Raw genomic sequence first — 255,692 nt, 5'->3', positions numbered from 1 at the left:
TCCCAGACGTGGCTGCAGCCGCAGCCTCGGCTTCTCCGTGGGGCGCGGGTGCAGCGGCTCCTACCAGCTGCAGGACCCTGCGTAGGGCCCGGCCGTGCCCCCGCCAAGGCACTGGCATCTCGGGGAGCCACTGTCTGGTGAGGGCAGAGCCCACGGCAGCTTTCCACTGGGAGGAGAGACAGGAGAGCAGTGCTGGGAATAATAAGTGGAGCTCAGGAAATAATCCATCGTGCTCCCAGCGCTGAGGGCACCGTGGCAAACGCACCGAGACAGCAACCTGGCAGCCTGGCCCTGCCTCCCCTCTACTTGCCAGCAGCCTCCATATATTCATGGTGAGCAATAAAGTAATATTTAACCTCAAACCCGATGGCTCTGACCCATTTCTCTTTGCACAGCAGCACCAGGCTGTCGGTCCCAGGAGGGTCGTTTGGAAAGGCCTCAGAGAAATTTAGCAGCGTTTTCTCTTGGATGCTGATCTACAGAACAGCTCTGCAGCCGTTCCCCTGCTGGTGGGCTCCAATATATGTCTTTTAAACGGTCAGATGCTGTGTGATTTTAATATAAAACACAAGTATTCTATTTAATTAAACCCGCAGTTAAAGAATATATACAACTTGCAGAGGGATGCTCTGTGGCTCCTCTGCACCCCAACAGGTCACCAGGTGTTGCTCGCTCCTCCTCGCGGAGCAGTAAGCGGTCCGTGCCCCGGCGCTGCCGGGGCTGTGGGACCTGCTGGCAGCAGGGCAGGCAGCGCCCCTGGGGACCGTGCTGGTGCCCGGAGGTGAGTCGCTCGCCCTGGCACAGCGCCCGTGGGCAGCCCAGGCACAGGCGCCGGCACCCACACGCGGTCCTGCCCGGCGGCAGATGGCCCGATGGCTTCAGGTGACCTGGGCACTGGGACGTGGTGCAGCTCCCCGGGGCTGGCACCAGCCGGAACCAGGGAGGGGGTGATTTATGAGAGAAATAAAGGGGATCTGTCTCCAAAACCTTGTCACCTGCTGTGCAGCACTTCAGTAACTCTGCTTTATTACCCAGGCAGTATCCACGTTCCCATTATACTTATTGACATAAATATTAATGGCCTATGGAAGTCTGCAACGAGGCACAGGCTCCTCATGCCCCTCCTGTGCCCAGAGGGGCTGTACTGGGGCAGAAACACCAGCCAGTCCCTGCCCTGACTGCGCTGGGGGCTGCTATCCTGCCCGTGGCATTTCCAGCCAGCCTGGCTGTCCTGGCACCACTGCGACCATCGTTTGCAAGAAACAGATGACTAGATGGAAAAAAGACGTGTGGTTTCAGCATCTCGTTTTCTGCAGAGTCACCTTAAACCGTGAAGGGGCTGGTGGGGCTGCGGGCCCGGCAGGGAGAGGATGCTGAGCTCCCTGAGGCAGCGGGTGGTGACTGCTGGGCCTGTGTACCACATGCCCCACGGTGCACCTCACCGCGAACCTTGCCAAGAACCTCACCGTGCACCTCACCACATGCCTCACCACACGCATCACCATGTGCATCACCATGTGCCGTTGCAGATGCACCAGCTCCCACTGCTTTTGTTTCCCACGTTGTTTGAGCACTTGCAATATCCACAGCTGGGGCTGTGTAGTGGCAATACAATTTCCCAAGGTGTGCTGTCACATCGCCGCACTGTGCCGGTGCAAGGCGAGGCGTGACGGATCTCAGCACCCACATACACCGCTTGTTTTCAGGAACAGATTTGACACTGGGCAGCCAAAGAGCTGGTACAGAGAAGGACCCAAGACTTATTAAGTCATTTGGCCTTTTTGGAAAGATTTATTCCTGTGACAGAGTGCAGATGACGTACCTCCCTCTGTGTCACTGATGAGCCCCATACCCCAGCATGGCATTTCTGTGGGCTGGATGTGCTATTATTTCTGATGCTGTATCAGACAGTCAGTCTGGGCCATTAAATATCTCCTGACTCTTCTCCCCCTGCAACTTTGCCTCATTTTTCTTGGCCAGGTAATTCCTCCTGCGGTTTCAATTGGACACTGCATGGTTTTTCACTTGCTATCTTTCCTTTCTCATTTCCTCACAGAGCAGCAATGGCCACACATCAGCATCTGCTACAAACGCCAGCAGGCAGGGTAGGTGGCTTTGTGATGAAAGACACTGTGGAAATTCAGCATACTGTTGCTAGTGCTTTCACATAGGGCCTGTGAAACTTCACCAATGAATGGGGCTGGCTAACAGGGATGGCTTTTTTCCTGATCTGCTGCAGAACTGTTTAACTCATTGCTATCCTGTAACCTTGCAGATTTGCTGCTCTTGCGTCCCCTCTGCAATATCTACCCAGTACGCCCTTGGCTATTGCAAAACCATTTGTTAACCAGTAAAGCAGAAATAGTGCTTTTATGCTAACTACTTTAGCTTGAGTGACTTCTGTAAAGAAAATATTTGCCGTAGAATGAATCCAGAGTGCAAAATGTACTGGTTTTCACTTCTTGCCTGTGCTAGTGTTTATCCATGCCTCAAACAAAAATAGAAGGCTTTGTAGAGCTTTATTATTTACCTCTTCATCAGCTCATAACGCTAATGTTCATGGATGTCTAGCAGAGCCTGATCTGCAGAACAGCTTCTGCTACCCTTGGCAGCTGTGCTTAGTTTTCATTTTTCACGGTGAAGACCATGTGTTGCTCACAGGCAAAGCCAGGTTTCTGCTTGTTAGCAGGTCCTGAGGAGGGATCGCCCCACCTGTGAGCTCAGTTGGCCCCTGATGAGCAAGGCTGTACCACCAGCCCTGAGCACGCCCATAGAGCTGGGGCTGCTGGCATGGCTGTTTGTGGAGCAGGGAGCCTGGTAGTGCTGCTGTGGGTAATGCAGGGCTTCCTGGGGACAGTGGGTGACATAATTGTGGCCCCAGCTGCCCCAGAGCATCAGCAGCTTTGACCTGGGCTCCTGTGCTGGGAGGATGCACCCAGTTCTGGGGCTGCAGGGGGCAACTGGTGCCTCCCCAGGAGTGGGTGGGCTGTGCACCGCTGGGGAGGGTGGGTGAGACCCTGCAGAGAGCCAGAGCCTGTGGTGGGTGGAGGGCTGAAAGGCTGTGCTTAGAGCTGTGGCTTTAGAGGCTCCTTCCCCCCTGCAGCTCCAGGGTGTAGAGCTCTGGGAAGAGCTGGTGACCAAGTTCTGCCTCCAGCTCTTGCGGAGCCTGAGCAGAGTATTCCAGCTGGGAGGAAGCAGTGGCTGGAGACCCCGTCACGCAGGGATGGGGACCCCCACCTGCAGGCACACCTCTAGCTCACAGTTTACCAGGAGCTCATCTCTGGAAGGTGGCAGAGGGACCTTCTCCTCCAGCCCTGTGACAGTCCCTGGCTGCTTGCCCTCATGGGCACCCGCGATGCTGCTGGGGGTCCTGGCTCACCCCAAGTGAGACCCCAGGGCTCTGGGTGAGGACGATGGGCAAGAGGGCCCAGGTAGCGTTTGATCTGCTGGGGCTGGGGGGAGGCTGCTGAGTAGGAGAGGGCCAAGACAGACTATTTTCGTAAAAGCAAGTTTGCTGTCGCTGCTGCCAGCACAGGCAGGTGGTGCTGCGGGACCCCCGCGGGGCAGTGGCCCCGGTCCAGTTCTGGTGCTGCATCTCTGGGCCGGGTGCACTGGCTCTGGCTCGTGGGCCGTCGCGCTGCCAGCGGTGGCCTCGGCGCTGAGCTGAGCGAGCTGGTGTTGCCGTCTGGGGGATTTATTAATAAGCCAGCGGTACATAATTTTGTTATGAGACCTGCAATCATTCTGCGCTCTGTGCAAGTTGAGCTGTAAATAGCATTTTGAGTGGTGACTCCCAGGTCTGTGTATTAAATTCCAGGTGCTGCAGGCAAATGCCCAACCTGGACCTCAGCAACTGGGGCTGTGGCTCAGCACATCCCTGATGGAATGTGCTGATGGAGTGGGGGTGGGTGGGTCGGCGGGGTGGGCAGCACGAGGCACCACGGACCTGCTGGGGAGAGCAGGGGGGACAGAAGCCTGGGGGTCCTGGGCACGTATGGATGATGCCTGGTGAGTAATTGAAACTTTTTTTTTTTTTTGCTGTTGTTGTTTTTCTTACTATTCTAATCTCCACAAACAACTTGTGCTTGAGCTGGCTTACAATTCAGGATTTCTCAGCAATGTTCACTACTCAGTTTATTCAGGGACATGCTGCACAAAAATTCCAATCATTGGTGTTCGGATTGTTAACAGAGAGACAGAGTATTTTGTATCCTTCAGAAAAAGATAATTACTCAATGGGTGGGTGCTGGGCAGGGTGTAAGGCAGCTCTGCTGTGTTGGGCCCTGGTACTGCACAGGGCAGTGGGTGGGAGCCCCTGCGAGTGCCTGTGAGCCCAGGGCGGCGGTGAGCATTGGCCGTGAAGATGAAGGTGTCCTCCTTGTCTGGCAGCTTCAGCATACGGGTGCTGAAATAAAATCACGCGTGAACGGGGGAAGGAGGCAAGCTGGTCCTGGTTGCAGGGAGGTGAGAGTGGTGGCCTTGACTCTGTAGTGTGGATGGGACACTGGGTGATGCGAAGAAAAACACAAAAATTCCTGAAGCATCTAGTCTGTGCTTTGGTTGGGGTCTGTGGAGGTGCTGATGGTGTTGCCCAGGTGCCTGGGCAGCCTTTGGTTTGTTGGTTAGTGCTTGGGATAGATGTAAAGACAGAACAAAGGTCCTCTCTGTTCCTTGAGAGGCTTTTCTTGGTCTGTGCACTAGCTGGCTGTGCCTTGTGAGGGTGTACCCCTTTATATGACCACTGTAGAGCGTCCAAGATTTGGGCAGTGTCATTGCAAAGAATAAACCACACAGGCACATGCCTTCCAAGCTGTGAGCCACCTCAGAAGCTTTTGCTTCAAAACTGTGAAAATTATTTTACATGTTTAACATTACTGTAATAGCGGCAATGGTGTTTACGATCACAATCAGACAAAATTTCTGCCAGAAATGTAAGTGGCAGTTTTATAAAGTCAGCTTCTGCTTTCGCTACAGGAGAGAGAAACGCGGGGTTCACAAGGGATTGCTGCAATGGTCATAGCTGGGAGGAGAAATGCTCATTAACTTGCTTATCTCCCCTGAGCGTGCAGAACAGATTGTCTGCCAGGCACTTGAAGGCATTGGTTGGCACAGGCAATTCTGCTGGGCTTGTGCTGGGAAGACACAGCATAAGCCCTTTGGAAACTCCTGTATGGAGCATTTATTAATTTGTCTGTCTTCACCATCAGTAAATGTGCTGCAGAACCCCAGACAGGCGCTGCGGCTCAGCCAGGAGAGTGCAGTTGATAGCACCATGAGTTAATTAAGCAAGCATTACAGAATGGCTAGGGAAATCCTGTTGCAAGAAGAGGCAGAATACCTGGTTATTTCTGGTCTCTCCCAGCTCCCACTGGTGAGTCTGTGCCCTGGGTGGCTCCTGCTGTAACCTGGGGAGTGAGCTGGGATGCTGGGCTCCGGCCCTTCCCCCCGAGCAAGGCTTGCCCGCTGCTGCACTGCTGTAACTCACTGGATCCTCCAGATGCCCACGATCCTCTCCGGGTGGGGGGGTGTGAGGGAGGACTGAGTGCGGACTGAAGTTTGGGAAAGCTGGACTCTTTTCTCTGCATCTGACCAGCTTAGTGAGTAGGTGATGTGCGAAATAGCAGGGAGTTTCATGTGTGCAGTTGGTGTGAGGAGAGATGGTGCAGATGGCTGAGCTGAAATTGCAAAGTCCGTGGAGTGGAAATGGTGTTGGCGCAGAATGAGCAGCAGGAGAAGCAGAAATCCCATCTCAGCAAGCACAGGTAACGAAACACTTGGGAGCAGGAGGAGAAGCACACCAGAAGCTTTGCCTTGTTATCCTGCCCTGGGGTGCAGCTTCTCCCTCTCTGACAATTGGGAATCATGTCCATGGGGTAGAAGCGGGGTTTTAGAAATACTCCAGGATTCTGTCACGCAGTCTGAAGCAGCAACTTTGCAACAGCTTTAGCTTTGGCCAAATAAAATCAAATATTTCTTTTGATTGTAAGATACAAGACTGGTTAGCTGGAGCTATCCAGCTGTGCTGGCCCTCCAGCCAGGGTCCCCAGTGTTGATTACCTTGTGTGATAAATTAAACCACTGGTATTTGTGTAACAAGTCAGGTGGGAGCAATGCAGCAAATTTATGAAGGTTGCAGAGCAGCCATGGCAGGAAACTGTGTCTGGAGGTTCATGTGGCCACCCCGGCAGGCACAGGGGTGCTCTGGCTGCCCTGTGCGTGGGCTGGGGGGCAGAGCTGGGGAGCAGCCCTCGGGTCCCCACTGCGTGGGCACGGTGCGAAAGGCTGGGGCTCGCAGGGCACGCAGGGCTGCAGGCTCATCAAATCCATGTCCCTTAATGCATGTTGTCTGAAATGCCCTTGAATTTGCAATGACAGAAACTACATGACCTCTTCAGAGAGTCTGTTACAGGGCTGCTTTTTTCTTTCCCTTAAAATGCTGTTTTCCCCATGTCTAACCTGTGCTGCCTGTGCTGCAAATGGAATCTATAATCCCTGAGATACACATGGAGGGTGGATGTATTTTTTGCTTCACCCTTTTATGTATTTGAAGATTTAGCATGCCTCCTCTGTCTTCCCTTCTGCAGGCTGAAGTTCCTGCTTCAGTACAAGACAATCGGTGCAATCCGATGGGTGCCAATCGAAGGTGTGTAACTGTCAGTTTGAATGTATTACTGTGTGCCCTGGGGCGACAGGCAGGTGACATGATGAGTTGAAAAGGTCCAGTGCTGCATCCCTCTAATGTGTCTGCACGTGCATTTTGCAGGAAAAGTGTCTTAAATAGCAAACCTGCATGTTTCAGATATTCCTCCTTGCTGCCAGTTTTCTCTGCTGGTGTCACATCCTGGCCTCTCCTCTGCAATTAGAAGTGCTTTGCTGAGATGTCTTTAACGTTTGCTAAATTACCTTGTTTGTTTTCCTTCTGAAACAGATCAGTTTGCCAACACACACTGCTTGTGGCTCCGCAGTAGCAGGGGCTCTTGCTTTTGGCATGCTTTTTCAATTATGCTTGCTTTTTTACACCATTAGATTTCTAGCAGTATTTCCTGCATATGGGTAGTGCCTCCAATGCTGTATGAACTCAGAATATGTATTCCATTAGGCGTATGAACTGAAAGTTGCTGGTTGCTTTTTCATTTGGGCTGAGCTGCGTTGTATGAGCAAGCTACATTAATGCTTACTGGTTTCTCGGCACCAGAGTTTGCAAATCTACTGTCTAAAACTTGTCCACACAGCTAAATGAGTTTCTGCAGCCTGGTTTGGTCTGTGCCCCTGCAATCCATTAAAACTAATGCTCCCTGTCCCCCCCTTAACTTCCAAATGTGTTTATCCTGCTGTGCAGAAAGCTGCTGCCTTTTTTACTCTTACCAAGACTGGTGTCTCCTTTACAGACAAGTGGTCTGAAACTGAGCCCATATGGGTGCTGGCACTGCCCCTGCCCCCGCTGGGCAGGGTGTGGGAGAGAAGGAAGAGTGTGTGTTTAACAAATGCTCCGTGTCACAAGCAGAAACTGAGTCAGTTTGTCTTAAGCTCCCTGTGGCTTAAGCAGATATTAACGGCAGCCCCAAAACCAACCAACCCTGAGATCCGCTACCAGAGTGCAAATCCTGGTGACGCTTCTCAGCGGTGCCTGGGCTGCTCAGCCCCCTCATTCCCAGCACCCAGGGAGCTCCCGTGCTGCTGATCCCCACCCCCCCATCTGGCCCACCACGAGACCCCCAGCCCTCGGACCCACCAGCTCCAGGGCTGTGCCAGCACCGTGCACCATCCCCAGCTGGGAAATAGCTGCTAACCTCCATGTTCAGCATGTCTGGAGAAGGAGCAAAGGGCAAATTTGCACTGAGTTTGAGCAAAAGAGAGGGCGGTTATTGTGTTGGGGAGACCCAATAAAATGGGGAAGCAGTGAGAGATGGGGAGAAGCAGTGTGGAAAGCTAATGGCAATAAACCACTTCTGGTGAGATGTAATAATAACACTTTGCAGTTATCTGGTGTCTTTCACCTCAGGCTCCCGGAGCTCCCTAGAAATATTAGCTGATTAAACCTCCTGTGTTAATTAACCATACTTTTCTAGATGAGAACCCAGTTTGGAGAGCAGCTGTCTGTTCTCCTGATGTTCTCACCATTGCGCTTTCTTGCAGCGAGGAAGACCTGGCCGGGAGGGTGCGGCTGGGACTGGATTGCCTGGTCAGCATTTTTCTATCAGGATGGAGCAGACCCCAAACTGCCTCCCTGCATTTCCTGGATTCTTCCCGTTTGGCCCCTTACCAGCTTTGTTAATGCAGGAAAAATAGGCAAAGGACGTGTTCATCATGAGCTTATTGACAGCAGCGTGAACCGAAAGTGGAGCGGATCCCTGACGGCTGGGAAGGAGCTGGGGCAGCGTCAGGTCCCGGGCCGTGGCGCTGAGCTGCTGGTGCTGCCCTGGCCGTGGGCAGGCTGCGGGAATCCTCCAGGACGACACAAGGAAGCCCCTGTTTGAGGAATGCCAGCTCTGCCTCCAGCGGTCTCCCTGCCCCGCAGTGCTTATTCTGGGAAGCTTGGCACCTCCGAGCCTTCTCTTTGCTGTCGAGACCTTCTCGCAGAGAAGCTGGGGGGGTCCCGTGAGGCTCAGCCCAGCTGGAGCGTGGGAAGAACCCTGCGGTGGGATGGGGGCATTCCTCCAGGTGATCACTTTATCAGTGCGGAGAAGTCCCAGGTTAATGCTCTGAAGATATTTAATGAGGGCAAAATTGGATACAGAGCAAGGGACTGGAGAGGGTGATTAGAAGGAGATTACTCTGAATCTCTCTGTGGTGACTTATTTCCCTCTGCAAGGCCTAGCTTTGGGATTACGTATATTATTCATATAGCAAGAATGGGTGTCTTCCCTCCTGGTTTTCTTATGAAAATATCTTCTATTCATAGCTCTGCAGAAAGTGTGATATAATTTATCTGAAGGTACAATCAGAATATTTTAAATATTCCAGAGCTGTGGCAAGCAGGAACGGTGGTGGTTAATATTCAGGGCCACAAGCCTCCAAGATTTTGGTTCACAATCACTTAGAGTATGAGGCAAGAGTTCTGAGTAAAGAGTGCCTAGACACACTGGCACAGCTCAGGGCTGTCCCCTGAGGCACCCTAACCGGGCTGGAAAGTGTCTTCCTGCCCTGGGCTTCCCGATGGAGAGGTGATGGGATTTCACCAAATCCCAGTTTATACTCTGCTGGGAACTGCTCGCTTGCAAAAGTGTCCAGGACAGGGGCAAAGCAAACAAAGGTGACATGTTTACAGGCTTGGTGAGCTGGTTCTCCTTTCCAGTTTGCTTCAGAGGTCAGTGGCTGAGGCAGAGGGTACAAGAGCAGGGTGAGATGAGTGTTTAATGGAAGAAGGTAAATTATGGTGCTGTTGTCAGTCTGAGCCACCTTGGAGCCTCTCTTGGAGGATATCAGCGGCTGGTGAGGGTGGAAAAAGGGCCATTTCTGTGGGAGGTGCACACAGCAGTGGCGGTAATACCTGGGAAAAACAAACACTCACCAGGAATCCATCTCTCGCCAAGCAAGGCAGTAGAAAGTAACTAGAGACCACCTGGAGTAAGACGTATCTGGCAGGCATGAGTTTGCTCAGCAGTGCTGCTCCTTGTCGGTGCCCTCGGCAGAGCCTTCCTCACGCCTCCTCTTTCTGGAGACCGGGGAGGACGCTGGGGTAAATGTCTCCTTGTCCCCCCCAGCCCCCCATGGTGTGGAGCTCAGCTTATTCCCCGAGCCACAGCCAGGCAGAGCGGGTCCCGAGGGCTTCCCTTGTCCAGTGTCAGCCAAGTCATGGAGCAGAATTCCTGGGAAAGTACCCTAAAATCGTTAATTTGAACTCTTCCCGGCTCAGGGTTTTCACTGTTGCATCTCAGAAGCTCAGGTGAAACAGCGTGATGCATGGGCTCTTCAATAATCTGCAGTTTTCATTTTGCCTCCGGTGATGATGTGACCTCATTTTCAAAGGTCTGAATAACTCATTTGGCCCCTGGATATGACACAAAATGATACTTCTTCCCTCTTTATTATATCTTCGGCAATAATTATTCTTCCTCTCCAAACATAGCATTTTCTTCTTTATGAGAATTTGTTCTAATTCTCATTTCCATTCTGAAAGTGCTGGTTTCTGTTTTATTTTTAATTGAAAGGCTGGAGGGCAAATGCAATTAAACCACGGCGCATGAACTGTAACTTGTAATATGCTTAAAAAAAAAAAAAAAACAAAAAAAATCACCTTGCCATTCACAAATGACTAGCTTTCTAATCCAGACTCCATCGTAAATCCGAGTTTTGGCTCTCGTGCTCAGACCAAACCGAGGTTTGCCTGCTCGTCGGTGCTGGCGGGGGCAGCAAGGCGCTGGGGTGCGGCTCGGCGCTGCGGTTGGGTGCCCCTGCCACAGCCGCCGGCAGAGCCGGGGGGGCCGGGCTGGGGCCCCAGCATCGGCGCCTGCCCAGCCGGGGCTCTGCAGGCCAAACGTGCCGGGGTCAGGCCCTGCGTGCCCCTGCCCGCGGCCCCGGGGCGGAGGGAGGAGCGCCGGGCGCCCTTAGCGGGGGCCTGAACTGGGGCGGTGAGGCAGCGTTCATCTTCGCTCGCGGGGTGTTGGACGGGGGACCCTGCTCTGCGTGAGCATGGAGCTGCTCCCCCCGGCACCCCGGGTTATAAAGATAAATGTGCAGTCGCAGCCTCGAAGGGCTCATTCTCTCTGCTCTTGCCTAAATGTGTTGACTAAGAAGTGTTTTAGAAGTCACTCTTTAGAGTAACTTGCATTGTTTTCAAAATAGTAAAAGGATTTCAGCTGAAGACCTTGGAGATTCCCCTTCCCTAGGCCAGCTCTGGCAGCTTCCACATTAGTTGTCACATCATTATGATTATAGATTTAGAGGGTGTTTAATTGCTCTCTTACTGGTAAGCCCCAGCTGCAGGGGCCAAGACCCTCCCACTGCCCCTGTCTCCTATCCTGGTGACCCTGGGGAGAAATTGCTCCTGACTGGCAATGAGAAACATTTTGGGGTCACGATCTACATGCAAAAAGTGATGGCAAGAGTCTGCTTCCAGTCAGTCTGTTCAGTCACTGTTTGCACCTTCTTGCAATAGGGGGAAGCCTGTTGCTCCTTGGGGGGGGGGGGGGGCACTTGCCACCTGAAATGTTTGTTGGCCACAGGCAAGTGCTTCTTGGAAGAAGCCTCTTCCATGCAGACCATGCATGCTTGTGCAGTGGAGAGGGATGAAGCTGGGGAGGATGGAGTGACCTACTGTTATTGCTAATAGATAGGATCGATAATATGAAACGTATCATCCTTCTTCATTTTCTCATCATGTTGAAATCAATACCTTGCCTTGTGTAGAGGCCACTGCTGAAGGCCAAGCTCATTCATTATTGCACACCTCTTCCTGGATTTACACCAAATGTTACATTTCTCTCATGTAAAAAATGGGCCACGTGTCAGTGTTGCTGATAGCATCTTGGGCTCAGTAACCTTGGAGCAACTGCACTGAAATTATTCTGGAAGAGTGTCTGCATGCATTAGTGATTTATCCAACAAATTGTGCACTCTCCTGTGATAGTTGACTCAGTCTGGTTGTTTGTCACTGTGAAAAGTGAGAAAAGTCTTCACTGAAATTGTGCATTTCCATGAAGAAAGTGTGAAAGGGGTAGACACGTTTAAATAATAGTTATTGAGGAATAAAAGCTCAGTACGTGCTGAAGAAAGCGTATCCGTTTAAGTTATTGCACCAAACTCTTGATCAGCAGAACATACGAGATCCAGTGGGGAAGTTCCTTGGGGGAGTCAGGGCTATGTGGGCCTGTGTCTGTCAGGGACTAAAAGGAGAGATCCAGCTTGTTTAGAATTTTATTTGGCATACAGAGGCTCAGCAGTAGGGTGTAAGCCCTAAAAACTGGCAATATGTGGGCATATATAGAATGGAAAATATAAATCAGCTGTGCCCTCTCCGTAGTGCCCCGTAGCCTTGTGTGAATCTCTCCTCGTGTCCTTGCTGCTGCCTGGGCCCTCATCACCTTCTCTTTAACGGAATGGAGCACCTTTATTGGTTATTAATGGGAAAAGTGTGTTTGTTAAAGTCTATATACTTCAAAGCAGGAAAGCAAATTTGTCCATGGTCCTCTTCATTTAAGAGGATGAAAAATGCTTGTCACGTGGCTGGATCATTACAGGATTTTGACAGTGGAAGCTTCAGTTCTTTTATTAGCAGCAACTTTTTAACTGCTTTAATTACACTTCAGATGCAATGCCTCTGCAGGAACAGACTCCTGCATTCCTGTCTGTCCCCTCATCACTCTCATCTGCTTGCAAATGAGTTTATTCCCTGGAGAGATGTCTCTGGGCTATGGATGAGGCCCAGAACAAGGAGACAAAGAAATGTCTTGTCCATCACTTGTCTTTCCTGCTTGTGCTTTGTCTGAGAGGAGGCCAGGACCTGCATTTCCAATGAGCACATCCCAGGCTTGATCTCAGGGGGTTTTGCTCCTGATGGGTTCTGGAGCCCCCTGCGTGGAGAGGTGCAGTGCTGGCTGGTCAAATTCTGACACGTTTAGACAAAGTTAATTACAGATTCTATAAAATTGTCCACACCAAAGGTTTAAGAATTGTACTTATTTGATAAGGAGTGACTTGTAATAGCTTGTTACTTTCCCAGTTCTAATTATGCCTGTCGGCCCGTGCTGATAATTAGCACTGCGGGCGAGGCGAGTCCTGGTGTGGTGCCCAGGGAGCAGATGGAAGTCTGGAGAGAGGTGGCCGGGACAGGGCGGTGACACTCCCACGCGGGGGGTGCTCTGCAGGCTGCCCTGGAGGAGGCTCCCGGGGGGGCCCCGCTGGCTCCCGCAGCCCCCGGGCAGCGCAGGGAGCACCCCCAGGCTGCAGCGGCCCCGTGCCCGGGCTGCGGGGCGAGCTGCCCCAGGAACTGTGCAGAAGGAGCAGCCGTCCAGGGGCTCGGCACTGCTCGAAGCTGAAGGTCAGTCCCTTGCATTAACACAGCCTTTTTCTAATTCCGTTAGGTTATGAGAAGGTTTAAGGGCAACTTCCAAGAGCTTTTACAGCCGTAAGATCTTGAGACCACTCAAGCCATCACCCAGTGTAGCGGATTCCAAGGGTGTCGAGGGAGGCCCCTCGTCTGCCCCGCTTTCTCCTGGCGAAACGCTCAGGATATCCGTACGTACAGGTGTAGGAGGGCTGTGCTACAGCACATGCGCTGCTTTGCTGCAGTCTGCAGAAGGGCGGTGCGGGTAAAAGGCAAAATTGCAGGAAGCTGAAAAACTGCATCATTTATCAATGTATTAAACACATTTTAAAAGCATGACGTGGCTACCCAACCTGCAGAAAACAAGGTACAAGGAAACACAGCCTGAAAGAATTGCCCCATTGCCATTCTGGGTGCATCTGTTAAAAAGTTGAGGTGCTATTAATCACCAGTGTATGGTTTTTCTCTTCCTGGAATAAGCTTATTTCTGTAAGTTTTTCTCATGTTATTAATGTCCTTTCTTGCTAAAAGTCCACAGCATTTTAAAAATATGCTTGAGTAGATTAAAAATAACACAAAATGCCACCTGTCTGCAGGCGTGGGAAAGACTGCAGTTGACAGGGAAATTTCCCTGTCCATCCTGATGTTGCCAGACTCTCCCCCTGATGTAGTTCATGCCATTTCATTTTTTTAAATAATGGCTTGTTGAAATTAAAATACTGTGTTTGCATATGTTGTCAGTATCAGTTAAGTGGCTCACCTTTCACAATTTTTCTAGTTCTCCATGGGGTAAACACAGAAATAAATTCCAAATAATAGGTGTATGAAAAAGATAACCTTGCAACCATATACTGAAATCCTTTCCAAGAAAACTGCTCTAGAGATAAAAACTTAAAAAAAATCATCCAGGAAAATGATAGTAGCTTCCCAAGACAGTTTACATTTTTGTGTAGCAAACAAAATTATCATCTCTAGCGATGCGTTCAAAGTTAGAAGTACACTTTCTTCTGTGATAGTTTATTTAAGATCTGAAAGAAATCCTTAAAGGTCTGCATGGAGACCTACACTTAGCGGGCAAAGTAAAATACAAGATCTACATATTCATTTAACAGGCGGCATGGTTTCTCCTGTCACTCCTAATAAATGACTTCTCATTGTGGCCTACCAGTCTGTTCACCATCAGGAAAATATGTATATGTTCATAGCATTTATTGTGCTGTCCTAAACACACAAAAGGGGCTGTTAAAAATAAATGCTTCCAGCATTGTGCTCTACAACATCGGTACATTACTTACAGAGCATGTGGTTTACCAGCAGGGTTTGTATCTGTTTTAAGTAGGAAAGTATTACAAAAAAATCTTAAACAAAAGCCAGTCAGAGGCAAAGAAACCTTTGGAGTGTTATCCTATTCTGTCTAATACCAGAAAGATCAAAATTTCCCGGCTAGGAGGAGTACAAGGACCTGTTGTAACTCATGTTTTCTCTTGCAAGTGCAATTTTAGTTGCTCAGGGGAGCAGTCGGCTCCCTGCCGGCATCAGCTCCCCTCTTGCTTTCCGTGTGCGAGCGGAGGGTGGGTGCTGGCAGAGGCTGGGGCTTCGTAGGGCTTGGCCGAAAGAGCCGGTTCTGCAGGAGTGAACACCGACTGCTGAAGTCCCGCAGGTATTGCAGGAGTGCTGGGCAGGCTGGAGGAACCCTCCTGCGCTGCTGGGGCACGGCTGGGCTCCTGGCAGGGGAGGGCACCTCCTCCCGGGGCGCGAATGTTCCCCTGCACCAGGGGTGCGAATGTTCCCCTGCACCAGGGGTGCCAATGTTCCCCTGCACCAGGGGTGCCAATGTTCCCCTGCACCAGGGGTGCCAATGTTCCCCTGCACCAGGGGTGTTAATGTTCCCCTGCACCAGGGGTGCCAATGTTGCACCAGGGGTGCGAATGTTCCCCTGCACCAGGGGTGCGAATGTTCCCCTGCACCAGGGGTGTAAATGTTCCCCTGCACCAGGGGTGCGAATGTTCCCCTGCACCAGGGGTGTAAATGTTCCCCTGCACCAGGGGTGCCAATGTTCCCCTGCACCAGGGGTGCCAATGTTCCCCTGCACCAGGGGTGCAAATGTTCCCCTGCACCAGCAGTAGCACCCTCAGAGCTGCTTCTGTGCGCAGCCCCAGAGCAGCCCAAGAGCACCCCGCTTCCCAGCTCTGCCCATGGGCTGCTGAGGTGAGCTCCTCTGTGCCCGGGGGTGGCGCTGGGCTTGGCACAGCCCACGCCTCGTGGTGGCAGCACCAGTTTTAGCAGAAACCAAATCGAACGTGTTGAGTTGGGATGGTCTGCATGTGGCAGATTTGTCCCAGTGTACGACCTGGGGATTAGTCATTTCCAATTGTGAATTGGTGTCCCTAGTACTTAATTTTTTCTATGCAATTGATGGGTTTTAATGCTGCAAAATTACTCCAAGTATACCAGCACCTGTGCTTTGTTCACTGTGAAATACTACTTTACATTTCTGGATGGCACCTACTTACTCAAGTTTGTATTCAGTAAATGCCTGACATATATGTGAAGGGAAACAAAATGTTCGTAGCACTCTCTGTTTTGTCTTTACAGAAATTAATTACGTGACTACTTATTGCTAACAAACTACAGGAAAATGATAGGTATGTGAGCCAGAGAGAAGCAAATTACACAGGCAGAAATGTTCACTTGCGTTCATTAAATGTCTCCAGCATCATAGTCACAGGGCTCGACCAGAATGTAAATTGATGAATGAGCCACTGCTCTAGCTTCGGTTTTAACCCATAGCACGTACCGTACCTCTGTGGCTGGTTTGGGGGGGGGGGGGGGCTCTTGCCCTGGCCGGGGCAGGAGCCTCAGCCCCCGTCAGGCAGAGGGAGTGCGGCTGCCTCGGAGCGGCCCTGGGGCTGCACCCCCCCAGCACTCCTGCCCTTGCACACGTACTCCGTTGTTCGTAGCACAAACCCCAAAATAAATATCTGCCAGTGGCGAAAAAGGTGAAGAACTCTTGGGTCTCCAGAGTTTGGCTGGAGAAATCCCCATCCCGTCCTGGGTTGCTCGGCAGCCGCCGCACTGAGCAGCCTCCTGGGCACTCGGGTTGTGCTCTCTGAACACCCCGAGTACCGCAGGCTTTATGCTAATCACAACAAAGAGGAGTAGTGCTTGAGATGGACCATCCATCCCGCTGGCGATCGCCTCTGAGAATATGCTAATTTGTCACTTAATATCTCTGAATGCTAATGCACCCTAATCAGCCGGGCTCCTGCTTCTGTCATAGCAGTTGAGTTCAATGCAGCGGCAAAGATAAAGTGTTGGTCTACGAGCTGCGTCTCAAGAGAACTGTTGTAGTAAATTCAGTTATATTTTCTTGTCCAGATTAAATGCAAATAACCTTCATAGCGCTGCAGGTCTTGATTATAAACTTCTCTTGCAACCCTTTTTGGCTGAAAAGTGTTTTACTGTCCTAGAATCTACCACTTGCTTTTTCAACCTCTTGCTGCTGTGTTTACCTAAGTAATATCCCCCTTACAGGGCTAAGTACTAGGTGCCAAAGATAACACATTTTGATTATCATTACCAAAGATTTTTAACAGCATCAGCTGTTACATGTGCAGCTCTGCATCTAGAGATAAACTTGGAAGAATCATAGGATACCAGGTGGGAAGAGACCTCAAGGATCACCTGGTCCAACCTTTCTTGGCAAAGCTCAGCCTATACAAGATGGCCCAGCACCCTGTCCAGCTGAATCTTAAAAGTTCCCAGTGTTGGGGAATCCGCCCCCTCCCTGGGAAGATTATTCCAGGGGCTGATAGTTCTCATTGTGAAAAGTCTTCCTCTTGTGTCCAATCTCAATCTCCCCAGGAGTAACTTGCACTGGTTGCCCCTTGCCTTTTCCAGGGGACAAGGAATGCAGCCACCCTTTACGTACTGGAACGTGGTGGTAAGGTCTCCCGTAAGCCTTCTCTTCTCAAGGCCGAACAACCCCAGTTGTCTCAGACTTTGCTCACATGGCCGCCCAGTCCTTTGAAGAAGAACCTGTTGAGACCCAAATGATTTTCAGATGCACTATTGGGTTAAGTCCCTGTTTGCTCCTGCCAGGACATGACATCTTGCTGCAGAAGGGAATAATGAGAGATGGCAAAGGTCAGGTCTCTGGCTTCCTGGATAAGGGAGAGCTACACACACCGTGGTGCAGTCACCGTGTCCCTCGTTGTGGAGACCCCTGCTAGCGATGTGCCCGGGGAGAAGGGTAATTAGCAAAGTGATGGGCACAGAATGACAAGTGGGGAGGGAAAGAGGAGGTCCTTTTCCAGGCCCAGTCTGTCAGCAGAGCCTTGCTGGACAAGGCAGGTGTGCCTCTGGTTGATCCCTGCCGTCTCACCTGGTTTTGGTCTGGGTTTGATCCCGCCCCGGTTTTGGTCTGGGTTTGCTGCAGATGTGTGTTTTGCTGGTGCATGGTGAGGTTGCTGGTGTTGCAGCTGGGGGTGCAGGGGCTGCTTTCCCGGGTGCCCCCTCGCTGCCCTCCCCCAGCACACCCGTGCTGCGCGATGCCCCCGTGAGCGGCCCCGCTGCCCAACCGCTGCTGCGGGGACTGCGCTGGTGACTGCTCGTCCTTGTCCCTGCCCTGCGTTTACCCCAGCCTCCCTCCCGTGGGGGCTGGTTTGGAAACCGCTCGTTGATGAGTACGCAGCAAAGCCCACGAGAAAGTATTGCATCCCAGATTATTACACGGATTTTGAGTGTGTGGCTTTGTGAAGGCATTGAAGCCTTTTTACTCTGCTGCTGGCATTAGGACTTTATACCCCTTGCAATTATCTGCTAGCATTGTCTTTCAAAAAACAAGCCCCCCAAACCCTCAGCCAATAAATTCTCATTGAAAAAGGTGGCAACTAAGTACACAAGTTGAAACAGAGACAATAAAATTCAGACTGTAAAGACTGGGTGATGTCTTATCACAGGCTTGCAGGACTGGAGTAGGAAATGGGCTGAAATAAATGCGTGGAAGATGTATTATCAACAAAGAGCAAAGCCTCTATAGGGCCTGTGGGCTGAAATCAGTGTTTTCCCGCTGGCGATGCAGCTTTGCTGGAGCGGGGTCTGCAGTGGGGTCTCCCCAGGATCAGGAGCTGCCTGAGCTCAGCTGCAGCCGCCAGGGAAAAGGGCTTGAGGGGAGGGATGTGCTGGAAAGCAGCTCACACTGTCAGATTTGTAGTCAAACAGAATAAGACTGATAGCTTTTAAAAATTCACGTTTGTTTTAATGCAGTCAAGTGTAATTAAATGGAGAGAGACTCAACAATTTCACATAAATACTTTGTAGGAGCCTGTCAATCTTCCAGGGAAATGAACGCCCCTTAAACAAATGAACAAACCTTTAAAATCTTCAGCATTGCATCTTTCAAGAGCAGAGGCGAAGGCTGTGGAGATGTGTCTGAGGGTCCCTTCTCACCTGGCATAGAAGTGTTTCCAGAGGAGATGCATTAGCTGTTAGTACAGTTCATTGAGGGAAAACTCTTCTGCAGCACAGGCTGGCAAATGTGGGGCTGCGAAAGCAGAATTCGGGATCAGAGTGTGTCCTGGGCTCTAGGTGCCAGCAGATGCTCTGCCTGGTGCTCAGCGTCACCCACCAGGATTTTCTCCTGCGCCTGCCTTGTCCTTCAGAGGAACAGGACCAGGAGAGCTGCCGGCCTGCGCTTTGCTGTGCCCGGTCCTCTCTGCTCGTGGGCCCCCTGCCTATCAAAACAGGGACTGCCCAACTGAAAATAGTTGTCCCGGTTTTAATATCTGCAAAAAACCCCAGAAAGCGTGAGAAAACACTTCATGCACAACTGAGCAATGGATGGCTGTGTCTTGATAATGAGCGTTCCTCCATAGGAGAGGTTTTATCCTACAAATTGCACTTAATTACTAGAAGTAGTGGAAGCCAGACGAGTGCAAAGGGTCCTGAAATCCATAGGAAGCCCACCTGAGCCCGGCCAGCTGCAGGGGGTCAGTCAGAGGTTGATTCTGGCAGGTTGTGGGGCCAGGAGGCTGCCCTGTGCCCCTGTGCCGGCTGCCCCCCCTTCTCTGTACTGTGCGTGCCAAGGGCTGCGGCGCATCCTTGTGTGCCTGCAGGTTGACTCAGCTCGCTGGAGGTGTTTACACAACAGGCGTGTTTCTCTGGAAAATCAGTCCCGGGCCAGCAGGATGCCACCCCGAGTCCCTTCGTGTCGCTCTGCTGCATCAGGGCAGGCGCTCCTGGAGTTATTTCTCCCAAGTTTCTTCCTAGGAACTTGTTTGTGGTCAGCAGCACAATTGGGAAAATCTTCTAAATCAGAGCAAGAGAGGATCAGATAGTACTGAAATTTGATAGAGCACAATTTTTCCTCACTTATGGTCTTTCCTTTCCTTTGCTCAATTGAATTCTAACCTTCTCACAGAAGTTGTTGAAAGTTACTGTAAACTTAATTTATTCCTTTGTGAAGTTAAAGTAAATATGACTGAGAAAAATACATGCTGTATTCGATGTAAGACTAATGACATGTCCCCCAATTATTTTCAGTAGTGATGTAGCTATAATCAAATTTGGAGAGAAGGTGTGTTGCTCAGGGCACTTGACAAGGATGCAGTCAATTAGAGTTCATGCTTGCCTTTTACGTTAGTTCAGCAACAGCCCGCTGGCCCGGGGGCGATGTGCGTGCCCGGCCTCGGCATCGCAGCAGGAGCAGCGTCAGGCACTGCCGGAGCCCACTCTGCCCCTCGCCCTGGAAGTGCCCGGCTGCTGCTCCTTCGTCCCCAGTGCTGCTCCTCCTGGTTTGGTCCTGCAAATCCCTAGAAGTGCGTGGGAAGGGGGACGGAGCTCCCAGGCACCTTCCCTCGCCTCGCTGCAGGGCCCCACTGGGCATCAGCAGCTCCAGGGAAGCAGAGAAGTTCTCATGTTGGGCTTCAAAGCCAGTAAAGCTCCTGAGGATTTTTTATTTCTTAACACAGATGCTTGTCTCTGCAGGTGACTCATTTCAGGTGTCAGTTTTCTCAAAAAAAATCTCACCACCTTCCTGTTGTCCTGACTTCGGCGGGACCCACCGCACCAGGGAGTTGCTCAGGAACCGTGAAGGAACGTGGTATTTCAGTGTTGCCAGTAACTCATGTGATGCTGTTGGGTTTTCACAGTCAATCTAATAGCAGTGTTCGAAATAATTGTTATAGAGGAAAAACGTGCTTTATCACAGACAGCAACGCTGTGACAATGAAAAGATTTCAGAACATATTTTTAGGGCAGAAAAAAAATGAGTCTATATCTTATGCTATTTTCCTCATATGCCTGGAGCAGTGAAAAGAGCGGAAAAAGGATCAGCAGTTTTGCAGTGCTCCTCCATCACCAGCCAGTCTTTAGCAGGGACGCAAACTCAGCAGCCAGCCAGGTTCAATGGATCCCAGTAGCACAGGCACTTGCACTAGGGAGACAGTAAAACCTTTCATCCAGACAGTGAAACAAAGAACAAAAAGCCCAGCAAACTCCTTATGTTATCAACTGGTTTACAGTTTGCCGTTATTGCAGTGCCAGGTGACCGAAAAGCGTTAATAAAGTGAAGCAGTTCCTGCAGTGCAAGTAGCTGCAGGCCTCTGCAGCCCGTGCCTGCTGGCCGTGGGGCGCGGGGGAGCTTTGCGGGGCAGTGCCTGTGCCTGGGCAAAGCCGGGGCATGGACGGGCAGCAGTGGCCTCGTGTTTCGGGCACAGTTACAGTCACCGCTAGCAGAAAGGCGGTGACTCTTTACTTAATGCCCTGCCTACCTCTTCTGCCGCTCCCCCGCCCAGGAGAGGCATTACTGGTACTTCCAAAAGTTGAGCTGCCGTGCCCTGGTGCTGTGCTCGGAGGCCGGTGAGCTCCCCGCGGGCTGCGGGGACGGCGGGAGGGCAGGCGGCAGCAGATGCAGCACGGCAGAGTTTTGCCTCTCCTTGGTGCCCGTTTGGGAAAGTCAAATGTTTATGTATAACCTAAAAGAAAAGACATTCTGTGAGTGTGAGCTATCTGGTAATAAAACAGGGAAAGGCACTGGAGCCAATAAAAGTAAATTAATAACTAGAGACAACAAAACTCTGCTTCAGTGACTGGCATAAAGCAATCCTCTACTGAAGGAAGGAAAATGCGACGGTTTATGAGGGAAAAGGTCGAGTCCGAGAGGAATGGGCCACAGCATTTTGTGGGATGTTTGTGGCCAAGATCTTTTTTTCCTAAATCTATGCGGTTTATTCCCTCTGTGCCGCAGGCAGAGCTGTGGAGCAGCATCCTGCTGAGCCAGGGCACACCAGGACTAGGGAAAGGGGTTTTGGAGGGGGTCAGTCCAGGCTTTGGGAGTCAACCCCTCGGCCTTGCACCCCAGGGTGCCCCTGCTTCTCCCTCCGAGCGCCGATATCTTGCGAAGTCTGAGAAACCTCCCCGAGGTGCTGGCCTGGGACTGCTCAGGCCATGCGGACGGTGCAGGCGCTCCTGCAGCTCGGTGCTGGGTCCTGCCCGGAGCTGCCCTTGTCCCCAGCGAAGCCCCGGGGACACGTGGAGCAGAGCGGGAGCCCAGAGGGAGCAGCCGGGGGGGCCGGTGCCCCCCGCCCGCTGCCGGCTCACACCTGCCCCTCCGGTTGCACCGCTCGTGCAGCACAAATTAGGAGGTTAAATTATTTCAATGGAGATTAATTACATTAGTCACTACAGCAAATCTCTCGTTCATGCCATGCTTTCCACTTCATTGAACGCATTACCCCCTGTGAAATTCAGTAGATTTCTGCACAGAATTGCTCCTTTATGTCACATATATCCCTTCCGACAGCAGTCCTCCACATCTACCCCTTCTCTTTCCTTTGCTTTTGTTCCTCTAAGTGTTCACGGCTGGCAGTGGCAAAGCGGTTTGATGGGAGCAGGTCGGAGCATCCTGGGACATGCTCAGATCCAAATTAAGACAGAGCCCTACCGAGGTTGCCAACAGACTCTCACCCTGGGGGGGGCTGGCTGTGGCCCCCAGACACTGTATGTACCCTGTGCTGTAGCTGAGCAGACAGTGATTCTGGATTTTGCAAATCCTCCTCCTCCCTTGTTGCATCCTTGCCCAAAACCTGGGTTTACAGATATGTGTCCTCTCCCCCCGCCTGCGAAGTGGGGTGGCTGTGCCACGCAGGGCTTTGTCCACAAGCCTGCTCTCCCCTGGCCCCCTCGTGTGCAGCGAGGTAGTCCATCATGGAAGAAATTAGCTGGTTGTGCAACCCTTGCAATGATTCTTAAAGAGCAGTTCCTCACAGCTTAATGTATTTCTGTAATAGTAATAAATGGTGGTGCTAAAGCTCTTGGATGTTATTTAATTAGTCCTACTGTGCCTTCCATACTCGGCAGAGATATATCTTAATAGCTGAAGGATTAATACGAAGACATGCTTTAAACAGAAACTCAAACTCAAAATAATACAGAACAACAAAGAACTGAAAATAAACACAGATTTTAAAAATTGCCCTGCTGAAATTGCAGTGCAGCAGGCACACAGTGCTCCTGTTAAAAGTAAGCCAATGAATTGCTCTTGCTGGCCAGAAGCCTCAACTCTGACCTGGCTAATGCTGGATTGTGTGTTTAATCCTCTGGAGACACACTGACATTGGAAAGGGCATTCGCCAAGCTGCACCAAAGGCTCAAAATGACTATGCAGTGCTTATCCCTGAATTATTGTTAAATTGGTGCATGCTATCATTTGTTCAAGCACATTTATCATACCCTGTGCTGTACACAGGGTTTAATATTTGACAACTCTCAAAGTGTTCATAGCAAACCTATTTTGCATGGATGAAAAGGGAAAAGTAAAAAGGGCACGGGAAAAGGCATGTTTGCCCTTAGAAGTGTTGCCAAAGCCCAGGGAACAGAAGCTCTATGTGTTACAGCCTGGCTTCATTTCTCCTCTTTCTTTTATGTTTTTAACCTTAGTTCATTCCTTTATCATTGCACACATGGGGGTTCATTGTTCCTGTGTCTCCTAATTCTCCAGCAGCCCTGCGCACAGCGTGTCAGTGGCATTCCTGTGGAACACAGCCACGCACTGATTTCCTTGCAAAAGCGTTTGCATGACGTTTGTCAGGCAGGGCTCCCAGTAATGCTGCCAACACCAGGCCGCTTCATTCCTCAGTGCAGCAATCGGTCCTGCCACGGGGTGCGGGATAATTTGGCTGGAGCAGACACTCTCTGCTGGGGCACCTGTGTGTGTCCGTGCGGTCAGCGCTCCAGCGGGATCTGTAGCTCATGAATAAATGCTCTTTCTGATTCTCCATTTTGTATAGGAAAGGGAAATAAGCCCAGAGCTGGGATGTGGCTGCCATCAGCATCCTCCTTCACGTCCAGAAAATGGACATGGTGACTCCCACTCCCCCGAAGGGAGGTTGGGAGTCTGGGGTGCAGGTCCCTGCCCCGGGGACACCCAGCACAGGAAGGGCAGCAGCATCTCCCGCAGTACGGGAACTGAAGCTGCGTGTTACCTCCCTTCTCTTAACAGGACTGTTAACAGACAGTAACACTGAAAGTCAGCCCAGTTCATTAGTGCTACATTCCATCCTTCAGCATTGATCTACCTTATTTGTTTATCTCTTCAACTGTTAGCATGGACAATTGTTTGCATAATTATGCAGAACGATCTCTGTTCTTTCAAGAAGCTGTAGCAGTAAAATGCAATTGCCTGCACTACCAGCATCGTCAGACCCATGTAAACCAGGGATGCCTCTGCTTCCCTGCCAGGGGAGCCCTCAGCCTGGACAGTGGAGCAGGGGGTTGGTGACATTCCTCGGAAATTCCTGCTCTGAAGGACCACAGGGTCCATCCCGCAGAGCTTTGCATTTCACCTGCCTGTGCAAAGCCCTGCTTCAGCAGAGCAGTTACGGCCAAAGCCTGGCCTGCGCTGGGATAGCGTCCCCCGTTGGCAGGGAGCTGCCCACGGAGGGCTTTATACTCACTTTTTCTCAGGTACATGTGTGAGTTACAATTAGGTGTGGGAACGAACCACCAGCCCCCTGAGGAGGTTTTGGAGACAGTAATTATTCCCTTTGAGCCCCAGTGGCCTCTCTGGTTCAGTCTGATGCCACTGAATGGTTGGAAAAGATGGTAAATTAGTGTTGTCATTGCTGATTATTGATGGGTGGAGGCTTGTGCAGTCATGTAGCCCAAGTGTCCAAATCATGTCTGCTGACATGTGCAAGGGGGAAGTGAGACATTTTCCACCTGTTCAGCTATTTCGCAGCTTGGTGGGGTATTTCCTATTTTTAACTGCAGCTGCAGTTAAAGGAATAAACTTGTAAAGTCAAACATAAGGTAACAACCAAAAGAAGTAATTTTTTAGATACAGATCTGTCTGACTTTGATTTAGTACATGGTGAAGATTTTCTTTAGCATAATGATACTTCTTAGGGTGCATGATAAAAACCTGCAGTAATGGACAGACACAGTTCTCAATTCTCAGTTTCATCATTAACATTTTGCAATCATTAACCTTCACAGGATAAATTGCCTGCTTATAAAAAAAGATACTTCTTGTTGGGCGTTAACAGGTCTAGTTCTGGATAGGGATGTGGAAATCGGTCTACAGAGTTTTGCCAATATGAACTATGTGTGGTTCAGAGACTGGAGATCAGGCTAGTGTAAATCAGGGAAATTATCCCAGATTTTTGTAATTGAGGCTTAGGTATTTAAAGATATCCATGGATGTTCACTTTGGTTGGGAAGCAATCTACCTCACTGGCTGCAGGTGGGGGGACTGACCTACCCCCGGAGCCTGCCCCACTGCCGTGGCAATCGGGGGCTCTCCGGGGGGTGGGAAGTGGCTTTTGCTGTTTGCAGGTAAGGGTCTGACCTCTCTCCTCTCCTCTCTTACATTATAGACTCTTCCTCTGGCCAGGGTTTTATTGATGCTGCTTGTGCGTTTTCTGTCTGTGTGTGCATCCCCTGCTCGCCGTGCTGCGGGAGCAGGAGCTCAGCCGGGGTGCTCGATGGGGTGCCAGGCTTGGCTGGGCGTGCTGGAGGGGCACACGAAATGCTGCAGCTGCCAGAAAATTAGATAAGCATTTATTTGGGAACCTGTAGTACAGAAAGCACTTTAATAACCGTATTCATCTAAAGGCTACAGCAGAAGAAATAGTACTGCCTGTTCCCTGTTGAATGCCAGTTAGTGAGGAATGCTGTTATTAACATTTAGCAGGAGCTCCAGGTCACCTTGATATAATCGAGCTAACACACATTTTAATGGCTGTTTAATTAGATTTACCATAGGGAAGATGCCACGTAAGAAGGTTGCATTTCTGCTTTCAGTGCTTGAGATGGTGTGTGGATTAAATAAAAATGCAAGATAAAAGACTGCAAGTAATAGACAAAGGTGAACTTTTTTTTCCCCCTGTTCAATATAGTTTTTCAGCCTGGTTTGAGTGGATGTGTCCGCTGTTGCCCTGCGCAAGCACGGCCCCTCCTCGCAGGGCGGGCTAGCTGCTCACACACCCACGGGACGATGCTGTTTCCTGACTGTAACAAAATCTAGGGTTCTCCTCAATGGGCAATTTGCTTTTAGGTGACCTGATCTTTCGGCACCTTGCTGTGAGGCTCTTATTTAATCACTTGTCGGTAGCCTGCCCCTGTGATGTAAATGGGATTGAAGCAGAAGGGAAGGGATCCGTCTGGTTTCCCGTGGCTGTTTCCAAACATTATGGCAAACTGGTCCCTGCATTAGAGAACAAATAGCTCATCTCCATCTCCCATCAGTTTTGGTACTTTCATGAGGCTATGGGAGACTCTGAGGCGCGTTTTGTAAAACTGCCAGTTGCTCCTTCATAGAAAATAAAATATTGAAACATATTGCTATAAAAGATATAACACTTCTCTCAATGGATTTATTAAGAAGACCCCTAGAGTAAAGATCTATAAAATCTGATCAAGTCAGCAGTTCCAGCTGTGTAATTGATATCCATTATTTCCTATTGACTGCTGTGCAGGACTTCCATTTTCTGTAGCATCAACAAATTCTTTTTCTGTGTACTACAGAGATACCAGGGGGTTCTGCAAAAAACAAAGCTGATCAGCAGAGAGCACAAATCCCAGGAGAGTGCCAAGGCATTTTTCCTCAATTGCTTCCCATAAATACACACCTTTATCCTAACTTACACTATTTCTTACATTACCCCATTTGCACAGGGCAGTTTCACAAGCTCGCTGTGGCTTTGCTGAAGAACAGAGACTGGGCAACAGATTAGTTTCCCAGATGATACAATTTCTTCTCATCTGCTTCATTTTGTAGCAATTTTATGTGCTTTATCAAAGTAGGATTATTACAGTAACCATTTTACTGAAATAAAATAGACAGAAGCAAGCTGTCCCCAGGAAATGCAGGCGGTGGGTTTGTTCCCGTGGGTTCTCCAGCCTGACCCGGCCCCGGGGGCAGGACGGCTGCCGTGCCCCGGGTCTGGCACCGGCCCTGCACGGCCCCGGGTGTATCTTCTGTCAGAGCAACCCCAGCTTCTTACGGGGCCGTGGTGCAGTTCGGTGTCCGTCTGTCCTGAGTGTTTGTGTGTCACCTGGCAGCACTAGAACAGCAGATCGCTTCTCAGCACTCTCACGGGTGATTTATTTTTGATGGATGTTAGAGCGATGGAGAATAACTGAGAGACTGATAGTAACTGTCTTAACATTGTCAAATATTTGTAATAAGTAGCTGCATATTCCGGGTCTGAAAGCGTATTTGTCTTCCCTCCTCTGCCAAGCAGGTAGTTGTTGCTGGTAATTGCTCATCTCCTGGGAGAGAGTGAGGTAAAATAGTCCTGGAAAGAAGGAAACACAGCCTTGTCTGTGGTCTGGAGTCATTAAGATGCGGAGACCAAGGTATAGCTACCGGTGCAGGGCACGCTGATGGGAATCAAAGCTTTCCGGGGGGTCCTGGGGGGGTCCCAGGGGTGCTGGCTGTGCCGGGGGGCTGACACCCGTGCCCTGGTTGTTCCCTGCTGGCAGCACCCCTTCTCCCTGGGGAGGCTAAATGCAAGGAGGGCTTTGCAACCTGTAGTCGAAGTCCCATATTAAAATCCAGACTGTTTTGGTGTGGGGGTCTTCGGGCCGTTTGCTGCTCAATCAGCTCATGTCAAGTGGCAGCAGCATGAAGCGCAGGTCCCTTTGGATCCCAGAGTGCCCGCTCGTCATGCTTTTCCGAGTCCTGTCGTGCAGCAGGAAGGTGGGCAGCACCAGGCAGGAACCCCGTGGGCGGCAGCAGGGAGGATTTGCAGCGCCGTGCGGCTCAGCCCCGGCCGTGGTTCCCCTCTGCTTTCGGCCAGGCTGGCAGCGCACCCGCGCCAGCCTCCTCCTGCCTTCTCCCCTTCACAGGGCAGCATTAGGCAAACCAGTCATTTGTCCTTCTTATTATTTAAAGCTTTTCTATGCTATTGACCTCCTGCCCCTTCCTCCTGCAAATCATTTTCTTTCTCTTTTTTTTTTTTTTTTTTTTTTTTTTCCCCCCTCCTTATCTCACCTCGAGAAGGAGAGGGATTACCTCATTCCTACTGCCTCAGAAATAAATCCTCATTATGGATTTGTACCTGGGGAGGAAGAAACTGATTTCCACTCCGAGCCAGTTCTGAACAGATATTTGAAGGCAATTGTTCAGTCCAGGGACATTTCACTTGTCTAATAACCATAACGAGTGCTTTTATTAGCACTGTGTTTGAGGTGGGGACTATTTAGAAGATATTTATGGCGAAGACATTATTGTGGAAAACTAGAACACGGACATCAGATTTATGTTTTTATTTCGAGGTGGAGCAAAGGGGAAGGATCTAACAGCCATTAAATGTTTGAGTGCTGGTGTGGGGCTTGTCCCCGGTTCGGGTGAGGGTCTGCGGGTGATGCTCCCGTGCCCGTGGTAAGCGGGGCTGGGGCTCAGCGGTGCAGCTGCTGCAACAGGAGCTGGAGAGACCCCAGGGTGGAGTTTGCTCTTCAGGAGCAGGAGACAGCGTGGGACAGGTCCCTGTTCACCTTCACGCAGACAGTTGAAAAGGCAATAAAAAGCCTGGAGGTGGGAAATTCCAGATTTCTGTTACCTGTGTTTTGGGATTCAGGCTTGAATTGGGATCAGAAGCAGCTGCTTGTTCTGCAGTGCCCTTAGTGCAACACAGGGTGCTCGTACTATCAGGACGGTTTGATCTCTTGTACAAAACCCTTTGGATATCCTCCCTTTCCTGGCACACACACATTTTCAGGATTGCCTCCGATGTGTCAAAAGTCATCTCCTGAGACGTCTAAAACCCAGCAGGGATGGGTAGCTGTTATCTCATGCCATAGTTGTGAAAACTCTGATGTGAGCCAGCAGACACTAATAGCGTTTTGATTCAGGATCTGGAAGGTACCTACCTCTAGGTTCTGTCTCCCTAGCCACGCTGGAATACGTAAGGCTGAAATGACAGTGTGATGAGGCCCTTTTTTTCTTGGCTAATTTCTGCAGGATGAAATAAGGGCCAGAAAAAAATGTGATCATCTGTTAAATGGCTGCTGTGCCTGACTGTCAGGCTGTTTACTGCAGCTGACAAAGTATTGACTGACGCAGCTTTTGAATGCTCCAGCTCAGGTGAAAATCATGCAGTGAGTTCTCTGGGCTTTAATAGGCATGGTTCAAAGCTTCTCTCGTGTAGCCAGCAGTGATTGACTACCTGAAAATAAATAGAGAGCAACCAGTGAGAACTTTCTAGAAGAGCAATTACTTGCTCTGTTTTTGCAAATTTATGCTGAGATACATCCAGGTGTTTTCACTTCTGCAGATGAGCAGAGATGCTGACCAGAAATCAACAGTACTGAGGCTCTGGGACACTGGGGCTCCTGATCCTGTTGCCTTTTTCTTTGTGTTTATGCCATGTGCTGCTCTGCGGCAACTTTGGAGGTAGCAAGGACCCCTCACCCACCCGTTTAGTATCCAGCTGCTGGTAAAATTTTTATGAAAGGTCCATAATTATTCATGAAGAGTGACATCCCAGTTATACAACTCATCTCACAGACGGAGTACAATCGTTTAGCACCTGATGCTCTGGGTTAATGGGTTCTTCTCGTGCTGGGAACCTTCTTCCCAACCTCTGATCTCACCCATAGAAGATGACGGGAGGATTTGTTTGTACAAGTGGTGACATGGGCAAGTCCAAAGCCCCACAGCTGAGCGAGTGCTCCTGGTTCAAACCCAAGTAACCCAGAAATACCCCAGGCTCCCTCCAGAGACAGCACTCGGGGTGGACACGGGGCTGCTGACACCCCAGCTCACTTCCCAAAGGGCTGCTGACCCCCAGCCGTGCCCAGGGCTGGGCTCTCCTGGCCTGTCCTCCCCAGCCAGGATTGATGCTCCTCCCTGCCCACCCCTCTGTGCTCAGAGCCATCCCGCTCGCAGCAGGATGCAGCAGCTCTCTAACCCAGCCTGGCTGCGTTTGGGATCCTCGTGCAAGTCTAAGGGTGGAGGTGTTGCAGCCTGCTTACCTTACACGGATCTCCTGTAATCCTGTTGAAACTGGGAAAATCCAAATCAGACTGAAGTGCCAAAAAACAAATGCAGCAGAGGAGCCTGGGCAGTGCTGGAGCCCTACAGCTGCCGGTTGAGCCACCAAAAATCCCTTTCTGTGTCTGTAACCCCTGGGGACTTGGGAGCCGGGATTGAGAAGTGTACCATGTGCTTGTGCGGTAATTAACTGCTCTGTCTCACATGGATTGATTTCAGGAGCTCGTGTCTTGTGCAGCCAGTCTTGTTGAACATTTTCTGTTGCTGCCTGATACTGCTACTTGTATGGGCCCTGAGCAGGGAGGGTAATTAAATAAATATTGCAGCTGTCAGTGCGATATGTGTTTCTGCTGCTCTCCAGATGCTGCGCGTGTCCTGAGACTGATCTTTAAAGGTGAACATCGTCCACTGTGGAACTGGGGTGAAGGAGCTGGAGCTATGGGAATAGCTGGAAAGAGCTTTCCCCGCTCAGTGTCCTCACTCTAAAGCTCCTTGACTCTGTCCACACGTGTCTGGGGCGCGGGGCTGCCGCAGGGCTCGGCTGTTGTTTGTCGGCGTTGGCTCCGAGGGAGCCCAGGACCCCGTCGGGGTGCTCGAGCCGGTCCGGTAAGCGGCAGGTCCCGGGGTGCGACCGGGCAGCGCAGCAGGTCCTCTGAGGGCACCAGTGCAGGGACGTGGCCCTCGCACACCCCGGTGCCCCAGCTCCCAAACTACTGTACAGGGACGCTCCCCTCGCCCTGTGCTCCTGGCAGGCTTTGTGACGGGCCGGCGCAGCAAACGCTTCCTCCCATCAGGTCTCCTCGCTGGCGGGCAGATGGAGGCCGTCGCTGCTCAGACGGAATTTCCAGTGCAGCACATGCGCTCCACAGGGGTGCATCTGCAGGGAAGAAGCCGCCCCGACATCAGCTGCGCTTCAGGCCCGATCCACAGCCTCTGGCCAGTCCGTGGGCTGTCTGACAGCGGGCGTGAATGCTAACAAAGCCAAGCAGTTATCTTCAGTATGTTTGATTCCCTGGACTTTTTTTAGAGGTCCAGAAATGGAAAAAGAGTAGAAAGGCACTTCCCTGTAGCAACACAGCTCTGACGCAGTCCACGTACTGTGGCGATGACCCTGTGAATATACCCCGGGGCTCTTCAAAGCCTCTGGACCTGAATGGTTGTGACTTTGTGTTGTCCAAAGTCTATATAACTTCATCATTTTCTAATAGCCCATGCATAAGAAAAGCAAGCACTAGAAAGCTGTAAAGCTGGATGTTTTAAAGGTAAACTAAATCCCAGTCATGGTTTCCTTCCCATGGAGCAGTTTTAAAGAAGATACTAGATTAAATTATGTTTGACTGACAGATTTAAATTGGGACTTCTTTCTGCAGCCTCCACATCCATGCTCTAAATAGGAGGTTTGGGATTAGGGCCATTAAATTACTTAGTTTTTTGGAAAAATAAAATATAAGGAGCAGATGAAGATGAAAAGAGAGAGAAATGCAAACTGAAAGAGTGTTAAAAAATGATTAAGGTAAGGTAGCAAATTAAATAGAATAGCACTAAAACTAGATGACATGAAAGAAATTCAAAGTGGCAGTGCTGAGGCGTCACTTAGGCTGTTAAAATACAGAGCTGCAAAGTTAAAGACAGATGGGCTTGGTATTGCCAAGAGCCTGAAATGATTTTTCAGCCACCAGCGGTGCTGGAGGTCATGCCCTGGGCCAAGGTGCAATTGGAAAAGAAGAGAAACAAACTGCTTTGGGGTATTAAAAGTATCACAAGCTGCCCAGCTTTTACAGTTACACAGCGAAGAGAAACACCTTGCAAGACAGCTCTGGGAAAAGCAGCCCCTTGGCTGGTGGTGCTCCTTCAGGAGAGCGTGCTGCAGAAACACCCCCATGGCTCGTCTTGCTTTGGTCACGGTGGGCAGGCTTGTTCCACTGCCGACAAGCAAGCCTTCAAGGAGGAACTAAAGAAGTGTTTATAAAATTATCTTAATGCCAGGGTAATTACGCTAGAAGGATGTTGCAGGACTAGGTCCGCTCCACTTCATGTCCTGAGCAATCCCTTTGTGGTCTTCTCCGTGGGAAGCTCGGGGCATCGTTGCTCTTCTGAAGAGTCTCTGTCCCGGCGCGGCAGGGCAGTGCGGGTTGCTGAGTGTTGCACGCTGCTTCATGCACCCACGCTCCCCAGCACCCAGCCTGGACCAGCCCGCGGCCAGTGGGGATGGGAAAGGGACAGTGGAGGTTAAACGCAGGCTGTGGATGGAGCTGAACCTCTGGCTGTCCTCGTTGCAGTGTGAAGGCAGCAACTGCTTCTCCTTTCCAGGTCTGCGCCCCAATCCCAGGGATCGTGCCCCCACAACTGGAGTTTGCAAGGTGGCTGTTACTGGCCCTGGTCCTGCCTCCCTGCTTAGCGGTTTCCGCACACCTCCCCCAAATCCAAGCAGAGGTAGGGTTCTGTCTGCTGGCTTTGAATAACTTCTTTTAACCTCTTGGAGTCTTTGCATCTGTATTGCCTCCCTCACTCTTTCCATTAATTACATACAAGGCCATGGAAAGTGATCAAATTCTGCCGTCTCCTTTGAATCCTGGAAACTGCCTCTTATGGTACCCTTGAGTCTCTTTAAAGAAAACAAATTAAAATGCTGCAGCCCAGATGATTGCAGGTAAAGCTGTACCCCGGAGGACCTTGCATTTTCCAGATAGCCCTCTATATGGCTGGCGAAACATTTCCAGGAGATTGATTTCATATCGGGTCTGGGGAAATTCCGCAGCTCCACAGATAATCTATCACCACCTGCCCAGAAAGGAGGGATAAATTCTTTATCTTCTTCTTGAGCATCCGGCATGATTGCAGGAGGAACAGCAGTGCAAACTGTTTTCCCTGCATGTGAAAAAAAGCTAGACTTAGGTCAAGGGAGCAGCTTTCAGACTCTCCTTCCCCTCCTGTCATGATTCATTTGTGTCAGGCTGCTCCCCCAGCAGCTCCTTTCCCATTGTGCAATTGCAGCTGCGATGTTTGGCAGAAATTATCGCCTGCTTTCTCTTCAGCCTTTGATTCAGATTCATTATTATGATGGGTTGTTAATTCTCTAGAAGAGCAGCGTGTGTCCACTCGAGTGATATTTGTATGTCCCTGCTGACACGTGCAGCTTGACTTGATGGATGTCGCTGTCCTCATCAGCAAAGCACCTTCGGGTAGCCGCGAGGCTCGTGCCCCATCGCAGGGGCGATGCCCCCTCCCCTCGGCCGGGCAGGCTGGTGGCATCGCTCACAGCCAGCCCTGGGCGGGCAGGGACTCTGACACGTGCCGGGGGCATTGGTGGGGAACGAACGGGTAGGTGCCGCTTGGTGACAGCAGCAGTCTGCAGGCGTGTGGCAGAAGGACAACTCCAACCACCCCAGGAGGCGCAGGATGCAGATCCAGCCTTGGGACCTGGTTTAAAGTGGTTTAATGACATTTCAGTGCAAAGGGGAGAGTTTGGGTAAATGGTGTACGAAGAACATATTCTCTTACATTAAATCACCACTCTGGGTCCTGTTGCCATTGGCAGCCTGAGGGATATTTTGTATAAATGCTAAAACACATTCTAAATTAGGAAAACAAAACAGAAACCGAAGTAAAACACCATATTGTGCTAAGATAATTTCTCTTGATACCAGGAAAGCTTCTCCGAATGAACCACCTCATTCATGTTTACCCTTGTTGGTTTTGGTTTTGTTTTCCGTTTATTTGAAGAAATTGTCTCATTTCTGCTTTTCTATAAAAATAGCTATTGTCATTAATACTATCTCTGCAGTCTTGCCTTGCTGCCTGCAGAGGTCAGCAGCCCCAGGCAGAGCCCAGGCGGGATGCGGGCAGCCCTGCTCCGGGAGAAGATGCTGGTCCCAGGCCGGGGAGAGCAGAAAGCACCTTGCTGGTCCCCACCGAAGCTGCGGGGAGCGGGAAATGCACCGGCCCACGCAGGTTTACCCAGCTTTGACTTGCTCAGGCCGCCCTGCCAGTGAAACCCCGGGGAGGGGAGGTGAATCTTCTCTGCCCAGACGTCCTCAGAGACGTGCCAGGGCCTCTTGCCGGGATGCTGGGCTGCCCCTGGGCTCTGCCCCCCCGGGCTCTCCCCGCCGAGGCCACTCGGGCCGCAGCAGTTGAGCGCGGCTTGGCCGAGCCCTTCTGAGCCTCCGCAGGCGGTTCCCAGGTGCCTGTCCCCTTCAGCCCCTGCGCCGGCGTGAGAGCTGAGCAGGGTGTTCGGCGCCGGGGCAGAGACTCCCCGTGCGGGGAGAGCGCGGGTGGGTCTGGCGGGAGGTGTAGGAGAGCCCGGCACTGAGCAGCCGTGGCAGCATCCCACCAAGAAGGGCTGTTTCATCTTGAAGGTTTCTGATCCTTTTGCCAGGTTTCAAAGTAGCTTTTTGCCGTCTCAGTTAGTGCAGGTGTTCCAGTAGTTGTGGCAAACTGGCAAAGAAAAGAAACAACACTTCCTGATCCTTAAACTTGTTAAATTTGTAACTTGAAAAGACTCACACAGCAACCCCAGGTTAGTTTTCTTCAGCCAGCTTTGTAATTTCTCTACAGAGAAAGTGAGTTTAAGGAGGGATGAATCCAGTCCATAGTTACATAAGTAAACTGCAAAAGTTAGCTGGAGAGAGCATTCTGGACTGCATTGAAAGGAGAAAATTGAAGCCATTTGCCCTTTTTGACCTGTTACATGAGCATGTATGAAGAAGATATGAAAAAGAGGGGGTGGGGGTTCGCTGCATCGTCACCCCGGGAGGTGCGGAGGCTGCCGGGCCCGGAGGATGCAGCAGCATGAGGTCTAGTGACACGGCACTGTCACCAAGAGGAGCACGGGACAGACTCATTCAGCAGCTCGTGGTAAGACAGCTCAAACTTCAAAGACTAATGCTGCAGGGAAAGGAAGCCCTGGCTAACTATTCAGCACCTTCACACTTTCAATTATTTTCACTGCTTCTAAAGCAACCAGTCTAAGATTTCCCACAAGACTTGTCGGAAAACCAGGGAAGATCAGACGTGACATTCTGGTCTTCTTGTATGAAAAGCAATTGGGGAAAAGAAAAATAGGATAAAGTAAAGCATGAGAGAGACTTCTGGTTGTACTTCATATGTTTAAAGGAGAATAAAGCAACACAAATTCATGTTCAGGTCAATTTTCTATAAAACATCAGAAAGGGGTGGGAGCGACTGGTCACGGAGATTGCCAGCGCAGGGGAGCAGCAGCCCAGGAGTGATTTCAAAGCGCAGCCACCCAGGGAGCCCAACAGAAATACCGGGGATGTTCGTGTGAGGAGTGTCTGTGTGATCACACGAGTGAGAAACCTGTGCGGCGTCGGGGGAGCCGCTCTGCTCTCCGGGAACAGTCGTTCCTGTGGTGGGAACCGAGCACAGAGCCCCCGGGCCACAGCAGGGGTGGCACAAGCCCCCGTAAGCCCTGAGCTTAGTACCTACGGAGCTCCTGTAGCTAGCAACCGCAAGTATTTGCAATACTCTGGTCTTGAGCCTGATGGACATGTGCTGCAAGAGGCAACTGCTTTGTAAAATAATGTGAAAAAAAGTAAAATAATAGACCTTTCATACTGGTAAATCTCTGAAATTTTCTTAAATTCAGGCTGGGCTTTGGGGTGAACCACAGAAAAAGCCAATCAGACCAAGGACACGTGGTGGGCGAATTATTTTGTACCAAGGCACTGTGATGCTGAAGTGTGGTTTGTGACCACACTCATTTTTTGAATGAAGAACGCTAAAGGGTCTAATTTTCCCTGCCAGAACAAAACAAACTCCTGAAGTGCTCAAACTTTTCTAATTTTCCTGCTAGCCCTACTCAATGAGTCTGTATTGGATAAAGATTTTACTTTCAATTTTCTTACAGTATTTTTTGTGTGGATTTTTTTCTGATTTTTTTGAGGGGAAAGATGGTTAAAATTTAATTGGGGGGAGGGATGTTAGTACAATGAATGTTTTGTTCGTGGTTTCTTCCTTTTTTTTTTTAGCAGTTTGGGCTAGGGTGCCATCCCAGTTCAGCCCTAAGGTCTCTGTAAACCCTCGTGGTCCAGCTCCACCCAGGGGCAGGTGGTCAGAAAGCTCCACGTCCTCCAGCTCCACGCGAGGTGCAGAGGAAGGCCGAGCGCCATGGCTGTTGGTGGCGAGGGGCTCGGGGTTTTGCTCTCTGAAAACCCGGGCTGACTGCAGAGGAGGCTTATCGCACACGGAGATCCCCGCAGAGGTTCAGCAGAAGGGCTTGCAGGCGCGTTTCTGCCTGGGCCACCCCAGCACGCTCTCACTTGGTTGTGCCGGGAGGCGTCCCGCGCTGCTCTGGTGACACGGGCCTCCTGCCGCCGTGGGTGGTGGGACCCCCAGCGCGGGACCCGCCGCGGTGATGGGTGCTGAAGGTGCTCAGGAAGGGAAAGGCCACCCAAAACACCCAGGGACACCGTGACCCAACTGCAGGTCCCTGGCCACCACTCCCCGTGGCAGTGTGAGCAGCTCTGTAATTAAAGGCCACCTCCTGCTGACAGCTTCTTAACGGGGAATAGTTGAGGCAAATTATAAAATTAAAAGAAATAGAATGAGAATAAAATTAAAAGCTGTGTCTCTGAACTGGAACTGCTTTGCCATGAATTGAACATGCCTAAACCTAGTCATGGTTGAGCAGAGCTATTCCGCTCAGCATTGGATTAACTCATCAGCAGAGAGGCCAGAATCTGATTTAATTTGAAAGACTACAAAATTATATTTCTCTGCTGATTTTCCAGGTGGTAGGATTAGATGTGGAGCTTTTAGTTTTCCACTACTTCCTTTTAACTTAATTTGACAGAAATGGCTTTCGGTACAAGACAATATTTGATGGGTACTGTATCGAGGATAATGAAAACGTCAGACGAGTGGCAAAGCATAATTGGGGGAGCTTGTTTTCCTCTATCTGGAAAGGCGCTAGGTTTGATAAACCATGAAGAACAAGTTTCCTGGAAGAGCATAAACCAGGGAAATTCACAGCTCTCACAGGATGTTCAGTGCTTCACCAGAGCAGCACCTCTTCTTGGGGAAAAAAAGGAAGAGCAAGAGTTGCAGCAGCATCTGGCAGATTCAGGGTGTGCCGGCCATGGCGAGGACTTGGGGAGGGGTTTCTGCAGGGTTGGCACGGGTACGGCCACGGGCATCGCGGCTGCAGGGGAAGGAAGGGAGGTGGCCAGGGAGAGCGAGGGCTGCAGGGACACCCTGCCGCAGCGGGCGGGGACGGGAGCTGCCCTTCCTCCTGGATTTGCTGATTAAGGGGCTCCTTTTTTTGGCAGTTTGTGCTGGAATGAAAATATTGCTGGGAGGGAGACCCCGGGGGCAGGCGAACGGCTTGTTCCCAGCTGGCTCAGCACTTTCCTGTTTGTGATTCCACTTACCAGAGCTGGAAGAAGGCTCTGGCAAAGGCAGCTTGGTGCTGGGCAGCCAAAGGCAGCCCCCTGGCACCCGGCAGCCCCCCGGCCGCAGCGCGGTGTGGGCGGCTCGGCTCATCCCGCTGGCAAAGCCACGGGGCTGCTGATGCGTGGTATTCAGAGTAAAAAAATTCAGGGGATGGAAACACCCCACCGGGCCTGTTTTCTCACCTCCAGACATCTCTTAGCTTGCTCATGCCACAGGATCCTTGGGCACATCAGACCTTGTCCAGAAATGTATTTATCAGGTAACAGTAAATACAAATGTATGAAAGTCCCCAGCTGCCAGAATGCAACCCGCAGACAGAATAAAAGGCAGTATTCATGGCATCTACTCTCTTTTAGGGTGCCATCCCTCCTCTCCTTCCCAGGCCTCTCCCAAGGGCACAGCTCTCCCAAGGATGCTCAGCCTCAGGGGGGGCATCTGCCAACACCCGTGTGCTGCGGCATCGCTGCTGCTGGCGCGGACTCCAGCGGTGCGTGTCAGGGGACTGATGCCAACACTGGCAGGAGGAGGCAGGGATGGATCCATCCAGGACTCCAGGACCCAGCAAGGACACTCATGTCTTGGCTCTACAAGCTCCTTCGGAGCTCCAGGATTTGGATGAGGTGCTACGGGGACTCTTAGGCAGCCTGTTTGTACAGGACTCTGCCTCGCTCGCTGTAAAGCTGATTTCCCGAAGCCCTGAGAAGGGGGGTTCTCCCCCACAGGGACAGGACCCCCATGGGTGCTGCTGGCTGCCCAGCACACACCGTGCAGTGGGTTTGGGGTATAGCTTGTGGTCAGCGGGGACCCCCGGGGACCCAGAGCCCCACCGGCACAGCCTGAACCCACGCAGCCATTTCCAGAGCTGCCAATCCCCCCTGGAGAGGTACGGAGGGGGCAGGGGGGTGGACTGAAGGGTTAAGGGTGTCACTGCAGGGCTCTCTACCTGCTGGGGTGGAAGAAGGGCTGGGAGAGGCTTGCTGACCATCTCCTCGAGAGACACTGGACCCCTGTGAGGAGCAGGAGGCTCTCACCCTTTGTGAGGGGGAAGCTGGTGCAGTAGAAGGATTGGCAGGGTCTTGGAACAGTCAAAGAGTGAGAGGAGCTCTGGAGGGGGGTCCTGCTCTTTTCTATCCCTAAAACATCTGGAGTAGCTTTGGTCCCTTGGTCATTCTGGCTGGTGACTTGACTGGGTGTTTGTGGGGGTCCTGGAGCCTTCCAGGGCTTCTTCCCATCTCTAGGGAAGAAAGGGTGATTTTCAACCTGACCTCCAAACTGCAGGAGCTTGGAGGAAGTATCTGCCCTGGGGGGGGAGACACTGGTGTAGTGCCAAATGGTTTAAAGGCCAAGTTCCTGGAGTGCTCGTTAGCCTTCTCCCCAGGTCATGCCCCCCTCTGACTGCTGGGATGCTGAAGCTGTGGGAGAAGGGACAGACCCAGGTTAATTGACCCCTGAGCACAGTTCCCATCGCTCTCTTCTTGGTCTTTGCTGCCAGGCCTGAGCAGAATGGTTTGTCTGGGAAATGGTCTGTAAATTTGCAAGCAATGTACTTATGAGAGGCAGGTTTCTAATGACTCCCAAAACTGAGATTTTCTCCCTGTAAATGCAACTAGGTCTCAGTGTCCCTGATTAGCTTCTCATGATGAATTCCATCTGCCTGCCTGGGATCAACAAAGATCTAAAAAAACTGAGCACCAGACATGCAGCCTACTGTTTTCATGCTGAGCTTTGTTCATTATAGGAAATCGCTTAAAAAACAGGAAGCTCTTCCTTGTTCCACTCAATTTCTTGGGCTTATTTGCCATGAAATGTCACCTTCTCAGATGAAAGAATAGGATTTATCAGAATTAAGGGAGGTTTTGACATGTCCCTTTAAGTGAATCAAAGGTGCTTTTAATTCTGAATCTGCAGGATTCTTTGCACAGGTCCCTTGAAATTTATAGCGCTCATAAAGCATGCACATTCTTGGGGAGTGGTTGCACAATGTTTGTTGTTTCCAGCAGCGCTCGCTGCAGAGCGCTGGCCAGCCGTTAGCCTGTGGAAGCTGATGAATCATGTTTATGATGAGTGACCGTACACGTTTAGCCCCGCGCAGGGCTGGCTGCTGGGCATGGGGGTGCCAGAGTGCCATAACTGCTGGGAAGGCATGCGATAAACCGGGGCCATTGCAAGCAAACAGTTGCTTTGTGTGACGGGGCGAGCGTTGCACGAGTTGACCTCTGCTGTAGAGAATGGCGTGTCCTGCGATGTGTCCAGCTGCGGGCTTCTCCCCGTTCCTCCGCCGTGCTCCCAGAGAAACCCCGGTGCCCGTGAACCCGGTGCTCCTGGCACAGCGCCCACCTCTAACCCCCCGCCCTGAGACAGCGGGTCCTGGTCCTGCCGAGCACGACCCCCCCTCGGGCCGCGGGGCAGGGAACGGGCTTTGGCTGCGCTGTGCCCTGGAGAGGGTGGGGGGTGAAACTGCCGAAGGGGCATCGGGACACGGCCCCAGGCTGCCACTGCCTTTAGATGCATGCTGCTGATTTATAGTTGCGTTGATACCATATATATGTCAGAAAAAATCCAAAGGGTTATTAGGAAAGAAAGGCTCTGTGTCTCCTTCCTTAGGAATGCACAGAAAGAACTTCTGTGCTGCATTATTGATGGATTGAGCATTTCCGTGTATATTTTGGTTTTTTACATTCACAATACACAAAACGTCCCATATGGCTTCGTCAGTCACCCCCTCTGCTAGAGAGCTTTTTGGGGCTGTTTTGTGAGCGGCAGAGGAGAGGAGCCTGTGAACCACAGGTTTTGCTCCCGAGAGGCTGGTGGCAGCAATAGCAGAGTGCAGGCACGGTGCCGGGGGCAGGCGGTGGGCTCCCAGCCCTTGGCCGCTCTCCCCCTCCACGTCCGCCCCGCCGCTCTGCCCACCCCGTGGCCCATGTCTGCTTGGTCTCAGCTCTGCCCTTCACCTCTCGCCGTTCCCGTCCTGCAGCCGAAAGCTGCCTCACCGGTGCCGTTGCCTGGGGTCAATGTCCAAGGTGTGGCGACAGCATTTGTACCTGCTTCTTGCCAGCTTCTTTACAAACTGTTAGATGTGGCTGTACGTTATTCCAAAGCCCATGTCTGTAGCTGTGCCTCGCTGGGGCACTGGCTGTGATGCTTCTTCTGTGGCATGCCCAGTCTCTTCAGCAATTTGAGTTGCTTCAGCAAAGGATTATAGCATGAAACACCCTGTAAAAATGTGTTGTCTTTGCTGTTGCCATAGCACAAGTAGGAAACCCAGAACGTGTTGCGGAAATTGGTGTGTCACTGGTGTGAAGCATTTATCCCAAATTCCCCTGTCCTGGAAACCTTTTGGCATGTGTGAAATTACAGAGCCAGTAACCCTTGGTGGTACTGAGTGGGACCAGTAAGCATGTCCAGAGTAATCATGTCCACCTTACTCTGGTAGCCCAAAGGAAATTGGAAATCAGCAGTGCTACTGGCCCGTGATTAACAGAGGACGAGTTGCTCGCTTGCTGCTGAGCCTGGCAGGGTCTGCCACTTCGCAAGGTGAAGGGCTCTGCAGCAGCAGGTTTTAATGGACTGAGAATAACTGCTTCCACTCATCTCTGAAGGCAAACTGTTATTTCAGCACTGAGTACAGATATCTCGGAGCCTTCCTCCTGAGGATGTGGCTTGTTCTTCAAATATCAGCTGCAACTGCAGCTGGTGCCTTTGGCAGGCAGATGTGCTGGAGCAGGGAGCCGAGGGATTTCACTGACCCTCCCACCCTGCCTGCGCCTCTGGTGCAAGCCCCACTGCAGGAGCAGGGTTTGCCTGCCCGGAGGTGCCTCCTCCAGGCTATGCATTTACCCACGAAGCTGAGGGTGCGGGGAGGGTGCTCAGCCCTGCCTGGTACAGCGTCGTGCATCTGCTGCATCCCGGCACATCCAGCCCTGCAAACCCCCTGGGGTGTCCCCAGAAGGGACCCAGATGCAGTCGCGGGGGCGCGGAGCATCTCAGGAAGGCAGAGTGAGGGCAGCGCTGGGAGGACAGCTCTTCTCCAGGTTTTCCTTTATATAAGTTATACGATTTATATGTCCTTCCATCCTGCCCAGAAAATGAGCTGTGTATGTGCTTGGATTGCTAGCGCTGGCCGCGAGCCCTCAGGCACTCCTCGGTGGGCGAGTGGCCCCGCTCAGCCCCGCGGTGCTGGGCTCGGCCCTCAGCTTTGGTGGTGTCACTGGGATCCTTCCCATTTGGTGGGGACAAACTGGGCAGTGCCCGTGTGCGAGGCTGAAACCTCACGGCTCGTCAGTGTGATGGCTGCTGTCGGCACCAACTGTAGCCTGGAGAAACGCTATTCACAGGAATTTCTAAATTCAGGTTTTTTGCTACCCAAGCATAAATTCCACTGTGGCTGTGCAAATCCACAGCGGTGAGTAAAACCCCTGGGATGGTGAGGTGTGCTGGTAGCAGAGCAGCACGTGTCCCACCATACCCTTTCTCCCAATGCTGTCTCCACCCTCTGCAGCAGCATCATGTTGCTGAGCTAAAAGATCGTAGCAATAACCGAGGGTAAACCCCTCTTTGGCTTATAAGCTGCTTTCTCACATTACTGCTGAGCTGCTGTGGCTTCAGATGCCAGGCTGAAGTATTTAGCCTTGCCAGACCAACAGGCAATGTAGGTAACAGTAGTTTTTAGTTACTTGGTTATGTTACATCAGATTTTTAAGCTGTTTTTACTCCACCTCGGGCAGTTCTCCAGCCACAGGAGGGCGGCACCACCGTAAGCTGTGGAAAGGCTGTTTCCAGCTTGCCCAAATGGCTGGTTTGGTTACAAAATAATACTGCTTAACAGGAGGAAAGGGGAGAATCCTCAAATACCCATCCATAGTACTCAGGAGGCGTACGCTGGCTGTTTCACACCAGCCACGCTTCTGAAAAGCATCACCCAACCCAGTTGCTCCCTTTTGGCCCCACTCCCCAGTGGAGTCTTGGGCATGCCTTGCCCTGGCAAACCCGGGAGTGCGCGCCGGGCAGCCCCAAAAGCAGAGCCCGCGGGGCAGCGACGGCGTTCACGGGCTGATGCCAGCGTCAGAGCAGCATTGCCTGTGTCAGCACCACGGCCTCCAGCAGCAGGGCACCCGCAGCTCGGGCGGTTGGTCCCGGGTGCAACACTGAAACGTCCCTGCAGAGGCCCTGGAAGCGGTGCCGAGCCCACGCAGAGGGTCACCGCGTGATCCCACGGTGATTTCAGTTCACTGGCAGAGCAGTCCCCCCCCCAGCAGCAAGGCAGGAGAGGCTTGCAGGCTTTCCCCCCCCCCTCCGCATTCTGCGTGGGCTGCGTTAGGCGTATGAATCCAGGGGAAAATGTTAATTAGTTTTCAAACCAAGATTTATCCCACTAAATCAGTTTTTGAGTAACAAAGGAAGGTCAAAACCCCGTGAAGTAATCTAGCAGAAGAGAGAGCTGTTTCCTCTGAAGGCTGAAAGGGCTGAAGAGCCAAGGGGCTTTAGGGTCAGCTATTTCTGGGACCTTTTCATGATCAAAGTTTACTGCAGGGGACTTGGGATACTGACTTTAATGCTCTATTCATATGCAAAAAGTATTTTCAGTTTTAAATATCTCTTGTGGAGGGGGAAAATTTTAAATTGCTGGCTGTTTTGTTTGTGTGTTTACAGCAGCTTGAAAAACAATTGAAGGAGGAAACTAGTGCAGTGTGGGTGTGGAGATCCTGGGAGCCTGAGAGGCTGGATCTTGCCCTCTGGCCGTGGGTTGCCCTGTGGTGCAGCTGCCGTGGGGGTGGCAGGGGCTCGAGGGTGCCCCGGCAGCGGCAGAGGAGCCCACAGGGATGGGCTCAAAGGCACTCACGCACAGCGCTCCTGCGTGGCAGAAGTGGTGTGAATGATAAATTATATAAATGATATAAAAATGCAGAATTGCTGGCCAGGTGCTGTTGTGCTCTGCAGCTCTCAGTACCCAGCTGATGTTTAACCTGAATTCCCGCTCAGGCTAGTGGAACTTTGCCTGTGTAAGGGGTGTGTGAGGGTAAGTCCAGGGCAGCGCACATTCAGTGGTGTTTTCCTCAGCTAAAGATAATTTCAGTTTGCTTACTCAAAGCTCAGTCAGCAACAGAGCAAAGGCATTATCTTCCAAGAAGGCTTGTTTGGTTAGTTGAAATTAGACGTTTCAGAGAAAGATCCCTGCAGCAGCTCAGTCAGGAGGGCTGCAGCGGCGTGGTGAACGCCCGTGCCCGTGCAAGTGTGGCTGTTGCACGAGGATGGCAGCCTGGCCTCGCACGGGCACGGGGGCTCCAGCCCATCCCTCGCTGTCCTCCAGAGCAACAGCCCAAGGTTAAACTAAGAATTGGCATAAAGCGACAAGGGGCAGCATTTGGGACTTGATAAACGGAACTAGCCAAACCCTGAAAAAACAAGTACAAAACTGGAATTATTTTATTAGCTTTCCTCTGGCATTGATACCTTTGGACTTTTATCTGAAGCTGCGTGGGAAGAGATCATGCTGCAAATATAATTCCCATAGGATGGGACTCTGAGTAATCTGTTTAAAGGCCTGGGTTTGAACCGTTTCTGAAGAAGGACTCAAACATGCCGATTACACAATGGATTGCAGAGAGTATTACTGCAACAGAGATTAACATGATTGGAGAACCGAGAGGAGCACTTGACCTAAAATAGTACAGAAATGGATGACATTTTAAATTCAGTAGTAAGCAAGACCTCCTATGCCTAGCTGAAAGCAGAAGGGAGGTTAAACCCAGCCCGTAAGCCAGGCTTCGCAGGTATGCAACATGATTTAGCACTGGGAAGCTACTAAAAGATACTAGCGCACTGTTTCACATTCAAATACTTGACTTAGCTTTACTGTCTTATAAAAAATAGCTTACATTATTCAAAATGAAAGGGTCTCAAAAGTAACAGCAAAGCTAAAATTGTGCCTGTCTGCCGATAGCAGCCGTCCTCAGATTGCCCCTGGGTTTTGTGCCAGAATAACCTGAGTTTCTGTGAGGTGAATCTGGACTCTGCTCTGCCCTGTGCTGGGGCAGGTGCACGTGGCTCTGCGCATTAATTACAGGCAAAGAGCAATAATTCCCCCCTTAAAGCCAGGAGTGGCTTCCTCACCCCCTCGCCGGGGGACTGGGATCAGGCCGGAGGTGGTGGAAGGTTTCTGGAGCTGGTGCTGCCGCACGCCGCCCACCGCAGCCGGCACCCGGAGCCACGCCGCGCTGCTGGGAGTTAATGGGGCTCTTCATTTAGCTCAATTACTGGGCACCCACCTGCGAAGCTGTGAAGAATAGAACAGTAAATCTTACAATGAAATATTAAATTATACCTAATTTATTTACTTACGGCCAACTGTAAGCCCTGCAATCAAGCGTGTAAAGGTTTAGTAACACAAGCCCTCCTGGGGGCGAGGGGACGTGCCTGGCAGCGCGCTGGGAGGGGTTGGGTTCACTGAGGCTCGGCCCGGGGGGAGCATCTCAAAGCCGGGGTGCCCCAGCTCCAGGGACCGCAGCAGCGCAGCCCCCCCCGGGCAGCCCCTCCACGCAGCCTCAGCCGGGCCGATGAGCCGTGGGCAGCTTGCCCTCGGCCACCGCAGCCTTTCCCGCTCCCACCCGTGCCGTGGGAGGCAGGAGCTTGTCCAGCCGCCGCTCAGCCCTCCAGAGCCCTCCCCGCGCTCGTGCCTGGCTGCCGGGGGCCTCCCTAAAATCCAGAGGCCCCGTTAGCCCCTGAGCACGGAGCGGTGGCCAGCGAGGTGGGCGGTAGCCCCGGGTGAGCTGCGGTGTGTGCCCAGGCGGAGTCCCGGCTGCAGAACGAACCGTCCGCGTCCCGTCGAGCCCGGTCCGGAGCATCTTCTTTAGCACGGGCGTGGGTTTGCAGGGCACATCATCCAGCGGAGTGTATGGCTGACACGAACTGCTGTAAGAAAAATACGGGGGAAAAAGGTGTGAAAGGTTTAGCTTTAATGAACAGGAAATAAATGCATATCGGTTCAGGCAGGCAGTTGGGAACTGGCTGATAAAATGTCCCAGTCTGAGCATTAGTTGCTCAGGTGCCAGGTGCAGGACACCCCTTCTAGCAGGGATCAAGGCGCAGTGACACCCGAGGGTGGGCGGCTGCTGATGGGTGCTACCAGCAACAAATAGGGAATGGGGGGGGGCAGGAGAAATGCACCTGTATGTGTTTGTCTGCAAGGATTGAGGGGGTTAGATCAAGGTAACACAGGTCTTTTTTTTTTCTACCTATCTTCCCTGCAGATAATTAATTTCAGAAGGCAGATAATGTTTTATTCACTTTCCTAAAAAAAAAAAAAAAGCTATTCTATTTTTTGGCCAGTTAGCCAGGGAAAACCTGGTCCTTCACTTTGATATATTTCTCTCCACCACCATAATGCATTTTTGCATACTTTTTATTGCAGCTAAAACACTCAGTATTTAGGAAGAGGCTTATTGTTTGAATCAGGATAAAACCAGTGTATGTTTGGCAGTACTTTCTGCAGAATATATTCAAGGTTTTTACTTCTGTACAAAATCCTTCAAGTCTCCTGGATTTTTTCCATGGACCTCACTCGGGTCAAGATTTCAATATGCCTTTGAATTGTAGGTTTGTCCTTGAACTCTCTGGCAGCCCTGTGTAGTCATTCTGCAAATGGGCTCAGAAAATGGCTCTGGGGCGAGGGTGGTTGGATGTAAATCAGAGCCTCCCAAAAAGTTTGGCAGAGGCAAAGGGTCTCATGGCTCAATAGGACATTTGTGAAATGATAAATTGCGTCTTGTACTTTACAGTCCAGAGAGAGGGAGAGAAAAAAAACGTGTCTGGATTAGAACTGTTTTACCGTTCAGGATGGCAGGTGAATTTTAAATAGAAACCCAGTTGGAGAATATGTCCAATCTGGGAAACATAATTTGCCAATTTTCTGTTTTCTTTCAATTATGCAATGTCTAAGCAGAAACAGTAGCAGGTGGGCAAAGTACCTTGAGTTGTGTCAAGGTATTGTGAGATGTTTGTATGCCAGTATTTGCTTACTCCCTTGAGGCATAAAAGCACCTTTACATTTCAAAGACAGTGGCGAGCCACTTTTTCTTCTGCATGGACGTTTGAAAAAATGGCATTGTTCTCCGATGTGGGAGAGCAGGAGGAATGGAGCAGGAGAAGTTGGGGCAGCCGCCCTGGAGGGTGCTGTGCGGTGGGAGGCTGGGGTGCCACGGAAGCTGGTCCGTGAGCCGCGGTGCCGGGCCCCGCTCGGGCTCGCAGGCGCTGGAGCACCGAGCCGTAGCGTGGCCAGTGCCTGCGAAAGGGACGTCCCCTCCCCGGGCAAGAGCCGGGTGCGCCTCTGCTCCCCCCGGCACGTGGGCCATCACTCTGGCATCGGGACAGACCGCTCGGTGTGGGGCTGGGGCAGCCGAGGGACCCCAAGCACCACTGAACCCCCCGTCGGGGCAGCTCCTGGAAGGGGCTCTGCCTTGGGGTGGGCAGGCTAGGAGACCCTCCATGGCCCCCCCGGAAAGCTTCACTGCGGCACCTTCTCAGCCTCTTCTGAGCGCTGACACGGTTTCTTGCTACTGGGGGGAATATCTTCCCCCGGAGTGAGGGGGTCCTGGCCGGGGGGCACAGGTCCGGCGCCCCGTGGGAGGGAGGCAGGAAGCAGGCAGGGCTCGGCAGGGCCAGCACAGCTGCCTGTCGTGCAGGCAGCGCCGAGGAGGAGCTGCTCCGCGTTGTTTGCACCCGAGTGTTTTGGGAACCGGTTGCTTTAGCGTGAGTCAGTGACCCCCACCCCCCCCCGGCCCTGGGCCCGTGCTTGGTCATTCGGAGGAAGCGGGTTTTCCACGGAGGAGGATGCAGTGCTGAGTCCCAGCTGTTGCTCGGTTACCGGAGCCTCTGCTCACGCCGATGATGCTCCCTGTGCGTGGGCGCCTGGAGGAGCCGGAGTCTGGGAGGTGACGGCTCGCTGGCTCAGCTCTGATTCACTGCCCGGCCCCCCCCCCCCCAAAACCTCCTGGCATGCATGGGAGCTCACTGTGCCAGCCCTCCGTGCTCCAAGCCCCTCTGTGCCCTCCTGCAGAGCCCTCACGAGCCCCCTGTGCAGAGCAGGGGTGCAGCTCAACATCATGGAGTAACTCATCCTGTAAGAGGTGGCATTTAGGTTTTGATGCTTTAGAAATGTCTCGGTACCTTGACGTCACTCGCAAGTGGTGCCTTCTGAAGCGCTTGCTGTTGGATAGGGGTGACTTCACTGCAGTAAGCATCGTCACGCCGTGCCATGTGCCCCAATTTGGTGTACAGCTCAGTGGAAATAAGGGTTTTTTTCAGGGCTGTGAATTAAGATTCTGGACAGAGCCTAACTTTTATTTTTTAGCAAAGATATATGGCAACTGTGCCATCTCCTGTTGGCTACAGTATTTCAGATGCTTTTCTTCTCATAAATCCCTTTGCCTTTCCAGGCTCTCATGGGAGGGAGGGGAGTCCCCCGAGCCCCTCGGGGCGGGCAGTGTGCCGTGGTACTGCACCGAAGCTGCTCAGGTCTGGCACTGGCGCGGCATCATTCCTGCTGAAGTTTATCCATGCAAGCAGAAAAGTCTTTTTTCTTCCTGCTCACCGCCTGCCACTCCCAAGCAGAGCTGCTGCCAGTCCCCGATTCCCCCCCGTGCGCTGCCCGGGGGCGGCTGGGCACATCGGGGAGGGGGTGGCTTTTGCATGTCCTGGGCCAGCAGCGCCTCGTGCTGAGGCGCTGGCCCGTGAGTTGGGGCTCCCCGGGTGCACCCGGGGTGCTGAACCACCGGTTTGTAAAGGAGAGTCTGTACCTCTGGGCAAAACAGATACGCAGTTCAGCTGAACAGTCAATTTTTAACTTGTCCCATTGCTCAACGGCATGGAAGGGAAACTTGCCCGGGGGGTGTTGCCGTTGACCCGAGCACCCTGTCCCTCCGCACACAAACCCTGCCGTGTGAGGGCTGGCCCAGCCCCGCTCTGGACTCTGCGCTTGGCATCCCTCTCTGATTTCACAGAAATTAGAAGGTCACGGTACTGGCTGTTCAGGGACTGGGGAACGTCCCCATCGCCTGAACACAGCGGACAGGCCGAGTTGGACTGTTGACTTGTTCCAGCCCCATCCTCCCATCGTCAGGACGGTTGCAAGGGTAGATTTGGGGGGAGACAGGGATGGGTGTTTGATGGGGGGACAGATTGTGGGACCTCTGTGCTGTCTGCTATAACTGCCCCCCCCCCCCCCCTTTGCTCTGGGCTGTTTCTTTCCGGCACCCTCTGAGCTGCTCCCCACCTTTGCTGGTCTGTCAAACCAGAGCTTGTGCAAAAAGAGCTTCTGCTCGTTTTCTGTCCTGGCTTTCCATGGCTCTTCCCCAGCTGCCTGCAGCAGGGAGCCCACCAGCACGCTCCGGGGTGCAGCCGCTCGAGCTGGGGGTGCACGGCTGCCCCCTCCCCCGTTCTCCTGCTTATGGCAGAGCATTAGCAAAGCCAGATAAAATTAGCTGAATTATTCAGACGCATGTTCCTCAGGATGCCGGGACGGAGGGACACCCAGTACAGCCAGTTTGACTCATGGAGAAGAATTAATGGAAACGCCCGGCTCCTGGAGGGAGGAAATTCCTTGAACAGCCTTTTCCTCTGTTTGTTGCGTGGGGAGGCTGACAATGGCCCCTGCGTCTGGCAGGAGCGCTGCCGGGCCGGCGCTTGAACGCACCGAGTCGGCGGCACCGCCGACCCCCCCGCAGCCCTCCTGCGCGGATCGCGCCGGCGCTGCGCAGCGCAGCTCAGCGCCGGCCCCGGGGCCAGCGGCGCGGGGCTCGGCCGTGCCCCGGCCAGCACACGGGCGGCCGCCAGCGCCGGGTGGCCGGGGCCGGGCACCCCGAGCTGCCCCGGAGAAGGCAGCACCGTGAGTGTGAGGGGCCTGCCGTGGTCGGACCTCTCTACCTCGAGCTCTTGTTGGCAAACGTTTCATAACCGTTTATGGCAATTTTTCCGGAGCCCGCTGCGAGACGCGCTGCTGTCCACGAAGCACAAACCTGACAAAACGGCATAGAGGCTGCGACCAAGGAAAATTGCCTTTTTCCACTGTCAAAACCCAATAATCACTTAACTGTTGTGTAAGCGGCCTTCATTTATCAGGGATGCCGCTTGGGCTGATAATTTAGGTGTGATGAGACAAGAGGGACTGTGGACTCCCCAAGTCACAGGACCTTCTCAGTCACCGTGCCGGGCGCCTGGCAGAGCCTCTGCCCGTGTCTCGCAGCGCAGGCGCCCCGCGCGTGTCCTGCTGTCAGCCCCCCTCCCCAACCTGCACAGGCTGCCAAAGCACCAGTCCCTCCCTCGGCCCCTGCGGGGGGGGGTGCATGGTTTGGTGATGGGGGCCAAGAGAGGGGTGAGGCTGTGCCAAACCCACAGCTGGCCCTGGCACAGGAGGTGTGTTGTGGAAAGCTCGATGGTCCGGCGCGGGGGAGAGGCGGGGCGAGCAAAGCCCCAGCAGCAGCGGCAGGACAGCACAGAGCTGATTTGGGACCCACGGAGGGGCAGGGGGTGTTCTGAGAGCATCCCCTTGCAGCAGGGCTGTCAGGGTCCCGTCGTACCCCGCACCCCAGGGGCAGGTGGATTTGGTGGCCGCATCGTCCCCCTGGTTTCTAATTTGAGCGACTGTCACACAAGAAATGACTCTGCTGGGAAAACCGACTGGGGCGGGGGGAAAGGTGCTGCACCCCAGCTGCTGGGAGCACTGGGTGGAGGCAGGGGGTGGGGCGGAGTGGGGCAGCACTTTCTTCAGCTGTGGGCAGCCCCATTTGGCCGTTTTTGGAAACAGCCCATTTGAGGCAGTTTGTGTCACTATGGGTGGTTTTGTGGGGATGTGTCATGAGTGGGTGAAGCGGCTGCAGCTGAGCGTGGGACCCTGCACTGGAACAGACGGAATGCTGGAAAACCAGCAACTGCCTCCGGAGCAAATCCCACTCAGAAGCAGATTTTTCAGAGACAGGGCAGTTCTGAAAAGCCTTTGGAAAAGAGGTCCATCCCAAACCAGGCGTGACCCCAGCGCTCTCTAGTCTTCTCGGCAGGAGGGACCACGTCCACCCCCTCACCCCAGCGAGGTCTCGGAGCCGACGCTGAGCGTGGCGGTGGAGGGAGCACGGGGCAGGGTGCCCCGAGGTGCTTCTCCTGCCGCCGCTCGGCCCCTCGCCCCCCGGGCTGGGTGAAGGCTGTGGGCACCTTCTGCCCCGGCTCTCGCTTTCGGGAGGTCAGTGCTGCTCTGCGGGGCCCCGGGGTGCTCGGGGGAGCCGGGGCTGCTCCGCACACCGGGCACTGCAGTCCCCAACCTGGTGCTCTCGCAGGATGCTTGGATGAGCTTCACCACACTATAAATAATTGCAATTATCCATTGCATTAAGTAATTTAAAGGATTATTTCTAGTCTCCCTGACTTATAGACAATGTGGATTTTTTACTGTAGACAAAAAAAAATGTGGCTCATCTATCCTTCTTCTGAATTGTTTTATCTTTGTTGCTCTAAGCAGAATCATGGGAATGTTTTTTTTTTCTAAACCAGCAGGTTATTAGAGGACATAGTTATAAATAACTACTCTTGGCTATTTTTAAGTATTGTCAACATAGTCTATCATGATAGTATGCCATAACTTGCAGAAAAAACTGAGTTCAATTCTGCTGCCAAAGCATTCTTAAGTCACTTCTGTTTCTTTGGATGATGGGGAGCCAAATCCGAGTTCTCAGTCTGCTTTGCAGGAATGCCAAGAGCCCGACGAACCACACCGCTTACTGTGGCGTGGAACTGGCCACTTTCTAAACTGATTTTTCTGTTACACTATTGCAAAAGATGTAATTCTCCTTTCTTAGATAGGAGAAATTAACAGTTACAACTAAATTCGGCGAGGTCTTTCTGGGGACGCCGGAGTCACCACGGCAGCGGTGCTGCTGGCAGGGCTGGTGGGACTGTGGGGACACGGAGTGTCACTTGGGGAACTACAGAGAGGTACAGGCAGTCTGCTCTTAGAACAGGCTCTGTATGAAATGGCCAAAAAAAGTACAGCCCCACTCCTCCAGGAGAACTGAGCATTTCAGACAAGAGAACTTATATTTACTTCATAATTTATTCAATTTCAGATTGCCATATGCAATAAATTATAGTAGCTATAATAATGTCATATAATATTAACATAAAGTACTTGTCTAATAGCTATTGTAATCTATACAATTAAGAACTGTAGTTACAATATTTAGATTTTTAGTGTTAATGGGAAGTGAACAAAATATTAAGGAACTTCACAGTAGATTCAGGGAAATATATCATTATTATTGCTTTTGTGCAAATGATTTATACTGCACACATACAGCTTGAGAAAGAAAAGGTACAGTGGCGTAGTGTGTCCCTAGAGCAAATGCATTCCCTGACGGTTGCACTTACTGCACCCATACGGTGCACTGACAGGCACTTTAACAAATGCAAAGTGATCCATGACCAGGAGCTGATCAGTCTCTAGAACCTCCCTCCTCGCCCACAGCTGTGCGGCTCAGCAGGGGCTCCGACTGCAAGGACACAAGTGTGAAAAGGCAAAGCCCGCGGCTGCAGTCAGTAAACACCGAGCCCGCCAGGTCTCCAGTTGCGCCCCGGCGTGTGGGATTCCCCCACAGCTCGGTCCCACGGCTGCTTCCCACTGGGAGCTGCCTTCCCTCTGGGAGCCCCTGGCTGCCACGCCACACGGGCGCTGATGCTGCCGTGGGCGCTGATGATGCTGCTGGTGCTGATACTGTGGGCGCTGATGCTGCCGTGGGCGCTGATGCTGTGGGCACTGATGCTTCTGGCACTGCTGCTGTGGGTGCTGATGCCATGGGCACTGATGCTTCTGGCACTGCTGCTGTGGGTGCTGATGCCGTGGGCACTGATGCTGCTGGTGCTGATGCTGCCGTGGGCGCTGATGCTGCCGTGGGCACTGATGCTGCCGTGGGCGCTGATGCTGCTGTGGGTGCTGATGCTGCCGTGGGCACTGATGCTGCTGTGGGTGCTGATGCTGCCGTGGGCACTGATGCTGCCGTGGGCACTGATGCTGGTGGTGCTGATGCTGCTGGTGCTGATGCTGCCATGGGCACCAATGCTGCTGTGGGCACTGATGCTGCCGTGGGCACTGATGCTTCTGGCACTGATGCCGTGGGTGCTGATGCTGCCGTGGGCGCTGATGCTGCTGTTGGCACCGATGTTACCGTGGGCGCCGATGCTGCTGTCGGTGCCGTGGTTTGCTGCGTGCACGGCGGGGCTGAAGCCCTGCGGGCGGTCTGGCAGGTCCCCCGTCTCGCAGCAGTTCGTGGGGCAGCAGAGCGTGCCGTGTCTGGCAGGAGGTCACAAACAGTCCCATCCCGAAATGTTCTCCTCCATTTCTGCTCCCTTCGCCAGCTCAGTGAACTTTTATGGAGTATTTCCGAAGTGTCAGGAACTGGAGCAGCTTGTCTTTTCGCCTCTGCTTTAGTGCCATTAGTGCTCTCGTTTTCTCCTCCAAGTCCTGGTCGGTGGCGAGGATTATCTTGGCTCTTTCCTCTGCCCTCTTATCCCCAGAGTTTTTGAAGAGTTTCTGTAGGGACTCTTCGTTGATACTTTCAAAGATGTTGGCCACGGCTTTCTTGCGCAGGGCTGTGTCGAAGCGGTACCCGTGGACCGAGGGGCTCACACGCAGGGATGTGGACATGGCTGCAGTTTTGCAGCGTCTCTTTGCTTTCATCTATGTGGGGTGCTGCCGGGGTCGGCTCCAGCCAGAGGGATCTGTGCTGGGCTGGCTCCCAGCACTGGTATTTAAGGGCAGTCTGGAGAAAAAGCCGGAGGGCTCAAGTTACAGCAGTGAGCTCACGATGATGTCAACACCGAACAGTCATGGGCGAGGTTAACAGTTAAATTGCCAACTTTGCTCTGCCGTGCAGCCCAGCCGAAAAGTTTTCTGTTTCTGGGGTGGGGATGGTTTTTCTTTGGCCCGCTGCAGAACAGCCCAAACTCTGCTCCTGGCCTTTTGTTGCATGTGGAAAAACTCAGCATTCAGAACATATGGTATGATAAACAGTTAAAACTGCAGGCGGGAACTATTGAAGTACTAGCAGGAGGTGTGAGCTGCGAGCCTGTGCATGCAGCCGGGCTCTATGTCTGGGTCAGACAGAAGTGCAACAACGCAGCAAAACCTGCTCAGGTCTGGGCATGGGGTGCTTTCTGCTGCTTCCCAGACCACACGGGTCACGTTTAGCACTCGCGAAGCTGGAGTGTCTAACTGGTAAGCGTTATGCCAAGGGCAGCCGATCCGTGATGACCTCCGAGGTGACTTCCCAGGGATGTGACACCCCACAGAAGCCCAGCTGCCCGTGGCACTGCTCTCACTGGGGCAATGCCCCACTGTGCGCCCTGTGCTGCAGCAGCACCCAGCAGTTTGTTGCCCTGCTCCTGCCTCGAGTGGCCTTTTTCTTTAATTCCCAGCTCACGCTGCAGTTCCTCAGCTCCAGAAGGGCTTGTGCTCTCCACCCCACCCTCAGCCAATGCCAAGCCCTTGGGCTGGGAGGACTGGCTCTTAGTCATATGGTTTAGTTTTAGGTAGTCCTGCAAAGAGCAGGGAGTTGGACTCGATGATCCTTACATGTGCCTTCCAACTCAAGATATTCTATGATTCCGTGTCTCCCTCTTGCTGAGGACGTGGACTGGGCACAGCTGCCCGGAAGGGGCCAGCTCTGACCGCTGGAGTGTCCTGCTGGGCTTAGAAATCTGGTATTATTGAGCACAGCTGACTCTGGCCCAGAGTGGCAGTGGGTTCAAAAGTCACTTGTGGCCAGGGAACCAGAGATAAGTGTGTTTTGGTTAATGGCTTAAAAGCAGCCGGATGCTTCAGAGGCTCTGTTTGGAAAATCAGTGGCTTGTTTACTGGATGTGTTGATGACCCCTATTACTCATCCTCACTGAAAAAAATCCAGAAACAGTTTCTGTCCCCATGCCAGTTTGACCAGCGGCCCCAAGGGGTTTCCCTTATTTACCGGAGAGCTGTGGAGGTGGTCTGTGGCCGCAGTGATGAACAGATCCGAAGTATCATCACCTAGTTGCTTGTCATTTCACATTCTCTTTAGAACTTCTGTTCCTTTGGACAGAGGACGGGCTGTGTCTGGGCGCAGCCCTGGCAAACACCCTCTCTGTGGCCAGTGGGAGCCCCTGGAGTCCTTGTGCCAGGCGTTAGTGCCAGCACAGAGCAGAGACCAGGGTTCCTCTGAGCTGTTGGTGCCCGGCGATGCTCAGAGCGGGGCAGGAGCCTGGCCCGGCACCACCAGCGGTCCCAGCCCGTCCGGGCTCTCCCAGCCCGTCCGGGCTCTCGTGAGCTTCCAGCTGGCCGGGGCTCGCCGGGCTTTTATCTTTAGGAGAGGGAGCGGGCTGCGTTTTGGTGTTTGACCACTTTCCTATCTGGGCCCCGGGGAGTTGCCCGTAAGAGCCAGGCACGCCCTGGCACAGCCCCGCGCCCCGCGCCGGCTTCCCCACGGCTCGGGCACTTTGCTCCGCGCTGCTCTTACCGGCACTGCCCTCCCTGCGCTCGCCTGCCCTGTTTTCCCACCAGTTCTTCATTGCTGTCATTGCGCGGGTTCCTTCTTACAAGTTTGTCCGAGTTTCTTTTGTATGTGCTAGCTGTTACGTGCTTCAGTGTATAAACAACCACTTTGCGAAACCCTGTGATTCTCCTTCTGCCAGAAAGACTTAAAAGCCTCTCACTTTGCTGTAGACTTGCTGAATTTGTGAGAATTACACATCTGCCGCTGTTTGCTCAACATTTGCAGGGCTGGTAAATCCACCCTGAAAATAGGATCTTTTTGATGTGTCTGGCTCCTGGGTCTCTGCCTGTGAAAGAGCCTCATGTTTTATAAACTCTCCTTAACATGAAATATGAGGGGGGAGCAGTAGGAACAGGGACCACGCTCATTGCTGGTCCCCCCTGGCTCAGGTGCGGAGCGGAGTGCTGGGAGGGCAGAAACCCTGCCTGTGAGACGTGTTTGGCTGAAATGTTAAATGTACATTGCTTCGCTGGACAGATAATACACTTTCACGCTACTTGGGACAAAAAATAGTGCCAGAAGATTGGCTGTGATCTTCTGGCTGTAGAAGACAAGCCCTTCTTTTGCAAGGCTCGATTTCCCCTAGCTGAAAAGCAGAGCCAACATATGCCTGTTTTTCACCACTCTTACTGCACATGGAATCATTCTGCAGGTATTTGCAAGAGACATGGCTGAGAGAATAAATTAGCAATATTTGTGGGAGATACAAGCTCAGAAAAGTATCTGCCATGGAAACCGAGAATAAAGCCGATGCTTTAGGAGTAAGACATCAGAAAGCTGCCAAGATGAAGCATGCGTTTTCATGTGAGCTCATCTTGCACTGAGCAGTAACAAATGTCTTTGCCCCTTCAAGCTTCTCTGCCCACTTTGTATAAATTTAGTTGTGTTCAACTCTGACTTGGAGATGAAGCATGCCTCATCTGGTTTTTCCAGTAATTTTTGTTTATATCGGTCTTTTAATACTGCTTTCCCAGTAATGCCTAGGAGGAATTATTCATGTGTTGGATTGGAGCGAAACTTCAGACAAGATGCGATTTCTATCATAGCTCTCCTGCTATTATTGTATAATTGCTTTGTGAAACACAAACGCTCCGTTTTACACATTAATGGGAGGATTAATTCTCTGCCTCTGCGGAGCAGCTCAGCCACATCCCTAATTGCGTGCTGCTGCTCCCGACGTGGCGGGCTCGGAGGGCTCCAGCTGCAGAGGCTCCTCGGCTGGGGGCACGGGCAGGGTTGTGCCCAGCTTTAGGGTGTGGGGGGCCCTTCTGCGGCAGCTTGCCGAGAGCCCCGCAGGCATCTCATCCCGGGTCGTGGCCGCGAAGGATTTGAAGCTGAAGTGCTTATGATTTATCGTAGGCTAAACCGAGCCTCCGAGTCTCGCAGTCGGAGCAAGCGGTTGCCGGCGGGAAAGATTCGGGAAGGGCGGTGACTCAGGGCCAGGTCTGCGCTCCGCTGGCAATGTGAACTGTGTTTAAACAGACCCAGAGGCATCTCTGGCTCAGAGCTGCGAGTGGCCGGAGGATCCCAGCCGCACCGTTGCGGGAGAGGGGCAGGTAGAGCAGGGAAAAGGGGAAAGCCCCCAGCCCCTGCAAGGAGCCGGCAGCCCCGCGAGCCGGCGGAGAGAAGGCCGGGGCTGCCCTTGGCGGCCGGGGAAGCTGGAGCAGCCGGTGCCTTTCCTGCAAACTCTTGCAGAGAACTTAGTCTGCATTTATGTAACCATCCAAAATCACTCCAAAGAAGGTAATCTGGGATGCCTTTGCATTTGGCTGGGGCATGTTTTGCATAACTTTCCTTTCACTAGCCTGCCTAAGCCTGCATGGCTTGTCCTACCACGTTGGCATTGAAAGATGCAGCAGTCCCCTAGGAGAGCATCGGTGCTGCAGGGACCTTCCTGCAAAATGTTCCGAAATGGAGTCTTTGGAACAGGGAAGGAAAGTTAAATATATATGTGTGTACTCTGTCTTTAGCTCATTTGGTGGAAAATCGAAGAACCTGAAATGACCAGGAGCCTCAGGCCGTCTCTTCTCTTCCCATCCTTTCCCTCCCCACGTGGCTCAACCTCTCGCGCGCTGGCAGCCTCCGCCTCTGGCCGTGCAGGCTGGAGAATCCCTGCCCTTCTCCGGGGCCAGAAGTGCTGCTCCTGGCTTGCTCTCTGCTGGGAAACGTATCTGAGATGGAGTGCTCTGCAGCAGACACAGCTGCGGGATGGCCGTAAGGTCAAAGAGGAACCAGTTCATCGTGTTCCCAGTGGAATACAAATTCCTGGGAATTTGTCAGACATCCAGGTCATGCGAACGGCAGCGCCTGCCCCAGCTCTCTAACTTACCTGCAGCTTCTTCCCACCGTGGGTCGTGTGCCTCTCTGTACAGCGCAGGCTCCAGCCGGGTTTTTCTGTTGGGTTGTTGGTTGGGTTTTTCTGTGGTTGTTATATCTGGGAACACTTGTCCCAGGTCTCATGGCAGGACACTGTGCCCTTTGCTTACAAAACCCAAGGGCTTAACTTGGCCGTGTGTGTTCCCCATGACTTGTCCTGTGGTCCCCAATTCAGATGTGCAGTACAGTGGGATGTATTTTAATGATTAAGCTGGTTAAATTCCATTAGAAAAGTTTTTAATAGGGAAAAAAAAATTCCACTGTGTCTATTTAATACTTTTCTTTACCCTACCTATGAAAACTAAATTAGGTGCTGGCTTCTGGGCTGCTAAGACAGGCGTTGTTCTATCAGGCATAGTCTGTACAGCATCAATTCTACGCTCCAGCCTCCTGCAGCGGATGCGAGCAAGAGTATTTTTTATTAACATCTGTCACTCAGCTGCAGCCGGCGGCTCTCGGTGTCTCTCCGTAGGGCTCCCTCCATCCCGTGCCCCGTCTCCTGCACCCATGACCTGCGCATCTGTTTGCTGGCACGTGGGAAAAGCAGCAGCACCCAGCAATGGCCGGGCTGGTCCGACAGCTGGTGCGACGGGGGGCTCTGCAGCTCTCACAGGGGCTGCTGACAAGTTAATGAAAATCACAGATATTCATGGTGTCGGTGCAGTAAGTTGGTAAGAGGTGGCACAGTGGGAACGTAGCTGTGCCCCTCGCTGAGCCTGCTGTGGCTTTCTGGCTGCCGTGTCACTGCGGGCACATCCGTCCCCGGCCGGTGACACCCGGGGTGCAGGTTGGGCTGGCTGGAGCGAGGGCACTGTGGCCTTTGGGAAGAGGAGAAGGGATGCTGCAGAGCAGCACCGTCCTGCCCGGGCCGGGGGAACACGCTGAAGCTGCTGCCCAGCCGAGCATCGCTCTGAGCAGGGAGTCCATATAAGAGTAAAGTTTGTGGTATCACTGATAATGAAAGTCTCCTCATTTCTCATAAATTCTCTGCTAAATGTACGATCACGGAGTTAATAATGCAGCGCAGGACATAATGAATAGCCAGTTACAGTAAGTAAATCAAGCCTTTTAAGAAACAGAACAGAAACAGAAACTTCTGGCACTTTTAAAAGCCAGTATCCTTTTAAAGAAGCCCTGCATTCAGCAAAGCTGAGCTGGGGACACATCGACTTCTGGTGTGGAATGCTTGCTGTTCCGGGGGGCTGGGGAGGCTGGGGACGGCGAGGGGAGGGGAGGGGAGGCTGGCTGTGTAAGGAGGCCACGGGTGGCTTCCCCCGTTGCTTGAGACTTCCCAAAGCCATCTTGCAAAGGGGAACTCCAGCTGTGGTGCTCCCCGCTCGCAGTGGGACACAATGACCAGAGTGGCTGGCGGCAGATTGCGGTACGGCTGAAGCAGGCAGCGGCAGGGAAGCGGTGCGCGCGGGGCACGTGGGCAGGGTGGGAGCGAGCGGGTTTGCTGGGGCCCAGCCGGTCGCTGGACGAGCTGGGGTGACCCCGCAACAGGGCTGCTCTGTGAGGTGGGTGCCCTGTCCTGCCCAGCATCCTGAAATGGCACCTAACCATCGCGCCTGCAGGCCTGCTCACCACCCCCGGCTAGCTCCCTGGGAGCCAGGGCAAGTATTTTAATACCCTGACTTCAGCATCTTCCGCCCAGGTCAGCAAGACTGAGCATGGCAATGAAAGTTTAGACTTTCAAGCACGAACAACCCTTGTCTTTCTCTGCTGAATTTCCTGTTTGATCTTCCTGAAGGTCCCTGAGTACCCCTTGCTAGAGAAGGGTGAAGGCAGAGCCGTCTCCAGCTGTCAGACGGCTCATTGTCTGGTGCCGAGGGGACAGGCTCACGGGAAATCCTGCCATGGGGCTGGGACGCAGGGCTGGCTCGGGTCATTGTCGCGGCCCAGCCCACGGGCGACAGCACCAGACACACGTACCGGCGCCCCAGTGCCCCCCTCGTCGCGGCTCTAATCTCTGCCGCGCCGCTTCCTCTGCTGCGAAGGGGGTGGCAGACAGGATGCGTGCCTTTGTGCTGCCCCGGCTCCTGGGGGCCCGCCGTGCCCCCCGCGGCTCCCGGAGCCGCAGCGGCTGCAGCCCAGGGCTGTGCCCGGGGGTCGGCGCCGTGTCTGGGGCCAGATGTGGGGAACGGGGTGGCACAGCCTCCGGCGGGGGCTCGGGGAGCGGGGGGCGTGGGGGGCCCGGCTGCTGCTCCGCCGTGCTTGGGTGAGGGCTGCGGCGGTGCGGAGGAGACCCTGGGCTCGGCAGCGGGTCCCCAAAAGGGGCTGGGGAGTCTGCCTGGGACCACAACACCGGGGAGAGCCCGGGTGACCCCTGTGAATGCAGCGGCTCTGCGAGCGAGCCGGCGCGGCTGGGAGAGCAAGAGGGGCCGTGCCGGGATGGAGGGAGTCGGAATGGCGAGGGACCTCCACGCCAGTGGGCTCAGCCTGGAGTGGGGCTTTGATCTGTGTCCCTGCTTGTCCGCCTGCTTTCGCTGAATGGCTGGGTAGGCTGTTGATAAGGCTGATTCCCAGCTCCGGGCGCAGGCGGTGACCAACCCCTCACAGTTCTGAGGCAGTTTTCAGTTCTGATTTGCAAAATTCAGTGCTGTTTTGTGATCCACCCAGAGGCAAATTAAAGAGCAAATCCCCTGGTGAGGAAAGAAGCAACCGCTCGTGCAGAGGGAGCTGAGCCGGGTCCTGGTCCAGAGGGATAGGCTTTGCTATTTCTGCTTTTGTGGCAGAAAACCCACAGATTTAGTTTTCATCTGCTTAATCTTGTGGCAAAGCAAAGTGGGCACGTGGCAGAGGTAGCTCCTGTCCCGGCTGTGTTTTGGGGAGGAGCAGCGTGTATTTGGTAGCAGCATGTATTTGGTAGCAGTGTGCATTCAAGGCTTAGGGACATGTAGCTGAGTAACACTGTGAGAAGAAAACTGATAATCAGAGCTGAGGGAAACACCCAGCCTGCACCTATGGAGATTTATCAGGAAATCAACAGATGCATAAATTGTGTGGGAGATTAGCTTGAAATTGTGGTGTTATCAGCCTTGTAGTTCATTCCTCCAGTAACAAAAGAATTCCTTGGAGAGAACAGATGGTGTTTGCCTCCCATCACCCTCTCTCGTGGCCTGGCAGCTTTCGCTCTGTAGCTGTTAGAAAAGCAATTTCTGCCATCCTCCTCCTGTCACCGCTGCTGTCACCGCGGCGGCACTGCAGCCCGAATCCTCTGCAGGGCCCTTACCCTGCCCGCGGCGGTGGCACCCGGCCCACTCCCAGGGGCGTGTGGCTGCGTGTGGTTTTTTGGGGGGGTGGTTTTTGCAGGCTGAGGCCCTGCTGCAGATCCCCCCCAGGGCACACCCGGGGCTGGCCGTGGCCCTGCCGCTTTGGGGGGACGGGAGCTGTGCTGCACCGGTTTGCACGGGCGTCACACGGGTTTGCACGGCTGTCACACGGGCGTCGCACGGGTTTGCATGGCTGTCACACGGGTGTCGCATGGGTTTGCATGGCTGTCACACGGGCATCGCACAGGTTTGCACGGCTGTCACACAGGCGTCGCACGGGTTTGCACGGCTGTCACACGGGCATCGCACGGGTTTGCACGGCTGTCACACGGGCATCGCACGGCTGTCACACGGGCGTCGCACGGGTTTGCACGGCTGTCACACGGGCATCGCATGGGTGTCACACGGGTTTGCACAGATGTTGCACAGATGCCACACAGGTTTGCATGGCTGTCACATGGGTTTTCCTGGGTTTGCACAGATGTCACATGGGTTTGCACGGGCATTGCATGGGTTTGAGACCTGCACAGTGGCCGGAGCTGGGCTCGGGCTGTTCCCAGGACCATTGCGGCTGCTCATGGGGTTACAGCAGGTTACTGAACGTCTGCCAGTGGTTGTTTTCCCCAGCAAACTGCGATCGGCAGTGCACGTCAGCTCCCACTCCGAGGAGCAGGAGCAGGGCTGTAAAGCCTATCTCTGGGCAGAGGCGAGGCTGGCAGTTTTGGGCACCGGGCCGGCGTCACCGCCCCAGCTCAGGTCGGTGCTGGGCAGAGCCAGGGCCGGGCAACTCCTGCAATCCCTGACTCATCAGGAGCACAGCGGGACACAGACCTGCTCCGTACGGCCACAGAGTGGGAACCCCCCCCGAGGCTCTCCAAGCAGCAGCCTGCTGACAGTCTGCTCTCAGGCTTGTTTAGCAGTGAAGGCAGTGATGCCTTCTAGATCTTTCCCAACAATCACGTTGCCTAATTGTTATAATCTAAGTGACTGATGCCTTGTTTACAAGGGAGCCTTGCCTTTGTTCTCAAGATCTGCCCTTGAATCCCTGTCAAGTGTCAGTGCTGGTTTATGGGTATTTCAGTCTGTCTGCATCAGGTTATTTATGCAGGCAGTTCAAACAAAAAAGAACAGTTTTAGAACTGCAGGTTTATTTCAGCTCTGTGTGGGAGGGGAGGGAAGGGGAGAGAGATGATGCTGTGTGGATGTATATAGGTATGGTAAAAAGTGCTTTGCAGCCCCTCTGACAGAGACCCGGTTGATCAGCAAACTGCTAATTGAGAGTATGAGCTGTGACTGCTCCCACTTCAGCTCTGATCCGTCAGAGGTTCAGTGTCAAACTAGAAACCAGCCCGGTTTGCAGTTTGCGCTCTGAAGTTGTCGGCATCTGCCTGGGAGAAGTAAATCAGATTTGTCTTTATGCCTGCCTTCGAGAGCGACACTGGCCCGTCACGAGGCTCTGTGAGACTCACTGGGTGAAGCGGGAGCCAGCACCGGCAGCAGCTGCCCTCCGGCGTGGGGAAGACGTCTGGGGAGAGAAAGGCCTCTCAGCTGCGTGTTAGGTCTGATAAGCCTGACCGCTTAGCTACAAATCTTCACATAGGTTATGCTCTCTATTTAACAGGTAAAATGATTGTACGTGCCCTGCAGAGTCCTTACTGCAGGTCACGGAGGTGCAAAGCCTGGTGCAAGCCACACAGGCGAGCGTGGCGAATGGTTTCTTGCCGGGGCTGCTCGCGAGGCAGCGCCAGGCTCGGCCGGAGGCCGTCGACTTCTCTGCATTCAGAGCTGCTGCTCCGTGGCCCCAGCGTGGGCCAGACCTGCACACCGAGCAGGCTGGGCAGCACGCAGGGTGTCTCAGAGGTGGATGGGAGAGCCCTGGTACTGCTTCCAGCCATGTCCCTTTTCCCTCTTTTCTCTCTTACATAAGAAACCCTGAAAGACAAATGGGTCAGAACAGGCGTTTTCAATCTTGCTGACATCCTGCCCAGACTGGCATTGGAGTTTCCACGGTCCCTGCCACAAGAGCTGAGAGCTGCAACATGTAATTAATGTGCCGAAACACCAGCGTGGAGCTGCGTGCTTTTTCCATAATATATGAAAAGGCCGTTTAGATGGAGAACGCTGGGTAAAACAGCTCTCGTGTGGGTTATCTGCTCCTGAGCTGAATGCACTTGAGTGCCTGGATTGCTCTGAGCTGCTCGCTTTTGCTCCGCGAAAGCATCAAGGAGGAAAAGCTGAGCAATGCTCTGTGCTTTCGGGAGCAGCGCAGGTGAAGGCTAGAAGGACAGTGCAGGTTCTGCCCTGGCAATGGGCAGGGAAAAGGGAAATTCAAGGTTTCAAGGCTTGGGTATTATCATGTGTGGGAGTGGTCGCTGTTGCTCCTTAAATCACAAGTTGCTGTTTCAAATGGTGCACGCTGACCCCGCGAGCTCCGGGCAGGGGTGGCTGGGGGGGCTGGGGATGCTGCGGGGATGCACCGGGAGCTCCGCGCATGCCGCTCTGATGGGAGGAGCAAATTAAAATAAAACACGTTGCCTGTCACTAAACAGTGTCGAGCATGACGTAAGGTTAACAAGGCTGGTGAGGTCGACTCCAGAACCCCCTCTGTGCAGAAAGCTGAGTCAGTTCCGGCCACAATGAGGTTCATGGAAGGAGCGTTTCCCAACACTGTTTAGAGAAACCTTACAGAGAAAGTAAACAAAATCCAGCAGTGATCTGCCCGCAAACCCTGCCCCTCCACATGCCTCTCCCATCGCATCAGCATCTGGGGAAGAGAGGATCCTGGTGCAGGAGAGGGGCAGCACTTGTCCCCCTCGCAGGCAGGGCTGCACCCGCAAACCTTGGGCAGCCGTGTGTGGGGGACGGGATGGGGAGCTGCCCTGAGGAACGATGCTGGGGGGGGGAGACCTGTGCACTTGCCAGCATCGCCCCCAGAGCTCCAGGGTCTCGTCCCAGCCAGCCAACACGCCCGGCCCCGGCATCGCCGCCTGCACGCCGCAGCAACGGCCCCGAGATGCTCTCGCAGGCGCTGTGTTTGGCCAGCATGTAGGTAAACACCAAGTCTCTCGTTCAGCAAATTAATTGGGAAGAAAAAAGGACTAATAGCCTTGCTAACCACTTCTGGCCCCGCAGGGATCGTGTCCTGACTCGCCCCGTCTGCTCGTGGGGCATCCCACTGTGAGCCAGCGCTGCCCTGCCTCTCTGCAGTGAAAGAGTTTCCTTGGGGAGCTCTTCTCCCCCCAGGGCCATGGGGCGCCTCTCTGTTGAGGAAATGTCTTTGATCAGTAGAAATTAAACCAGATAAATAGTTTCCATTTGTGTCAGGATATAAATGGCTCAAGCCAGGCGTGATTGATTGTTGAAAAATATTGGAGCAACCCTGGTGCCGTTTCAAGAAGGCTTCCTACTGTTCTTGCGTACAGTAAACATAGAATATATTTAGCAGCGGAACCCAGCATGAGACAGCCTCTTACTGCAATAATAGCAGTGCCTTGTCTTTTTTTCCTTTCTTTTCTTTTCTTTTTTTTTTTTTTTTTGTTTAAGGAGTTGGTTTGACAGAGCTCTTGGGAAGCAGGGTATGGATTGCCGCCTGGGCTCTCCGTGCCTGCCCGGAACGCCGCTGCCTTTGTTTGCCCTTGTTTACCCGGTCTAGCAACCGCGGGCCGCAGTGACTAACTTTGCAAACAGGCGTTGGGGCGGCCGCGGCGCTTCCTCCGCACGGCACCGGCGACATGGCACCGCGCAGGAGCGGGACCCATCGTGCCCAGCCGCCCGCCCTCTCCCCCCGCGCCAGAGCGAACCTGCCCCCGGGGAGGCACCTCCGCACCACTGCCCAGCGGGGCCGCACGGCCAACGCGGCACAGCTCTCCTCCTGAGGAAAGGTCTGCAGAGATGGGGTCTGCCCCTCGAGTCCTAAAACCCAGCAGAGCTGGAGTAAGAGGCGAGCTAAAGGATGTTGGTTTATTGCAAATCTTTGTGCCAGACACTCCAGCCAGCACCGACTGTCCTAGATATGTTCTCTTGGTATTATACATGCAAATAATGGCCATGATTTATTTATTGGAAAAACCCATATTTCATAATAATACACTTTCTTCGTGGTATTTATTATTCAAATTACTCTAGCACATCGTCATAAACCAGGAACCCGCTGTGCTCGTCTCTGAGTAAATACATTTTATGAACAGGAAAGTGATTTCTGCCGTGCCCCAGAAACCCATAAAACCCTGGCCGCCAACTGAGACACTTGAGTTGCTAGCGCAGAGCTCGGTGCAGGGCTGCGGGCGATGGGGGCCGCCGCAGCAGTGTGCAGTTACGGCGATGGTCATAATCCTGAAAGGAGGTCAGAGACCTTTGTCAAGACTTACCCGGCTTGATTCCAAGCTGTGCTTTCCCCACGCAAAACTATTTTTATTCTAATGCTAATGTTTCGATCTCTGATTCCTTTTATTTCCAAACAGAATTAAGAGTGCAATGGTTTATAAATGCTGGCTGTACATCGGGGACTTTGGGGCTTGAAATAAAGCCCTTTCCCAAAGGTCCCTCTGGGTATCCTTCCATCTGGTGACTCGCTTTACACTGATGCTGTTTCCCAGCACTGACTGTCTGTGGGAAGACTTGACCAGCATTTCTCTGACACCAGCCACGCTGTCCTTCGAGGTTCCCGGCAGTCAGAAACGGGAGGTGCCGGGAGCTGCACTGAGGGAGCGTGTGGCCACGTGTGACAGCCCCAGACACACGTCCCGTGTTGCTTCGCCCCAGCGCCGCTGCAGCACCGGCCCCAGCATCCGCACCGGCCCGGCATCCGCACCAGCCCCCGCATCCGCACCGGCCCGGCATCCGCACCGGCCCGGCATCCGCACCGGCCCCGCATCCGCACCGGCCCCGGCATCCGCACCGGCCCGGCATCCGCACCGGCCCCGGCATCCGCACCGGCCCGGCATCCGCACCGGCCCCGGCATCCACACCGGCCCGGCATCCGCACCAGCCCGGCATCCGCACCGGCCCCGGCATCCGCACCGGCCCGGCATCCGCACCGGCCCGGCATCCGCACCGGCCCGGCATCCGCACCAGCCCGGCATCCGCACCGGCCCCGGCATCCGCACCTGCCCGGCATCCGCACCGGCCCGGCATCCGCACCGGCCCGGCATCCGCACCGGCCCCGGCATCCGCACCGGCCCGGCATCCGCACCGGCCCGGCATCCGCACCTGCCCGGCATCCGCACCAGCCCGGCATCCGCACCGGCCCCGGCATCCGCACCGGCCCCAGCATCCGCACCGGCCCCGGCATCCGCACCGGCCCCAGCATCCGCACCGGCCCCGGCATCCGCACCGGCCCGGCATCCGCACCGGCCCCGGCATCCGCACCGGCCTGGCATCCGCACCGGCCCCGGCATCCGCACCGGCCCCGGCATCCGCACCGGCCCGGCATCCGCACCTGCCCGGCATCCGCACCGGCCCGGCATCCGCACCGGCCCCGGCATCCGCACCGGCCCGGCATCCGCACCGGCCCGGCATCCGCACCTGCCCGGCATCCGCACCGGCCCCGGCATCCGCACCGGCCCCGGCATCCGCACCGGCCCCGGCGGGCCAGCAAAGGGAGCAAAGCGTTAGGATCCAGCTGCAGGAGGGGACGGAGAGTGCGAGCGCAGCCTGTGCAGGCGAGGGCAGCAGGGCAGGACAGGGATCCTCATGCCGGTAGCAGACGGCGTTGAGACGTTTGCCTGCCTGGTCTAAAGCTAAACCACAGAAGAAACGCAGAGATTTACTGAAGGTCACACAGGGAGCATAAACAGGCCCGTTCCTTCCCTGACAGAGGGCTCCTCCGAGGCTTGCGGTGGCAGGTCCCCGGGACACCTGGGCAAAGAGCTGACGAAAGTGCATGACGTAGCTGGTAGAACAGGATGACGCAAACCGCGGAACCAAAACAATGTTGGCAAGACATCTGGGGAGGCCTCGGGGCGCTGCGTCCGGCTGTCCCCAGCACAGCGGTGCCGGTGGCCCGGGGCTGGGACAGCCCCGTGTGCATCGTCCCCGCAGTGATGGCTTTTCAATCTGTTCCTAACTCCCCTGCCATATTAGGCATAATTTAGCAGCTTCTCTCTCCTCTTCCTTCTGTGCCATAATTAGCACTTTTTGGCTTGAACCGTGTCCTTTGATCATATCTGGACCGCTGTCACTCCTGCCAAGGTGAGTAATTCCCCAGGCAGAGAAAAAGCCCTCTGCATTCCTTGTGCTCTTACCAGGTCGAGTGTTCAGAGGGATACAGTGCTCAGGGCATGCACCCGATGCAGCGCCAGGTCTCAGGCAAGCAGCAGCACCAGAAAGAAGGTGAAGGCAATTATTTTCTGTGCCCTCCCAAGGGGAAATTGCAAAGGAAACTCAGTTGTTATTAGTAAATTGCTTTGAGAACTGTGGCCAAGCTGTGCAGGAATGGAGAGCCCGACTAGACCAGTACTTGTCCGAGGAGCTGCTGTCACAGCGGGTACGTGCCCATCACACACGCGCCGCAGCGTGTTTGTTGTTGCAGGCAGGGCTGCAGGTGTGACAGCTTTGGGGGCTCACTGCTTTTCCCGGGTGCGATCTGGGATGTGACCACCCGGAGCCCCGCAGCCTCCCAGGGTACTCGCCTCCAGCCCTGCAAGCTAAGCAGGAGTTGGGGGGGGTTGCTCTGAGATAAGCTTGCCAGCGGATAGAGAAAGATGGGAATGAAAAATGAGCAATCCTGGCACAGATGGGGAACGCGTGGAGAGAAATGGCAGACACGCTTCTGGCTGGAGCAGGTGGCGGTTGAGATGGGACCTTCAGGCTTGAAACAGCAGCCAGGGGATCCTGAGATGGGGCTGCAGACCTCCTGGGCACTTAAGGAAGGTTGATCATGGAACGTTTTATAGCTTATGAGGAGCTCGTAAGGCAGCCAGGACCCAGATAATGGGGGATTTTAATTACTTGGATATTGATGGACATAATAAGTGTGCAGCAAACCACAAAGGGAAACCTGTGGCTAGAGGGGAGAGTGAGATTGATCTATGCACAGCATGTTAAATAACTTAAATCGTTCAGAGCCTCTTCGAGCCCCAGTTCCAGGAGCAGAGCCAAGTATGATGAATAAGGTCAGGGTTGGGAAGTGTCTAGAATCCAAATGTTTGTATTCTTGTTCGATTTCAAATATTCCCGAGGACAAAAGCGGTAGCAGGAGTCACAGCAAAGCGCTTGGCTGAGTCTGCCCGGGGGCGGTGGGAGGCCCTGGGGAGGGGGGGAAGCGGCTGCGGGTGCCCAGAGGCATCTCAGGAACTTTTGCACAGTGGTGGAAGGTGACCTGGGTGAGACCCGGGCAAGGCGCCGAAGGAACCAAAGGCTACAGCGATGGAGGAGCAGGACGGAAAGTCTGAGCAAGCAGTGTGGGTGGGATGGGGGCCGCCGGGCTGGGCTCGGCACGGGGAGTGACGGCCGGTACGGGCAGGCTGGGGACCGCGCCGGGGAGGGGAAGGGCAGAGACGGGCAGTGTGGGGTGCTGAGTGCTGCTGGGGAGCCTGCAGCGAGGGGCCCTTCCTGGGGTGATGTTGTGAGACACCCCGTAACGTCCCCTGCGCCGCCCTCCCCGGGGCCAGGGAAGATTTTTGCTGCGAGGGGCAGCCCCAGGACCCTGCAGAACTTGCTGTTGATACCTCCCCTCACCCAGGGAAGGAGCCAGGGACTGTTTTCTGTGCACGCCCCGAGGCAGGGTGGTGGGCACCCGACAGACCTCGCTGCAGGGCACCCAGGCACCTTTCCTCCTTTTACCCTGTTAGTGCTCTATGCACGGGGCTTTAGGGAAGGGAAGCATTGTCCCCTTGGGCAGAGTAGGAAGGGAGGTCGTGGTAAGGTACCAGACAGGCCCTGGCTTGCTTGGGCTGCAGAAGAAAAGGCTGCAGCTCTTGGAGAGGTCGTTGTGGTGGTGCATCAGCAGCCGGGTGCAGCCCACCGGGCTGAGATTTGGTGACATCAAAGGTGTGACCAGGGGGGGACAACTCCTGCCTCCCCCCCGGGGTGTGCACTGGGCTTCCTCCTCCATTTCGTGGGTCAGATTCTTTGGAGGAAAATCTCCGCTTGATAAAGGGGGGTAACGAGGTGTCAAGAAGGGGGACACCCCCAGAACGGGGCTGGGAGTACCACGCGGGGGCTGTGGGGCGGCTCCGGAGCCGCAGAGTCGCAATGGAAATGTGTGCATCAGCGCTGCAGGGGCAGGGCCTCTGTTTGCAGTGATAAGAGAGTTTTCTGTGTGGGTGGTGCTAATTTGGGTCTGTAGCTGCTGTTCTGGTTGTGGCCGAGGGCTGTGACATCCCTCTCGGTTTTGCAGCAGCTCCCTTCTCGGTGCCTGTCCTGGCTGACCCAGCGGATGCTGCCGGGTTCAGGGAGGTGATGCAAAATCCCGTTTCATTCGTGTGGAGCCTGGGCAGAAATGAGCTAAACTCTGCCCGTCCCACTGCAGGCAGCAGCACAGGGCGTCTGGAGCGTCCCACGGGCTCTGGTTGTGCCACTGGGGCTCTGGGCTGTGACTGTGGCACAGCTCTCTTTACAAATTTCCTTTGCTCTTGGCATCACCCTGGGTGGCAGAAGGGCTGTGCCTCCCCCCGTGCCCGCCGAAACGAGCCCTTCAGGGCTGAGCTCGGCCCCGCAGACCCGTCTCGCAGTGCGGTCCCTGACAGCAGCACGCAAAATTAATGCCAAGCACCGTGTTATTCTCAAACGTATCGTGGCATTTTTTAGGCGCAGGCGTAAATTATTTAAATGCAGTCGTAATGCACCTGAGACCTTAGATGTCTGCATCTTGTGATCAATATTAGACAGCAGTGGTTTGGAAACAGAAAGAAATCAAAGCTCTTGTGAAGCAGCTGTCCCAGCCTGCCAGGAGGGAGGACGAGAAGGGTCTGTGCCTCACTGTGCCTCACTGGCTGGGTGCTGAGAGTGCGGCAGGATCTTTCCTGAATCTGACTTTTAAAGGCGCTGAATCTGATTAATGTGTGAGCTGTTGCTGGCTGTGTCTCTCGCAAAGCATTTGGTAAAGTGAACTCAAATGTGATGAGCCCTTGCTAGGTAGTTTGCTGACCTGGGAACACCGTGGTCTGTTTCTGTGCAGCTTTTTGGGCACCCTCCTCATCCCCCAAATGCTGAAGGTGAGTGTGCCCACCCGTGCAGGGTACCCCCTTGGCTCTCCAGAGCCCGCTGGCATCTCTCCTCTGGTTTCCCAGCTCCTTTTTCTCTTCCAGGGCAGCCCAAATCTGCCAGCCTTCCTCCTGAGCTGGAGCGTTGCTGTGATTCTGCCAGTCCGGGGCAGGGGCGGCGTGTGTGGAGAAGGGCCCTGGGGCTTTGCAAGGGTTTGCAGTGGGAAAAAAATGCCCCCTGGGGGCCCTTTGCCCCTTCCTGGCACCGGCATCGCTGCTGAGCCCCGTGGGTTCGGGCGCTTCACAGCGTGCGTGGAGCCCACGTGTCTCCCCTGCAGTGCCAGCCTGCACCAGCTCCCTGAAAGTCCTGGCTGTATTTTTCATTTAGCTGGAGTGACTTTTTTTTTCCCCCCTCTAAGTTTGCTGTTTTCCTGAAATGGTCTGAAATGTAATAGACCAAGACAATCATCAGAATGAAATATTTCCTACATAAAATATGCAGCAGCTATTCAGAAATGAAGATCAAGTGGAATGAGGGCTGCCAGGCAAAGATTTAAAGATGCTGACATGTTCCCATAGGTTGTTTACTGAAGATATCTTCTCCTAAGCCCCAGTTTTAAGACTGCCTTTCAAAAGAGGGCACAAAATAAAATTTAGCTAGGAGCTTTAATAATTCAAGCTGCTGTGTGCTGAGTTTTTTGTTGCCCTTATGGGAACGAAGCCTCATTTCAAAGGACCTTGACTTTCTTCTGATAGTGCAGGAGAAGTGGCACTGCCAGAGCTATTTTTGCACCAAGACACTGATTGGGTGTGAAACCTGTCTCTGGTGGCCGTGCCAGCAAAACCTGGGCAGGCAAAACATGGAGGCATATGGCCTGATTTCCCTAAAGATGCCAATTCCAAGGAATTTGGGAGTGCTCTCTTTCTGTAAAAGGGCATCTTGGGCACCTGGCACTGCAAAAAAAAGCTTTAACGCTGCTCTCAGTGCAAAGATCTGCCCACGCCCCCATGACGGTGGGGTGAGGCGAGGCCAGCTCAGCATCCCGGGGCCAGGGAGCGATGCGCGGGGGAGCAGCCGGGAGCTGTGCCGAGCTGTGGGGCTGTTCGCTGGTCTTGCTTCATCTGCTGCTGTGTCTGCACCGTAGGAGCCTGTGTATTAGGGCCTGGGCTGAACCTGGCATCAGGCTGGGTGTCGGTCTGCTGTAGATACCTGGTGAGGACCATGGGTTTGTCTGAGGTGTTTGTCCCTGCCGGCCCCTTGAGGAAACCGTTTGTCCCTGCATCCCCTGCCACAGCACGGTATTCCTCACTGCGACTTAAGAAAGTGAAGCCTTTGTGAGCCCAAGTGTTGCAGCTTTGCCCCTGTGACATCCCGAGCCTTTAATAAATCAGGAGCTGCAGTGAAGTTGGCAGTAGACAGTAAAGCCTTATGCCTTAATGCAGCATCTCCGAGTGAACACCAGCCTCCCTGCCACCCTGCACTTTCCCCACATGTTCTGCTCACTTCTCTCGTCCACTTCCCTCTCTTGGCTGGGTTTGAGTGACTTCAGCATCATTCCCATGACTGGAGCGTTGGTGCTTGTCAGCAGACTTCCCCTGTGAGTAATTGTGATCCCGCTGCAGACGCAGCAAGTGTGGGATCTCTGCCTGTTACTCAAACTGGGAGCAGGCATTTCATCAGACAAATCCATCTGTCTTGTACATAAACAAGTAATTGTGAAAGGCTGGGCAAGCAGGAGCCTGACTTTTAGACTGGGCTGCCTGCCGTTATCAGCCCAAGTATCGGGATTTGATGAGGATTGCTGCCTTGGTGGTTTGGGACCCACAGGGGCCTGGCAGCCCCCGGCATGTAAGGAACGTGTCCGGGTGTTTCACGGGCAGTGCCTGGGTGCCAAAGCCAGCGGGAAGCCCCGTCTTGCGGCCCGCAGCCACCAGCACTGGCCGCAGCCCTCCCAAATCCCGACCGGTGTTTTGTTTTACCTGCCCCCCGCTCCCCGTTCCTCCGCTGCCAGGGAGCCCGGCTGCGGCCGAGCCAAAAGCAGGTTTGTGCCGCCACCTCGCGATGGAGAAGCGCTGGGATGTCGCGATGGGCCACGGCCCGGCAGCACGGCTGGGTGTGGGGATCGCTGCTTTATTGGTCTGTATGACCCCCGCCCTGTCCAGCCGCGGCTGCAGCCCCCGCAGCGGGGGGGCAGCCCCCAGCCGGGGTGTCGTGGGGAGGGAGCCTGGTGGGCTTGGACGGGCACGGCACTTCCCGGTGCCATGGAAGGGTGCTGCACCCATCCTGGTGCCGTGGAATGGTGCTGTGCCCATCCTGGTGCTGTGGGAGGGTGCTGCGCCCATCTCGGTGCCGTGGGAGGGTGCTGTGCCCATCTCAGTGCCGTGGGAGGGTGCTGCGCCCATCTCGGTGCCGTGGGAGGGTGCTGCGCCCATCCTGGTGCCGTGGGAGGGTGCTGCACCCATCCTGGTGCCGTGGGAGGGTGCTGTGCCCATCCTGGTGCCGTGGGAGGGTGCTGTGCCCATCCCGGTGCCGTGGGAGGGTGCTGCACCCATCTCAGTGCCGTGGGAGGGTGCTGTGCCCATCCCGGTGCCGTGGGAGGGTGCTGCGCCCATCTCGGTGCCGTGGGAGGGTGCTGTGCCCATCCCGGTGCCGTGGGAGGGTGCTGCACCCATCTCAGTGCTGTGGGAGGGTGCTGTGCCCATCCTGGTGCCATGGAAGGGTGCTGTGCCCATCTCAGTGCCATGGAAGGGTGCTGTGCCCATCTCGGTGCCATGGGAGGGTGCTGCGCCCATCTCAGTGCTGTGGGAGGGTGCTGCACCCATCCTGGTGCTATAGAAGGGTGTTGTGCCCATCCTGGTGCCATGGGAGGGTGCTGTGCCCATCCCGGTGCCGTGGGAGGGTGCTGTGGTCACTGTGTGCCTTTTGGGGGCCCGCAGCAGCAGTGCTCTCCCCCCTCGACGACCCCGAGCGCGTTCCCGCGTCCCAGACGGGCGCGAGCGGGAGGGGGGCTGCTGAGAGGAGGTTTTGGGTGACGGCCGCTGCGGGTGGCTTCTGGCCCCCGCGCTGCGGACACGCACCGGGGCCGCTCAGCCTCCTGCCTCGAGCCGGGCCTCGCCAACCCCGGGGGCAGGTCAGGCCCTTAGCACCCCGGCCCTGGTCGTGTCCCGGACGCTCTTCAGGAAGCTGAAGATGTGGGACCCGCCGGTCCCTTTGGCCTCCAGCGCGGACGGGGGCTTCCCCGCGGAGGGGCCAGCCCCGTCGCCCGGCTCTGCCCGCCCGGCCTTGGCTTTGGCTGCTGCAGCAGCGATGTACTTGGTGACGATGGTGATGTGGTGGGACCTGAAATCTGCCAGCGCGGAGACGCAGCGGTTGAAAGCCGCGCAGAGCCGCGCGTCTCCGGAGGAGAGCACGTGCTGCTTCAGGGAGGGGGCACGGCGGATCTGCTCCACAAAGGCTCTGTGGGGCGGGGGCATGTAGTCCCTCATCCTGTGCAGGAAGGCGGCTGCAAGGCACCAACAAAGGAAGGAGTAAGTCGTGGGCGATGCTCTCAAAGAGCGGCCGCACTGCAGCGCTGGCGCTGGCGTGGTCTGCAGGGACCACGGTGCCGTTCTGCCTCAGTGCCTCCGATTAATTGAGAAAGAAATCCCATATTAGGTCAATGCTCCATTAGGGTTGGTCTTAACCCTAAAAGGCAGGTTTTAGCCCTTGCTCTCAGTCTGTTGATTTGGGGTTGTTTGGGTTTGGTTTTCTAGCTATTAGAGTGGTTTTGCTGATTTCTGATAAATATATTCTGTTGTGGGACAGACTGATGTGAAGCTATGTATACGGATGAGCTAAATTACTGGCAGGATGCTGGCGCGCTCTGCTCCCTCATCTCTGTACCCCTATATAACCTCAGTAAGAAGCGGACACGCGAAAAGCAAATCCTGTCCATCTGGGAATTTATAGAGGTGAGGAAGTGCCTGCCAGAGCCTCCTTTGTAGACTTCCTCCCTAATGAACTGGGCAGAGCCTCGTCCCAGCTGGGCTCTGTGAAGGGTTTGTGAGGGCGAGATGGGCGCGTGTCCTGCCAACTGGCAGAGCTGGGCACAGCCCTGGGAAAAAGGGAAGAAGGAGAAGTGTGTGACTTACTGCTCTCTTCACTATGGCAAATCCCCAGGAGCTCATCAAAAGCGTGAAGGACGGTGCTCTGGGCCGCGCTCCCTCCCGAGTATGCCATGGGCTCGTCACGCACACCTTCGTACACCAGCCCGTCCGGCATGGCAGGGTTATCTCTCCAGCTGAGCGGGAAGACAGAGCAGTCAGGCCGGGAGCGGCCACGGGGCAGCTGGTAACGGGGTGGGGGGGCTGCAAGAAGGGACCCTGGGCTGGCAAGATTGAGCAAAACCCTCCTGACCCTGCCCACCATCTCCTCCTCCTCCTCGCTCGGCCTTGCCAGCTGCCCTCAAACGCGAGATAAACTTGGCAATCAAACGCTGTGTCGAGGTGCGTGACAAGGCCAGGGGTGTAGGGAGAAATGCTCAGTTATCCTCCGCCTCGGAGCTCGGGATCGTTCCGTGGGCTGGCTGAGAGTTGGTGAGCACCGCCGGCTCCGCCGGGTCCTGGGCGGGCGGGTGCCGCGGGGGGGGTTGCACCTGCAGAGCTGCTTTGGGTGTGCAGGGGGGGACGGGGCGTTTGTCCGGGCAATAGTGGCACTTAACATGAATTCCTCGAAATGCCGGTGGCCGTTAGGAGAAGCCGGGCGGCCGCTGCGGCAGATAGAGTCACCCAAATGCTCTTCCAAGCCCTTGAAGTTTGTACCTGGGATTTTTTCCCCTGTTCTTGTTACTCTTGAGATGATGTCTTTAAAGACAGCGCAGGACAGCCTGTCTTTATTTATTTCAGCAGAGCACAAGCCTATAATGTGATTTCCTCCCTCTCGTAAAGCTGCTCGTCCTCAGCAAGCCCGGGAACCGGGCAATGTCGGTGCCTCCCCCCCTGTGCACCATTAACTCACAGCCCCTGTCATCTGGCTTTATGTGCCTGTTGTGCAAAAATGGATAAATGCTCGCTCACAAATGGAAAGAGGAGTTATAATTTGAGAGAGATAATGTGCCTGGCACAAAAACATCTCTTGACCTTCTGAAGAATGCACCACTTCATGAAGCTTTTGGTGCTGGCTGCTAAGGCTGTTTGAATGCTGGAACAGATTTTGCACAAACTGCGGAGAAAATAGATTCATTATCAAATACCATAATATTTTTAGCTCTCCCAGGGATGTATTTATAGTAACCTTTACTAGTGGGAAGTTCTTATAAGCAGAAGCAAATTTAAAAGGCATGTTTTTCCAGGCTGATGACCATCAAGGCAAGGTCAGCTTGGATAAAAAATGAGAGAAACCTAATCAGGATGCATGGAGCCTTTTGACTTAGGAATGCTGAGATATGCTGAAGAGAAATAAAAATAGAAACCCCCTGAGAAGCCCGGGAGCAGAGCAGTCGGGGATGCTCACAGCCCCGCAGGGAAGATGAGGACCTGCAGCGCTGGGCTCTCATGGCCATGTTTCTGCATTGCCCAATGGATTTTTTTCAGTATTTGGGCTGGGATTATTTCTTTTTTTTTTTTTTTTTTTTTTTTTTTTAATTAATGGAATTGTACTGGAGTAACAGCAAGAGGCTTGTTATAGATGCTTCCTTAACATGCAGAGGGAAGAGAGCCCGCTCAGCTTTGTGTGTGCAGTGTGCGAAGTAAAGAGAAATTAGTCTTCTGTCAAAACTGCTGGGGCCGGGAGCAGGAATGATTCATTTCTGCACAACTGTGGCTGTTGTGGCGCAGGGACCGTGCCGGGGCCAAGCTGGCGTGTGGGATGGAGAGGAGCGGGTGGGCAGGCAGAGCCCAGCCCTCGGCCCCGGCCCTTGCCCAGCGGCTCTGGGCAGACCACGCGCCTGGGAGCCCCCTCCCTGGAGAGTGACGGCACCGGGTCACCCCTGGGGCCACCAGACACAGAGCCAGTCCCCCCCGCGCCCTGTCTGGGCTGCCCCTTCCCAGCACATCCTCTGCCCCCCCGGCCCCGGGAGCTGCCGACACGGTGGCTTTGGAGGGGAAGGCGCTGCACTTACCCGGAGAGAAATATCCGGATCACAGCGTAAAACACTGCTGGATCCACGTAGTCTAGGAGGAAACCAGATTGTGGATGTTACTGCAGGCAAAAAGCAATTAGCTCCCTCTGCCTCGGCGTTTCCTGTGTGGCAGTGCTCCCCCGCCGCCCCAGCGAGGTGACCCGAATCTGTGCTGGGGGCCGGACCCGGCCGGAGGGGCCGGCGCGGTGCGGGGTGCTGGTGCCCCCTCCCTGGGGTGGGCTTCCCCCGCCCGGGCTCCTTGGGCACCGCGGTGTGCAGCACAGCATCGGTGCTCACAGCTCAGCCCAAAAACACCCCACGCTTCACCCCGGGCCCGATGGGGGGCTCAGACATCGCACACCATCCCGCGAGCACCGAGCTTCCCTGAATTCCACCCGCCTCCTCCTGCCCCATCCCACCAGAGCTGCTTTATGGGCCGAGCGCGTTTGCGCTAACGCAGACGGTGAGCTGAAGCGTGCCCAGCGACGTGGGGACAGGAGCTGCCCCCCCGCTGCAGGCTGCTCTTACCGTGCATCCGTTTCAAAGCCTTGCTCATGTCCCCGATGGCCGCCGCCAGCTCCCGCAGGGCCTGGTGCAGTGTCTCCTCGTCGAGCTGCAGGATGGCGCGAATGGCCTGAACGATGGCCTGCGAGGGTTGAGGCGGGAGAGCACCAAGTGTTGCGGAGGCTGGGATGGCTGTAGAGCGGCTCTGGATACCCGCTGCCCCCCACGCCAGCTCTGCCCGCTCCCCCAGCCCGCGAGCGGGGCGTCGAGTGCAGCCTGGGGGTGCCTGCGGGAGCTTCCCGGGTGAGCAAAGAGCCGTGGCGGTTCCCTACCTTAATCCCAGGCACAGCCGCCTTCTCCACCAGGAAGGTGACGAGGATGAAGCCTCGCAGGCTCTCTCCCCCCGGCAGCGAGATGATGGGGTCCAGGTTCCTGCAGAGGCAACCGGCGGAGCGGCCGAGCGTGCGGGGGTTAGGAGGGAGCTTGCTCAGGATTTCCCCGCACACCCCAGGACCCGCTGAGCCCTTGGAGCAAAACCCTCCCGGCTGCAGAGCCTCTGATCTGCACCCTGGGCAGAAACGAGCTGGAGCAGAGCAAAAGGGGAGAGGGGCTGCTCTGGTTTTGAGGGATCTGTGACCCTCACCATGCACTCGCTGGGCTAATGTCAGGCCCGTGATAGCCAGGCTCTGCGTGGACTAGAGCAGCCCAAGGGTCAGCCACGGTCACGGCACTTTGCCGTTGTTGCAGTGGCATTTGCATGCCAAAGGCTGAGCTGTTTTTGTTGTGCTTATATATCAAGAGGTAGGTTCAACCTAAGCAGAGCCCTGCAGTGTTGGAGTGCTAAGCCAATTCAAACAAAACTAATACTGCTAGAAAATAAATAAGCATCTTAAATACTTACTCAATTTCCAGAGGCCTGAGGGCATTTCAGTCATTGCCCACAAATGCACAAAAAAAGGAGAGAGAAAGAGAGATATTATAAACAGTTTCAGCAATGGACTGTGCTTGGTGGGAGACAAATGAGCTTGTTGGCCCGAGGAAAGCGCCGTCCCCTGAGGGGATGCTCCCAGAGGCACCCGGTTCCCCAATGGGTGCCTGCGTCTGCACCCCTGAGACAGTCCCCCTCCCTCCCCGCAGCGATGGTGGATTTTCAATGGGTTTTGGCAGAACAGGAGCAGTTTGGGGACCATTTGTCCCCGCTGTGCTGAACGGGACTTGCTCAGGCTCGTTGCTGTTGCCCCGACCGCGGGAAGAGCCGCGCTTGGTCTGCCTGTGTTTGCCCGTTTACCCGTTGGGGTTCTTCCTCCTCCAGTTGGCCAACACAAAGTCCGCGTGACTGAGGATGGGGGGGAGGCCGAGGGCCTCTGAGACCTCCCAGAAAGGGACAGCGAGATTTCGGGGCAGGACCTGAATGGCACAAAGCACAGGAGAAGACAGGGAGGCTGTCAGGTTGGTGAAAGGCACCCAACTACCAGCACCCGACCAGGCAGGAGGGGGTCACGCTCCTGCTGCAGCCTCAGGAAAGGGGCTTTGCTCCCGTGGGATGAGTCCCAGGGGAGCAGCATCAGACCCCAAGGAGCAGGCGAACCTGCTCCACGTTGCTTTTACCTTCACGGTGCCCTCCTCGCCCTCCTGCCAGAGGTAGCCCATCGTGATGAAGCTGAGCACCAGATGCGCCAAGTGCAGCTCCTCGTGCCCTCGGAGGTGCCGGGTGCTCAGCTGCGGCATCTGCCAGGGAGACCCTCGGGAGCAAGGGGCGCCGCAGGCGATGCCGAGGGCCCCCCGCAGTGGGGGGCTGCCCCGCCAGTCGGGGAGAGACCCTCCCCGTGCCTCTCCTTGCCCTTGCCCTCTCCCCGCGAGCCTCCATTCCCTCCCACCCCTGCAGGATTTGCTACTGGTTCACTGCCGTTGGTCTGTGAGCACGGACCGTAAACCGCGGGATTTTACTCAAAAAGGCGTCTGCGCGAGGCCTTGCTGCCGACACGGCTTTGCTGCTGGGTTGCTTTCCCATGCGTTTTTGCAGACGCTGCTCTGTCAGAGCGAGGTGTGAGCGAGCGCCAGAGCCCGGGAAGATAACGCGGGTACCTGGTGAACTTGTGAGCGGAGCTGATGGCTCGCGATCAGCTGGGGCAGGTCGTGGGCGATCGCCATCCAGGGACCGTAGGGCGCCGGCAGCTCTGTCTGGGTAGGGAGAGGCGAGAGGCTGTTCATGCACAGAGGCTGGCTGCGTCCCTTCTCTCCCTCGGCTCCTGAGCAGCTCAGGAGTGAGGCAGGAGGAGATGTGTCTGGGAGTTAAATCTGGCTATGTGGCTGTGCAAGAAGCCGGGACAGGCTCAGGGGAGAATGCAGCCCCCTCCCCTAAAGAGGAGGTTTCAGGGCTGTGCTGGGGCAGGGGGACCTACTGCTGCCATCATCCTTCACAAAACAGCGAGGGGTTGTGAGAAACGGGACCTGGAGCACTGCGGCGCGGGCAGGTGGCAGCTGGGGGGGGACAGGTCACAGCAAACGTGGCACTGCCAGGGCCAAGGCTGGGAAGAAGTCACGGGGTTAGAAGGGACGGGTCAGTTGAGAGAGCCGGGGTTTGCGGGGTGGAGGGGAACGCGCCCGTGGGTTGGGGTCCTGGGACAGCCAAAGCACCGGCTCAGCGCTGGGGGTGGGCCTGATTCTCGGGGAGTTGCTGCAAAGGCAGCTGGAGCCCGTCCATCCTGGGGTGGGGAGGGTAACCCCGAGCTGGGACACGGTGGGTGCTGGGGCAGGAGGGAGCAGGGGGCTCGGCTGTAAGCTCGGCCCTGAGTAAACTCCTGGGAGTCGTGACTGGCTGAGAGACAACCCGGAGTCTCCTGCTCCGGTCCCTGCTCTGGCTGTAACACAGAACAGGGAGAAAAGGGAATCAGGGGAGCGCTGGCAGCGGGGGGATGCACGGCGGGGCTGGAGCGGGGCTCTGACTCGGCGCTGGGCACCCCTGGGGAGGGTCGTGCTGGACACTGCCCAGCCGGGGGGGCCTGGGGGCCCCTGGCTATCCTGCTCCGTGGCGTTTGCAGATTCTCCTGGGGCTCTGGCAGGGCTGCGGGGAAGGGAGGGGAGCGGGCGCTGCCAGCCCATGCTCCCAGCACCCAGCCAGCCCTGCAGAGCGCAGCTAATGGTTTGTGTCTGGTTCCCCGTCTTGTAATACCAGCCTGCGTGATCGCGAATTAGTGGATGATAAACAAGTATCTGCCTGTCCCTGAGTGCTCCCAGTGCGAAGGGAGCCCAGTGATAAATGGCACTGCTTGCAGCACAGATCTGCAGTCTGACTGCTCTCCTCGTACTCCCTGAAATCTTGTAAAGCCAAGGCCAACGTGTGAATTGCAGAGCTCCTTCTCTCCTCCCATGGCGCTTGCTGCAGCCAGTTTCATCATTTTTAAAGCAAAGGGTTTGTCCTATGAAACTGTCTACATCAAAATAGCATGTGCCTTCCTCATTGCTTTTTATAAACTGTTATAGAGTAGCATTAAATTGAAACCCAACCAGAAAGCCGCTCACCAACCCCTCTATTTTTCTGCTCTCTGTCTCCTGTAGCATGCAGACGCGGTGGCACAGCCGTCTCCTACCAGAGGATGGGGAAGAAGGAAGCCGTACTCCTCGGAGAGCTGAAACCTTGTCAGTGCCAGAGGCAGCGGGGGCTCCTCCGTGCCGTCGCCGGCCTCCATCACCGGGCGCAGGGTCGGGACGTGCTCTGGGTGCCCCGCTCCCGGTATGTGCTGAGCCAGCGCCGGGGGCCCCGGCCGCAGGGGCGTACCTTGTCCCGGGGGAGCCAGGGCCCGGCTGCCCAATGGCCGGAGGGGCCGAGCAAACACGGCTAAAGGTTGCCGATAAGGCGTTGTCGTGGAGCAAACATTGATCTCCATCCCCCTGGGCATCCGCCTATGGGGAAGGCTCAGGGAAGCTCCTGTGCTGCGGGTAGGGGCTGTGAGATGTCTCCCCCTGGGACCTCCCCTCGGGGCTACAGGGATGCTCCAGCCTCCCCTGGGGGGCTGCAGCGAAGGGGCCTGGGGGTGACGCTGCCTCTGCAGCTGGCCTTCCCCAGGATCCCGGCAACGCCAAATTCACGTCCTGTGCTTGGTCTGCAGGAACCGTGCAAGAACCAGGGACCATCCACATCTCGCTGGGGGCTGCAGAGCCCGAGCACACCGTGACCCCAGACTGCAGCACAAACCTGTGGCCACCACAGGCGCCGGGTAGGGCTGGGCAGATGTGCTGGTGGCTCTGGGAGTGTGTGTGACCCCCGGGGGCTGGGGGACCTTTGTCCCCACAGGAGCGATACACGAGGCAGCAGTGGCTGCTCAGCCCCGTGCTCGCAGGAGGTGCTGCTGATGTACACGCTAACAATACACCCAGCACAGCCAAAATAAATTAATGGGAGCCACATCTGAAGCAGCTGCCGCAGAAGCGAGTGCCACATGCCATGGAGTGAAAGTCCCTGAGCTGTGTTTTGTGTCACTGAAGGGTTTAACCTGCATTTCCAGTGAACTGCCTCGTGGCTGAACGTGAGCTGACGTTGTCATTGACTTCCCAGTGCCAGATGAAGTGCAGGACTGTACGGATGGGTTTAGTTGGCAGCAGTGAATGGTGCGCTGGCAGCGGGCCTGCAGCCGAGCAGCAGTCCTGCACGCACCCACTCCCACGGAGGCAGAGCAGAGGGTGATGCATGGAAGGTAATTAGACCTCCCTGCAATCAGGGTCTGCGGGCTTCTGCCCTAATTGTGATGCAGAGGAGCAAAACTGTTGGGTGTTAATGCTGGCGAGGCTCATGCTACCGTGGGGCAGAGATGAATGAAACAAGGCTGGAAGGGCCCCTCCCGGCGGGGCTGCTGTCTCCCTGCGTTTCAGCAGGGTGCTGCCTTTGTTCCCCCCCCCCGCCGCGGGGAAAGCGCAGGGCTGCAGCGATGCTGCGCCGGGGCTGTTTGCTCTCTGCACCTCGGGGACAGGGTGGGGGGGCCCGAGGTGGGGGCACAACCGTGCAGGTCTTTCTCACGGGAAGGATGGAGGGGTTTTGTGTGCCAGGGTGTGCCGGTGCCGGGCAGGGCACCCCCACGCCCCCCCAGATGTGAGGCTGAGTGCTGCGGTTTGCCTATCCAGGGGATGCAGCCAGAGCGGGGAAGGGGCCGCCCAGTGCAGGGGGGGTTTCCTGGCAGGACGCTGGCTCTGATGAGCCAAGGTTCCGCCGCCCCAGCCCCCGCCAGCGGGAAGGGGACCGCGCATCCGCCCCGCGCTGCCGCCCCAGCACGGCGCCTGGCAGGACAGGGCCCCCGCTGCCGAGGGACAATGGTGGGTGTCCCCCCCCCCGCCGGGGGGGGCTTGGCAGGATGCTTTGAGGAGGACCTGCCCAAAAGGGGGTTTCCTGGGGGAAAAGCGGCACTGGGAGTGGTGCCTGAGGGGAAAGGTTCCTGTGATGGGGGCTGGGGCTGGAGAGGCCATGGGTCCTGGGGTGGGGGGGCATGGAAAGTGGGATGTTCATTGCTGTGGGGTGCAGGTCTGAGGGATCCACAGGAAACACTGGTGCCCCCTCGGCAGGGCAGGGGTGGGGGTTGGCAGTGTCGTGGCCCACAGGCGGAGGGGGTCATGCTGTGCCGCAGCGGGACAGGCGGCTGCACTGGAGGTGCTGGGCAGACCCCCCAGCACTGCTGCCCAGTCCTCACTCCTCCACCAGCCCGGACCCAAGGAAGCAGCCCATGCCACCGTCCCCCTTGGGGGAGTGAGAGGAGGACTCCCAGGTTCCTGCGGGATGAAACGGTGTCCCCAGGGTCAGGGAGGTGATGAGCTGAGGTGCCTCGGGGATCACCAGCTGCGGGGGCAGCTCCCCATGCCCACCCAGCTCCTGGGTGTCAAGCAGCAGCGGCCGAGGGGTGGGCAATGTCCCATAGGACCCTGGAGGGTACAGTCAGTGGGAGGTGAGGAGCAGCTCCTCCACGCTGAAATCCATGGCAAGGGATGGAAGGGTGGGGGTTTGCAGCCCCGGGGGTGGCACAGGCTCGCCAGGGCTGTGTGGTCGCTCCATCACTTGGCTGATGCTGGGCCAGGCCTGCCCCCCTCCTGCCCCACCGGCTCCGAGTCTAACAAGGGCAGGGCTGGCAGCACCAGTCAGTCACTGGCATTGCACTGGGCACATGCTGGTCAGGGCTGGCCACGTCTCCTGGCTGTGTCCCAGGCAGGAGCAGCCCTTGCGCTCATCGTCACAGCATGCAGCCGGGGCTCCTGCACGCACCCCGTGGCCCCCCCGGTCCAGGCACACTGTGCCGCTCAGGGATCACACAGCTCCTCAGGGATCATAGACACCTTTTACTGAACGACACATGCCACAAGAGACCCACTACACACGCATACAGCGACCACTACCCAGGCTGAGGGTCGCTCCAAGCCCGGGGCCGGGGGGGTCCCCTCCACCGTGCTGCACCGCAGCGTGCTCCGCGCCGTGCTCTCCAGGGACTGCGCTCCTGCACGCGCTGCCAGGGAGGAACCGATTACTTCTGGGCAGCACCTACCTCCGGCCACCTCCACCCCAACGTCCCTGCCCGCCCCAGGGCTGCCCCGGCAGCCTGCCACGCTCACGTGCCAAGGGACACAGACGCCTGCACCCCGGCTCGCTCTCCCGAGGGCCCAGCACGGGGACAGCCCTCAGCACCTCGCCCAAGGGACGCTCGGTCCAGCCCTCCACCGAGCCTGCCTGCACGGGCAGGCACCTCCACGCACGGGGCCCCGTGGCCTCGTCCCTTCATCGTCTGTCGCTCCCTCTTCCTCTTCCCGCCTCAGGCATGCTGCATGGTGAGAGCCCTTGTCCAGGCTCCAGCTTTCCCGCTGCTCACCTCTGTGTCACCCAGACACCACCACCTTGACACCCTTTGGTGCAGAGAACAGACTCACTTGTCTTTATCCAACTCCTCTGTGGTGAGACAGCACCTCGGGAGGCTTCTCCTTAGAGCCATGAGGATGAGCCCGACGGCGACAGGCACAAAGAGGCAGAAGGCCAGAAGCAGCCACAGCTTCAGCGAGCCCTCGCCCTCGATGTCTGCTTCATCCAGGCACAGGAAACAAAACAACCTCCTTGAGCCCATCCTGGGACACGCCACAGGACCCAGACACTTGCCTACACGGCCCTGCTCTGGCAAGCCACGGCCCGAACAGGAATCCGCTACCCGGCCCCATCTCTTCCCGTGAGAACTCCCACCCCGAGCAGCCGCTGCCCTCACCACTCACCATCTCCGTACAGGCTGCTGCCGCTCCCACCCGTCACCCCTGCTTTCTCCTGGCAAGTCGGTGGTTTCCAGCCGGGATGGCAATGGCAGCTCCCTTGGTTATCGCAGACCTGCATGACGGGAGACAGGATTTCTAGCCAGCTGCAGAGGATCGTGCCTACACATCCTCGCTCGCCAGACACTGGGCACAGACACCAGGGCACCTTGTGCCAGGCAAAGCCTCCCTGCTCACACAGCCCCGGTCAGTGACGGCTCTCCCCTCCCAGGCTCTGCCTTCTCCCCATCTTTATCACTTCTTCCAGCCTCCTGGCAGGCTCTGACACTTTTTCTGTTTGGCTGATTTACAGAGAGGAGCTGCTTGGCTCCTCAAGGGAGTTCTGCTGGAGGTGCTACGCATGCAGCCTTGAGAGGTGCTCCAGCGCCTCCACCATTGAGCCGCCCTCAGCTGCTCTTCCCCACAAATATGACCCGAGACACCGCTTTTGTGAGCCACGTCTCCAGAGAGTTGAACAAACCACGAGCAACAATGCGCAGCACCGTGACTTACACCGTGATTGTGGCACTTGGTCTTCATCTCACATTTGTAGTTCAGGACAGCAGCAGGCACACACTGCTGGTTCAGGCAGATCTGCAGCACAAGCACACAGGCAGCCCTGGGTCGGCCAGCCAGGCGGTTCCAGACCCGACTCCAACTCAGGAGAGCTGCAGATCTTTTGGGAACTCACAAGGGAGCACCAGGCTCCGTGCCAGACCCTGTCTGAAGAGGGTCGTGCCGCCCATACATCCATCCCGACTCCTCTGGGATGGAGTCAACAGAAGAGCCGCTGCCCTGGGGGCCCCGACGCTGCCTCCACAGCAATACTTTCTGCACGTCCTTCTTCTCCCAGGGGAGCTGCGACACATCAGGGCTCACTTACCTTGTGCTCATCACAGACAGTGCCGTCGTTCACCAGCATGGGGTCCCTCTCCGTGGGAGGCTTCATGTAGTCTAACGTTACACACAGCTTGTTCTGCACTCGAGCATAGACCACAGCAGCCTTCTCCTTGGTAAAGGGCCTGGAGCCTGGATATTCACACACGAGCTTCCCGCATTGCAGATCTCTGCAAAGGCACCGCAAGCAAAGGACTTGACAACAGCCACCTTCATCCTTCCAGTTCAGCTCAGTTGCCAACACTGAGCGAGCGCTTGGAGAAGGGACCCTGAGCGTCCGATTCCCAGCATACGGACACGACACACTAACATCCACGACGGGCCCCCTCTGCATCCCCTTCTCCCAGCCTGTGCACCCACCGGCCCTGCACGGGCACGTCCAGGGCCCCTGCCCACCCCTCCCCAGGACGGCATGTTCCCCTCTGCCAATGGGTGGTTGGGCTCGGGGACCCCGTCTGTGTGGGCTTGGGGACCCCCTCTGTGCTCTGCCTCTCCCCCCGCCACGGGGCCGGGCTCCCCGCTCTGTGGCAGACCGCGCTGCAGCCGGAGCAGCCCAGCACCCTTGCTACGGCACTTACTTCCACGCACAACGCTGGTAGCCACGGCCATCGGAGCCGCAGTGTCCCATTCTGTCCCTTTGGCTGTTAATTTCTTTGTAGCAAGCCAAGGGCCCGTTCTTGGCGCCTGCAAACACATAACACCACGCTCGGTCTGTCCAACAGCCCCTCTCACCTCGGGGTTGGGCGTCACCACTGAGGGCACAGGCTGCAGCCGCTGCTCGGTGGTGCCCGGGGCCAGGCGTGTGCTCACAGGCACTCGGAGCCGCGGCTGTGCAGGAGCCCAGACCCAGCCTGCTCGCCCTCCTGCTGCTATGGGATGCTCTGGCTGCCCCCCATTTGCACCCCTGCGTGCCCGTCAGCTCCACGCCAGGCTCCCCCCGGGACAGCCACAGGACCTTCTGGGACATTTCGGGGAGTCACGTCCCAGAAAACGAGACCATCCACCCAGCTGGAAAGGACAGTGCTCGCAGCTAGCCAGCCCTGTCCTGCGTGGCAGTGTCCCCCCCCCCAGATGCGCCCACTGCCACCTCCAACGACACACTGCTCCTTCACTGCCAGCCGTTTCTCCAGGTGCCCAGGACGCTCACGACTGCATCACACCCGACAGCACACCGCCAAAGCAGCCCCGTGTCTCCCCGCAGATGCACTGTGGCATCCCAGCCACTGTGGCACACAGCGGCAGCACACCGATGTCAGACAGCCCAACACGTTTCCTCCCTTCCCTCTGCACCTCCTGTCCCTTTTCACCTGCACACATGGGTTGGGTTGCCAGGGTTTCCCCTTACAGTGCTTCCCTTCCAGATCTTTGCATTTCCCGCCTGACAGCCAGCCCCCCTCCTGCAACCTGTCACCCTTACCTCGGCCAAAGACCTTCTGACACTGCTTATCGGCGGTCTGGCAGACTCCCCGGTAGCAGAAGGCGCTGTTCCTGCTGCAGGGATGCCCGTCCATGACCCAGAGGTTGGGTGTGCACTCCCCAGATGTGCCGTTGCAATATTCCTTCAACTCGCACTCGTCCTCAGAGCTGCTTCTACATAACCTGCCTTTTTTCACAAACTAGAGGGAAGAAAACTGAATTTCACTAGAACACAATTTCAAAACAACAGATTACAATGGAATTAGGAGAAGAGAGAGAAGACTAAAAAGGAAGAGGAGTGGAGAGAAAAAAGGAAGAAGAGAAGAGAAAGAATATTTTTCACTTAGAAGGGGCCTACACCGATCATCCTGTCCTGCCTGACCACTCAAGGCACAGTGCTGGCTCCCACTGACCCTGCTGCTGACCAGCACCCCCAGTTTCCCCACACGACTTCCAGCTGCCTGGAATCAAGGCTTGTAAGGGGAGATTTCAGCCCAACCGCTCTGTCTGCCATTTTCAGCAGCTGCATCGACCAGCAACACACAAACAAAAGGACCCCCAAAGCTTCTCCCGCGGTGACACCGGCTGGCCTGATCTGCACAACACGGAGAGCAGCACAGCAGCTCTCAGCCCCGTTGGCTCCTGACCACTCTGCAGCCTTTCCTCTCTGCGCATCTGCAAGACCAAAGCAGCAGCCGGTGCTTTGGAGCCCCAGGTCTGGCTGCAGCCCCCGGAACTCCTGCACACCACCAGACCACCGGCACCCGCACGGCCTGACTCTGGCGTGCCGAGTTCTGCTCGCCCTGCCTTTGCTCCAGCTCCCACATCCCCAGCTGGCCCCTGGGCGAGCTCTCTGGGCGAGACTCAGACGTACCACCACCAAGTCACCCAGCCCCGTGCTGCCCAGCTGGGAGGATGCTGCTACAAGCCTCGCATGTGCCCGTAAAGCCGGCATCTCCTTCACCGCAGTACTTTGGGAGCCGGCACAGGACCCGCGCCCTAAAAACACCTTCCTGGGAGACAGGCGCCTAACGGGCACCAGCCCTTCACAGTGCTCGCTTCGCTTCCCAGCCCTCCACATCAGCACGCTAGCCGGTGCCGCCGGCTGGATGCACAGTCCCCGCGTTCCCCCCCGGCCCCCGTTACACTCCCGCCTCACACCAGGCGTGCAAGCGGGCGATGCAGGGGCAGGGGCTATCCCTCGGGAGCGTGGCGTGCCTGCTCCCACCATACAGCTCACCCGGCACTTCTGGCAGCACGGTCCCGACAGGCACTGTGCCCCTCTCCTCATCTTGCAGCCAACGGTGCAGCACGGGTCACGCTGACACTCCTGGGGGTGACCGGTGGGGACAGTCAGATGAGGTTCTGCTTCTCCCACAGATGACAAAGGAACAAGCCGGAGAGCGTGGCCCTTCCCTCTGGCAGCCCCTCTCATCTCCCAGGCTCTCCGGCGGCACCCAGGGTCCCCAGGCAGAGCCCTCTGCCACGCTGGCTGCCACCAGCACATCACAGGCTGTGTCCCCGCGGGGGGGGCTGGGGCAGCCCCTCTTTACAGCTACAGCCACTTACAAACTCCCTCCATCCACCCGTTACCACCATCACACAACAGCCCTCTGCGACAGCTTCTTTGGGACACGGTGGCAACCCCAGCCAGTGTCTGCATGGCTTTAGGGTTTCGTGAAGCCTCGGGCCCTCTCTGCCCTGCACAGAGGTCTGGAGGGTACAGGAGCAATTCATGCCTCACTTGGGGTTGTTCTTCCCCCCCGGGACACACGGCTCAGCTCTTTCCTGCTGTACCAAGGCTCCACAGCTAACCTCTGCCGTACCGCAGTCACAAGCCTCTCCCAGCTCCACCACTTTGTTGCCGCACACGGGAGCTTTATACGCTGCGTCCAAGGCTGGCCGGTTCAGCAGACACTGCCCTTCCCCGGCCGCGAGGAAACGCTGGAAGTCTCTTACGCTGCAGCTGCTGAAGGCTTTCACGCCAGCCGAGTGTCTGCAAGCCAGGGGACGGGGCTGTCACTACCAGGGTCTGTGTTTGGGGCTGTGTGGGTCCCCCTGCCCGCAGAAGACGCCGGTAACGTGGGGCAGCCGCTCTCCGCTGCAGCCGCCCCCAGGAGCTGCCCCCCCCTGCTCCTGCAGATGGGCAGCGTGTCCCACTCCTCGTGCCATCACACCGAACCCCCCCCGAGCGCCGGGGGGAGGCGGGGGGAGCCTTACACCGAACTGGCCTGCATTATGCAGGCGGCTCCTGCGCAGTGACAGCTCCCGGGATCGTCGTACGTCATCCCCAGGCTGAGCCCCAGCAGCCGGGACACGATCACCGCAAACGCCTCCAGCGTCATAGCCCGGGGGTACTGCAGGGGGGACAAGGACCGGCCTCAGCCCCTGGGGCTCTGCTCGCACCCACAGCCCCAGGGGGCACCGCTCTGAGCCCCCCAGCTCCTGCCCGGGGGCTCCTCGGCCTCGGGCTGTGCGGGGCGTAGATCCAGAGGCGCCGCTCACCACCCTCCGCCCAGGTGTGGGAGGTTACAGGGACAGGCAGACAGCTCGGGGATTCCGTACCAAGGCAACGCCTCCAGCGCGGTTTCTGAGACACAGCTTCCTCACAGAAGATGCGCCCACGTAACGGGACTGCTCCCTGTAACTGGGGAACAGACCAGACTCAGCCCGACACACGGGGTAACGGCACCTTCCTCTTCCTTTTGCGTCCACACTAACACAGCCAGCCTCGTCTTACACAAGTAGGAACGTTATGTCCTGCAGCCGCAACACACGATGCACATTTTTCCACTGCAAAAATCTCTGCAGCAACTCCTCAGCATCTCCCGTGGTTGGGATTTTGTTCTTTTCCGTCCAGAACTCCAGAGACGACAGCACTATTGTCAGGTTGAGACGAGCAAACATCTGGAGGTGGACAGACACACGGCTGGTCCACAGAGCCCTGCCGCCCCGCAGCCTCCCGCTTGCTCAGCCGCGGGGCCGTATCCGTACCGCTACCACACTCCCCACACACGTTCAGGATGCGACCAAAAGCAACTTACACTGTTCACGTAGCTGAAAAGCTGCACCACCTTGGCTGTCACTGCATCCTTGTCTGCTCCCATGTAGTCATACTAAAAGACGACAAACCAGAGCATGTCAGGGCAGCGTGCAAGGCAAACTCTGAGGGTGCTGGCTGTGGTCCCTGCAGCAACACAGTCCTGTCCCTGCCCGCGGGAGTTCGTTCCCATTGCGTGGAGACCCCCAAGTCTTGTTGCAAATTGCCTTTGACATTCGTGTGGAGCTACTTGTTTTTTTCTAGTGGCAACAATTTACAGCAGAGAGGATGCAAAAGACTTACCAGAGCCTTGTCCAAAACTGCGTGCATTTCCAGATACCAGAGGGATCTACGGACAGCTTGCTTACTCTTTAAGGAAATCAAATAACAAAACAAACTAAACAACAAAAAAAACCCCAAACCACACATTAGTGCAGAACTTCTGTAGTCAGCGGTGGCTCTGCAAAGGAGAGCTCTGGGTGCATGGCCAGTTATCGCACTTCACGGCCTCCTGGGGCTGTCTGACAAACAGCCCCGGGCTCCCAGGAAAACAGTCCATACATCACCCACAACACCACAGCCTCAGCCATCTTTACAACAACAGACATTTGGCAAGACCACCGACCGATGGAGAAAAAAAGCAAGCGACTTAAAACGGAGAGCAGAGGCCAGCACTGACCGTACAACAGCCCTGCAGCCCCGTGGCCTGCCAGGGCCACCGTCCCCCCGGGGGCTTCGGCCCAAGGGGTAAGTTCCAGCAAAGGAACGTGCCGTCCCCTTTGCCTGGCTCTCCTCCGCCTCGTTAAGAAGCAGGCAGGGTTGACTCTCACATGAGAAATCCTCGTCCTGCTCGCCCAACCTCAGACCACCCTCAGCTCCCGCCCTCATCCTTAGCACAGACAGGTTACCAAGCCCTTTAGCATCCGCTGTACCAAACCAGCTCAGAGACAACACACTACTGCACACATCGAGGCATCCTTTGGCTACAAATTTCCCACGTTTACAGCTACATCTCGCTGAAGACCCGCCGGCTGGGAGGTGTACTCACCGCTATCGCATCCTCTGGCTTCCGTGACACCTCCCCGGTCCAGGCAAGAGAGCTGTTTTCTACAAACAGTCGAGCCTCTACATTTTTGTTCCACACCGGGTACACGAGATGCTGATACCCAGCGGAAGCCCCCAGAGGCTTGATCCCATAGCTGGCATTCGCGAGCTGCAGGATCCCGCTGGAAAGCAAAGGCGTGGAGGGGCAGGAATGGCTCCCCCGCCGCCCCGGGATGGCGCCGGCACCGCCTGGACCCGCACCGCCGCCGGTTCCCCCCGCGCAGGCACCCGCTTTACCTCAGGCCGGAGCAGGTGCTGAGCGCCACGAGCGAAACAGGGAGACCCTCGACGTAGCCTTCGTAGAAGCAGTCGCGCTGGAAGGAGCAAAGCCCTGCCAATGGCTCGGTGCCTCCTCCCCAGGGACCCGGGGAGCGGGGCAGCCTGCGAGGCTCCAGACCGTGCCACCGCCTGCGCTGCGCTCCCCATCCCCACAGAGGGTGGGCACGCAGCGCCGCGGCCTCCTCGGCGGGCAGACACCTGCCCTGACCCCCGGGTGGGTTTTGTCCTTTCCTCAGCTCCCTGCTGTCCCCACGAACCCGTGACACCCCCGCGCCAGCCCTCGCTGCGAGCCGATGCGTGGCTGTCCTCCCAAACGCCGTGCTGGCTGGGTGATGCGGCCGTTCCCCCGGCAGGAGCCGCAGCCCCCCGAGCCCACGCAGGCTCCACCGTGAGCCGTGGGATTGTTTGAATCGCTGTGTTACCTGGAGGCTGAGCCCACACCCCTGCCCCTCCAAAAAACCCCTGGCTGGCTGCTGCCCGCCTTCCTCCCAGCATGTCAAACCAGTCACATCGGCGTTTGAACATCACTGGCTTGGTTACCTGCGGTCCCGGGGAGTGGGTTTGGTGCCTTGAGAAAATCCCTGCTGGCACCGTGTCGGGGGAGAGCAGGGCTCTAGAGCACTGTGGCAGAGGGGACTGTCCCTGCACGATCCTCCCCGAGCACGTCCACAGCTGCCCTGCTCTCAGAGCGGTGGGTACAGCACACGGGGTGTTACCTCGATATGTGCCAGTTCAGATTTTGCAAGCCCCCCTCGGCCATCGGTATAGATCCGGAAATCCTCTGGCAAAAACACTCTACGTACAAAACGGAGACGACACCCTTGCAGTCAGCACCGTGGCCACACGTGGTGGCCACCCCACGAGGCCGTGGCCACCCCACGAGGCCATGTCCCTCCCGAGTCCCCAGGGAAGGTGCTGCCAGCCTGCTGCACCCCACTTACTGCTGCCGCAAGCGCACGGTGCGGGGGGTCCCCTCGATGGGGACGATGTAGGTCCGGGTGCGCTGCCCGCGGGGAGAGGAGTGTTAGGAGCCGGCGGAGCCGCTGCTGGGGAGCGGGGCCGGGGGAGGCTGGGGGCCGCACCTACCTGTGGGGTACCCCCCACTGCCCCCAGCATCCCGCCTGGCCACCAGCCCAGGGTGGCCAGCAGCCCCAGAGCCAGCCCCAGCAGCGCCCACATGGTAATGGGCCCCGCTGGCAACGGGCATGGCTGGTAACGGGGCAGCAGCAGTAACGGGCCCTCCCGGTAACAGCCCCACCGGTAACGGGCAGCACCGGTAACGGGTCCTGCTGGTAATGGGCACCGCCAGTAACGGGCACTGCCTGTAACGGCCCCCCTGGTAATAGCCCCACCGGTAACGGGCACCACTGGTAAAGGGGAACCCCTGGTAACGGGCATCACTGGTAACAGGCACTGCTGGTAATGGGTTCTGCCGGTAACGGGCACCACCGGTAACAGGTCTTGCCGGTAACAGGCACTGCTGGTAATGGGTCCTGCTGGTAATGGCCCCACCGGTAACGGCCCCGCCGCCCTGCACAGAGTGTGGACACGCAGCTCTGCCCAACGCTTTATTAGTGCCCGCGCTGCTGCCCCGGCCCCGGCTCCGTGTCGGTGTCCGTGCCCGTGTCCGTGTCCATGTCCCTGCCCGTGTCCGTGCCCGTGTCCCGGCCGTCGCTGCCCTCCTCGGTGCCGGGGCTGTGCACAGACCCGGAGCGGTGCCTCAGCCCCCGGGGGAGCCCGCGCTGCTGCTCCGCTCCCCCGCTCCCCCCCTCACCCCCTCCACAGCACAGCGAGCTGCCACGCTTTTTCACTGGGACCTGCAGCTTCTCCTGCAGCCTGCTCCTCCCCTTTCACAGTTTGCTTTGCCCAGGAATTAGCAAACGGAAAACCTGTTTCCTTGGGCTTTTGCACACAGACAGCACACTTGGTGCCAGGAAATCCACCCTTAGTTTTGCCTCTCCTACATTTGTATATTTTGGACATCTGTTTGCTAGTTTTTTCCCTTGATGACCAACAAACAGTTCCCAGTTTACCAACAAACAGTTAGTTTCCCAAGCGCCACTTTCTCTGCTCTGCCCAGGCTGTAGATCCCACTCGCCAGTTTTTCCAGTAATTCCATGCTCCCACAAACCCCTGCCCGTCTCCCACACCCAGAACAGAGGATCTGCATTAGGTAACTAATACCAACTTACCCATCCGTTTGCAATCGCCTCCTTGCACAGAATCTTTTCAGCTGGCTGCGCTTCGTAATCAGGACGGTGCCGCAGACCAGGGCGAGGAGGATGCAGCCGCCGGAGCTCAGCAGCCGCCAGTCCTTCAGCAGGGCCAGGGCAGAGCTGTTGGTGACACGATCTAGGGACAGAGCCAGAGGTAGAGCGCCGGGCGAGGGCCGGGCGATGCCACGGGCTGCCTGCTCAGCTGCCAGCCCGACGGGGCCGTGGGAGCAGTCGTTGCACCCCGTAAAACCACGGGGCACCCCGAGCCCATCTGCAGCTCTCACCCGGGCCCAGCGAGGAGGATTGGCGGGTCTTGCACTGGGGGGGGTTCCAGCCCGGATGGCAGTGGCAGTTCTGCTTGTTATTGCACACCTGCCAACACCGGAAAACATCCCGCACTGTAAAATCCCGTTCCGAGGGCCAGCGCTGCCCCGCCAGCGGGTCTGCTGCTTTCCCCGCACAGCGGTGCACACCCCGCTCCCGTGCTGCGGTGACCCCGCGGCACCGCGACAGCCCCGCGCAGCCCCCCCTGTTCACCAGCTGCCCCTCGCCCTGCACAGCGATGCTGATCCCTTCCAACGCTGTGTCAATTACGTGCAATTAAATCCTCCCTAGATATTCTTTCTCCAGTTTTCTGCTAATCTAGGCAAGCAAATACTCCAAGCCCCTTTATCTCACTTGTTTTTCACTTGGGATGCAAAGTGAGTTAGGTAGCCTCACTGAATTTCTCCCACAATAACTCATCGGTGCGTGATGATTTCTGAGAACAACTGTTAGCCCCAAAACACGGGTCTAGGCAATTCACAGACAAGCCCCAGTGGGCGTTTTAACAGAACCGCTCTTTCTTCTTCAGCAATATTCGACACAACCAATAACGCTCACTTAAATGCATTGCTGTTACTTACTCCGTGCCCATGGCATTTTTTCTGCACGTTGCAGTCATACTTCAGGACTGAATGGGGCTGGCACGTGCCATTCATACAAACCTGAAAGACCAAAAGGAAAAAAAAACCTGCTGGGCACTTTTTCATCACCCTTTACCACACTTGCCATAATTCTAAAAAGGATTCCTAGCCCTAAAGGATGATCAAAAGTCAATAGCACAGGTGATAATTACTAAAAACTAAGTAGAAACCACGTTTAACTCATACTGCAAAATGGCAACTATTTCTAAAACTGTAACAGTCATGGTAAGTCCATGTCATTTCCAGATGCTCGTGCAATATTTCTTACCTTTCTGGCACCACATTTTGTGCCTTCTTTTACCAGGAGAGGATCTAGCGCTGTGGGTCCACGCATAAAATCAAAAGACACGCACAGATGTTCTTGCACTTTAGCATAAATTATGGCACCCTTGACTTTTGTGAAGGGAATATGATTCGGGTATGTACATACTAACTTTCCGCATGCCAGATTCCTAAAGAATTCATTAGCACAATAAATTAGAACAGTACACACAGCATCTGATTGATCACAGTCCTGGAGATGTTGAGGTACACAACTTGGGGAGGGGGATTTACACAAAATAAAAACCCAAGCATGTGATGTTTCAGAAGAATCCTTGCTAGCAGCGGAGAGGCCATCCCATGAACCATTAGAACATTAAATGCTCGCACAATTAGGTGTGCGCTGAAGTTGCCTTTGGAAGTCTCCGGTTTCCCTACAAGAAACACCACTTCTCTAAAGAATCCTTAGAGCTAATGCTGCAAGTTAATTCTGCCCAGCAAAAGAAAAACATACTGGAGGCAACTTCCTCACAGGTTATTACTTTGCATTGACAGTAAAGGGAAGCACAAATTAAATATATGTTCCCAGTTCAACACTTCACATTCCCTCGAAACCTACGGCCAGGAACAGGGCTGGTAGCCATTCTTGGGGTGGTTGCCACAGTGTCCAAACCTATCCTGCTGACTGTTGACTTCTTCATAGCAGGCCAAAGGAGCATTTTTTGCACCTGGAAGTTTAGAAATAACACTGATTACCACTGAGGGCAATACAGACTAAGGTACCTCTGTGGCCTCTGCCGTTGATGGGTTCTGGCCCCTGAGAGAGGAATTCCTGGCTATGGCTCCAGTCCCGCCGCTAGCCGCCTGTGCTCAGGGTGTGGGGCAGGGCACTGACCAGTCCAAAACACCTTCCACGGCAGCATCAGGGCGTGTTTCTGACTTGGTCTCCTCTCTGAGAGGCAGTGAGGTGTGCACAGCTGGCTGTGTCAGCGTTCAGCCTGAGATCCCCATGGAACTGTCACCCTCTTCTGAGGGGCCCTTCCCTTCCCCTCCCTGCAAGCACGGCGATGGCTCCTGGGGGCTCCTCTGCCCTTCCCTACGCCGCGCACTCCCACCGCTCCCCAGCTTCCCCAGTCTCACCCAAGAGAGAGGGTGGGCGTCCTTCATGCTCAGATGCTGCTTCAGCCCTCCACCAGCCCTGGAGCTCGACGTTAGCGCCGGTGAGGACGGAGCTGCTCATTACCTGTTCCGTAGAGCTGCTGGCACTGCAGGTCTGGAGACTGGCAGCGTCCCTTGTAGCAGTAGCCGGTGCCGTGCTCGCAGCCGTGCCCGTCCTGCACGTACAGGTCGGGGGGGCAGGACGCGGAGGACCCGCTGCAGAACTCGGCCAGGTCACACTGCGCGTCGGCGGCCGGGCGGCACGGCGAGTTTTTCTGCTTGAACTGGCAGAGGAGGCAGGAGGGACTCTGCTCGCCGTCCTTCCACACCCGCCAGCGAGGTCCCCTCCCGGCGCCGTCCTGAGACACGGCCCGGCCCCTCGGGCCCCCTCTGAGCCGCTCGGGCCCCCACGCGCCTCTTGCGCTCGCCAAGACGCCCTCCCCCCAGTAACATCCCTCCCGGGGGTCTCAGGGAGCTGAGCTGGAAAGCCCTTCCCCAGGAACCTCTCCGACGGCACGGCAGAAAGCTTGGCCCATCCTTCAGCATGGGGACGTACCATTTCTCCAAAAATAAATAAGGATCTTGCAGTAATGACAACAAACGTGCCTTACCTGACATTCACTACAGCATAATCCAGAAGAGACAAGAAACAAAATGCAGCACAAATATCCTTAAGTTTTTTTGTAGATGTCCATCCAAGCAAAACCAGAAAGCTGGTTGACAGTGCTAGTGTAGAATCTACTACTGCTCCAAGGATTAGAAATGGCCTTAACTTCTGATAATTACAAACACACCTTACCTGGCAGTTTTCACAGCATAATCCCAAGGAGCACTTCATTCCTGGTTTGAAGTTACACTGCGGAGTACAGCATTTGTCTAACGCACAGGCCTGCAAACACACCAGAAATCTTTCTTTGCAGCAAATCTTGCCACGGCTGCTTGCGCTGACCCCCGACCTCCCCACCAACAGCCTCGGGGGAGCCGAGGGGAGAGCAGGAACGCTGCACTCCTGCGTGCAGCCGCGGGAACGCTGCACGCACCACCCGGCAGCACCGGCAGCTCGCAGCCGCAGCACCCACCTCCGCCCCGCCGCAGTCGCACTGCTCGCCGGGCTCCACCGCGCCGTTGCCGCAGGCGGGCGCACGGTGGGACGGCTGGTGCAGAGCGTGCCTGATGAGCGGGCAGTCCCTGTTCTGCCTCAGGAAGGTTTCAAAGTCCTCGATGCTGCAGCTGCTGAAGGCTTTTGCCCCACTGAAACGGCTAAGATGAAGCAATGGTCCGTCGATGCGTTAGCACACCCGCCCCCGTCGCCCCCCGCCGCATCTCTGTGCCATCACGACTGGCTCCGGTGCCGGCACAAGGCGCAACGGTGCCCCGCGCGCCGGGAGCTCGCTCGCCGGACCAGATCGCACAGGGCATTTCAGCAGAGACCGAGAGGCATTTAGAAGTGTCCTGCTGCCGGAGAGAACGGGCCGCTTTTTTCAGACGAAGCACCGAATCCCTAACGGCACGATTACTCTTGCTCCCCCCTAAGGGAAGGCATCTCCCCGACCTGCTGCAACTGTGGCCGCAGTGACGTTCGGCGAGGACGCCCCCGGCGAGGGGACAGCCCGCGACCGGGCGGCTGCACGAGCCGGCCGGGCCCCCGACCCCCCCAGCCCCCCAACTCACCGCGCCTCCGGGCTCATGAGGCAGACGCGCCCGGGGCAGCGGCAGCCGCGGGAGCCGTCGTAGCTCATGCCCAGGCTGCGGCCCAGCAGCTGGGCCAGCAGGACGGAGAAGGACTCCAGCGTCGCGGCCCCTTGGTACTGGGGGGAGGCGAGAGCCGGGCTGCCGCGGCTGCGCCTTCCCGGCGCCCAGCCCGGCCGAGCCCGGCTGCGGGCGCGGGGGCTCCGGCTTGGCGGGCAGCGGGGGACGGGCGGCACCGTACCACGGCCACTGCGCCGGCAGCGTCCCTCTGGCACGCCTTCCCCGGAGCCGTGGTGCCCGCGAACGCGGCGCGCTCCCTGTACCTGAAGCACACGCGCGCTCAGCGCCCGGGACGCCCGGTCGCCGCTGCCGGGCCCGGCCAGAGCCCCGTGACGAGGCCGGGCTCGGGCCGGGCTCGCGTTCTGTTTGCAAAACCTCACTGCGTTCTCACGTAGGGGCAGCGCAGTCTTAGCAAAGTCTGCTGTTCAAAAGCGCGTGCGTTCAGCAGGTTGTTACCGCGCTCTCTTAAACAATGACAGTTTGTTCTTACAGGAGCAGATACGGCACTTCGTGGGGCTGCAGGACGGGGCTGCTCTGCTTCCACTCCAACAGCCGCGCCAGCACCTCCTCTCCATCCCCCGTTGTCTTAAATGTACTGTTATCCATCCAGACCTCCAGGGAGGACAGCGTGACTGTTAGATTAAGAGACCTGAACATCTGAAAGTTTAACAAGAGATGTGGCTGCTCCCATATGTTTCATTTCAAGCACTGTTTAAATGTTTGTTCTTATTAGCAGCCACGCTGCTTCAGGAAAACAGATGGGAACGGTTGGCAACTGATGACTGGTTTGTATGTGTGTCATGAAAAAGGTGTGGGAAATATAAAACAGAGACTCACAGGAGTGTGTCCAAAAGAGAAAAGAAAAAAAAAAGTTCAGGAAGCAGTATCTAATAAACCCGACGACAGCCTAAGCTTGAATAGAGATAAATAATTAAAGACACAGCTTACACAAACTTGTCCTTGTCTGCATTTTTTAGGTTTCCAGGAAGAAACACAATATTCCCTGTGATTTCAAGTCAAACGCTCACCCAGCTGAGTATTGCGTGTCCCACGCAGGCAGGAAACCAATAAAACCGTCCCCGCAGACAGAGGGACGGGAGGGAGCAGCGGCGGGTGGTGGCACCACCCGAGCGCCCGGCGGCCCCTCGGCAGAGCACGGTCCGTGGGTCAGCGCATCATCCCCGAGGTTGTGGGAACAGCGGCACTGACTTGGAGCACGTGTCTGTGTTGGACAGCGAGGGGCAAAGCCCCCTCCACACCTCCCACCCCACGCTGGACAAGCCCCAGACAAACCTGGAGCTCTGACAGACTAAACCAGAAAGTCAGAACCTAGCAAGCTGAGACTCGACATTTCCAGAAAGCACATTTAACTATCTTTTCAAAAATTAGACAAATCCTACCAATACCTAGCTGTTAGCTGGCTGAAATAAGCCATTAAAATTTCCATCAGCACATATAAAACGGGAAAAACTTACACTGCTGAGCAAGCTGGAGAGCTGAACTATCTTCTGTGTCACAACATACTCGTCTGCACCCAGGTGGTCATACTGAAAAATGACATGAGATTGTATCCAGGTTATTTGCCATGCTGAAGCACACGGGCTTACCACGATCTTTCTCAAGAGTGGCTTCTGCCCACTGACACGTGGCCACGAGGCACAGACCATACAGAGCCAGGTCCACACGGACAACCACGGCAAAGCCTTATCGCAGCTCGAGCAAGGGCAAAGAAAACAGGCAGAGATCAGGCACTGCCTGACGCAGACTTACCAGAGCCCTTTCCAAAACTACATGGAGTGCCATCTCTCTCTGGTATTTGTATGCTGACTGGAAAAAAAAAAAAAATTCTTCACTGTTAATAATTCATTTCATCAATTCAGTCACGAGGCATAAGAAATGCTGACTTGTCTGAGACACTAAACCCTCCAGAAGGCATTGCCATCTGCTGTTTCTGTTTTCAGAGGAGAAAGCAAAAGCCATGTACTAACACCTGGGACAGCGCCAGAGTCCTTCGCTAACAACATTGGCTCTCGGCTAAGATGAACATCGGGGCCCTGGGACACTCACAGCCACTACATGGCTGAAGTAGCCAGCACATCGCTGCCAACCATCTGCAAACTGGGGGGGACAAGTACCCCCGCTTTTACAAATCCATCAGTAAATATTGTACCCCTTGGTAGTGCCTCTCGTAGGCACTAGAAGAGCAACGGTCCATACAACGCCCCGTCTCCATCACCAGCACTCCTAAAGCCGCCCCATCTCTGCCTGCCCAGGCGACTCCGGACCAAGCTCCCTGCGGGTCGGACCCCTCCTCGCGTGGCAGGGCCACCAGCACCACCCCGAGAACAGGCACCCACTCACTTCAAGGTACGTGAACGGCAAAATCATCTCCTCTGCCGCCAGCCCGGCGTGGCCCCGGGCCAGGAGGGACCCTGCCGGCTTCTCGTCGCTCACTCGATACACAAAGTGCTCGAACGCAGGAGAATAACCCAGGGGCTCGATCCCGTAGCTGACGTTCTCAAACTGCAGCAGCCCCCTGACAAGGCGACGGCACCGGCCACGTGCCACCGGGCGCTCGCAGCCGCGACAGGGAGGCTGTGCCGGCCCAGCCCCGGCCCCACGGCACCCCAGGGCTCCCCCACGGCACCCCAGGGCTCCCCCACAGCACCCCAGGGCTCCCCCACGGCACCCCAGGGCTCACCCGCAGCATCCTGGGGCTCCCCTATGGCACCCCAGGGCTCCCCCACAGCACCCCAGGGCTCCCCCACGGCACCCCAGGGCTCCCCCACAGCACCCCAGGGCTCACCTGCAGCACCCCAGGGCTCACCCACGGCACCCCGGGGCTCCCCCACGGCACCCCAGGGCTCACCTGCAGCACCCCAGGGCTCCCCCACAGCACCCCAGGGCTCACCCACGGCACCCCAGGGCTCCCCCATGGCACCCCAGGGATCCCCCACGGCACCCCAGGGCTCACCTGCAGCACCCCAGGGCTCCCCCATGGCACCCCGGGGCTCACCCATGGCACCCCGGGGCTCCCCCACGGCACCCCAGGGCTCACCTGCAGCACCCCGGGGCTCCCCCACGGCACCCCGGGGCTCCCCCACGGCACCCCAGGGATACCCCACGGCACCCCAGGGCTCCCCCACAGCACCCCAGGGCTCACCCACGGCACCCCGGGGCTCCCCCACGGCACCCCAGGGCTCACCCACGGCACCCCAGGGCTCACCCACGGCACCCCAGGGCTCCCCTACAGCACCCCGGGGCTCACCCACCCCGCAGCAAAGGCCCAGCAGCTCGGGGAGGTGTCGGGTCGTTACCTGAGCCCCGAGCAGGTGCTGAGGGTCACTGCCGAGCCGGGGAAGCCCTCGATGTACCCCCGGTAGTGGCAGCCCCCCTGCATCACGACAGAGACAAGGAGCCCCGTCCGTGGCCGTGAGGGTAGCCCGGCGGGTGATGGCACAACAAGGATTTTGCAGACAATCTCTGTTTGGCTCAAGTAATTAAAACCAAACCGCAGCGTGAGGATGCAGCCTCCTCACGCTATGGGACCACCCTGCCCAGTGCCGAGCAGCCCAGCTGGGACTGGGGGCTCCTCTCCTGCTCTCCCCGTAAGGAACAGTGGCCACAGGCAGGATCACAGGCTTTGAACTGAGCAAAGATCAGCAACTCCAAAAACCTTCACAAACATGAATCTGAACATGCATTTGCAAGAAAATTTTTTTGTTTCCTCCCAGTATCTCCTGCCATGATTAGGAAGCAAGAATGTGAAGGAAGTGGGAAAGCGTGGATCCCCCGCAGTAGCCAGTGACACCCCCAGAACAGCGAGGCTGCCCTGGAACAATTCAGTAACAAAACCGCCAAGCAGGCCACCTTTACCTTGATATAGGGTGAGTCAGAGTGCAAGGATCCCTCCTCACTGTACGTGTAAATCTTGAAATCGTCAGGTAAAAAGAATCTAGAACAGAAGAACAATAAAATCTGCTGAAATGGTCTTACCCAGAGTTTCTCGAGCTGATTCCAGGTGCTGCCGCCTGCGCTGCTGCACTGGCGATGCCAGAACCCGCTGGCATCGGGGCTGGGGGGCACGAGCATCCCCCAAACCCTGCTGCGGGCCTCTGCCACCCCTCGGCACTCGGGGTGCGTGGGGCACCCCCGCCCCATCCCCAAACGGGACCGCAGCGCCCGGACGGGGCACCGCCGGGGCCGACTTACTGCTGCCGCAGGCGCACGGTGTAGGGCCGCCCCTCGATCCTCAGCGCGTAGGACAGCGCGTCCTTCCGCGGGCGCAGAGGGGAGAGAGGGGGGGTCAGCAGCGCCGCCCTCGGGGAAGCGTGCCCCGAGGCCGAGCTCTGCAGAGCATGGCCCCCCCATCACCTGCACGGGCAGGACACAGTTTCCTAAAACTCTCCCTCTGCCAGGCAGGTCTCGGCTGTTGCCCATCTCCCGCGCTCGTGTGTCCACTCGCGCGCACACACACACACACACACACACACACGATATAATGTGGTTACTTAGGTACCCTCTCTCCAGCTGTTTTTGAGAGCAACTTCTGGGGAACTGTGATGTGCAGCAGCATTTGTGAACCTAGGGAAAGAATTTGTTTCTTAGTTATAATCGCAGATTCTTATCCCCACGGCTGTGCCCACCAGCCACAGTCAGAATCTCTCAGTATGCCTGACAGACACCTTTACAGCCACACGGACCGCAGGCGTTCACCAGCTCTGCTTTCTGCCCTGCTATCATTCACCCACACTTTTATTTTAGAGTATCTAGACACTTGTATAGAAAAAAAACCCCAAACAAAACAGAATTACGTGCACTTCCTCCTGCTGGATCAGAGCTGGGGAACACGAACACCGTAGGATGGGAGCGCGAGCGCCAGCTGAACAAACCCACCTTGCGCCAGGAGCAGAGGTGGGGCGCAGAGAGGCCAGCCACCCGCGCACAGCCACGGCCACGCGAGAAATGCCCACTCCACAGGGAGCCACAGCGCCCGCCCCGGCCCCGCGACAGACGGGTCCCCGCGGCCCCCCGGCCCCCCCGGCGCAACACCCTGTCCCTGTCCCTGGCCGGGGCTGCGGGGGCAGCTGCCTGGCCGTGATGTCAGCCTGCAGGGCGTGACGTCAGCTGCCAGGGCGTGACGTCAGCTGCCAGGGCGTGACGTCAGTTGCCAGCCCGTGCCAGTTTCCAGCCCATGAGGTCCCTGCGCGCCTGGCTGGGAGGGATCGTGCTGGGGGTGGTGGGGGGAAGGGGAGGGGAACAGGGGGGCCCTTCGGCCAGCGGGTGCCACAGGGGGGCCCGGGGGTGCGGGGCGGGATCCCACTCACGCAGCGTGGCCACCAGTGTGGCCAGCAGAGCCAGGCACGGCCCCATCGCGACCAGTAACGGGCACCGCTGGTAACGGGTCCCACTGGTAACGGGGCAGTGCCAGTAACGGGCCCCACAGGTAATGGGGCAGTGCCAGTAACGGGTCCCACAGGTAATGGGGCAGTGCCAGTAACGGGCACCACAGGTAATGGGGCAATGCCAGTAACGGGTCCCACTGGTAATGGGGCAGTGCCAGTAACGGGCACCACTGGTAATGGGGCAGTGCCAGTAACGGGCACCACTGGTAACTGGTCCTACTGGTAATGGGCACTGCCAGTAACGGGCACTGCCTGTAACAGGTCCCACAGGTAATGGGGCAGTGCCAGTAACGGGCACTGCCTGTAACAGGTCCCACAGGTAATGGGGCAGTGCCAGTAACGGGCACCACAGGTAACGGGGCAGTGCCAGTAACGGGTCCCACTGGTAATGGGGCAGTGCCAGTAACGGGCACCACTGGTAATGGGGCAGTGCCAGTAACGGGCACCACTGGTAACTGGTCCTACTGGTAATGGGCACTGCCAGTAACGGGCACTGCCTGTAACAGGTCCCACTGGTAATGGGCAGTGCCAGTAACGGGCACCACCGGTAACGGGGAAGCACTGGTAACGGCCCCACCTGTAACGGCCCCGCCGCCCTGCACAGAGTAGCTCTGGACACGCAGCTCTGCCCAACGCCTTTATTAGTGCCCGCGCTGCTGCCCCGGCCCCGGCTCCGGCTCCGTGTCAGTGTCCATGCCCGTGTCCATGCCCGTGCCCGTGCCCGTGTCTGTGCCCGTGCCCGTGCCCGTGTCTGTGCCCGTGTCCGTGCCCGTGTCCCTGCCCGTGTCCGTGCCCGTGTCCATGTCCATGCCCGTGCCCGTGCCTGTGTCCGTGCCCGTGTCCGTGTCCGTGCCCGTGTCCCGGCCGTCGCTGCCCTCCTCGGTGCCGGGGCTGCGCACAGACCCGGGGCGGTGCCTCAGCCCTGACGCCCCCAGGGAGTCCCCGGCCCTGGGGGTTACCTCAGCCCCGGGAACCTCCTCATGTTCCCCCTGGGAATGACCCCCTAGTCCCCCAGGGAATCACCTCAGCCCCGGGGAATCTCCTCATGTTCCCCCCCTGGGAATGAGCCCCTTCTCCCCCAGGGAATCACCTCAGCCATGGGGGCATCATCTCAGCCCCAGGGAATCTCCTCATGTTCCCCCCGGGAATCACCTCAGCCCCGGGGATCCCCCCAGCCCCCCCCCCCTTCCCCTGGGGATCCCGACCCGGCACCCCCCTGTCCCCCCGCCATGGATCCGGTGCCAGGGAGGGTCCCGCTCACCCCTCCGTGCTCGGGGGCTGCCGCCCGCAGCACCGGCCCAGCGCAGGCTGCCAGATGACGAGGCAGAAGGTCCCGGCGAGGAGGAGGAGGAGGAGGCAGGAGCCCAGCACGGGCCAGGTCGGCACCATCCCCTCCAGTGCTCGCTGGACCCCCAGGCCTGGCAGGAGACAGCGCAGGTGGCGGCGGGCAGGGGACCCCAGCCCGGCGCCCGTCCCCTCCGCCGCTGCCGCTACTAACCGCTCTCCGCCACCTGCAAGCCGCTGTCGATGCTTCCCCCCAGGCGGGACCCCCTCCGCCGGCAGTCGGGGGGCTGCCAGCCGGGGTGGCAGTGGCAGTGTCTCTTATTATTGCACACCTGAAAGGCCCGGGGGCGGGTGGTAAAGGTTAGTAATGAATTCACACCGCGGATTCTCCCGCCCAGCCCGGCGTCGGTCGCGCGGGGACAGGGCTGTGCGCGCTCACCAGCACTGCGGCGGTTTAGGAAGCGTGTCAGGCGAGGAGCACGCCGTGCAGGGCAGGCTCCAACAGCCCTGAGACACTGAACAAGCATAAAGCATCGCCCTCCTGCAACCCCCGCGTGCATTCCTCTGATAAACGGAAACCGGGAGCGGCTCGCCCCGGCTATCGGCTCCCCGGAGCCAGGCCGGGGTCCGGAGAGCCCGGCAGCCCCCACGCAGCGCAGCGCAGCTCCCCGGCTCCCTACGGCCACGCGGCATTCGGTACCTGCGCCAGCTCCACTGACCTCAATTCCACGTTCCTTCAATTTTACGTTCTTATCTTTCCCCTCCATAAACCAAACAAACTGTCAAACTCTCCATTTTTGTGACCGAAAACCATCACTGAATTTTGATATTGGTTTTAGGACCAATAATTTACAAGGTTTTACTCCATGCATTAGCCGACGAGGGCACAATTTTGTAGAGCATCAGCCTAAAACGGGTCTCGGACCGGTTCCCACACAAACCGCAGCAAATCTTTATGCCAAAGCCGCCGGCCCGCGGCAGCACCGCGCGCGTGGAGCGACTTACGCCGTGGCCGTGGCACTTCACTTGGCTGTCACAGTCGTACCCCAGGACCGAATGTGGGTGACAAGTGTTGTTTATACACACCTGGGAGAAACCACCACAGTTCTAGTTCAGCATTGCTTCAGCACCGCAGCACTCGGCCCATCAGTCTTACATCCCAAAAGGGAGTGAAAATAGACTACTTCCAAAAAAACCAACAACGGTGCTTTTAGAAAGCTACAGTTACTATCTTGGGGTTGGGCTCTGTCTAATGCTTACACCGTGCCAAACCTTTCATGTACCATTTGCGTGTTTTTACGGTGTAAATATCAAGTACACTTACAGTGCAAAGGAGCAAGTATTTCTAAAACCTTGTTAATATTTACAGTTTATATCTGGCATTTTAGATGAGTATAAAATGTTTCCTCACCTTTCCAGAACCACACTTTGTACCTGGCGGAACCAGAATAGGATCCAGCCTTGATGGTGCATTCAAATAATCCAAAGACACGCACAAATGCTCGCGCACTTGGACGTAAGCAACAGCAGCAACATCTGATGGAAAGGGAGTGCTGTACGGGTACGTGCAGACCAACTTTCCACATCTGAGATTCCTGTAAGATCAATTTGCATAGGATGTGTATCACACACATATATGTGTGTGCTGCCTGGTGAAACACCTGAAAACAGATGGCACGACACAGATCTGGAGCACTGCATGAGAAGGGAAAACCAGCAGGACTGGGAAACCCAAGAGATGATCTGTGACCTAAGGAGAGACACCGTACTACTGACAAGGAGAACACGCACGTAACTCTAGTGCTTCACGCATCTTACTGTCAACTGGAGTCTTGATACCGCCCTCAACTCTAAAGCCCCAACTGAATATATATTTTTGGCAGAGCAAGTGTCCTTTCCCTGGAGCATACCTCCAAGTACAGGACTTATAGCCTTGTCCGCGCCGGACCCCGCAGTGTCCAAATCTGTCCTGCTGAGCACCGAGTTCCTCGTAACAAGCCACAGGAGCATTTTTTGAACCTACAAGTTTAGCAATAATATTTATTACAATTTAAAGGAACAGAAATTGACATATTATGATATCTAATAACTTTTTAATTTTTCATCCTGTTCACAGCAGAACACACATGCTATTCACTAATTAGAGAAAATATAATACCTGTCCCTGAGCTGCCAAACCCTCAGCAGTCCTGAACCCCAGAAACACAGGATTAGTTCAGGTTAGCATGGGGCAGCAGGTTAGTTCACTGATTAAGTTTGCTCACAGATAATAATCTGCTTTGTTGCTGTTGTTGTTTCCACAGGTATCTCTGAGGAACGGGGAGAACCACATGCTGCTGAACCGTACTTTGAGTCAAAACCGAGCTTGCGATTCTTTCCCAAAGCTGTGTCCTGCCCTCCTTGGGTGCCCCCCTCCTCCCCTCCGCCCTCCCTTCGGGTCCCGCGCCCACCGCCTCTGCTCCCCCTCCTGCCCAAGCCGCACGCCCGAGGGGCAGCTGGACGCACGGCCAAGCCCTGCCCGGGGCGCTGGGCCTCACCACTGTCACCAGAAACGTGCGAGTGCAGACCCCAAAAACCCTCCTGCCTCAGCGGGTGCTTGAAACTGGGCTCGGGCTCAGGGGGGGAAGTATCAGAAACGACTTACCGACCAGCCACAAACCCTCATCTCCACCAGAACCAGGCTAAAAACACACGGTGACACCGGCCTGAGATCGGCACCGCCGAGAGCAAAGACACAACCGAGCAGCGCTGCTCCTGCGGCCACCTGCTGCGCCCGGGCACACCAGCAGCACCAGCAGCACCAGCGCAGCCCCCGTTACCTCTCCCGTAGAGCCGCCGGCACTGCAGGTCCGGAGACTGGCAGCGTCCCTTGTAGCAGTAGCCGGTGCCGTGCTCGCAGCCGTGCCCGTCCTGCACGTACAGGTCGGGGGGGCAGGACGCGGAGGACCCGCTGCAGAACTCGGCCAGGTCACACTGCGCGTCGGCGGCCGGGCGGCACGGCGAGTTTTTCTGCTTGAACTGGCAGAGGAGGCAGGAGGGACTCTGCTCGCCGTCCTTCCACACCCGCCAGCGAGGTCCCCTCCCGGCGCCGTCCTGAGACACGGCCCGGCCCCTCGGGCCCCCTCTGAGCCGCTCGGGCCCCCACGCGCCTCTTGCGCTCGCCAAGACGCCCTCCCCCCAGTAACATCCCTCCCGGGGGTCTCAGGGAGCTGAGCTGGAAAGCCCTTCCCCAGGAACCTCTCCGACGGCACGGCAGAAAGCTTGGCCCATCCTTCAGCATGGGGACGTACCATTTCTCCAAAAATAAATAAGGATCTTGCAGTAATGACAACAAACGTGCCTTACCTGACATTCACTGCAGCATAATCCAGAGGAACATTTCACTCCTGGCTTGAACTGACATGTCGGTGTACAGCATTTATCTTTCAAGCATGCCTGAGGACACATCACAAAATCATGTTATTCCACTTTTTTGTTCCCTCAGAGGTTTTTTACTGTCGGAGGTTCTTCTCTTCCTTCTTCCCCCCAAAAAGTTACACTTGGGCTGTATCTAGCAGAAGAAAGTGGGCAAAGCTGCCATCAGATCGATGTCATCATGGAAAAAATTCAACTCCCGAAGTGATCCTTTTTGGGCTGGCCTCTACTTCAGCTGTGCCCCTGGTCTCAAGCTTCCATTATTCTAAACATTCAAAGGGTACAAATCTACATCTTTAGCCGCAATTTCCGTGTCACCCACCTCCGCCCCGCCGCAGTCGCACTGCTCGCCGGGCTCCACCGCGCCGTTGCCGCAGGCGGGCGCTCGGCGGTCGGACAGTCCGGTCAAGCGGGGTCTATTGGAAAGGCACACGCCTCCACCGTGCCTCAGGAAGGTTTCAAAGTCCTCGATGCTGCAGCTGCTGAAGGCTTTTGCCCCACTGAAACGGCTAAGATGAAGCAATGGTCCGTCGATGCGTTAGCACACCCGCCCCCGTCGCCCCCCGCCGCATCTCTGTGCCATCACGACTCGCTCCGGTGCCGGCACAAGGCGCAACGGTGCCCCGCGCGCCGGGAGCTCGCTCGCCGGACCAGATCGCACAGGGCATTTCAGCAGAGACCGAGAGGCATTTAGAAGTGTCCTGCTGCCGGAGAGAACGGGCCGCTTTTTTCAGACGAAGCACCGAATCCCTAACGGCACGATTACTCTTGCTCCCCCCTAAGGGAAGGCATCTCCCCGACCTGCTGCAACTGTGGCTGCAGTGACGTTCGGCGAGGACGCCCCCGGCGAGGGGACAGCCCGCGACCGGGCGGCTGCACGAGCCGGCCGGGCCCCCGACCCCCCCAGCCCCCCAACTCACCGCGCCTCCGGGCTCATGAGGCAGACGCGCCCGGGGCAGCGGCAGCCGCGGGAGCCGTCGTAGCTCATGCCCAGGCTGCGGCCCAGCAGCTGGGCCAGCAGGACGGAGAAGGACTCCAGCGTCGCGGCCCCTTGGTACTGGGGGGAGGCGAGAGCCGGGCTGCCGCGGCTGCGCCTTCCCGGCGCCCAGCCCGGCCGAGCCCGGCTGCGGGCGCGGGGGCTCCGGCTTGGCGGGCAGCGGGGGACGGGCGGCACCGTACCACGGCCACTGCGCCGGCAGCGTCCCTCTGGCACGCCTTCCCCGGAGCCGTGGTGCCCGCGAACGCTGCGCGCTCCCTGTACCTGAAGCACACGTGCGCTCAGCGCCCGGGACGCCCGGTCGCCGCGGGTGACGGGGGGGACGCCGGGTCCGCGCAGCCCGAGTCCCTCTCGGCCCCCCTGGGCTGCTCCGCCGGCCCCGGTGCCCCCAGCCGGGGCCCGGCTCCCGAGGGCCAGGCAGGGTGCGGGGCTGCAGCCATCCCCCTGCCAGGGCAGCACCGGAGCCTCCCCCCGGCCAGGGGCTGGCGGGACCGCGGCGCACGGAAAGGGGGGCTAGACCGTTTGTCTTGAAAGAAAGACTTTCAGAATATTAAGGAATTAGGAAATATCTAAGGAATATGTTTCTTTTAAAAAAAACCTTTTCCATGGGAATCTTTATAGCTCAGCCTACTTTGGTTTAACTGATTTCTGCCGTGTAACCTTTAACAAGTAGGGAAACGTTGATCTTACACCAGTAGATAAGCGGTGTCATACGACTGCAGAGCGAGGTATGACTGTTTCCACTGTAGAAATCGCTGTAGAAGGTCATCCGCTTCCCCTGCTGTCGATAGTTTATTCTCCTCTGTCCACAGCTCCAGGGAGGACAGCACAATGGTAACATTCAGAGGATTAAACATCTGAAAGAGTAACAGAGGCAACGCCTGCTCCCGTATCTTTCCTTCTGAGCATTATTACAGCCCTATGCACAGTAAATCACACCGGGAAAGCCAATTGCTATTGCCAGCCACTGCATGGCATCTCTATGACAAACAGAATGAACAAACCTGAAAATTAGAAAGATGTACCGAGAGGCATGAGAACAAAGCCTAATAACTTCCTAGGAAGGTTTTAGGGTTTTTGTGAATAACTTGCTGTTATACATGAATCGTAACAGCACCAGTGGATGAAGAACAGGAATAGAAGTTGCTCGCAAGCAGCTGAGTGGAAGCAGAGTAGCTGTGTGGCTGATCAGTGAGACAAGATCTGCAGCACAGAGACGGGAACGATCTAGGAAACCTCAAAACGTCGGACTCTGGCTGCCTTAAGGCAAAGCACCTGCATTTCTGAACATCTGCGCGGGCATTGCCAGCGCACGCGGAAGGGTGTTCATCTGTGGCAGAGTGACGTGTCTGGAGAAAACCCCCTCGGGAAACCCCTCCCGGGCTGTCAGCGCCAGACAGCTTGGAAATATGGAGCTGGGGGGGCAGTGGCCAGGCCCGGCCAATTCCTGCTCCGTTCTGCTAAACAGAATTCTGCTCGATACCGACTTCTCACAGCTCAACACTCAGCGCAAGCAGCTAACCATAACCCCAGCAAGGACCGCACCGCCCGTGCCGTCACAGCTTTACAAGAGCACATTTTCACAGTTAAGCCTCCGGATTAGCCCACTGGGACTAAACCCCTCGCCCACCTCTGATCAAGCCTGGCCCAGGCTGCCGAGGAGCGAGGAGCTCCGGCCAGGCCATGCCCAGCCATCGCGGCCAGAACTTCGCGAGCCAGGACCTGGAATTTTTTACATCACTAACTCCTAAAACCAAAAGCAGCTGGGAAATAGGTGGCCATTACTGTCACCAAACCACCCCATCATCTTGCTATGATACAAATCAGACTTTAAAACTTACATTGTTGACTAAATTGAAGACCTGGATTATCTTCTGTGTCGCAGCACTTGTGTCTGAACCCATATAGTTGTACTGAAAAATAACCCAAGTGGACATAAGAGCAGATAAGGCATTTACCGTGATGAAGCGGAACGACCTTGAAACACTGAAACGGTTGCCCACATCCAATCATGTAAATGTGAGCTACGAATTTTCATTCTTTCCTACAAAATCCACAGTACATATAACTTTTCAAAAGGGAAAACAAACACATATAAAAGCTGTGAAATGGCACCGTTTCTGTGCTCACAGAAGGCAGGCAAACACAAGGAGAAAATGACTGGCACAGACTTACCAAAGCCTTGTCCAAAATTACATACACTTGGAAGTATTTGGGAGATCGTGCTGCAGCTGGCAGTGGCTGAAAAAGAAAATGGGCTCTGATGCTACTTACTTCTACATTCTAGTCATCTTCCTCCTGAGTTTTGCTACACTACTCAAGTGTCCATTCAAAAGAAATGTTTTGATGCTGTCTTCAAATTAGCATAAGGTAGGAACGCATTCCTACTTAGCCATTTCTGATTTTTTCAGAAGTCATTCTACCTTGGTGACACCTCTCATAGGCACTAGAAGAGCAACGGTCCATACAATGCCCCGTCTCCATCACCAGCACTCCTAAAGCCGCCCCATCTCTGCCTGCCCAGGCGACTCCGGACCAAGCTCCCTGCGGGTCGGACCCCTCCTCGCGTGGCGGGGCCACCAGCACCACCCCGAGAACAGGCACCCACTCACTTCAAGGTACGTGAACGGCAAAATCATCTCCTCTGCCGCCAGCCCGGCGTGGCCCCGGGCCAGGAGGGACCCTGCCGGCTTCTCGTCGCTCACTCGATACACAAAGTGCTCGAACGCAGGAGAATAACCCAGGGGCTCGATCCCGTAGCTGACGTTCTCAAACTGCAGCAGCCCCCTGACAAGGCGACGGCACCGGCCACGTGCCACCGGGCGCTCGCAGCCGCGACAGGGAGGCTGTGCCGGCCCAGCCCCAGCCCCACGGCACCCCAGGGCTCCCCCACGGCACCCCAGGGCTCACCCACAGCATCCTGGGGCTCCCCTATGGCACCCCAGGGCTCACCCACGGCACCCCAGGGCTCACCCACAGCACCCCAGGGCTCCCCCACGGCACCCCAGGGCTCCCCCATGGCACCCCAGGGCTCACCCACGGCACCCCAGGGCTCACCTGCAGCACCCCAGGGATCCCCCACGGCACCCCAGGGCTCCCCCACGGCACCCCAGGGCTCACCCACGGCACCCCAGGGCTCCCCCACGGCACCCCGGGGCTCCCCCACAGCACCCCGGGGCTCACCTGCAGCACCCCAGGGCTCACCCACGGCACCCCAGGGCTCACCTGCAGCACCCCAGGGATCCCCCATGGCACCCCAGGGCTCACCTGCAGCACCCCAGGGCTCACCCACGGCACCCCAGGGCTCACCTGCAGCACCCCAGGGATCCCCCATGGCACCCCAGGGCTCACCCGCAGCACCCCAGGGCTCCCCCACAGCACCCCAGGGCTCACCCACGGCACCCCAGGGCTCCCCCATGGCACCCCAGGGCTCACCCACGGCACCCCAGGGCTCACCTGCAGCACCCCAGGGATCCCCCATGGCACCCCAGGGCTCACCTGCAGCACCCCAGGGCTCCCCCACAGCACCCCAGGGCTCACCCACGGCACCCCAGGGCTCCCCCATGGCACCCCAGGGCTCACCCACGGCACCCCGGGGCTCCCCCACGGCACCCCAGGGCTCACCTGCAGCACCCCAGGGCTCCCCCACGGCACCCCGGGGCTCCCCCACGGCACCCCAGGGATCCCCCATGGCACCCCAGGGCTCACCCACGGCACCCCAGGGCTCCCCCACGGCACCCCGGGGCTCACCCGCAGCACCCCAGGGCTCACCCACGGCACCCCAGGGCTCCCCTACAGCACCCCGGGGCTCACCCTCCCCGCAGCAAAGGCCCAGCAGCTCGGGGAGGTGTCGGGTCGTTACCTGAGCCCCGAGCAGGTGCTGAGGGTCACTGCCGAGCCGGGGAAGCCCTCGATGTACCCCCGGTAGTGGCAGCCCCCCTGCATCACGACAGAGACAAGGAGCCCCGTCCGTGGCCGTGGAGGGAACTCCCTCGCCCGTCACCCAACCAGCTGAACTGGAAACCAGCTCTGCGCTGCAACACTTACGGTTCAAAACCCCAAAGCAATCCAAGGTTACCTTGATAGGGGCTGAATCAGAGCGCAAAGATCCTTTCTCATTAGACACATAAATCCTGAAGTCATCAGATAAGAAGACACTGAAAAAGAAAGGTGCAAACTGAGGCCCTTAAATTAGTATCTCGCCCAGTTTCTCGAGCTGATTCCAGGTGCTGCCGCCTGCGCTGCTGCACCGGCGATGCCGGAACCCGCTGGCATCGGGGCTGGGGGGCACGAGCATCCCCCAAACCCTGCTGCGGGCCTCTGCCACCCCTCGGCACTCGGGGTGCGTGGGGCACCCCCGCCCCATCCCCAAACGGGACCGCAGCGCCCGGACGGGGCACCGCCGGGGCCGACTTACTGCTGCCGCAGGCGCACGGTGTAGGGCCGCCCCTCGATCCTCAGCGCGTAGGACAGCGCGTCCTTCCGCGGGCGCAGAGGGGAGAGAGGAGGGGTCAGCAGCGCCGCCCTCGGGGAAGCGTGCCCCGAGGGCAACTACGGGCGCCGGGGGCGAGAGCCCAGGGCTTCCCCGAGGAGCTGGCGCCTCCGTGCAGCTGCCGGCACATCTGGGCCCCCCCAAGCCGGGGGCCGCGCTCTCCCCCCCCCCCGCCCCAACGTGCCTGTCCCGGTGCCGCCTCTGCCGGCAGCCGCAGCGGGACCGTGACCTGGGACAGCACCGGCCAGCCTGGGGGGAGAGAGCCCTTGGGGGTGACCAGCGCGCCCCCGGCCCCCGGCGGGGCGGGGGGGCCCGGCCCGGACTCACGCAGCAGCAGCGGCAGCAGCAGCGGCAGCGCCCGGCGCGGCCCCATCTCCCGACCGGTAACGGCCCCGCGCCCGCGCCCGCGCGGAGGGGGACCAGGGCGCCTCGTCCAACACCGGCACCGTTACTGCTCGTTCGGTCCGTACGGAGGGGCCGGGACAGACCGCCCGCCCGCGCCCGACCGCACCGCGGGGTCTCCGTGGGGTTTACACGCGTGCGGGGGGGGCGCGGCCGCCGCCTCCGGAGCGGCCCGGGGCTCGGGGCGAGCGCAGGCTTCCAGCAAGGGGGGAGCCAGCCCCGGTACCCCACGGCCGGACAGCGCGAGCCCGTTCCACGCCCCAGGACCACGCCCGAAACCCGCGTGTTCGCTGCCCTCCACCCCCGCCCTGCAAACATTGCCAACGCGCACGCTGCAAGTATAAAAACTCTTTATCTAGTAAAAGGCACCGTTTTCAGCACAGTTTTAGTTCACGCATACAGCTTCAAACACAACCGAGTCTTTCTCCTGGGTGACCTCACCCCCCGGACCCCCCCCGGACCCCCCCCGCCGAGACGCTCCCGCCGACATCTGCGCGTTCAGCTGCGGAGCAAATCGGCACAGACAGACAGACAGACAGCCCAAAGGAGTAGAACACAACAAAAATTAGGAAGTGATTATCTTGGAACAAACAGAAGACCCCCACAAAAACATCTGGTGATATGCTAGGTGACGTTTTACATATTTTAATAGTGTTATAAATCTTAGTCTAAGTTTATGGGAAGCCACAGGAGTTCAAGTATTTTATTACTGCAAATGCAAACACTATATATATATATATATATATATATATATATATTTATATATGTATGTACAGAGGAAAATATATTTTTTTTTTGCATTGTTACGGGGGATTTTACAGATTGAGTTTGTACTCAGTGGCTACCACAAACTGAAAAAGCCAAGCACTCTTTTCAGTACTTATTTCACTTCTAGCAAGCTTGTGCAACAGATTTCTATTCGCGACCACCACCGCCCAGTTTCTACCCACGGCACAAGGATCTCACGACTAACAGATCCCTCCTCGGCCAGCACGCCAAATGCTGAACGCTCCTTTTCAGAAAGGGTTTTAAACCCGAGTTCAGTCAGGGGTGTAGAAACGGAGGCCAGCCCAAGCTAACGCAAGGTCCCCGGCAGCATCGGCTGGCAGCGATGCGGGTGGAAGGGCCGCACCAGGCAGCAGGGTCCTGGGCCCAGGGCGGCCCGGGGGGGGTCTAGGCAGATCAACAGTTTTTGCTTCTTGGTGTTCTGCAGGGACTGCTACTCAGTTTTAGACCCAAATTAAAAGCTCGAGGTTTTTAAAACCAAAATATGGGCATGTCTTTTCGTACCTTCATTTTCATTGCCCGTTCATGGTATTAGTGGAAATTAGTACAGGATTCTCATTTAACAAGTCACGAGTACTAACTTAAAACCATTAACTCTAGTGCTCGTGTAGCACAGCTCAGTGTCAGTCAGCATGAAAGTATTTAAGTGCATTATTACACGTCAATAAACATATATACATGCATAAACATGTTTACAATAGATTTATCTTCCTCTGAAAAGGTACGCTGATACCTTGTTTCATTTGTGCCATTAATGTGTAAATGGGTAACATTTTCCAGTCCATGCAAAATAATTTTAAATTGGCCAGATTTCCTTGTTTTGAGAACGATAGGGGGTACGTCAATTCTTCGCTGTACATTTAGAAAGATGACAACAAATCAGACAATTTCATGATCAGGGCTGATCGCAGAAATCGGGAAACCAAAAGCAACTCCCAAGTGCTGTACTTCCGAGATTATTTCACTGCAGGCTGCTCCACTTCCAGCTGGCCAGCCCTGCTGCAGTTTACAAAGCCACAATACTCAGATCTACAAACGGGTCAGATGTTTTCGGTTCCTGTAGCTTTGGTAGAGGTATTTAGTTTGAAGTTTTACATTCCGCGTTTCAGTATCATTCGCCTTATCCCAGGCTGCAGGAGGCAGGCTTCCCGGGACCGCCGCGGGCCGCTCAATGCAAGGAGGGTAACTGCAATTTCAGCTCTGCCTCAGTGAACTGGTCAGCTCACGCCAAGGCCCCAAGAAGCCAAAAGCTATTTGGGAGGCAAAGGTGCCGGTCGAGAAGGAAAATAGTGTCCCTGAGGTAAACGTTTCTGCTGTGGAGGAGGAGGTCCCTGAGGTGCACACTTCTGCTGGGGAGGCGGGGGCCTGCGGAGGACAGAGGAGCTGGTGTCAGTCCGGGTGACCGCATCCCACAGCAGCATCCCCCTCGCCCCCCAGCCCCGGGCTCGTTGGGAACACGCCGCGCTGACTCTGCCTGCCACTGCCTGAAATCCCCAGGGAACCCCCGTCTGTTAACACAACGTTTTCCCCAAAAATAGTTGAAAGACTCCCACCGTTTCCCACCAACACAGAAGCTCTTTTGAAGTAGCCCCTCGCGATACCCTGTGCTTCCTGCATACGTGTGTTTTATGGCATGGCATGGGCATTACATCTTAGAAGTACAATTAAAAAGTAAATTGAAAAATAAAGGAGAACTTTCAGTTCAAAGTTAATGAGAAATGATCGTGAACTTGGCAATAATGTTCATGAATCAGCAAAATGACAGATTTAGTAATTCCTTTTTAAGCTGCGCATTTTGGGAGGCATTTTGTTCACCTGTATGCAGGGCTAATCTGGCTCCAGAAAAGCATTCTGAAACCCGTTAATCTCAACGTAGCTATGACGGCGTGTAAAACAAATGCTATGGGTAATAGCACTTTAGTTCCACGGTGTGAAATGAAGGAGAAACTTCTTCCAATAATAGGTCAGTCCTGATGCATATAATACGGGATGATTATGATGATTATTAGTATATTCATTATGTAATACATATTAGTATTATATTACGATTATTATAATACATGTTGTTTACTTCATCATCCACATGATGAAGAGCCCTAATGCTTACAGAGATGAAGGCAGTGACAATCTCTCTATATATCTGTGCAACTGCCAATAGTTATTTGCAATAACTCATCCAACCTTGTCGGCAGCTTCTGTGGCTGCTGTGCCTGGTACTGCGGAGACGGGTAGTAAAACTGGTGATAAGCCTGCTGAGGATGCTGGTTAACTGGGTAAGACGGCACAGGAAAGGTATTTGGTTCCATATCCTATGAAGAAAACATAATGAGAACATTCACAAATTTGCACATAGGGAATTGAAGTATTTGTTTAGTTAAGTGACATTTAACACTTGCAACAAACCTGGAAATGTCAGAGTTGCTCTTTCCTTCTGAGAAACTCAGTAGAAAGAAGCAACAGCAGTCTAGAAAATACTGTATTTTGGAAAAACAGAAAGGCTGATCACAACAAGCGTTTGATTTCTTCTGCGAGCGTGCTTTGGCTAGTTATTGCATTCAGAGAGGTAACTGGTCTGCAAAGGAGTGGGATAAGGGAGCTGGCAAGGATTGCTGCCCTCCTCAGGTGGGGCAAGGGGGGCAGCAAGGCAGGTAAATGCTTGCCAAGCCAAGCACAGCCCATAAAAAAGCTTAAGCAGTGGGAAACCGAGGAATTCCCTCCACACGCCTTAGGAAATAATCATTCTTTCTGCCTCTTAGTGAAGAGAAAACCCAATTTGCAGGAATGAAGAAGTAAAGTAACTTTGAAGCTTTTATTAGGACAAAAACTATATAAACTGTCTTCATCTGTTACTTTAGAATAACAGATAGCAAGTAAGTAATGAAGAGTGGGTCATTCCTACCATGGGAACCCCTCTTGCAGCATAAGGCATGCCGTGTGAAAAGCCTCTCTGGTGGTAGTCTCTCGGTTCGGTTTCTGTTCTAGGAGGTGGTGACGGAACTGACCTGAAATCCAATCGATACGGACTGTGTGAGCATCCGACCTGGACAGAATGACTATGCAGGCTGTGAACCCAAGCATTTCGAACCCGCTAGATGGATTTATTTTATCTTAGTACATATCAGATGTCAGGAAGATAGTATTTGCCACGTATCTAATAAACAATATAGCCCTTTTTCTGCTTAGGACTGTGACAGCTTCATTTCGCCACTTCATACTAAAGGTGGAACCCCAAAAATATAAACCCCATCACCCATGCATGGCAGCAAACAGAACATTAAAAAGGAAGTTCTCTGCTCCCTCAATTGAAGATGAATTTATCTTTTCTGCCTGGGGCAAGCTACATGCATCATTTGATGCAGGGCCTTTGCCCGACACCTTGGGACTGGAATATGCCTCCGTACTTGGGCCCTGGCTGGTGCAAACAAATGTCTCTGGACTATTTCAAAAGGGCAAAGGAGAAGGTAAAAAGGAGAAGGTACTCACGAATGGCAGTGTGACATTAATCTTCTACAGCATCGCTTCAGCTTGTCTCTTTTTGCAAATGCCAGAGCAGTCGCTATAAGGAGGGCGAGGACCAGGAAAAAAAATACCAGTAGCCCATTTCTCAGTGAGGTGTCTTTGTTTTGTCCCCAAAGAAGAAGAAAAAAGTATTACATGGCATTACATGGCATTACCACCACCTGATTCATTGTAGCAGTGAATATTTGGTAAGATTGGTTCTACAACTATTTTCCCTTTTCCATAGAAGAAAAAGCTAAAGAATCTAGTAAGACTGCAAGATATATGCCCAAGTATATTCTTTTCTGATTACCTTTTCACAGGGATTGTCTGGTCAAAGATGAAAGAACTGTATGTGCCATGATATCCCGGGATATAACAGCATATTGAATTACTAGATCAATACCTAATTTTTCTGTCACTACATTACCGCGAAGATCTTCAGAGCTTGACTGAAAGAGGAAAACAGAGCTTCTGCCCTTTGGTCTGTTCCTAAATCTTCCTACCATAGTTTGCAGTAGGCAAAGAACTCAAGTTCTTAACAATCTCCACATTTTTACATGTAGCAAATTTCTCCACTGCAGGCTGTGGAAAAAAAAAAAAAAGCCTTTCCCTTTTTTTTGTCTGATGATTTGAAGCATCTGTCCATGCTCCAACGCAACTGCCCAGTCTGTTATCGCATCAACGTAGTGTCTAGCTTCCCCAAAACCCACACCATCTTACGAAAAACAGTCTTCAAGATCATTCTTGCAGCTCATAGAAGGGACTACATCAATCCTGTCCCTATATACTTCACATGGGCACTGCACAAGTTTTCTCCAACTTACAGCTTGGATTTGGCTTCCTATTTCATCTTCAAACTGCCAGTGAGAAAAGCAAGCTTCACAGCCTCTTTCAGTTTGCTTTCTCACGTGCATGAATTGTGTTTCCCTGCCCCGGTCACCATTTTCCCACTCTTGCATTCAAACAGATATCTGGCCACGTCACACTGACCTAGTACCTTTCCTGAGGGAAAAACTACATTAAAAAACACAAAACAAAACAGCAACAACAAAAAAACCCAACCAACCAACCAAAAACCCACACCAACAAACCAACACAAAATTCCCTCCCCAACCTATCTCTTCCCTCCACAAAAAAATGCAGTGAGCTGCCTGCAAATATAGTGTCACAAGCTCCTGTATCTCCCTGCTTCTTTACTGCGTACTTCTCTTCCATACTGTAAGTTGTTTGGGTCAGGGACTCCATTGGTATTTACTGCCAAACAAAGCATTCTGTCTGAACTCAAATGATAAGCATTAATAAAATAATGATTTGTCAACGTTAGTCCTGACTGCACTGCAGGTTCACAGGCAACTACCTGCAGCTACCAGAACAGGGCAGCTACTCGTCCCTGCCACCACCGCGAGAAGCCACACGTCCTTATGGAGACGCAGATTCACATCCACGGATTTGAACCCACATCCTCAGCCAAACTTCAGGTTTTGTTTGGCTCTAAGAACAGAAGGGGCCTTCCGTTCCCGGACTGGATACGGAGAAGTCCAGGAGGATCCTGGCCCAAGGTGGCAGAAATCACCTGAAGGCAGTGAGACCAGCCCAGCTTCGTTACAGACCCCCAGCGTCCCAGAAGAGAGACGTGCAGCACCTCGAGCCCAAAACCCTGACTGGAATAGTTTGTGAAGGGAAGCTGGTGCAGAGCCAGCCCCCGGCCCGTCAGCAGTCGGAGCGGCCCCAGGGCCGGGGGCCCGGCCGCAGCAGCCCCGCCGGTACTTGCCGTTGTAAGGCGGGCCGCTGTCCAGGCTCCCGCCGTAGCCCGTCACGTCGCAGTAAGGAGGGGCCCAGCCTGCTTCACAGTGACAGTTCCTGTTGTTGTTGCACACCTGGGTTTGAACAACACCAACATGGCAATCGGGTCCCCTCAGCTCCTCCCGCGTCCTCCCGCGGGCCCGCTCCACTCTGGCCAGCAGCCCGGAGCCGCCCGGCCAGGCGCCCCGACCGTACCCGCGCCTGGGCGAGCGCAGCGTGGGGCAGGACCAGCTGCCAAGGATTAGCTGTTCTAACGGCTTCAACTGCATGGCTTTTTCTTTTTTATTGTGAGATGCGGAGTTTCGAATTACATTAGTAATACTGGAATTGGGAATTCTTGCTTGGCAAAAAAAAAAAAATCATCTCAAGAGCTTTTGTCAAAGATTTTTTTGATACTGTTACAGGCTCTCTTGCCCAGAGACATTTTATAGAGTTTTACAGTTAAACAAAACAGAAAAATTAAGTTACTGTCTACCATTTTAAAACTCCCTCCACTTACGTAACTTTGGTCCAATTTTTGCTGACTGTTAAAGGCACTTTTCTCATTAACAGTACCAAAAAGCAGCTTTTTATAGCAAAACCCATTCTCAAGAACCCCACAGAATTTTTTTTAATCACCGCATCTAGCAGCACAATTACTTTATTCCACATCAGTTACAGCCTTAAACAGAGAAGGGCAAAAGACCTCCTAGGTGCAAAAAAGACTAGTATATAGACTCTCCTGATTACGCACAATTACAGCGTACCTGGCTCGAGCTGGGACTTTTGATTGAAAAAGCCTGTTTACATATTTGCACGGTCATTGGCTCTAGAACTCCAGTGCTCTCGCGAGGAAGGTGTCAGAGGGCTGCACGCAGAAACTCTGCGGGCCACAGCAGGACTCGGCCGCAAGCGGACGCTCAGCAGGGGCAGCGGCTCCACTTACCCCCTGGCCGTGACACCACTTACCCCGTGGCCGTGACACCACTTACCCCCTGGCCGTGACACCACTTACCCCCTGGCCGTGACACCACTTACCCACCCCCTGGCCGTGACACCACTTACCCACCCCCTGGCCGTGACACCACTTACCCCGTGGCCGTGACACCACTTACCCCGTGGCCGTGACACCACTTACCCCCTGGCCGTGACACCACTTACCCACCCCCTGGCCGTGACACCACTTACCCCGTGGCCGTGACACCACCTACCCCCTGGCCGTGACACCACCTACCCCGTGGCCGTGACACCACTTACCCCGTGGCCGTGACACCACTTACCCCCTGGCCGTGACACCACTTACCCCCTGGCCGTGACACCACTTACCCCGTGGCCGTGACACCACTTACCCTGTGGCCGTGACACCACTTACCCCCTGGCCGTGACACCACTTACCCCCTGGCCGTGACACCACTTACCCCGTGGCCGTGACACCACTTACCCCCTGGCCGTGACACCACTTACCCCCTGGCCGTGACACCACTTACCCCCTGGCCGTGACACCACTTACCCCGTGGCCGTGACACCACTTACCCACCCCCTGGCCGTGACACCACTTACCCCGTGGCCGTGACACCACTTACCCACCCCCTGGCCGTGACACCACTTACCCACCCCCTGGCCGTGACACCACTTACCCCGTGGCCGTGACACCACTTACCCCGTGGCCGTGACACCACTTACCCCCTGGCCGTGACACCACTTACCCCCTGGCCGTGACACCACTTACCCCCTGGCCGTGACACCACCTACCCCCTGGCCGTGACACCACTTACCCACCCCCTGGCCGTGACACCACCTACCCCGTGGCCGTGACACCACCTACCCCCTGGCCGTGACACCACTTACCCCCTGGCCGTGACACCACTTACCCCCTGGCCGTGACACCACTTACCCCCTGGCCGTGACACCACCTACCCCCTGGCCGTGACACCACTTACCCCGTGGCCGTGACACCACTTACCCCGTGGCCGTGACACCACCTACCCCCTGGCCGTGACACCACTTACCCCCTGGCCGTGACACCACTTACCCCCTGGCCGTGACACCACTTACCCCCTGGCCGTGACACCACCTACCCCCTGGCCGTGACACCACTTACCCCGTGGCCGTGACACCACTTACCCCCTGGCCGTGACACCACTTACCCCGTGGCCGTGACACTGCCTCTCCACGTCGCAGTCGTAGTTCAGGACGGAGGCACTCACGCACTGGAAGTGCCGGCAGATCTGGGGGGACGCAGAGGTGCAGGCAGTGGGAGGGGAGGCGGCACTTCGCCGACCTGCCCCCCAGCCGCCCCGGGCTCACCCAGGCAGAGCAAAGCCCCCGCAGGGGCCTGAACTGCCTCTGGAATCGTGTGTCTCTAGTCTGAACGTAAAGGAACAGGACTGAACGCCGCAGTAAGGCTGTGTGGAATGCACATTCCTCTGCTGGGGCTAAGCCCCCAGGCTTTTTAGCTTAGTCGGATTTTAACTGGAAGCTGTCTTAAAGGCATTCGTGTGCACCCAGCTCTTCCCGCTCGTTAACAGAGCAAAGATGCTGGCTCCCAACAAGCTCAATTTCTATTGCTTTATCTAGAAAGGCTTGCTACATTTGTGCAGTACTAGGCAGCGTGGGGAACCAATGGACCTGCTCAGTCCTGCATTAGCTACACGCACCGTAAATATCAATGAAATAACGTAGCTGAAAATCTTATTCTCATGAACCCCCCTGAATTATTACTGTCAGAAATCACTTTGAAATTGTAAATTACCTTTCCAGTATCACATTTGGTGCCTTCATTCACCATTCCTGGATCTGGGATATCAGAGCCTAGCTGGAAATCTACACCCCAGCACGTGGTGCCTCCAATGGGAGTTTGGATAATAGCAGGCTTAATTCCAAAAACAGGCATAGTTTTCACATTTTCACATTGCAGCTTCCCACACATGGCGTTCCTACAACAACAACATATGAATACTGTAGTGACACTTGAATTTATTCCGAGAAAAAGCCTATCACACATTTGATATGATCTTTTCTTTCTACTGGAAGACACTACTCGAAAATAAAATTGAGGCAACTTGCCAAACGAAATTGAGCTTGGCCTCATTTCAGTGATGCAAGGGTATGGATTTATCCCTTCTTTCTGTAAGCTGCTAGGATCTTTACACTAACGAAAACATGACGATTTGCTACTTATTTTTCTGTACGTGGCCACCTTAGGATAAGAACAATCAATGATAGGAGACGTGGGACACACTCTCCTTGCCACAGCCCCATGTCTGAATGCGTGAGACACAGGTCCCCCAGGGCCACAGAGCACTGCACTCGCAGGAAACTGTGGCACGAGCCCAGGAGCTTCAAACCCAGCTATGGAAGAATTGTCTGAGCATTCAAACTCATTTCAACTACTATGTGCAAGAGATAAAGTCAGACAATCTGAAAAAGTCAAAAAAAAACTTACAACTGCCTAAGTGTGGGGGCTTTAAGCATTAATAATAGCTTTAGAAAACAGGATAAAACACATCTTTTCTAAGCTATCTCACTGTGGTTTCAGAATGACACATACATGTCAATGAGGTTAGATTATGGGGTAACATGTCTCTCCCCAGTGCACCTGCTAAAGCACCCCAAAGTAATACTACAGCACCGGAGGAAGGATTCTCAATTATATGTTTAGGAATTTCTTGACGCACTGGGCTCAACTCACCAGCTGGAACATTTCTTGTAGTCATGGCCATGGAAACCACAGTTGCCAAATCGGTCACCCTTGGAATTCACTTCAGCAAAACAAATGTTGGGGGCTGCTTTGGCTTCTGCAAACAACAGCCCATCCCCCAGACAGAGGAACCAAGTTAAACAGGCACAGAAACAGCTCGTTTCATCACATCTCTTTTACCCAGAGCAGTCGTCCTGCTACGCACAGGACTTCCCATGCAGCACAGATAGCTTATGAACTCGATCAAAACAAGAAAGAGGTGAACGTGGCAGCACTACAAGGTTCCAAGTTTAAAAAGAGAGAGAGAAAAATAGTCACTTAACATTGAGTCAATTGTACCATTTGATATTCCTTCGTGGCTTCTTTACAGCCCAAAACACCCGAAGCCCTGCTGTAATAGGAATGACCACGCAAGAAAATTACTACTTGAATCACCAGCACAGCCTTAAATGTAACAAAGGAAGAAGGTGTGAAGGCAAAACCATAAATACCACTATTTCAAATCCTTTGCCAAAGCCAGCTGGTCTTTGTTACACGAAAACAAGTAACTATATTTTAAATAAACTCGGTGTATTCTTTTAGCTATGTCTCCCAGAAAAATCGTAACGCCGTGCTCTTCCTTACTCGAGCCAAAGATATCCTGACACTGCGCGTCGTAGTACTGGCAGACGCCGTTGTAACAGTAGGCTTCCTCGTTGTGGCACGGGTGACCGTTCTGAACCGTGAAGTCTGGCTGGCAGAACTGGGACGTGCCATTGCAGTACTCTGGAAGGTCACACTCGTTGCTACTCGCCCGACACTCAGTTCCTCCAGGAAGGAGCTAAAGAGAGAAGGGAAAAGGAAACTGCATCCGAAAATAGAACTCTTACAGCAGAGACGAACCTGCACCTGACCCCAAGGTGCCCCCAAAGCAGGGCACCGCTCTGAAGCCGCTGGTGGGTGCTGCGTACGCGCCCAATTCCCTCTCTCAGACGCTGGCTGGGCCAACACTCCCCTTTTCCCAACCACCGAGCAACACTTCCAAATAACACGTTTGAGTCTCTCACCCGGCAGTTTTTACAGCAGTCACCATAAGCACATTCAGCACCGGATCGGAGTCTGCAAGCACCTGGTTCACAGCAAGGATCACTCTCACATTCCTGAAAACAGAAGTGCTGTGAATGTCAAGAAATCGCACCTCTGCCACGCACAGTCCCCTCTCCAGCGAGGGGCACACAAGGCCACCCTGGCAACATCTGCAAAACACACAGGCTACTAACCTTTGGGGAACCACAGTCACACTCCTCCCCAGCATCCACCAGCCTGTTCCCACAGTACGGGACGCTGTAGGTTTCATCAGGCTTGGGAACGTTGAGCAGGCAGCTTCCACCTTTGTTGAGAGTTAGCTTCTCAAAGTCTTCTGCACTGCAGCTGCTGAAGTTCCTTGAGCCCCTGCAACAGCAAACACGAGCTTATCTTCACACTAAGCCAACCCACAAGCATTCCTTCAGTTTGTAGAACAAGGGTAAGATTTGCTTTCCCCATGAGCTGCAAGTGTGACACAACTCTTTGCAACGTGAAAGCAACCTGTAAAAACTAAGCACGTGGGTGGGGAGTTTTGGCCCTCAGAAAATGCTTTCCCTGTTGTCACTTACGATGCTCCAGAGCTCATAATGCAACTGCTTGCTCCGCAGTGACAGACACGATCATCATCGTGGTTCATCCCCAGGTTGTGTCCAAGTTCATGAGCCATAATTGATGCAAACATCTGTATACTGATTCTTCCAAACTGCACAAGAGCAAAACAGATAAAAATTAGCAGACAGCTTATATTGAGAAAGTCAGCATTTATTTATGTGCTAAAAAGACACATCTGTCATTGTGTCTCTACATTAACAGGATTCTCAGACCAACTGTGCCTGCTTTCCAACCAAGTGCATGTCATTCACTTATTACTAAGAGCCCTTAGAGATCTGGGACACTACCTAACAACCTCCACTTTCCAGTGCAGCTGCAACATTAACACAAAAACTAGAGTTCGCCATACCAGCCCAAATCTCCTTAAATATGCAAACTCCAATTCCAGTACTTCTGTTACTAGTCCAAGAAAACAAGATTGCTGGGATTGCCAGTTATCTGAGATCAGCCATTCAGTTCATGAACGCCCTGCAGTTTCACATAAAGAGGGCAGTCAACCAGCACAGCTCTAGGAGTTCACGACTGTGCAAGTCAAGCAGACACCAGAGGACAGATCTGAGAACATCCACAGCTCGCACACACTTCTAAGGCAGGGGTGCTTAAAACGCCAGCACAGGAACCCCGTCCCTTTTCCATGAGTGCTGCACACTGAGGAGAGGGGAAGCTGAGCAGAGGATGCAGAAGACTACAGAAATGTTGTGATCCAGATATCACATAGTTGCCAGAAACAGTTGGGAACCACATAAAAGCCCCCACTAAGACACTTCAGCTTTGTTACCAAGGATTCTGCACTTCCAGGAAGACTTCTGGAGCACAAAACTCGTATCTTGATCACATTCACAGTATCACTAAAGATATCTCACCACATTAATGCCTCCTGCGTGGCTCTTGGAGCACACTGTTCCAACATAGGCCATTCCAGCTGTGCCACCAAACCCCTTTTTCCTACAGTTGTGGGGAGAAAAAGGAAAGGCAATCATCCCGACTGTACAGACACACGACACTGCCAACAGTACAGCCCACCATCGCTTCTGCTTGTGGGGCACAAAATACTGCTTTTCCAGCTTTCCAACGTTAACGAAGGAGCACTACTATTGACTGCGGGTATGAATGTATCAGTCCAGCTTTATCTTTCTATTCATGGTTCTTTTATTCTTTTTGAGTTAAGACAAGAGTTTGCAGAGAAAGTCGGCCTCTTCCACATCTTCCCTCTATAAAGACCTAAGTGGTCCACCCTTAAAATAATTTGTTTTTATTGGCTGTTAGCTGTCCTTCTACTATTGTCAAACTCCATAGATTTCTTTCCTTGTCAACCTCCTTTTCATTACTGTCTTATTTTGTTTCTACACAGTTGTCTGTTTCTTCACACACTGGGGAGGCCAAAGCCCTGACAGAATTAAATCTGGCCAGGGATGTGAAGGGCAACAAAAGAAACTTTTACAGATACCTTGGTGATAAAAGGAAGGATTAGGGAAAATGTGGGCCTGCTCTGGAAGAAAAAGGGAAACTTGGTGCCCTGGGCTGTGGAGAAGCCCAAGGTACTCAATGAGATTTTTGCCACAGCCTTCACCAGCAAGGGCTCCAGCCACGGTGCCTAAGATGCAGAAGGTGAAGGTGGGGATTGGGAGAATGAAGAACCACCTGCTGTAGGAGAAGATCAGGGTCAAGACCATCTAAGGAACATGAAGGTGCCCAAGTCCATGGGAACTGATGAGATGCATCTGTGGGTCCTGAGGGACCTGGCAGATGAAGTGGCCAAGCCACTGTCCATCACATTTGAGAAGTTGTGGCAGTGTGGCAAAGTTCCCACTGACTGGAAAAGGGGAAACAAAACTTCCATTTTTGAAAAGGGAAATAAAGAGGAGCCAGGGAACTACAGGCCAGACAGTGTCACCTCTGTGCCTGGCAAAATCATGAAGATCCTCCAGGAAACTGTGCTAGGGCACATGGAAAATAAGGAGGTGATTGGTGACAGCCAGCAGGGTTTCAATAAGGGCAAATCGTGCCTGACAAATTTGGTGGCCTTTGAACAACGGGGTTACAGCACTGGTGGATAAGGGAAGAGCAACTGATGTCACCTACCCGGACGTGTGCAAAGCATCTGACACTGTCCTGCACGACATCCTTGTCTCTAAACCAGAGAGACATGGATTTGAGGGATGGACCGCTTGGCGGATAAGGAACTGGCTGGATGGTGTCACTCAAAGAGTTGCAGTCGACAGCTCAGAGCGGTGATGAGTGGCCTTGGTACTGGGACCAGTGCTGTTTAACATCTTTGTTGGGACACGGACAGTGGGAGCGAGTGCACCCACAGCGACTGATGACACCGAGCTGTGCGGTGGGGGACACGCTGGGGGCAGGGATGTCACCCCGAGGGGCCTGGGCAGGCTGGAGAGGGGGGGCCCGGGCAAACCTCATGGAGTTCAACACGGCCAAGGGCAAGGTCCTGCCCGGGGGTCGGGGCAATCCCCAGCACAAACCCAGGCTGGGCCCTCGAGGAGTGGCTGGAGAGCAGCCCCAAGGAGAGGGGCTAGGGGGGTTGGTGGGGGGAAAACTGCCCGTGAGGCAGCCCCGTGCGCTGGCAGCCCAGAACCCCCCCGTGCCCTGGGCTGCAGCCAGAGCAGGGGGGGCAGCAGGGCCGGGGGGGGATTCTCCCCCTCTGCTCCGCTCTGGGGAGACCTGCTCTGGTGGAAGGTGTCCCTGCCCATGGCAGAAGGTTTGGGACTAGATGGTCTTTAAGGTCCCTTCCAACCCAAACCATGCTGTGACTCTAAGATTCTGAGATTCTTAGAGCTGAAGTGCAATAGCACAATACGCCACATTCTACTTCATATATAAGAATGTTTTAAATTAATATTTTTTCAGCCATTTCACCCTCATCACCTGGACAGTGCTGTTCTGTCTCGCAGGAGGTTCCCAGCTCCTGCTTCGCACAAGGGCAGACTGGGCTGCCCCCCGTGCTGAGCAGTGCTCTTGCTCTGCCCTCGCTCTGCTTTGGGCAGTGACCCCCTCAGGACCGCGCTACCTGCGGGCGCGGGAAGCGCACGGGGCACGCGTCCTGAAGTGGGGGCAGAGACGACAGCTCAGGAAGCTCTGTGCTAGTTTAAGGCAGCAGGGACGGACAGATTAACATCACGTGTCAAAGCTCAAACCACGTAGCTAGCTTCGGGATACCAGCAGCAGAAAAAGCTTTGGCTCCATTAAAATGCAGCGCTCTGCACCAGGTTTATGCTCAATTTCAAGAAGAAAAAGCCCTAGATTACAAGTCTAACCAGTGTACAACCTGACAAAGGATTATCTGAATGGAAGCTTTATACAATACAACATATAACACTGCAGGACATGTGGGGCAGGAAAAAAAAAAAAAAAATTTATTTAGCAATTACCTGTCAGAGAAGACACTGAATTCAAGTACCACAGAAACTTTCTTAATGTTTAAGTTGACTTGGAATGTTTTCACAATTACATAAACTATAGCAGATTGCACTGGGTTCTCTGCTGAAATACAACAGCTACTTTTGATACTGGAGCACAGCTGAGCAGATGGGAATAGAATAAGCTTCTTAAAGAGTCAAAAGGAGGGAACTGCAACTCACAGAACAAACTGGGCACTGTCATGTCTCCGGCGCAAAACAAGATTCTTCTCTCGCCACTGTACAAAGTTTGCCAGCACATCACCGGCACCTCCGTCTGTGCTGATTATGTTTTCATACTTCCAAATCTCTAGACCAACCAGCACAACGCGGATGTTCAACATAATGTACATCTGGGGAGGAAAAAAAAGGAGAAATATTTCTGAAGACCGTCAGATAAGAACAAGTGACTTGGCATTATGTATCTTATTGCAAGAATCTACTTTTTCTGTTTGGATTCATTGTGTTTGGGGTTTTTTTGTTTTTGTTTGTTTGTTTTTTTGTTTGTTTGGGTTTTTTTGTTTTGTTTTGTTTTTGTTGTTGGTGGTTTTTTTGTTGTTGTTTGTTTTAAGTTAGTACACAATTCAAGCTACCAGAATGCATTTTCCCTGTGATTCAGACTTTCATTAGCTACAGGATCAATGAGAAAATCCAAAACAGAAATAAAAAGGAGTCTCAATCCTAACAAACAGCACCATCTGAAATAGTCAAATTGAAAGATACGCTTTTTCTCTAACCTTGACAAATACTTAAGAATTGCAATAATTGCAACACTCTGTCCCATCTCTCACTGTATATAGGGCAGGCTGGGAGAGTTCCCTAAATCAGTTCTCAAGTATGATGATTGCAGGTGAATTTAGAGATGGAAAAGCTCTCACAGTGATGCATTCACCAAAGCCCCCTGTCAGTAAATAGTGCCATCACCTCACAGGCCCTGCTCTCCTGGCAACTCCTTCAGCACAACGTGCAGGTGCGAGATGGTGCAGCCATATGGTGCAGCCATCAACACGGCTGAGGGAACAGGGTGAGCTCCTGGCTTGATAAAAACCTTTATTTCATTCTTGCCAAAGTGGTGGCAGAACAGACTCCAAGGTAGAAGTTTACACAAGCAAAGAGAGCTGCAGGACTGCTGCACACAGCATCATTCCCACTTATGCTCAGTGTAGCTTTAACTTACACTGTCAAGGAAGTTTGCCAGTTGCACCATGTGCTCTCTTACTTCTGTTTCGCTCTTCCCAAAATCTTCAAACTGCAAGACAAAGAAACTTAGTCACAAAGAGATAAAGACAAGAGTTAAAAAATGGAATAAAACATTTTAAGACTAGTAATATGAAAAACATTTTTGCCAGGCTCCAAATCTCCTGTCAAGAAGATGCTTCTCAAGGCAGCAGCATCTTCATTACTATTGCTCAACAGCTCAATATTCAAGAGAAAACAGCAAAGGCAGTTTTTGCCATGTGATTTCCTTACGTTATTAGATTCCTTGCTGATAGAAACCCTCCATGTCTGACAGTTTCCTCTTTTCCTGAGGAGTATTGCATAGAACATGTTCATTTAGTTTTAGGTTAGCACATATGCATAAGCTTGGCTAAAGTGTCAGTGTCTTTCAACAATCCATTCGGGAGTAACGAGGACTGAAGGCTTTTCATGACATCTCCTGGGGAGAAGGAAGGGAAAGCAACACACAGTCCCTACCTTTTCTTTGTCTACAACTATGAACAGCTCCACGTATCTTGTTTGATGTAGGACCGCCCTCTTTCTCTGCAGAAAAAAGTTTTAGACAACTTCAATTTTATTAATTCAAGTGTAAATAAAAAAAATCATGACACTGTCATATTTCACTTGATACAACTAGTGGTTTGGGAGACACACCCAAAGCACACTGTGCCAAGACAAAAACAAGCCAAACCCAAGAAGTGTAATCCAATGCAAGGGCAAGTTCTCTGTAGGTGTTTTACACTACAGTGTAGCTGCACAAAGATTTCCCATGTTTCAAAAAGTAAGGGAGCTTTTTACTTTTCACAGAGGTTTCTTTGGAAAGACAGCATACACTTTTACTAAGGAGCAGAAAGACAAACAAGCAAAGGCCAACAACCTTGAAGTTAAGCACAATGTTCTTCATATTCCTGCTTTTACTGCAATCTTGTGCTTGCATAGCCAGTCTCTAAACAACAAGGGGGACCTTCACACCAAACTGTTATTGTGGTGGTTAGGAGAATGGAATAAACACCACAATATTCTCCTGGCTTCTGATGCAATACTTTGTTAATGAGCCTCTCCAGTGAGGGGAGCGTTCCTGCCCTTAAAAACCCCAAAACGCTCTGTCCATGAACAACCTAACCAGCCACTCGACTCACTGCTGCGTGCAGAAACAGAAGGAAATTGCAACTGCTTTGTTGAAGCAACTGAATTTTTCAGCAGTGTAGAAAGCCTTCTGCATCAGAAACCTTTAGGTATGTCTTAAACCCCAGCAAATCTGATAAGCTGCTTCCATATTCTTAGCTGAACACTCACAAAACGCATTATAAGGGACTGTGGAGAAAACAGTGAGTACTTACTCGCAGCAGCTGAGTCATAGTGGGATGGTGATTTTCCTCTGTGTGTTCCCTTTCATGGTCTTCGGTGGTTACTCCACACACCGTGGGCTCTTTCTTCACATTATCCAATCGATATAAAATGTGTTTAGAGCCAGAAGAGGAATCCATGGGCTCAATTCCATAGGTGATGTTCCCTATTGTCACCAAACCCCTAAAATATGGTAGTAAGAAATCCTTGTATTAAGCACAGAGGACAGTTACCCAGATTTTGACAGTAAAACAAAGGAAGAATTATCCTTTGATAACTAAAGGCATGTCTATATCTCAATCCTTGCAAAACAGCATGCTTCACTTCAAGCCTGAAAGCAGTCTTTCACTGGATAGGGCCTTCACAAATACAGAAAATTAAACATTTTTGTAAGAAATTAAGTCACAGGCCTTAAGCAAAAATGCTCTAGTTCAATTACTATTGCTACTTTGGCATCTGACATGGCACTACAAAAAAATCAGAGTCCCAAAAGATATGGAAATTAGCCCAAAGTGGAAAAAATTTCCGATCAAGTTTGATGCGCATAAGCCTTAGGGCCAATTTTGTAAAATCTGCAGACTAGTGTCTGACTTTCCATTTTTGCATTATGTACAATTCTTTGTAGTGACCATCTATCCAAATTAGAAAATAAGCCAAAATTTGGGCCAAAGAACAACTTACTGTACTTTGATAACAAACTGAAACTTATTTAATTGTATTTCAAATATCTGTTAACTACATGAATAAAAGATACCACAGGAAGACTGCACACAGGCATACACTATTGCAGCCTGGCCCTGGACAACGAATCCCCGCTTGGCTGAACAGCAGTTAAAAACAGAGCAAGAGTTTTGTTTCAGGTTCAGCGAGCCACGAGACTCACGTGACAGCCGGGACACAAAAGACGAGCTGTGCTACCTGAGCCCCGAGCAAGTGCTGACAGCGACCACAGAATCCAGGGTCCCCTCCACGTATCCCTGATAATGGCAGTGATCCTGCACAGGAAAACAAGGGAGCATTACACACATATTCCATGCGGATCTGCACGCCCAGGGTCATCTCTGCTCACGTAATTGCTACGCCTGCCACTGACCAGCAGTAGTTACAACTTGAGAGCAAAACATATTCAAAGTTAAATTTACCACATGCCTTTTATCTACAGTCTGCAGCTTCTAACACCCTTCTAGCTCTACCACAATGTAACAGCAATTCCTTTGCTAACATGCATCTAAAAATTTCCTCACCTGCCTTAGTGCCACAAGGGCTTACATATCAGAAGCTGATCAAGATGCCAGGGGCACAGGATTCCAACTGGATCCCTATCTCCCTATTCTGTAGAGCAGATGCTCTTCAAAACTCGATGGGGACAGCAACTCCTTACAGGTTTCAGTTTAAAATCCCACTCAGTCATTCTACCTGAAGCTGGATTCAGCGCTGGCACTGCCACCGTGCTACCAATACCAGCCAAGCAGGGCTCAGAAGCATTATCTGGCAACTGGATTTCTTTACTGGACCGAAACCCATCCTACTCTTAAATTCTGTCCTCCACCCTGCCTCAAATATTTCAAAGCCAGCCCCTCCCTACAGATTTGGGCCAAATCACCATTCAGTTTTCTAGCAAACAGCCCTGCAGAATGTTTGACTTGTATGTAACCTCTCCCCAGCAAGAAGAGGGCCAACACCAGCTACCCTCGCCAACAGGCACTGTGTGGCCACAACTTGCTGGTTGCACAGTACATCCTTCACCAGCCCTGACGAGACAGAATACTTCTGTTTTGTCCTCGGTACATACACATTGTGGAAACTAGACAAGGGGGCACTCCGTTTCCTCTGGGAGGTGCACTTCTGAACGTTATCCTAGGGACCGGGCAGATTAGGTCACCTGTTGTTTCAGCAACAAATGCAGAAAGCACTGAAGGTATGTGCTAATCCTTCAGGGACACTCTCATTTCCATGGTCTGGTGCAGAAAAAGCATTTCTCCTCTTTGTCCATCACTTAACTAGGCAGTAAATACTCAGTTGACTCAGATGCTCTGTTTTCAAAAACAAGATCCTGTGAACCATATGACTAACACTACCCTTTCAAAGGAACAACACTGATACATAAGAAGAGTGAAGCCAACAGAAATACTCTCATGCTTTTTGTATCGCACAAGCTGCTTTTTATTCTTATTCCAATGAAGCAGTTAAATTTTCAAAGGCAACATATCAGGCAGCCTGCTTGTACAGAGGAAGGTGGCTGCAACCGCTTTTTCAGTGGAATAACTCCAATGCTGCACAGATAAGATCTTTCTCAAAGGTCCTCCAGACTTGATCTCATCCATCCTTTGTAGTAGTTCCCAAATTTCTGGACTAGTGGACAGCCTGTCAACCCTCAAAAATTCTTAGACTCACTAACAGACCGCCTGGCACAACTGAAAAGATGGGTCAGCAGCTGACCACTCGTTTGACTTGTGGATTAATCTGGAAGACCATTGTGTGTAAAGGTGAAAGCCATACACTCCGTCACTAGGGCCCCCCAGTCCTGCCCCGCGGGCTCTGGTCCCCGCGAGAAGCAAGGCCTGCGTCCAGAAGCGATCCCTGCACTGTGCTGCCTGACAAGGACAGCACTGCCCTCAGATAACGAGTCACCTGACAGCTGAGAACAACATTTCCTTTTCATAGAAGAGAAGCTTTTAATTAGACAGCAATCACCTCCTCATAAGAAAATAAGCGCCTATTACAAGCTCCAGGCTAGAGCCTCAGCCAGAATCCAGGCTTCTCGCCAGGAAGAGAACAGCACGGGCATGGGATTAGAAGGTGGCCCAGCAGAAAACACAGCTCTCATTTTGTAACACAACTCCCTCATCCTGTAGAGGCTCAGTGTTCAAATCACCTTCAGTAAGGGTATAAAAACAAAAGAAATCCTACCTGGACATCTGGATATTCAGATTGCAACTTTCCCTCCTTATTATAGGTATAAACTGTGAAATCTTTGGGCAATAGTTCTCTGTAAGGAAAGAGAAAGGAATACAAGTGGAATTTCATTCTATAGTAGGGCAGTAAGATGATCTTAATCAAAAGCGTCACAAACACATAAACGGGAATTAAATAAGGAAAAATTCAAAAGCAACACATGCCCCCCACCCCCAAAATTAACAAAAAAAATGTGCATTTCCACAGCAAAATCCAAGATGCCAGAATGACGGAACCATTAATGAAATCAAATCAACCACCTCACCCCAGATGAGTAAAACAAGCATCAAAACCCATTACATCGTGCTAAAATCTTGCTTTCATGCAGAATTAAAAATAAAAAAAAAGTAAAAAAAAAAAATCACAGCACTCAGTCTGCTGCATATGACTTCCCTTCCCCAGTTCTGGAAGGAAATGAATTGGGAAAGTCTCCCACGATTAAGACTGCTGACCCACACTGGCAAATCCCTTGATGCAGCATAGCTGAATTCCCAAGTTTCTGAGGGTCAGGGGCTTGGAGAGTGGCAGCTAGAGATCCCCGGGGGCCTGTACATTTAAATAGTTCTGTCTTTTTTTGACTATTATGAGGGCAGATTTAAGTAGAAATAGCCTGATAAATGTTAACTTTACGTTGCTGCAAGTAGCCTTTTAAAAATTAAACACAAGACAGACAACATCTATATTGTCTGTAAGGTATGGGTATTAAGACCTTGGATATAAAGTCAGCTTCCTCATTTACTAGTATTTCCGCACTCCTGAGACAGGAAAAACATCCCTGAAACAATAAACAAAACTCAGAAAAAAGTGAAAATATTTACTTGAAATATAGTTCAGTTTGTTTATTTTTAGATGTGAATGAAGAGAGTCATTTCAGCAATTCCCCAGATCCCCTTCGAGCAAACTACTGCTTCCTTCACTGAACGGGGATCACCAGGGTTGCAGGAGTTCAACCAAATTTCTGGCTGATAGCCAAGACTCTGTGACTCAATCCACTTTCACCACCTTTCTCTGCATATTTTGCAGAGCTAGCGTGTAACTTCACTGCTCACAAAGGACCTCAAGAATCAGAGCTCACATGTTACCTGCCAGCTCATTATTTGGACACAATATATGGAATTTAATAATCTAAAGAAATTAATCACTTACTTGTTCTTTTCTAGATGAATCGTGTGTTCTTTTCCCTCTATCTCAATAGCGTATGACACCTTGTCCTAAATATAAAGAAACGTTACATTTTATTTATGTTAATTTTACTCATTCTTTGAGCTCAACAAGAGTTTGGCAGGAGGCAGTCTCTGCAAGGTCCATTACTACCACAGCTATGGCGTTTGAATCACTACTGTCACCTTCTGTAACCTGGGACTAGTCTGTATGCTCAGCCTTTTCAGAGACAGCTCTAGCAGCAAAGACGCTGCTGGAGATGCAGCAGATACCAACAAAATTTAAGCCGTCTCCTCGAGGGATGCAGAAGTCTGTCGATCTGAGCTGCCTCTCCCAACACGCTCCTTGCTGGCTCCCTGCTCAGGGGAGCAGCCGTTCCTGGTGCCCCGAGCCGACTGCAGAGCCCCCGAGGCTTCGCAACGAGAAGCTGACCAGAGCTGTCAGCATTGGCTCCAGTTCCCTGACATCCAGCAGACAAAATGACTGCCATGTGCACACACTGAAATTGCCAGATACTGAGCTAATAAACTTGCCTTCTGAAATCTTGCTAGTTGCACCAGACCAGGAATAACCACAGGTGGGTGAGCCCGAAACCTATTTTATAATCGTCCCTACCTCTGGAACCTGGCATCCTTTCCTGTGTAACTGGGGAAAAGTCACACGAAGGAAGCTATTTCAAAATAGCTTTGTGGTTTTCTTATTCCTTGGTTCTAAGACTTCCACAGAAAACTCTTAGTTACAGCTGGAAAAGGACAATACAGTTTTATTACTGAATGTTCAGTGAGGCAGTACCTCCACAGCCTTGCGTTAGCCAAGTGCTACACACAGCAACTAGGGTCCTTAAATACTAAATGGATAAGCTGAATTGCTTGACCACTACATATTAAACATCACAGCAGGAGTACTAGTCAATGACTGCAATAAACTGCAAGGCATTTTCATTAATATTAAATTCTGTCAATATTTATAAGATTTGTGACTGAAAACGGTCTAATCCAAGTACTTTGAAGTGTGCAGTCTTTAGTTACATGGCTACAGCAGAATAATATAGGCTGGAAAGTACCACTGGAAGTTGTCTAATCTGACCCCTGCTCAAAGCAGGGCCAGCTACAGAGTCAGCCCAGGCTCCTCAGGGCCTCCTCCAGTCAGATTTTGAGCATCTCCCAAGATAACGATTCCACCACCTCTTCAAAATCCATTCCAGTGCTTAACTCTCTTTATGCAACTTTTACACCCAGATCAAAAATCCATTGCAGCAACTTGCAACCTCTGGAGCAGGGAGGTATTTATCGTAAACACAGCTAAAGGCAATGCTAGATAGAATACCTTCTTTGCTGCTAGATGAGTCTGATAGAGTTTTGTGAGAATTTCAGGTCAGTTTGGGTTGGACCTCATTAGGAAGTAGGTACTAAACTGAAGGCGTTTTTAAGACTGTCCAGTACCTGTACTGAGGAGACATTGGAAGCCTCTCGCCGTTCTCTTCCTAACCTCTGTGGGATTATAACTTCATAGGAAGACAACAGAGAAACCTGCTGGAAACCTAGAAAGCAGAACAGAAACACTGGCTAAAGAAACAAAGCAATCAGGAGGATAAAGCACAAGGAAAAGGATGCTATTTCATGAAAAGCCCCTTCAGTAGGAAGGGGGCAGCCTGCGATTCTAGTGTAGGTCTCCAGTTTATCACAGGCCCCTGGAACTGGGCTGCTCAGCGTGGGTGTGCGGCACTGCACGGGGCAGATCCATCTGACACTGGACTGGCACCAGTCCTTATCACACACTTACAAGCTCTACTTTAATGAAACAACACAGCACCACATTGCCAAGGCAACACACACCTTTAGAGAGCTGTAACCCAAACAGAAAAAGCCAAAGGCCCCACTGCACACAGGAGAGCATAGAGCAAAGCACACCTGGATCACCTTGTGAAAGGCCAGAGAAGACAACACACAAACAGCAGAGAAGACACCAAGTTTTCCAGACGGTTTCAAACTGGAAGCTTCACATTCCAATTACTGTGTTACAAGCATCTATCTCGTACACCATCGCTTTTCATCAGCAGGAGTCAAGGCATTTAACAAACCAGGTCAGCAGAGAAAGAACTTGCTCAAGGACGCACAGAAAGAGCGTCAAGCCCAGGTGTCCTGCATGCAGAGCTGCAGAACCGCACCAGCTCGACCACGCAGCCTCTCCCGATCGGCTCCCAGGGGCTCCAGCAGTTCCTGCACTTCCTAATGGCACGGCGGCACGAAGCCAGCCCAGCCCAGCCCAGCCTTACGCCCTCGCCCTGCACACCACAGCCAAACCTCTGACACAAGGCCAGCACCACTCATTGTGTTCTTAGACAGCTCTTAAGGACCTTATAAAAACAAGTGAGGTGAAACAAACACATGCAACAAAGCAGCCTTTTGCAGATCGCTTTGTAAATTATTTGCATATGCAACATCAGACAGATCCTCTGAACCAAAGTCTACGGTCCAAGTTTTCTTTACAAGGCATCAGTTTTTGCAAGCAACTGTTCTATAACAACTGTGTAAACAATAATAAATTGCACATGTAAATTATTTCCCTCATCAACGGCCGCTGTCTGCCTGTGCCTGGCTTGGGAGCTGCTCTCCTGGGAACTGGGAGGTTGGTCGCCCAGGACTCCAGGCAGGACTAAGAGCAACAGCCTCAGTAGCTCACAGGAATGGAATCAGTGAGCTCATCGGAGGAGCCTGAGCTTCCCGACCCAAAGGTAGGGGGAAGGGAGCAGTTATCCTCCTTGTCACCATTTATCTCCAGAAAGAATTGCCAAGCCTGGGGGGTGGTGAGGGGGTGTTTAGTTTCTGAGATCCTCCACAAAATCTTCAAGCGGGACCGAGATACTGCATTCCTTTAAAAACCAGGCACTCTGAGCATGCCAGAACTCACACTACAACCCCGAAGGCGGCCATGGTTTCGCAAGTCGCACGAAGGCACTGTGTGCTCAACACCTCCCCGGGAGGCCTGCTCCATCATTTGGGAAATGGGCAGGAGCCCCCGCGCAGGCCTTAAATGTCAGGGGTTCCCCAAAAGCCTCCCTGAGCCAGCACTGCCAAGCTGCAGTAGCATTCAGGCTCCTGCAGATGGTTTTGCAGCCTCTCTTCCCGTCCCCAGCACGAGCTGCCGCGTGACCTCAACACCACGAACACCACCCCGGGTCATCATTCCAAACGGGCACCCTGGTAAGTGCCTGCCCAAGTGAGAAACACATCCCCTTCTGCAGACTTTCCACCGACAGCCCCGGAGAGAAAGCAAAAGCAGTTAGATTGCTTTCAACTTCTAGCCCGTTACAGTGCGCCCTTGCATCCATTTGCAGAACACAGATGCACTGCAGTGCACCTCTTTGTAATACAGTATTTTTGTCAGACAACCATAGGCAGAGCAATGTTGTTTCTCAGTACATATAACAAATAACACAGTACACATACTGCTGCAGAAGCTTCATTAATAACAGTGATTACTGGAAAAAAATGTATTGAGAAAGCAGAGATAAACTTCCTGAAAATAGCCCTTATGCTCACAGGCTACAGAAAGTACAGTGTCAGTACCTCCTTGGCCTGAAAACAGGGGAGGGAAGGGCTGCTTCCTTCCCTGGGGTGAACCACCAAAAGTACATACTCCAGCAAATCACTTCTCTACATTTGCCATTTCCAACCACACATTTCACTCATATCCGGTCCCGAGCTCTTGCACGTCACTGGTCTGCACTTCTCACTTCCAGACTGCCACCCAGAAATGCCTTTATTAGTGGGGGATGTGACACTACGACATCTGGCCAGAGTTCTGGAGACTCTTTTAGGACACACACTACAGAAACAGCAGGGCATGGTTAATCTTCACAGCACTCAGAAAGCAGCATGCCTCCCTAAAAAGCAGCTTGGAAGCAGAAGACAAAGGAGTGAATCATCATACAAAGCTAGCAAAACTGGGAGGGATTTCTGGGAAGAGTGCAGCTCTGAGAGGCTTTCTCTTAGAGAAACAGCACTAAAAGGGTATAATTTTCAATTCTCTGAATACTCCGACAGTTCTCCCCCGACATTCTGCTCTCCTTCCCTCCCTCACATTGGGAGGTGATTTCAGGTACAACGCCTGATTCTTCCCTTCCTTGTGGGCACAATTCATCAGAGGAGGAGGAGGGCGTGCTTGTCTTGATTAACAAAGTACTTCCTATTACAACAAGCTAAAACATAAGGGTAGGAAAGCACCACCTTGCTTTCTAGTGGAACTGAAAAGAAAAGCAGCCTTCACATTAAAAGTTCAAACTGAGTGCAAATAGCTTTCCCTTTAACTTTCAGTTCTCTTTCCTCTTCTGGCAAAAACATCCTTTCTCTCCCCATGTTTCAGTACAGATCCAATTGACAAGAAGCCCACTGACGTACAGAAGAGTTTGTTCTGTGGGATTCTCACCGGGACAAAACCTCTCTGCAGTGGCTGAAAGCGCAGCACACTGCCTCATCCATTCCGGCAGGTACCTCCGCGGCATTGACCCTCACTTTATAAAGAGCCTACTGCCATCCTGACTGCCCACGCAACATTGCACGCATCGCTAGCGACCTTCAAAGAGAGCACCAGGCTAGTTAATCAAAAATCCAATGAAAGGGACAAGTGCAACGAAGCAGAAATCAGAACACACAAGAGGCAACCCTGATCCTAAATCTTCCTTGTGAAAAGGCTAGTTACTAGGGTCAGGCCTTCTTCCTACGGAGAAACAGAAATCTTGAGAGCTATGTCCCGAATCCAGTAATACATGGGCCACCTCAAGTCCCACCAAGCACCCAACACTCCTACTGACTGACACATTCAGACCTTATCCCACTCCGGGAAGAAAAACATATCCAGCCTGACCTAATTAGCACAAGGCGAAAAACTCCAGCAAGGACAAGATAAACGGTAGGTCCCTGCATGCTGCAAAAGCATTAACAGATAGGTTCCTGCAACCACAGCGTTATTAAGATGCTACCCTCCAGTCAAGACAGTTATTATCCATGAGAATTCATCCACACATTTCAGCACAGAGTAAAGGTGGTTTCATTCACAGCAGTTAAGGAAAGGCAGAAGTGACAGCAAAAATCCAACCCAGATCCTCAGCTGTTTTCCACATAAGATGTTTGAAGATATTTATATTCTGTTTTCCCAAGATAGGCTATTTTTTTGCAGTTTTTCCTCCACCCCATTTTGAGAAACTTTATTGCAATATAATAAGCATGGTTCTCAAGCACAGTAGTTTGCAATAAATTTTTCAGTAACTTACAGGACTTCTTGTACTCAGGTGCTTCCTGCCACTGGCCAAGGCTGCTGTCTGAGTTGCACTACACGTCACCACTCAGAATATGCTTCTTATCACTCATTCTTGGGCGTAACACTAGCAGAGATTGTATTCCCAAGGAGAAGAAAACAATTGCATCCACTATATTTATCTTGTCTCATTAAAGAATGACTTTAATTACCAGTCATTGCAGGCAACCAGGAAGATGTGAATCATCTTCCCCTCCCCGCCCCAAATCCAGAGTAGGAATTTCGTGCGTGTTCCATGGCATGCGGGAGCTTGAAAACCACTGAAACGTGTCATAGCCGTTACGGCTCTCCAGACACCAAGGTAAGCTGTTAGGGTATTATTCACTCCCCAACAGGTATGATCTATATTCAGCAAAAGTCAAGCTGCATCTCCTGTCTTCACATTCCTGCAGATCATTGGCTCAGTTACAGAAACACAGCACACGGCTACATCCACCCACACTGAACAGTCCACCCCAGTTATCACCCTTTTACTGTAACTCTTCTCTAAGACTACTAAAGTGAGGTTAAAGATACACTCTTCAATGGAAGAAAAAAAAAAAAAAAAACAACAACACACAAAAAAACACCAGGAAAGTTTAGACTGTAGCCTACTACACCACAAAACAAGAGAATTTCATAAAACCACGCTGATTTCATAACAACGAGTTCATCAGCATGTGACCAGCTCAGCAGTTCGGGCTGCAAACAGATGCTGAGAAGCAACATGCAAAAAAACCACCCTTCCTACACCAAGGAAGACCAGATTCATGGAGACTTGGCTCAAAACCACCCCACCCGCAGCACCGCAGGGTCCAGCAGCACGCTGGGACTGCCAGCAATGGCCCCAGGGCTCGATTTCTGCTCTCACCACCCCTTTTGGATCCCCCCACCGCTTTCAGCATCGCAAGTGATACCAAAGAACATCATTCTGCGCTATAAGCAAACCACTAAAATTCCTCTGATACTACCCACATTTGTTCACAGCTGTCTATCAGTGAAACTCAGAGAGAGGACCCAGTATGACCATTTACTTGTTTTTGTCTACTTCAATTTACTCAATCCCTAAACGAGAGTAGAAATAGAGCCAGGAAAAAAAGTCAGCACCACACAGAAGATATGGCTAACGTTCTCTTCGGATTTATGCTGTACCTGCATCCACCCTGGCAACTTTTAGCTATTTCACTATAAACTTAAAGGCTTGACCGAAACCATATTAAACCCAGAAAATCAGTTAGCAGCAATGAGTTTTGGTCTTCTATTAGCTGTGTGCATGTCTGAGTCAAGAGATGCACAGTGCCAACACATTAAATACAGAAACTCATTAAATTAACCATTGTTATAATCAATTACAATTAATAGATGAGGTCAGCTGCTGCATCAGTCATCTGACACTTTGGCAGCAGACTGCTCACTAGAAGAAGCGCTGAAAGCTCAATCCCGCCGTCTAGCCCATCCTCTGGTCCCTGGGTAGGATCAGTTCCACACAAAGCATCTCCAACAAGCATCCCTGATGTCCAACAGGTTTCCCTCGCTGTTTCGAGTTGCATCTCTAAGCCCCAAAGAAGGTGCACAGTTTAGTCCCCTGTCTGGCTGTAAATGTTCAGATTTTCAAAGTCTGCTGTCTTATTCCCTTCTCCTTTCCTTCAAGTAACAGACAATATTCAATATTTCCTTGTGGAACCTATTTCTTAGACTTCTGACCACTCACATTATGCTCCACTGCCTCTACGCCTCCTGTTAGACTGTACCAGTCCTGAAAAAGGATCCACACCAGGACACAACAGCCCAGTGAGGCCTCATGAGTATCAAGGTTCACATGCTTTGTGTGTCTCTCTACCTCCACAGGTTAATCTTCCTCCCACAACAGACAGCACGGCTGATTCACTTGTCACTCAACCTACTCTAGCACTCATTTCCTTTCCTGCCAACATGCTCCTGCAACCCAATTTTCCCCCTCTCGTGCAGACAATTACTTCCACTTCAGCCGAACATTTTGCACCCATCCTTACAAAGCCACATCTTTTTGCCAGTTCTTTCTCTCATATGCCCACATTATTGGGACTGTTAATCCTTTAAGGTGCCTGAATCCTACCCAACTGTAAGGGTATCAACTGCAAACTCAATGTGTTCTCTGTATCCCATTTTCAAAATCACAAAGCACTTTGCCAGGCAGTATCTGTTTGAGGAGAAACTTCTGTGAATTGGCTCACAGACATCCTTCCAGAATGACACATAATCACCAATTCTTCAATGTATTTCTTCAATCGATTACATACCAGGAAAAGCATTTTTAGGTGCAGTTGACCTTTCTGCTAAGATGACAGCTATCGTTAGATTTACTCTTTGGATTACTGGAAGGAAAAATGTCCTTCACTTCCACTCTGTAAATATTATCCAAGTCCACTTAAAAATATTTAGAGATTTATACAAAAGCAGCAAGCTAACAAATCTGCTAAAAGTAGGAACACTTCCTATGAGGCCAACAGTTTCAGTTCTTCCCATACCTCAAAAGGTAAAGAGTGCCTTGGTGGTGCTCCACCTCCAAAGCACCTGGGAACATCTGGCCAGCTGTTCTGCAGGGTAATCCTCCTTGTGACTCTTCTTTCCATCGCCTCCCTCCCTTGCTCTAAATCTTCAGACCAAGCGGGTCTCCTTGTGTCACAGTGCCTTTTTAGAAGGTAGGAAAAGATGACCAATTATCATGGCAAGAGAAGGAAACTCATCTACTTGATTTATTACACACCTGGAATATTTGTTTAGCGTTAAAGCTGGCAAGAACGGTTAATGTAATTTCTCTTAGTATTTTACTGGGGGTGTTGGACGTTAATGAGGATACTGAGCTCTTTTACAGCAATATTTCCTAGAAAATTCTTACCCTTCTCCTGCTGAAATCCTGACCCATGCGGTAAGTGTTTCCTGTCTAGACTCTTACTATTTCTTCTGTCCTTTCTAAAGCCACAGTGGTTTATCTGCAAGACAACAGCTACTCTTGTTTCACAAAAAGGACTATCGCTCTTGTTCTCTGGTACGGTCACAACATCCTCTCCACCTTGGAACCTTCCTACAAGGAGAAAAAGAGCAAAGCCACACTATCCTCTGGTGCAAGACGATTAATCTCACCAGGACACCCTTCCTCCCGGGTCAATGGTCCTGGAGCCTCTGCCCTTCCACCCATGACAGCCTGACCCATGGAGAGGACACAGAGCCTGCTCACTTCCTCCATGTCTCGTCAGCTGTGTAGATGTCAGCTCACTTCACACAGTGGAGGTTCGTGGGAATGCTTCTCTTTGGAGATGTCGCTATCTTTAAATTTGGCCATCAGAGGAAACCACGCTATAGAAATTCAACCACAGAACTCAGTATAGTTAAGCAAATAAACTTTTTTTTTTTTTTTAATTTTAGCTTGAGAAATGAGAATGATCGAGACATGCAAGAACTACAAAGTCATGTTTCAAACTTCCTTTTTCTGAAAACAAAGCACTACAAGAGGCAACACTGGCTACACTGAAATATCTTTCCTCTTTTTATTCTTCACATGGAGAAAATAACGACAGAAACCCTCTTTACTCTGCTGAATGATTGTCCCAGATTTGTTGAAATATGAGTGAGGCAGTGCTGTGTTTTTCATGAGCCCAATAAAGGAATTATCCTACCCAAACACTGCATCTCCCCAGAAATTCAAACCGAAGTGTTTAGACACTTTAAGAATTCCTTTAAAAACTGGTAAAGCGTGACTAGAACATCCTGGTTTGTGCGTGACAGCCAGTATCAAGAAAGACACCAAGTAGCAAAACCCACAGTCCCCGCCTATGGCAATGCCAGAGGGTTTATGAATTTATACAGCCAAACACTGAGGTCTCCTACAGACACAAATAGGAGGGGAAAACCTACACTACACAAATCCCTTAAGGCTACACATCACTACAGGATTGTGTTCATTCAGGAATTTTCTATTAGTAGTTTCCGGTAACATCCCATTTCTGCCTCATATCCCTATTTATTGGGGAGTGCCCAAAGTATTTATATTCCAACCCAAAAGTTGGAAGTTTCTGGATAAACTGAAACAGGTGACTTGTTTCTCCCCTCTCCTTCACGCTCAGACCTGACACAAACAAGGTCCATTAACTTTTACTGCAGGTTTGGCTTTATTAGCCAGGACAGAGGCTTCAGAAGGCAGAGAGAAACACCGCCATCCACCATCAGTAACTCGGTGACCTGCGTTCCTCCCACCCACAGGTAGAAGCTAAAATATTACTCCTCAAAACACCGACCAGTCCGTTGGAAGCACAGGCATCCAGCATCCCAGAGACGCGTCCCTTAAGACTTCACTCCTCGGTGCCCTGGCAAGGCACTTTCCAAGACGCTGTGCCACCTCCACCACAAGCCAACAGCCACCTTTCAAAGCTTGGCTTTCGTCTAGCGCACAGCTCACAACCGCCAGTAACAACACGCCAAGTGAGCAGCAAGAGAGTCACAGCACAGAATCCCTCAGGGAGACGTACGCACCACCAGCACTGCTTCTCAGCATGAAGCATCAATAGTAGTTTTAGAAAAGAATCCTCGATTAGGAAGTCCTGACTACAGAACGATGTGTTAATGATAAACACAGAAGTTCAACAGAGCGCATGCATCCCTTCAGGAAGAGGAGAACAACAACAGGAGACATTTCTGCCTATCGTGTATATATAACATCAGAATCAGCCTCATAAAAGCCCACGAGCAGAACATTTTCAGTTCATGAGCAGCCCATAAAGACAGCACAGCATCAACTCGTTCGAAGTCGATAAGGAGAGCGATGGTGCCCGTTCGCTGCCGTCACCTCCATCCTCCTCGGGGCCGAGCAGCCGCCCACGGCCCTGCCCCGTGCCCTGGCTCCATGATGGCCAAGGCCGCCCAGACAGAGAGGGGGAAGACACGGGTCCCTGAACATGCCCCTTGAAACGCAGTGGAAACAACCGCGGGTGCTCCGTCACCTCCACGCAGAAATACGACCACCTCTGGGCAGGCAGGGGAAACCTGCACGGCCGTCCCCAGGACCTGCCCACGCCGATTTCTGGGATGCCCGCGAAGAGGCTGCCCGCCCCACAGCCCTTCCCCGCGCGTGGATCGCCAGCTGCCTGGCGGGAGCCTGGAAGAGCGTGTGGAGAGCAGAGCGCCCGGCCGGGCACGGGCGGCGAGCCGCGGCGCTCCCCGCAGGTGTAAGGGGACCCCGCGGCTCGCCGGCCGAGATTGCCGCCTCGCGTTTCAGGGTTCGGACAAAGGCCCCGCTGTCCTCCCGCTCCCCACCCCCGCGGCACCCTCCGACCGGGCGCAACATCACCAGCAGCACTTCGGCAGGGCCGGTCCCGCACAGGGCCCGGGCCGAGCCGGCACCCCCAGCGCCCGCCCGCTCCTCCGCACACCTGCGACCCCCGCGCCGTGGCCGCGCACCGCCGGCACAGCCCCCAGCCCTCAGAACCCCCCCCGCGCCGGGGGGGGGCAGCCGGGCAGGACCCCCCCCCAGCGCCCCGGCGACGGGAACGGGGGGTTCCCCGCACCCCCCGCCAGCGCCGAGGAAGGGCGGAGGGACGCCAGACCCCCGCGGCCGGCCGCAGGGAGGGAGCGGGGCCGGCGCGGGCCCGGGCCCAGGCCCCGCCGCACTCACCCGCGCGGCCCGGCTGCCCGGGCGCGGCCAGCAGCAGGAGGCAGAGGCAGCTGCTCGCCGCCCGGGCCCAGGCCATGGCGCTCCGCGGCCGCATCGCCCCTTCCCGGCTCGGGCCGCTGGGTCCGGCCGCCGGCCCCGCGGCCTTATGGAGCCGGGCCGGGGCCTGCGCCGCGCCGCCCTGCCGCCGCCCCGGGGCGGGGCCGCTCCGCCCGCCGGACCCGCAGCCCACCCGAGACGGTTCCTCGCGGGGCGGGCCGCGAGGGGCTGAGCCGCAGGGCCGGAGGAAACCCAGCGGTAACGCCGCCGGTGCTTTTTTTGGGGGGGGGGGATCAGAAAGCAACTAAATCCCGGGAACAAGCGCGTCCCGCAGAACAAGCTCGCCGCGGGGAACTGGCGTCAGCACAGACCACGGGCACCATGGCCTCTTCTGGCCTTTCCTTCCAAAAAAAACCTACATTACACATTTGTAGCGCGCGGAGATACAACTTCATGCTAGTGATCAGCCGTGCAACACCCCGCGATAGGAGCGAGTAAGGGGAAAAACTCTCCAGAATGAAACACCATCCCGGGCTCTACCCTCCGCGCCAAGCGTCATACGCGTTGCGCTGACCTGCCTCCAGCCAGCTCGCAGCAGCCCATTAAACACCCTCCCAAGGCACTCCATGGAGCTCGGTGTCTTCCTCCGGGAGAAGGAGGAATAAACAACGTGTGACACATCAGTCACATTACCGAACGGGTGATGGAGAAGCACCCTCGTACTGCGGTGATAAGCAGCGTACAAGAGCCTGTGTAAATAAAATCCAGTTTTACCAACAATTTCTCAGATACCTATAACCTTTCTTGGTTTTCAAGTGTGGTACTTCACAGGTTTTTTGGAGCATCCACGTTCTTTTCCCTAGTAGGTCACCGCTCTGGAGTAAAACATGCGGCAAAATACCTCACTGCAGATACAGAGCCAGACCTCCACCGAAGGCCACACGCATCTCATCAGCGCAAACAACAGACAACTAGACGAGTGCCCTTTGAGTGCGTCAGCCAGAAACACCCGTACATACCCAAGTTCTCACTCACAGAGGTCTGACTGACATCTATGATGGTTTGGAAATTGCTTTTGAATGCACGTAATGCAAAAGATGCCATAATAAACCTGTAGCAGGCTGAGCAACTGGCACAAGTCTTCCCCCTCTCCTTAATGGTGAGTTCTTGGAAGATTTTACAAGAGGTTTATGCTGCTGCCACTACAGTGAACAGTTAAAGAGAAAAGAGTTATCTGGCCCTTCGCATTACAAAACTCTGCATCCATTTTTGCAGGAGCTGTAGGAAAAGTGACCTGAAACTCAGGTTTCCCCCCTTGCAGCAACCAGAAGACCTCCTGTTCCTGTTGGAAGGAGGTGACAGCTCAACTCTGTGAAGCCAGTTCTGTGTATCCTAACAGACCAAACCACAAAGCTATACGGGAAGCCAGCACTCTAAATTGTATAATGCTGCAAGGTGAGACAGAGGATTTTATTCCCACCTGATGTTAGAAACAGCGGTTATGTATCTCCAACCCTTATGGAAACTGCACATCGCTTCTGAGTCAGGTACCCTGTGCTTCCCTCGGTACGGGAAGCTTCCCATGGGTTATGATAATACGGATCAAATACGGATACCACTGTGCACTGCACAAATAACACACAAACATGAATCATTCCTGCCTGAGGGGCATGAGATTTCCAGGTCCATATTTAGCAAGAGCCATATCCATCTCCCTTGACTTCTCCTGACACTCACCACCACTACTGCAGCCTTGCAATGCAAGGAACTGAAGACAACATACCCCAAAGCTCCAGAAACGAGGCCGGAAAGTTAGGACAGCTTCTGAACACATATTTTGGGTCAAATGCAAACCTGCCAATTTCGGAAACAAAAAATCTGGAGAACCTCTCATCTGATCAACCAGTTGAAACACACCTGAAATGCCCCCCATCACAGAGCTCTCTCTCAGACATGGTAGAAGACGCTCTTGGAGAAGAGACGGCTGAAACAAACCCACAAATCCTGGAGTTCTGCAATGTCTTAAGTCACAAATGAAACCTCAAAGGCAAGCCCTGGGATCCTTCAGGCCATCAGTTGTCTTCAACACAGACTTTACAACTAGAGTAAGGCAAAGTGAGAAGACCCATTGCAGACAGGAGCGTTAGGAGATTACTTGACATTAAAATGAGGATGTTTCATTCTTTCAAAGATTTAAATAGGAGCAATACTCTTAAATAGGCATAAAAGACAGAAACAGGAAATATCTCAAAGTGAACTTAGAAAAAATGGACATAAACAGAAACCAAATGTGTGCTGGATGTCTCATTTCCACAAGACACTGGTAATACAAGGGTAAGCCATGCAATACAGCAGCCAGTCCAGCTGAAATCATTCACTGATGCAGCTGGTGAGTCAAAAAGATGCAAAACCAACTATTTACACCAAAGGCAAAGTAGTATCCAGTTCAGTAACAATGCTTATGTGGTAGATGCTGAAAAGGACATCACTCAGTGTCTGGGAAACGGAATTTGGTGTTTTCAAGCAAAAGCAATCCACCATCCTTTGACAGAGCAGGGGCAGAGTCTCTTGCCTGTGGTTGACAGTGGGGCCCCAAGACAGCAGCCCCATTTCCTAAGGAATGCAGCAAAGGGGAGAGGGCAAGGCCAGAGATGTAACAACCAGCAAATAACTGGGACCTTTGCATCTCCTCTGCAGTGGTCAGGAAAGCCCACAGAAAGTGGTATTTTCTCCTTTGTGTTTTTGCACTGCCAATTCCCTTTGCAGGCTTCAGAAGATTTTTACACTGGCTTCTGAAGGGAGCAAGGCTGATGTACAACACAAGTGGCAGTATGGTCCGGTGTATCAGGGCATAAACCTTGTACGTGTGGGCAGTCGTGGAGCTCGCTGACGCCTCGTGAGCTGGACAACAGACATTGCCAGGCTGTGGTTTAGCAAACCATACTGCGCTCGAGCAGGCAGTGAGAGCAGGGGAGAGGATACGGAATGAATTCCTCAAATGACATCTGCTGTTTGTCAGTTATTTTCACAATTCTTTGGAACAAAGCTGTAGAATCAACAAGAAAATACATTTCTCAGGAATCTTCATGATGGGGCTGGCCATTACGTTCCCTTTTCTAGTGAACACCAGACGCGTACCTTTGCCAGACTGAAGGGTATAAGGACTCCAACTAACCTGGCTAAACATGTAACAGTGGTTTTAAATAGCAAAGTCAGATGTGTCATGTTCTCCCTCCAACCTCAGTCCTGCTGGCTCCCACATCCTCTCCACATACCACTTGCATGTTGTTTGCTTATAAGCACTGTAAATAAAACAGATTAAGGATTTGGGATCCAGTCAGGACTTCACCAGCAACAGTCCAGCTGCCTTAGGAAGCACACTCGTTAACACTGTACCAGTGATAGCTGGCTGACGAGCACCTATGAATCCTGGTGATGGCTCTTTCCTGAATGCATTCTTATCAAATTACATGTTTTGCCTGGCTTCCAGTTGGGAGTTAATGAATGCCACGTACCTGTCTCAAACCACGCTTGGAATTTCCAATCTAATGACCTCAAGACACTGTGAGGGGTATTAAATAATGTAGAAGAAAATGAGGCAGAAAAAACCTGATGAAAACAAGCAGCAGCTTGTCAGGATGTAGAGAGTCAACAGCAGGACCTCAGTCTCTAACCCTTTACTATTATACAGCAGAGCGCTCCATTCTCTCCAATTAATCACCGAGTCTCATCCAGAAAGCACCCTGAGGTAGAGCTCTACAGCTCTCTGAGCACAGCAAAGAAGGGCCAAGACTAGGCAAGGGGGTCTACCGATGCCCATCACTTTGTACAAGGGGTAGGGCAGTTAGGATAGAAAAATTCTGTTACTTGACTATCCAAGCAGGACTAGCTCCTCCTCTGGGCAGGGAGATAGTCTAGACAACTCCTGAAATCCCTTCCCTGTTTTCCTGTTAATGCGAAGTTTTTTCAAGGGGTCAGTTCCCATTTATTTCTAAAGACCTTCACAGCCATCCTTTGGGGAGCTCCAGGGAACAGAGACTCACTTTCATGTTTCCTGGCTCTAAGCCTCCTCCAAGCAGCCCGTGACTGCACAGCTCCCTCCGGGCCGTGACCCGCTGCTGCCCCAGCTGGTATTTCGCTGCTGCTGCTTCTCGCCTCCAACAGCGTTCCCAGCCCCTTTGGACACAACCTTTCCCCCAGCAATTAGCGTGGTAAAGTATGAAACACCAGGCCCTAAAGCACGAGCTTCACTTGCACCCATTTCAGCGATGCTTTACGCAGCCAGAACGGTGCAAAACCCGAGTAAAACGCAAGCTGGATGCGATCTTTCCTATGCCTTCCTTAGCGCTGCGAACCAAATCCGCTGCCACCCAGCCCGCGTCCTGTGCAATCTTTAAGCTATTTCTGAAGGCACTTGGAAGCCTCTTAATGATTAAAGGGCTTAATGAGGCAGCCGGCCATCACATCCAGCAGGCAAACCAAATCCTGTCGCCGGTCAGAGGAAACACGACCCCAGCAGTAGGCCCGGAGAGCCCTGCAGCAGTCGTTAGCCAGCAGTGAACACGCCAAAGGCGCAGCGCCCTCAGGAAGGTGGCACCTGCCGACACCGGGCACACGGTGGGCTCTCGGCCTCCTCCCGCGGGGACCCGTCTGCCGAACGCCTCTCTCCCCTCACGGGCAGGCGGAGAGGGGGACCCCGGACCCCCAGCGAGCCGCTCCCCCCGCTCCTCGCCCTACAACGCGCGGGCACGGGGGAGCGCGGCCCGGCCCGAGGCCTTTTACCGGCGGCCACAGCGGCGGAACGGCTGCGCCGGGGGGGGGGGGGGGGGGGGGGCAGCGGGCCGCTCCTCCCCTCGCGGCGGGCTCACAGCGCCCGACGGCTCCCGCCGCGCCCCGGCGCCTCACACCGAGCGGGGCCGGGCGTCCCGAGCCCCGCCCGCCTGCGCGGGGACCGGCGGGAGCGCGGCCGCCCCTCACCGCGGGGCCCGCGCCCAGCACCGCCGCCCCGCCCCTCGCCCGGCAGCCCCGGCAGCAGCAGCCAATCGCCGCCTGGCGCGGCGCGCACTTCCGCCCTGACTCTCCCGAGCCCCGCCCGCGCGGCTTCACCCGCTGTGGCTCTGACTGGCCGCCGGCCGCCATTCCCCGCCCCGCAGGGCGCGGCAGCGCGCCCCCATTGGCTGGCTGGCGGCGGCGCGGCCCGCAGGCCGGGCGCGGCGTTTCCTAGCAGCGGGCGCCGCCATGGCGGCGCGGCGCGGCGGGCCGGTGGGCTACGCGCTGCTGGGCGGGCAGGCCGCGCTGCTGCTCGGTAACCTCCTGCTGCTGCACGGAGCCTCCCGCGGGCTCCCCCACAACGGCACCGCGGCCGACGAGCCCGGCCCGGGGCCGCCCGCCGCCGCCTGGGCCTACACCGACCCGCGGGCGCCGCTCGTCCTCTGCACCTACCTGTGAGGGCCGGGGGGGTGGCTGGGGGCGGGGGGGGGGGGAGCGGCCGCGCCGCCGCCCCTCACCGCCCGTCACCGCCCCCCGCAGCCCCGAGGAGTTCGTGGAGTGCGAGGAGCCGGTGGACCACGGCGGGAACGCCACAGCGCAGCAGGAGCTGGGCCACGGCTGCGTGAAGGTGAGGGGAGGCGGCGGGGGGGGGGGGGGGGTTGGCCCGGGCCCGGGCCCCCCCGGGCCCCCCCCGGGCCCTCCCGGGCCCTGAGCGCGGCCGTGCCTCCCCTAGTTCGGCGGACAGGCCCACGGCGAGGTGGATCACACCCGGGTGCAGTGCCGAGCGCTGGACGGCATCGAGTGCGCCGAGCCGCGCTCCTTCCTGCGGGGCAGCCGGCCCTGCGTCAAGTAGGAGCGTTCCGCGCCCCTCTCCCCTCACCGAGCCCCGCGGCGAGAAACGGGGCTCAGCCGGCGGGGCGCCCCCCCCCGACGCGGCTCCCAACGCTTCCCTTGCAGGTACACTGGACACTATTTTATAACCACCCTGCTCTACTCGTTTTTCCTGGGCTGCTTCGGAGTGGATCGGTTCTGCCTGGGCCACACCGGGACCGCTGTGGGGAAGCTGCTGACTCTCGGAGGGCTGGGGATCTGGTGGTTCGTTGATCTGATTCTCCTCATCACCGGCGGGCTGATGCCCAGCGACGGCAGCAACTGGTGCACGGTGTACTGAGGGGAGAAGGGCCGACCCCAAAAGAGGCTCACAGCTCCCGGCAGGACGGCAGCAGGACTCCTCCCCGCGTTCCGCAGCACCAGAACAGACTTCTGCCTTGCACAAACGTGGATTGACAAGCTGTAACTTAACGTGCAGAACAATATTCTTGTCAATTCCTCTGTACAAACTTGGGACATGAGATTGTTCGCTATATATTTTGCTTGTTTAAAATAATCTGGATATTCCCCCCCCCCCCGCCTCACGGGGACAGTTTACAGAATCAGGCCTTGCAAACAGAGGTGGTCAAACAAATGTTAATAAAGTTGGGAAGGAGCTGACGCCACGTACTTTCAGTATCAGCAGGATACATACAGCCACAGAGAAACGCAGGGCATGAGTGAGGTTTTGTGTTACTAGACTTTGCAAACCCTTAAGGTTGAATAACCCAACACAAGGTTATAGAGACTGTGGCAAAGCGATGAGCTCTAATTCTACGTTATTTGTTGAAAATCACATTCACTGGCTGCAGGGGGAGCTGGGCTAGATTTAGTAGGAACGGCACCCTTTGAGAACATTACTTTCCACTCTTGCAGGCTGGGAAAGCCACAGTGCAGCAAATAAAGTTACTGTTCCGGCCTCTCAAAAGAAGCACTTGTGTCTGTTGATGTAACTCTCCCTGTCATGCTCATAGCACAGAAGCATCAGCTGTAGGACACTACGACTGCTGCAGAGTAGGACGTGTTATTTTAAAATTACAGTTCTCCTCCCGTCCCCTGCCCTTCACAGTAAATGACTGTGCTTTTCAAAACACGCTCCCTCGTGCTGCCCCTGGCAGCAGGTTGCATTCCCTTTCCCTGCTGCCAGACTGTTATATTCTTGAAAACCCGTTCAGTGGCAACCATCTGTATTTTACAGAACTGTTAAATGCCAGCCTTGCCTCATTCGTGACAGAAGGCTCCTTTCCACCCGGGGCTGCGGGGAACGGATGGGAGATGTTGGAGGTACCGGTCCCATCCGTGTGCCCGTCACCCCTCAAGCTCCAGCCCGTGGCCCAGGGCACGTGCGGTACCAAAACAAGGGGCAGCTTCAACCAGCCACGCGCCCAAAAGAGGAAGCCCCACCAGATGCAGTCTGAAAACTTACCGAGCTGAATAAAAACGGGAAAAGGAAGCTGCAGTCACAGCCAGAACCAGACACAAAATCCATATATGCAAAACTCCAGTCCCATTTTGACGTAAAATGCAGCAAACATACATAACACCCTCCGTTCTCAGGCAGTTCTGCAAAACAAAGACCCTCCAGCTGTTTCCATTGGGCCAATTTCTGCCTGCGTTCCTTCTGCCCCCAGTGGAGCTGCAACAGGGTTCGATCTGGCCTGGAATTCTGCCTATTCCAGCTTTGGTTTGTGGTTTATTGCAACAAGCCCTCCTCTCCAGGGAATGGGGTTTATATCCCATTTAGGTCACAAGTAATCTGAATTTGGCAGCTTTGAATAGGTCTCAGGGCACTGGGGTGGGGGGAGGCCCCATCACGAAACTGCCTCATTCTTCAGACCAGTGGAACAACAGGGCTGAAAAGCCCACAGGGGGGGAAAATTATGCAGCGAGACAGAAAGAAAAAAATATAATCATCCCATGTGCAAAATCCCATCATCATTAACATCTCCCCCTGTCCTCAGCCCCGCAGCTGCCAGCTAACAGCAGGACCTCAAATCCCACCCGTGTACGAGGCTGTCACGGACAACGCCGAGGAATGCCAGGGTGTTGGTGGGACAGCTCTCCTCCTGCCCATACCCAGAAAAGCAAAGAGCTGTGACTTCCCTGCCACCGCCGGGCACTCGCCCCCTCTCACACCCAGAACTGACCTGCGTGCAGGGCAGCAGCCTCTGTGCCCACAAGACGTGTGCTCTGCCAGTTCTCACTGGAAAATGTGACACTGAAAGCAAAAAAACCCCAACCCAAACAATAAAAACCCCAAGTGTTTAAACCGAGAGTTTTATTGGGACACACTTACCTATGGAAGGGCTCAAGATGAGCAAGAGCTGGAGCTGTCTTAACATCAGCAGCAATAAAATTAAACCTGCACCTCGGGCTGGGAGGAGGCACACTGCCTGGAGATGGGGAGTTCCTGCTCCGATCTGTCGTGTTCCTGACCACACGCCCTGGCAGTGAGGGATTCCTCTCACCCAGTTAGCCTGTCCCCTTGTTTTCTAGCAGTGACAAACAGGATCAAAAACCTTTTCAAAGCAGAGTCCACGATGGCCCTTCGCCCTCCCCGGGGTGAAGCTGGCCGGGGTACGCGGTGGGGTGCTGAGCAGCCCCACAGCGGGGGCTCCAGCCGTAAGCGTGGCACAAGAGACACCAGGCAGGACTGTGGCAGCTCCGTGCAGCATCCCCAACGCCCCCCCTGCACAGCGGGGAGCACCCGCCAGCACCTCCCACCGTCCCCCCCCAGCTCCTGCCCCGGCTGGGACGGCGTTCAACCCCGCCGGCAATCGGTGTCCAAAATACCCAGTGGAAATGGACAGCCTGGAAAAGCGTCTGGGATTTATTTCTTTATTTAAAAACACAGGGAAAAAAGGGCGTTTCCATCTCCTGCAGCCAGCATTTACAGGCGAGGGGTGGGAGGCAAGTAACCGACACCGCGGGGGTCACGGAGCATCGCTCACGTGAGGCACCCGGGCCCTAAGAGCACTTGAAATCCACTGCCAGCACTCACAGAAACGGCCGAAACCGCTGGGGATCTCTCACTCCACTCTTTCCACACAAGATACCTGGAACCTGCACACATCCCTGGGAAAGCGGGGAACTCACAGCACGCACTTCATTCTCCAAAGGGAGCAGCTACGGGGGATGCCTTTGTCCCCACGTGGGAGAACCGGGAGGCAAACGCAGAGGTGAGGGGATACCAGTTCGCTTTAGTAATCGCAACAAAGCTCCAGAGTCCTGGCTGCATCTGCCTGGTCCTTGGGGATGGGAGAGCAATTCCTCCCCACACCACCACCTGCACCACAGATGGGTCTGGAGCCCAGCTCGGCTTTGCACACACTTGTTTCACTCTCACATTCCGCCTTCACGCTGTCCTGGGGATGCGGGAAGCGTGGGAATGAGAAACAGGAATGTTGCAATAGCTCTGGAGCCACTGGTAGCTTCTCCTCCTGAATAATTAACCCTAATTGTGCAACAAGCTTCTGCTTTACCTTCCCAGGCCTGAGGAAACTTTGCAATTATCAAGGAACAAATATACTTGGTACTCCATGGTTTTGGAGCCTTGCACAAAGCAACCATCATCCCTCTGCGTTTGATGTTCTCCAGAAATGAGGTCAGAGCGCTATCACCAAGCACTGTGACTCTATGATCGATAGGCTCACCAAATTACTAAACCATTTTGGGAACACCATGTTATGAGCCAAACAGCAAGTCAGCCTAAAAAAAAAAAAAAAAAAAAGAAAAGAAACTTCAAAAACTAGTGCAAGTAAAGCAAAAAAGAGAAGAAAAAGGAACAGCAGGATCTAGGTTTCTACAATTAAATAACAAATATTAACACTCACCCTGTACCGTTTGCATCAATTCCCACTTGTTTTCATATTTTCAGTGTTCTCCAGCATCTCTGCACGACCCCCCTGAGCCACTCCAACCCCCGAATTTGGGAGGCCCCAGGCTGCACCAAGGCACCTTCAGCTGTGCCTGCCCGGGCCCCAGCGCAGCTGGAGGAGATCAAGGCAGGAAGATGCAGTTTTAATCTTGTTCAGATCCACTGGGCAAACCAACACCTCAGAGCTCAAGTGACAAAGCTCCGCTCCATCCCAGGCCGAGCCTAGCTAGGCTGCAGCACAGCTGCCAAACGGCTGGAGACCTGCAAAGGGCAGGGACAACCCGCTTTTTTTTTGCTCCTGCACAATGAGCTGATTTCGCAGAGCAGAGAACATGTAATGACAAGAAAAAAGAAGAGCAAAGAAAAAGAACAGGTAACTAGTCCACAGTAAAGGGAAGCCTTGTTAACTCCAGCTCGCGCCACGTGCCGCTAAGCCCGCAATGCAATTCCCACGGCAGCCACCCGGATTTATCCGCAGGAGCACGGCTGCGTGCTGCAGCTCTCGCGGCGTCACACCGACGTGACCTGCCGCTGCCAGCAAGGACGGGGAGCTGCCTCCTCGCACAGGCACCGCGGGCGGAAGATACCGGACGATCTCGCTGCCTAGGGAATTCCGGAATTTTCTACATGCTCTTTATCACACCTCCCACAGGAGCTGACCTGGTTATGGAAATGACAAGCTCACATTGCCCTACGAACTCCTGCTCGTTTTCATTTCAAGGCAGGCAGCTGGCGAGTTGGCTGGACAAGTCTTCCCAGTTTCATTAAACACTCGGCTTTCGTCGCTTTGTGCTAAAAGCGCTTCACCACCCAGCGGGGCTTTCTGGTGCCTGGATGTACGCAGTGCAAAACCGACACCGTACCTGAGGATCCTCCCGCCCCCGGGAGCCCCCGACACACCGGCTGCCTGCCCAGGCTCCCGCTCAGAAAGTACCAACGAACCCTCGGGAGCGGCTGAGCAGGGAGCCTGCCAGTGCCAGGGTTTAACAGCAGCCACAGGAATAGAAAGGCGAAATTAAAAGCCAACAGCTTTGTTGATACACCCCCAGGCAGGCAGTGTAAGGAGCTGGTATCCAGGGAAAAAAAGTCATCCAGCTGGGAAGTTGCAGCGCGTCCCTTGTGCGGGCAGCTGTGGGCTGGCGTCTCCCCAGCTCTGCCCGGGGAAGGCTGAGCAGCATGGAGGGGGGAGAAAAATGTTTTTCCACACAGAAAGAAGGCCACACTGCCCTTCACACCTCTGAGACCTCCCACCGCTTCCTCCAGGCTTGGTTTGGAGGGAAAGTTACGCAGCTGCAGAATCGGATGCCCCCTGATCCAGCCCGCGCCGGGGACCAGCATTTCCCCGCTCCGCACAGCGACGGCAGCGCCAGGTGCCCGCAGTCCGCCCTGCCCGGGGGCAGCTTCCGAAACACGGAGCCCCCCCGGGGAAAGCCCAGGCAGGGACCCCGCGCCGCGGGTCCAGCCGGACCCGGGATCGCCGGGAAGGGCAGCGGTGGAGGGAAGGGGCCGCTTTTTCCCCCGCCGAGACGACGGGGTGAGCTCGGTCCGAGGCGCTGAGCCGCGCGTGGAGAGCGGCCGTCCCCGGCACAGCGCGGCTGCGCACCCCACATCGCCCCGCGGGGCCCCCCCGGCAGCCGGGGAGGCGGCCGGGCGCGGGCGCGGGCGCGGGGGGTGTGGCTCGGTGCCCGGTCAGACGTCGGAGGTCCGGATGGTCTCATCGTCCAGGTCGAAGGCGAACGGCTTCTCCTTGAGGTGCTGCGGCTCCGACTTGTGCCGCACGCGCTTGCCCGGCGCGGCTCCGGCGTCGCGCTCCGTGAAGGCCGGCACGAACACCGAGTCTCTCGGCGGCGCGGGAACCTCCTCCGGCACCGGCTGCTTCCCCTCCGCCTGCGGCACCGGCGTCCAGGGCTGCCAGGAGGAGGAGGAGGAGGAGGAGGAAGGGGCTTTGCACAGCGCTCTCCTCTCCTCCACCGTCTGCCTCAGCTGGGAGGGGGCCGAGGAGCCCCCGGGCTTGACCATGGAGGTGGATCTCACGAAGGACATCTCCTGCAAGGACAGACACGGCGTGAGCGCTGGCTGGGGTTGGGTGTTCGAGCGTGCAAGGCTGTGAGCCGTTTGCAAAGCTCTGGGGACCAGGGCCAGGCCCTTCACAGGCTCTGCAGAAAGGAAAAAAAAAAAAACTAAACAAACTGAAAGTCTGAATTAACTGGCCCCTTGCCATCAGTCAGGCTCTCACTTGTGTCTCGGAGCAGTTCATGCAGTTCCAGTTCAATAGCTGAATCTCACTTTTCTGCCTTTTTCAAGGAAGCTTTTTTCAGTGGTGGGTAAACAAACCCAGAGAGGGCTTGGAAACAGAATAACCGAGCACTTGCACAAGCTGCTAAACAAATATCTTGTACATTGGCATAATCTTAACTTGACACTAAATATGAAACAGAACGGACGTGACCTACCCTCGGGCGGGTTTTCAGGGCCTGGACTGCCCCTGTGATTACTCGGATCCAGCTGTGCATGTCCTCCGGGCTGTCTGCCTGCAAAACACCCCAGCCCAAATGAGACTTGACCTTCTGCAAGCCCCCGCTGCAGCCAGAGTTGATCCCTGCTGCCACGAAGCACCGACACACAGATGGACAGGCTACCAGGGTTCCCAGTATATTTGCTACTGATTTATCCTTGCTTAAAAATCACTGCACCACCGTATCTTCCCCCACAGAAGGGGAGCCGTGCTCTCCATGCCACAGCATTTGTGTATCAAGAACGGATAAAACATTTAAGGAAAAAAAAAATATTGTGTTGCCAACCCTGCCCCTGCAGAGGCTCGGGCAGCTGGATTTGGGGGTTTTGCCTGTGCCCGTGGGGATGTGCACCCACGGCACACTGGCTGCTCTTCGGGGACACGCCGTGCACAGCATCCCCTGCCCAGCCCAGCCAGCAAGGGCGAGGGTGGTGTACACGTCCCCCCGCACCGCAGAGCAGGCCGGCCAAATCTGCCGGAGAGGGGACGTGCTGGCATGGCCCCCCACGCTCGGGGTGCTCACTGGGCTGCCCTGTGCTCTTCTCTCTGCTTTTTCCTGCTCACACAAACAGCCGCTATTATAAAGCCCAAGGGGAGAAGTGAAACCCCCCGGCAGTCCTCCCATGCCCCGGCACCAGGCGAAGCTCTTACAGACCCACCCGCCTGCGTTTGCTGGCCCGGAGGCCGGGGGGAGCTGCCCCCCTCGCTCGAGCTCTTGAGAGCTGAACTTACTGCCTGGAGGGGTAAACCAGCCTCGGCTGCCTCACCTGGACGTAGAAGGTCCTGGAGCTCGTTATGATTTCAAAGAGGTTGTCCCGCATCAGGAGGTCACTAGAAACAGTGAGAAAGGAATGGAAAAGTCATTATGGATGGAAAAAAAACCAAACCAAACCAAAACAACAGTATTTATCCTCATCACCAGAGTGTGCTGGGGCAAAACATGCTGAAGGCAAACCACGGATCTCATCGGGATTTTGAGAAGATGACTCCAGCTCCCCAGAGACCTTCAGCTACAAACACTCTAGCTTCTGCCATCTGCAGGCAAACCCCTACCCCTCCCCAGACCCGTAATCCATCTCATTTACAGTTAATTTTAAATGTGAGCTTTCTATTACTTATTAAGAATAAACAATTCAAAGATACAATAATAAATTATATTTTTACTTTAGCTAAGGAGGTTTGTTTTCTTAGTTCATTTTTCATTGCAAGTCTTCAAGTTACTTTGATTTTTATCAGCATTCGCTGCAATAAACTGTTCCCAAGATATTGTGTAGGCACCTGTGCTAGTGTAAGGGAAACACCTATACACAGCTTTCAGCAGCTTTAGGAACACCTTTGTTCTTCTGTCATATGATGCTATTTACTGTGCAGGGCCTCACACTCCTTAATCTATGGAGATAAGAGCTGTAGGAGCACGCCTGCCCAGCAGAGACGGCTATCAGCACCAGAGGAACAGAAGATGGACAATATCCTGCACCCAGCCACATTTCCCTGACCTGCTCATGGAGCTGAAGGGGAAGAAATTGCTTAAAAGCAAAACAGAGATGTGACGCTTGGGCTGCAGGGCTGTAAAAGAACAGCGAGTGGCAGCCCAGCTCAGCCTGGCCCCGGCTCGCAGCAGCCGCTGTCGGGGGCCCCCGGGGTCCCCAGAGGAGGCGCCGAGGTTCCCGCCTGCCCTCCTCCGGCTCGGCTGCCCCGGCGCTGCTCCCCGGCACAACCGGGGCTGCGGCAGGGAACCACGGTCGGGAGCGTTACCCAGACTTGACCAGGCACTCGTGGGCCTTGCAGACGTCCTTCAGGAGAATCGAGCGCAAGGGCTCCTTGTCCTGCGGAGGCGAGAGGAGACGGTGACGGGCTTGGCTGGCCCCCGGGGCCCGCAGCGCTGGCGTGTGCCTGCCACGGGGCCCCCCACGCCGGCAGCACCCCCAGACCCCTCCTGGGGAGCAGCCGGTCCCAGGGGGGCTGGCGGGGGCTGCTCACCTGCTCACACTTGTAGTAGCTGATGGAAAATTCATCCAGAACGAAGTACCGGCGCTTCCAGCTCTTCCTCTGCAAAAGAGAGGAGGGAAGCGCTCGGTGCCGGGCTCCGGCGCTCTCCCCGCGCTGTCGTGGTCCTGCACCCGCAGCACCCCCAGCCCACGGGGGAGCCGGCGGCCCACGGGACCCCCGGCACTCACCACATTCCCCTGCTTCACGCAGTAGCCGCTCTTGAGGACGGGGGGCCCGGCGGGCGGCTTGGCGGCCGAGGTGGGGATGTAGCTCTGCGAGCGCCGCAGCAGCGGGTGGGCGGCCACGTCGCTGCCCTCCCCTCCGTCCCCCCCGTTCTGCAACCGGAGAGCAGAGAGTTACCGGGGAGCCGGGAGAGAGCAGGGAGGGGAATCCCCGGCTGGAAGGCAGAGCACCTGAGCTGGAGGGAAAAGCGACCCGAAGCAAGCTGAGGGCTGGCTGCAATGCCTGGACACGAGCAGGGGAGTGAACCAGAGCCGAGAGCTGATTTGATCGTGCTGCGTGCAGCGTTCCAGACTGCTGCCTGAGTACTATTCACCCTTTTGGCGCCCACATGTTAAAAACAGAGCTGAGAAATCGGCAGGGCTACAGGAAAGCAATTCAAGGGCTGAAGAAAATCCCTCGCAGCAGGGGAGTTAAAGGACCTCATCTGCCTGGCTTATCAAAAACCCGGGAGACTCAACTGCAGCACAGACCTTCTCGTGGGGAAACGCAGGGGATGAGGAGCTCTTATCTGGTGGAGGGAAGAAGAAAAACCACCAGCTGGAAGCTGGAGCCAGGCAAACCCAAGTTAGAAAGCAGAGATGCTTTCCACTGGAGAAGGCAATGTATCACAGGAATAAGCTGCTCAGGAAAGTCATGAAGTCTCCGCTCCACATTTTCATAGCCAAATCCTCCCCAAAGAAACTGTGATGTTTGGAGTTCCGGTAGAAAAAAAAAAAAAAAACAAAAAAAAAAAAAAACCCACGTTACTTCCTCCAGCCCCAAGCACAACGCTCGCTGCTGCGAGCGGGGATGGGCTGCGCACGTGGCCGTGCACCCAGCACCCATCCCCTGGCTCACCCTGAGCACTTCCCAAGGGTCAGACCCTGCCCCACTGCCAGCACCACCCCCCTCCCCCCCGGCAGTGCCGAGGATGGTTGAGGTGAAACATCTGAGCTCAGCTCCTTCCCCCCACCCTCCAACCCCTTCCTCCAGCTCCGCGCTGAGGTTTGAGAATTGCCATGGCAGCCGGGGGGGCTCCCAGCCTTACACGGCACCCGCGCCGGTGCGGTTAGCCAGCAGCCGGCCCGCGCCGCCCCAGCGCCTTCGAGAGCCTGCTTGGGTTCCTCCATCTCCAGGACAGAGAGAAGCTGCCATTTGGCTGCCCCCAAACTGCTGCCCAGCACCTCCGGAGAGCGGCGGAGCAGCGACCCGACCCGTCTGGGAAGGGGAGGGAAGGGGAAGTCACCCGCTCCCCTCGCCCCGGGCTGCGCCAGCTCTGCCGGGCATCACAGGCGTGCGAGTCCAAAACCAGCGATGGGGATGCTGCTGCAACGGGGAGCGTCCCGCCCAGGAGCCGGGGTGACGCTGCTGGCCGGTTTGGGGGTGCAGCCGGAGCGTGGGGCCACCCCCGCGGTGCCAGAGCTGCTGCGGGGCAGCACCCGCCGAGCGGGGCAGAGCCCGGAAACCACGGACGCACCCAGGAAGCTGCAGCGGAGAAATAGCCATTTCACACGGGGCCAGCAGCAAGGGCGCGGAAAACATTCTGGCAGCTGCTGCACCACCTCTAAAAAACCTCTCGGTGAAAGAAAGGAATTGTGCAAGGGCTGAGGATGGGGCTCGTGGCTCGGGGGAGGTGGTGGCAGGGGAGGAGAGGGAGGAAAGAGCAGCTTCAACTCACTGAAATGGAAAAAAAAAAAAAAACAAAAGTCACAGGGATGGCTGCTGCCACTTGTTTGCAAACAGGCAGCCAGGCCGCCCCGGCTGCCTGGCACACAGGGGGAAGCAAGGAGGGAGGCACAGCCTGCCCTTCCCTGCCCTTCCCCACCCCACGCACGGGGCTGGGGGTCCAGCGGCCCCGGGAAGGGAGGGCTGCCAGCCCGACCGACCCCACACCCCTGCGCACCCTGACCAACCCTGCAGCCGAGGAAGCGTTAAAAGCGCCTGCCAGCTAAAAAAAAAAAAATTGCTGCAATGATCTAATTCTCTGCTCTATTTTTAGTGCTGCCACCGATAAGAGCTGAAGCGAGACCCAGAGGCAGATGACTGCCCGAAGGCGGGAGGCACCAGCCCCACGTGCCGAGGGAAGGGGCTGCAGAGCCACGGGACGGGTCGGTGCCTTCGGCTGCTGTGACGGGGGCAGCAATAGGGGGTCCCTCTGCCCCGGGGAACCTTGATGGGGGATTCGGACCCAGGACACGTGGGTGGGTGGTGCAGGACGGCCAGGAAGGTGAACAGATTCATGCCCTCCTCCTCCTCACGCCCCCTCGTCGCATCACACTTCAGAGTGAGACAAAGGAGAGGTGCTACAAGGTGCTAAAGGCAGCTATTTATACACCTCTGAGTGGGAAGGGTTTCGCAGGCACCAAGCTGGTTTCCAAAGATGAAAGTGCAAACCTGCCTCCCCAGTAGCCCCAACCTGCAGCTGCCTCCGGCCCCTCCCCTGGACCCCCAGACCCAGCGCCAGGCCACGGGACCCACACGCGCAGGTTGGAGAACGACAGAGCCCAGCGCTGCTGTGTGTTAACAGAATTCCACCACCCACGGCACTGCTGAATGCTGGCGGGGCACAGCAGGGTGCTAAAGCAATACCAACACCCCAACACTCGCCTTCCCTGTGCTCCCCCTTCCTAAAGCAGAAATCCAAGTATCCTTTGCTGTAAGTGATTTGCAGACCCAGCCGCCCTGGCTCCACTGGGCTCGGAAGGCAGCACTCCCTTGCTGCCAGGACAAGGGCAGCAGCAGGAGCCAGACGCAAATCCCCGCGGGCAGGGACCCCTCCAAGCCCGGCTCCAGTGCCCAACCCGGCAGCAAGGTGCAGGCACATCTCAGCGGGCTGTGGTGGGAATGCCCTCGCCCAGCTACGCGTGGGGAGAGCTGCCACCTTTTCTGCTTATCCCCACCAGGAACTGCGCTTAAAACACAGGGAACAGAGACACCAAAGCGGGGTGCTGACATCGCAGGGATTTCACCCCCAGGATCTGGGACGCTGCACAGATCCTGCCAGCTCACCTGGTTGATGGAGATGGGAGTGTGGACCACCACCCCCCCGATGATCTCGGTTTTATAGGCCACCTGGGGCTTCCTCTCCTGGGCCTGGGCCACCACTGGAGGTTTGGCGATCTCTGTGGCCGGTGGGACACTGCCGCCCTTCGGCACCTACGGGAGAAAGGAAGGGGTGAAGGGCTCAGGCGTGACCGTGCCGGGCGGCCCCACACCTGCACCAAGCACCACTGTCTCTATCCTCCCGGCCTAAACGCAGCAATGTCCCTTTAAAAAATAATAAATTAACAATCCACCCCAATTAAGGAGGGTGTGGGCCCCACCCAGGCAGCTTGCAGGAGGCAGGGAGGTGGGCGATGAGAGGCGGTGAATAATTAAGCATCCACTCCCGTGAGCCCGTGACTCGCCTCGGCAGCCCGGTGCCTCTGTGGGACAACTGCTCCTTCACTTGGCCCCGCTGGACTCGCAGCCGGGCCCAATGCTCAGCTCTCCTCTGCCTCGCGAGGCCGAGCACGTCCGCAGGGGCCCAGCACACAGCCGGGTGCTGTTTCACACGCCCAGCGGCCGGGCAGGTTGTGTCTCTGCTGTGAGCAGAGGCTGTGCCGGGGGGACCCTGCTCCCAGCTCCTTCCCTCCGGCACCCGGCCCTCGGCAGAAAGGCGGGTTTCCAGGTTCTCCTTCCCAAGCCTGCACTCCCCCTCTTGCAGTGACACTAGTCAGGGGCTCTGGCTCCAACTCGCCCCCCTGCCTCTCACCCCGAAGCGCACAGGGAGCAACACGCGGTCTTCTCCGTGTGAACCCCCCGGCGCATTGGCTGCTGCTGGGCAGGGCAGGGCGCTCGGCTGCTCTCAAGTCCCCCCCGAGGCCGGCGGCTGGGCTCAGGTTTAGCCTGAGACCCGGCTTAAGTCTCGGGTGGGGGGCAGAGGTCTGTGCTAAGACCTCACAAACCTGCAGGGAGGAGAGGTCTGGCAGGAGAGGATGAAGGTCCAAGGATGAGATCCTGGTCACCCCCCAGCCACGCTGCCCACGCAGAGCCCCGGGTGCTCTGGCTGATGGAGGGGGCAGGCAGTGCCGGGGAGGCACCATCGCTGCCGTGAGAGCGACCACGGCGGGCTCCTGCGTGCCGGCACTGCACGGCCCCGTGCCCAGCACCAGCACCCACGGGCACCGGCTGCCTGCCCCGGCGTCGTGGGTGAGCCCACGGCGAGGTCGGGGACCCAGCACAGGCCGCAGGAAACGGTTTCACAACGCAGATGCAGAGACACTGCGTGTGCGGGCGGAGGGAAGGAGCCGCGTCCCTGCTGGGTGCGAGGGGGAAGGCGCTGCTCGGTGCTCGGCACGGGGCGGCTCGAGCCTCCTGGTGCAGAAGGGAGCAGCGTCCCCCGTCACGGGCACGCCAGCCCGCCGCACGCCTCCTGCCTTCGGCCGCCACGGCCCTGGCGACAGCGACAGCACACAGGGTGAGGAAACACAGGAACCGATTTGCCAAGAGCAGAGGAGAAGTCCCCGCGAGAAGCAGAAGCCGAACCTGGGTCTCTGCACCAGGAGCAATACCCGAACCCCTGCCCCATCCTTCCGCGGCGAGCGGGCACCAAGCACACCCCGATGTGCTTGGTGGGGTGCACCCCACACCCCGGCAGAGCCCCGGGGGTGAGGGGGACCACTCCAAGGCCAGGGGCTGCCACGGGCCAAAACCCTGCCGAACGCCAGAACGGCTCCTCACGGCCCTCCTGGGCCCCTCTGCCCACCCCAAGGGGATGAAGCCGCTGCAAGGCGGAGCGGCCCAAGGAAACCCGGGCGCAAAGGAGACCGAGGGGCAACTGCCGAGCGGGGAGAGGGGTTTCCCCGGCCGGGCAGAGCACCAGCATCACCCGCACCCCAGCAGCCCTGTCTTTCTGAGCCAGCCGGCGAGAACTCCTCCCTGCAGGGCTGGACGAGCCGCTCGGGACGCGGCCGGTGCTGGGAAGGGCCGGCCAGCACCAGGCCGTGAAAATCACCGCAGTTCACTGCGGAAACAGAAGGTGCATCTCTTCCTACCGCCGCACCAGCTCCCACCCCAGCCAGCCTGGCAGATGAGCAGGAATTACCCCAGAGGAAACCACCCGGGGGGCTACGCCAAGCCAAACGTCGCTGGCGGGCTCTGGTTACAACTCCCACCCCGTTTTGGAGGTGGGTGGGTTTGTAGCCAGTATCACCTGAACCCATAAAAGAGAAGGGACAAGCCGGAGCCTGTGCAGTCAGTTTGGTGGCTTCAGGCGCAGAAGTTGTCACATTTAATGTATTTGTAGATTAAAAAAAAAGAAAATATAAGCCAGGTCTGGTCTTGCAGGTGAGTTTCCCACAGGGACTACAACACAGCACTCCAGTGATTTTAAAGAGAAAGCTCTTAGAAAAAAGTTATTTGATAGACCCCTGTCCTTGTCATGATTTTTCCTTCTATTTGGTTTACAAACTACCAACAACATGCATCAGCACAGGACCTAGTAAAACCCTGCCAGCATTAAACACTGGCAATACTGTAATGGCAGGTACAGAGAAGCCTGGAGTGCCCCTGCCCCTTTTGCAGGGATCCCCCACGTCCCGGGGCCAGGGGGAAGCCGCCCTGCGAACACCCGTCTGCTCCCGCGGCACAGGAGGGGGAGAGCAGCAGCATCCCTCCTCGCCGGGAGCACCGGGCAGAACAGACTCCGCCAGTTACCGGGTCAGCGACCGTTCACTCACGGTTACAGCACACAACGCAGCGCTAAATGGGAGGAGATGGCAGACGAAGCCCCACGGATCCAGGCACAACCCACCCTGCCGTGCCCTACAGCGCAGGGCATTCGCCTCGCCTCGGCACGAGACCCCGCCTTCCAGGAAGAGTAAAAATTGAGTGAATACATTATTGAAGCACAAGGAAGACGCTCTTTGGCAGCCACAGCAAGGCGTTGGTTACACACAATCCCAGCCAGCAAGAGCGACAGGAGGGAAACATCCCTGAGCAGCCCCGTGTTACACCAGCTCTGCTCAACGGTGAAGCAAGGGATGTGCCAGGTGCGGCACGGGCTGCAGGAGGAGCAGACAATGCTGCATCCACCAGCCTAGAGCTGCAATTCTCTCCTTCCCCGGCGCAGCCTCAGCGCTAACCCCGAAGAAAGCCTGGCAAGCTTGGCACTGAGCAGCCCCCGGGCCAGGGACAGCCCGGCCATCACCATCGCTGCTCCTCAGGCGGGCCCGGGGAGTGACGGAGGAGGAGAGTAAGCAAGGAGGAAAAGCAGAGTTCTTCCAGGTGCGTATTGAGTGGCCCATCAAGGCAGCACCCAGCAACACCGGGGACGAGTGTAACATGACCTACCGTGATCTTACTGGCCCGGTTCAGCGCCTCCACCCAGTCCTGCAGGTCCTTCTGGTCGCTGGCTTGGAGGAAATACCGCTGAGACAAAGCATTGATGACTGTCAAAGAAGGGAACCAGGAGAGTTAGGGAACCCCACTCAGTGCTTACTTAGCATTATTAAAACAAATTAAACAATCAATCAGCAAGACAGCCTCTCCCAACCCCCTGTCCCAGAGCGATGTGCAGATAGCGAGGTCTGCCAACAGGAGAGAGGGGCCAGCGCCCGGGCACCAAGGGGTGAGCGGGACACATCCTTACACCCGAGCTCAGGCAGAGCAGGGCTAGAGCCAGGCGCAAACCAAGGCTGGGGCATGGCCCAAACAAGGACTTAATCTAGTGCTGGCGGGCGTTTGAGGGCCCCTTGGGACTGCCTTCGCTCAGCGCCTGGGTTTTAACCAGCACCCGAAATGTCGGTGTGAACCCCGGCGTGGGGATGCGCCGTGCGCTCTCCTCTTTGTCCTGGGCTGCATCCCTGGTAGTGGAGGACGGCAGAGGCAGCACCGTGCCCGTGGGACAGGTAAGTGCTTGTGCTGCCGTTTCTGTTGCTTTAAACCCGGCACGGAGGGGACCCACAGGGTCCTGCCTTCCCACCAAGCTCTGCCCGTGCCTCTCGCGGGGGGGTCACAGTGACAGGGCCAGCACACGGGGCCGTGGCTCGCACTAGCCCTGCGCTGGCCCTCTGGCACGACGTCCCCTTCCCTCCCCGGCTGCAAGGACGCTGCGGCCAGCTCCCGCGGGTCTGACCGGGGGAGGCACCGAAGCCGGGGCCCCCCTCACTCACCAAAGCAGAACGGAGTTTTCGGCTTCTGTTTTGGGGTGGCGATGCTAACCTGCAACAGAGCAAATTAAAGAAAAAATTAAAGATAATAGCACACGCTAACGGCACGCATGAGAGCTGGAAGCTTCTACCCCTGCACCCAGGACGGAGGGGAAGCTCCCCAAGCTCCAGCCCCGCCACACTCCTGGCAGCCTCGGCCCGCTGCACCCAGCATTGTCTGCCCCCCCCAGCCCTGCAATTAAACCATCTGCAAACGAGGAGGAGAGCCGGCCGGCGGCTCGAGGCGGGGGCAAACGAGCGTGGCTGGCGGGCAGGGCCCGATTCTTCTTCCCAAAGGCATCCCCCCACCCCGGCTCGGCCGGGCAGGACCCCCGGCAGCGCGGCTGCTGCCACGTCCCGTGTCCCCAAGGACGAGGACGACACGCGCGAGCTCTCGGGACCTGCCCCGCATGGGACCGAACGCAGAACACGTGCGGCAAGGAGGGGTCAGCGCCGAGCCGGGGCTTTCATCTCCCGCTGTCCCCCCCGGCCCTGGCTGCGCTGGAAGGCGACGCACGGAAAGCTTTCAAAGGCCTTGAAAACCCGAGTTTCTGCTGGACTGACACAGCTGCTCTTGTCAGCAATTAAGAAAATTGAGGGAAAATAGCAGTGGTTTCTCCCTAAAGGGTAGGAAACATTTATATAAGAATAATATTCCCTGGGGCTCCAAGCACAGCATTCATGGAGTATTTATTCTGACAGGCTTCCTCCTCTGGAGCCAGTCTATAATGCTTTAAATATGTTTTCTCAAGCAAACCTCCATTTTTCTGGCGTATTTACCGTTGGTAGTTAAAGCCTCTGGCATAACCCAATCCTGCAGTTTGTGACCAAATGCTGTCCTACAGCAATTTTCATTTAGACTAAAATGTATATAATTTATAAGTGAGGCTCTTTCCGAAATGGGGAAGGCTCAACTTCCCAGCGTTGCTTCATCTGCGCTTAATTTATAAATCATGATTCAGCAGGAACAGAGAGATCTGTCCAATCCCTTATCCAGCTCCAATTCAGAGCTGAGCCCGGCGTGGCAGCCGCGAGCCCCCCCAGTTCCCCCAGCAGCAGCCGAGGGGCAGCTCATGGGAGGACGGCAGCAGCTCTGCTTTCCACAGCCACGCTCGCAGCCGCGGCTCCACATATTCCAGTCACCAGTCGTCCTTTATTGCACTATTTTTGCCTCCCCGCAGAAGCCAGATAATGCCATCAGGACACACAAAGGACCGAGTTTCCAGGTCTCATCCTCCAGGGAGCTGCCCTCTAAACACAGGGGAGAACCACTGGTGCCCCCGAACCCATCGAGAGGGACCTCGGGACCCGATCGCCAGCGCCGTGTCCAGCTCACACCGACACCCTGCTCCCGTCCCTGCGTCCTTCCTCCTGGCAGAGCAGTTCCTCCTCCTCCTCCTCCTCATCCTGTGCCCCAACCTCGCAGCCCACTCCAGTTCGCAGGTGAGGGGACGCTCCCCCCTTCCCACAGACCCGCCCAGGCCCCCATCCCAGGGCGGGTGGCGGGGGGGTGGCAGGGGCTCGGGCAGGACCAGGACCCCGCCTGGGGCACTGCCAGGGCGAGCCATCGCCTCTCCCAGGAAAGCCACACAGAGAAGGGGAAAACCGGGGACATTCGTTTTCCCTCCACTCTGCCCCTCCATTACCTTGGAGATATAGGTCAGCTGCAGAGATCCAACAGCACCCGCGCCGATAGCCAGGTTCTGCAAAACATTTAACGAGCCACGGGAGTTAAATGACAGGGGGAACGCAAAGGAGGCAAGCCAGGCTGTCGTTTGGCATCGTTGGGGTCAGGGAGCAAAGGCTACAGCCACGCTGCCGGCCTCGGCCACTTCCCTTCCCCAAGTACCTGGTTCATCTGGCGCCCCGCAGGCAGCAGGGACCGGCCATGCTGTGCTGCACCCCGTGCCGTGCCCCCCCGAACTGCCAGCCCCCCACACCACCCCGTGCAGCGGCACCTCCGGTGCAGGACGGGCTCCCACCCCCCCGCACGGCCCTGGGGGCAGGAATCTGCGCTGACCCCGGCCGGGTGCCCCCCCTGCCCCTTCTGACAAGGCACCGAGAACCTGCTGCAAGGTGCTCTGCAAGAGCAGGCGCCTCCCCAGCCAAGCAGGGCTCAAGCACCGTGGGGTTTCCAGAAGGGCCCTCCCAGAGCTCAGCGCTGGCTCCTGCTCTTCTGAGCTTGACCAGCTCCCAGAGACGTCGGGTACCACAGGCACAGACTCAGCTCCCCCAGCCGCCCGCCTCCCCATCTCACTGCTTTTGCTGCATGACACCACTTCCAAGATTACAGATATTTCTAGGATAACCTCTCCTCTTACTCGTTATCCCTGTCTCTACGTTATGGCACAAGGGGGATGTAACGCCTCACATAGGCACAGGATTTCTATAGGCTCCTCCAAGGTGTGGGTGGCTCCTGGCAGCGTAAGCTGCTGCTGGGGCAGTTCTGGAAGTCACGGGGGGGTCTGCTCTGCTGGGGCTTGGTCGTGGCCACACTCAGCCATGGGACACCCCGACAGACAACTGACCCCCCACACAGCATCCTCCTCCGGGGAGCCAGAGGAGATGCCTCCAGCAGGGCAGCCCCACAGGGACCCCGGGTTGTGCCCGCAGACCCGCTAACAGCTCGCAGGGCCGTGCCCAGTGCGGAGCCTACCTGCGGGTTGTCCATGTACCACAGGAGGCAGTTGGCCTGGGTGTCCAGGATGAAATACCTCCGCAGAAACTTGCCGCAGGTCTCATTTTCTTCAATGTCCAGGAACCCGCAGATACGGTTCTGTCGATCCAAGTACGGCATGCCGGGCTCCTTCTCGCATCACCCTGCGGAGGGGGGACAGGCAGGGAGAGGTGGGTGCCCCGGTCCCGGAGCCCCAGCTCCCCAGGGAGCCGCTCCCGCACCCACAGCCAGCCCAGCCCCGCCCAGCCCCACCCAGGGGTGCCCGACGCGCAGCGATGCCAGCGCAGGCGCTCAGCCGGCACCCAAGCTCACAGGAGCGAGAGGGAAGGGACAACCTGGTCCAAATGACCACGTTAGCTGCCTCCCCTCACTGAAAAATGAGGCATTTTCGTAATCGTGTTCCTGCCCGCAGAGGTGCGCATCACTCCCCAGCCCCGAGAGCCGCCAACCCCAACACTAGGCTCAAAGGAGGGGCTGGGGCTTCGCTCCTCACCCTGCTCCCTCCTGCCCATCACGTCCCACGGCCAACCTTCCCGCAGGTCTGATTTCCCAACCTGCCCAAACCTCCCGCTGCCTCTCCCAGGCCTCCACAGCCCACGGCTTCACACGTGAGAAAGCAAAGTCAAACTGCTACTGCCGCGCGTTCACATTGCAGAGAAGCTGCCGAACACAAACGTCACCCAGCACGCCTTTGGGACAAGAAGGGGTGCCAGCGTGCCGGCCCGGGGTGCGGGCAGGAGCGGGGCAGATCAGGCCAGCGAGCGGGACCAAAACAGCTCAGCAAGGAACTGCAGGACTTTGGGAACCCGGGAGCTGAAGAGGGACTCAACCACCCCAAACTGCTGAACAAACGCTCGCCAGCCTGGCTGAGACCACTCGTGGCACAGGGCAGCACCGCGGCCACCAGCACGTCCCAGGGCAGTGACAGTGACTCCGAGTGACACTCTCACAGCAGCAGCCGTGTGCCACCAAGCTTCCCTGCAGAGAGCTCAGCAACGTGGGGCAGCCCCGTGCCACAGCTCGGCCCACCCAGAGAGGACGAAGCAGTCACGAAGGATTCGATGCAAGACACCAGGTCCCTGGGAGCCACCACAATAAAATAATCCCGAAGCGGGCTGCGCGCTAGAGAGAGCCGGAGCACACTCCCAGGAAATGGAAAACAATCTGCAACTCCAGCAGAAAATCTGTGCAGCCAGGATGCCGAGTCAGCAGGGAAAACAATGACCCATCGCTGCGCGGCCAAGCCGTGTCACCAGGTCCGCCGCGGGCACGGGCCCCCCCAGCGCTGCCCCCCAGCCAGGGGGTCCCCTCTGAGCTCCCCGCAGCCGCGGAGGAGCGGAGAGGGGCTGCAGCACCGGCCCCCCCCCGCACAGCCGCCGCGCAAACCCCCCCTGCAGAAATGGGGAGACGTGCCGAGACCGTCACAACGCGGGCAAGGGCCCCGGGCAGCTGGCCGGGAGAGCGCGGCGGCCGCGGTGCCCGTGGAGGGGCTTTGCTCGTGTCCCCTGTGGGTGTGGGGGAGCCCGAGCATCACTCTCGGTCACCCCGTGGGAGCGGCGGCCGCTCTGAGTCAGCGGGAGTGGGTGCACGCTGCCACCGCTTCGAGTCGGCAGCGGCAGCCGCCCACCCCCTGCGGCAGAGCCGCGGCGAGGGGACCCCCTCCGCACCCCTGCAAGGGGGCTGCCCCAGCAGAACGGGCCTCCGCGCCAGCGAGAGCAAGCAGGATCTGTCCCCCCACGCGGGCAGGGCCCCCCCCAGCTCGGGGTGGGCAGACAGGGATGGAGGCAGCGGTTACCGAAAGGATGCGAGCTGAACCTGGTGTGGTTTGTCTGGTAGAAGAGGGGTGACTCGCGCAGGTGCCAGAAGTGGAGGCTGCACAAATAAAAGATCTCATGCAGAAAAGGAGGAAATACTATTTTTGAGCTGAATAGCTGCAGTGGAGTGGGGCCCTGAGAGGCAAGTGTTGTGCAAGAGTTGTGGTGCAGCTGCAAAGGTAGAGGTGGCAGAAAACAAGCCAACCTGTTATCAGGATCTCAGAGTTTATCACCAGCGTTAGAGAGATGGGTATCTGGGCTTTGCTCAGAGGGAAATCGCACTGCTTTAGAAGAAGAGATTGCTTTAAAACAACACGTTTGCCCTGATGCGTAGGTTACACGGGCACTTCACATTTTACTGCTTTTTTGTGGGGTTATTTTTGTGGGCGGGGGGAAGCACACAGAAAGCAGATTCCAAAGTGCCTTCAACCATACTAACGCACTCAGGCCAGGCCTCATGAATTATCTCTTTCTCCTGCTGCTAATAAAAGTCCAGAGATTTCTGCTTGCGAGAGGGACGAGAAGGAGCCGAGGTGTGCCACAGGCAGCACAGGGATGAGCCCCCGGCCCCTCGGGGCTGCTGTGCCAGACCCACAGGACACCTCCTGGGACTCCCTACGCGCCCCCCCGCCATCCCTAATTAACACGGACCCACAAACCAGCTCAACTCTTCTGTGCGAGCTGACCCTGGATTGCACTTGGACATGCAAAAACCTTTGGGCAGAGGAGATGCAATTGCTCCCAGCCCTGCCCTCCAGCCCGTGCTCCCCGTCCCCTCATCCCACTACCTGCAGGACATGAACTGTCGGGCTCCTTGCAGCCACGAAGAATTGCTCTTTTCCATAGGAAAAATATAAAAGTGGCATCTGCAGCCCCACCAGCATCTGGGTAATCAGTCCCCCTGCCCAGAATCTCTGGGAGGACCAGAAAATGCTCAGTTTGCGCTAACATTTACTATTTATAAAGCATTTTGTAAACTCCGAATCATAAATATTTCTATGTGAGACCCAAACTTGAGTTTGCTGTAGGAAGGACACAAGACTAAGCTTGAGGGGGAGAATAAGAGGGACCTCACAGAAAATTAGTATCTTTTAAAAGCATGGATGAGTCCCTAAAGGCCTCACAGCAAGGAGGAGCTTCAGAGGTCATCCCTTATGGAAACATGATGGACACCACACCAGCACTCGGCACAGGAAGCTACGATTTACGGACGATGCCCACACCTGATTCTTGGAGGCTAATCTGCCACCCGACAACCCCCTGAACTTCCCGAGCATCGCACCAAATCAAATCCTGTTTATGAATTTATGCCCTTTCACAGTGAATCACATCGGAGACTTCCAAGACTCTTCCCTACCTCTGAAGCAACTCTCTTCCCTGCTTTTTCAAAGCCATAACATCCCACCGAAAAGGACAACCCTTTTCTGGCTCAGCTAATGAGGTGACAAGAGCAATTAGACTACAGAAGAGGGTTTGCAGCAAAGACACCCTCTTGCCTGCCTCCCGAGGTGCAGGGAAGCGCTCTCCAAGAGAGGCGGAAGGTGCAGGGCACAGTCCAAGCACCCGAGCCCCTCTCTGCAGTCACTGCTGGCTCAAAGGCCTCGTGGGCAGCCACACAGCCAGACTTTCCAGGAAGCACCCCCAGGACGCCGGCCCCGCTCTGTCCTGCTCCCGGCACAGCTGCAGCCCTGGCAGCGCGACCCAGGGCCCCCCTGCAGCAGAAAAAGCCAAGGCAATGGGAGAGCTGACACCCAGAGCAGCAGCACGGGCCAGGGGCACTTCCTCAGCACCTCGCTCCGCAGCACGGCCCGCTGCACCTGCGGGCACCCACAGCAGCATCCTCCTCCTCCTCCTCTTCCTCTCACGCCTGCCGGCCCGAGCTGCCCCGGTGCCGGTTGGGGTGCAGGACGACCGCCCCCGTTTCGCGGGGGTCCAAGCTGCGATGCCCGCGGCCCCCAGGCAGCGCCGGGCCAGCCCCGGCTGCGCGGGGCGACGGCTGCGTGGGGCGACGGCTGCGTGGGGCGACGGCTGCGTGGGGCGACGGCTGCGTGGGGCGACGGCTGCGGCACAACTTCCTTTTACCTGGTCTGGCAGAGGAGTTTCCCGAGTTGGCCCTGCCGACGTCTATCCGGCGGCCGACATGCGAGACAGACGGTGTAGGCAGAGCCCAGCAACTAACTCCTGCTAATTCCAGCCCTCCGCCTTAATGAAATAATTAACCTGTTGAAAGGCAGGCTGGGAGCAGCGGAGATGCATTTCTTCATCTCACCACTTAAAAACACTCGGGGGGGGGGGTAACACGCTCCGAATAGCTGCGGATCCCAAATCCTCCCCCGCACATTTCCTACCAACCCCACAGACCCAAAGCAGAGCTCGGCACCCCCCAACCCCCCACAGGGACCCTGCTCCCCAAACCACGAGCCGCCCCGGCAGGAGCAGCCCCCCCCCCGCTACCTCCAGAGCTCTCCATCCCACCCCCCAGCCGCCCCACGCTGCGAGCACGAACGCGCAGAACCGACTCGCGGGGCTGCCGGCCCCGGCGCGGCCTCTCCCCACGCACGGATGCTCCCAGCAGCTCAGGCGGGAGTTTCTGCCCCATCCCCGCACCGACCCCACGGAGGATGCTGCACCCCGGGGCCGCGCAGGCACAGGCTGGGGAGGGGGGGGGGGCGCGGGAGTGGAAGCCCCTTCTCGGGGGGAGTCCTGCCGCGGGTGGGGACGGGGCAGCGAGGGTCTCCCCAGCCCGCCCCGCGGGGGAGCGCTGCCCGCGGGCGGGACGGCGGCTCCGTGGACACGCGTGGACCCCGGCACTCACCCCACGGCGTCCCTGGGCTGCGCGGCCCGCGCATGGCCGGCGGAGCGCGCTGGGGGCTGGGGGCGCGGAGGAGGGCCGGGCGGCGGGGGGTGTGCCCCTGGCTCCGCCGTCGCTTTTTTCCGGGTTAATTACGCCTCCCATTAGCAAACCCGGCCCCGGATGTGAGTGCGGGGCGCGGGGGCGGCTCCGGGGGGCGGGGGATGTTCCCGCGGGGCCGTGGGTGCCCCGTCCCTCTCCCCGCGCACCTGCAGCGGGCCCGGCTCTGCCCGCGCCCCCGGGCGGGTCCCGCTGCGGAGCGGGGTTGGGGTCAGCCCGGGCCCCGCCGGCAGCTCTGCACCCCCGCCGCGGGGGGGGCGGGAGAGCTGCTCCGAGAATCCCTGCCCAGCTCTGGGCTCGGGTCCTTCCTGGCAAATCCCCCCCCGAACCCGACGGAAAACGGCTCCGTGAATCCACACCCTCCAAACGGCTCCGCTTCCCTCGCCGGGACCTTCGGCAAAGAGTTTCCCCCGCCCGGCCGGCGAGCTGCCCCTCGGGGTCCGTGGGGACGGCTGCATCCCCCCCCCCCACTGAGACCAGCGACCCCCACCCAGCCCGGGGCAAGGGCCGGCCCCAGCCCTATGAGCAGCGCCCGCCCCCCTAGCCCAGATGCTCAAATAGCAAGCGGAGTCTTTTGCACCACAAGTTTTTAAGGGCAGGCACGCTTCAGTGCTCCTGCTCTACAGTTAGTCCTCACGCTGACACAAAGTCCCAGGGCCTCCAAACCGCGTGGGGCATCGTTACTGCTTTACAAAACCTTCCCCCGCTTCCGTGGCCTTGTTATGACGTGTGGTGTCAAATCCAGCAGCATCTGAGCAAATACAAGCAAGCAGGGGCAGCGGTGTGCATCTGGGGTGAACCGCCCCAGCTTCGGCATCGGGCTCAGACCCATCAGCACCATTTTTGTTGGTATTTCAGACCCTGTCGACCCAGCTACACCTGGGGGCTTTCCTCCTGAGCAGCAGTTTGAGTGCTCACTGGTTTTCGCGCCAGCCTGGGGATGCACCCGGATCTCCGCTCGTGCGCGCACACGGACTTGCAGGGTTCAGGCCAGGGAGGGTGACCCCCAGCCCGGACCCCACAAAACCACCACGGCACTAACAGCAGCACTGCTGGGAAGGAACAACCACCCGAGGGGGTCGGCACGCCGCCCCGGCAGGGCGAGAGGGGTGAACCCCGACGTGTAACACAGCAGTTAACGTGGGGTGTCCAAACCACGGCACACCGCTCCCCAAAACACTGCAGACGCCCTCGCAGCGGGCGAGGCCTCGGGTGAGCCAGCAGTGAAATCTGTAAATGCTTATATCTGCGGTACAGTGCCTGGGCTCGTGCAGCCCTGTGGATCCTCGTCATCTGAGAAAGCTGCAAAAATGAAGCCTGGAGTTAATAGATGATGTTTGGAGCGGGCAGACCCGAGTCACCGTCCCCCTTTGGGATATAGACTGGGGACCCTTGCTGCCTACATCAACCTCCTGCAGGGATTCTGCTCCTTGTTTTAAAGCTGAGCGCACTCAGGCACGTACAGGGCTTGCAGGCACTGCCTGCTCACCCAGAAAACCTCAGGGTTGCATCAGTGAGCCGTTCGTTAGCAGATCAGCTGCACCCACCACCCACACGCAGAGGGTCCCTACCTGGCCCAGCCCATGGAGGCCCCCCCCCCCCCCCCCCCACCCCCGAGTCAGCTCTGCACAATCCTTGCCTACAGAGTGTCCCCAATGCTGCTGCTTTCCAGACGAGACAAATGACCCCGACCTCCAGCTCTGTGCCCCTTGCTGCCACTGTGTCGCGGGGTCATTCCTGTTCTCATTTTAAGGCAAGACTCTAGTTTTGAGGATCCAGTGCCATGCAGTTGAAGATTAGGGTTTTTTTTTCCCAGAGCAGTGCAGGCTGTTCAGCGCTTGCTGTACAAAGTGTTGTTAATTAAACACATTGCCCCAACCCCCAGCATTTCCTATGGCCTGGGTCATTTTTAGAACAGGGTTGGTTTTTTTTTTCTTTCCCCTTCCATGTTGCAGAAGATTGCCCAAACACTGTTACTGAAACCATGTGTGCTCATTTCTGTGTGACTCTGCTCCGGGCCGTGTCACCGCCCCAGGAGCAGACAAAACCACAGTCTGTCACAGCAGAGCAGCCTCTGGCCCGTGGCTGATACAACAGGCGCTGAATCTCACCAGGCTCTTGAGCATGTGCTGGCATGTGGCACTGCACGGAGATGAGCCGCCCAGTTTGGCTCCCAGCTGCTGCCCGGGCATCACTTGGAAAAGCTGCTGCTACAGTTGAGGGTGGATTTGGGGAGCAGGAAGCACTCTCCCCACCCCATGCCGCCCGGGACAGCGGGGGCTCCCCGTGGCTGCACCCTCCGAAAGTCCCCGCTTTCTCTGCAGAGCTGCATCTGGCCCCGAAGCACTTTCCCCTGGCGTGGGTGAAACCGGTGCTGGTGCTGCCGCCACCACCGAGGGTGCACAGGGAGCCTTGCTCTCACAGGCACCGTGCAAGTGGTGCTTTCCCAGCGTTTTGCACAAGAGGTTTGTTTGTTTTGTTTTTTTTTTTTTCCAGAACTTTCCCAGACCCTGACAGGGCTGTTCTCCCCATCTACCCTCATCGCAACCGTCCAGCTCCACAGGCGCGGCCGCTCTCCTCGCTGTTGCTGGTCAACAGCAGCTGCGTTTGGGGGGAGCAGCTTCCCTCCCCGCTCTCACCCCTCCACGGTTTCCCCGTTGGGGGACAGTCTGGCCCCATGCCCTGCCAGGAGCTGCAGCCCAAAACACGTAATTCATTAATTACATCAGGAGAAAAGCAGTGATGACCTCCCTCCGCATCCCCTCCTGCCAACGCTCCCGGAGAGCCCCGGCAGGACCGTGTACAATCACAAGCTGATACACCCAGGGTGGCTCTAGCCCAGATGCACATTTTGCTGTGTGTGACGGAGCAGGATTTTGGCATTGCCCCTCAGGTACCTTGTAAGAGAAGGATCATCCCTCGAGGCAGCTGGTGTGTTATTCCTTGCACTGCCCGTCTCCCCGTGCATGCAGGCAGCCACAGACCCTACAGCCCATCCTCGCCCAGCTGCAATCCCTGACGGAGCCGGAGTCTGAAAGTGCTGAACACTCACTATAGAGCTTTTGAAGGTGCTATAAGGGAACCAAAACCTGAAGCATGAAAAACCACCAGTTATGGAAACGCAGGCCACAGCAACTGCGTTATACTTAGAATTAAAAAAAAAAAAAAAAAAAAAAAGGCAAACAAAGAGAAAACAAGAAGATTGGAAAAGTAACTTTCCTGCCTCAAAGCAGGGCTGGCCGCTCCGTGGGAGAGGCCAGGGCCCCGTCCAGGCAAGCCCTGGCAGCCCGGGCAGTGGTACCCACCAGCACTCGCCCACTTGAACCCGCGCTGAAGAGGCGCGGTGTGGCCACGCGCAGGGCACGGCACGCACGCCGAGGTGCAGGTGGGACAGCCGAGGCGAGACGCAGGGCCCGGAGTTCAGCACAGCCTCACCCACGCCCACCCGCAACCCCCGCCCACCCCACGCGTGTCCCTGCCTCCGGCATTCCTCCCTGCAGCTCTCCAGCCTTGCCCTGCCAACCACTTTTTCCTCCCCTCCCCATCCCTCCTGCTTTGCAAAGACTCAACAGTTCCATGGAGTATTTTTATACTGGGGCATCTCTTGCAGACCTTGTGACCCGCACCAGAGCCTGGATCTGAAGCGGCTCAGTTTTCTATGGGCACAGTCACACGGCAGCTAGTCACACTGCTGCTCTTCCTTTATCCAGGGAGCCTTTCAGTTCTCCTCCTGTATTTTTCAATATATTTTGCTGCCGTAGCCTGCCTGGGGGTGCGAGCAGCCCCTTGAACTCGCAGAGACACCCCACTAGCAGGCGGAGGGGCATGAGGGAATTCCCAGGGCAGGGCACATCTCTGCCCCAGGGCCTTTGGGGGTCCAGCAGCATCCAGGGTCCCCCACAGGGAAATAGCCACGTGTGCTCAGGGGCAGGAGCGGGGCCCACTGCAGACACAGAATAACCTGCTTTCTGGACACCTCCCTTCTTGTGCCAGCAGCCAGGCTTCCCTCTCTGCTGGTGTTAACCCTCACAAGGCTTGATATCCATCTTCTCCAGGACTTTTGACCCTCTTATCCCCTAGCACTCCCCGAGGTCTCTGTTTCAGTAGCATCCTGCAGCAGGGCGTTCCATGGCTGGATCCAAGCATGCTGAATTATTTCTTCTTCTGTTCAAACTTGCTCTTTTCGGTTTCAGTACCTGTTCCCTTTTTTCTTGCATTATGACTAAGGGAAACTCCCGGCAGATTGCTTTGCTGGAGGAGCACTGGCTGGGCTTTCAGTCAGCAGTTTGCTGGCTTCCCCTGCGTTACATTTCTTGCAGTCAAATTCTCCTCTCCACTCTCCCAGCCATCCTTCTCTCTCCTCCCTTTGTCATTCCCTTTTCTTTCCTCCTCATTCTCGTTCACTTGCTTTTACCATTCTCCCTTACAAAACAAAGCAGCACCGGGCACTCCTGGGGGGGTCTTCCCTAAGCTGTGGGATCACCAGTTGCCCCAGACTGCAGAGCGAGCCCCACACCAGCACTCCCCTCTGCAAGGATTCACCCCGGACCCCGCTGCCCCAGGGAACTCTGCAAGCCTCGGGAGTTTTGCTCTAATCCCAACATGCAGCTGAGCCCACCCTGTCCTGCATCCTCCCCAGCCACCCCCACGTTTCACCTCCTCCTTACCTCAGCCAGGCACTGCTTTTCTTCTCCTCTGACTGCAAAATCTCCCGGGTCAGACCCCCGCACCTGCGTTAGGCCAGCCCCAGAGGGTCTCAGGGCTGCAGGAGGATTTTTACATAAAATCACACTTTATCAAGTAACAACAATGGGCATCTGGGGGGCACACCCCATCATGGGGGCCTCGAAGGGAAAGCCTGGTGGGAGGAGGAGAAGCAAGAATCTCCCAGAGGGGGCTGTGACAGTCAGGGGGTCGATCAGCCACCTGAAAGTTTGGTCTCTCTGCAAGGGCAGACACGCAGCGCTGCTCGTCTGGGGACAAACCCACCCCCCGTGCAGCGTGCCTGGGGCTCACAGCAGCGGCCGGGGGGTCCCGATGGGTGATCTCCTCCCGCCGCGCGGCACAAGGAGCTGCCCCGAGCGGGCTCGGCCAGTGTCCCACACCAAATACATCTATAGCCCGTCCAGGCCCATGGCAGGAGGAAAGAAGCTGCTCCCCGCAGCCCTGCACCCCAGGTTAGCACGAAGCAGTCCAGAAGCATCTGTCGGGGCAGCGTGCCGGGAGGGGGGGCTCTGCCCCAGGCCCCCCGGGCTCTGCCTGGCAAAGCACCAGGGAGCTCCTGGGGAGCACCCGGGAGCACCCGGGAGCCCAACCACTTTGGTTCGGGCCGTTCCCTGGCGAGGTCGAGGTTTTCCTGCAAATGAGAAGCGGCGGCTGCGAACGGGGTTTTCAACTGCAGCGTTTATTTGCCGGGTGGCAGCTCAGCCTCTCCCGCGCCTTCGGCAGAGAGCAAACCCACCGGCCCTAGGCTACCGCGGCAAGCAGCTACGCCCCTGGCCCGGGACCCTCACAGCCAGCCCAGCAGCGTCCCGGCCAGCGCGGTGGCCAGCAGGCTGGGGAGGTGCAGCGGCCTGGCCCCCCCGCCCGCGCCGTGCAGCGGCCCGTTGCAGTCGTCGCTGAAGCAGCACCTCAGGGTGGCCCCGCCGGAGCCGCCGTGCCGTGCCTGGTCGCAGAAGGACTTGTAGGAGCAGGACTTAATGATGCTGTCTGCAAGGAAAGGCACACACAGCGGGGGGGGGGGTCAGGCAGTCCTGGGCGTCGGGGGCTTCGCTCCTCCGCTAAGCTGGGGGAGGAACGGGGGGAAGCAGAGCGGCGTCCCAGCACGGTGTGTTGCAGACGGGGAATTAAAGGGTCTTTCTCCTGCCCGCAGGACTGGCGGGAGAGCCGAGCGGCGGGCCCGGTGGCCAAGGGATGGCCCCACGGGCACACCCCTGCAAGACCCCACGGAGCTCCGCGCACAGCCCCGCTCTGAAACAGTGACCACGGAGTTGTAGCCACGCGTGAAAATACATATGGCCCAGGCTATGGAGTGACCCCAAGGGGGGGGTGTGTGTGCGTTTGGTTTTGGGAACCGTCTCCATCCGTGTCTCTGGCCACGCTGCTGCCCAGCAACTGTGAGGTTGCACTGAGGGTGGTGAAGCCTTTCTGGAAGATGGGAGCAGCATGCCACGGAGAAGGACCTTCCTTATGCCAGGAAAGAGCTGTGAGTTATCTCAGACCAAAAGCATGTGTCTGAGGACAAAAACTTGGAAAAAAAAACAGGTGGTTCATCCCTGCTTCATGGGGACAAGAGGGAGCCAGCTCCTGCTCTGCCCTGGCAGGTCCTCTGCTTCTCCTAAGGTCCCCCCCAGCCCTCTGGTCCCCCCCCCAGTCCCCCCAGCCAAGGGACTTACTTGGCGCAGTGATCGTGGAGCAGGCATCGGCGTACCGGGGGCAGCTGTGGGAGCCCTGCTTGTTGCAGTCGTTCTCGTTGGACGCAACACATTTGTGGCATTTCAGGGCTTTACCTGCACGGAGACGGGGAGGAGGAGGAGGAGTGAGAGCAGCGGCGATGCACCGTCCCAGAGCCCCGGGTGCCACTCGCAGCCTGGGGGTGTCCACGGCCACTGGTGACACCCCAGCACAGGGACAGGGAGTCACGGGCGAGGGTCGGGACCCAGCAGCTTTGCCAGCCAGGAACTGGTGAGGCCCCAGCACACTGTGGGCTTCAGCGGGGGGTCTCCCCTGGCCATGAAATGCATGCAAAACTTGCAAGTGTGACTGAAAACGATGAGAGCTAAATTGAGCAGGCTACCTCTTCCGAGTCCTTGCTCTGCAAAAACTCCCTGCAGCTGAGATTCCTGTAATTTCTTTTACAATAAAAATAGAAATAGTGTTTTCAAAAGCCCACCCTTGATCTTTGCCTCCTTCTTGTGCCAAATTTCACTGTAATGAGCATTTTGCAGGGGGAAGGGAGGAAGTGGAAGCAGGTGTCGTGCATTTGCATGTCTTTAAACTCCAGCAGCTCCCCCCTGCAGCCCTTTGCCCGGGCAGCACACCCCAAAGGCACTGCCCTGGGGACAAGTACGGTGACAGGCAGGCGTGTGTGCCGGGGAGGACGAGTCCCCTCCAAATCGTCCTCAGAGGAGGCCACGGGCACGGCAGATCACAGCCAGCCCCTCGCCCCTGCTGCACGTCAGAGCCGGTAACAGGCCTGAGAGTTGTCTGACCCTTTAGGAGAGGAAAATGCATGACTGCCAGAGGTCCCAGCTCAGTTTAGGAACCAGCTGAGCAAATGTGAAAGGGTTGTTATAATTTTATGACAGTAAGACTTTAAATAACAGCACTGTTTTAAATAGCTGCAGACAAAGCACCTCCCCCCTCAAAACCCCAAATCTGAAGATCCTGCTCCTGCCTGAAATTATGAACGCTTGATTTTGATGGCGATGGTTAAATTACCACTGATGCTGGGAGTAAAATTTATCTAGTTTGCTGGCTGAGCAGAGCCCTCTCGTGGCAACCGGGCCCAGCTCGGATCTCGCAGGAGGCCCCAGCTCCCACCTTCATCTTCTTGGAAAGGTGGAAAAACCAGGGGAAACTGGGATTTCGTGGGTCTGAATGCCAGTAAACGCCTGCCATTAACCCACACTGACCCCCACTTCCACAGCGGGACTGCTTGTCTCATGCTTCTCCTTTGTTGTTCTTTGCAGCGTGGTACAATCTTTCACCTACCATCAAACAGCTCAGGGTTCACCTTCCCTTGGTGCAAAGATCCTTGAAGCTGTCCTGACCTGACCACGCTCTGTGGCATTGCTGAGCAGCACAACCACCTTCCCACCTCTTAAAATGGCTTTTTGTGATTTTTTTGCCTTTGAGGAACCAAATCTTATCCGGGAAACACCGCTCTAGCGATCAGAAGCTGCTGTTTTCTGGCTCGGGTACCTCCCCGGAGAGGGACCACGTGCCTGTGCTTTGTGCAGGTGGCAGAGCGAGGGCGAGGGGCAGGGTCCCCCTTGGAGGAGAAAGCCGCTGTCCCCCCTGAAACGCCATTTTTCTGCAGGGACGGGAGCAGCGACGGGCAAGGGCACAAGGGGTGCAGGCAAGCCTGGGGGCAGGCGGCAGGGACGGGGGCAGCCAGCAAGCAGAGGAGCAGCAGCAGCGATTTACCCCAGCGAGCTCTGCCTTGAGCTACGGACACTTACTTTCTCCAGCCAGGGATGTGACGATGGCCAGGGCCAGGAGGGTCTTCAGGGCGGACATTTCCAGCAGTGTGCAGCACAGGGCACGTAGCCTCGGTTTTGTCTTAAGATTTTACCGCTAATCTGCTTGGGCGATTGGATCACCGGGCTGGGGATCACACTCTTACTGCAGCCCCTGGCTAATGCCATCTTATCAGGAGAGGACAAATGCTGCTCCCCAAGGGCACGGGCTGGGCCGGGCCACCGGAGCGGGGCAGAGCACTGGCCCGGTGCTGGTGGAGGTGGCCGGACCTGCCCACGCTCACCGGGCTGGGCTCTGCTCCACATCCCGCCGGTGGGAACCCTCTCCATCTCCGGACACGGTACCTTGTGACTTTCAAAGATCTGGACCAAGCCCATCTGCTTCACCCAGAGAATAACCCCTTTCTTGCCATTTGCAGCAGCCAAGTTGGGGAAAAACCCTCCAGAAGTTTCCAGCCCACCAAAAGAGAATTGCAAGAGAACAACTGAAAACCCACATGGGGCTGGGAGCCCGGCGGAGCTGTCCCCGTGCTCACCCACTCCCCAGCTCACAGCTCGGCCGGGCGGTCTCCATCCTTGCCAGAGGATTTACCCAAGGCCACGAAAGGCATCAGGGACGGTGCGGGGATTAAGCCAAGTCCCGCTGCCCGACGTCTCACCGCTGCCCTCGGCTCTGAGCCTGGCCGAGCTCACCGGCGGCTGCACCACAGCTCAGCAAAATCTGCCGGGAGCTCCGCCGCAGTGTGGTGGGAGTCAAGGGGGCATCGAAGTCACCTCAGGCCTGAGTTTCAGAGTTCACGAGCACAGATTTCAGGAACAGACGGTAACCATGCTGATTTGAAACCAACTGCATTGTAAACCACATTAATAAAACAGAGGCAGAACGTGGCCCATCCTGGAAGATAAAGCCAACTTCTCCAAAAAGCCCTCACCGACCTGACAAACACTAAGAAAGCTTTCAAGAGTGATAAACACAATTTTTATTCAGGCAATGAAACATGGAAAAAATATATTAGTAATCATTATAATAATCTCATTTGTGTGAGTATAACTCTTACAAATATTTACCTGACATATAAAAGGGAAATTATTGTACATATAAAATTGATGGCAATGGCAGCGGCATACGTGGTACAAAGCGATCGGGGTAGTAGTCAGTGCAGAGAAAGCTCCTGCCTCTGGGAGGGCGGCGCTGGAGGGACGGGCGGAAGGGGTCTGCAGGCGGGGCGGTTGGTTCCTCGTTGGCACTTCATGGGAGACAGAGATCTGCTGGCAAACGCACAAACGGCGGCGCGGGCGGGCGCCCGGCTCTGCCGGGCAGGGCCGTGGCGATCCTACCGCGAGAAAAGGACGACAAGCAGAGCCGGGCTGCCCTCCCGGCGCGGCGGGACCTGCAGCTGCCCCGCGCTGGTTACACACCTTGGCTGGCGCGGCGGGGCAGCCTGGGAGCGTGAGCTGGGTGGGAGCCCCTGTGCCCCCCCGGGAGCTCCGGGACGCACGCGAGAGGCAACAGGCCTGCCCGTTTACCGTTACAACCACATGCCTTCTATTATATATAACTATAACCATTATATATATATTTTTATATATGTAACTATAACCATATTATAGTTAATAAATCATTCCTTAGGAATCTTCTTTGCCCAGACTGGAAGTGGATGCTGACAGGCACAGGAACGCAACAGCCCTGGGGTGAGAGGCAGCGAGCGTGGGGTGGGGGGAGCCGGGATGGGGGGGATGCTGCCAGAGTGATTATTGCGGTGGGAGCCGCTCCCCGCAGCCCGCCTGGCCTTTGGGGGGGAAGGCTGGAGCAGGGACTGCGCTGCATGCAGGCTGGGGCGGTGCCGAGTGGTGAAATCGAGATCTCTGCAATTATATGCCACCTCCCGGGCCAGAACAACACCCCTGACGAGAGACCGAGCTCGGGTCAGGCTCCCGGGGAGCCCAGCACCCCGGGGCTGGTGCTCTGCTCCTCAGAGCTGACCCCCCAGGTGAGCAAACCCGGCCCTGGCCGGCCACAGCAAACACCAACCGAGCTTCACCCCTCCAGGCAGAGCGGGAGGAAGATTCACAGGGACGGCCCGGGGCATTTATACCTCGTGGAAAGCCGGGGTGCCAAGCAGGGGGTCCCCGGGCAGGGCACAAGGCCGAGGGTCTGCGGGACCCCCCCGCGCCTTGGCTCCATCAGCCTCGTGCTGGGACCTCGACCGCTGCTACGGGCACGAACCTGGGTGACAAACCAGAACCTACCCCCAAAACAACTGCCTACCAGCTCCAACAGCTCCTGCAACGCTGCTCCCTGCCGACCTGCTCCCTCTGGTGTCTGAAGGGTTGCAAAGAGAAAAACCCAACTCCCTCAGAAACCCCGGGTTCTTCAGGGTTTTAATTCAGACCCTCAGAAGGTCCAGAGGGGCAGCACCTTCCGGGGGGTCACTCCCGGCTGCAGCACCACCCTGCCGAAGCCCGGCTGATGCAGCCAGGAAAGGGCCCCTCACATCCAGGCAGGAATGCTGTTTTGGAGCAGGACACGTGAGAAAGAGGAGAGGAGAGCGGTGCTATAGACTGCAAAACCCCAAATGCTGCTAAAACGGAGGGGAGCCGCGCGCCGGTGGGCTGGGGCTGGCAGTTTGACTCCCCAAACAGGGAAAGTCTTTGTAGCTCATCTGGCAGGGGGTTTTCTACCAGCCCATTAGAGGGACGTGTGGGGAGGACAAAGGGAAAAGAATAGAGGGGGGAAAAAAAAAGGAAAAAAAGGTTTTTTCCCTTTTGTCAGCTGTGCAAAGGGGTGAATATTCAGCACAAAGCCGCGGGTGCACAGCTCCGAGCAGCATCAGCCATCAGCTTCCCCACCACCCAGCTAGCAGCCTGCTCACTGGGATAACTGGGAGCACGGTGAACAGGCCTGGACTCTGCACACTAGGGCAGGCTGCTGGCAGCTTTATCTGCTTAAGTGTATAATAAATTCTCTCTATACATAATATAACTAATAAAATATATATCAAGGGTATGGGTATAAACGGATGTTTGCACTGCACGCTCAACACAGGGAATTAGAAGGAAAACAGCTCAGTTCTTTTACAAAAAGGTAGCAGCAAAAAGGTTTGTGAAAGTCTTAGGTAGGCTGGGCAGGAAACAGTCCAAACAGCGAAGATTTCCCCGCTTTGACGCTTCATGACTGTCCCTTCAAGGCGATAGCAGAGAATCCTCCACCGCTGCAGCCACTGCCTGACCTCACTGATCTGCTTTTGGCAGGACAGGATGGTTCTGTGCTGGCCCCGAGGGGCAGCACCCCCAGCCTGGGGCACCCCCCAGCCTGGGGCACCCCCCCCAGCACTCACTGGGCAAGGCAGGCTCGTGCCAGCGGCGCTACCAGGAGGGCACATGCGGGGTCTGCACACAAATTGAAACACATCGTAGGAGCCCAGAGCCCCCCGGCTCCAGCACAGTGCAGGGGCAACCTCAGCAGTTCTGCTGGAGCTCGGCGTGTCCAGAAAAGTAAACACCTTGGAGATAGAGCAGGCAGCCTGTGTGGAAAGTCAGATTTTGGGCTGCATCCAGACAGATTTCAAAGTGTATTTTACTGCTGCCTGGAGCTGCCTTTGCCAGTAAAGGCTGGCTTTTGTTTGGTTCTTTTAATATTCAGTGCCATAAGGGCGTTTTTGACAGCAGCACAAGACCCAGGGCAGTACTGCACTCCTCGCCCTTCTGCACCGACTGGAGAAAAGAGCCTTAAGTCAGCAGAATCGTGAAGCACTTCAGGGTTTGCTTCCTTCCGCCTGCGACATCCAAAGTGGGGAACTAACCTCACTATGGCCTGGGGACCCGACAGCAGGAGGCTTGGTTTGTGCATTTTAAACCGGACTAGAAACCCCACGTTAACAAGCCTCGGGAGGTGCCAGGGCTGCGGGCAGGGCGGCCCCGGAGGGGACAGACGGACAAGTTCCAGCTCTCCAGAACCAACATCTCCATTTCTCAAGCCCCTCTTGGTGCAGAAGCCTCCTGCCCACCCCTTGGCCAGGCTCGCCTTCGAGAGGACTTAAGTTACTGCTGGTTAACTGGTTGTATCCATGCCCGGGGCAACGACACGTGTAGCAGGACCGTGCCCACCTGCAGGAAGCGAGCAGAGAGCCCGAGTGCTCATAAATGCTAATAAAGTGCACGAATGCGGAGACGTCGGCCTCCCTCCTCCGCGGCTGGCGCGGCCAGGGACAAGGACACTCCGTGCTGTGTTTCACCCCTGTACCAGAGACCAGGACCAGCCCCTTGAACACCACCAACTCTCCCCAAACCGATCGAGCTACTGGGAGGCTGCTTCACGCTGGTGGTCCCAAAAGACCCGCGGTGGGTGCCTGGGGTCCCCGAGCCCCCTTCGCTGCCTCCCCAGCCGTGCACCCACATGCCCAGTCCCCTTCCCCAGCGCCCGGTCCCCTTCCCCGTCAGCTTCCCCGGCGGCTCCAACCCCGGCGTCACCCACGTCCCCGGGCAGGACCTACCACGCGTTGGACCCGTGAAATGGAGACAGTGAGTGACAGAGCGTGTAGGGGCACCGCTAGACCCGGCCGAGGGGGACAGAGCCCGGGGTGTCACCTCCCGGCTGAGAGGTGGCACCCGTGCAGACGGACAGCGCGGCGGCCGCTTGCTGCTGGCCCCGGGAGGGACACGCGCGTGGGGAACCCGACCCCGGAGCCCCCGGGGCACGGGGACAGCGTGGGGGCCGGCTCTGCTCTGCACGGGGGGCCGCGGGGGCCGGCAGCCGAGCGGAGCAGGCAGCTGGACGCGTGTGCTTCTCTGCTGGGGGGGGTTTTCCTGGGTGATAAGGCAAGGTGCTTGACGTTACGAGAAAAGCGGCCAAGTGCAGAGTGCTGGACGAGGGGCGGTGAGACTCAGTCTGTCCTTCCCAGCTTCGCTATCAGCTCGTCGCAGATCTTGGTCAGCTCCTCAATCTCCTGATTCTGGAAGAAAAGCAGACCTTGGGGACCCCCGCGGCGGCAGAGATGGGGGAGAACACCCGGGCCCATCTGCCACCGAGCCAGCGCAGGAGAGGGCAGCCGGCTCCTACTCCTGCCCCTGCAAAAGCTCCTCTGTGCATCATCCAGGTGCCGTGGGGACCCTGGGGCTCGCTCCTCATCCCTGACAGACCCCGCAGCTGCCCCGCTGCAGCCCACCACGTGTCTGCCAGCGGGCACACGTGTGTGAGCAGGACAGTGCTCGTGCTCCAGGACAGCCACGGTATGCCAGCACCGAGCACAGCTGTGCCTGCACCCGGGCACAGCTCGCATCTCCTTCCTCGCGAGAGGATGTGGTCGTACATTTAAACAAACAAAAAAAACAACCAACCCACAAAACACAAACAAAACAAGCAAACAACAAAATACCCCCCCCAAAAACCACAAGAAAACAAAACGCTTTCTGGGCGAAAAATCTGAAGGACACCTCCAGCACTCTCGGGGCGCTCAGGGTAGCAAAATGGAAATCCGGAGCTCGCGGAGGCAGGCGGGCGCGTTACCTTCTGCTGGAGGGCTCTCTCCAGGGACTCCACCTTCATCTGCTCCTTGCGCAGCCCGGCGTGCAGCGCTGCGCTCTCCGCTTTGGCCTTCGTGCGCACCTGGGCGATCTCCTCGTTGGCTCTGCGGTGGGGTCGGGGGAGAAGGGGACGGTGGTCACGTCTGGGAGCAGCCAGGAGCACCGCGGCACAACGTCAGACCCCGCGGCACCGGCAGAGCCTGGCTCCTGCCTGCCTGCGTGCATCAGAGGAGGTTTCCCCATGTGGAAAATCTGCACGAAGCCGGATTAATTCAGCTCCTCCAAACTTCTGTATTCTCAGAGCAAAGCTAAACCAGTTCCTCACCCACCTCACTCGGGGCTACTGGGTGTTGGTGAGCTATTGCTCATCGGCTGAGCTGTCACACACCACACACCTGAGCCCTCTGAAACGTGGGAACTTGGGGAGTGACTGCAAATAGACCATGAACCTCAGTTTCTCCATTAAAAACAACCAAGCAGAGATCAGAGGATCCATTCAGGGATTTGTGCTGGCTTACAGCCATTTAAAGTCACTTGGGCCTGAGGTTGCAGAAGGCAACTTTTCACATCAGTGAGCTCCTGCCTTCCACCCTCGGGAAAGCCAAGTGGAGCCACAGCCCTACAAGGGCTTTAAGCACCCCGCAATGCCATGCATGACCTTACTTGTCTAATTTTTCTTCTGCGTGGACTTTCAGGGCCTGATACCGCTGCTCTTCTTGCTTGACCCGGGTTAAATAATCTTGAGCACACTTCTTCAGAGCTTCTTCATTCTGGAAAGAAGAAAAAAGTACATCCATCTGCATTGGGACTAAGCATGGAGATGTTGCTCTGATGGGATGATATACCCTGTTCTAAGTGTCAAAGAAAAAGGTTTTAAGTGGACGCAGCTTCTCCCTTATGCTGGAGCCCCTTATCCAGCTCAGCAGCATGGAGAAATGGTGTGTAAATGGAGGCCGGGTTTTTTGGGGTGCTTTGCCCTGGCACCCACTCTTCCCTTGGCCACAGCTCTGCCCAGGGCACGGTGCTCCAGCAGGACTGTGCTGGGGAGGGGAGCAGAGAAGAGCTGGAGAACCCCACGCTGGCATCCTGGGGTGTCTGAAAGACTCTTTGCTCGTTTATCAGAAAATGGCAGAGGAAAGCGAGCGAGCAGCCCCCGGGCAGGGGCCGGGGCGTTTGGAGCAGAACTGCACAGGATGGGAGAGCCATGCTGCTGCTGCACGGGACAGGGTGGGGGCAATGCTGCACGGGAACGCTGCGCCCGGGGACCAGGAGGAAACCAAGGCAAGGACCTTCTTAAAGCCTTCGAGGACGCCCTTCAGGTTTTCGTATCTTCTGAAGAGATCCGACAGGGACCTCTCCACCGAGTTGAGGTCTGCCAGAGCCTGGTCCTTTTCCATCGTGAGCTGCTGCAGGTTCTTCTGAGATGTCATGTTTGTCCTCTGTTCATCCTCTGTGATGGAGAACAAACAGCGGGGACACAGTGACTGAGTGGGGACAGTGGCGGCAGCCAGCTCCCTGCCCTGCACGCCCGGCCAGGAGACGGCACCTTACCTATCATCTGGGCAATGGTCTTCTCATACTCAGCCACGATCTTCCTAGAAGGAAGGGAGGAAAAAAAAAAAAAAAAAATGCAAGTGAGAGGCAGCAGTTTTTCTGCAGACACGCACCTACAGCTCTGCTGCCAGCGAACCACCCCAGGGTCACCCCTTGCCCCCGCGATGCCCACCACCGCTGCCCCACCGAACACCCCCCGCCAGGCTCTGCCGCCCGGGCCAGCGCGGCTAACGGGATTTTATCCCTGCGACAGAGCAAGCGGCAGGCTCAGCACAGCACAAGCACGAAGGGTACACGTCCCCTGACGTGTCCCACCCTGGCGATGCCGAGCTGTATCGTCCCATCACGGCCCCGCTAACCCAGCTCCCGGCGCGGAGCACACGGAGCGCAGCCCGGCCAGGCGAACGTGCCCGGAGAAGGGGTTTTACCTCATCTCCAACACTTCCTGGCGGCTCTCTTCATATTTCTTCTTCCACTCGTTTGCTTCGATCTCCTTCGTGATTATCTAGGTTGCAGCACACACAGGACCCTGGGGACGTGCTCTGGGTGGTTCCCCTCGCTGCCCCGAGCCCGCGATGCGCAGGGCACCAGACTCCCCCCAGGCAGAGCAGGGCTGCCCCCACTCCCCCCCCCGCAGCAGCAGCCGGGCTGGGGTCTGGCGAGGGGCAGCCCCGGGGTGGCTGCTGTGCTGGGGTGCACCCGGGGAGGACGCGGTCCCCGGCCGTTACCTCCTCCCTGATGAGCGTGAGCACGGCTGTCTTCTCGGATTCACTGAGGCAGATGCCGTCCAGGGGACTCTCGCTCCTGCTCACGCTGGTGACGGCTGCGGGGGACTTGTCCATGGAGCACAGCCCGGGATTGCCCTGGGGGGGATAACCCAGCTGGGATGCTGCGTGGGTTTCCACCTCACTTCCCGTTTAGGGGTTCTCCCCCATTTTATCAGCCTCTGTTCAGGCACCAAACCTCCCTACTGGCACCCTGACAGCTCAGAGCCTGGTACCAGGCACCCAGCAGAGCCCACAAAGGCTTTTTAGGGCACTTTCTGACCAGTCGCTTGCTGGGAGCCGGGGCTGCACCATAGGACCCCCACCGGCTGCCCTGGGGCTTGGCATCCCCAAGGGGAGACCCACTGAGGGCCCATTTTGGAAGGAGGAGACCCAGCTCTGGGCAGGGATGTGCTCACTTCTAACATCACTTTCCCCGTGGCTGGTTTAAAAATATCTCCCGCCTGGAGGATCCTTGCTGCCTGTGAGCCACCCGGGGGGGTCTGCGAGGGTCCGGGTCTCCTATCGCCATCACCTCCCAGTCAGGCGGAGATGTCGCTGCAGCCAACGCACCCGAATCGCTGCCGGCAGCTGCAGGGACATTTGCTGGGCCTTGCTGATCGCCCCAAACGCACAGGGGAGCCGGTGGGGGGAGCAGGGGGCCGGCTGACCCAGCTCCGAGGCTGCTCCCGCTCCCCTCCCACCCCGCGGTGCCCCAGCTGCCCAGGAGAGCCCCGAAATTGGAGGCGCTGAGGCCGGGCTCCCAGCGCCCTCCTGCTGCCATTACAGGTGCTCCTACAAGAGCCGTGGTGGCTGTACCCCCACCGCTCACTGCTTTCCCCCCACAGAGCCCAGCTCTTTTGCACCAGTGCTGCAGCCGCAGGGACCAAACTGGGGGGAGAGCTCAGCCTTGACCCGGGCACCAAGTCCTGCCTGCATGCCGGCCCCATCCCTCCCCTTGGGGAAGCCCAAAAGGCCTCCAAAAAAATTTCCTTCAAACTGAAGCACGCACCACTGCCTGTTCCTCCTTTCATCAGCCCAGCCGAGTGACAGCCCTGAGCAGCCATCTCCTTGGGAACCAGCTGCCAGGCCATAAATAGAGAAGTGCTTTGGAGGAGGCAGTCTGCTTTCGCCGTGTTTTGGAAACGAAAGCTCTAAAGCACTTCTCTCCTTCCCCTCCTCCCCTGCGCTTTGGCTGCTGCTCAGGTTCAAGCACGACCAAGCCCTTCACGGCTCTCAGCCCTGGGCGAGCGGTGGCCTGTGGCTCAGCCACCCCCAGAGCCACCCCCGGGGCAGGTTTGGGTCCTGGCGGCCTGACCCTGGGGAGGTTCAGCCCCGTGTGGTTTCGGCAGCAGCTCCCAAAAGCAGGCGCGCACCTGAGCACCTGCAAGCACCTCTGCCCACCGCCCGTCCCCTGGCAAATCCTCCCACCCTGGGGTTTTGGGATGCCCCTGGCTCGTCTGCAGGAGCAGAGCCTGCCCACCCTCCACCCAGCACCAAACAAAAGGTTCACTTTGCCCAACGTCCTTGTGGGGCTTAGCATAGTTAAATCTGTCTCAGAGAAGCTAATTTTGCTGATGTTGCTAATCCCACTGTCATCTGCTTGCCACCTCGAGCAGCTTTGGCCAGGGGCGGCTAAACTGGCACAGGGCCCCCCTGCAGTGGAGGGGTCTTGGGGCACTCGGGCACATCGGGGGTGCCCCAGGGCAGATGTGCCACTGCCGGGGTGCCAGGGTCACCAGTGGCTGCTGAGCCAGGGCTTTTTTTACTAATCCCCTCATCTCTGCTGTCAGCTGCCTTCCTGAAAGCAGCGTCTGAGGATCCCTCGTAGAACACCCAAGCACCAGCCGGCCGTCAGAGCCAGCCCTGGCCTCCTCCACGTGGGACACAGCCCCTGTCCTGCGGCTCGTCCCCTCCCCGTGATCCCCTCTGGCCTTTCACTGTCATTCAGCCCCTTCCAAACGCAGCGTTTGCTCTTGTTGCCCTCCCACGGCCACAGCTGCGGCTCCTAACCAGCCCAGCTCCATCCCCAGCACCTCTCCCTCCCACCCAGGACAGAGCCGTCCCCTGCCACGCTCCTCCTGCCCTGCCGGGAAATCACCGCTATTTCTATCAAGTCCCCGTGTGGGCTTTTCAAGAATTTTAGCTCCCAAATAAACTAATTTCAGAAAGGTTGTGGTAGCACTTCTGGGATCAGTAGCAACACTTGCTGCAGCTTCCCTGCAGCCCCCCTGCCCTGCCAAGCTGCACACCAGTGCCAGCACAGCCACTCCAGTGCCACATCAGCACAGCCACTCCAGTGCCACACCAGTGCCAGCACAGCCACTCCAGTGCCAGCACAGCCACTCCAGTGCCACATCAGCACAGCCACTCCAGTGCCACACCAGTGCCAGCACAGCCACACCAGTGCCACATCAGCACAGCCACTCCAGTGCCAGCACAGCCACTCCAGTGCCACATCAGCACAGCCACTCCAGTGCCACACCAGTGCCAGCACAGCCACTCCAGTGCCACATCAGCACAGCCACTCCAGTGCCACACCAGTGCCAGCACAGCCACACCAGTGCCACATCAGCACAGCCACACCAGTGCCAGCACAGCCACTCCAGTGCCACTCCAGTGCCAGCACAGCCACACCAGTGCCACATCAGCACAGCCACACCAGTGCCAGCACAGCCACACCAGTGCCACTCCAGTGCCAGCACAGCCACACCAGTGCCACATCAGCACAGCCACTCCAGTGCCAGCACAGCCACACCAGTGCCACATCAGCACAGCCACACCAGAGCCACACCAGTGCCAGCACAGCCACTCCAGTGCCACACCAGTGCCACACCAGCACAGCCACACCAGTGCCACTCCAGTGCCACTCCAGTGCCACACCAGCACAGCTGCCCTGAGCCTCCCTGCAGGCGAGGGAGGAGGAAGCAAGAGGCACTCACGGGGAAGAGGCCAGGCCCATCCTTTTCCATCTGCTTGGAGATCTCCTTTTCAAAGCCTAGAGACAAGGACATAGAACCTTTTAGCTACCTGGAAACAAGACCCTGGCGGCACACACAGATTGCTGGGATGCAGAGGGGCACCCCCCCTGCATCCCCTGAGCTTCCCCTCCCAAAAGGCTTCTTTGGCCCCAGCTCTTGCCCTCGCAGGGAGGGCACGTCCTGCCCCCCTGCCCCACGGCTCCCACCCGTGCAGGGAGGACACATCCTGCCCCCTCCCAGCCTCTCCTCCTGCACTCCCCGGACTGGAAACCAACACTCCCCTCTGGTGGCAGCTCAGCCCGTGCCAGTATCCCCACAGCTGCCACCCACACCAGCAACTCGAGAAGGAGGAGGACTGAAGATTCACGGGGTCATTTTGCACTTTGCTGGCCGGCACGGGCATGATGCATCCCAGCTGCTCGGGCCACTCCGAATAGCACAAGCCTCAGCCCACGCCAGCTGGGCCCAGTGTCCACAGGAGCTGCCACAAGGCCCCTGCTATTCCCAACAGCAGCGGAGAGAAGATAAAAGCTGTCTCCTCCCGTCTGCAGCGCGTGGGACACGCTGCCATTGCACATAGCAGAGGATTTATAAACCTCACTCCAACAACTGTAGGCATGACTGGCTATTCATGTGTTCACTGAGCAGAGAAAAGTGCATTGCGAGAGCCCAGCTAGGAAAGAAAGGAAGCAACATAACGCCGGTGACTGCAGATTTCCTCCTATTTCCCCCCATTTATCCCTGCGCTCTGGTCGGTGGCCACTTGCCACGGCTCACAGCACCGTCCCTGCAGCCAGCACCGAGCCTGTGCACCCCTGCCTGGCCCTCTGAGACGAGCAGCAATAAATAAAACCTCACAGCCCCTCTGCTGACTATCAAATTTTTCCTCCCTTTAGAGACAAAGGGCTGCTTTCCTCTCCTGAGAGCCTGCAGCTCTGCACAGCGTTCAGGAGAAATGATTAATGGGTGCCCGCCCCGGGGAGAGCTGCAAACCTTCCGCGCGGTGATTGCTCTGGCTCGCACCTATAACTTTGCTATTGATTAAATGCCATGTTGCCTGGCTTTTAATTATTTTTTAATGGGTTGGTCAGAGAGGCTAATTATATAGGAGACTGACAGCAAAATGCCACCAGGAGCATTAGCGGGGGGTCTTCCGCAGCGACACGGAGATCTCCATCGACCAGAGCCCTCGTGCCGGGACGCTGAGCCCTGGCAGCCCTGCCCCGGGGTGGGCTGGGAGCCTCGCCAGCCCGAGCAGCACCCGGGGGCCGTGGGGAGGGGGCTCTGCACTGAAAAACTAAACAGCCACAGCCCGTACCGCGACTCTTCCCCAATAAGCAACTGGAGATTTCATGATAACTTGCGGCAGCCTTTAGCCCTGTCAGTGCAAACAAACCGTGGCGAGGCTGCGCCGCCTCAGCAGCACCAATTCACGGTCAGAGGCTGTAGCGCGCCCGGGAGCACCCACGGCCCATCCCCGGGGCCCCACTGCTCACCTGCCCCCACGCCGTGCTGCGCTGCCGGCACGGGCACGTTCGAGCACTCGAAGTACTCCAGGTCATCTTCTGGCTCGCCCTTCTTCTCCAGCCCAGCCGGTTTCTGCACGGAGGTGGTGGAGGCCAGCTTCTCCTCATCAGTGGCATGCCCATCCCGATTTGCAATGTCTGGGATTTCGGAGATCAACGCTCCTTCATCCTGCAGGATCAAGGCACGCGGTTAGGCAGGACTGAGCTCATCTGTGGGGCTCGGGCAGCCAGGCTGCCCGACAGCCCGTGGATAGCATGGGAGGCTTAGCATCCACCGCCAAGCTGCTCCCCACCAGCTCCGCGGCAGGTTTTGGCAGAGGGAAACCCACGGTGCCAGGGACAGAAGTGATTAACAGGCAAAATCCATTAACCCGACCGCAGAGCTCGGTGCTTCGCTCTGGCCCACGCTGGGGACAGGGCTAAGATCCTGCACACGCGCGGTCCCTAACGAACCCCAAGGGGAACAGAGAGCCTTTACTGGCCAGCAAAGCCTCAGGGCCAGGCTCTCACTGGGGGAGCAGAACACACAGCCCTCTTCCCTCCTTCCCCCAGAAAATGCCCACGGGGAAGATGTTCCCCCCGGCGCTGGGAGCTGCTGCTGTCGGGGAACCAGCCCCTCGGTTCCCGGCTCCCCCCACGCCGCCGTCCGAGCCGCCCCGTGCCCGGATCCCCCGTACCTGGGCACAAACGTCCAGCACCAGGGACTGCGTCTCGTACTGCTTCACCTTGCAGCCGCTCCTGCAGAGGAGAGAGAAGCAGCCGGCTGAGGCGTGGGCTCGCGTGGGCTGCGTGGGGAGGAGGCGGGCGCGCGTGCGAGGCAGCCCAAGCGAGAGGAGGCAGCCCCAGCGCTAGCATTGCACCCCGCCGCGAGCCAGCAACCCCACTCACCAGTGAAATATCGAGGCAGAGCACGCTGTGGAGCGAACAGAAGGAACGAGCAAACAAAACACAGGACTACAGCGCAATTGGGTTTGTCTTTGAGGCGTTTATTCCACTTGAAGGTGAGGATCAGAGAAAGGACCCCGAGATGCTGGCGGCGAGAGAAGTAATCACCATGTAGCCGGCAAAGAAAGATTTCCCTTGCTGCACTTCTCACCCTGCGCGTCCAGCGTGACGGCACCCCGAGCACATGTTGAATTTTGGCAGGGAGGAACCGTTTCCAGGCCGTCTCATGCCCTGTCCCCGCAGCTGGAGGTTTGCCTGGGACATCTCCACAGCATCCGTGTGTCTCCCGCGTGGGTCAGACCCGCACGGCCGGGGCAGAGGGCTGCTGGTTAGAGAGCTCTGCTTTGCTTGCGGGAGAGCACCAGGGCGAGCCGCTGTGCCCTGAACGCTCCTCTGCCGGGGGGAAGGGCCTTGTGGAGGGGAGGAGGTTTAGCTCAGGTTGATCTTGCAGGTGGTCCCGTGGCTGGATCCCCTCCAGCGAGGAAGTTCCCTGGAACTTTGTCCCGCGTTCCTCAAAATGTGCCAACCCCGAGGCCACCTGCGCCGGACCGCAGGCACGGCCGCATACCGACGCGCCGGGCGGGCATCCCCATCTCAAATCGGCTGGCGGCAGCGGAGGGACAGTCCCCGCGGGAACGGCCACGCGTGGCACGGGGTCCGCGCCCCCGACACCCACGGGGGCTGGGGGAGTCAGCGACGAGGCGACGTGCGTGAGCACGAGCTCTCCTTCCACATCTTGCTCCACGCTCAGCCACCCGCCATGGCTCACCGCCGCGTCCAAACCCCCCAGGAGTGAAATATTCACTAAGCTGGAGGCAGCTCGCGCGGCAGCCCGCCGCGGGTGCCTGGGGAGGGGCTCTGTCTCCAGCCTCAGCGCTCCCCACCGCGGGGATGTGGGCAGAGGCATTGCAGCAAGCTGTGTCTGCGTGTAAAGAGCCGCCCAAACCCACCTCCCGCTCCAGCCTCTCCGCCCCATCGCACACGTGTGCCAGCAGAGCACGGCGAGCAAGGTGGCACAGCACGCGGAAATTTTATCTGCACGCGAACGTGCACACCTGGGTCAGACTGAAAAAATCGCTCTTGGCTGTTTTTTTCCCCTGTGCCCTAATACGAGCAGCTGAACCGCAACTCGCTGTGGCCTTACCCACCCCTGCTCCGCACCGCCTCCGCGGGCCGGTGCCATCACACCATCCGATGGCTGTTTTGATCTCCCCCCGCAACACCAAGGTAACAGCTCTGTAATTCAAGGGGACAGGGAAACGGGGAGCAGACAGCCAAGGGCGATGACCCCGGCTCTGCCCCACAGCCCTCGAGGCCGGGACACACGTGGCCGCCTGTGCCGGCGTTTACAGCTGGATAAACCCAAACGTGGGCGGCCCTGCCTGACACACGGGCAGGAGCACCGGGCTGCGGGTCCCCGGTGAAGAGCCAGACACGCACTGCTGGACATGGTGCTGCAGAAAGGCAGGCCGGTTCCCAGCCGAGACACGAGTGTCAGCGCTTGAACCCAGCTCTAATTCTGTCCGTGCATACGGCAAGGCAGCAGCCAGCCCGGGGGGTGGCCCAGCCCGGGGCACTCGATATTTCACTGGTGTCTCACCGCAGGGCTGCTCATGCCGGGGGTGCAGCGCGGCCCCGCTGCAGCAGCGCAGGTTGCAGGGCAGCGAGCGAAGGCTGCTTTACTCGAGCCGTGCTTCCTAACCCGTCCAGGACCCTGCAGACCAGCTCTCCCGCCCCGGAGGGATGCTTCAGGGGAAAGCCGCCAGCAAATCAGCTCCGGCAGCCACCAAAGATTGAAGGAGAGCCCTGTCTGGAGCCGGCTGGGAGGGCAAAGCTCCCCTGGGACTGACGCGTCCTGCAGCCAGAGGAGACAGCCCCCCGCCAACGCTTTCCACCCTACCCCCCTACGGCAGCCGCCTCCCGGGTGGTTTTGCCTGGGAGGGGGTGAGAGACACCCTCACCTTCAGGACTAAAACCTCCCCATCCTTGCAAGGGGCCCGGACTGCCCAGAAACCTGCGCCCGTGCCGTCAGCCGACGCGCTGGTTTTGAGTAGCTGGACATCACGGAGAGGCGCTGGGAGCCGGCAAGCTGCGAGCGAGCGCTCTCCTCGCCGCCCTCGGCACCCTAAGCTGCCCCGGGGACCCGGCCCGAGGGGAGCGGGACACAAATCACAGCGGGGAGCACGGGGCAAGGGGCGAGAAGGAGCCTGCATGCCATGGAGACGAGTGGGGCCAGCACACACCCAGAGAGAGGACAAAAAACAGCAAAGGAGAAGAAGAAAGAAATACAGAAGAGAGTACTTACAACAGAAAACAGAGAAATTTCACTTGTTCAGTAGTCCTGATGCACCAAAGCATGGACAGGGAGAGAGACAGACAGATGGAGAGAAGAAGAACGTGTGAAAAGACCTGGATATTAGCTCTCATCTGGAGAAGCACAGTGAGTTGCCCAGCTCAGTCTTTTTGGAAGGAGCACACAAATAAAGGATGCTCTGATCCTGCATTTGCTATTCGTGGTGGCAAGGTGAGATTCAACCACAAATCCCGCTGCCGGGGAGGCGAGTGCCTGGAGCAGCCCGTGCTGCTCTGAGGTGATGGAGAGGGAGCCTGAAAATTCCCCGCTGCTTCCCCTCACCGCCAGCTCCTGCTCGCCCACGGGCACACACAGGAACACCGACTCTTAACAAAAATCCATGTCAACCCTTTGCAAAGTATTTCTAAGAGAAAAACATCCAACATACCCTTATTTTTGCCTGATAGGTTCTAACTGCTCTCTCTGTAATAACCCACTCTCTAGTTTTCCCACCAAAGAATCCGACAGCAGAGCGACGGCTCATTTCGGTTTTGCTGCCAAATCAGCCACAAACTGTGCTCCTAAAATTTCCCCTTTTAATCTCATTTCTTGCTTTTGCTTTCGACTGGTTCCAATTACCCGTGTTAAGCGCAATCACAAATTACAGTGGAAGGACCCCACATTGGCTGAGCAATGTCGTGCAATATCCCTGCTGCTGCCCTTGCCCGCCCAGCGACCCTGCGGAGGGAGGGCAGGTAGAGCCAAGCCCGGCTCAGCAGCCGCTTCTCTTAAACGTCAGACTGAGACTTCGGTGCTGCCCAGACCCAGGCTGGAGGACATCTGTGATACAACAGGTAAAACACCAAGAAAACAGGAAGGTTTAGCCACTAAACCTGTTCCCTGAGGGCAGTAATGCTGTCTGCATTCCCAGGAGGCACTGTGAAAGGTCACCATCTACGTGGGGGTTTTAAACAGCACAGTTCAGGAACTATAAATCTACTTAAATAGTTCAGCAAGGGACAACAAGCTCCCCACCGCCTGTGCAGATGTGATAAAAGCAACAAACAATCTGCCTGTTCAACCTCTATTTTCTTCCACTGTTATAAAAAGAGAAACTCAGTGGCAGCTCACAAAATGTCCCAGCAGCATCTGATTACCCAGAACTGTGTCCAGAAGCTCCAGAAGCCCTACAACCCCCGGCGTGTGCCTTGCAAACCCTGCGGGCTCAAGCCTCCGTTACAGGTTTGCTCTGACTGCACGACCCTACAGCTCCTGCCCCTCGACCCCACGAGCTGGAGCCCCCGGGGGTTTTCCAAAGCGGTGATCCAGCAAAGCGGGTCCCGATCCAGCCCTCCCTGCTCTGCCTGGGACCCGGGACACCGGCACCGCGCCGGGACACCCGTCCCTCTCCTCCCATCCGGCTCTGAGCGACTGGGGTGCTGCTGGGAGAGGGGAGCTGCCCCTCTGCCGGGACCAGGGGAGGATAAAACCGGGGCGGCAGCAGAACCCGAGGTGCACGTCGGTATTTCGGGGAAGGCACGGGGGCAGGAGCACCGTCACCACCACCGGCGGGGTGGGACAGAGGGGGCTGCTGCCCGCTCCGCGCGCACCGGCACTCACGTTATCAGGCGCGACTTGGGCTTCTTCGGGGAGTCTCTGCCTTTCAGGAGATCGTCCTGCACCTCCAGCGTCTGAGACTCGAGGATTTCGTTGAGGCTGTTATCGGCAGTGGGGCAGGAGTCGGCGGCGGTGCTGGCGAGGGTCTTGGTGGGCTTAAACGGATCCACGGAGTCAAAGTTATCGGGGTCAAACTGGTAAGATCCCTTGGGAAGAGTCGGCGAGTTTTGCAGGGCTGAAGTGCCATCGAAGGGGTTGAGATCCGGGCTGTCCCAGAGCGCAGGACCCAGCCGGGGGGAGCCCCGGGGAGGCGGCGGCTCTGTGGGACCCCTCTCCGCATCCTCAGCTGGTTTCTTGGGGGGCTCTCGGTGTCTCTTCGGTGTCAGCTTGCTGGCGGGGATCCTGCTGCCCTTCCTGGGCGCAGCCCTCCTCACCTCCACGCTCTCACCCCCCTCCGTAAAATCGACCTCGGGTTTCGGGACCTGCCCTTTGGGCTCCAGGGCCGGGTCCCCCCCCAGCTCACCAGGGCTGCCGCCGGGATGGGGGAGACAGCGTGGGGCTGCCGGGGGGGAGCTCTGTGCCCGGCAGCCCCCTGCCACAAAGGGGTTTGCGCTCTCGTTGTACTGCTCGGGGTCGAACTGGTAGGATGCTTGGGGCACTGGGGTCTCCTCTGCCGTTTCCTCCGTCTTCCTCCCCAGTGAAGGTGTTTTCCCTCTCCCGAGCTGGCCCTGGCTGGGCGAGCACTCCTGGGCCAGGGCATCAGCCTTCAGCTCCACCAGCCCCGTGCCGGCGTCCGCCACGTCCCCCCCCGACATGACCCGCTCCCGGGGGGCTCTGCCCGCATGGGGCACCGGGGCCGGCTCTGCAGCGGCACAGCCAGCGTCAGCCCTGCTCCCCAGCGCAGCCGGAGGCTGGGCTTCAGCCGGCGGCTGCGTCAGGGACCAGTCTTGGGGGCCGGTTTCCCCATTAGTATCTGAGCTGGCTTTAGGGGCTCTGATCTCCGGTTGAGCCTCATCTTTGGGGTGCTTCCCAGGCAAGCTGTTCCGGCGGGCTTCCCCTACCAGCAGGTCACCATGGCCACTCGGCTCTGAAAAGATAAAAGAACATGGTTAAAGCCCTGCCTGCCGTGCGCCCACTTCCAGAGGGGTTTCTCTCCCCGCTCCTCGCAGCTGCTCCAGGGTCAGATTTTATGGGGGATCCAGTGACCCAAAGCTCAGCTTCCCCACCTGCCAGAATGACTGCATAACCCCAGCTTCAAGCGCTTTCTGTAAAATTTGAAGCCCATGGACACCGTGGAGAAAAAAGCACATCGACTGCACGCTGCGGGCGAGCGATGACCGCCGTGCCAGCAGACCTACCAACACCCCCATTTACGCCTTTCCCCTCCCCACCGCTTGCTCCCAGCCAGGGCAGCGGCAGCGCCGAAGGGGCTTTGCAAATCCCAGTGAGGTTCCCCAGGGCCAGACACCGGCCGGGACTGACTGTGGGACGGCAGCTCCCGGGGCAGAGACGCTGGTGTCTGAGTGGGACCACAGCGACAGGGAGTCACTGCTCACCTGGGTGGAGAGTTAAAAATTACCAGGAGGAATTCAGGGAAGCACGACATGAGAAAACACCATGAAATGTGAATAAGCAGGCCCCGGGGCGAATGGGAACGGGATGCTGTGCTTACTGCGTAAGCGTGTAACAGGCTGCAGAGGGGATCTGGGGGTCAGCTGCCCGGTGCCAGGGCTGCAGAGCTGGATGGGCACCAGGCAGAGGGAACCTGCCCGGCACAAACTGCTCCCCAGGACTCGGCCGCTGCGCCCCGAGGTGTGGGAGTGGGTTTGACAGCACTGCTGCTCTCCCCCGACGCCCCAGCCCTTGCTCTCTCGCAGAGACTCAGCGGTCCCAACAGGCGCCCGACACGGGGCTGATGCACGGTACGGACAGTCCTCGCTCACGCCAGGGACACACAGCCCGTGGGAGAGTCCCCTGTAAACTGGGAGTGTCCCCTGTAAACTGGGAGCTCCAGATACAGCAGCCACATGCGGTTGAGGCTCTCGCTCACAAACTGTGCTGCAGCAGATCAACATGAGGAGCCAAAGCACCGGGAGAGCAAAAAAACCCCCCATACATTTGGCGATGGGGAGGGAGGGAGGGAAGGGGGGCACAGCAGAGCAGTGAGAGCCCCCCAAGAGCAGCGAGCCTGGAGGAAGGGGCCAGCCGGCAGCGGGAGCCGCTCGGCTCAGCACCACGCACGCCTGCCCACAGTTTCTGTCCTGCCCAGGCGCTGCCGGCACCTCTGCCTGCAGAAATCCCGCCTGCGCGCTTAGGCCAGGCTCACCACAGAGTTGCCTAATCACAAATCCTGATCCATGACTTAGTCGCTATTACTCCAATCCCTTCCCCTAAATCCTTTCACTGTTTAATCTTTTCTTTGCTGTCAAGGGATGGGGAAGCTCCCTACCTACCGAGGCAGCCTGAAAGCTACACCCACCGACACCCAGAGCCGGGACCTCGGCACAGGCGTGCAAAGCCACGAGAGAAAAACACCCAGCGCCACCTCCCCCCAGCTCATCTGCACCCCTTCTTCCACATCTCAGGGACGGCTGCACAGACTCCCGGGGTAAGGCAGAATGCTCAGCACCCATCAGGGGGCACGCAGGACCCACCGCTCTTGCTGGCACCTTTCCGGGGAGACGCAGCCCAGCCAGGTTCTGCAAGGGCAGAACAAAACCCGCGCTCAGTCAAGGACTGAACTGGTTTGAAGACCAGGCTGGGAACAGCAGCACGGGTGATGCAGACCTTGTGCCGGGGAGAGCTGCCTGCCCCTCTCCGCTGCCACAGCCCTGCCCTGGCATCGGGTGGCAGCCGCGGAGGGGACTCGTGGTGAGCGTGCCCTCGTTTTGCCCGGGGGATGCCCACGGCGAGCTCCCGCAGGCCCACACGCACCCACAGCCCCGAGCACGTCTCCCCGGCAAGGCTGTTCCTACCACGGGGCATCTGCAACCAGCTCACGGCTGCCGGTGACCCAGCAAGTCACAGGCTGGCAGAAGAAAAGTGAATCAGGCAAATATCTGGTCCCTGGGCTAATCCAGGACACTGAGCCAACAACCCTGACTCAGCTGATGGCTCGTGGTTTGCATAATTGATCTCCAAGATGCTAAAAACCATGGAAATGAATCATGAGGGGCTGTGTGCTCCCTGAGACTGCAGAAAAGCTCCCTCCGACTGCAAAAAAGCTCCCTCCAAACAGACGTTGCCTTGCTGCCCCAGAAAACGCATCAGTAAACACAAATCCAGTGGATATGTACTTGGAGTGCAGCCAGAAAACACTCCGAGGCAGCGCCTGCCAGGCCTTTCCATCATTAGGAACCAGGAAAACCTCCTTAACAGACCCCAAAGAAAACTTTATTACACTTGCTGTGCTGCTCAGATGTTCTAAACCTCACTGAGACAGCCCTGAATAGAAGAACAGACTTCAAAGTCAGGGCAAAAGGCACCTTTAAAATGCATTTTGCATTCCCACCGGAAGGTTTTGCTGCCGCTGTTCTCACAGACATAAGCCCATCCTGGTTTCTAACCCAAGCAATGAGTAATTACTTCTTGAATAACAAGCAGGCAGCACGCAAACCACCTCTCCTTGCCGTGGATGTCTGCAGGGCGGGGAGAGAAGGATGGATGGTGCATGTGACCATTTCCTCACAAAAATGAGAACCACCACCCGCCCAGGTCTTCCAATTTCGTGATTCACCCGTTTTCTGCAGCCGAGACAGCTCAGAGGCTCCACTCCTGCCCGCAGCACAGCCCGCCCGCTCAGCCAGTCCGAAAGCTGAGGAACTGGAATGTACTGGGAGACAGAAAGTGTGGGTGAAGGGCAGCTCAGGAGCCTGCCTGCGATTTTGGCAATCTTCTGAAGTCAGACTGTCCCTTCTGCAAGCTCGGTGGGTTTTTTCCCCTTCCCTGGAGAGGCCCTGGGTACGAGACAGGTATTAATCACCGGTGCGAGTTAACAGCCAGGCTCAGCGCTGCCTCTGAGCAACAGCCCCAGGGAACCGCGGGGACAGAGCTGAAGGGGCAGCAAGGGGCCTGCCCACCTCCACCGCAAGAACCCCATCCCTGCCCTCCCCGACCGCTCACGCAGCGCCCCAGAGTCCTGATTTTCACCCCTGTCTGGGCTGAATTATTCACTTCCCTGCGGGACTGCAGCTTCGGGGGCTGAGGCTACCCCTGGACGGGCTCGCGTTGGCACCGAGATCGCCCATGCAGAGAACAAAGGCAGGCAAAGCTACAAGGTCAAAGAATTCTCCAGAGAGCGCTGCCAGGATGAAGAGTGCGATGGTTTGTGGGGCAGAGCCCTCGCCACAGAGCCCTGCCGGGACCACGGGTGCTCCCGGGGCACCATCCAGCACTTCAGCTGCCTCTGGGAGCGATGGAGAGGAGCCCCGGCCGCTCCTGCCCGCTGATGGGATCAGGACAAAAGCCCCTCCTGTAAAGCAGCCCCAAAGGTGGTGGCATCCCAGGCAAGCCCACCCCACACAGGTCCTCCTGCCCAGCAAGGACTGGGGCGGACAGCCTGGCCCCAAGCCCCCCCCCGGTCCCAGCCAGGCGGCTGCAGTTCCTCCCCCTCAGCATTTCCTCTGCCTCCAACGCAGCCTCCCACCAGCTGCCGAAGGACCGGAGCGCACATTCCTGCGGGAACAATCGCACAGGATGCACAAACCAGTGACCCGAAGGGCCCTGGGGCGCTTGGCAGGAGCCAAGGTCTGCACCCCGGCCCCCGCCGCTGCCTGGCTCTGCTGGGTACGAGCATCACAACAACCCCGGAGCGGCACTGCCTGTTCCCCAGGGAGCCCTTCCCATCCCTGGTGAGCTGCGTGCAGCTCTCCCTGTTCCTCCACAGCCTCTGCATGCATTTACATCCCGAAGCGAGCGCAGCTCCCAGCCACCCCCGTGCAGTCACGTTGGAGAGCCGCCGCGCCGGCTCAGCACGCACTCCCCCTGCTCACGTCTCCTGCCAGGGAAACCAGCCTGCAGAAACAGCCAGTGCCCCCCAGCTCAGCTGCCTGGCCTGCCACCTCGCTGCCCTAACCCTCCTTTTGGGCCGAAACGGTGCTGAACACCCCCCGGGACCCCAGGAGAAGGCAGCTGGGCAGCCTCACACCAACGCACCGCACGCAGCTACCCGCCTCGGACCGGCTCTTCTCGCAGGCAGCCCAGCAGGTGCCTCTCAGCAGCATCCTGAAAAGGTGACCCCCAGCTCTCCCGTTTCACCCCCCGTGCTGTGCCCTGCAGGTGGGGACATTTTAGTCCCAGTGTGAAAACGGACACTGCCAGCAGCGAGGCATGCTCAGTGACTCCAGGACCCAGCCCGAACACAGACCCAATAAAAGGCACCCTGGATCCCTGAAAGCAGCAGTTGTACCGGCTGGGCACGGACTGCAAACCTGCTCCTGGTCCGGCCAGCGTACGTGGAGGGGATAATACAAAGTGAGAATAGAGATTTTATATTCTCTGAAGAAAAACGTACAGACAGGACAGTCTGGCACCGCAGTAATAGGCACTTTGTGCATGTGCATTATAATTGTTACGCTTGTCTTCCTTAGGCTGAAATTAAACACAAACACCGACTAACTAAACAGCTTTCCTACATGCCATCCCTCGCTGCCTTAAATGAATCAGAAAAACTTGGCAGCAGCAGCGCTGTGATGCAAAGGCTCCGCGCCCTTTTCATCCCACATACAGCAACCAAGTGAAGCAGCAATGATCCCCTGCACGGCCCTGAATGCCAAACGCCGGCGAGAACAACCCCTCCACTATCCGCAGCCTTTGAGGCGGCTCATGCTTTGTGCACAGCGTGAGTCACGCTTTTCTCCTTTCCCGGCTCACTCGCACACACAGGCTGAGCACAGGATATCTGGCCGGTGCACTCGGCTCAGGCTTACGTAGCTAACGACTTCTTTTCCTCTTTTGGCTTTCCGCTTTTGTTTAACAGACGTTGATCTATTTTTAAATCTATTCTGTTAAGAATTAGCATACCGGCAAATGATGCTGCCGCTAACGCACCGGAAAACACGTGCCCTGCATCAGGGTAACAGAAGTAAAAGCTGATGAGCCTGCTCCTGTCACTGATGGATCCATATTGGTCGCTTCTGCACAGTTCCTTGCGCAGAATATCTTCTTCTCGCAGATACTGAAGATACTTTAGCAAGAATGGGACAGAATTACAGCCTCCGCTGTCCGAGACAGCAAGAGGAAAACTGCATGAGTGACCCTGAATGGACATAAAGCCTAACCACAGCCCCGGGGCAATGGGACCAGCTGAATTTTTGTCCCCGAGACCAGGGTTTAATGCATGCGGGCCACCTCTCAGCTGCGCTCAGAGCAGCCAGCCCCCAGAGTCACAGCTTCTGTCTTACAAGTTTCCTACCCCTATTTATTCCCAAGTAAGGGTGAGGCTGCAGCTGTAAGACAGACGAGTGTCTGTTCCTGCCGGTCCCCCCGAGGCTGGGAGATGCTGCCCCTGCCCGTGTCCCTGCCGCTGCCCCAGGTGCACACAAGCAGCGGCGGCAGCAATTCCCCAACGGCTGCAGGGCAGCGGCTCTCGCCGTACGACAGCTCGGCTGTTTCAGCCCTGACAAGCAGCCATTACGCCGGGTTGCCTCTCGATCACGGCAGCTCTTACTGCTGCTGCTCCCGAGCTGCAGCCAGATGGAAGGGCACACGCTGCTGCAAAACAGCACTGTGAGGATGAGGGCTTAACGTACAGATTGCCTAAGGGACGGTGATTTAACAGCCCGGGATGCCTTCTGCACACCACAAGCTCAGAACTGCACCCGGGGAATCCCTCCCCTCCACCATTTCAGAGACACTGGAGGGATGCAGCCGGAGCCCCGGGCAGGGATGCAGCTGGCTGCAGTCACACAGCAGGTTTGGCCCCGCTGTCGCCAACATCCTGCTCCCCACCAGCCACCGCGGAAAAACAGCTTTTGCCAGAGATCATCCCCTCGGCCCTGCAACACTGCGACCTTTGTGTGCGGGCGCCGGGAGCAGCCGGCTCCCCCGCGGCTGGGCCGGGCTGGCCCCGAGGAACCGCTCGTCCCAGGATGCAGGGGCACAGGCACACTTTGGGGACGGGGACTCCCTGGACTCTGAGGCAGCCCTGAGCAGAAGCTTTGGCAGAAATGATCCTCCTCCCTGCTAGGAAAGCCTTTACCTCCCCTCTCCCCCTTCCCAGACATTATGCCCCAAAGGAAAGATGCTTCTATCATCCCTTCTTAAAAGGGAAGGATTATTCTTAGAGCTGCAATTATTGGAAGCATGAACCAAGCGCTCTCTCCATCACGGCAAACCAACCTGTGCGGCCATCCAAACCTGGATGGGCACCCAGATCCATCCCGACAGCGAAACAACACCGCAGGAGATAGAGCCAGAGCATCCTGTTACTGCCAAGGTCACACAGCACCTGGGCCTCTGCACGGCGAGGACCCAGGGTCTGGTTCGAGCTGGCACGCTCTGAAACCAGCTGGGCAGTAAGGTACCGGCCCGCTGCTGCGAGCGTTCAAGAAAAGCACAATATTGCAAGTGGCATACCAAGGGCCCTGCAGCAGCGAGAGGCAGTCAGGCAAGAGAGGGCAGAGGATGCCCAGGATGGCCCATCCAGGACCCTCCCGGCCCCCCATGTGCTGCCCTGCACCCCGGAGAAGCTGCCCTCCCACAGACACCCCCGGGGCTCACAGACATCCTGACATTGCCCAGTCACGCCGCTCTGCTGAGAGAGCGGAGCAAAGGGGAGGTCTCCTCCCTGCCCTGCCCCGATAACCTCCAGCGGTCCTTGCAGAGGTGCTGGAGCTTCAAAGCCTCCTCCCGGCAGCACAAAAACAGACATAAACACCGAGCTCAGCCACAGACACCAACCGCCATTCCCCCTGGAGAGAAGGGTACGACAAGAGCGGGGAGCTGGTCCCCAAAAGGCCAAGGGTTAATGGGGAGCTGGCTCAGAGGAGCGGCAGCCAGCGTGAGACACAAGGACAAGCCAGCAACAGCACTCAAGTGAGAGAATAGCCCTTTGCAGAGCCACAGCCCCGAGGACTGGCATTTGAACCATCCAGGCCATTAACCACAAAAAATGTGGCAGGCATTATTCAAAACAAGCAGCTTCTCCTTCTTGACCCCACCCTGCCTTTCCGCATCCGGAGCGGAGAGCCGAAAAGCAGAAGGTGCACGCTGGCTCCTTACCTTGGGTCCCGGCCTCAGGCTCCGGCGATCCCCGCGGCGGCTCGCTGAACTCCTTTAGTAGCGAGCGGGTCGGTGTTTCTGCTTCAGGGGTCTCAAAATTACCTTCGGAGTCCGAGCTGCCGAGGGGGGGGAAAAGAGTGAGGAATTACCACTTTCAGGGCTAGCTCTGAAATCCTCCACGCTGCCTACGCGTCCAGCCAGACCGGCGGCCGGGCCGGCCGGCCGTGGGCATCCCGGGCAGCCGCTCTCTCCCGTCCAGCGGGACACGCTAGCGAACGGAAAAGGGAGAGCAGGTGAAACACCACCAGGAGCACCCCCCCCACCCCACGCACCCCCAGCCCGGATTCCTTCTGTCAGGTCCTTCTCGAGCTGCCTGAGCATCCGCCACGGACCTCCAAGGGCACGGCAGCACGGTCGGCATCTCCCCCCACCGCTCCGGGAAGCGAGCCTGGATGCTCCTGCCTTGTGCCCGCCAGCATCTCCCCGGGCAGCTCCAGCCCCGGGACCCCTCTCCCCGCGGCGCAGGATGCGGCCCCCAGCCCCCCCCCCCAGCCGAGCTGGTGCCAGGCAGCGAGCGGGCAGCGAGGGGCGGGGGGGGGGGGGGACACGGGCGCGGCCGGGACGCGCTCGCAGCCCCACATGGCCGGCCCCGCGTGGGTGCCCGCGCCCGTGGGACGGCGGGCTCGGGGTCACTTGCCTGAAGCCGAGGGCCGTGCCCTCCGCCGGCGAGTCGTCCTCTCCGGCCCCGCCGTCCTCCCCCTCGGGGCTGCCCCCGCCCCGCACCGCCGACCAGGTCCAGCGGGCCCACTGCACCGGCGAGAGGATCTGCCAGGCGCTGAACGCCATCGGCCCCCCGCTCCGCTCCGCTCCGCTCCCCGCTCCGCTCTCCGCTCCCCGCCGGGCTCGCCGCGGCCGCGCCGCCCCCACCGCCGCTCCAAGGGCCTCCCCCGGGCCGCGCTACTCGCGGGCAGGGAGAGCGCCCGCCCCCGCCGCCCCCCGGCACCGCCCGGCCGGGAGGGACCGGCCCGCCGCAGCCCCCCCCGACCCCCGCCGGACGCGCCCTCCGGGGCTGGGGGGGGGTGTGGGGTGTGATACGGGGCGGGGTGCGGGGCAGCGCCCCCCGAGAGCCCCCTCCCCGCCCGGCCGGGTGATGACAGGCTGCCGCCGCGCCCCTCCCTCCCTCTCCTCCCTTCCCACGCAAATTCTTAAATCCACCTATTTCTGCCCAAACGCGGGGCCGGGGCATCCCCTGCGCAGGCTCATGCGCATCGCTCCCAGCGCCCGGCCAGGCGCCAGCCCCGACCCCGCTGTCACACCCCCCCCCCCCGGGATGCCGTACCCTGCCGCCCCCCCACGCGAGAGGGCAGGGGGCTGTGAAACCAGATCCCCCCCGATTTATCCCACATTTCTCGGGGCTGCACCTGTGCTGCACCACAGCCGGCGGGACGGCAGATTCCTTCCACTCTGGACGCGCCAGCAAACCACCCCCCCCCCCCCCCCCCGGCTCTCTGGGAGCTGCCCCCCAGGGCAAGCAGCCCCCAGGGCAAGTGGCCCCAGGGCGGGGTGGGGCTGCCCAGAGCCAGGCAGAGCCGGTCGCTCCCCGGAGTCAGACACAGAGAGGCAGGGAAACACCTGCCCCTTCCATTTTCTGAGGAAATACCGACTTCAGCAGCCCTGGCTGATGCTATATCCTTCCGTGGCAGCGAGTTTATTTATTTATTATACTATTGTTGTTTAAAAATAACAGCCAACAGTCCCTGCAGAAATAAAGACTGCCATGCTGGCCTCCCTCAGGAATTTTCCCCCTAACGAGGGCTCCCACTCCCAAATTCATTACCTCCCACACGCTTGATAGAGAGAGGAGCGTAATGTTACTGGTGCCGTGCAGCGTCCGAAGCGCTGGGAGGAATGTCCGGGGCTGTGGCAGCAGATCGGTTACAGGCAGCGGCATTACCAGCTCTGGACAGTTGCTGCGGCAGAGCTCGCGGCTCCCCGGAGCCCTGGGCTGGCTCACCCCGTGCCCGGCAGCAGGTCCCAGCGATGACCTGCGAAAGGGCAGGCGACGGTCCAGCTGCAAAACCGGCCCGGCCCTTTGCGCAGGGGTGCTGCTGGCCCTCCGCAACCACCCGAAGGGCTCACGTGGCTGAGAGCACGGCCCGATGCTTTCCTGTGAATCATCAGCCGGCTCCGAGCGCGAGGAATGCCTTCGCGCGGGCAGAGAGGCCTCTGGGTCAGAGCAGACCCATCCATCTGGTCTGGCTACCTCTAACGCCAGCCTCTATCAGATACTTCAAAGGGCTCATTCCTCGCTGCGGAGCATCTCAAATAACCTCCCTACAGGGATTCTCTCTTCCGAGCTTCCATCTGTTGGTGTCCTTATTAAATATATGTGTCGTTGCCGCACGCTTTTACTGTCTGGACTCTGTCAAAGAAAATCTCTTACCCCCTTACACAACGCTTCCAGACCTCCCCACAGACACCCCTGGTTCAGCCAAAGCAAAGGTGCTGCCGGGTCCCACCGCAGGTCAGTGGCAGAAGGAGCTCACGTCTCCGGAGCCCGGGATAACACCCCGGCCACAGCACAGAGCTGCCCTCCACGTCACCGGGGACCAGGGGACCAGGAGCCCTGCACATCTCCGGGCTGCTGTGTAGAGGACGCCAAGCAAGAGGGGACTAAGTGACACTTAGCAAAGCTTAGCCAAAAACCAAGAGCCTGAAGCAAAAGCAGAACCTCAACATCCTGTTGCCTACATCTGCTGCGAGCAGAAACGAGCAGCCTACTTCCCACCACCTCAAGCGGCAGAGCTGATTTCTGCAGCCGAGTTTTACATAAGGAGATCCTCGGCGTGAGCCGCTCTGCAGCACCGCTCGCCGCAGCCTCCTGCCTCTGCCCGCCCCGAGAGCCGCTGCCCGGATCCCCGCCGACCCACAAGACCAGCGAGAGCGGTGCCATCGCCGCGTTTCCGAACGGCTGCCGGGGCTCTGCCAGAGCCAACGGAAACGTGAGCGATGCAGGAGCAGCGGCAGGCGTGGGTGCCGGCGGCCGCAGCGAGCTGCCCCTGCTGCAGCGCGGAAGAGCAACGTATAGACTGACTCCTATAGCCCCCCCCGCTTGTTGGGCGAGGGAGCTGGGGCGCGTGAGCAGAGGAAAGCAGCAGCATCTTTCCCTTGTGAAGGCTGCGCACGCACAGAGCGGGCCGGCGAGGACCCCCCCGCGCCCACCCCCGCGCCGAGGAGGGAGAGCGGCAGGCGGGAGCGGGATCAGCAGGCCTGAGCCACGCCAGCACCAGCACCGGCCCCAAAGCTGCGGGGCCTGGGGCAGGAAGATACCAGAGCAGTGCAAGAGCAGAGCCGGCTTCCCCTTGCTGTTTACCATGAGCAATTAAGAAAATGCCTCGAGTGGCATTTTCCAGCTTGGCACCCAACCCAGCTTGGCAGCAACACCGGCTGCAAATCAAACGCTGAGGAGATAGCCTGACTTTGTCAGCCACACCGGTGGCGCTGGCTGCCAAATGCTGCCTGGCACAGTCAGCAGACACGTTTCTGCAGAGCAGAGAGGACGCTGACCGGTTCAAAAAAAGACCTGCCAGCAGTTTCCATCCGCACGGTGAGCCGCAGCCTGCACACGCAGCAGCTGGACGAGCTGTCCCTCGCACTGCTGTCACCTCCCGCCCCGGCCTGGGACTTCGCTGTGCTGAGCACCGCACAGATGTGGCAGCTCGGGGACAGGCAGCGATGTATGGCCTGTGTACCGGCATACAGCCTTCTGATGTACAGCCTACTGATGTACAGCCTTCTGACGTACAGCCTTCTGATGTACAGCCTTCTGATGTACAGCCTACTGACGTACAGCCTACTGATGTACAGCCTACTTATGTACAGCCTTCTGACGTACAGCCTTCTGACGTACAGCCTTCTGATGTACAGCCTACCGATGTACAGCCTACTGATGTACAGCCTTCTGACATACAGCCTTCTGATGTACAGCCTACCGATGTACAGCCTACTGATGTACAGCCTTCTGACATACAGCCTTCTGACGTACAGCCTACCGATGTACAGCCTACCAATGTACAGCCTTCTGATGTACAGCCTTCTGACGTACAGCCTACCGACGTACAGCCTACCAATGTACAGCCTTCTGATGTACAGCCTACCGATGTACAGCCTACCGATGTACAGCCTACCGACGTACAGCCTACCAATGTACAGCCTGCCGCCCTCCTGCCCAAGCGCCCGGCCCCCCCGGGCCGGGGTCCTTGCAAGGGCCGATCTGTGGGCGCAGGAGGGGAGGTCGACGTGGCAGCACGCTGGTCCCCAGCCCAGGACGCTCTCAGGATGGGCGCCCGGCCTTGCTTCGTAACTATTTTTCCCGGTTTTGCCTCTTTTTAAACAAACACTGTGGGTTATGTAAACACCATCCTCCTCCAGCTCTGCAAGCACGCGGGCGGCAGATACCCTGAGAAGGGACTGTCGGGGCTCTTGCAGCCCTCTTCCTGCGGATCACTGGCCTGGGTGGCTCTGGCCAAGGGCTGTCCTGGTTGCTCCAGGAAGGAGAGCCGGGATCAGGCAGCCCAGCACAGCGTCTCTGCTGAATGACCTAGAAACCAGCCACAGCTCACACGCGCTGCTTTGGCTTTCCAGGGAAGGGGGAGAGCAGCAGTGCTCCATTGCAGAGCAAGCAGGTGGAACCCCAAAGATTTTGGAGCGGGAAGAGTCCTGGCATCACAGAGGCTGCAAAAAGATGCAGCGCCTTGCTCACACTTCTGCGCTGATCCTTGCAGGAAGCCAGCTGCACCCAGGGATAACAGCTCTGCATCCAGACGGCCTTTCCCTTCTTTCATACCGGGATGAACTTCCTCCTGCCTGGCTGCACATCCCAGAAACCCGCCGTGCCCGATTCTGCTGGCTGTTCCCACACCTCAGTCCCTGGGAAGGGCGTGGGAAATAGAGGCTGCAGATCGGGTATCACACAGCCACGTTGGTCACGTTGGAAGCCGCAGCGCCCAGGCCAGAGGAAGGCGTGCACCTGGAGCTTCCATTTGTGGCCCTTTCATTAGGCGGGAGAACATCTATTTCTGGCTGTGCAGCTTTTCTGGGCATGGTGCAGCAAGCCAGAGCTTCCATTCCTAGCTCAGAAATTGATCTTTTGTGGGTTTTCATTTTCCTTCTCTACTCCTGCCTCCACTCCAACATTTTTCTATTGCTGCCTTTTATGCCACTCTATCCTGTTTATCATGCTTTCTTCAGTTTAAAGTGGGCCTATGCATCAGTAAAATGGTAAATTATTCTCTGCTGTTGCATTGTGGAAAACACAAACTTTGGGAATTAAGAGAAATATTCACACAAAGGCTTGTGCACATAAATGCAGGGGAGAGAGGGAGTTTCATAATATGCTTTCTGGCTGTTGCTGTGACACTGAAAAGATTAATGCTGGAAACTCCCGTCGGCGACTCCCCTGCTCGGGCCGCAGAGAACACCCGAGGAGAGGCTCAACCTCCCTTCCCTGACAGCCCAAGTTAGGAAGGGAATTGGGCCCTAGGAAAGGGCAAGCAACGACCAAGCAGAACACCAAGGTCATGCACAAGCAGTGGCCCCGACCTTGGGGTCTGTCCCTGCCAGGGGCAGTGACGGCAGCAAGTCCTGGGCATGGCAGCATCCCGGAGCATCCCAGAGCATCCCCTGGGGGAAGCAGCATCCCAGAGCATCTCAGAGCATCCCGGAGGATCCCCCAGGCAGGGCAGCATCCCGGAGCATCCCAGAGCATCTCGGAGCATCCCCTGGGGGCAGCAGCATCTCAGAGCATCCAAGAGCATCCCGGAGCATCCCCCAGGCAGGGCAGCATCCCAGAGCATCCCCTGGGGGCAGCAGCATCCCGGAGCATCCCACAGTATCCCGCAACATCCCCGGGGCGCGGCAGCATCCCCGAGCGTCCCCGGGGCTCTGGGTGGGCCGGGCCCGAGGGGACGGGGACGGGCGGGCGGTGCTCTCGCTAGAGGGCACTCCAGGATGGGATTTCCACGGCTCAGAGCATCTGCGGCCCCCGGGGAGGCGGTGGGCCGGGGCTCTGCTGCTGCCCCCGGACTCGCATCGCCCCGCGGCCCCGGGAGCGGAGGGGGCTCCCCAGCCAGAGCTCTGCCCCGTTCCCGGGCGGGAACGCGGGGCTGGGGGGGCAGCGGGCGGGAGCGACCCCCGGGCGATGGATCACGGACACGGCCGAGGAGAGCCCTGGGGCCGAGCTGCTGCCCCTGGAGCAGCCCGGGGAGCCTCTGGCATCATCCCAGCCCAGGCGGGAGCACGGCTGGGACCCCGAGCTCCCTCCCTCCCGCCCTGCCCAGCCCCCTCCTGCCCCGGAGCTCCTCACCCCAAACCGCCTGCGAACGGGCCCACGGCCGAGCACGGCCTCACGCGGGGGGGGGGTTGCAGCAGCCGCAGCCACGTAACGCTCTGCGGGGTGGAAAGCGGGCACCGGCCCAACCCAACCCCACCAGCGTTTTGGGGCGCGTTCCCAAATCGCGAGGCGGCCGCTGCCAAGGGACGAGGCAGGACCGCGGGAGGACAAATCCGCGGCAGCAAAGTTCCCACGTTCCTTTTGCTTCTCCTGACCTTGGCCGAGGCGCAGCCCAGATACAGAACACAGGACCGAGAAGCACAACACTGAGTGCTCTGGAATTCATGGCAGACAGAACGCGATTCCCCCCGCCTTCCCTCTGTCCCTGCCATCCTCTCGCCAGGGCGCAGCAGGAACCCCGGTGTCACCGGCTGCGGCAGCGCCCCGGAGCCGCAGAGCGATGCCCAGCGTGGGACAGCACTGCTCAGCAGCTCAGCTCCCCCAGGACCCTTCACAGCCCTGGGATGTGACAGTTCCCATCGCTCCACATTCCATCAAAATAGCTCTACAAAAATAGAAGTAAAGGACACAATTGTCACACATGAGCCCAGATACCACCAAGCAGCCCCCGGGCTCCAGCTGTCCTTCCCCACCGTATTGCCATTAAATTCACAAACACAAGTGTTTGTGGCTGCATTAAGGACCGATGTGAAAATGAATGCATTGCTATTCCTGCATTTTAAAAACATCTACAGCTTAATCTCACTGATGCTACTCGCATGGATGTGAGTTCATGCAAAGCAATTCAATAGAAACAAGCTCAAGATATGCGAGTTCCAGCCTGAATTTCACACTGACAGTTTATGAACACAAGCATCTGCCTTCATCTTGCTGCTTCTTTACTCCCCTATCAACTCCTTCACTCTGTTTGCTAAAAATACCAGTGCTATGCAAGCAGGAATGCTGTTATCAGGTGTTTGTCAGGCCTTGGCTCCCTGATTTTAGCCAGGAATCGGTGATATTGGGAAATGCAGGCAGCACCTCAGCCCCATAACCTGGGGTGCCGGCAGGGATGGGGGAGCGGCCGAGGAGTGGGGACAGCAGCTGGCACAGGGAGCAGGGCAAGGGAATGACAAAGGGCGGGGGGAACAAAACAAAGTTTGCTCAAGGTGGAGCAATCAGGTGGGAAGGAGAAGCAGCTGAGCCTGCAGGGCAGAAAGGAGCGGCCCCAACGCCCACAGTGAACAACAGGACACTATCTCCTCCTGGGAACACAGCTAATTTATATTTAGGAGACCATTGCAGGGAAGCAAAGGCAGGACTGAGCAGCTACAAGGGGGAGAACGCCCTTGTTTTCCTTGTCTGAACCCAGCGTTTGCAAACAGAGGGGTGTTTGCAAGCGTGTACAAGAGCAGGAGCCGGGCTCCGGGTGACCCCTCGGCAAAGCCTGGCAGAGGCTCCAGCACAAAGGCTGCGCTGAGCCGGGCGCCAGGTCCCGGCACGGGGCCAGCGCCGCTTCGTTAGAGGAGCAGCAGCAAAGCTCCCGGGTACGGCTACCTGCACCGCAGGGTGCCTCACTTCAGGAAAATATTTCTATGTTCCGGAAAGTGTTTTGGTTGATTTACAGATAAGAGGCTGCCAGTTTTCCCCTTGGTCACGGCAAGTGTGCTTTCCCTTCTGTTTGCAGCACCTGAGCAGGCTGGTGAGAAGCAGCTCCCCCAGGCCTGGCTGTGACTTTCGCCCACCGCCAAACCTCCAGCCAGCTCCCACCCCGGCACCCGGTTTTCTAACGGCGACATCGAGAATCACACTGCTGGGTCCCCCCTTGCTGCACCGAGACGTGCGCTGCGAAACGCAGGGGTGACAGAGCTGCCCCAGCTTCCCACCACGCCACGCTCAGCCACAGCGGGGTCTGGGATGCAGCCTGGGAAATCCAGGCTCCTGGGAATGGGGTCGGTGTGTTTGGACAGCGGAGGAGAGGAACTTATACCCCCAGTTTAACCACTTAATACTCTGATGAGGAGAGGAGGGGAGAGGAGAGGGAAAGGGAGATGGAGAGAGGCAAGGGGAGAGGATGAGAGAAGAGGGAGAGGAGGAAGAGAGGAGAAGGAGAAGGGGAGAGGAAGAGTAAATGAGAAGAGGAAGGGAAGAGGAAGGGGAGAGGAAGGGGAGAGGAAGAGGAGAGGAAGGGGAGAGGAAGGGGAGAGGAAGGGGAGAGGAAGGGGAGAGGAAGGGGAGAGGAAGGGGAGAGGAAGGGGAGAGGAAGGGGAGAGGAAGGGGAGAGGAAGGGGAGAGGAGAGGGAAAGAGGAGAGCTTTTCCCCCCAGTTTCACCACTTAATACTCTGACTTTCTCCGCCTCCACCGCTGCGAGCCCCGGCGCAGCCCCGCGCCCTGCGAAGGGGCCGGCCCGCGACCCCCCCCGCACTCACCGGCGCTGCGGGGGCCCGGGCTCCCGCGGCTTCTGGCTCTGGGCAGCCCCCATGGCCGGGGGGGGGGCCGGGCCGCGCTGCCGCCGCCTTCTGCCGGTCCCAGCGCCGGTCCCGCCTCCGCGGGAGGGACGGGGGGTGGCGGCCGGGTCCGGCCCGGCCCCGGGCAGCGGCTCCCCCCGGGCCCCGGCTCCCCCCGGGCCCCCGCTCCCCCCGGGCAGCGGCTCCCCCCGGGCCCCCGCTCCCCCCGGGCCGCCCGCTCCGCGCCCGTCGGGGGGGCCGGGACCGCGCTGCGGGGCTGGGGGCGCGCCCAGGCAGCTGGGGAGGGGGGCAAGTGTCCGAATCGTGGGGAAACGGACCCTCGTCCCCCCGTGGGCTCTGCAGGACTGCGGCGGGCAGCTGCCCCCCCCCCCCGGCCCCTTCTCTCTGCATCAGCCGCGGCAGGGCACAGCCCCCATCGCGCCCCGGAGGCTGCAGCCGCCCACGCACACCGTGGTGGTCGCCCCCCAGTTTATCGACCTCAGCTCTGCTGCGCGGAGCTCACCGCTTTTTGTGGTTTTTGTTCTGGGACAAAAAAAAAAAAAAAAAAAATAATTCTGACACGCCGTTTTGCTCTGTGCTCGCAACCCGCACGTCGCTTTCACCTTCTGTCCTCAGCCCTGCGGCTCCTGCCGCCCCGGGCCACGCTCCGGGCCGACAAAACTCAGCCCTGACCCCCGGGCGGGCACCTCCAGCTCTCCGCACGGCTCCTCGGGGCTACGGGAGATGCCCATCACCGAGGCATCTGACCACCTATTCACCCGGCTCCCACAGAGTGCAATGCCGAGTGGATGTGGGAGCTCTGCAGGGACAGAGCTGCCGGGCTGCAGCTTCGCTGCCAGGTTATTAATCCCAGGTCGGCACACAGCCTGACGTCAAGGAACCAGCATCCCACACGCGTTCACCGCTGTTGGAGTCATTCTGTGTCTTTCCCTCCCTTCTTTCACCCAGCAAATTTGTCATTCTGCAGATTTTAATGATGCAAATTTGCTCCAGTTAGTCCTAAAACCAGAGCTCTTGGCGCTGCACGCCAGAACTGCTTGCAGGGGCTGAACCTCCTCCCCTACCAGGGCTCCCGCCAGACCCCAGCCACCAGCACACCCTCTCATACTGCGCAGGTGGGAACAAAAGGGGGGGCTGAGCCCCTGATCTGGGGCACTCTGCCTCAGTCAAGAAGCAAGAAGCCCTGATAAAGCACTGATGCCATCTCTCCCCTTAAAACAGCCCCTCCTCAAACCGTCCCTTGGAGGGGAAGCCGGACAAACAGCAAACCCCCGTGTCAGAGAGCAGCCAGACCCCTTCACGGGGGAAGATTCAACACAGCAGCTTAAAAGCACAGAGGTGACCCCTGCTAAGGAAACGTCCTGGTTGGATTTATTTTAATTAAAGTGCCTGAGAGAACACAGCCATTTCTGACACCATTTGGAGCTTTTTACTTCAGAGAAGCTGAAAACTCAAATATTAATCTTTTTTTTTTTTTTTTTTTGTCGATCAGGGTGTTCTGGTTTGGGTTGCATTATTTTTTGGCAAGAAAAGTGTTGGCACCCTTGAAAGATTTCACCTTCCTAAAAAAAAAAAAAAACAAACAACAAACCACACACACACATCCCACACCACCCGCGTGTCTGGTGCCGCTGCCCACCCCCTCCACCTCGCAGCAGAGGACCAGTCCTGCCCGTTGAATGGGGCAGGAGCCAGCTCCGGGCAGGGCTGGGGGGGCCCAGGGCCGTGGTCCCCAGCGCAGCATCCGTGTGCCGGGGCGGCAGGCCCACGGGCCGGGCTTTGGCGTGGGCAGCCCTCCCGAGGGCTCGGCCCTTTCGCCCCTGTGCCTTTGCTTTCAAAAGAATTTCCTGCAGATGTTTTCAAGGGCAGGGGGGGGGGGGGGGGGGGGCAGCATTTAGAAATGCCGCCCTTCCCAGCCTAGGCAAAAACCTCCTGGTGTGCGGGCAGATGCTGAGACGCTGCGGCTCGTAGACACGCTCCAACGCGGAGCTCCCGAAGCAGCCCGGGGGCTGCCTGGCCCCTGCGCCCGCGGTAAAGCTGCGACGCTGCATCCACGCTTCAGCGATTTACCTCAGAAAGACGCTTTCACGAGGCCTCACTGAGCCAAGGACCTGGGCCAAAAGGCAAAAATTCACTATTTCCTAAGAAGTCCGTCCTGTTGGAGCAGGGATCTGAACTGAAGGGGTGAACCCGAGGCAGGGGCCCCCCGGCCAGCAGCTCTCTCCTCCCCTGGCTGCCCCGGCACGGGGCGAGGGAGCCAAGGCTCCAGCAACACGCACACGTTAGCAAGGGGGCATCAGGAACGCTGGGCAGGGCCGGGGGCCGCCGTGTCGGACGCGGAGCAAGCCAGGGGCTGCGCGGTAACGGCATCGGCTCGGCGAGGGGCTGCTCCCCGCCAGCAGTAAACATGTACAGACCTCTGGGAAGCAACCGTCTTCCCAGCCAGAGGCTGCAGGGGAAAACCAGGAGGGGGAAGGCACCAGAATTAAACGAGGATTACGTAGCACCCCAGGAGAGAAAACTGGTTACCAAACACCAAGAAGCGCAGGGTGCCATCCCACACCACCCTCCCTAGAGCTCCCTCAGCCTCACCAGCACCAGCAAAAATCTAATTAAGCTTTCCCAGCCCCTCGGGACAACAGCGAGGGTCAATGCCGCTGTCTGCAAGGCACAGCCCGAGCCCCAGAGCAGTGACAGGTCTTGTTCAAGACCCCCAGGAGCCCCAGTCCAGCCCCCAGCCATGGCAGGGCCCTGCTCCGATGGTCTGGAGGTGAGCATGGCCGCGTGAGACAGCTTCGCTCCCAGCTGTGCAAAGTGTCACGAGACCTTTAACAGTCGCACGCAGCCACGGAACTCTGCCCAGAGAGCCGTCCCCCTGAGGGCCGGGGCTGGCAGTGCCCTCCCAGGCTGTGGGACAGAGGCAGAGCACGCACGCTGCGGAGAGGGTCTGGCAGGGCTGCAGAGCAGCCAGATGTGCCCCAGCTGTGGGGACCCACTCGCTCCAAGAGCTCGGCTCAGGTGGGGCTCCCGCACCCCCTGCCCGTCCGGCACCCCGAGGAGCACCAGAGCCAGCCGGTGGGGTGGCTGCTGCCAGCAAGGAGGCAGATGGTAATAATTACCCGTACACTAATTCCATGGAAATTTCCATGTGCCTGGGAAAGAGGCACGCCAAGCCATCGCTGCTGCCCGGGGCAGAGGTTCACTGTTGTTTCCGGGGACTGTGACTAAGCGCCGGGTCTGTCACATGGATGGTGTTTAAATGCCTTCCCGGAGCCTCCCGTCTAAACGCCACCAGCTCCAATCCTGCCCAGAGCCAGCACCGCTGGGCTGCGAGGTGGCCGGGGGGCAGAGCCCAGAGCAATGGGCTCCCCAGCACCCCAACCTGTGCCCGCAAACCCCCTGGGAGGCAGGATGCTCTGCCCGGGCCCTTCTCCACCTGCGCCTGGCTCGGAGCGCTGCTGGCATCTTCCCTTTCAGTTTCCCGAGAGGGTCCCGCGGGAGGGCAGCCCCCGGCCCGGCTGGGCAGGCAGCACAGGGCTGTGTGCCAGCACGCAGCGTGGGATCCGCTCCGGCAGCTCCTCCTTAGCAACCCAAACAGAGCCACAACACGGGCCTGGGAGGAGGAGGATAGCATCGCGGCCCGGCGCGAAGGCTCTGGCGGGGGGCCCGGCGTGCCCACGCAGCCCCGGCCGGCTGGCAGGTGCCGGGGCCCTGCTCTGCCTCGGGGAAAGCACCGTGAGACCCGGTTCTCCGGCAGGGCAGAGCGGGGAGGACGTTCTGCTATTCAAAGGGGTCTTCCAAGGTCTGCCATCGCTGGTGGGAGCAGGAGACCAGCTCTGCACCCCGGGGTGTCCAAGGAGCCCTTGCTCCCTGCTCTCCTCCTCCCTCCAGCCTGATGCAGGCAAGCTCTCGGTGACATCCCGGCCCTCAGCTCTCTCCTTCCTACCTTTGCAGCCGCAGAATTGTCCCAGGCTCCGTCACTCTCTGCTACCTGTCCCCGGGGCTCCTTCGAAAGCTGCTCATGTGAGCAGCTGCCTGGAAAAGGAGCAGGGAGGAAGGAAGGGGATGGACAATGTGGGGAGGGCCAGGCAGCGGCGGGGTGTCTCAGAGCGCCCTGCAGCCCGGGGGAAAGGAAGGAGGATGTTTTGCAATATTTGGCGAGCACTTCCACGGGCAGAGAGAGGAAGCTGGTGGAGCAGACTGAGCTGGGCGAGCCGTCCACGCATGCCGCTGCCGCGCCGGTACCGGAGCCTCTCGGAGCCTCTCGGAGCCGCCTGCCGGGGCCCCACTGGTGTCATGCTGTAAAAATGTGCTCTTGGCTGGAATTTGGCAGCCTGGCCTCTGGCGGGGAGGGAACCTCTCCGCTTACAGAGGGAGCGGGAGCTGCAGCCTCAGGGCTGAGGGGAGAGGGGAAGGGGAGCTGTTCCCGACTCCCGCAACGCTGGGGAAGGAGGGCTGGGAGCGGCAGACGTGCCTGCGGATTGACACCCTGGAAGGGTGCTTTCCCAAGCAAGACATGAGGACGGGGACGGACAGAGCCCCCAAGCTCCCTGGGGAGGCTGGACAGGAGGTGGCATCACCCAGCGCCCAGGGGACTGGATTTGGGGCAGTGCTGGGACAGCCAGGAGTTTTATCTGAATAGCAGGGGTCGTGTTTTGGAACAGAGGAGATGTTTTCCTTTCAGGTTTCAAAGGCTTTGGCTGGGGCTGCTCCTCAGCAAAGGGTTTTCACAGTCGGAGCACAGGGCCGGCTGCTCTGGCGAGCATCCCTGCATCCCTTGGCCTCTCCTCTCCAGCCAGCTCCCACTCTCCCCACCGGGGCAGACTCCACCTCAGCCCCATTTCCCAGAGCCCCGAGGGCATTTCCCAGAGCCCAGACTGCTGTCTGGTCCCTGCACGTCGCACTGGCCAGGACACCCCCCCACATACACACGGAAATTATCTCAAGCCTCTCAACTGAACAAACGCTTGGCCTCACCCCAAAGGGTTGGTGCCAGAAGTGCCAGTCTGACTTCGGCTGTAAAGCCGTGGGCAGGATGAGGCCCCTGTCCCCCCGCGGCCCGTGGTCGGCTCCTGCAGAGGGAGCACAAGGAGCGGGAATGAGCGACGGGCTGTGCCGCAGCCATTTCGTCCTCCGCAAGCGTCAGGCAGGGGTGTCGCTTCCCAAAGGGAGGGGAAAACTCTGCTCAGACTGCGAACTTCCCTCCAAAAACAAATTCGGCAATCTGCTCCCGCAGCCCCAGGCTGGACTCTGGTCCCTGCTCGGTGACCAGAATTACCTTTCCAAACACCCCAGGACCGGCAGCAGCCGTGCAGAGGGGATAAAACCTGCTCCCTGCATTCCCACCTCCTGCAAAAAGCAGGAGGAGGACAGCGACTGGGAAGGACACTGCTGTGCCGCACCCGGAGAGGGACACACCTGGGCAAGCAGGGTGGGGGGTGATGGCCCAGGACCCCCCCATCACTTCTGCTTTCCCCAGGGAGCTCCCTGTCTGTGCACCCTCGGACGCCCCATCACCCTTCCCAGCCACCCATCGCTGCCTCCAGCCAGAAGGGCAGAGTGTGGGTACCTCGGTCAGGGAGCAGAGAGGGGTCCCACTCCTTCACCTTGCTTGGAGGGCCGTAGTGTCCTACCCGATCCAGCCAGAAATATTTGCTTTTCCAGTGAGCCGGCAGCAAAACGCCAGCATGCCCCACCGAGGCACGCATGCTGGTGGGACACGCTGTGCTGGGAGCAGAACTGCAGAGCAGCCCAGCCAGAACCCAGGCTCAGCCAGGCTTGGATCCGGGTGCTCCAGGCCCCCCCCGCGGACCCCGCTGTCTCCCCGGGGTTTGGGGCAGGGGAGCTCCCCCGAGCTCGCTTCGGCAGAGGGCAGTGCCGCTCACCTGCTTGTCTCACCGCTGGCCCCAGTCCAGCCTCAAACTCCCATCTTCCAACTTGCTCTTTCTTTTCAGCTGAAACTTCCTGTTAGTTATCATTTTAATTCTTTACCTCTTCAGCAGTGCAGAAAATTGGCACTTAATTCGCCCTGCGAGGCTCTGTGGTGGCAGCTTAATTGACCCTCGTTGCATCACCCTGGCCACATCTCGGTCAGTGAGCTTAGCCTTGTGCCACATTAATTTCCCGTCCACTCTTTGTTTATCTGCCCTTTTCAGGGACGCTGCTTGTGTTCAGCTCCAGGCGAGACTCCTGGGGATAAAGCCGCTGCCACGGGGCAGGGGTCTGCCTGGGTCCCTCCTGGGTCTGCATTCAGAGAAATCTGGTTTTCTGCACCTCTCCAGCTTCCTTCCTTTCCCCAGGCCTGTGCCTTCCTCAGCCGTTTAGCACCTTGCTCCAAACCCAGCACTTTTCAGCTTCCCACCTTTGATACCGTGTGTTGCGGAACGATGTTGCAACTCTGGGAGCTTCCCTAAGCATTGAAAATCAGTCAGAAACCTGAGCCTCCAGTTGCAGCCCTGGCTTTGCCAGTTGTTTTCCAAGAGCTGGTCCCAAGCATCTGGCCTTGCATGAGCTGGAAGGATCGCGGAGCACGTCAGTCAAAACCAGAGCAGAGAGGACTGAGGAGTGGCACACTGACCAGAAAGCTTATAATAAAAACAGATTTATAGCAATTGCCCAAACATAATCTCAGTTTAGCTCCAATTCCCTTATTGCATCATTTGGGGCTGAGATTGCTGCATGAGTACCTGAAATAATTGGTATTCAGAGCATAATAAAACTCCACGTGTGGTTCACGATCCAGGCAGGACTGCATTATGGCAGATGTCTAGCAGGGGAATAAGATTTTCCAGGTGAATGAAGGAAATGCATATAACTCTTGTTTTGGGATATTTCTGAGCACCGCTGAGGAGAAGTGGGCGGCTCGTTTGCTTCTCCGTCGCGCAGCGGCAGCGAGAGCAGGAGGCCAAGGCTGTGCCCAGCTGTCTGCTCCGTCACGGAGCCGGCCGAGCGCCCGTGGGTGGGGGGATCCTCCTCACCCCCCCCGCTCTCGGGGACATCAGGATCAGCCCAGCAGGAGCAGGTCCCAGCGGATCTCCCCGGAGCGCCCAGGGCTGGGCTTGGATGCAGGTTCCCAGGGCAGGGCTAGAGGCAGCACCTTCGGCTCGGTGCATCCTGGAGGCTCTATTAAGGAGGAGGGCTTTCTTCCTATTTAATACATCACCACTCAATTTGCGTTGGACCATGGAGTCCTTCCAACACGCAGAATACAATGAGTTAGTATCTGCTGCTCTGGAGTTTGTATCCAGGCTGAAACCCTGGCCAGCTGGGAGCACGCTGGGACCAGGCTCAAGTACAAAGAACAATGGAAAGGCACGGCACGGGGCGGGTGGAGAGGCAGGATCCAGCCCTCGGTGACAGCGCTGCATCTGGGGCTGCTCAAAGCTCTCTGATTCTCCACCTAGAGAGGATCACAGCTTCCAGACCCTCCTTTTAACTCTGCGCCTTGTCCCCTCGCTCCCCTTCATTGCGTCTTCAGGCGGTGGGTTCTGCGTGCCAAATGGGATGCTGGAGAAGGCACTGCTGCCTGGATGGGCTCCAGATGCAATGCAGCTAATCCATTTTTATAGCCGGGAGCAGGTGTCTCGTGCATCACAAGCAGCCGGTTTAAAGACCACTCTTTTCATTTGGCCACAAGCGCCAGAGAAGTCCGAAGCCATCGGCCCTGACTGGCTCCACCGGCCCACTGGCTCCAGAAACACCCTCCGGGTGCCCTGGGGGGCCGGGGTCCAGCACCCCACGCTGCTGCACGCCTGGGTCACCCAACTCTCCCCTGCGCAGCGGGGTGGGCTGCGGGTGCAGCCGCGGCATCGCAGGGCACGGGGCTGTAGGTGCTTCCAAGCCGCTCCCCTGGGGAGTGCAGCAGCCACTGCCGCGGGGCGCGCAGCCCTGACCTGCGTGTGCGTGAAACGAAGAGTACAGGCACAGGGATGTGGAGAAACTCTGTTTTAGCCTGGGCTTTCCCCCAGTTCCTGCTCCTGTGCTCCCCTTCGCTGCACAAGCAGAGAGTGCCCGTGTGCTCGGAGGCTGCGAGATCTGCAGCCAGCTGGGGAGAGTCGGTACCTGCGCGGAGGGAAAGAAAAATATCTGCTGTTGCAGCCGGAGATAGGAAAGGCCAAAGGGTTTGTTTTCCATCCCCAGACCGCAGCAATGTGGTGAGTGGAACCCGGTCAAGAAACCTCGTCCAAACCCACAGCTGAGGTTGCTCTGGGCAAACAACACCTCAGAAGGGACCTCTGTCCCTGCCCTCCCCGCTCCGGGAGGGAGCGGGGACCCATTGCCAGGGCTTCAGCCCCCCCCCGCCCGGCAAGCCCTGCCCGTGCCAGGACCCACGCGCAGCCCCGGCGCTTGCCACGGGTGACAACTCCATCCCCAATGTGGCCAGAAGCACCCGGCTCTCTGGTGGAGCTGCAGCCAAGGGTCCTCCAGCTTTGCAGGTCCTGGGGGGCTGGGGGAGACCCCAGGAAAGGGCAGCGGGGAGCAGCCCCAGGCAGGGAGCTCTGCCACAGCCAGCTACCGCCGCGCCTGGATGCGATAGCTCTGCTGAGACAAAGAGCCATTGCTGGATTCAGCTGCCCTGGGTATTTTTTTCCCTCTTCGATGAATCACCTGCTAAAAATATTATAAATTGAGTTGCTGGCCAGACCTTTCACTTCTCTGGAAGCAAAAATATTTATTTTACTCAGGCCGTGCCTGTGTTTTAACAGAACTTTATGATCAATTTCTGAGGAATGTGCCATGCTGTATATTCAAATTACAACTTTTTTTGGCTTGCAGTGTAAATTTAAAATGTCTTGTTTAAGACGCAACTGTTGTGCTGCCAGAAAAGTGTGGTTTCAGCTGTTTTTTTTCCCAAAGCACCAGTTTTGCCCAGTTGATGGTTATTGTCACCTCAGGTGTGTGCCTGTCCCCTCGGCCTGTCCCAGGGGTTGGTGGCACCAGCAGTTATGGAAGGGCACAAGCCGGGAGCTTCCACTTCCCTGAGAAAAGCACCACTTCATTAACAGCATCGCCACCAAGACGGGGTGCGGGGGCTCCGGAGCTGCCCGGCTGGTCGGGATAACCGCTCTCCCCATCGCACAGGGCCGCGTTTTGGGGAGCTAAAGCGGGACTGCTCCCTGCAGAGGCTCCGAGCTGGTGCAAACATCACGCGAATCGTTAGACAGGTGCCAGTGCAACGAGATCCTCCAGCCGTCCGTGCAGGTGGGATATAATCACAGAAATGCCCGGAGCCGAAGGAGCTTGTCCTGGTAGCACCTTCCTCCTCCCAGGGTGTGCAGACAAGTCACATCGCGGTGCCGGGGCGATGGAGCCGCGTCCCCGCCGGGCTCCCGCCTCGCCAGCTCCCGGGCCGGCTGCTGTTGCCCTTGCTGCCGTGCCAGGCACGCCTTCTCTATAAATCTCTCCCACACTCATTTGAATTTAGGAAGGAAACGAGAGAAATTTCTTTTTCTTGCTTCAGGGCAGAGAGAATAATGGGATCTTTATTCCCCATTAATTAAGTTGATTTTTACATGGGTTCAATTTACACTCCCTTCCAGCCTCCCCTGCAAAGCGACGCCTCTCGCAGGAGCGTGGCCTTTGGGTGGGTGCGCAGCGACCCCGGGCAGAGCTGGGCACCGGGCGCTCGCCAGGGAGGGCGCGGGGACCCTCGGGGCTGTCCCGCACCCAAGGGCTGCGATGCTGCGCAGGGGCTGTGGACACCCTTCAGCACGCAAAGCCCAGCTGCTGCTACCGCGGCGGCAGCAGGAAGGCGAGCCGGGTTGCGGCAGTCGGAAAAGCCAAGAGCAGGAGCTGCGAGCCGGCCCCGGCGAGCACCAGGGCTGCAGGGCACGCTCAGCCCCCGCTCCCGGCGGGTCGCACCAGCGTGCCCGGTCCGCGCAGCGCTCCGGGGAGCTGCTCTGGCATCTGCCTACTGCCAAATGCGCTGCCTGGCCCCGCTCCACCCTGCCCCAGAGGCGCCAGCGAGACAAACACGCCGTTGCAGTTGGACGTGTTGTTTGCAGTTTCTGCAGAAAAGCCAAGTATGTCCCTAAAGCCGGTGTTTAGGAAGGGGTGAAGGCAACAGTGCAGCTGCAGGACCGCAGTTACCTGCGGGATCCCTCTGCAGAGGCCTGGAGATGAAGCTGGGCACGGCCAGGACACTGCCCTGGCCTGCATCTCTCCCTATTCCCAAAGAAAAGGCAGTCTGCGTGCACGGGGGGAGGTCCAAAAAGCAGCCTGGTGAGGAAGAACCCCATTTCCCAAGGGGGATTTGGCCCCAGGGGTCAGGACAGCTTTGTCAGGATGGCAGAGCCAGGCTGCTGTTTTTCCCATCGCAGCCAAACAGCTGGAGATGCTTCACCAGAGAGTGAATTATGGGGACCGCGTGCCAGGGAGAAGGGGCTGCCGTGCTCGCTGCCCTCCCCCAGCGGGGAGCCAAGCGCAGGGGCTGGGGGCCCATCGCCAGCAGCTGGGATCCTCTCCATGCCAGTATCCCGATCCCGCAGATGGGAGCTCTCCCCACCGCCGCTCCAAGGTCCGCCAGCCCCCGCCAGCCCCCGGCCCCGCGCCGCTGCGGTCTCAGCCTCGTCACCAAGGCTGGGGACACAGGTCCTGGCTCGTCCCTGCAGCCAGCCAGGCGCTTTCCCTGGCTAAAAGCATTTTGAAGGCACGCAGCCCCCGGCGCAGAGCAGTGAGGACGGGGTTGGGCTCATCCCCTCGTCTGCCACACGAAGAGCAGCCCGCGGCCAGCTGCCCCCGGAGCGGGATGGGGAGACGAAGCGAAGCCCCAGGAGCAGCAGAGCGAACGTGGCCCATGTGGGCCAGCACGCCAGCCCAACCAGCACCCCCCCGCTGAATCAGCTGGGCTGAGCTGGAGCAGCACCACTTGCACGGAGGCTCAAGGGGTCAGCCGCTGGCAGCTCCTACCTCTGAGGCGAGGAAGAGGATCGGGGCAGAGGAGCATCCCGCAGCCCCGATGCCAGCAGAGCCAGGACACCCGTGCTGTCAGCCCGCCTGCAAAAGCAAGAAGCACATACAGATTTACACACCCACAAGAAATTCCCAGCGAGCAGGGAAAGAGGGGAAGCAGTGTTTTCATCCTAGATTTTAACAACATAAACACATGCAGCTGAAAGCAGAGCATGCCCCTTAACGGGTGTTGGGAGACACGAGGGGTCCCCTCACCGTGGACACGATCCCCCCAGCCTTTCCCTTCCCTTGGGGCAGACGGCGGAGGAGAGCAAAGCGTGCACAAACGAGAAGCTGCTGTGTTTGCACAGCGCTGTCGTGGGCCACAGGGCGGGAGCGATGCCCGCTGCACCCAAAAACGCAGCCCTGTCATCAGGGATGCAAACCCCCTGCCCAGCACCCCTCGAATTCCCCGGCCGGGGCCGCGCCTCTTCCCCCCACAAGTGTTCACGGGCTGCGGCACCAGGAGCCCCGGCCCCGCTGCACAACAGGCTCAGGAAGTTTCTGTCCTCGGCTGAAACCCCTTTGGTGTGGGAGAGCCTGGAACTTATTACAAATCGCTTAAGTAACTTTGGCTCACTTGAGCTAATTAAATTGGTTTCCCTGGCTATTCTAGAGGCTTGAAACCACCAGTCAGCTCCCAGGCTCGCTGTACGAAATTAATTAAAGCAAATGATAACTTGGCAAGGACAAAAAAGAAAGTCTCTGTAGTAAGGAACAAACTCGGTGCAGGGGGTGTTTGCTGAAGCACGTGTCTGTGTGAGCTATAAGGTGTTTCAGATCCACCCTCACGCAGGGATGGACTTCAGCTCACGCGTAACACTATGTTCAGGCTTAAATGCTTTGCCAAATCTGGGCATAAAAATAAACTTGGAAGTTCAGTGCAGAAACCCAGAGTAAAGGCAGGGACCTCTCAGTTTCCATAGGAAGCAGAATTAATAGCTTGGCAGAAGGGGTGCGTTTCCATTTTTATACAAGAATTTCCTCCTCCTCCTGCAGAAGAAAGGGCTTGTAAGAAACACAAATTCGGACAGTTCTCCAGAACCTGGCAGCAGGCTCCGAAGCATCCCACGAGGCGTGTGCAGGCCAGCGGGACTTCCAGGTTTCCAATGAAAAAAAATCAAGTGGCCCAGCACACCGTTCCTCGAAAGCGCCGGCGAGGGGAGCGCGGGGGGCCGGCACGGCGAGCACCACGGCTGCCCAGAGCCGAGCACGGCCCTTCCGCGTCCCGGGCGGGCACCTTCCTCCTGGACCAGAGCCACGAGCTGCGAGAGGGGAGATGGGCTTCGGGGGGTCTCCACGTCCCTGCCGGGCCCCTGCTCCGCAGGGCTGCTGGGCCGATGGAGCTGCCGAACCCCCTGCCAGGGGCTGAGGCGGCGCCGGGGCGCGTGTGCCTCGCGTCGAGCACCAGCCCTGGGGGCAGAGCCGGGCCGATAGCACCGAGCCTGAGCCCAACCTTCTCCCCCCTCTTCTCCAGCGCTCTCCGAAACCATAACCTTGACTGGCTGCAGTTTTCATCCATCTGCAAAAGCACATTAAGGAGGGAGAGAAAGGTTGGCAGCTGACCACAAACCTACTCCCCAGAGGGGTCCTTACCTGACTCTAACCAGATGCTGTTTATCAGCCCGAGCATATACTACATGCCCGATGTGACGGAGACAGAAAAAATACAAGAAATGCTTGTTATGCTCAGGGCTTCAGGGGGTTTTCATCCTCAGGCCGGATATACAAGTTCCAGGAGAGGGATATGCGTCCCTGGAGTCCCAGGCTGAATCTGGAATTCATATACTCTGTAAATGTACTTTATTTAATACAGGAATCAAGAAAGGTTTTGGAATTATTGCGCTGGAGAGCTTGATTGCATAGTTACAGCTTGGAATTAAGGAATAACTGCAGATCTATAACACAACGCGTCAGCCCCACGGAAAGGGCAGGACGGTGCATTTTGACTGCACAGTTTTGTCTCCATTCTCCAACTGCTGCCCCAAAGTGCGTCAAAGCCTGAGATGAGACTCCAGCAGAGCCCAGCCCTGCCCTGCCTGTATCCCACAGCAAATCTCCTTTCGCATTAAAACCAAACCCAGCAGACCGGGGCAGTCCCCAGTCCCCGCCAGCGGCACGGTGGAGCCGAGGGGATGCCGGGTTCGACACGGGTCAGCCCAGTCAGCACACGGGGATGAGGATGAACCGGTGACGTCCCCATTAACCTCACGATGTTAGAAAACCAGGAGCTGAGCTTTGGCCCACACCACCATGCGAAGATGAAGGAGGAGCTGCCCGGGCAGGGATGCAGCGTGTCCCCGGCACGTCGTGGCACTGGGAAGCCACGCTCGGGGCACAGAGGAGCATTGCCAGGCCCAAGGAAGCGGCTCAGAGCAGCTCCAGAGCCAGGGCTGGGCTGGGAGGTGGGAGAGGACGTGCTGCGAAAATCAGGGCAGGAGTAATGTGGAACATGGTAGCGATCCAGCCCAAGCGAAGACAGATGTCTTTGCTGCAAAAACAATGATAGGACTCTCTAGCAGATACATACATATGCAAGCACATATCTGTATGTTTATATAAATGCACATGTGCCTTTCATGTATTCCTACTTGATTTTTAAAGACCTAGCTAACACGCTTTAGTAGAAACCTGCAAGTTTTTGGAGGAGCATCTTTCCCCTGCGTAGTTTGGGGCTCCCCTGAAAGTGGCCTTGTCCCCATTGGCGTTGCAGCGATGGCTCTGCAGAGCAAGGTGCTGGCAGCCACGGTTCCAACCGCCACCCCCCCAAGCCTGCCAGACACAGTACGGGACCCAGGACACAGGGACACCAAGTGCTTTTTGGTTTTCCAAGCCAACATCTTCCAGGTTTGCTCCTCACACGTTGGGGGGCCCAGGAAGAGGGTCACCCCACAGCAGACCCCACTTCCAGGAACCTGCCTGGTCCTTGTGCTGAGCGGTGCCCCTCCATGAGAGATTTCCACTCTGCCACCCCAGCTCCCCCACCTCCTCCCGGGCTCATTTTCCACACAGCAAAGAAAACAAATGCCACACCAAAGGGAGCGGCTGGACCACGGGGGCTCGCTGCTGCCCCAATGGCATTTGGGGTGCCCCATGGCCCGTGCCCGCTCCTCTTACCTGGGCAGAGCCAACACCGGAGGCAGCACAGCCAGAAACTCAAGGCTGCTCCTTTCGGGGTGCGTTCAGGGCTGCTGGGTGTTTCACCCGGGTCTCCTGCGGCCACATCCCGGAGAGGACGGGGAGCTGGGCAGGCTGGAGAGCCCGCGGCAGGCGTCACAGGGCCCCCGAGCACAGCCCGCTGCTCCGCCGGCAGAAAGCCGGGTTGCTTTGGAACGCATCCCAGTTCCTTTGGCTGAAGGTATTTAGGCAGAGGCCACTGGAAAAAGTGATGTGCTCTCCACGCATATATGCCACCAGCAGCCGTGGTCCAGCACCGTTAATCACCGTGTCAGGGTGCCAACAATTACACAAAACCAGGGAAACATCTTGCTGCAGCTCCCTGACTTGCGAGGGGAGCACCCTGCCCCACCAGCCCCAGGGGTCCTGCCACCCAGCACTATGTACAGCACGAGCACGTTCATTTTTCTTTGCTACCTGCTAGGAAATCATCTTAAACAGCCTGCAGATCGTCCTTTGCTGGCACGAGATGCAGAGTAAAGCCCTGTGCTGCTTCTGTCAGTGCCCTGGAAGACGCACGTGCACACAGACACACTTGTGAGTCTTACAGAGGTGCCCATACCCAACACAGACGCTCCTCCCGTAGGTCCGTGGGCCCCAGGCCCGTCTCAGAGCACGGGCAGCACCAACTCCTGGGCCCCTACATCCCCCATGTCACCACAGTCCCATCTCACTCCAGGACATGCAGCTCCTTCTGCTCCTGAGCATCTTACACCAAAGGCTGAGCTGGGAGCAGCCAACCTTTTCCTCCACAGCTATAAGAGCCATCACAGATCACTCACATCTCTATTTCTCCTCCTGGGGCTGCCTCCTTCTAACCCCCCTTCTGGGAGCCGGCTGTGCTCTCCAGGAAGGAACATTCTACCTCACGTACAGCCAGCATCCCTAAATACACCATGGCAACATTTCCCTTGGCCGCTTGCTTGTCTCATTAAGCTGGGATCACATTAAGTCCTTATAGTCCCTCTACACCTTCTCCAACCCAACAGAGAGACAAAGACAAGGAGAAAAAAATAGACAAAGAAGAGGAGAAAAAAATAGACAGAAGACCCTGCTAAGCTCTCAGAGCCTTCTAGCTGGGCTTTTTACATTCACTGAGGGCTCTTATAGCCTAGAGGCACCTGATTGCTAATTAACTCAGAGTAATTAGCACCGTTGAAAAATCTAATCTGGTTACTCCCTAAACATGCGTTCCTAACTATGAGGTTGGTTTTGCCTGGAGAGGAGCTGCCAATGTCCGTGCGCTTGGACTGAGCTCCGGAGCAGCCCCAGCCGCCCAAAGCTGGGGCGGGCGCCCGGGGGCTCTTCTCCCCCTCTTGCCCCACAAAGTCTGGGTGTTGGATTTTCACTGGGTGCTTGTGCCGAGCTGCAGGCACTGAGGAGAGGGAGGGCACCCTGGGTGCCCCTCGCCCCTACTACCTCTGCTTCCCCCCTCTATCACTTCTCCAGGCAGATCTGCAGAGAAGGCCCCTGTGCCCGCCCAGCCCCTGCTCGGGCTGCAGGAGCACCTCGGGGGCATTTCTTGGAAGGGCTGTGGAATCGCCCATGCTGGGGCATTTGGTACAGGACAGGAATGGCATCGTGTCACAGCAAAGGCCCTGCCCAGCCGACCCCGGGGGAAGGACTAACTCATGGGGAAGGTGCTGAGGAAGAGGGTGACAAATGCTTTGCCGTGTGGCAGTGCCTCTCTGCCCTGCCAGCCGCTGTGTGATTCCGTTGGCTTTAGAGCCTGCTGGCAAAAGAGAACGTGATCGCCACGCTCCAGCCACCACAAGGGTATTAATCAGGCTGAAACACGAAAAACACCATCTACGGGGTGCGCAGCATCGGACACTTGCTCTGGGAGCTGCGCCAAGTGCTCGTATCTTGACTCATAAATACACCGCTAGGAAAATGCATTATCTCTGGAGTGCTTTAAGACCATTTAGATTTCAGAGAAAAAATAGTCCAAGACACCTGCTGCATTTTAATGACTCTTCTCCATCACCTATTGGGATGCTGAGATTTAAATAGCCGCCCTGCGGCTGCCCTGGCCTTCCCACCACGGCTCTGGGGAAGCCGGCACCGGGTGGGTGCGCCTGCGGCGTTTGCACAAATCCTCCCATTTCGGAGCGTCGGGAGCTGCGCGCGGTGGCAAGGGGTCGTGCACCTCGCTCTGCGTGGTGTCCGGCATCCCTGTGTGAAGGGAAACGCTGCTTCCCCCGGCGCAGCCACAGCTGCCGGGGCGAGAGCTGCTGGATGTGGCAGCCCCAAATATCTCCCCTTCTGCAGGCTGGGTTGTCTGCACAGAGCTTCCCAAGCAGCTGGGGACAGAAAGTCTTTTAATTGGGGACCGTTGTCACCCAGAAAGGCCCTGGGGCTGTGCAGAGGGTGGAATCCTGGCTCCCCAGGCACTTCTGCTCCGTCCTGCCCGGCTGCCAGTGGAGCTCGTCGCTGGGCTCCTGCCGGCAAGGACGTGGGAGCGTGGGCTGACCCGGGGTGAACGGATGCACCCTGGTAAAAGGTACAAAGCCTCAGTCATGCTGGAGCCCAAAGAGCAGACTTGATGAAGAAAACATGCCCTTTGCATTGCCATTCCCTCCCCATAAAGCTATAAACTCCTTTCAAATGCTTCATCTTCCTAACTTTTGGATGTCATTAAACTCTTTATTAATTTACTCCAAATGTCTTAGCTCGTATTCCAACACAGCTAACCCCATCAAAAGGATAAGAGCACAGTGCTTAGACAGCACTTCTTCTCTTCAAAGCCTGTTACTGAGATTAATTGCTTCTCTCAAGTCCTCTGTGAAGGAGGTACATGGGGATAATTGTTATTAGTGCTGGGTGCGAGGTAAGAAGCGGGGTCCAAGGTAAAAGCGGGGGCTTGAGCTGTCACAGTGCTGGTGGGAGAGGGTGGGTTTGCGTGGGCTGCAGGCACAGGAGGACGCGGGAGCCCCCGGGACCACGTCTGGGCTCCATCCATGGTGGATATTCCCGCAGCTCCTCGGGGGGAGGCAGAGCCCAGGCGGGCAGCGTGGTGCCACGGCAGAGCCGCAGCCCCAGGGTGCCTGACACCCCCCCGCCTCCGAGCATCTGCCCTTGGACGAGCGCTGAGCTTGTCCTCGGGCTCCCCGCTGTTCTTCCCTAATCGCTGCTGCCTGCCAAGAGCCTCGAGTGCAGGCAGAAGTCCCTCCTCCTTCCCGATTTATCCCATGATGTCACCAATCCCAGTCCTTCCTGACATCACCGGTGACGTCACGAGTCCTTCCCCACGTCCCTGGAGCAGCAGTGGGGCCGGGCAGGGGAGGACACCACAGTCCTTGCCGGCCATACACTGCCCCGCCGAGCAGCGCGGGGTCCTGCTCTCCGTGGCCTTAAGGAGCAGTTAGCAAACCCTGGGGGCATCAACTCCCGGGCTGCACAGCCCCCCCAAAAAGCTCCCTGTCAGCCCTGGGGGCTGGTTGGTACCCACGGGATGGAGGATGCCGCGAGCGCGTCTCGGCCGCGCTGGACATCGCCGCCGCCGGCGCAGAAGCAGCACCAGCGGTGCCCGCGCCTTGGGGCCAGATGTGCGCCGTGCCGAGGCTGACACGGTACATCTGGTCTGGGTTTTGGTTTCCATCGCGGAGTTTACCACATCCCCCCCAGCCGGCTGGAGGCGAGGAGCCGCACATCTGGAAGCAATTGCAGCTGTCACGCTTCAAGGAGATACTGCACCGCAGAGAGGAGAACCCGATACCTCGCCCCAGCAGCCTCCCCCCGCCCTCCAGCTCCAACAGATGAGAAGAGCACCAGCATCCCCCGCCGCGAGCCGGATCCTGCCGGGTGCTGAGCCCCTCCCAGGAAGGGCAGCGCACGGCGCCGGCCCCTCGTCGGGGAGAGGGATGTGGCTGAGCCCCACGGCGGGGGGGGGGGGAGCTCAGGCTGGGGACACCCCCAGCTCTGCGCCGGGGCGGGGGGGATGCAGGATGGGGCCCTGTGCCCGTGGTGGCCGGGCCTCCCCAGGGGCCCAGCGCGGCCGCACGCCCTCACTGTGCTTGGTTTTAAACTCTGCCAACCCAGCACAGCCCCGCGCGGCCGTGGGCTCCTCCGCGCCCATCTGGGAATGGGAACGGGATGCCTTTCCGATTAATTAACTGTCCCGTGCTTTCTCTAGCTCACCAGGTCTCGGGAGCGCAGTCACCACGGAGCGTTTCTGGCAGGGAAAGAGCACTTGTTTCTTTATGATATGGAATAGTTTCAGCATTAGTTATTTCTAAATCATTCTGGTTTATGAGCAACCTGACAATTTGGCAAAGGCAGGAGGCCTGGGTCTGTACCAGGCACTAATAAAACCCTGAGAAGAGCTGTAAACCCGTGCTGGCAGCAGGTTGCTGGGGGAAGGGGGATTACTAGCGGGCACCCCTGCTCCTGCCTCCCCCGCAGCAGCAGCCGCGGGCAGCCACGTGCCTCTCTGCGGGATGGGATGAGCATCCCAGCCCACTATCCTGGCAGCCGCGAGCTCTCTCTCCTCATCCCACGCTCACCTCATCCCTCTCCCAGAGCATCTCTGGGTACCGTCCTGGGCAGCCCGAGGCCGGGCAGGGGCTGGCTCCTCACCTCGCAGGGGGCCGGGAGACTGCGGAGAAGGGGAGGCAAGAGCTGCTTCTTCCCTGCCCTGCACTTTCAGCTATTAAAGCTTATTGGAGGGAAGAGGAGATTAAAAAAAACAAACAAACAAACAACAAAAAAAAAAAAAAACACCAAACCAGCAAAACAAAAAAAAACAACACTGAAATAGGGAAGAAAAACCCACCAGATCTGATAGGAAATAAACCTGCCATTGCTGGGCGGGTGGTGAGGTGCTCCCAGCTTTGGGGCAAGTCACTGGCCAGCACGTTCCTGGGCACAGAGGGGCTCTGTGCGTCCCTGCACACACGTGTGCACCTTTGCTCTAGGGGACAGGGGATTTAGGTATTTGGGGAGGGTGGTCTGACATCAGGCCTCGCTGCGTTTGCCCAGGAGTCAGCTGCTCTTCTGCTGGACCTTGCAGCATTACTTTGACCCCAAGAGCTGCAGCCCCCCTGCTCAGCCATGAGGATGTGCACTCTGGAGCCTACAGAGGATGTTCCAGACTCGGCTGCTAATGGAGGAGGAGGAAAAGGAGGCAGGGGCCTCCCCCAGATGCCCAAATGGGGCACAGTAGCCTCTAAATAGCATCCAGGTGTGCTGCCCTGGCAGTTGGACCAGGGCAGGGTCCATCCGACGGTCCCAGCCCAGCTCTCGGGAGCTCCCACGGCAGCATCTGCAGCAGAGATGGACCATCCTGCTGCTGCGGGCTGTCAGTCTGGCAGCAGAAGGGCTTGGAAGGGGAAGATAAATGAACACGTACATAGAAATAACAAGTGCTTTGTGGAAACCATGAAGAAATAACAAACGGATTAAAATAGAGGATCTATTTTTGCAAGGATCTGGAGCAGGATCTGACCCAGAAAGCCACCTGCAAACCCAGCCGGTGCCACTTTGGTGTGCTTAGGCCTGGCCAGCTCCTCTCCGAGGACAGGGGCATCCCTGCCCGCTGCCCGCGAGGTGCTTGGAGGGGCCGGGAGACACGGCTCGGTGCTGCCCCTGCCCCAGGCAGCAGCCGGGGGGGTTTCCCTGCTGCAAGACCCCAAGGAGCGAGGGCAGCTTGGAACGGCTTGAGGGACACAAGGGCTGGAGGAACAGGCCCTTCACTGTTTGCACGCTGGATCCAGTTACAGGCCAGGTCAATAAAAGAACTGATTTTAGACTTTTATGGCTGAAATAATTGCCACTTGCACGCCAAAGACTTGTTAGTGGGGGGGCAGCAGGTGATGCTGCACTGGGGCTCACGCAGCCCCCCCCGGCTCGGCATCGCTTGCTGCTGCCGCCGGTATTTCTGCTGCCACGGAGGGAGGGGGACTGGGAGTCAGTGGCACAAGTGTGGGTGACCCGAGCAAGCCACGGTCACCGGTCCCCCGCCCGTGCAGCAGCCAGCCTTCCTCCCGCTTCTCCTCCTCCTCGCTTTTCCCCTGAGAACCCTTCTTTGTCACGGAAAGCTCCGTGGCTGGAAGGCGCCGGGTCCCTTCGTGCCGCCTGGGCTTTGCCCGGCGGTGCCAGCGGCGCGGGGAGCAGCGGGTGCCCGGCTCCTGCCCCGCCACTGCACGCCTTCCCGGCCACTCACCGACAGGACGGGCTGTGTTTTTATCATCATCTTCATGCAATCCTTGCCTTCTTTTTCCTTCAGTCCCAGTAACATTCCAGAGAATTCCTCCCTTCTCCCCCGCAAAGCTCTTCCAAGCCTGTGTCTACAGGAGCCCATGCAAAACCCTTCAAACGCCGTTCTTCCCCATCCCTTCCTAGGAGGGAGGCCCGTGTCTGATCCTTCCACCTCCTGCAAGGTCTCTCCCTTCTCTCGCTGACTGCTGCAAATCGCTTCCACAGCGTCCATTTCCAGCAGGAAACCAAAAGCAGAAGGAAGGGGCAGGCGGGTGGGAGCAGCTCTGCTTTGCCTACAGACAGGTCCCCATTTTTGTGTCCCCTCTCCCTGCCTCTGCACCCCCCCAGCACACCCTCCTGTGCTGTAAGTGCCAGGGCAGCTCGTCAAGGCCAGTGGGTCAGAACAGAAAGTCACAGCAGGGAATGAGGAACACCAGCTCTGGCTCAGCCAGCTGAATTTGTGTTCCTCTTTCCTAAGGAAAAAAAAAAAAAAAAAGAGAGAGAGACAAGACTTTTCCCACACAATTACTGCTCTGAGACATCTGAACCCACCCACGGCCCCCCTATTAAATCTCTGTGATGAAAGAACAATTTACTACAGGATTTTACTGGTTTTTATTCTACAGAGAAACTGCTGGTGCTACCTGCAGGAGCCAGCTGTGGGACCTGGACCTGTTTGCGTGGGTCTTCAAGACATTCTGCTGGCAAGCGCAGCCCTCCGCCTCCTTCCCTGTGAGGCTCCAGCTCAGTCCTGTGTTACCTGGCCCAGGCAGAGCAAGCACGTTCCTGCCCTCCACACCACGTTGACGTCTCCCTGCGGAGCAGCATCAGGGACGCCCGACCTGGTGGGTGATGCATCAGCACGTCCGTCTGTCCAGAGACACATCAGCAGGGTCCAGGGAGCGCACGGATCCTGGAGATGAGGAGAAAGGCGGGGGAAAGTGAGCTTTATCAGGCTCTGGGCAAATATTTCCTACCTCGGAGAGTGCCGGATGCTTGGAAGGGGGCTAGAAAGGTGTCACGGAGATGTCTGTCCTTGCCGAACAGCCCGTGTGCCAGCAGCCTTTAATCCTGCTTCTGGCTTCTCTAGCCACCATACCCTCTTTCTGCACAGGGCAGTAAACTTGAGGAGAGAAAGGGAGAGCCTTGAGCTCCGGCCCCAGCATAGCAAACTGGGCAGGGGAGCAACTGGTTGGGGGTCCCACAGCAGCAGCGTCGTGGTTGAGCCAAGCTGCTGAGCCCCCCGTTACCCCCCCCCCAAGCCCCACCGGCCCCGTGGGCTCCCCTCCTGCCAGGAGCTGGAGCCGTGCCCTGCGCTCCCATCACGCTGGACATAAAAGCAGACGGGGCTTGTGGTGCAGGCAGGGCAAAGGCAGAGAGTGCGTGTTCTCACTGTAAATAAAACGAGATGATTAATTAAAGTGCAAGTCTGCTGCCAAAAGGAAGAATGGGGCTCAGGTGGCTAATTAAACTCAGGCTGCAAATCCAGCCAGCCAGTTTCTGCCTTATGGTCCTGCACACAACATCTGCTCCATTAAGATTTCAAGAGATAAAGGCAGGAGAGGTGCAGGAATGTAGGAATTCCAGGAGAGCCGCAGCCAGGGGATGCACAGGGCACGGCCTGAACTCCGCAGGGACATGGACGTCCCTGGAAATTCCTCCCCCTCCAATGAAAACAGCGTTGCCCCCCGATAACCCCCACCTCACCCCGCAAAGCCTGCAGCGCTGCTAAGGGGGGGCTCTGCTCCCACCCGGGCATCACGGTCATGTTAAAATAACGCAGGTGGTGGTCAGAGCCCCCTCTCCCCCCGGATCTCGGCGGGTCCAGCCGTGCTTGCAGCTCTCCAGCAAAGCCGACATCGCTGGGACGGCGAGGGGTGGAGCGGCACCAGCAAGGTCGCTCCGGGGCCGGATTCCCCCCTCTCCTCTCCCCAAACATCTGTGCAGATGTTAACAGGCGTGGCAGGGCTCGGTTTTCGATACGAAAGGCGAAGGGTTAGAGTTGAGCTCTTGGGTAAGTGACACCAAGAAAGTCAAAGTTTAATTGGCATTCCTGCCCGGGATGAAAGCCCGCGGCTGCCGGTGCCAGCAAAGGCTACGAGGGGCCATTGGTCACGGGCCGTAAAGGCCACACAGGCGGCACGGGGGGCCGGTCCCCCCCGGCGGAGGGGGCTTCGTCATCGGGGCTCTGCTGCAGCGCTCCTTCCCCGCATCCCTCATGCAGAGGCAGCGGTGCCAGGGAGCATCCGCGCCCGTCCCCCCCGGCAGCCTTTGGTCCCCACCTACCGCAGGATGCGGAGGGGGTCGTCGTCCAAAAGCCCCTCTGAGCAGCGCAGGGCTCGGCGTACCCCTCTCCCTTCTTGGGGGGGCGGGAGGTTTCTATCAAACAGCCTTCAGACCTGTGAAATTGGCGGTGACGGAGGAGCGCAGGACCTGGCAGCAAACGCCGACAGGACCGGTGCCAGGTCCCCGGAGCCGGGCGGGAGGGCAGGGAGGGAAACGCGGCGCTGCCGGGCGCAGCCCAGGAGCCCGCGGTGGGTCACGGCTCACAGGGGCTGCCCGGGGGTCTGGGCAGCTCTGCCCCGATCCCCGTCCTCCCCTCCCCTGTGGGGCCGGATCCCTCTGCAAACTGGGGGGAGCCCATGTCTGCTGGACACCCTGCAGCCCCTTGCTGGGGCTCTCCCGGTTTGCAAAGAGAGCAGGGGGTCCAGGCACGGCCTCTAAATGTCCACGAGCAAAACAAACAGCCGTGGGCACCCGCGCTGCCGGACAGGCTCTGCCGTGCAGAGGAGGTGATGCACGGGAATTACAGCAAGGGGCACATTTACCAGAGTTCCCAAAGTGCCTGAAAACAGTTATTACATTAAATGCAAGGTCTGGCAGATGCAATTTCACTGCTGATGTAAGTTGTTCACAGCGCCGATGTCATGGGGAGGGAGCTTGGTTGATGTTTCCCATTAGCGTGAGAGCCCTTGCTTTGCTGCGAGCCCTTCCCACTTTAAATGCTTCACTGGGAAAACGGAGCCACTAAATTCAGCTATGGCCTCAATCCCTTTTAACTCCTGCATCGTAGGGGAGCTTCAGGCCCCAAGGGAGCTGCTCTGACTTGTTCTGGGCTCCTCGGAGAAATCGAAGCAAAAGGAGAAACATCCTTCTTATTAAATCAACAGGGACTCGAAGGCTGCTGAGGGGAGCACCAGGATCTGACCCAGCGCAGCTTTTCCTTGCTTGTCCCACTGATCGGAGGCTGCTGCAAAGGACAGGGCTCAGGGACAGCGGGTCACTGCGGGGCTTTGCCCCACTGTGAGACCTGCAGCAAAGGGGAGAGGAGCTGGGCTGGGGCAGCCCCCCAGGACAGGGGAGCAGACAGGGCATCGCAGGGGTACGGCCGATCATCCCTCAGTGAGACCAGCTGGTGGGAACTCCCCCACCCTTCTGGGGGGCTGGATCAATGCCAAAATTAGAGTGGGCAGGGGGAAGCACATCCCCAATTTGCTGCCACCCCCAAAACCCTGCAGAGAGCTGGCAGCAGCACGCAAACCCCTGCACAGCACCCACCTGCACCGTGCCCCAGCACTGCCGGGCTTTGGGTCCAGCCTCCCACCAGCCCTGCGCTGTTTGCAGTTTGTTAAGAAACAGCAAAGCATTTAGTCCTCATTACAGAGCCCTCAACTGCCAAATTCTTTCCTTTGACTATAAATCTGTTCCAGAGCAGCAAGAGACACGAATACCCACGGGCTGCAGGCTGCTGCTTTCCCCCTAGCAGCCCACCGCAGTGGGCAAGGGGGGAGCAGGGAGAGACCCCAGGGAGGATGGAGGTAGCCCTGCACAGCAAGCCTGGGGGGGGCAAACCCAGCCCTGCCCGGGGGGGCTTTGCAGAGGGGTGCACAAGCCAGGAAGAGCTGGTGGCCAGGGACCAAGGGTGCCACCTCGGTGACACCCCAGGGCACAGTGACAAACCACTTACACACTCCATCAGTGCAAAGTGTCCCTGCAGCCAGGGCACAGGATGAGCCCCCAGCACTTGGGCTCGCCAGAGGTCCCTAAGAAAGCTCAGCGACTGGAGTCAATTGTGGTCAGGTGGTTGTTATTATCAGTAGTTTTCATCGTAATTCGGAACGGCTGCCACTTGCCAAGCGCTTTCTGCAGCAGCCCGTTATTAATGGCACGTTGAAACACAGCCGAGCTTCGGGTTTGCTGTCAGAGAAGTACGTTTGCTGTCAACTGCTCCTCGCAGCCTGACAAAACTTTGGTTTTCTCCCATAGATGGTCGGTGCTCCCAGAGCCCCCAGGGCTGAGCCGCTGCTGCGTGCAGCACTAGCCGGGGGGATTGCCCGTGGCCAGCACTGCAAAACCCCCCGGGCCACCCCACCGACAGCCCCCAGTGCGGGCAGAGCACTGAGGTTGGTGATGGTCTCTTGGAGTGGCCGTGAGGAGCGAGACGGGGCTGATCTGAGCCCGTGTCCCACCTGCCCCTACGGCCAGGCCAGGCGCCTCAGGGAAAAGCAAGTGATCCTGGAATTACAGAATAATCTGCCATAGTAATTCGTCCTGATCCTCGTTAGCCAGAGGTGGGTGTACACCATGCAGCAGGATGCTCCTCCCTAGTTATTTTTCCACAGTTCCTTGGGCAGCCCCTGAGAATCCTGCCGGGAAGGGGATGTTGGATGGGGAAGGACGGGCTGGCCGGGGTGATGAGGACCAGCCCCGTGCGTGGCCCCGGGGTGCTCCACGTGGAGGAGATGTTTTGGTCCACACCGGTGGATGCACTACGCAATGTGGGAACGCTGGCTTCAGCTCTGATGTCACTGCTAAAAGTCAATAAAAACTGCAAAACACAAAGCTTGTTGTGCAAATATAGTGGGTGGCCCTGTTCTCTCCCTTTCCCTCCTGCTCTGTCCCACGTGTTCCCGCGGGATCACTAAAACCTCCACGGCGGTTCCAGCTCCGCCGACGGCACTGCTGGGTGCAGCACCCTGCCCGTGCTCCCTCTCCCTTCCTGCCCCTCTCCTTCCCAGCCTCCATCCCTGCCCGGGGCCATGGCAACGGCCGTGAGGTCTCCTGCACCTCGAGGGTGATTTGATTACGTGGGCTGCACACGCGAAAGTTCCTGTTGGAGCAGAAATGGATCTAATTATTGACGCTAATGGCGGCACAGGCTCAGCAGAGGAGCGAGGTGCCGGGGAGGTGGGGGTGCGCTGGGCAGGAGCGTGCTCCGCGGCGTCCAACAGCTCTGCTCTGAGCACAAGGTCAAGGGCAGAGCTGAGGCTGCTTGATCTGGGCGCAAGAGAGGGCCAGACACCAAACCTGTCCTCCTCCCTGCTCCCTGCCCGGCGGCTGATGCTCTCCGGGGGGACCCGGAGCTCCCAGCCCTCCCACACGCGGTCCATCGCGCAGCACCGTGCGTTGCGAGGGAGGGCAGAGCTGCCGGCGTGGAAACCCAGACAGGCCCCAGCTTTCCACCGGGCTGAAATTTGGGCTCTGTGCTCATTTTTGCAGGAGGCAAATCGTGGTAGGAGGCATCCCCCCAAAGCGCCGGGGCTGGCTTGCAGCAGAGCTGCACGGGGCTGGTGACGGGGACCCTCGGGGGCCGTTCCTGCCTCCTTCATTTCGGGACACCCTGTGGGATGGGTGCGCACCCCGGCAGCGCTCTCGCCCTCCCAGCCCCGCTGTGCCCTGGCTGGGCTCACCCGGAGGGGCTGGGGCGGCACCAGTGCTCAGCCCACGAGAGCCCCAGTGCCACCGTGCACCCGCGCCGGGGGGGGAGCGTCACGGGTGGGTGCCGGCAGTGGGCAGACCCGAAACCCTCCGCTGCAACCCTGCCGGGGAGGGGGAGCGTGCCTGGAGACGAAGGGAATGGCTGGAGCTCTGCTTCCCTGAGCACGATCCAGAGCCGGGCACAGAAGGGAAAAATTAGTCGTGCTCAGGGCCTGGGCTGCGTCTCCTCCATTTTCGGCGAGGGCAGCCCGGGGCCCTGCTCCGGGTCGGAGCCAGCACGGAGGGCGGCCGTGCCCCCACCACGCCACAGCTCCTCTTTCAAAGATCCTCAGATGAGGATTTTCACTCCCTTCCTCCTTCAATTTCAATGAAACTGCAATTTTTGTGCAGAAAAAAAGCCTTGAAAAAACAATCTTTTGGCATGTTTTTGAGGCAAAAATCCCCTTTTTTCTTGGAAAACAAGCCAAAGCCTAGCCCATATTCACTTGGAAATGGGCCTTGTTCTATTTGAAAAACAGCCCAACTTTTCAATGGAAAATTGGAAAATAGACTCAGGTTGGCTCTAGGAGAATGTGCGAGTCGCAGCAGAACTTTCCACGAAAACGACCTGCAGACTGCAGCAGAGCAGAAACCCCGGGCAGGGGATTCGATCCGCGCAGCGCAGCGCCGGCCTGGCCGGGATGCTGTGCTGCCCCCAGGAAAGGCAGCTCCCCGCGGCCCGGGGCTGGGTTTTTTCCAGCCTAATATGAGAAATGGGCTCCCCCACAAAATTTGCCCTGCTAATGTGATTCCGGCATGGCGTGTTGCCTGACAGGTTTTATATTAAAATGTGATTTCCTTCTGCTTATAATTTCATTATCTGAGGCATTTGTGTAGAACATCGACCACACAGGTAATATATCGGTAGGGGAGCTAAATTAGAGAGCATGTACATTTTTTAATGGAGGGTTGCAAGTAGACGTGAAATAATCAAGGCTGGATACAACTGCCATCATTTACTGGTGCCTGACATGGTGAAATACTTCATCAAGGGGTTATTGCCATTTAACACATCTTTCACTTCTTCCATCTTTCCTGAATAAAGTGCCCAGCCGTCCCATCCGTCTTCAGGCGGGACCTGTCAGCGCCGCTCCCTGCTCCGCCTGCCAGCCGCTGATGCTGATGTATGCCGCAATCACCCGCGCCCAGCAGGAAGCGTATTTCTCTTTTATTTATCAGCATTCGAGGTGTTCCGTGTAAATTCAAAGACGGGAATGTACCGGCGTGGAGAAAAGAGTCTTGCTCATCTCGTGCCCCATCCATCTCCCCCCAGACCTCCCCAGGCTGTAAATCCACTTTGCCTCCCACCTCCCTGACTGCAGACACCTCGCGTGGGACTGCGGCGAGGGACAGCTCTGCCGTAGCTCAAACCCCTCCCAACTGCCTTAAACCCCTCTGAGACAAGCCACCAAACTCGAAGGGCGTGCTGAATGGCTGCTTTCCTGGGCAAAGCAGGCTGGGAGTAAAGGAAAAAGGCATTTTTGGCCCCTTCCAGCAGCCCGCAGGCTCCGGGGGGCTGCAGGGCTCTGGGCATGGGTAGAGGATGCTCAGCCCGGTGCTGCCACTTAGCATTCCCCCGGCGTCTGAGGAATAAACACCGCTTTGTTTTAAGCCCCCTTGCTGCACAGGCAAGAAGCATTTAGGGGCTTTCATAAACTCATCTGCATAATAATGCTGGAGAATTCTTATCTCAAGTGATCGGAGTGTCAAAACCCACAGTCCAGCTGTAAATTAGCACCGTGGAGAAAATGACCCTGGTGCAGTGGAGGGAGCGGGGCTGAATTTGGAGCTGCTCTCGTGCCACGCGCTTTTGAGCAAATGTCTGAGCAAGAGGAGGGTGAGAGGGTGAGCGGGGAGGAAGTTTTGGGTGCCCAGGGCAGAGGGCTGCGCTGCCGGGCGGGATGAGTGGGGCTGCCAGACCCTCATCCCCCGGATCGTGAGCAAATCCATGCCTGTTGGGGGGTTCGTGAGGGGCCCCCAGCCCACCACGGGTATCACCAGAGCCCCAGAGCCCCACGCCGGGATGGGGCCATGGTGCTGCCTGTGCCACGATTCCCACCACGGCCGGGGGGCTCAGGACCTCCCCACCCCGCCACTGTGGGAAGAGGGGCCACAGACCAGATGGGCGATTGCTAGGGAAATTCTGATTTATGAGCAGCAAAACCTGCTAACACCGTCACTCTCCGGTGAGGGAGACGTGTTTTCTCTGGCGTGCTGTGGGAACAGGGGCTGCTTTGAGCTGGAAGCCTTCCTGAGCTCCCAGCCCTCTGGGTGCGAGTCTGGGAGGTGATAACTTATGCAAACACACACACTATTACCCAGCCAGCTGAATTTAGCATAAATCAAGAACTCTGGCTTTGCAAGAAAAAACAAAGACGGTGAAATGAGGCAGGGCAAATGGAACAAAAACTTTTTCCTAACTTAGATGATAACACAGACAGGGGGACAGGCAGCATCGCACAGGCTGCAGCAAGCGCACAAACCCTCTGGGAGATGAATGGGGCTTGCCAGGAGCAGGGGCACCCAGCAGCCCCCTCCCAGCAGCTCCCCCAGCCCTTCCCCACAGCCCATCCCCGCAGCCTCAGGGCAGGCAGCTGGGAGGAAGGTGACGGCTTTGCTCAGCTTTCTCCTCCATCTCCTGCAACACTGGGCAGCCTCTCCCGGGGAGAGTTTGGGAAGGAGCACGCTGCCATCGCCCACGGGGCACCTCGGAGGATGCTTCCTCAGCCTGGGGAGGGGAACTGCGGCCCAGACACCTGCAAAACTCTCCCCAGAGCCACTGGAGGCCAAAAGGGAGCTCGTATAAAAGAGAAATGAGTCTCAGCAAGGTGCATAATTCATCCGTGAGCTCAGCGGGTGCTGAGAGCCGTGTCTGCGGTGCAGGGTGTGATGGATGTGGGTGGCAGCGAGGCAGCTCTTCGCAGCCTGAAACGCATTTGTTTAGAGGGGGAGATGCGGCCCGGGGTGAGTGATGGTTTCAGGGTGGAGAGCAGGGGGGGAAAAGCCGCTGCTGGAGCCTGGAGAGCAGGAAAGAGGAGGAAATCACACTCGGCTTTGGCTGCTACCCTGCTCCTTGGAGCCAAGGCAGCAGCAAACCCGGAGCTCACCCCACAGCCAGACCCTGCAGCAGCCTGCTGCCAAACCAGGGGTGCCCTGGCCCCAGCCGCTCACCCCCTTTTCCCTGCCTCTGGCCACGAATGCAGCCGACGTCGATGATGCTGATAGTCTGAACCTCTCCTCGGGCCGGGGTTCGTGGGAGGTTTGCTGCGCGCGTGGGCTGTCGCTGAACCTGCGAGCCGGGGGCGAGCACGGGTTTGCCCAGACCTGGCCAGCAAACCGCAGCAGCGGGGCTCAGGGGGGTGATGCTGGGGGCAGCCAAGGCGGGCGGGGGGCAGCACCCCGTCCACAAAGGGGGCTGCTTGCAGGGGAGGCGCGTCCTCCAGCACGGCTCCTGAGGGGCTTCGCGCCCTGGCATGGGGGAAGCCAGAATCTCCGTCGAGGAGCAACCGAGAGGAGCCGGGAGTTCAGCCGGCACATCGCTAAATCGCCGTTCACTCCACCTCCCGCAAGGTCCTCCCGGAGCCCGGGGAGCACGGCGGGGTGCTCCAGCCCGCGCCACGCAGGACTGCAGAGCTCAAAACAAAACCACGTGTGTCCCACCCCCGGCTCCTCGAAACCTCCCATTCCTCCGGCAACTCAAGAAAAACATGGACAGGCATGAAAGGAAAGGGGCTGCTGACACCAGCAGATTTGTGACCGCCGCCGTGAGCTAAGCAGACGCTCTGGCCGTCCTAAATGTTCCCGTTCCCAGGAAGATGCTTGGGGTGTAGCACAATAAAACATGATCTTTTTTTCTGCCAAGTTACATCAGGATTTACAAGGCATTTCCAAGAGGGAAAAAATCAGGAATTACTGAGGATGCGCTTTAGTTGCAACTCCATGAATGAAAACCATTTCTTCCCCTGGAAGGTGGGAATCTGGCGCTGGGTCCCCGCCCTGACTCGGGGCTGATTTGCTGACCCACCCCAGGCTCGTAGCTTGCTTTGCTTTCGGTGTCCCCTGGAAGCCGCCCCTGCCATCAGCTCCTGAGAGGCTTTTGTTTTCTTTTTCTTTTTGGCAAAGAGCCTTATGAGTGAAGGAACCATCTCGCATGGAAAAGGACTGGCTTGGCCGAGGCGGGGCAGAGCCCCTTGGCATGCTCCAGCCAGCACCGAGCGGGCCCAGAGCACCCCGGGGGGGCTGCTGGATGCGGCCCCTTGCCCCCCTTGCCCCCCGCAGCCTCGGGAGCACTCGGGCAGGAGCATTGCGGGTGCCCGGGCAGCTCCGTGCCCGCAGAGCTGGCCCACGGCCGCTGCAGAGAGCGAAGCAGGAGCGGGAGATCACGCATGCAGCTATTGATTTATTCCAGTTATTTTAATAGATTACTGGAAAGAATAAAGAAGGAAACCTGGCATTGCTCGGCTCAGCCAGCAGTGCATTTCCTCCTAATAGCTCTGTCGCTTGCTTGCTCTATTGCTCCCCGCAGACCTGTTAAGTGAAGAATTCCCTTGCTGATGGCAGCAGTTGGCCCCTCTGCGCGCTGTCCAGGCTGGTGGCCGAGGAGGCATTTCTATTCTTAGCCGGCTTCTGCATCCTCTTGCAGCATCCAGTCAGTGTTTGCCTTTTTCCTCCACCCCCAGCTGGGTTTTGACAGATATTTTGTTGTGCAGGAGAAGCTCCAGGTGGGCTTTCGAGGCAAGGCAATTCTCCTGCAGCAAAATCCGAAATGTTCCGGCAGCAGGGGCCCCGGCAGGGCAGGGGATGCTGGTGAGAAGGGGCACCTGAGCCTGGAGCAGCCCCACATGTCCCCTCCCAGTGCCCGGGATGTGGAGGATGCTCTTTCCCCCTGGGGAGCAGAGAAGCTGCTGCAGAGCAGAGGCTGCGGGTGCCGGGGACAAGCCCCCACCGGGACGGGCCATATGCCCGTGCGGCATTTGCAGCCCTCCCGCCAGAGCACAGACACCTTTTGTCGCCTTTCCATCCTACTACATATTTATCAGCCTGATTTGCATGCTCCTTTGCATAAACTGCTGGGCCGGTCGCTGCGAAGTGTCTCTCTTGAAGACAATCTGAAGTATTCATCTAAATAATTCTGCTGGCATTTTGACTTCCCAGGACAGAGCCTTTGTTTTATGCTATTGCCAGCAAATTCCTGCTCCGATGGGCTCAGGTTTCCAACGCGCCATTAGCACACAGCCGTTCCCATTGAGAGCTGCGCAGAATTTCCCCGTTTCCTTCCAACTCCAAACAGCAGCAGCCCGGGTCATGTTGGGAAACCTGCTCCTTATTTAGGTGTCTGAACAGAGCTGAGACAAAAACCGTGTTCAAAAATGCACTAGCAGGACAAGCCCCCAAAGGCTCTGCCACTCTGGGCTGCGCAGCAGCACTTCTGTTGACATTACTCACCCAGGCAGTTTAACCAGAAAGCTCCTTTCCTACTTGTTCCTGCTCCATTGAGCGAGAGGAAATAGGCTTGTTATGCTTTTGATTTCAGACCCTAATTAGGCCTCAGGAAAGGAAATGGTGCTACTGAGGTAATGCGCTCGGTGCTCACCGAAGGGTCCCGGCAGCGCTCGGAGCTGTGGCAGGGCTCCTGCTCGGCCGTCCCGACCCACAATAGCCCCATTGAGGGCTTCCAGCGGGGATGCGGGAAAGAACCACAGCAGACAGCCCGGCCCACGGGTGGGACAGACACCGGCGCGGTGGCTTGTACGTGAAAACCACTGGGGCAGCGCTCGGCGGCCCCGCAGCCAGCCCGAGCCCACTGGGCATCGCCTGGCACCGAGGCAGCCGAGGGGCCAAGGCGCCCCGGGCACGCCGCCTCCCGACCTGGGGCGTGTCCGATGGGCTGGGCACTTCGCTCAGAGCACATCACGTTTCACCCCCCGCAAAGAGCCATCTGTTCTGCCTTTAAAAATTGTCCCCTCATTGTGGAAAAAGCCCCTTAGCACGTTACAGAGAAGGGATCCGACTTCACACCAGTATAACCCAAACCTCGCAGAGGAGGTAATGCCCAGTCTGCTGCTTTTGCCTGTTCCACGGCTCCAATTCACAGCCAGCCGCTTATTTAACTTTCAATTAAGACTTGGGTTTTTAAAATAAAAAGCACATTTACAGATGTGTGCATTGAAATGTATATGAGAAAGTGCACAAGTAAATATGCACATCTGGGTATCTCTGTGCTGCAGGAGAGCGAAGGCCTTTCTCCAGCAGAAAATGTTGGTCTAAAAGCATAGAAGTGCTGAATTTCCCATTTCTTGGGGAGAAGCAGCCATTTCTGTATCGTATTCCCAAAATCAGGTGCCTCAGCACTGGCTGGGGAGAGCCCCGTGGGGCCCGGAGCAGGCAGCGTGGGACCCTGGAGATGAGGACGCCAGGCCAGGGCGGTTGGTTTAACAAACCTGGAAAAGCAAAAAATCCCCCAGCAACAATCTAATAAGATGTTTCTGCAAATACATCAGTGTCCATTAGGCCGGCGCGCAGCTCCTCGCCTGCTCGGTGGGTCGGCTGCCCGGCGCGATGCCGGAGTGCTCCAGCCTGGATCGATGCTCCCCGGCTTTAGCAACCCACTAATCACCCTGGTTTGTAGGCAACGAGTCTCGGCGGCACCCGGAGGCCTCCTGCGTTTGTTCCCAGAGGAGGGTTTAAATCTTTCCTGCTTTTTAGTAATTCTGGTTTGGAGAAACCCGTGGCTGCCAGCAGCCCCCAGCCCCTTCCCTGCTGCTCCCGAGGTTTGCCGTGGCCGATTGCCCGCCGGCGGGGCTGGGGAATGCAGAGGGCTGCTGGCTCCCGGGGAGGGGGCTCTGGGGGGCCCCCGGGTTTCTGGGGTCAGGGCTATCTCCAGCCCCGCAGCTGAGGCAGCGCCTCTGAAGTACAAGCAATATTTGAGCAGTAATTGCACCCTTAATGAGCCCGTCCCTCTGCTTAGCAACTGCTCCCTGTTGTCTGCAGGGTATTTGCTCACACAAGCGGCTCTGGCTGCTCTGCAGCATCCCGGGGCTGCAGGCTCGGGGCTGCGCCTCAGCCGGGCCAGGAGGCTGAGAAATCCCTCCGTGCCCGTCCCAGGGAGCTGCCTGTGCAGCAAGAACCCCTCCAGCACCCAGCTAACGCCCCCGCAGCGGGCAGAGGGAGCGCGACCAGCATCACCGGCACCGGGGCATCTCCACGGGGTGCTGCATCTCGCCGGGGTGCTGGATCTCTGCAGGGTGCTGTGCACAGCCTGATTAGCCCAGGCATCGCCCCGCTCCGCAGACTTGCAGAGCGCAGGTCTGCTCAGCTAATCAAAAGGAGACGAAGTGCTGCCTTGATTGCAGTGACTAAGTACCTTTGTGGGCAGAAAATGCCGGGCGCTGGAGAGCTCTTCAATCAAACCACGCAGAAGATGGCACAGTGAGAGCCAGGAGCACTCGGGGTTTGCCTGGGGACCAGCGCATGCTCGCGAGAGCAAGGATGAGGAGGGGAGGAGGGATGGGGAGCAGTCCTGTCTCCATTCCTGGGCGTTGGGGAGCACGGGGGGGGCTGCAGGGAGACCCATCAGCCGGGCTCAGGCACACCGACCTCATGGCTGCTTCTGGTCTTCAAATCTGTGAATCCACAGACTTTTAGTATTTTCAGAGAATTTCCTGTATTTAAAGAAAGAGATGCTCTTAAGTGCTTCCCTGGATGAGGGCCAGAGTGCTGAGTACCTGCAGGACAGACCCGGGCTGGGGGCTGCACGGCACACGGGGAACATGCCCACGTTTGCATCTTCTCCTGAGGAAGAGGTGCCCGCCCCGGTCTGCAGGGCTTTTGGGGATGCTGCTCCTGCCTGCAAGGCTCTCAGCACTGCTGCATGAGACTCCCGGTGCAGAGGAGAGCGTTTTGCATCTACTGCACGGCCTGGATGGCTTCCCAGGCTGGTCCCTGGGTGCTGAGCGGCACCAGAGGGGCTGCGGGGACGTGCCCATCCTCGTGCCCTGCGCAGGGAGGAGCGCTCCTGGGGCCGACAGCATCCGTCAGGCAGCACAGGAAAGCCTGCACAAAACTGAGAGTTTAACAGTTCATATTAACCTTTGCACTGTTGGCACCCATTAAAAGGAAGCAATTAAACACCACCAGGTTGGTTTCCAGGCCTGCGTGCCCGGAGCAGCGTGCCACGGTGTGCAGCTGCCCCGCCAGCCCTGTGCCCACGCAGAGAGGGGCCGTGGGACCCCCACCCGTGTGCTGCTGTGGACTCGGGGCACGAGCTGGGCACCAACCCGGGCTGAAACCACCGACCTGCACGCTCGTGTGCGGCCCAGCACGGTCAGAGGGGAGCCAGGGCCCCCAGGGACCAGTGAGCATCTCCTCGGGGAGCGAGGCCGAGGCGGGAGGTGCTGTGCCCACCCCTGGCAGCGCTCAGCACAGACCCTCTTCCCATCGCTCCCGCTTCGCTGGGGAGCTCTCTTTGCCCCCACGGGACACCGGGGCTTGCACAGTGCAAGGTGGATCCCATCTGGGATGATTCTGGCTGCTCTACAGCTTTCTGGATGCACTAGGGTAGATTTTCTTTCACAATTTTCTATGCCATTTCCTCTGGGCTTTCCAAGAAATAGGTTCTTGTTGTCCCACAGGTGCCTCTTCCAGCCCAGCACTGCAGCCTGCCCCAATCCCACAGCCTGAAACACGGGACCCCCACCTCCCAGCACAGCGGTGGGAAGGGAGGAGAGGTGTGAGAGGCCGCTCTGCTTGCACCTTGTAAATAATGCATTAGTTTGCACTTACAGAAGTCTGAAAACACAACACACTGCTTTGTGTTACTGCTGGGGCTGCTGAGCCGGCGGTTCCTGCAGACAGAAACACAGCATCTCCCCCCTCCCACGGGCTCCTTCCTCCCCACTAACCGTGCTTTTCACTCTTAATTTCCTCGTTCCTATTTAATGAGTTGGTAAGCATCAGGGATGATGCCTGTCTGGGAGCGCCCTGTGCATTAGTGAGAGATGATCCCATTAGGAGCAGCCCAGTGAGCCTGGCTCCGTGCATCCCATCCTACGCAGGGCTATCAGCCCGGGCCAGCGCCGCAGAGCTGTGGGGTCCCACGGGACCCCCCGCCCCAAGCAGCCCTGCCTTCTCCCCAGGGGATGAAAGCTCTCCCGGGGCAGCCCCGTGCCGGCAGATCCCCGTGTCAGCCCTTCCCCGGGACGGGTGCGCACCCCCCAGCTCTGCGAAGCACCCGAGCGGCTCTGCCCGTGGGTGCAAACCGCTGTGCAAAACCAGGAAAGCTTCACCTGGGAAATGCAAAAGTTCCCTGAACCGTGGGTCATGCTCCGGGGAAAACAGAGTGTTTTCAGCTGTCTGCTGGTAAGAGAGAAAGCAGAGAAGGGAAAACAGGTTCTGCTTTTGGAAACCGCGACCTTCCAGCCCAGAGATCAGGACACGTCAGCGCATCAGCGCCCATCTGCCAGAGACTCGGCGTGTACCGGAGGTGTCAGAGCGACAGATAGCGTAATTGCTAAATAATTCATCAGAAAAGGCTAAACAAAAGCAAGTGGTAAGAGCAGCCCAACAGAGTGAATATGCAAGCAGACCCCAGAGAGCTGGGCTGCAGCGTGGTATCCACTTTTCAGCGAGCTCCGTTGGCAAGAGCTGCGTGGAAAACTCTGGGTGGCTTCGCTTCCAATAACACGCCTGTTGATTTTCCCTCCGTCCCTCCAGCAACTTTTGTGACATCATTTTCCCCTTATATCCCTCTTTCGCATTTCTATTTCAGAGCAGGGTGAGGAAGGAGAGCAGCAGGACCTCCCCTGGCACAGCTCACGCTCGTGTTGCCTCCGTGTAACCCCGGAGCATCCCGGGGAGAGGCAGAGCCAGCCCTTCCCGCAGCCGTGGGGCCTGGGCAGAGCCGGCTGGGCTGTCCCTCGGTACCCACCCTGCTCGGCATTTGGGGGAGCCAGACCCCCCCCGAGCAGCGGCTGCACCCCGGGGTGCCTGGTGCCAACGCCCCGGCTGCTGGTGCCAGCCCCGCACGCCCCGGCAGTGGCTCCTCTCCGCAGCCAAGCGAAGCTGTGCCCAGAAATTGCAGAGGGGCAGAACTGGCAGGTTCCTGGCACCCGTCCTGCAGGTTAAATCTGTCCCCGGCCACAAATGAGACGTGTCTGTTGAGTTCATCTTAAATTACAGTGCAGGGCGGCCCTTGTAATTAGGAGCTTTGCTCTGAAAGCACATCCCTGCAATGAACGCCCTGCACACGCTTCTTCCTCCCGGGCGTAAATCAAGGCAGAGGGGCCCCATCCTGCCCACGAAACCGCGTGGAGGAGGCTCCAGCCCCCAGCACCCGAGGCAGAGGTGGCCGTCCCCCAGTGCGGGGTGGCAGCGGCAGGACGCGGGACGCTGCCCAGCGCCTTGTGCCGGCTTTCTGCCCAGCGCAGCCCCATTTCCAGCTCTGCCAGACTGGGACAAAGGATGCGGCCAAACTGGGGTTTATCCCAAGCCCCAGCCCTAAACCCGCGGCTCCTCGCGGTGGGACTCGCCGGCGGGGGCACCGCGGTGTGCCGGCAGGGAGGGGTGGGATGCCCTCCTCCGTGCCACACAGCCCGTTACCAGCCAGGCCGGGGACAGCTCTGCCTGGCGGCTTCCCACCCCGGGGACTGCCGGGCTCCGGAGCCAAGTGGCTGCTTCCCAGTGCCCAGGCAGCAGCAGCATCTGCAGGGACGGGCTTGGCACCGCTGGGGCCTTTGTCCTAAAGAGGGAAAAGGCAAAGCACACAGATTTTTTTTTTTTAAAAAAAAAAAAAAAAAAAAAAAAAGCAACAAAGCTCTAGAGGAAACCAGGGGCTGTTACCCGTGCCTGGGTTGAGTGGGGCATGGCTGAAAGGTGGCAGGTTGTTCCTACAGAGAAACGCCTGGGAAAGTGAGGCCGAGCACCGGCTAACTCGGTGAAATTAAATGTAAGATGCCGAAAAATTATTCTGACTATCAATCAGCCCTTCCTGATCCCACAGCCTCTGAGCGGGGCCTCAGCTCGGGGGTGCAGGCAGCAGCCTCTGCCCCAGCCCCAGCTCCGCCGAGACCCTCCCGGCAGCGGCTGGCGTGCGTGCACAGCCTTTGATAAATCTCACTAGCGGATGGGCTCTGAGAGCCCTTTCCAGGCTGCAGCACACGAGGAGCGGCAGCGAGTGCCCGCCCGGATGGACCCACATCCCCACACCATTTGCTCTGGGGGGCTGCAGCCCCCCCCCAACCCCGAGCACCACGCAGGGCCGGGGGCTGCATCAACCAAAGCCATCGGTGACCACTTCAGAGCCGCCGTGCCTCCCCGTGCGTGTGCTTGTGCAAAGCCACAGTAACCAGAAGACAATTGCTGTGCCGTGCCGGGGGAAGCAGCCGTGCTGGGGGGGGAAGGGGGGTCATGGGGCACCCGAACTGAGTGTCTGGGGAGCAGGGTCCGGGGCCAGCTCGGCTGATGAGCCGTGTGCCGGTAGCTCCCGGCACAGCAGGGTGAGGAGCTGCAGGTACAGCAGCAGAGAAGGATGTTTTCACTCAATTTTTGTCAAAACAAAGCAGAACAGAAAATCCGCATTTTTTTTTTTTTTTACTGAAACCTCACATTCTTTCTGGCAGATAAAATTTCACTTTCTGGTTTGTTGTTTTTCAACCAGAGTAATCTAAACCATTTCAGAAATGCGCTCCGTCGCCCAGCCCCAGATGCCTACCAGCATCTTCACCCCAGCAGCCCCACAGCAGTCACGGCACCCGGACTCGCCCTGCGCTCCGGCCGGGATCGCGGTCTGCGGCGGCCGGAGGGAGCAGGACACGTCCCCGGGCGGGCCCCCCGTGCCCACCTAATATTTCCATGGTCTTGCAATCGAGAGCAAAACCGCTCCCCTCTTCCCACCGCTGCTGGTTTTGGCATCACTGCCAGGGCAGGGGCAGAGCTGGGGTCCCACGCTGGGCACTCCCACTGTCCCTCCTGCCACCAGCACAGCTGCTCCCCACCCTCCCCAGGCCTGGGAGGACCCCCCCGTCCTCTGCTTCTTTATACAACCTGGGGTTGAACCCCCCCAGCGCAGCAGCCAGGTGCCTCCAGGCTTGTCACACCAGATGTGAACTCAGGCCATTGTCCCTTTAGGACATTTGTCACCTAAAAATACCACCTGTGTTTTCCTGCACGCTGTTGTAGCTTGTAATTGGTGCATATAAATATATAAATATATATATATACAGAAACACAGCTGAGCAGGCTTGCTATTTAAAGCCTGGGCAAGGAGAGGACCAGTGCCAGGCCCGGTTTTTAGGAACAGGGCAGAGGTGCAAGCCGAGGACACAGACCCGGCCCGGCGGCTGCGCTCCAGGGTCACGGACCCATCGCCCGGCGAAACCAGGAACGTCCGCTGGGGTCGGAGGAAGTTTAAATAAGCACCGGAGGTGGTGCGGGATGGAGCGGCCGAGCCCGGCTGTGGGGTGAGGGGGTGAGCTGCGGGTACCCCCCTTTCCCAGCTCCCCTCCCCACTGCGTCCTGCGGGACCCCCCCCAAGGGGCACGGCAGCACCCCGAAGCCCTGGGCAGAGGGAGCCTGCAGAGCACCGGCCCTGGGAAGGTTTAGCGTTAGCAAATGCTGGATGCCAGGATGGGGGGTGCCCCGGCAGCACCTGCTCTGCCCTTACACCTGGGCACAAAGGCAGCCACTGTGCCGGGAACGCGACACCCCCGCCAGCTGAGCCCCGTCCTCCCCGGGGATTTGCGCAACAGAAACCCCCGCCCTGCCAAAGCCAACACAGGCTGCTGCCTCCGCGGGAGGAGGCAGAGCGGAGCTCAGAGCCTTTGCTCCTGCCCAAGCGCAAACCACCTCCTGCCAGCTCGGATGCCGTGGCTTTGGGGGTTTTTGCTTCCTCCCCACCATCGTTTGAGTCAGCCCTTTCTGCAGCGCGCTGGGAGCAAAATCCTCCGCAAGCACCTCCGCGTGAAGCCACTGAGTTTCCCTTCGGTCTCCCCAAGGACCCGACTGACGCTCGATGCTGCATCTGTCATCCCTGCCCCGGCAACCCCATCCCAAACGGGCTCCCCTGGCTGGCGGAGGCGGCGGTGGGGGCTGGGGAGCTGCTGGGCAAACGGGGAGCAGTGCTGCCGGGAGCCGCAGCCTGGGCTCTGTGAGAGGGCCGGGTGGGTTTTGGCCGTGGTGCTCCACGTGCCACGCAGCGCCGGGCGGAGGGGGCCGGACCCGCGCTCCTCCTCGGGGCTGCAAACCGAGGAGCACCGCGCTTGCCACCAGCCCACCGCCGCCGCCGCCCGGGCTGCTTCGACGAGGGGACGAACGGCCTGGCGTTTGCAGCCACGGAATCAAAGCCACCCCCCCACCCCGCACCCTGGGGCACCCCGGGAGCCCCGGTTGGGAACCCACGGCCAGCACGGCGTGGGATGCGGCCGCGGCGTC

General features: G+C 56.7%; 10 protein-coding genes across 15 annotated transcripts; 1 reads left to right on the top strand and 9 right to left on the bottom strand.

Moving 5' to 3' along the window:
* Positions 1–52,223: 52,223 nt before the first annotated feature.
* TCIM (transcriptional and immune response regulator) lies at positions 52,224–52,635 on the bottom strand. The gene has a single exon (XM_009967820.3). It carries the CDS (start codon positions 52,603–52,605, stop codon positions 52,285–52,287), a length of 321 nt encoding a protein of 106 aa, XP_009966122.1. The 5' UTR covers positions 52,606–52,635; the 3' UTR covers positions 52,224–52,284.
* A 19,739-nt stretch (positions 52,636–72,374) lies between these two features.
* Positions 72,375–79,539, bottom strand: IDO2 (indoleamine 2,3-dioxygenase 2). Its single transcript, XM_042801509.1, is given in 11 exon segments — positions 72,375–72,745; positions 73,374–73,522; positions 75,341–75,392; positions 75,869–75,986; positions 76,177–76,276; positions 76,746–76,760; positions 77,133–77,251; positions 77,453–77,649; positions 77,935–78,025; positions 79,367–79,399; positions 79,402–79,539. Coding segments are annotated over 11 exon segments (1,377 nt in total). The 5' UTR covers positions 79,534–79,539.
* Positions 79,540–82,193: 2,654 nt separating this feature from the next.
* LOC116959094 (disintegrin and metalloproteinase domain-containing protein 2-like) lies at positions 82,194–91,025 on the bottom strand. The gene is made up of 19 exons (XM_032982764.2): positions 90,933–91,025; positions 90,788–90,849; positions 90,563–90,641; positions 89,805–89,881; positions 89,515–89,689; positions 88,767–88,832; positions 88,468–88,539; positions 88,164–88,330; positions 87,989–88,070; positions 87,644–87,780; positions 87,239–87,419; positions 86,664–86,753; positions 85,425–85,623; positions 84,586–84,691; positions 83,994–84,177; positions 83,624–83,704; positions 83,078–83,186; positions 82,745–82,889; positions 82,194–82,326 (listed from the first exon to the last, which is right to left on the bottom strand). The coding sequence occupies exons 1-19, from the start codon at positions 91,023–91,025 to the stop codon at positions 82,194–82,196; spliced, it is 2,238 nt and encodes a 745-aa protein (XP_032838655.2).
* Positions 91,026–91,210: 185 nt separating this feature from the next.
* On the bottom strand, positions 91,211–101,568 carry LOC116959095 (disintegrin and metalloproteinase domain-containing protein 2-like). Its single transcript, XM_042801445.1, is given in 20 exon segments — positions 91,211–91,541; positions 92,039–92,336; positions 92,338–92,434; positions 92,968–93,048; positions 93,296–93,479; positions 93,908–94,016; positions 94,532–94,730; positions 95,246–95,455; positions 95,526–95,706; positions 96,118–96,254; positions 96,377–96,458; positions 96,686–96,852; positions 97,671–97,742; positions 97,966–98,022; positions 98,557–98,731; positions 99,513–99,589; positions 100,072–100,150; positions 100,408–100,469; positions 100,715–100,779; positions 101,523–101,568. Coding segments are annotated over 20 exon segments (2,502 nt in total). The 3' UTR covers positions 91,211–91,417.
* Positions 101,569–102,241: 673 nt separating this feature from the next.
* Positions 102,242–113,491, bottom strand: LOC122154210 (disintegrin and metalloproteinase domain-containing protein 2-like). The gene is made up of 19 exons (XM_042801444.1): positions 113,480–113,491; positions 111,713–111,774; positions 111,374–111,452; positions 111,158–111,234; positions 109,908–110,082; positions 109,471–109,536; positions 109,137–109,208; positions 107,986–108,152; positions 107,478–107,559; positions 107,219–107,355; positions 106,621–106,807; positions 106,230–106,319; positions 105,704–105,902; positions 104,795–104,903; positions 104,296–104,479; positions 103,890–103,970; positions 103,099–103,216; positions 102,862–103,018; positions 102,242–102,491 (listed from the first exon to the last, which is right to left on the bottom strand). Exons 1-19 carry the CDS (start codon positions 113,489–113,491, stop codon positions 102,242–102,244), a joined length of 2,304 nt encoding a protein of 767 aa, XP_042657378.1.
* ADAM9 (ADAM metallopeptidase domain 9) lies at positions 112,523–144,870 on the bottom strand. 2 transcript variants are annotated; one of them, XM_042801473.1, is made up of 23 exons: positions 144,672–144,870; positions 135,172–135,269; positions 133,715–133,779; positions 132,524–132,602; positions 130,532–130,608; positions 129,607–129,796; positions 128,744–128,809; positions 128,226–128,297; positions 127,232–127,401; positions 124,499–124,580; positions 123,593–123,726; positions 123,218–123,389; positions 123,005–123,097; positions 122,583–122,778; positions 121,950–122,055; positions 121,011–121,194; positions 120,406–120,486; positions 118,248–118,353; positions 117,652–117,751; positions 116,459–116,599; positions 115,875–115,977; positions 115,157–115,284; positions 112,523–114,340 (listed from the first exon to the last, which is right to left on the bottom strand). In XM_042801473.1, exons 1-23 carry the CDS (start codon positions 144,763–144,765, stop codon positions 114,226–114,228), a joined length of 2,652 nt encoding a protein of 883 aa, XP_042657407.1. In that variant the 5' UTR covers positions 144,766–144,870; the 3' UTR covers positions 112,523–114,225. The 2 variants fall into 2 exon arrangements, with proteins under 2 accessions (XP_042657407.1, XP_042657406.1); XM_042801472.1 differs by lacking the exon at positions 117,652–117,751 and having other exon boundaries at positions 116,459–116,591; positions 144,672–144,869.
* Positions 144,871–149,917: 5,047 nt separating this feature from the next.
* Positions 149,918–151,494, top strand: TM2D2 (TM2 domain containing 2). The gene is made up of 4 exons (XM_042801474.1): positions 149,918–150,151; positions 150,237–150,324; positions 150,430–150,545; positions 150,654–151,494. The coding sequence occupies exons 1-4, from the start codon at positions 149,946–149,948 to the stop codon at positions 150,865–150,867; spliced, it is 624 nt and encodes a 207-aa protein (XP_042657408.1). The 5' UTR covers positions 149,918–149,945; the 3' UTR covers positions 150,868–151,494.
* Positions 151,495–153,390: 1,896 nt separating this feature from the next.
* Positions 153,391–176,913, bottom strand: PLEKHA2 (pleckstrin homology domain containing A2). 2 transcript variants are annotated; one of them, XM_042801586.1, is made up of 12 exons: positions 176,659–176,913; positions 169,016–169,179; positions 168,006–168,062; positions 166,324–166,372; positions 165,503–165,600; positions 162,179–162,325; positions 159,136–159,282; positions 158,939–159,007; positions 158,714–158,784; positions 157,726–157,789; positions 156,897–156,974; positions 153,391–156,489 (listed from the first exon to the last, which is right to left on the bottom strand). In XM_042801586.1, exons 2-12 carry the CDS (start codon positions 169,154–169,156, stop codon positions 156,133–156,135), a joined length of 1,278 nt encoding a protein of 425 aa, XP_042657520.1. In that variant the 5' UTR covers positions 169,157–169,179; positions 176,659–176,913; the 3' UTR covers positions 153,391–156,132. The 2 variants fall into 2 exon arrangements, with proteins under 2 accessions (XP_042657520.1, XP_042657521.1); XM_042801587.1 differs by lacking the exon at positions 176,659–176,913 and adding an exon at positions 173,666–174,085.
* Positions 176,914–179,146: 2,233 nt separating this feature from the next.
* Positions 179,147–216,238, bottom strand: TACC1 (transforming acidic coiled-coil containing protein 1). 4 transcript variants are annotated; one of them, XM_042801584.1, is made up of 16 exons: positions 216,147–216,238; positions 207,386–207,501; positions 199,169–200,252; positions 197,561–197,596; positions 194,988–195,048; positions 194,281–194,479; positions 192,746–192,801; positions 189,768–189,902; positions 189,468–189,544; positions 189,037–189,080; positions 188,775–188,935; positions 188,149–188,255; positions 187,469–187,589; positions 181,945–186,914; positions 180,157–180,270; positions 179,147–179,470 (listed from the first exon to the last, which is right to left on the bottom strand). In XM_042801584.1, exons 1-14 carry the CDS (start codon positions 216,197–216,199, stop codon positions 186,846–186,848), a joined length of 2,319 nt encoding a protein of 772 aa, XP_042657518.1. In that variant the 5' UTR covers positions 216,200–216,238; the 3' UTR covers positions 179,147–179,470; positions 180,157–180,270; positions 181,945–186,845. The 4 variants fall into 4 exon arrangements, with proteins under 4 accessions (XP_042657518.1, XP_042657516.1, XP_042657519.1 ...); XM_042801582.1 differs by lacking the exon at positions 216,147–216,238 and adding an exon at positions 208,083–208,315; XM_042801585.1 differs by lacking the exon at positions 216,147–216,238 and adding an exon at positions 207,778–207,890.
* LY6D (lymphocyte antigen 6 family member D) lies at positions 179,271–182,002 on the bottom strand. The gene is made up of 3 exons (XM_042801443.1): positions 181,945–182,002; positions 180,157–180,270; positions 179,271–179,470 (listed from the first exon to the last, which is right to left on the bottom strand). The coding sequence occupies exons 1-3, from the start codon at positions 182,000–182,002 to the stop codon at positions 179,271–179,273; spliced, it is 372 nt and encodes a 123-aa protein (XP_042657377.1).
* Positions 216,239–255,692: the final 39,454 nt, after the last annotated feature.

Source organism: Tyto alba, unplaced genomic scaffold (genome assembly GCF_018691265.1).
Source record: "Tyto alba isolate M040663 unplaced genomic scaffold, T.alba_DEE_v4.0 Super-Scaffold_34, whole genome shotgun sequence".
Taxonomy (NCBI): domain Eukaryota; kingdom Metazoa; phylum Chordata; class Aves; order Strigiformes; family Tytonidae; genus Tyto; species Tyto alba.
The sequence above is the reverse complement of the archived record's forward strand: the minus strand, read 5'-3'. Positions and strand labels throughout refer to the sequence as shown.

What these genes read in the sequence shown, in the direction of transcription:
- LOC122154210 (XM_042801444.1), bottom strand. An exon ending in GCGACTGCGGCGGGGCGGAG is followed by an intron (nt 106,320 to 106,620) that starts GTGGGTGACACG and finishes ATGTGTCCTCAG; the next exon opens with GCATGCTTGAAAGATAAATG. An exon ending in CCGGCGGCTCTACGGGAGAG is followed by an intron (nt 104,904 to 105,703) that starts GTAACGGGGGCT and finishes CTAAACTTGTAG; the next exon opens with GTTCAAAAAATGCTCCTGTG.
- LY6D (XM_042801443.1), bottom strand. Translation starts at nt 182,002, where the DNA reads ATGTCCGCCCTGAAGACCCTCCTGGCCCTGGCCATCGTCACATCCCTG. An exon ending in CACATCCCTGGCTGGAGAAA is followed by an intron (nt 180,271 to 181,944) that starts GTAAGTGTCCGT and finishes GTCTCCGTGCAG; the next exon opens with GTAAAGCCCTGAAATGCCAC. An exon ending in CTCCACGATCACTGCGCCAA is followed by an intron (nt 179,471 to 180,156) that starts GTAAGTCCCTTG and finishes CTTTCCTTGCAG; the next exon opens with ACAGCATCATTAAGTCCTGC.
- TACC1 (XM_042801582.1), bottom strand. Translation starts at nt 208,231, where the DNA reads ATGGCGTTCAGCGCCTGGCAGATCCTCTCGCCGGTGCAGTGGGCCCGC. An exon ending in CCCAAGTCGCGCCTGATAAC is followed by an intron (nt 197,597 to 199,168) that starts GTGAGTGCCGGT and finishes TTGGTGCATCAG; the next exon opens with GACTACTGAACAAGTGAAAT. An exon ending in GCAGCACGGCGTGGGGGCAG is followed by an intron (nt 192,802 to 194,280) that starts GTGAGCAGTGGG and finishes CCTTGTCTCTAG; the next exon opens with GCTTTGAAAAGGAGATCTCC.
- LOC116959094 (XM_032982764.2), bottom strand. Translation starts at nt 91,025, where the DNA reads ATGTGGGCGCTGCTGGGGCTGGCTCTGGGGCTGCTGGCCACCCTGGGC. An exon ending in GTGACTGCGGTACGGCAGAG is followed by an intron (nt 86,754 to 87,238) that starts GTTAGCTGTGGA and finishes GGTCACCCCCAG; the next exon opens with GAGTGTCAGCGTGACCCGTG. An exon ending in TCAGAAGGTCTTTGGCCGAG is followed by an intron (nt 84,692 to 85,424) that starts GTAAGGGTGACA and finishes ATGTGTTTGCAG; the next exon opens with GCGCCAAGAACGGGCCCTTG.
- TM2D2 (XM_042801474.1), top strand. Translation starts at nt 149,946, where the DNA reads ATGGCGGCGCGGCGCGGCGGGCCGGTGGGCTACGCGCTGCTGGGCGGG. An exon ending in CTCGTCCTCTGCACCTACCT is followed by an intron (nt 150,152 to 150,236) that starts GTGAGGGCCGGG and finishes CGCCCCCCGCAG; the next exon opens with CCCCGAGGAGTTCGTGGAGT. An exon ending in TGGGCCACGGCTGCGTGAAG is followed by an intron (nt 150,325 to 150,429) that starts GTGAGGGGAGGC and finishes TGCCTCCCCTAG; the next exon opens with TTCGGCGGACAGGCCCACGG.
- ADAM9 (XM_042801473.1), bottom strand. Translation starts at nt 144,765, where the DNA reads ATGCGGCCGCGGAGCGCCATGGCCTGGGCCCGGGCGGCGAGCAGCTGC. An exon ending in ATTATGAGCTCTGGAGCATC is followed by an intron (nt 123,390 to 123,592) that starts GTAAGTGACAAC and finishes TTGCTGTTGCAG; the next exon opens with GGGCTCAAGGAACTTCAGCA. An exon ending in TCAGGATATCTTTGGCTCGA is followed by an intron (nt 122,056 to 122,582) that starts GTAAGGAAGAGC and finishes TGTTGTTTGCAG; the next exon opens with AAGCCAAAGCAGCCCCCAAC.
- TCIM (XM_009967820.3), bottom strand. Translation starts at nt 52,605, where the DNA reads ATGAAAGCAAAGAGACGCTGCAAAACTGCAGCCATGTCCACATCCCTG.
- PLEKHA2 (XM_042801586.1), bottom strand. Translation starts at nt 169,156, where the DNA reads ATGCCGTACTTGGATCGACAGAACCGTATCTGCGGGTTCCTGGACATT. An exon ending in GGTACATGGACAACCCGCAG is followed by an intron (nt 168,063 to 169,015) that starts GTAGGCTCCGCA and finishes AATGTTTTGCAG; the next exon opens with AACCTGGCTATCGGCGCGGG. An exon ending in CTCCCATCTCCATCAACCAG is followed by an intron (nt 159,283 to 162,178) that starts GTGAGCTGGCAG and finishes CTCCGGTTGCAG; the next exon opens with AACGGGGGGGACGGAGGGGA.